The sequence below is a fragment of the Anopheles gambiae genome, chromosome 3 (assembly GCF_943734735.2).
Source record: "Anopheles gambiae chromosome 3, idAnoGambNW_F1_1, whole genome shotgun sequence".
NCBI lineage: Eukaryota > Metazoa > Arthropoda > Insecta > Diptera > Culicidae > Anopheles > Anopheles gambiae.
The window spans coordinates 88873052-89161409 of record NC_064602.1 but is presented as its reverse complement, the minus strand read 5'-3'; the positions used below and the strand labels follow the sequence as shown (position 1 = coordinate 89161409).

At 44.1% G+C, this 288358-nt stretch overlaps 14 protein-coding genes across 41 annotated transcripts; 5 read left to right on the top strand and 9 right to left on the bottom strand.

Annotated features, from left to right (window-relative positions):
- Positions 1-31083: 31083 nt before the first annotated feature.
- LOC1280929 (LIM domain kinase 1) lies at positions 31084-42523 on the bottom strand. Of its 3 annotated transcripts, XM_061656301.1 has the most exons (9): positions 42069-42513; positions 40059-40158; positions 37685-37799; positions 37451-37581; positions 37110-37358; positions 36862-36954; positions 36288-36694; positions 34517-35516; positions 31084-34450 (listed from the first exon to the last, which is right to left on the bottom strand). In XM_061656301.1, the coding sequence occupies exons 1-9, from the start codon at positions 42088-42090 to the stop codon at positions 31987-31989; spliced, it is 4581 nt and encodes a 1526-aa protein (XP_061512285.1). In that variant the 5' UTR covers positions 42091-42513; the 3' UTR covers positions 31084-31986. The 3 variants fall into 3 exon arrangements, with proteins under 3 accessions (XP_061512285.1, XP_061512286.1, XP_061512287.1); XM_061656302.1 differs by lacking the exon at positions 36862-36954 and having other exon boundaries at positions 42069-42523; XM_061656303.1 differs by lacking the exons at positions 40059-40158; positions 42069-42513 and adding an exon at positions 37877-37896.
- Positions 42524-44796: 2273 nt separating this feature from the next.
- On the top strand, positions 44797-46878 carry LOC1280930 (protein unc-119 homolog). The gene is made up of 3 exons (XM_320803.4): positions 44797-45715; positions 45798-45970; positions 46186-46878. Exons 1-3 carry the CDS (start codon positions 45222-45224, stop codon positions 46296-46298), a joined length of 780 nt encoding a protein of 259 aa, XP_320803.4. The 5' UTR covers positions 44797-45221; the 3' UTR covers positions 46299-46878.
- Positions 46879-51612: 4734 nt separating this feature from the next.
- On the bottom strand, positions 51613-53997 carry LOC3291410 (putative protein tag-52). The gene is made up of 2 exons (XM_552548.4): positions 53743-53997; positions 51613-53677 (listed from the first exon to the last, which is right to left on the bottom strand). Exons 1-2 carry the CDS (start codon positions 53864-53866, stop codon positions 52119-52121), a joined length of 1683 nt encoding a protein of 560 aa, XP_552548.3. The 5' UTR covers positions 53867-53997; the 3' UTR covers positions 51613-52118.
- A 468-nt stretch (positions 53998-54465) lies between these two features.
- Positions 54466-56264, top strand: LOC1280931 (large ribosomal subunit protein uL15). Its single transcript, XM_320804.5, has 4 exons — positions 54466-54640; positions 55144-55210; positions 55312-55559; positions 55770-56264. Exons 1-4 carry the CDS (start codon positions 54635-54637, stop codon positions 55902-55904), a joined length of 456 nt encoding a protein of 151 aa, XP_320804.4. The 5' UTR covers positions 54466-54634; the 3' UTR covers positions 55905-56264.
- A 1907-nt stretch (positions 56265-58171) lies between these two features.
- On the bottom strand, positions 58172-81302 carry LOC1280932 (FHIP family protein AGAP011705). 21 transcript variants are annotated; one of them, XM_061660865.1, is made up of 11 exons: positions 81107-81302; positions 79302-80457; positions 67115-67317; positions 66744-67028; positions 66261-66657; positions 64211-64411; positions 63062-64106; positions 62816-62994; positions 61967-62285; positions 60600-60638; positions 58172-59501 (listed from the first exon to the last, which is right to left on the bottom strand). In XM_061660865.1, the coding sequence occupies exons 2-11, from the start codon at positions 79530-79532 to the stop codon at positions 59008-59010; spliced, it is 3393 nt and encodes a 1130-aa protein (XP_061516849.1). In that variant the 5' UTR covers positions 79533-80457; positions 81107-81302; the 3' UTR covers positions 58172-59007. The 21 variants fall into 21 exon arrangements, with proteins under 21 accessions (XP_061516849.1, XP_061516857.1, XP_061516850.1 ...); XM_061660873.1 differs by having other exon boundaries at positions 64211-64384; XM_061660866.1 differs by having other exon boundaries at positions 79302-80328.
- A 2483-nt stretch (positions 81303-83785) lies between these two features.
- On the top strand, positions 83786-87340 carry LOC5667916 (uncharacterized). Its single transcript, XM_061657921.1, has 2 exons — positions 83786-85428; positions 85517-87340. Exons 1-2 carry the CDS (start codon positions 84206-84208, stop codon positions 85887-85889), a joined length of 1596 nt encoding a protein of 531 aa, XP_061513905.1. The 5' UTR covers positions 83786-84205; the 3' UTR covers positions 85890-87340.
- Positions 87341-89434: 2094 nt separating this feature from the next.
- On the top strand, positions 89435-117673 carry LOC133393180 (protein stum). The gene is made up of 11 exons (XM_061656654.1): positions 89435-91180; positions 96674-97373; positions 100808-101287; positions 101478-104459; positions 110148-110348; positions 113343-113745; positions 113814-114055; positions 114127-114241; positions 114318-114416; positions 114495-114717; positions 115496-117673. The coding sequence occupies exons 2-11, from the start codon at positions 96772-96774 to the stop codon at positions 115636-115638; spliced, it is 5490 nt and encodes a 1829-aa protein (XP_061512638.1). The 5' UTR covers positions 89435-91180; positions 96674-96771; the 3' UTR covers positions 115639-117673.
- Positions 116061-130882, bottom strand: LOC1280934 (EH domain-binding protein 1). Of its 3 annotated transcripts, XM_061655111.1 has the most exons (11): positions 128944-130882; positions 124838-126268; positions 124562-124764; positions 123233-123849; positions 122745-122843; positions 122070-122459; positions 121807-121930; positions 121620-121716; positions 121341-121529; positions 120334-120422; positions 116061-120264 (listed from the first exon to the last, which is right to left on the bottom strand). In XM_061655111.1, the coding sequence occupies exons 1-10, from the start codon at positions 129045-129047 to the stop codon at positions 120341-120343; spliced, it is 3336 nt and encodes a 1111-aa protein (XP_061511095.1). In that variant the 5' UTR covers positions 129048-130882; the 3' UTR covers positions 116061-120264; positions 120334-120340. The 3 variants fall into 3 exon arrangements, with proteins under 3 accessions (XP_061511095.1, XP_061511096.1, XP_061511097.1); XM_061655112.1 differs by lacking the exon at positions 122745-122843 and having other exon boundaries at positions 128944-130812; XM_061655113.1 differs by lacking the exons at positions 122070-122459; positions 122745-122843 and having other exon boundaries at positions 128944-130812.
- Positions 130883-131534: 652 nt separating this feature from the next.
- LOC1280935 (integral membrane protein GPR180) lies at positions 131535-137315 on the top strand. Its single transcript, XM_320808.4, has 6 exons — positions 131535-132600; positions 132701-133127; positions 133195-133338; positions 133561-133816; positions 133890-133994; positions 134122-137315. Exons 1-6 carry the CDS (start codon positions 132068-132070, stop codon positions 134403-134405), a joined length of 1749 nt encoding a protein of 582 aa, XP_320808.4. The 5' UTR covers positions 131535-132067; the 3' UTR covers positions 134406-137315.
- A 2647-nt stretch (positions 137316-139962) lies between these two features.
- Positions 139963-238134, bottom strand: LOC1280937 (neurotrimin). Of its 4 annotated transcripts, none has more exons than XM_061662570.1 (11): positions 237976-238134; positions 236200-236598; positions 151082-151321; positions 146840-147038; positions 146617-146755; positions 146365-146530; positions 145934-146005; positions 145115-145365; positions 144878-145039; positions 143712-143779; positions 139963-143547 (listed from the first exon to the last, which is right to left on the bottom strand). In XM_061662570.1, exons 2-11 carry the CDS (start codon positions 236273-236275, stop codon positions 143307-143309), a joined length of 1614 nt encoding a protein of 537 aa, XP_061518554.1. In that variant the 5' UTR covers positions 236276-236598; positions 237976-238134; the 3' UTR covers positions 139963-143306. The 4 variants fall into 4 exon arrangements, with proteins under 4 accessions (XP_061518554.1, XP_061518555.1, XP_061518556.1 ...); XM_061662571.1 differs by having other exon boundaries at positions 237956-238073; XM_061662572.1 differs by having other exon boundaries at positions 236200-236589; positions 237976-238063.
- A 4310-nt stretch (positions 238135-242444) lies between these two features.
- Positions 242445-243173, bottom strand: LOC4577911 (uncharacterized). The gene has a single exon (XM_320812.5). It carries the CDS (start codon positions 243161-243163, stop codon positions 242654-242656), a length of 510 nt encoding a protein of 169 aa, XP_320812.5. The 5' UTR covers positions 243164-243173; the 3' UTR covers positions 242445-242653.
- Positions 243174-245989: 2816 nt separating this feature from the next.
- LOC4577910 (uncharacterized) lies at positions 245990-251933 on the bottom strand. Its single transcript, XM_001238383.2, has one exon. It carries the CDS (start codon positions 251828-251830, stop codon positions 246068-246070), a length of 5763 nt encoding a protein of 1920 aa, XP_001238384.2. The 5' UTR covers positions 251831-251933; the 3' UTR covers positions 245990-246067.
- Positions 251934-253955: 2022 nt separating this feature from the next.
- On the bottom strand, positions 253956-255680 carry LOC1280939 (uncharacterized). Its single transcript, XM_320813.5, has 4 exons — positions 255529-255680; positions 255308-255457; positions 254963-255235; positions 253956-254899 (listed from the first exon to the last, which is right to left on the bottom strand). The coding sequence occupies exons 1-4, from the start codon at positions 255578-255580 to the stop codon at positions 254214-254216; spliced, it is 1161 nt and encodes a 386-aa protein (XP_320813.5). The 5' UTR covers positions 255581-255680; the 3' UTR covers positions 253956-254213.
- Positions 255681-258804: 3124 nt separating this feature from the next.
- Positions 258805-287909, bottom strand: LOC1280941 (protein sine oculis). The gene is made up of 6 exons (XM_061655298.1): positions 286948-287909; positions 275271-275481; positions 270157-270284; positions 269856-269960; positions 268431-268486; positions 258805-259707 (listed from the first exon to the last, which is right to left on the bottom strand). Exons 1-6 carry the CDS (start codon positions 287278-287280, stop codon positions 259041-259043), a joined length of 1500 nt encoding a protein of 499 aa, XP_061511282.1. The 5' UTR covers positions 287281-287909; the 3' UTR covers positions 258805-259040.
- Between the last annotated feature and the right edge of the window lie 449 nt (positions 287910-288358).

Sequence of the window (288358 nt, the reverse complement as noted above, 5' to 3'; positions counted from 1 at the left end):
ATCAGTATTTACCGCCTTCAAGATGTTTTTCAACAGCTGTCCAATGTTGTATTCGCATCATAATAAAAATTCAGTTCTTATACATAATTTTCAACACACTACAAAGAACTGTCAAACTCAATCCAGCTTGAGACGTGTTCATGATGCAAATACAACGTTTAACAGCTGTTGAAAAACATCATCTAGCAAGCAATGACATTTTTTGTAAACATTGGAAATTGACTCGGAAATCCGTGTATCGTATAAAATTAGTGAATTTAATTAAACTTATAGCCAGTACTTCTAAAAAAATGCTAGATAATATCACATGAATGATGCATGATATTCACATCCTTCTTCTTCTTCTTCTTTGGCTCAACAACCGATGTCGGTCAAGGCCTGCCTGTACTAACTTGTGGGCTTGGCTTTCAGTGACTGATTGATTCCCCCCCATAGCAGGATATTCAGTCCTACGTATGGCGGCGCGGTCTATTTGGGGATTGAACCCATGACGGGCATGTTGTTAAGTCGTACGAGTTGACGACTGTACTACGAGACCGGCTCCTAAGTGTCTAATTCACATCCTAAGTGTCCTTTATTTCAATTTTGAAGGACAAAAAAGTAGCTACAATAACCTTTAAAACAAAAACTTATTAAAACACTCCTTGCGTAAGATCACTCCACTGCTACAGCTTAATATCAATAAGCAAACATTAATAACCGCTATTCATATTGCTATATTATAAATAAACCCGAGGACCGTTTCATATTTCACATTTCGCCGCGCCTGTTCCTTTTCGCTTCCTTTCCGTGTGTGTGCGTATATCGAATCTCCTGACACAAATCATTCGACTAATCGCACGCAAAAAGGTGTGGCCCGTGCGTACAAGACACTTCAAAACTGCATTTCCTTTCGCTCCGAGCCTTGGACCGATTTTATCAACCCGAACCAACCTGTGGGACCGTGCAGTCGGACCCCGTCTGCGTTGTCCCTCGTCTGCACGTCTGCTTTTCCCAGGAAAACATCTTATTAATCGCGCCCTCTCATAACCACACACGTGTTATGTATCACCTTTGCAATGGAATGGAAAAGATCAAAGCGATTGCGAGCATATTCGGCAGGATCGGCAGGCCAGCTTATCCGGCCGGTCAAACGAGACACTCCCTGGGCGGTGTCGTGCTGCGTGAACAAGCATTTAGAGCTTGGATTGCAACGAGCTGCAAATGGTTGGAAGTACAGCAACGCCCGCGTCCATTCCTCTTATCATGAATGACCTGATCGAGGAGACCGCGAAGGTATGAGAGACGGTTGTAAAATGATCTGCCTAACGTGTGATCATGAGTTTAACTGAAAGCATGCATTATTGCAATTAACTAAATAAGAAAACGATACATCCTTTAAAGAAGAAAAAAACTATAAAAATTCATGAATGAATCAACATTTTTCACCTCTTTAACACTTGTTCCCTTTCGGATTGGTTCCACCTGCATACTTACAAAACGGAAAAAAAGCAAATCACAACACGCTATAAGTCACTTACATACCGTTCACCATCATCACCTTTCGGTGTACCGAAAGTCAACGGGGCGATCAGTTACAACAGATGACATAAAATATGGCCACATCCTGTACACAACTCATCACGATACTAATCACTTCCCCCGCAAAACCCACCCACACACGCACAAACGCTCGTCCGATCCATTTGAATGCAACAATGCGGTGTGGTGTGAAACGTCGGAAGAAAAGATGACGTGCAAAATGATACACGCTTCTGCTCGGCCAGTTCACCTGCGTACGGCACGGGCAAGGGCTGCAAGAAGACATATTGAGAGGAGAGAAACCTATCGCAAAAAAAGGAAAAAAAACCTCAACAACTCATCGATGCCACACGAACAGAAAAAGGAAAAGGTGCACAACGGCTCATGAAAGAAAGCAGAAAGGTGTGCAAAATGAGGCTTAATAAAATAGCAACAAAAAATCGTAAAGTCACTAGTAAAACAAACAGACTAACATGATGAAAGATGGTAACTAAACATAAAACATAACAGCAAAAAGTAATAAAAAAAACCAACAAACAAAAACCCACGCGAAAAGATAACAAACACGCGCTCACTCGGCGGGGGAATGGGAAAAGCAGGCAGCGAAAAACGATAGTGCGCGATCAGTTAAAATGCGACATGCGAAACAAAAACACAACAAAACAGCGGAGCAAAAAAGCAACCAGCACACATTACACATTGTTCGAAGTGTAAAACGAAACACACCTTGCTCTTTTCGTTCGGTTTTGCCGTTTTTGGTCGTGATTTATCTGTTACTGACGCTGCTCGGCTCACCATCGACGCTGAGGACGATGAGTGCGATGATGACGATGGCAGAAAACCTCAACTTCAAGCCCCCATGGTTGAACGAGCTCGGGCTCGTGTTGCTTCCATCATCATGCAGGCTGCCGACTATTCCCCATACTGCACGTGAACGTGAATGAAACGTGCCACGTCTTCCGTGTCTTCCGCGGATGGTGAAGATGCTACATTCGTTTAGATGAGCTACAACAAAAAATGGTAAAAAAAACATCCAAAACCTGTCGAATGTTAGATCGTCAAATACAGCAGCATTTTGTGCATGGATAAAAAACATAACTTCTCAAAAAAAAACACCCTCCCACCAAACAAAAGTGCACCTCAAAAAGCCATCATGTTGCATTGAAAGTGTTTTGTGTAGTGAAAAGGAGCTCCCCGCTTCGTCATCACTCACCACATCTTCACACCGCCGTTCAAAGCCATTATGTTGCACAAAATTTGAATCCACACTATAAGGAACACCACTTTGTGAGGCGCATTTTCTCCCCCGAAATGACGTTGCACTTGAGTGCGGATGTACGCTCCCACCGGCCCGTGCACAATGAGCTTTTCGTTTGCGCTCGCTGCACTCGGTGTTAGAATAAATTCCCCAGCTGCAGCGATGCAACAGGAGGCCCACCGAAGCCCAAACTTCTAATGGAATGTGAAAAACAATGTGTGCTCGTGGGCATTACTGCTGTTGCATTATTATGTTTTGGGAAACCCACAGGCAACGGGGATTTAGTTTGCTTACGGACCAAATCCCCACAAGATTGTGGAGGCGTTAGCATTTTAGCGTTTTGATGCACTTCAATGCGCACAGTTTGTTTTGTTGCATTTTGGATTTGATTGTTTTCAGCTTCTTGTTGGGAGATTTTTGTTTGGGGATTTTAAGGAACCATACCATCAAAAAACAATTACATCGTTACCTTTACAGATTATGTTTCGATCAATATGCTCCATTCAATGAGTAAATTGTGTAAATTCAAATTCAAGTATAAACTATAAATTGCTACAAACAAATAATGCTTCTACGTGTCACTCATCGAAAATCAAAACATGTATTTTGTTTCATTAAGCATTTTGTTTAATTTATTGCACCTGTTTTCAATTGCTTTGTAATTCTTTTTTTATAACTATTTTTTTATGTAGCGGCTTTTATTTATCATTTTTATTTGATTTTGGTTTTTCACGTTTTTTTACTTCTAAGGTTCCCTTACTCATGTCACTTGTTTCATTTATTGTTTTATTACTTCATTTTGCTTTTATTTGAATGTATCTTATTAGTTCAGTGTTTATAACAATAATGTACCAACAATATTTCTTTATTTTGAATCAAGTCTTGCCAAGTTTTTAATTACTAAAAAAATATTGTTATGATACAACAGACAATGTTCAACGTCACAAGAGCACCAAATAGCGTACAGGCAATCCTTTTTTCCTTTCAAAATAGTTCCGACTATCATAAACGGCCATAGCAGGATAAGAAAAGTAAAAGCAAGTACAAGTAAAAATATATGTATCCACTTTTTATTTGAAAAATGTATGCTTTGAAGCTATGTCTAACGTTAGATGTTGGTTTGATTTGGGTTTTTTTTTGTTATTAATGGTTAAAGTTCCTAAAGAACAAACCTTTTTGCACCGTTTTGCCTACACACAATAACAGATACAGTGGTACCCCTCATAATGAGTACACGCTATAACGAGCAAATCTAAATGCTTAACAAATACCTTTCATAACGAATAAAATCTTGCATAATGAGTAATATCATTTGTGTTCCTTGTACGTTTTTTTGGTGCCGATGTGAAGATGAATTTCGGAAGTTTTCGCAGAATTTCTTTGATTTTGATTATCGCTCAGGTAAATAAGAACTTCGATGCTAAGTTATCGTTAAATATAAAACTATTGCCTCGATAAAATGTGCCGTATTATTGTGTGAGTATATGAGGATGAGAGTTTCTAGAGCGGTTTTGATTGTAGAACACGCCTACATGAACCGATCTTTTTCATTTCTTCAGACTTTTTTATTTTTTTCAGATCTTTACATTTACGGTCGTGGCACCAATTATTTGACTTTTCATGCAAATCATATGGAAAAGAGCCTTGCACATAAAGAATTTTTCGTATAACAAGTGAGTCACTGCAACGGATTACACTCTTTATGAGGAGTTCTATTGAAGAATTTTGTTCAAATACGCCAAACCCGGCTCATCAATTTCAACTCCAAACCGTTTGCCACTGTGATATGAGTAGCTTAAAAATTCAAAATGTCATCGTAAAATGTGCGTAAAAACATGCAACCGGTTCAAGATTAACTTTGCAGCCATGTAATGCCCGACTGCGCCCGACTCAAACGGTTCACGTCGCACACTAAAGCCTGAAACATCATGAAAAGCGCCACACTCAAATCTTCATCCCTTTAGCAATCGAAAATCGTTCAAATATTCGGAGCTCGGGGAATGGGACGGTAAAAAAAATGTGTTCCCATGTCGCTGTCCAGCAGCTCTATCTCAATTTTCAACCAAACCGTACCGTAGAAGAAGCGCAAAACGAGACGTAACAAAGCATACTTACACACACACACACTCAAATCCCCGAACATGATACGCTGTCGGTGAGGAACACAGTGGAACAAGATTCTAAATTACAATCACCACACCGGGCGGCGTCCGGGCTGAAAGATGACCACCCGGGAGAAATAAAATTATTGGCCTGTGGGTGGGGAGGGGAGGGGCATGCAGCACGGGTCAGGCAGGAAGGGGCAAGGGTGGATCAGGCTCAGCCCGGTACGGATCAAAAGTGACCCATCAAAGCCGGGAGCCACATCATTTCATCCGGCGAAGAGGAATTTGCCCAAGAGTGCCGCATCCTTAGCCCTAGCAAAGGACTCGCGTACCGCAAACAACGCCGAGCCGGGAGATGGATGGAAATAAAAGAAAAGATCACAAATCTGAGAAACAGAAACATCCATCTTCAGCTCAGTAGCAGCAGCGACGACGACGACGACCACGATGACGACTGACGAGGATTGATTAAAGGAACAATGCCAATGCATGTAAGCGGCATAAGGGAAATTGGCTGACCAAATGCAGGACAAAGCGAGAGACGCAACTAGATGGATCCTTTCGCTTCGCAACTGCCGAGTGAATCGTCGGGGCTTGCATAATCCCCACGCAGCTCGTCCCTGAGGTCTACGGTCCGCCGACTACGGCAACGATTGGCGAAATGTCAGCAAAGGACACAAAATACACAGCAAATGAAATCTCAACTCCCAAGCCCAGGCGATACACACATTCCAATGTTTCCAATTCTCGGGAAGCGGGATCGGCGAGCAAAAACAAACGAACGTTCCACCCGGGGACCCGTGTCTGAACGTGCAGAACGGAGCAATCGGACACAGCAACAACCGACGTCGGATATCGGAAATCGGGCGTCACAGAAAGAGCAAAAAGCAATCAGAGTAGGAGGAAAACTTTGTCGTCCGTGTCGTCCGTCAGAAACAAGACACTGAACGTCCTGAGTGAGCCACACACACACACACACACGCATGGGCTGTCCAATTCGGAAGGGGGGAGAGAACAAGTGGTTTAAAAATTGTTGTTCCCTGGCTATGGCGATGGTGACGAGCCACGGATGCCACGGACGGTACACCGGGCATCTGCATCAAGATTACCCCAGCGGCCAATCGCCAATACAAGGCCGTTCCCGTTGCTCCAATACGTCGTCACTCAACGCTCATCGTCTAGCATTCCGGTTTCCGTTCATCAATTCATTTGGCAGAAGCCAGAGATCGCTAAGCTTCGTACGGATCCAGTGTGCAATCGGAATCGCCCCCAGGGCGACGGAGATTGATGGTTGTCGATTAATAATCCAATCGGAACACAGCGGGAAGCACTAGGAGAGCATATTGTCAACCGACCAGTAACTTCTGTGGCTAAACGATGATCAGGTGACAATCATTCAGAATCGGACTTTTTGGAAACGTTTGAATGACTTTGGTCGTGTGGTGTGATCAAAGAAGGGCGTTTAAATTATTGTAGAATGCATTATCATACAAGGGAGGTTTTGATTTGTTTGGTTTATAACTTAAGACACGCCTCGTTCAGGCTTGATTATGATAAGAAAACTAATAAGTCTTTTTTTTATTAATATTTAGGTCATCTTTTTAGGTCGTCTACGATGTATGTCCGCCTTTCCCATTATATGTTCATATTTTGCCAAGCACTCGAATCTTATCTAATTTACTGCGACTTTCACTAAATAACAATATAATAATATAATATAAAAAAAACAATATCCACAACAGTATTATTTTGATGTAAGTCCAAGGAAACACTAAGTAAGGCGAACAATTTTTGCATATGGTCTTAACTTGGTAACAAAAAAATAAATAATAAAAATTGAATAATAATAAAAACATTATTTATTTTGTTTATTTGTTGTTCAATAATAACAACACGATTGGGGAAAAAGTCTTACGATAAAAATAAGAGGAATAAAAAGCAATATAACATTCATTTCTACCAAAGAAAACAAGAGCAGTGAATAAAAGGAATAAAGGCTAATACAATGTTAAACAATTTAAAATAACAAATGATAAACAAAAATAAACCAATGAGAAAGTTATTAATATTAGTGATAGTTACTTGCCACAAATGCCTAATAAATGAAGTTAAAAAGATCATAAAATTAAAAAAAATAATCTTATGGAAAATGGCACAAACAAAAAATTAAACTGTGTTCAACAACTCAACAAACAAAAACTAGTACAATTCGTTAAATTGATAGATTATCGTATTCTATGCTCTTCATTCCATTCTATTGCAGCAAAATTGAGCTTTTATTATTCAAAAGGAACGGTCAAAAAGACCTTTTTAAAATTAGAGGAAAACTTTAATATTTACTACTGCTAGATTTGCTTATATGTGATTGTTAATAAATCTCAAAATCAAAATACACAATTAAATAATTTACTCAAAAAAAAGAATCATTTAGCTAAGTTTAATCTAAAATATAAAATTCACCAAAAAGGTAACGATGTAAACCACTCCTACAGAAACATTTACCACACATTTTCAACAACGAAAAAATGCCTCTTCAGTGCCAACAACACAAGCAAAACAAAAAACATTTAAAATGCACCACCTTTCATCTTTGTTAGGTTGCAGTGCAGGCCTCTCTTCGGGCTCCAGAAAAAATGCAGACAAACACACAGACACACACACACACACATCATGGACGGTGGAATAGTACCCGGCGTGAACAGTGTCCCGAAACCTGCTTCTAATTGTCGGCATATCACACATTAAAATTATATAATGTTTGCCTTTCACTTCACAATTGCCCTGGAGAGTGAGAGGGGGGCGGGGAATAGACACGCGGGAGCGCCACACAATCCGGCGTTGAAGTCATTTACTCAACTGTTATGCTAATATTTATGTGCATCACCAACACCGAAAGCGAGCACAGAAACAGCAGCAGTAGCAGCAGTGAAAGAAAAACAAACCGTGACAAAACAAAACACACACACACGTTCTGGAATGGCAGCAGCACACTGAGAAGGGAGGGGGAGGGGAGGCAATGGTTATCCTGCCCGGGATTCAGCTCGTAGCCGTAGGATGACAACCGGGGGGGACCGGGGCAAGTGATACATACATATTTATTTAGATCTAGACACATAGCACAGCTGGAAATGGGCCCCCAGTGGCAATGCAAAGGGGGTGGGGGGGGGGGGTGGAAACGTTGGGAAGGGAGGTCCTAGAACTTCACACTGGAAACGGCAGGCAAAACGATTCCACATGCCAAGGAAAAATGGCGTCCCCTTTCCGCAAGCGCCACGAGGGGAGCAGGGAAAGAAGGCACAGTTCAGTTCAAAAAGGCACTTGTATGCCTGCGGTTATGATGTCTTTTATACACGGGACCGTCCCCAAGAATCCGCAGAACGACCAAGGGGGTGAGAGATGGAGATGGGGAGAGGGGAACGGTGGTTGGAGAGAAGGTAATCTGAATATACACACTCACACTCGCCCACCAACCCACCCACCAGCCTTCCTAAAGATGGCAGCGATCCCCCCGGGGAGGGCCGGGGTCAGAATCTGAATTCTGTCCTTCTGTGACGGCGGGGACTGTAGCAGTCCCGGCACAATGGTCGGTCGGTCGGTTAGTGGCGCTCGACTTCTATTTATTCAGCCAGGCAATCAGTGTCCCATCTTGACCTCATGAATTATTATGCCATACAGAAGAGTATCATTTCCATTTATGCATGGCACAATCCAATCTGATATGAAAAGAGCTGGGAGCTGCAGGAAGGTCCTGAAGGGTCCTGGGAGGGGAGAGTGAGAGGGGGACCGGGGGGGAGGATGAGATATAGCATCTGGCAAAAAAGGATCTTCTCGCTACTCCCCTGCACCGTTCGAAACAATTCTCAGTCCCGCATTCCATCTGCTCTGTGTCTCACCGGGTGATGGAACTTTATCTAAGGTTTTTTTTTTTTTATTTGCCCCGCTGGTTGTTATGTTTGGTCGCATTCTAGTCTGGTCAGAGAGAGAGAGAGAGAGAGAGAGAGAGAGAGAGAGAGAGAGAGAGAGAGAAAGAGAGAGAGAGAGAGGTATTGATGTGTGTTTTTTGGTATTGGTAGTTTTTTTCCCTCCTCTTAAGCAGAGTAACCAACTTCATACGTGTACCTCAATTTTTACATAGCAAATCGAGTGAATTTGACGAAACTTGGACTTCAGCTTCGCTACTCCCAGTCCTCGGACACCTCATTTGCTGGTTGGAAACTACACGGCTACAAGGCAACAGCGTTTAAGGAGCAAAAGAGATTAAGGCTCGAACAGGCAACTCATTCGTTTCCTTTTCCAAGCCCGCTTGCTACCCTTCCACACTTTCAAACAACACTTAAAAGCACGCCAGTGGGGGTTTCCCGATCCCGGTTGGTCGTTTGGTCGTGTACTGAAGTGTTGGGATCGCAATGGGGCTGCGATGATATGTACATATTTACCTACCACTCGTACCCGAATCTCTCTTTATTTCGCTCTCTAGCTCTCTCTCTCTCTTCCTCAGTCTCTTTCTCGATCACATGTACGGAAGGCACAGCTTGACAACTTCTTCCGGCATGGGGGGGGCGGCAGAAAGAAGGAAAAGCTAAAGATGGCACAGGATTTGCTGTGTTGAGCCCATAGCCATACGACAAAGTCCACTCCCCTTGCCCGATCAAAAGCCACCTTCCTGTAAGCGGAGGGAAGTGTCAGGGAAGCGTAACACGCGACATAATGCTCCATGGTGGGCTCCAGTGTAATGAAACAAAAGGGCAAGATGGCGACAGATCCGCCAAGAACCAGCCGGCAAGAATCCGAGCGCGCGCGCACACACTCTCATTCCGTATTCATATTTGCGAGACATAAATTATTATAAATGGGAAAAGATTTTGCCATTCACGTATGCCCCCGTCCCGCGTGTGTGTGGCAGTTGCGAGTGTGGCAACACAGTGGGTGTGTGGTCCAACACACTCTGGCAAAGCCGTAAGCAAAACACACACAAAGGACAAAGAGTCGAAGACACACTACCCCTCGGTACAGAGAGTGGGTATAGTACGTGACGCTGCACCGACGTGTTTTAGTATGTTGATTGGGATGCGGACGTTTGTTGCTGGTAGACCGAACCGAAACGCTTCGCATGCAGTGACTACCAGGACATGAGCAGCACATACAGACATTAAACGTTCATATAACGCTTGTTTTGCGACTAAATTTAGCGATGAAGATAACACTAGCTGGGAGGGATGGAGAAGATGGAGAAGATTGAAAGCTCGCACTGAACGGTTATTAGAATTGAGATGCATCAATAAAACAAACATAGAAACAGTTTAAAGCATTTCGGTACAACATGTATGGTAAATTTAGGGTCATAACCTACACATTTAAAGTTCACGACCTTTATTAAAGAGAAAGTAAAATAGACTTTTGAAAGATATATACGAATATACGCACTAAGTTCTATTATAAGCACACAAGTTTGGGCCTTTGAATCGTGAGAAAATACACAAATTGAAAAGGAAAATAAAAAAAATATGTTTTGTATAAAAAATGACTCGTGATTTTTTTTTTTACTTTTTCTGAATGGATTTTTGAATGCTTACTGTACTTCTTCTTCTTTGGCTGTCGGTCAAGGCTAGTGAAGTGAGCTTGGCTTTCAATGACTTATATTGTTACCATAGCAGAAAAGTCAGTCCTACGTATTGGGGCACGGTCTATTCGGGACTTGAACCCATGACGGGCATGTTGTTACGTCGTACGAGTTGACGACTGTACCACCAGACTGGCTTACTGTACATGGGTTTTTAAATTCACTCCACGATTTATTGCTCGTTTCCCGCATAGTGTTGAACCATTCCCATGGTTTATTGGCATCGTTCCAAAACGTTTGATGCAAATGATTCAAAATATATTGGGAAATAGTCAATGAATCGAAATTTAAAGTACAATAAATTAAAGCAAAAGGAAATTTTACAACCTTTTTGTCAATACGTCTTGGAATCTATGCAAACATATGTGGGAAAAGTTATTACAGTTATGATTCAAATTACTAGGACAATGGCAGCTTTAAGCTTCAGACATTCATGATGTTTTTTTCTTCTTCGTATCCAGTTCATGGTCATGCAATGAGTTTTAATTTTATTGATTGCCATGATGTTCTAGAATCAATTAAACATGTGTATGATCTCTATTAGGTCCTTGATGTCACGATACATAAATAATTTCAGTCTATCAGTTCACCATCGGAGGCATCATTGGCAGTTTTGCTTCAATCCGACGATTTCTTTATTATTTCTTTTTTCCAGATGGTCTTGATGCAATAAATTACACCGGGATTTATTTTAGACATAATTATTAACGTATAAACAATCGTGATTTATCATATAATTCTCTAATATGCACAAAAACGCTTAATGCAGTCTATAATTCGAGAGAAGTTTGGTCCTATCTTTTTTTACTTCAACTATTAGTATTGATAATGGTGGACATTTGGATAATTTTTCGGATACATTTTTTATAACATTAGATAAAATCCTTACCCTAAGAAGTAGTGTTAACATCTGTAACTAATGAGTGATTAGTTACACTGTGAACTAAGTTTCTTCAATATTTTTCGTGTTCATTATAATTATAAAAGCGCATCCCTTTCCATTCCTACCTGTATTTTTCCACTTTCAGCTTATTTTTCCACCAAAACACTGTCCCAAATTAACAAATATTTCACCCCCCAATAAAAGTTACAAAAACAATATGCTCCGGTTCTTCCGGGGCGAAAAACAACTTCCTTTCCTGACTAAACTGGCATCAAAACGCTCTTCTTCCGGGCGCCCTCTTATTATTACTACTACTTTCGCTCATCGACACCAAAGCCTAAGAGAATATACACAGTTTGCAACAAACAAGAGAGCAAAAATTGATGCTGCCAGCAACAACAGCACAAAAAAGGGGTATTTCTTTATTGCCGGATTTCCTTCCTTGACCACATCTTGAGTAAGATGGGGGTCCCCTTTTTTTTGGGCCGGCTCATTGTGACCTTAGTCAAGTGTCTACTGTTCTGCACGAACCGTCATTTCTCTTTTCCGACTGGGTGCACCGGATATCCCGACTCGGTGCCGGGTGGTGGAAGAACAAGAACAAGAAGAGCTTTCACTTGCTAAGCAAAGTGCCAAACAGGATGCTGCTTTGGCGTGAAAGACAAAGCGAGAATGAAAGGCGATTGCTTTAACCTAGGAAGTAAGTTCTTTTCAAACAGAAGGCGAATTGGACCGATTTTTTGCAGAAGTTCAACGGCCATTCAATGTTTAGCAACTATTAAATAGTAAATAGTCACTCAAATAGAAGTGACAATTACAAGGTTTCCCACGATTTATTGGTCAGTTCCCATGATTTTTTGGTGGGTTCCCATTAATTTTTGATGAGTTTCCATAGATTTTTGGTTCGTTTCCATAATTTATTCGTATTTTCCGATTGGCTATCAATACGATTGGACCAAAAAATTCTGGGAAACGGCAAAAAAATCGTGGGAACGCACCAAAGAAATGTGGGAACCCACCAAAAATTGATGGGATTCAACCAATAAATCGTAGGAAACCCTGCAAATAGTCACTCCTAAACTTGCCATTACACTATACTAAACTAACTTTAAACATGATCTACTTGCGGAACTACGATCGCATTAGCTTCCTCACAATCTTCTTAACCGAAAGTTGTCACGCCTTCCTCTCGCCTTCCGCCCGTGTTCATCCTTCCGCCTTGACCGCAATCAATTTAAGTACCGGAAATTTAATTTCAAACTTTCAACCAACTACCCAAACTTACGGTGCGGACTTTCGGGAGAACTTCGTTAGTCGTGCTCTCTGCTTCTTCCATCCCGCGGCCAGCCTTTCGCAAGATTATTGATCCAAAATTGACAGTTTTCAGCGCTCGTCTTCGTCCCGACTCGTCTTCGTTTAGCCAACGCTGTCCTTTCGTTCGTGCAACCCTTCCCAGCCAGATCGAGACTATAAACGCATTAAATCTCAGTATCACTAACGCTTCTTCCATCCCAGCTTTGCACCCTTCACTGCCGAAACCACAGCATTTAAACACCAACACGCGAGCTTACTGGACCGCAACGCCACCGTGACCGGGAGATTAGTGGCTTACTGAGACAGCAATAGGTAGGAGGCAGGAGAAAAAAAAACACTCCCGAAATTTACCCAAATCATCACAGCCTATTACATTCGCCGCTAATGACTTAACACAACTCAAACGAACGAACGAACGAACGAACGCCAAGCTGTTTCGTCTTTGACTCCGGAAGAAACCGAAGGGACATCTTCAGCGGCAAGCGTACCTTCCGCAACAACCACCACCACCAACCAAAGGGAATGAAAATTCAATTAACTGATGAGAAGCAAACACAACAACCACAATAAATCCGCTCAATCAATCTGTGCAACCACCCCGAGCCGTTGACGTTCATTATGGAAATCCCCTACGTTTGTGGGAGTGTGTTTGTGTGTGTGTGTGCCGGAAGGATATCGCTATCGGTATCGTTTTCTTTCCCCTCTGCCCCGTAAGCTCATCTTCTCACTCCCCTTTGCCATCTTCCGTGTGGCCGAGGGACCGAGTCATAACGAATCCCAGCAGCCAAATTGAGGTTAAGTCCCCGTGAAGCAGCTCGATTGATTACGGTGCCGGAAGAAAAGCACGGCGGAGAGCGTTTTGGAACAAGTCGAGCAGACTGTCGCAATGGCGGTGCCGACTGTGTGTGTGTTGTTCTAAGATTCAGATTTGACCAAACGCCGCAAGGATCATCGGAACGTGCACGCAGTAGCATCAGGTATGAATATGGACGAGCACGGACGAATCGGGCCTGGGACAAAGAACCAAAAACCGGACAGGGACCGTCCGACCGATGGTCCAAGGATACGCATCATGGAACGGAATAATCCTCCACCTGATACGGATGAACCTTGCCCAGCAACCGTGCGCGGGACTGAGTGAGAAAGGGCGAGAGAGCGCGCTCAAGCACTCTCTCTCTCTCTCTCTTCATCCCTATGATTGCGAAAGAAAATCACAGCCTCCCTAGATCCCTTTGCTACGAAGCAGGCAGGCGAGCAGCGGGGGCGCGAATGCGGAGCGAAAAACAAATTCATTTTCCCTACTACCCTGCTACGCCAGGTGGGTTTTCATTACTAAATCCACCCTTAAATTAACATAAACCTACAAGATTTGCAACCGATACCACCACCGGCAACCATATACATCCGTGGCCGGGTGCGTGCTTCCTTCTCCCTGTTGTTTTGCTTTACGCGTTGGTGGTTGAGGGTGGGTTTTCCCTCTTCTTCTTCTTCTTCTTCTTCTTCTTTTTGTTCGCATTTTTCCTGCACAAGCGCGTGTGTGTTTTTGTGTTTTCTTTTATACATGAAGGTTTTTGTTTTTCGCATCACTAAAGAGATGCTGTAAATGTGCAAGGGAAAGTGGAATGGTGGATCCTGCTGGCAGGACGACGATCGCTTACGATGAGCGCTGGCAAGCACATCGGACAATCCTGACCGTTGTTGCCATCCGCAATCGAGGAAAAACGAGTGATGAGGGGAGGGTGTTTGGTTGTTCTTTATCGAACGACTTTTCCCATCGGCCAGCGGTCACTGGCCACGGGAGCCGGTTAACAAGATTTGAGGTCCGATTTGTCGTTGTCGGCTAAAATCAATGAGACCGTTCAGTCGCATCTAACCTCACCCCGAGATGCTAATCGCATCGCAGCATCGAAAGGGTTGTGCCGATTGTTCCGTATCCGAAGGGTTTGGGTTGGATGCTACTTTCTGCCCGCCCGAGGGTGCACAATGCACAATCAAAGTTCATTGCCGCTGTATGCTGCTTAGGGGTTGATTTATATTCCATGCTAGCAGTTTAGGGAGGTAATCACTGCAAATCCGGTTAAGTGGCCAAATGGATGATGATATTTTGGCTACATTTCTGTTACTCAACATCAGCAATAATCTGTTGGTGAGAGTTTGGTAAAATTAGGATCGTATTCGGTCAAATTGGTGTTTCAAATTAAGCTTTCAAGCACATTAAAAACAACATAACGGTGAGGTATTTATTTACTTTGCCTTCTTGCATGACGACCTACATGGACATATCAAACACACTGGCTTGATCGTGCTTATTTTAAGAAGGCCATTAGTTAATTATTCAGCCGACATAATTAGTGTTTGTGTTTAATAGCAAAAAGCATATGGGGCATTTTGTTTGTGCTTCATCAAACCAATGAAGACACCAATTGTCCTGCCGGTTTATTGACCTTCCGCAACAACTGAATCATCTGAACATCCTACGAGCAAGTTCCTACGAGCCTACGATCCTACGAGCAAACGGAAATCATTAAATGATAACAAACATCATCTCAAATGATGTTAGAATATCAGATAATGATGCGAATGCCTTTACTTATTGTATGTGATAGTTGTATCTAATGTACGACACATGTTATTCCAAAATTATAGCCAATATATCTTTTGATTCAATTCTGACTCTTCTCTAAATACTACTAACTTCTCATCCATACTAGACTCCGTGGACTTTAAACTTAAACGTCAGAGCTATCTAAAGTCATTTATAAGTCATAGTGATAGTACGCGCTTAGTGCCCGCTTAGGTCTGTTTTTGCCTGACTTGGACACTATTCAAAGAATGGTTGAACAAAAGCTGGACATTTTTTCAAACTTGGTAGTGCAACGTTACAACTTGAACTTTGTAGAAGAGATCTGGAAAGTCTATGTACCACTGAGTCTTAAGGGCTCGTAATTCTAATAAATTATGTGGTGAAAGTTTACCATTATATGGTGTTGATAATAATTGTAAGTGTAGCTATACACCACTCGAAATACGTTTTTATTGTAAATGTGGTCCGTGGCTCAAAAATACGGCCTGTCATCCCTGCCCTGTCACATGTTTCCTGTCCCTGTCTGTATATCGAGGTTTAGTACCGTACGTTTGTTCATATGCCAGGGAATACTGCTATTCATGAGGATTCGGTGATTATGTTTCATTACATCTCGGTTTTAGCTATGAAGTTGTTGAGTCCAATTAGTTCAATAGAATAAGAAGGTTCAGCAAAGCATATGCTATTTTGAACCTTGGGTGCAGCGACATCCTTAGGTTCAGTAGAGTCAGTAGGTACTTGAGATGGAAATAATCACTCGTTTCATTTTAATCAGAGAGTTAGAGCGATTATAGAGATCTGAATCATTAACTCTCTCTTTTAATATTTATCAAAAGAATTCAGATTATTTTACTAATACATTGGGGTTATAATCACACACTCTGTCTGTAGACTAGTTACTCACTCTTTTGAGATTCCAATCACTCACCTTCTGCGCCCACTAATATTAGTATAAGCCGGTTAAGGGTGAATCATTAGTCTAAACAGAGAGTGAATGAGGTGAATACTAAAAGAGTGAATAATTAAAGGTGGCAAAAACACTCTTGGTACTGATTTGAATCAGTTTGAACTTACTTACAAGAATCGACTCACTCACTCACTCCTACTCATTGGGCACTTCTCTCACATACTATGCAGCTATCGAGCTCGAATGAATCTAACCGTACCTACTAATAGTTTATGAACCTGTATGTGTACCATTTAATGGTTTCACTAATAACATATGCTTTACTGAACCTACTGAGCCTACTGAACTCGTCACACTTCACCAACTCCGACAGATACGGACCAAACTCCGAGTCCGATCCGTGAGTGGAGTCGTATTATTCGCCTAGCTAGTTCTATTTCTGGTTCAATCCGGATCAAACTGCATTATGATTTCAATATCCAGAATCCATGCAATCCATTCGTTACTGCTCTAGTGCATGGCCATTTCTCATGTACGTTGTATTGAAGCAGATAGAAACCTTTATATGTAGTTATGTTTTATTGGATGTTATGAGTTGATCTTACTTGAAAATAAATTTAAAAATGCTTTATCTAATCAATGTATCTTGAAACTGTTGTGATAAACATCACTGCAAAATTATGGAAATTCCTTTTTACGGCCCAACTTCCTAATCAATACCGAGTAGTTGCAGATGCCTTTTATCTTTAATTGTTTAATTAAGGCAGAAAGCGGATCAAACTCAATGGAAAATAGCAATCAAGTCCTGACTGTTGGACTGTCCGTGTTGATATAATCAATTTTATTAGACCAACTTCCAACAAAACAATGTCAACAAACAATGGATATTCCTCTCGACAAAAGGTTTGAAAACGCTTTAAACCTATCCCACATAAATGATCACCTTTTCAAAGGAAAGTGAACGACTACCATCCGGATATTGTTCGCTCGAAACCAAAGCGAGAGGATCTTTGCTATTATTCCCACTCCCCCCAAAACAGTCAATTGTAATTATACCTGACCTTTTTTCCCCCTAATGACCCTCCGCTACTTCCGATGTGTCCGGTTTTCGAACTGACAAAAGCAAGCCTACACACCACCTTGGGCACCAATCGCACCCTTCACCGCATGGTTATTTAATTGAAAAATCTTTTTCCACAAACAATATAAATCGCACCCACGCCCTCCCGATGAAAAGGCAGCGCCAGCTGGTTGTTCCATGGAAAGTGATGTCAATATTTCTGTGTGTTTTCCAGCTAAATGTTTAGATACAACAACGGTTGCAGGGATGCAACGAGTGGACGCTACAGCTTAAGAGCTATTGTTTGCTGCAAAAGAGCTTTTGGACCGAACTGAATGCCAACCGGGATCGTATTCAAGTGTATGGTTCCGGGATGGTGAAATGGATCACCTACGATTGCCTGCCATTATTGGCCTGCTGTAGCAGGACTAACGTTTTCGGACACAACCGTCCATTAGGAGGTCCTTTATCCCCGGTAACCGGTGGCACGTGTCGCCGGTTATCCCGTACTGATGGACAATGTTGTGGAGAGTCCTGATCTAGCAGCAGGGGTTGTTTTCATACTTGAAGGCCACTTCTGTACCGTTATAACCATAATATTTTGAAAAGAGTGAAGTAAAAAGACTTCAGCTCTACCTACTTAAGCCATATGCAACGGGAAGAACGAAATAATTAGCATATAAAACAAAACCGCGCCCAAAAATTATACCCTCCATCTATCATCATCATGCCACACACGATCGTCCAGCATCTGCATCGATCGTACGAGGTGGCAATTCCTATTTTTAATTTAAAACATAATTAAAGCGATCACAAACCACGATGCGTCAGCTTGCTCCTGTTAACGAGCATCATTCCATGCTTTGATCGAAACCGCGTCACATGTTTGCACTGATTGCATTGTGCAGCTTGTCCATTCGTCCGTCTGTTCGTCATCGCCCTCTGTGATTGATTCGGCTGTTGATTGAAATGATTAAATAAAGTCGTTAGTGTAAAGGGTTTTTTTCTTGTTGCTTTTTATTGTTTTGTGGTTTTGCTTCCAAACAAGCATCACAATCTTAATAAAATAAGAGTGTTTTTTTACTTGCTAGTAGTTGCCATTCCAAAAGGAAATGCTACAAATTATCATTATTTTTTTTACATAATTTAAATTTAATATTTTTTCTTCAATGAAAACACAAAAACACCTGGAACGCCGCTATGAAAAAGCTGCAACTCGTGAGAAGGTAATTCAAACGGAAGAAACAGCAGGACCAAGATAATAAATAATATCTTCACCACAAAACCCACAGAACAAAACTCTTTTCATCATGAGGTACTCACACACACACGCCGTAATCACGGCAGAACTTGGGACTCGAGACTACCAAACAAAACCACAGTGTCATACACTTTCTGCTGCCAGGTAATGCAATTGTTTCAACCAGCAGGGAGTTTTGATAGCTGGATGGGTCGGGAGTATCCAACCGAACCGAGAGCCTCCAAATCACAAGGCACAGGAACAGCTTATTGACGGATGGACGCACCGGCCGCAAGACGATCGTAGTCGCATTTCCTTGTAGCTTTGCCGAAAGCAAACCGCAAAAGACAGTTTTAATTAGCTTCTCGTTTGGTTATTTATTTATTTTCTCGACCTCTTTACTAGCAACAACCACACAAAAACAACACACTGGCCATTGGCTTGGGGTTCTCTGTTTTCGGGTTAGTAATTGGTTATTCCCTTTCTCTCTATCTCTCTCTCTCTGTTCCGCTATAACTCGGTACTGGAGTAAATCAAACGGATGAATGAAGCTGGTTTTGGGTGGCAAAGCACTGTTAGATTTATTTGTTTTTCATGTTGCAAAGCTCGTGTCGTTCACCTGTCCCCTCCCCCCATACAAACCTCTCCGCGCCCAACGGATAATTAACCACGTAACGGCGAAGGTACCGGTCAGTGCATTGCCGTGTCGCCCGGAAGTGTCCCAAATCCTGTCTGCCACAATTTTCCCCCCCAAAAAAGCGCCACTCAAACTAAGCGCCTGCAAAAATTGCACCATTTCCCTGAACTCTTGACCCCCTCTGGGAGTGAGGTGATTTTAGGCACAAAAGGTTTCTTGTGTCTTAAATTGTGTTCCATTGCACCCTTCCGTTACTGGTTTGTGTCCCGTTTTTTGGGGGGATAGTGCCCAAAAATAAAAGGAAACTATACAAACACAGGTGACATTTTTCGGCAGGCTAGTAAATCCAACACCGAACCAGGGTAGAAAGGTGCAGTGTTCAGCCTTTTCAGCGACGACAGTGACGACAATTGATAGCGTGTTCCGCGTGTCGCGAGGATTGCTATTGTGTGCCATCCCCAACAATCCCCGTGCCAACACTATAAGTCAAGTGCGCGAGTTGACAAATTTAAGTGCACGAAATTACACCAACGGATGTAACGGTCTTTCCGTTTTCCGGTGAGCGAGCCAGGGGGAGAGTTTTGTTATTTTTGCACTCAGCTTGCAAAGGCGAAATAGCCAAACAAGTCATTGCCAAACTGTGCACTGGAGGACGTTTTGCACGACGTTCTAATGGCGTTCTAAGCTCTGCGAATTAAATGCTTTGTTTTGTTTCTGTTTTTGCTGTTGATATTAAATGAGACACCAAAAATGAATTGGTGAAACTCATTGCAAACAGCACAAACATGATCATTAATGAAGGACTGTGTATTAAACACATCAGATGTGTTAAGTAAACAGCAGCAAAAATGAGTCAAATTAAACAAAATAAATTTAAATGATTTAGTAGTTATTGAGTCAAATGAGTCAAATTTTAAATTTTGGCGCCCGGCTGGCGGTACAGTCGTAAAATCGTATGACTTAACAACATGCCCGTCATGGGTTCAAGACCCCCAAATGGATCATGCTCCCATATGTAAGACTTGACTATCCTGCTATTAATAATCAATCAGTCAGTGGTCTCCAACTTTGTGGTCCGTGACGTTAACATAAGTGGTCTGCGATAGAATTGATTGTTTTTCGAAAGAAAGCTTACTCAATACATGTCGTGCAACATGTTCTAGCAAGAATCTATATGGTGAAGTTCAAAATGGTTGGCTTGATCAACAATCCTTTGTTTGGTAATGCTATTTTAAAGTGGAAATATATGATTGGGTTGAAAGGTATATGGATTTTATTTCAAATAATGTATCTGTGTTCCGTTTCATCCAATAAATTGATAAGAATATATTTAATCAGCTTTTCAGTGCTTGAAGTGTTTGTGAAAATATGAAACAAAACACTTTAAACTTATAATAAATAAGAGTTCTGAAAATAAAAGCAAAACAAGACAAAAGTTAAATGAAAGAAAAATCAAAATTGAAATGAACTTAGCAGAATATATAAAACTTACTGTAAATATAAAACAAAAATAGGAGCAAAACGGAAGTAAACTAGGCAAAATAATGAGGAAACATGAACAGGACTCTAGATAACACGTTGAATACTAAAGAAATTAGAATTCCTGGCAGGGCTCTTTAAGAAAGAGAGAGAATCAATATGGAACGGAATAAAGGGTCCAGAAAACACTTCGAACTGTCAATAAAGTCCGTCAATGCTGAATAGTGAAATAAAATAGTTAAAATAAATGTAAATAGCAAAAAATCAAAACATAACTTGGAAGATTTTGCAGGACTTTAAGACAAAAAGAGAAAAACAAGCAAACAAACTGACAGGAAGAACGAAATATTACCCAACATAGAAGACATAAACTGCAAGCCAAACATTACAACTTCTAATTTACAAGATGATACACCAGTTTCTTCGTGTTAGCAAAAAACGCTTCTCAGTCTCTGCAACGGCGGCATAACAAAATGGTAGCGCCGCATACAAAATGGTGTTACAAATCAGCCCCCAAAACGCCCCCGCAACAACACAGGAGGGGGTACTCCATTGCTTATACCCCCCCCCCCCCCTTACACCACCTCACGATAGGAACAATTCATGCTTCCTTCAGTCGCACCGTTTCCGGCCATTTTGCAGTGCGAACCGCGGCGACCAGACGCGACCAAACCACGCACCACGCAAATTGAGACGGAAGCCTACCTGGAGGAGCAGTAGTAGAGTAGGCTTTGCAACTTTTGCACAAGTGGATGGAAGGCCTAACGGTCGTGTTTTGTTTCTTTCTCTCTTCTTCTCGCTCTCTCTCTCTCCTTTGCACACGTTTTTTTTTGCTTGTTGCTTTTCCTTTTGTGTAAAAGGATCTATGTGCTTCTCCTTTGTGCTGAGTCGAATCCGGGACCGGAACGTTTCCTGGATGGCTTTTACCCCCCACCATATCCACTACTGGGATACTTAACACACGGGAAGACATGTTGTGCGTACAGTGCCGTGGCACGAAACCAAAGCACATCCTTCAATTCCCTGCCAGGTCGAATGCTGAAACGATTGTTCTTTGAACTGCACTGCAAGCATGGTGGTCCACATAATACACACATACACACCGACAACCTCCCAAACAGTAGTACATCGTTCAAACACAGTCGAATGAAAGAGAACTGACTTTCCCCCGTTTTCCGCCAATCAAGTTCCGGTTTTGTGTTCTCTTTTTTGTTTGCTCCCACTTTCTTCCACCACCAGTGCTGCTGCTGCTGCTGCTGCTGCTGGAAGAGAAACGATTTCCTTGCGAAATGGCGAAGAAAAACGCGCCGGAAAGCCACGCAACCGACAGGTACTATGCTAATCGAGTGCGAGTGGTATGGGGTAAAAGTCGGGCGGTAAAAGCTGCACTGCAAGTGCAAGTACACAGCGTCACTATTCCCGACGTTCGCGCAATATTTCCTTCCACGCAAAACCATGTACTGCACATAAACTGCACTTTCGCGTACGAGCGTGGTACGACGGTGGCGAAACAACAACAGCAGCAGGCCTTGCTTTTCCATTTGGGGGTTGCGTAAATACGTGTCGACTGGCCGCGCGTAAATCGCGTACTCTGTGGCGCGTGCTGGTACGTAAATCTCGCTCCAGCACAGAGCTGGCCCCCTCTCATAAAGAACGCGCGTGTTCGGTTTGTGTGTGCTTTCGACCGTTTTTATGAACACCAATCACCCGCCGCCATCGCCCCCGTTTTTTAAACCCCCCCCCCCCCCCTGCCCCTTTCTTTCCGCGTGCCACTGGCGCTTTCTTGCTGCCTTCTAGCTGTCAGTCTTCGCGCTCTTTTGCGGCCATTGCTACGGCTTCTTAGCGTTACAGGGGGGGGGGGGGGGGCACGTAGTACGCCTAGCTTGTAGCTCTTGTTTGGGGTTTGGTTTTTTTGTTCTTTTTTCTCCAGTCTCCAGTCTCCACAAATCAGCTTCTTCCGTATGGTGATCGGACGAGGGTCGAGATTTATGAGAGTCGCTGGCCCATTACCGTGCGCATCGCGGTGCTGCAGTAGGAAGCGAATGAGTGTGGTGAGAGTTTTGATTCCTTTAAGCATTTTTAGTACAAAATTTAAAAAATTTTGTGGATTATGTAAATTTAAAGAAGATAACACACGTGTTCCGGTCATGCGGCAATTTAGTAGTTTTTGGTTTACAACTGACAAATTTTACCTCTGGTATTTCTGTTTGATTTGCCATAAGTGATTTACTTAAGATTCTTTTTTTGGTCTTCTTTTTTATATCTTTTTTTTCTTTTCTTTATTTTTTTCTTCCTATTTGCTTTAGTTTTATCACTTTCAAGTATTTTTTTTAGTCTCGTTTCATTTTTTTCCTGATTTATTCATTTGCTCTATCAACTTTAAAACAGTTTTTAATTATTCTTTTATATGATCATTTTAAAATTAATTAATTTAGTTTCCGATCTATTATTTATGTGTTTTCTTACTATTTTGTATGTGATTTTCTTCTCCTTCTTTTTGATCGTATTAAGTAATATTAAAAGTCTGATATTTCGTTGTTGCATTTCCATGTTTTTATCTTCTTCTGTTTTAATATTACTTCTTCTCTCTATTTTTGCTCTTACTTATTGTTTAATTCGTAAGTTTTCAAATACGAAAAACTTTTGTTCTGTTTTTGCATCTTTTTTACTTCTCAATGCATATTACAATATCCCTTTCTGTATTTAGACTTATAAATTTATTTTATATTATTTATTTTATTTTTTAGTTTTATTTATTTTTTACGAAAAACATCAAATTTGGGCCATAAAGAAAAGAACAACTAAAGCTTTTCCATTTTGTTTACATTTTTCGAAGTCATCATGTTTCCTATTTTCTTGGGATATTTTCCTCCTACTGTACCTTTCTTCCTGTGCCAACGCAAACGGCCATCACTTGCAAGTTGAAGCCATTTTACTTTTTCCCTCCTTTTCTTAATCTTACTTCCGCGTGTATGATCTGATCCGATCCAACGGTAAGTGCTGGTAAGTGCCATAATGGCCAAAGAGCTATACCAACCCCTTTTTTATGCCCCGAACACGGGCAATATGCAGCAGTATGCAGCTGGCAAATGCATAATGCACTGGGGAAACATGAATTCAGTGTCATTATGCACACCACCGGTAAGTTTGCATGGCAAAAAACAGGAAAAGAACCAAGTGAGAGCGAAAGGTACGGTAAAACAATGGCATATTGTGCATGGCGAACAGCAGCAATGGTGGTCCCGGAAAATGATGGTGGATTTTCACTGTACAGCTTGACAGCCCTGGCTATTTAGCAGTGTTTCGGGGTTGGTTGTTTCATTTCTTGAACTATAACTAAAAGCTAAAAAAGAAGAGAAAAAACTGCCATGATGTGCTCGGTGTACATACAAGACTCATCTTTGATGTAAAACCCTATCAATCATTCATATCTGCCACCAGTCACCTTTCTGCCATTTAGACGGGGGTCACTTGAACCCTCCCCGCCAGGAGCTTCTGTATATTCGATATGAAATGATAAATGTAATTAATGCGAACTGTTCCTTTCACTATTGCCAGTAGCAGTCCGTTTTAGCTCGTACTGCCGTCCGCTTTCCATTGGGGCTGGCAGTGAAAAATGACAGCTCCAACGACAGCTCGCCAGTCCTGACAAACGAGAAAATCGAACCTTAGCACAACACGTGGTTATTTATCAAACATGTATGATGGAGAATAAAAGAGAGTTCGAAAAAAACGCCTTGAGAGCGGCTTAAAACTTTATTCAGCGTGTAAAACCAACGGGTTTTCTAGTGTTGTTTATTTATAAAGAGGAAGCCAATTTTAATATTCACCATGATTGAAACCTTCAAAAGCGATTCTCTATTTGAATAAAATTACAAAACAAAAATAATCTTTCAACCAAAAGAAAACAACAAAAATGTTTGAAAATAATCAAAATTATTACATCGTGCTGCACGGGCAGTGAAAGATATATTCAATTCTTCCCTTCTCTCTGGTCCCCATGGATGGAGCTTCGTATGGAGGAGAACCAGGCAGGAAAGGAGGTGAAAGAATTGCACATCCACTATCATCACCATTAGAGTTCCTCGCTCGAGCGCCCATTTTTATTCCAAACCGTCCAACCGAAATACCAAAATCCCGACTGCGTGGTTAGGCGCTATTTGAATAAAATGCATCCTATTTTGATTCGAATGGAACATTTTTCCCTCATACCTGCTGCCCAACATAGCTGTAATCCCTTTTTATATGCACTCACATATTTGTCAACGAAAAGTGAAAACCAAACAGTAAAAAAAAACTAAAAACCATTCCTGAACAAAATAACGCTCTCTATTGGCTTTTCTGTTGATATATCGGCAAATGGGTTCCATGTCTTTTTTTTTTTTCTTGTTCGTGTGTAGATTTACGTTTTCTCTATTTTCTTTTGGGAGCTATTCAAATCTCGTCTTTCTTTGTACGGAAGCTTTAGTGAGGCAGAAATGCATCAACGTTTACCCGAGGGGAGGGCAAATAGAGCGAAAAGGGTAAAGCACCAAAGCCAAACCAGGCACCATTCATGGGAAAATTGAATAAATTTGATTACTTCCAATTGGTTTTCGTTTACGTGACACCAATGTTGGGGAGGAAAATCAAGATTTGATTTCAATTTTTTCACTTTTATTTTCCCCCTTTTTTTAGATTATAGATTCGATCAAATAATTGTAATTTTCGAATAAATTTCTAAAAATCTAATCAATTGCGTAATTGAATTAAAATATAAACAAAACAGGATTAACGCACAACAACAAAAACGTTAACCGAATTTGACAAATAGAAGATAAAAGAACAACAAAAAAAGAAACAAAGATTAATGTAATGCAAACATGCAAAGGAGTAAAAAATCACTACAAAAAAAAAACAGATAACATAAATCGAAAACTGATCAAAAACGGAAAACTGAACGAAATTGCGTGACAGGTGAACCAATAATAATGTAGCAAAAGAAAACAAATGAAATCAAATTCACAAAAAATAAAAAAGAAACCAGCTCATCCCACACTGAAGGAGACGAATCCGAGCGCATTCAGATGAGGACAAATGAAAACGAGCCGGTAGGCAGCACAGTAGGCGCTGGATGGATGGATGGAAATGGGCCCAACAGCAGAAGACAAAAAAAAACGCATAGAAGCCATTGCAAAAGCAACCTGCCCATACACACACACACACACAGAAGAAAACAAAACAAAACAAGAAAAAACGCACACTGCTCCCGACGTAGGCATGTGGCATGTGCTGTAGCATCAATTATTCAAATTTATTTTATTTCGTTTTATGAGCGAAAATTTTATTTTATTATTTGAATTTCAAATGGGTATGTACACATACCCGTGACATTAAAAAAAGCATGGTGGAAAAGTGCTGCAGTGGTGTGGGGCGGTGTGGGCAATATCATCTGCGAGTGGGCAGGGTTTGCCAATCCAATTCAACCCAAATCCAAGCAGACCGGGCACATTGGTGAATGTGACAAACTACTGGACGGGCTGCGCTCTTTCCCTCTTATTATTCCCTCTCTCTATCTCTTTCTCCCACAAGGAAAGCTCGTTTGCAAATGGAAATTTGAATTGAAATGGTGGCAAATCGAAAGGATGTATGTAGGTGAGGAGGTAGATGCAGAACTCCACCGCGCACCACACCGATATGGGGCGGAAAAAATTAAAATTTTATTTTAATGCTCGATGATAACGATATACGGCCATATCCTTCGATAGAGCCGTGGTTTGGAGTGGTAGTGGATAGGGACGACACATGAAATATTCAATCATTCGTGCGTTCTAGCGAATCCAGGTAAAATATGCCACAGTTAGTGGGCTATTAAAATAGAATACATTAAAACCGTGGTGCCGTGATGGAGGAGGATCCGGTTCAATGGTTTGTCGGATCTGCCAGGCCGTTCCTGTCAGTAAGTATCAGTTTACATTGCAATAAAACGAACTCATTGGCGGGGTGGTTTTTTAACAGCATTTTTAATTGCCTTATCCGGCACAAACGCACGCCTAACTGAAGTGCAATTTTAACAAAAAAACACAGCCGCTCTTCTAATCCCACGCACTGTATCGAATTTTTGCATAATCGATCACTCTGCTGCGCGATTAAATGAGCTGTAAAATGTGTCCACACAAAGCTCAGTGCTGGCAACAGCACACGCACACAAAAAAAAGCGATAACACATTTAAAACAACAGCAAAAGAAAAATTCTCTCCCCGGAAGCTCACTTCATGGGGACAGAATTAAAAATTTAATTAAAAACGCTGCTGCAAAACCGCCCCTGGCAAGCGCACTCGCACTGGATAGATAGTGTTTATTAATGCACTAAAACCTCCATCAATCCATCAACGCTGATGGTGGTGATGGTGGACAGGGTTCTTAATTATTCATTGATTTTGTGGGAACGAACGAAGTGGTTGGAGAAAAAAAAACCAGTGAGCGAAGTAACAAAAACAGGCTTTGAACTGCATAAGTACTACAGTTTGAGTGTGTGCAACTAACGAATAAAGGTTGTTTTTACTATGTAAAGGACGGATAACGGTGTAAATACAAATAAAATTTGAAACAAAAAGCAGAAAAATTATTAGAATAAATAATAAAAAAAGAAAACAAATAAATAACACAGGTTAGATCAAGCTAAAATACAGATTATATCACCATAAAACAGTTCAGAGAAAAAAGTAAAATAGAAGCTCAAGAAACATAATAAACATAATTCAAAATAACTATCAGACAAATAGACAGTAACATAGACAGCTAAATATAAAAAAGAGATATTAAAGCAAGTAATGTGTAAAAAAGAAAGTAAAAACACAAAAAAAAACAATCAACACAAAAAAGAAAGTAAGAAAAACCAAGTAAAAGCAATCGTTCAAACAATAAATAAAAATTGTTAAAAAAAAATTAACAACATTAGATAAACAAATAAAAATCTGAAAGTGAAAATATCAGTAAAAGTGAAAACAACAAAAACAAGACAAAACGGATGAAATCAAAGAGAAAAACAACAGCAAATAAATTCATCATTATTATGATCAAATTACAAAATCAAATTGCACTCAAAGGGAACCAAAGAAGCTGCCAAGAGCTCAAAAAGCCCACACCGGAGTATGGTCAAACAAAAAAAAAACAAACAAAAAACAAGTAAACGGCAGAAATGAAATCTGAATTTTATTTTCTTAATTTCACTAATGAATAATATTTGCATACGCTTTCTCTCGCCCTCTCTCTCTCTCTCTCTCTCTTTTCTGGTGCGTGTGCTGGTGTAGGGCCAAGCGCCCGTAACAAGCGAACGAACGCTTGCTTGTCGTCTGCCTGGGATTGTTTCCGATGAGCTTTTCTCTTTTCGAGACCGTGATTTAGTAGTCCTTCACCAAGGCATCTGCATATCATCTGCCCCGAGAGCAGTTGGTCCGCAGCACCTGATCCGTCCGGCCCCCGGAAGCCCGTTTTGTCCAGCTGGCTGCACACACACACACACACAAGGGAGCGTTGTCATCATGTCATAAAAGAGGACATGCTTGGTTTGCTTTCTGTACCATGTTTAACTTTATTTACGATTAGAAAAGTATTAACACACCAATCCAATCAATACGAAGAACGAGCCGTGGCGCAGGTGTGTAGTAACCGTAACGCTTCTTTTTGTAACGCGTTGTAACGCTTTCCCTCTTTTGCAGGGAACGAACGGAAAGGAAAATTGCAAACGCTACTAGCGCTGGTAAGAATGTTGCTGTTGTGTTGTTAATAAATTAGTGATGGTGAACATAAAAAAAAGAGAACCTTACTACCGTGCGTCCCTCGCTTTGTGGTACAAATGCTACTTTCTTGGCTTGGGGACAGTGAAAAATTCGTGCATTTTTGCTTTAATTTTTCATCTTCAATTCATTTTAATATATTGAACGTAGGTATTTTTTCGCCCTTTTCACATTCATTTTTTTCTCCTCCTATTGCACTATTAATATCCTTGCACAATTCACTGCTTTGTAAAGCGAACAATAACCGTACACACTACATTTCCTGTACACTTTTGCACTTTTACAATGAAACCCTCATTCGCCCCGGGGATGGAGCTTTTCGCACAAAAAAAAACAAAATGAAGGAATATTTTGCTTTCGATAACACATCAATAATGCGCACGGTTTACTATTTTTCGCCCTCTCTTTCCCATCCACGATCGAACCCGATCGATGTAACGGATAAGCATTTTCCAGCCAGTTACGAAGAAAAACGGATGCACTTTTGGGTGCATGGGTGCACGCATTTTAACGCTCACCAATTTCACATCAAAACAATGGCACACATGGGGGGTGGGGGGTGCACAACACAATACAATTTTATTGCCCCCCACACGCTCTTCTCACCGCACGGATGTACGGATAAAAATGTACACTGAAACAATAAGCGAATTCGGGGAGGGTGGGGGTGGGAGGCGAAAACAAACAAAAATATTCCCCAAAATATCGCGTGATAATAAAAAGGACGCACAAACCCCCATATTCCGGTAGCTAGTAAAAATCGGAATAAAATGTTTCAAACAGAGAGCGAGCGAACAATTTTCCCTTGTTTTTCCTTCCGTCACGTGCATGTTTTTCGTGTTGTTTGCACGGGAAATTTGTGGGGAAAAAAATTGGGAACAATAAATTTATACATTTTACAACATCCTGCTGGGCGGGTGGGTGGGTTTGGTTGAAGCACGGTAGCCTTCCAATTACATGTCACAAACAGTAAAGGATCAATTGTAAGGATATTGAATGAAGAGAAAAGAGCAGGAAAAAACGAGGAAAAACTGGCTGCATTTACTGTTGTGGCCAAACATTTTCATAAATTTTGGTTATTTTTTACGCTTTTTCTTTTGCATGAATGCATTGCATTGTTGCAGGAGCTTTTCCCGCCTCGTGCAGTATTGTATTGCACTAACTCATGTTAAAGGGTTTTTTTATTTGCACGATTTTTTTCATCTATTTCCAGCCAAGAAGATTTCATCTGTAATGGTTTCGATTTTGTTGTAGATTTAATTTTTGCGCATTTATAATCGAAAAACGCAAAACATGACATTGTTCTAATTCGCTTGCGCTTTTGCTTTGCTTCCCGTAAGCTGTGACTAGAGGTTGCGTGTAAGTAAAAATGTGTGTGTTTTTATAATATTTGTCGTGAAATGTGTAGTATTATGACAAGTATAATTAAAAAATAATTTAAAATAACCCACATCCAACTTAATTACGGAAAGGTTTAAATAGAAACGTCTTTTTTCATCGTTTTACGCAAAATATACGTGAGCTCGTTGAGGAATGATAACAAAATTCAGTAAAAGTGTAAGACTCATCTAATAAATATTAATCGAAATCACTCATTCACACCATCGTTTGGCGCACAATACTACAAATTTTAACTAAATGTTGCGATACAATATTGCCCAAAAAAACACATATTTCCTTACACGCAACCACTCGCCACAGCTTTTACACAATGGCGCCAAGCATCTCCATGGTATCGATACACGCCAACTTAGATCCTAACCTACTCCTCTCCCCTAAGAACCTTACATACATTCACTGCCCATATACATACATTTGCATTGCTCGTTTGTTTGTTTACTTGTTTTTTAGTCCCTATCTACATTACTCTTTTACAATGTTTGCACGATTTACACTAAACGCTACTATTTCTCTTCCCTTTCTTCAATTGCGTCGTTGCAGTTCCTGTTTACGGAAATGTAGGCTTACAGTTGTCATATTGTTTTCCTTTGCACTACTTTTCAACCCCCGCTCCTGTCTAACAGCTACCTCTATACCTGACTTGTTAAAAACGTGTGGTTAAAACTAAAATGGTTAATAAAAACTTAAGGTAATAATTGTTGTACGTAGCGCTCAATACGCGTCTACACATTTTTCTTCCCTTACTAGCGCATATACGTTGCCCTCCCACGGGACCACACTACCTTACTAACCTAACCTTACACTACCTACTTCCGCTCCATCGCTACCGACTCTTACACACACATGTCTTTTGTTGCAGTATCTGTTTTCTCTATCGGCATTTTTTTCTGTTTCCATGGCTTAAATGGTAGCCACCGTCCCCGTGGAACCATCTTAATGTGTAAACGTAAGCTAAACGGAAATAAAACGGGGGGCGGGGGGAGAGTGGTGTGCGCTCGCTCTCTAGCACCACCGCGCTTACAATTATTACATTCTCCACAATATCACAGTCCGGTTAGTAACTTCAGCTTGTCTATTTAACGACGGGAGAGAGGGGAAGGGGGGGGGGAGAAGGGGGGAGGGGGTTCTTGTATGGTTTGCCGTAGAGCGACACAAAACAATACCATCTAGCGCGTAAAATGATCATCAAAGACAAAATCAAACGATGTAAAATGATTGATTTAGACAGAAAGAGAGCGAGATCGTGGGCAAGAAGAAGAGATGATCTGTCAAATAAAACACTAAAAATAATTGGTGTAAAATTCGAGCTTAATCTTTTAAAACTAGTATTAAACCCGGGGGGAGGGAGAGCGCAATTTGAATATCAGTGTATGCAAGCAAAAACACAAATGGCATTTTCGTGGAATATTCAAAAGCTAAACCTAAGCTCGGCTAAACCTAACCAACTATACACACCGAAAGCTGCTACTTGTACAGCTACCGTCGTCTTTTTTGTTTTGTTTTGTTGCCATACGTCACAGTCACGTTTGAATTCTTACGAATAAACAAAACAAACCAAAAAGTGCCACACACTAATCTAGGTGAGGCCGGTCAGGTGAAGCGAAAACAGGAGCATTCTTCGCTTACCGCTCAACACAGTACAGAGAGATTATTTGCACCTATGATGCCGTGCGTGAGTCTGAGCAAGAGGAGTGAGACTTTGGAGGAGTGTTTTCTTTAAAAGTGTTTTAAGGTAATAATAGTAACCGTGTGCGAGACGAGTTTGAATTAACGGGTGTTGGGTGGAAACGTTTGAAACGGGTGCACTTAAGTAAGAAGGTGTGTGTGTGTGTGGGACCTTCGAGAACTCGAAGTTTTAACGGGATAGTACCTCCTTTTCGGAGAGGTACGGTAAAGTGTGTTGCACACCACGCACCATGTGGCTTAGCGGCGAGCGAGCACCAAAAATGGCTTTGCGCAATATGGCCTTGGTGCTCAATATTGCCAAACATCTTCTAGTCTTATCTTTACCTAACGAGAGCACATTCGAGCCTGGCTTTTTTCCCTAAGATCGTTAGCTGAGCAGTTAGCAGCAGTTCTGTAATGGTGTACTATATAAGTGTGTCTTTAAACGACAATAAACTTTCTCTCCCTAAAAAAAGGTACTATTTGCAAATTGTGAGCAACCACCAGCCACCAGCCAATAATCGATCGACGCGGTTACTTCGGCACCTTAACCAGCGGTGCGACCGGTGGCAGCACCTTGCGCTCTCTGGCATAGCCGCCCGCAACACTACCAAGCAGCGGGCCTGCTGCACCACCGGCCGGTGTCAGCAGTACCTTCCGTGCCATCCCCGGCACCGGTTTTGCCGTGCCCGAGGGCATGGAAAGCAATGGCGACCCGTTCGCTTTCCCTTTGCCAGTCGATCGGTCCTGCGATAAAGCGGCGTTTGCTTTGCGCGCCTCCAGCAAACGAGCGTTAAGCCGACGGATGCTGCCGGGCGAAAGGATGCCAGTGCTGCGGCTACTGTTGCTGGTGCTTGCTTGCAAAGAACGACCCGCTGTACTGGGGACTGGAGGAGAAGGAGACCCGGTGCGTGAATTGCTGCCACTACTGCCAACCGTTGGTGAAAGGGTTGAGGTGTACTTTTCCTTGCCAGCGGAGTTCGAGCGCATCTCGTTGTAGTACACCGTCATACGCTCCGCCGGTCGGTACGTGCGGCCTCCCTTTGTCGTCAATCGTGCCAGCGTTGCAGCACTAACGCCACCACCGCAGCTGATCGGCGGCTTGCCAGCGGACGGTACCATCGCATCAACACACACCGCACTATCGCCAATGACCGATCGGTTCGTTCCACTGGACGCTCCTTTTCCAGCACAACTAGCTGTGATGGTGCGCTTGCCTGCCGATTGCCGTACCGCCCCATTATTGCCCTTCTCCGTCGCTTCATTTGGTTTAGATTTGTACGAATGCACCATACTGTGGTTATTGTTGTGCACCACTACCGCAGCGGTTGCTGTTGGCTTGGAGCGATCGGCCAACGGGAACGTCTGGCCACCGAATCCGGTCTGTGGTTCCGGATCAGAGGTGGGCGATATTTTCTGCTTGGTCGAAAACACCGACCGCTCTGAAGAGGTCGTCCGGACGTGGTGTTGCCCCTTGCCGGATGCTTTCGATCCCGGCGACACTCCGGCACGATGCGCACCCAGCAGATCGTGGGAGCGTTTCGTGCTGGTTGGACTCGCGACCGGCGACTGGGCTGTTTCGCCCACCCGGAACAGCTTCCGCGTGTATTGGACGGCTTTTTGAGCACTGGAGGAAAGGGATTTTTCCTCCTTTTTAGCATCCTTTCCAGCAACCGCCACCGCCGCCGCCCCACTGTTCCTTTCCGGAATTGGAATCGCGGCCAGCGGAGAGGTAGCTTTCACTGCCGGGCCGATCGATTTCGGTTCGTCGGGCAACGCGTTCACCAGCGCCGCGTCCGACCCTTGGGCAATGTTTTCCTTCTCGACACACTTTCGACGCTCCCCAGGCGGGTACATATCTTTCGCCCGCTCGACCGACATCATTTCGACGACTAGATTAGTGTCCTTCTTTGGAGTCGCCTTCGGCACCGTTGGGTCCGTTGCTTCCTGCTGCTCCACCCGGTTACCGTTTACCTCGAGATAGTTCAGGCTCGTATCGCAGCTCGAATCGAAATCGGAACAGTTCTCCAGATCGCGCACATTGTTCAGCGTCAGATGCCCGTTTTGTACGTGTATTACGAAACCCTTCTCGCCGTAGCGCTTCGTCTTCTGCGGCCCGTCCGGCTGGGAGCTTTCACCGCCAATTGCAAACCGTGCAACAGCACGCGGCACCTCACCCTGCTGTTTGGCACGCTCCAGGCTATCTTTCACCGAAGCGAGCACCTGATCCGTCGACGGACGCACACACTCCGACGCACGCACATCGGCAGCCGCACCAGCAGCAGCAGCGTCGTTTGCGATCATTTCATTAGTCATAATTAAGCTGATCGGTTCCGAGGCACTACCATCGTCGGCGGCATTGGCCACGGCATCGCCCATCAGTCGATCCGTTGCACCAAGCCGGGCCGCAGCGACCAGCAGACTGGAATCGAGCGATTTGCGCTGATTCTCCCGGCTGAGCATCATCCGTTGGCGCCGCTTTGCCCGCAGGCTGTCCCGTATGCGATCCCCGTTGGCGGAAAAATCTTTCCCCAGATGGGGGGACTTTGGTATATCGTTAAAATCTACCACGACGAATCCGGGCCCTGCTTGGGCGGTCGGTTCGATCCGCTCCTCCACCGGCCGAGGTGTGCTGCTGTTGGTAGGTGTAAGAAGGTCACTATCTACCGGCACATCGCACACAACACCGTCCACCAGGTCGAAGCTGGTCGGTTGTACCGATGCCGTGTCGTTTAGCTTGTGCTGCCGCTCCAGGGTGCTGCCGGTGTCTTCCTGCCCTTCGCAAATGCGCTTGCGGCTTAGCGATGGTTTCAGCCCGTACCCGGACAACGGTGGCGGAGTGGTCAACCCGTCCGGTGTCGTGCACAGGCTCGATTCCGTGCTTCGCAGCCCCTTAAAGTTGTCGATTTCGTCGATGATGCGTATCGGAATGGGACGCTGCAGGGCCACGACGGTGGCCATCGTTTCCAGCCAACCCTGCAGCACGTGGAATGGAGGTCTGAGTGAGAGAAAAGGTGGCATTTTAATTCATTTTACCCCTAAAAAAAGCCTCAAACACTCTTACCGTTTGTCAGGATTCAGGTCACAGCACAGGAAGGCAATCTTGTAGAACGGTTCCGGACACTGGCCGCAAAACTTCTCCCGAAACACCTTCTCGTTCAGGCCGAAGTCGGGCAGGCGGGGCAGATAGTCCGGATCGGCCTGCACCCGGCCAATGATCTCGCACAGCATGATGCCGAACGAGAAGATGTCCACCTTTTCGTCGTACTTGTTGCCGCGCATCATTTCCGGCGCCATCCAGTACGGATTGCCGACCACCGTGTACCGCTGCCGGCGGGGTCTGCCCCGGCGCCCGATCGTCCCATTATTGCCGCTGCTCGCTGCTGCTGCCGCTGCTGCTGCTGCTGGCTGCGGTGGTGTGGCGGTACACTTTTCATACGCCGTCGTACTGATCAGCGGCTGCTTAATGATGCGCGCAAGCCCAAAGTCCGCCACTATCACCGTACCGTTCTCGCGCACCAAACAGTTGAGCGAGTTCAAATCCCGATGGATGATGTTCATCGAGTGCAGGTAGCTCATGCCGCTGGAAATATCGCGCGCGAAAGAGATCCGTTGCGCCCAGCTCAGCGGTAGGCCGGAATCGTGTATCAGCTCCTTCAGTGATCCGCCCGGGATAAACTCCGTCACCAGGTGAAGCTTTTTGTCCTTGTACAGCACACCGATAAAGCGGAGCACGTTGTGGTGCGACAGCGACCGCAGCACGGCAACCTCTTTGAGGAAGTTTTTCTGCGCCTCCTCGTCGACGCGGTACAGTTCCTTCAGCACCATTACCTCTTGCGTTACGCGATGCGTCACTTTGAACACCTGGCCGAAGAAACCCTTCCCGAGCAGCTCACCCTGCACCAGGTCCGAGGCACGGAATATGCGGGCCGCCTTCGGCTCCACGCGGAACGACTTCGTGCGGGAAAGATCGTAAAACTCCCCACCAGTGGCCATCGTACGATGTTCGTCCAGCAGCCGCGACATGCTTGAGCTGCGTTCCTTCTCCTTCAAACTGTTGGTAGCTGTAGGGGGGGACGTGGGAAAGTAACATTAATATCTCACACTTTGAAGGAGTAGGCTCCACACTAGTGTTGGGTTTCATGAATCTTTCGTTGAGATTCATTCATATGGAACCTCGGCGATGAGTGTTTCGAATCTCGAGGGATTCATGATTCATTTGATATTCACGAATCCTTGTAGATTCATGAATTTCATGAAGGATTCATGAATCTCTAAGATTCATGAATCTCTATGATTCATGAATCTCCAAGATTCATGGATCTCCAAGATTAATGAATCTTCAAGGATTCAAGAATCTCCAAGATTCATGAATCTCCAGGGAGATTCGTGAATCTTTGGAGATCTATCAATCTTTTGAGATTCACGAATCTTTGCGATTCATAAATCCTTGTAGGTTCATGAATCTTTGAGTCTTATGAATCTTTGAGATTCATGAATCCTGGGAGATTCACGCATCCTTGGAGATTCATGAATCTTCGAGATGATTGAATCCTTAGAGATTCATGAATCCTGGGAGATTCCCGGGAAAAACTTTCCTTGGAGATTCATGAATCTTCGAGATTTATAAATCCTTGGAAAGTCATGAATCTTTGAGATTCACGAATCTTTGAGATTCATTAATCCTGGGAGATTCATGAACCTTCGAGATTCATGAATACTGGGAGATTCATGAATATTTGAGATTCATGAATCCTTGGATATTCATGAATCCTGGAAGAATTTCATGAATCTGAATCAGATGTACCCAACACTACCCCACACCCTTACATTACCCGTATTGCAATTGACATCCTTGAGACGCTTTTGCAGCTTCCGGGACGATCCGCTCATGTAGCCTTCATCCTTCTTGCGGAAAATTCGCTCCAACTTGCTCGGCGAAAGGCTCCGCGTGCACTCCTCCTCACCCTCATTCTGATTGTTATTCAGCACATCCGTACAGTTCGTTTCGGTGCCGGCATACGAAGCGGACAGTATGCCCTTGCAACCGGGCAGCCCGCCGGCCGTCGCCAGCGCCACTACATCCGGATCGTGCTCGACCGTAAGCTGCAGGGCTTTGCCGGCCGAAGCTTCGATGAGATTTTGCAAACTTTCCAGCGGTACATCGCGCACGGGTGTACCGTTCACTTCCAGCACCTTGTCGCCGACCCGCAGGGCCATCAGATCTGAGTTGAGCGTTACTCTGTGCGGAAAGCAAGACAAATGTTAGCAAATAATTGATTTATGCACGTGCACTTTGGGATGAATTAAGGGTATTGTGTTAGAAAAAGCATAAACCACAATTCCGCACACTTCCGTCCGGCTTAAGCCACTTTAACTCGGGTGGTAATGATGGGAAGCAACATTTACCTAAAGTGAAGCAAACCACAGCACGAATCCAGCGCAGTGTTAATGCACGAAAAGATGTACTTTCCCATCTGTCCGTACGCCGCGCAGAACAAGCTTTTGGGATGTGGTTTTTGGAGTGGCGTGATCCGCAAAAATGATCCGAAAGGTAAGGCAGCGTAGCACAGAATGGTTATTCAGTAAAGGTTAGTAAAAGACTGACGAGCGAGAGAACAAAACACAATCTTCGTCACCGCAAAATCGACACTTACTCCGATATGCGAACGCTTTTGCATCCGTTGGCAACACCCTTCACGCCGGACGGTTTATCATCCGTTGCCAGACGGATACGATCCGATCGATTGCCACTCCACGGTATCTCGACCAGCCGGATGGAATGTGGAATTCTTTGCCGTTCCTGCTTCGTCGGCGACACTATTGCACCGTTCCGACCGGCAGCTTCCGATGCGGTCTGTTGTTGCTGCTGGTGCTGCTGTTGCTGCTGCTTGTAGCACCCTCCGCTGAAAAAAACAGATAACGCACGCGTATTCGATTACTGATGATTCGATCCTTTGGTGGTGCGATTGCGTTTTTAGCCCCTGTCAGCACATACCAGTACAGCTTGGAGCGTTCCAGCAGTGCGTACGATTCCCTGTCGCCGATGAACACTTTGCACGATTCACACCGAAAGCATTCCGGATGGAACTTGTGATCGCCGGCAAACATCGCCGGTCCGGAGATAAACTGTGCAAAGGAGAAGATAACCAAGGGGGTTATTTGACACCGATTAGGCTGCAATCACCTTCCCCTACCCCAAGCGACGATCGCTTGCAACCCTTGCCATTACCTGCGAGCACTGCTGGCAGCAGTCACCGAACTTGGACCAATGGTCATCCCGGCAGAACAGCAGTCCATCCTTCTCAAAGTACCAGCTCGACAGTCGTGCATCGCAAACCGAACATCTGTAAAGGGAAACGAAAGCACACACACACAAACAGCGTTTAGAAACAAATGCAAATGGTAAATTTAATTAGCATACTATAAACGAATTAAAACCACCCACTGTTCCTCCCACCTCCCCCCGCATCGTCAACTGCGTCTTGGGGTGCGCATGGCGAGACTTTTCACCCACCAACAACCCATCCATCCATCCGCATGAACAGGGAGGCGCGCAAGGACTACTTGATTACCGGGTTTTGACTGCGCGCACGTGGTAACAAACGGGGACAACACACGCGGTTTCCTTTTATTTTTGCGCCTTCACTACTTCCTATGCAACGCTTGGGGGGGGCGGAACCAACACAAGCATAGCGCTAGCCCTCGCAAGGTAACAATAATAATACTTGCGTTGCAGGGAAGACGGAGCTAAATGGACACAGCAAATATTAAAATAGGGCATTGAAAGCATTGTACCGATGTGGTATAAACTTTCATTTAAATCTTTGCAATGCATCTTATTTGATTTGACATGCTCTTTGTTTCAAATAAACGGTTGTTAAGGAATCATTTTACGCTAATGACATGATAGTGTCCTCCGCGTGAGATGAAAAAAACATAACTACTTCAGGTAACGTTTCGTAAGCCTGTACAGAAGGGAATGACCGCTTAGATCATAACTCCAAATAGAAGAAAATAATAGAATTGGCATTGAATTCATAAATCACATGATTCCATGATCACATTTATCCATATTTTCCAAACTGCACGTTTTGACTTTGATTTGTTCTTGGAACATTTTCCATGTAAATTAGAGATTGATTTAATATTTGATTTTTAACATAATAAATAACAAAAAATATCTAGGTCCATGTCCTTGAGTAGCTAGTTAACAATAATTGGTCGTTTGATTGAAATAGAGCGAGTGGTTGAAAGTAACTAGCTAAAATAACTAGACACCAGTAACTGTCAATAGTATTTAGTAACAAATATTTGGTCGTTTAAGTGAAGCACTATGAATTAACAGAGTAAATGTAACTGCTAGTGTTAAATATTAAATAAATATTAATGGTCAATTCGATGGCACATTGGTGTTCTCCTTCAATCCCAATAGAGGACACTATCGAAGTGGAGTCTATCTGTTGATAACGATCGGTCTGAGCAGTCCCGATAGCACGAATATTCCCGATCGTGCCAAAAGTTACGATCTTTAGCCATTCTTTAACTGATCCCCGAACCAAGCGACTGAATTTAAAGCTACAATAAAATAACATTTCTTAAAGAAACGCTTGTGTATCTCACATTTAATGTACATTCAAGTGAAAGAAAGAATTATGTTCATAACGTTTCAACAGCTATGAATTAACTATTTCCCTGTAACAAGTTACGAGTAACTAGTTAAATGTTACTCCTTACTAGTTATGTTACTGGTCATCCGAATTAAATGAATTCAAAGGGTAAACAAAACCAGTACCAAAAACCAGTTATGAGTAATCAGTAGAGTAGATAACAGAACACACATTCGACGCATTTCAACGCTGGTTTAAAAAAAATGCTCCAGGCTAAGATTGATTACGCATTCCTTTTAATTAATGTAATTTTATATAAATGCGGTTTAAAATTGAATTAATGTTTGCATATTGTTCTGTTAGCCATCAAAATGTATTGTAAATCTTACATTTCATATAAACTACTACATTCTGGAGCCTTTGTATTGTAATTTTGTAAAAAAAGCTTTTAGTCGTTTTTCTGTAATTTGATTTTCGAATTTCGATTCATATCAGGGTTGGTCAGTACAGGGTAATTGGTACAGGGTACAGGGGTTGGTAATTTACAGGGATTTTCAGGGGATTTCATTGTTGTGAGACAAAGTGTGACTTTTTCTTACCGGAAAAGAACATTATATGAAGGGAATTATACTCTCTAGTACCCTTATTGGTCAGATTCATTCCAAATTCCTATTGGATTTGGAAAATGTGCTATAGAGTCCAATTTCCATCACATAAAGTTCATTTCTCGTAGGAAAGAGTCAATAAAGTGTCCCACAACCATGAGAACCCCAGGAAAAACTCCGTGAGACAGTGAAAAGTGAAACTCTTGCCATTAAGTATAATTTAATTATATGTTCCAAAAAGTTATAAATCTCTTATAGTGACCATATTGCTCCGACTTCCCATAAACAGCCAAACTAACGGCGAGCGGCTAACTCTCCTCCCCCCTCTAATCGCTGTAAACCATGGAAAAAGGGGAAGCAGGTGTACAGCGACGGTGTGCGAATAACCTACCTAAAGCATTCCGCGTGCCACAGCTGACCGACGGCGGCCACATGCTGTTCCGGTTCTATCGCGTTGTAGCAGCTAGCACATGCAGCTGTGCCTGATTTCCCTACAAAAAAAAAGAAAGATTTTTTTTTTGTTATGTTAATCCTTTTATCAAAATTGTTATCTTTTCGTTCGTTGGGTGGAGTTGGTGCAACGGCGACTGCAATCGGATGTTGTTAGTTGACGGGTTTGCAAATTGGCAACAGCGAAACCGGTCACCGATGCCGGGGTGCCCTTCGACGTCGATGATTGCTTGATTAACCTTCTCAACTCCCCCCATCTCTCTCTTCCCCATCACTCATCCACCATTCAAACGTTGCTACGCTCTAGCATAGATACGGACAGAGGGCCAGCGAGCGTGCCTACTTAGAGCAAATTAGTTCATTAAGCTACACCCCGTCTCGCTCTAGGCTCCGTCGTTCAAAAGCACTTCTCTCTCTCTCTCTCTCTCGTTCCCTCTTGTGGCATGCGGCGCATGTTGGCGCGTTGTTTTTATTCGGACATTTGGCATGCGTTCAATTGCTTTCACTATCTGTGCTGCTTATTTCGGGAAACCGGGGAGGGGGTTTGCCCCCCCCCCCCCCCCCCCCCCTGTTTTCCACTGTGTTGGGTAGCGGCAATTATTCTTCGTTTTGGCGTGTTTTTCTTTGCTTTTCTTTCTCTATTGCGCATTGCTTCAATTCTATTTTCTAAATGCAACATTATCGATCTTAAGGCAGCAGGCACAAAAGAAAGAATGCGAGCCTGTTTCCCCTTCCACTGTTTCATCCCCCCCACCCTTTGAAATGAATGAAATGTCAAGGTCAGGTGTGTGTGCAGCAGGAGTTTGTGGGAAAACAAGCGCAACGGACGGTTATGTTTGTTTTTGCATAGCTACTCTCCGGGGCTCGTCGCGCTGTCTTTTTGCGGCATTTTTTATGTTTTCGCCCACTCTTATCAGTGTGTAACGTCGTTGGAAGGTGGGGGGGGGGGACATGGAGTTTCGCATCATTTCTCGCCCTTGTGACACATCCATCAATTCTCGCAAGCTGGACAGGAGGTAAGCGACCGTATCCGCTAGCCCCCACCATCTTATCCATCATAATATGTTACGTGGTGGTTTTCGGTACGTGAGCGAGGAACGGTTTCCGCTCGGATAAGTCACCGCGGAGTCGTCGAGCTGGGCCGAGTTGTTTGTTTTGTTGCATTTTTTTTTTTTCGTTTCATTTCGTTGGAAGCATTCCACGGATCATGCAGAATGAAGCCCGCACACACACACACAGGCAGACAGACACACAATTAGGCGATAAATAAGCATTGGCGACAGTATGCCATATATCGAAGGAGGCCAGCGTCTCGGCATGAGTCATGGTCGCCGCTGGCCCGTGTGCTAGAAGACCGCATCATATCGTAAACATAGGAGGCGACGACAAACACAACCGACGACCTTTTGGAAAACAAACACACACACACACGCACATAATCGTACACATGCTCTTATTCTTCTCATTCGTACTACACACACACTCACACTCACACATTGGCTTATGTCATACGCAACGCATTTTTTATCGTTTTGTTGTTCTCTTTTCCCCATTCTCTTCCTGTACGCACTGCTACACCAAACAAGCGTGTGCGTGTGAGTGAAAGGGAAAACAGGCTTGGAGTTGTTTGTTTTTGCTTTTCGATCCATCCATTTGGTTGGGCAAAATAATTTAAGCACTTTTTATCTTCTATTCACTGTTTACTCCATTTTTCCCCTTCGATTGCTCACTGCTGCAGTGGTAAACAGGAAGCAGCAAGAAAAACAACTCCATTCACACACCCACGCACTGTCCCCACCCACCCACACACACCGTACTGCTTGGCTTCAGGTGTGCGTTTGCCGTCGAATAGCGCAGCATAAACGCGGCCCAGCAGCATAGTTGCACCCTTAAACCATCGAACCAGCTGGCAATTACCGCCGGGCACACAGCAACCACCGAAATCACGCACCTTTTGCCCCTGTTTCGCCCATCGTTGCATTTTTTTCCTTCGCAGATCGCTGTCGCTGCTTCTCGGCGTGCTGCTACTACTGATCGCGGGTGCTGCTGCTGCTGCTGCTTCTCCCTTGCCTTTGTCACCCCACTCAACCAACCAACCAACCACCTCCCCCTTTGCGATAGGAGGAATGCTTAACACACACACGCACGCACACGCGGAGCACAAGCTTGAAGGATTTCTTGTTTTGTTTTCGCTCAGTTTCGGCTTCTACAGTTTAATCCAACGCGCAACACGCAACAAATACAGCCCCTTTGCGGATGCATTTTCCTAGTTCGCACTTTCCTATCTTGCTGCGGCAATTGGGCACATTATAAGCTGCTGCACACACACGAAACGCACTGGCAGAAGTTTTCATTTCATTTCGGTTTCTCGCACTGTTTCCTCTTTTTTTTATCTCTCTCTCCCACCCCTGTTTGGCATTCTGTTTTGACATTGAATTGGGTGGGACAGCTCTTGCCTGCGGTAATCTTGGTCGGCAGGTGCGTCAAACTTTGCTGCCAAAAGGGAAATTGAACGGCAACAAAAAAGGAACTTGGTTTGAATTGTCCGGTAAATGTTGTTGAAAGGTGCCTTAGTTATGTTATTGTCTGTTGTTGTGCCTTAGTTATGTCTAAAAAATACGACAAAATGTATTTTTTTAATTAAATCTGATTATATGAAAAACGTTGCAACATTTTTATACAGGCGGTCCCCGAGATACACGGTACCTCTTATACGCGGATTCGGAGATACGCGATTTTCTAAATTTGACAGTTCTTTGAGCAAATTGTACTGATTTGACACATCAATTGTATATTGCCAAATAATTTCCGTTTCGATCGAATGTTAGAAACTATTTCAAAAAGTTTAAAACTGTTATATTCAGTCAGAATCATATCAAATAACTCATAAAGTGACTAAAACCGCCCCCTACTTGCAAAATTACACGAAAATTAGTGAAATTTTAGCTGGAAATCACGAGATTCGACTTACGCGGAAATTCGAGATACGCGGTATTTTGCAGCCGTTTTCGGTCCCCATTAACCGTGTATCTCGGGGACCGCCTGTAACTGTTTTTCTGCTCCCCTTTTCACTTCCTTTTTGTATTCGCATCTCCCATCAGAGTGACCAGAAATATCAACTTTCCTGTATTTTTACCGATTTTTTAAGCGCTAACACAAGCGCCACAAATCCACTAAACGATCACTAAAGGAGTTCTAAACGACTCAACCTCTCTCCCTAAACGGAATATAAAAAGACTTCGAGCATACGGTGAACGACTGATGCATTCTAAAAATAGGAAAAAAGTAGGCGGTGCCATCTGTTGGTAAGATAGCCACCAAAGTCTTTTAAAGAGAACAGGTCGAAGCGCTTAGGGTAAATTGACAGAAAGCCATGGGAAAATTTTGACAGTTAAAGTGAACATTGTTTATGTTTAGCGATGGACGTTGCTATGGAGTGAATGAGAGTTTTGTTCAGCATTTTGCACTCATTTCTTTTTAGAATATTATAAGAATTAGAATCCAACTAGAACATTACATGACTGATACAATCCAAAGCTCTCATTTATCATACGCTCCCGGTTAATAAGCAACGGACGGTATGCATATTGTACCAGTGTGTGCCGATTGGATGTTTCATTTAACTCTCAGTGTTTAATTGAAAGTAAATCGGACTTATTTTACCCAGGTAGAACGTGTACTGTGCTGTTTTATGCCTGTGTCAACTTTTCGTTCTTCCAGCAGGACCGTTGCAATCGGTAGTGATTCGTGGCACGGAATGGCAAACAATAAAAAAGGATATCAATGTTTCTGAATACAAAGTAAACTGCAATTACTTCTCCTTTATTCTCTAGCAGTGATTGACCGCAAGAAATTTAACCAATATAATCTTCCTAATAGTAAATTCGTCCACTTTTCCGCGTTAACTATTAGCCGTTTGTTTGTAAACACTTTTTCATGAAACTGTCAAAAGCGAGCTGAAAATGGCAACCTAGCAACGGGCTTTGCATCGACCTGTTCTCCTTAACAGATCTTGGATAGCCACACAGCGGAGCTTTCTTTGCTTGGAGATCTTTTTCCTTCCCTTTGTACTGTTGTATACCCAAAAAGCCAATATTGCTTAAGCAGCCAATTTTGGCAAGCTAAAGATCGCTGCTTGAATTCGCCTTTTGCAGTAGATAAACAGCATCAAAGTTCCAGGTGGATCTTTAAAATAGCGCTGAAGCAGCTTCGTTATGCCACGGTGCCGGGGATTGTTTTTCTTTTTATTATTTTTTTATTTTAAAACTCTTGAATTTCACATAATGTCACATACTTCCAGAGAGTATCAAGTGCTTGTTAAAAAGCGCCATAGTTCCGCCAAATACCTTGTATCTCGTAATCACCCACAGAGGGTGACATCGGAACGATTTTTCGTTAAACATCCCAAAATCAGCTATAAAGTACGAGCTGGTTATTTGGATACAATCCCTAGTACAATTTTCAGAGTGACACTATAGAAAGACCTGAGGTCGTGTGACCGCTATTATTGAGATGCAGATAAGTAACCTCCCCCCCCCCCCCCCCCAACCCCATCGCACTCAACACTTCATGTTACCTGTGTTTTAAATCTCACAACCCACCGATATCTACCAAAAACTACCGAAAAAATGTTGTTGCTCCTACCAAAAACCGCCAACTTAATCTGGCCACACTGTCTCCCACTCCACTGACAGTGTTTGACAGGTAACGAAGGGAACAAAAAAAACAAACACAAATTCGCTCATCCCGCAGAGCTCGCTCGTACGGAAACTCGTCGTCGTCCCGTTCGCATTGTTACAAAAACGTCCTCGAACACAAAAGTAGCAAATTACCGAAGCGATGCAGCGGCTTTAGTGTAGTTTTTTGTTGCTGTGCGTGTTTACTTGTGTTAACCGTTTGTGCAACAGCCGCCCAGAGCAAAGCCAGCCGACAAGAGCCAGTTTTCTCCACCACCCAAAAACACAACGACGACGACGGTGCATTATTCAATCTCGCGAGCAAAAGTGACCTTTCGGTCCGTCGGTCCAGAAAGCGCCCGCCCTACTCCTTCTTCACTCCACCCGCACCTGCACCCCAGCTATCCGCCCGTTAGCCCCGCAAAACGATGAGCGTGGTGGGCAAGAAGCTCAGCTCGTCGATCGCCGCCCAGGATGCCCAGGAAGGATCCGGGGCGGCAACGGGGACCCCGTCGGGAACCCCGTCCACAGGCGCGACCGGCCCGACCAGCCCGATCACGCCAGACTACGTGCTGCAGCTGAACAAAATCACCGACGACTACCTCTGCACGCCCGATGCGAACATTTACGAGATCGATTTTACCCGCTTCAAGATACGGGACCTCGAGTCCGGTGCGGTCCTGTTCGAGATCGCGAAACCATCGCTCAGCGACATCACCCACACGGCGGCCGGTAGTGACAGTAGTAAGCCGAGCAAGGAGCCGGGTGCGGCCAGCGAGGAAGCGAGTAGTGGGGCACCGTCCGCTACCACCGGAGAACGGGGCCCGGAGGAGGCGGAGGAAACGTTCGAACCGAATGCTGGCCGCTACGTGCGATACCAATTTACACCGCAATTTCTCAAACTAAAAACCGTTGGTGCTACGTAAGTGTTTGCAAACTGCTCGTCCCATCGCACCTTTCTAATTAACGATATTTTTCCTGCCATTTCCCTGTTAAACCAACAGTGTCGAGTTTACCGTTGGCAGCAAGAGCGTGAAAAACTTTCGCATGATCGAGCGGCACTTCTTCAAGGATCGGTTGCTGAAAACGTTCGACTTTGAGTTTGGCTACTGTATTCCCTTTTCTAAAAATACGTGCGAACACATCTACGAGTTCCCCACTATCCCGCCGGATCTAGGTAAGCAGTGCAACCAGTGGGCCGATGCAGCAGCGGTGCGTTTGCCACCCTGATGCAACCACCGTAGGCGAAAGGGATATTTTTTTTCTGCGCACTTTTTGTTCGTGTGCCATTTTTCTCCCGCGGTGGGACGTGTGGACGATAGTTTTCCGAATTCTAATTTAAACTTTCTTCTCTTGTTCATTCTTTTCTACACACACGCGAACAACGTCAAGTGAACGAAATGATTCAGCATCCCTTCGAAACGCGCTCGGATAGTTTCTACTTCGTCGACGGTTGCCTGGTGATGCACAACAAGGCCGACTACGCTTACAATGGGGGGCTGTGAGCAGGGCATGAGACGCCGACGGTGGTGTTTTTTTCCCGTGTATGTGTTTGTGTATGTGTGCATTGAATTTTGGTAATAATTTTGCCTCGCGATCTTTTCGCGCGATCGTACGAAGCAAGGGCGCGGTTTTACGTGTGCGCGTTTTTGTGTGTGTCTTTTGTATGTACGTGAATGTACGTGTGCCGGTAATGGATTTCTCATTCGTGTACAGACCCACACACACACACAAACCGGGCCACTACATTACGCAGCAAAAACGAGGGAAACGCGAGGATACGCGCCACCACTGCACGCGGTTCTTGTTCTAGAAATCTCCCCCAAAACGATCGATGATGCTGCTGCGACCAGATGTGGCGGTACCCCGCCCGGAGTGGAAGGTGAATCAAGCTGCAAGAAAGTGACCAAAGAGGCCGAACGGGGGACGGGGCGAAGTTAAATGATAAACAAACATCAGCAACCCTCAGGCGTGGCCGCAGTACGGTAAACACGAGAGCAAGAGAGAAAAAAAGAAACAAAACAGGTACGTTATATATAAACATTATTCTATAATGCAGATCAGCAAGAGAAAAAAGTAGAAAAACCAAAAAAAGAAGAAAAAAAAAACTAAAAGATAAAAGACATTTTTGATTTACTCTCTTCGATCCTACTGCGAAAGCTGCCCTGCAAAAAATTGCCGTAAAATAGGGCAACAGGAGATATTTACTACTGTGTTACATACACGCAAGTTTATTACGTGCTCGGCTTTAACTGTTTGTTGTATTTATGAAGTAATGCCGGGAAGCAGGGGAAACATGCCCATCCCAAAAGCAATGTGTTTAGGATTAGTGCACACGGCCGAACCACGGAGGTACACGTAACGGGTGCGTAACATTACTCGAACCATGAAACAGATGTCCCGCGTCTAGTAGAACTAAAAAAAACTAAAGAGAAGAAGCAGCAGTAACAGCATCAATAGCAAAAACAAAACACACACACACTCGTCTAATCACCTTTCTTGCCTTAATTATCCGTTTGTTATCGATGCCTCCCGGTGCTGATGGGTGCCGAAGCAAGCCGCTGGTGCCGGCCGGCCGGCCGGCCATCCCCAACAAAACACACGTGGGGGAAAGAGGGAGCGTTAGATTTAAAAGCGTCGGCTTTCGACGAGTTGATGAATGAGATAAGCATTGTAGGGGTACGGCAAGAGCACCGGCGCTCTCCGGCGAGAAGAATTGTATTTTAAAAATAGACAGTACACGACCCCGCACCGATGCACGCGTAAGAAGGAGTCAGATTTCGGTTATTATTATTTTTTTAAATAGCAGAAGCAATGCCGAAGTACGGCGCGCAAATGTTCTACACACCCAACCCCTTGATCTGAGATACAGAGGAACAGAGCTTTATATTTATCAACCCGAGTCACGAGTCACGATCATCTCATTCGCGCGTAAACTCACTCAAACACGGTACTGTATTTAATTTTAGCAATATTTGCTTCGCAATGGAATGTCAGAAAGCAAACAAATTCGAATAATTCTACTTAAAACAACAGCACGGTTGTATGAACAGTGTGTTAGCTGAGGGCATGCGATTAGTATCGATCGATTATTGAACGAATCTGGGTAAATGTTTGCAACCAGGAGTGACCACCAGAGGAGACATTTTCTCTGCATGCAATTGAATTGATTTAATGGAACAAAAACATTTGAAAGGCATTTTGGGTAGTGATTTTGAAGTTCGTTGTCGTCCTCTCGGGCCGCTTTCTGGCGGGCTGGGATCAACCACACACGCTATTCCCTAATCCCCAAACTCCAGAGAGCTGTGTGTGTGTGTGCCTTTTGACCCCTAGTGCTAACCGTTTGCCTTTTATCGGCCATTTTTTGTTCCGTCGAATGCTTACGACGATGAAAGCAAAGCCAAAAATCGAATCATTTCACTTTCGCACCCACCAAACACCACCACACAGTGTGGTGGGGAGGGGGGTGGATAGCGGGGTTGTTTGCTTGCGTGGAGTGACAAATAATAACCACCCAGCCAGCCCTCCCACTGAGGAGCGGGCGCTTTGTTTTTGCGCCATATTATACGCGACGCTATTCGCGTGACCGCAACAACATAACACACACCGTTAGAGAGAGGGTGGCAGATTTGGTTTTTTTTTCGTTCTTTCTCTTCCTCTCTCTCTGTGTGGTGTTGAATTTCAGCATGTAATATGATGTGGTGGTTGGGGTTTTTCCCCCACCATATGTGTGTGCGCGTGGTTGTGTATGCTGGCTGACACCGTGCCACCGTGGTGTCCATGGTCGTTACCCATACTTGTTATCGATTGTAACTAGAAACACAAACCGACGCCGAGTGTTATGTGAAATGATTAACTTTTGTTGTGTTTTAGCGCCTGCCCCCCCAAAAAAAGAAGAAATTCAGTGTATTAAAGCTCGTTGGTTAGCAGGAAAAACTCATTTTCTAACGCATTTCCGCATAAACAAAGGATGTAAAATGTGGTGCCGTTCATATTGGGAAAGTAAATTATAATAAATTTAATTATGTTTTAAAAAATAACGTCTTAAAAACAACACTATCGCTACAACCAAAACCATCAGTACTGAATAATAGGAAAAGCTATTTAATATTACCAAAAAAAAACACACATAAACCTCACAGCCAAAACTCACACAACTGCAATAAAACTAAAGGCAAAAAGTAAAATAACCTCACACGAAACGACACCGGTCAGAAAGTAGCACGCAAACTAATAAGATGAAATAATTAAGTAAAAAAAATAACTCACAACAAAAAGAAAATCTCTACACAACAAACACAATGAAAAGTAAATCGTTAAAAATGGACAACAATATATAGAGAGAACGAAATGCTAGTGAACAGAGTAATAGCAATAGTTGTCGCCCTACACAATATAGAGCGCAACAGTAAAAAAGTCAAACTAAAAACCAAAACCCCCCACTGCTCCTTTGTCCACGCGCCACAATGAAACGCAGAAGCGGTTCCAGTGTGACCCAAGCCTCTGTAAATGAAGACAGTGAGAAAACGCTTGCACGTGTTGCAAACACTTTAAAACACACACATGTGCTAGCGGCTATCGGGGAATGTCGGTAAAACAGAACTGAGTTTTAGCAACAACAAAAAAACAACCTTTACGATCATAGAAGGACAGTTAATCCTTTAACTAGAACGATCGGCGAAACGAAAGGATGGCTTAGTACTTAGCAGTAGCGATAGCCATGATCTTAGTAAATACGCTCCCTGTTCCCCGCAAAACGAGACTAACACGCAAAAAGGGAATTGTTGCACGCGCGATCAACACGCGATCATGCGTGTATCATCATCATCATCACCGACTGCGTCGAGGACAGCTATGCCGCCACCCAATTAATTAATGAATTACATAGTAAAGCATCAGTGCTAGTGTTTAACCACATACTTAGATGTTCTCTACCCAATACAAGCAATAGCAACAAACAAAGTAACCGGTGGTAACAACACTAAGCGAAACAGACAGACAGCAGAGGTTGGGATAGCAAAGCATTTTAAACTCTCTTCTCACCGAGCGGTTGTGGTGGTGATTGGCGGTAGGGGAACTGGAGCGAAATGGAAATAGCGTTTAAGGATCTTTCTCCGTTCTCACGTAATTTACTGTAAACTACCCGCCCAGGAACTGTTTTTTTCCTTGTGATTTGTGTGTGTGTGCGTGAACCGAACCGTTTGTGGAGATATTTTTTGGGAAAGCATTTAAAAGCTTGATCAACAAGATAACGCTACTAACCGTTGTGTTATCTTGTGTCCCATTTTCAACTAGTCTAGTTTGAACTGTTTTTAGCATAAAAAATCAGTCATTTCAGTCTCCATCCTTCATTGAACTAGTCATTTACATTTAAGTGTGTTATTCGGGGACGGTTTTGCCGCAAGTAACGCTAAGGAAGTAACGCTTAATAACGACCACCTATGAGGGAAGGGATATTAAGTTACATTACGTCTTTTGACAATGTTTTGTGTTTTCTTGTACCTTCTCTCAGTCAGTTTGCTTTTTTTTATTAAGAAAATAAACTAAACGGTCGACCACCACAACTTAAATACCACGCCGCCCATTTAACAAGTGTAACGTTACCACAGCAAAAGAAAACAAAAAACAAAAATAAAACAAATCTAATTCGGGAAGCAAAACAAGCGTATATGCGTAAGGCAGCGAATATTCCTATGTTATAGAATAATGAAAGTGTAGTAAAAGATAGCAAACAAGATAAAAATAAAGCTAAAATCGGCAAAGCTAATTAAATAAAAAGAAAAACACGTAAGGTAAATAATAAATAAATAAAACAAAAAAGCACATTTTGGCTGAAAGGAGGAAGTATTAGCGGAAACAATAAGATGCGTAAAAAGGCATAGCAAGGCGTTGGTGGTGAGCATTGCATTGGATTGAAGTAGGAAAAAGAATGAGATAAAATAGAGATAAATGAAAAGAATGAGTAACAAAGCGAACCATTTCCAGAGTTTTGTGCGAAACAGGACAAGATTTTTTTAAAGAAAACAAACACATGGAAAGAGCACTGTTTTTTTTAAGTTCTGTGGGGTCTTGTGTCATATTTAAACCAGTTAAATCTAAAGCAAAACTGAGAGAAGAAAGAGCCCGTAAAGGTGTGAGGAAAGAATAGAATGTTATCTAGGGGAAAAACGAACGCGACGACGAAACACGACAAAAACGGTGCAAAACAAACAAAAAAAAACGAGAAAAAGAAAACGAAATTACTAGTCAAAATTTTTCAAAGAAAAACAAAAAAGGTAGAACATGACTACACATGCAAACTTTCTAAAGAAAGTAAATATAAAAATTAAGTAAATAATTGTAAAAGCAAATGGTGTGTCGGTCAAAGGTCAAAGGTAGTAAGCGAAAGTCGTACTTAAAGTTAGGAAAAAAAGCTACGAAAAGGATCAATCTTTTAAAAGAACTAAAGAAAAGGCAAAAAATTAACTTTAGCTAACAGCACACACTAAACACAACACACATTCTTTCCCCGTTCTCTCCCTCTCTATACGCTCTACACTACATGCGCACGTTTCTTGGATAGTGTAATTGGTTTTCAATCCTCCCAAAGGGGAGGTGGGCTGACAAGGACAGCTTGGAATCGATAGTTCCAAGTGTTATTAAATAATATTGTCCCATTTTTTTTTTGGTTTGTCTACAGCAGTACTACAAGTGTTCCCTTGATCCTTGTTGCTGACTGTGGTGTACACGTTAATCTTTAAACTGTCCACATGTATCTGTGTTTGTGTGCGTGTGTCCTCGTCGCTCTTTGTTGTGCATCGGAGGTTAATATTTTTGTGATTTTTGTTTGATCATTTTTCAGAACTTTTATTTAGCATTTCATTCAGCAAAAGTACGATAAAATAGATAAACACATTGTTCGGTGTATACAAAAAAAGCCTTATTCTCTCCTTCGCTTCGAAAGAAACATTAAAAGACGTTTACAATCTACTACTTTAGACACATTAAAAAAAGATGAAAAAAGGGATTAAAATGGTTCCTTCTAGCCGTACAAATGGAATAAATATTAAAACGCTAGTGACATTCACACACACTTTCTCTCTCTTTCATCATTACAGGGTTTTCCAGGGGTTCTCATAGTTGTGGGACACTTCGTTGACTCTTTCTTATGGGAAGTGTATTTCGTATGATCTATTTCAGGCTCCTTGAAAATTCCTATTGGATTTGTCCAAAAACGTTGCTATGGAGTCCATTTCCCCAATTACATTAAGTTCATTTCATGTAAGAAGGAGTCAATAAAGTGTCTTAGTCCTGGAAAACCCTGTAATTAATGGCAGCTAATCACTTCAGTAACGCCAATGCTTTGATGGAAATCGAAAGTGAACGTGTCTGCTTCCGTTCGCTTGATCTTCCTCATCCTTATCCACCTGATCGTCGTCGGTTGGGTGATCTTCCTCGGCAGGGCTTGTTGCGGCGGGACAGTTGGTTGGTGCGCTACTTTGAATGCAATTTGCTTCCGTTCCCCAAGGGTATGCAATAGCCTTTAGCTGACTATTGCTAACAGTGCTGGTCGAGGTCGCCTGTGGGTATCGATGCTGTCCAATCGAACCCAGCGGGACGTACTGCCTTTGCTGCTGTTGCTGCTGCTGCTGCTGCTGCAATCCACTCGACGGCTCCCCAACCGACTGATCCAGCTGCAAACAATTCATGCTCCTAAACGGCCACAACCCTCTCCTTCTTGCCTTCTCCGGCTTCTGGATCCGGTCCGGACTGGCCGTCTTGCGGCGCAACAGCCACATAATATCGTCCTCCGGCTGCAATCGCTGCAGATGCTTCTTGCGCATCGGCTTCCTGTTGCTCGACATTTTGCGCAGCGTCTTGCGGCACTGCACGTGCAGCTCGATCGCTTCCCGGATCGCAACGTACCACGCGTGGCTATCTTCGCCTTCCCCGTCGGCGCTAAAAATCGTACCATCGCCACTGCACGTGAGCCTAAAGTTACCGCGGAACAGCTCGACAATTTTACACTTTTTCAGCGGAAACACACAGCTGCAAGCGATGCTCGATCCTTCCGTTAGCAAAACCTCCACATCCTTCAGCACCCGGCAGTACATGAACATGTCCGACATGAGGATGCAGTACTTGCGCGACGTCGATCCGTCCGTCTTGAGCTTGCGCAGGAAACCTTCCTTCAGGATCTTGCGCCCCGGTTTGACCAGCTTGAGCGATTTGTTTGTCAGTGCGTTCTGGACCACGATCAACCGTTGCGTGTTTTCGTAATCCTCCACCACGGCGTTTATGTGCGAGACGGACTGTTCCACGAGGCGGATCGATTCCTGCAGCGCTTTGTACGCCCCATCCGATGGGCTGGTGTAGAGGAGTACCTGCTGCAGAAGCAGCTTGTACCGTGGGATGCGCTGTATCGGTGTAATTAGCAGCGAGATCAGCTTCATCTGCACTTCCGGGCGGGATTCTGTGTTGGCAATGTATCGCTTCAGCGTCACGTTCTTGTCCATCAGCGATTGCAGCGTGCAGAGCGAATTGCGGTAGTCGAACGCGTACACTGAGTAGAGCTTAAAGAATGGTCCAAGATTGGTGAACGCTTTCACCACATTGTCCAAATCATCGTCCAACTTGCGGAGCAGCTCCTGGCTGAGGTTGTGTATCGTGTCCAGCTGGCCAAAGATTTGGTTGTGCACCTTCTCGGTGAGAAATCCGTTCGTGCGCAACGGCGTCACGAAGTACTCGAGCAGCAGATCCAGCTGCCGCAGGTACGACTCCTCGGACGTACGAATTTCGCGGATCGCCTGCAGGCGCAGCTGTTGCCGCTTGTCCGCTTCGGTGTTTCGGACATCGGCCGGGCTTTTGTTGCTGTGCGTTCCGGGCAGTGCAAAGCGCCGCGCACCTGGAAGGAGTGGAAAGAAAGGGCGTTTAGGGTGTTGCTGGCACCAAAATGCGGGGGTAACTTACTTCCGACGCGAACATTCTGTACGTTCTGTACCTTCAGTGCGGCGATCAGCTCGGAACGCATGTCCTCCGGCATTAGCGGCTGTAGCTGCATACGGAGCGGCGTTTTTGGCGTCGATGTAGCCATAACTCGTTGTTGCTTTTACACGATTTTTCAATTCACAATGTAGGGAAGCCAACCGGCTGGAGGCAGTGGGTTTGCTTGGTTTTGCCGTTTACGCTTTGTCCTGTTGTCAGTTTTCGTTCAAAATTCAAAACAAACGTGACGTGACAGTGTAAAGCTGCGGTCGCACTCATCACAACGATGTGAAATATTTCAACGATGAAAAAGTTCATGCATTTTTTTCAGTTTGCAATTTATTCTTGTCTCGTGAACTGATTTGTTTTACTGTTTATCTTTCTCTATATATCACAAGCTTATTTATGCTTATCTCTACATAGAAATTCTTTTCTATTTCGTTAATCTTGTTTAATTTGAAAACGATTTTTGTAATGTAACATTTCACGAAATATTTCATTAAATAAAATTAAAATGAAAAATAAACAAAAACCGCGATTGTTTCCAGTGTCAAATCGATAATAAAAGCATGTAAGAATCCCATTTCTTAGTTTTTGGTGGAAAATTATCACAAAAACCTCCAAAAATAATTTGTTTTCATCAAAACTTTCTTAACCGCTAGGCACGCGCCTGCCAAAATCCTCCTAAGCATCATTCCACCACTGGGCACTCGAAGGCCGCTGTCAAACGAACGTCATCGGCGTGCCGACTTCCGCCGAAACGTCACACAGCGAAACGTCAAACACACTGACCGTCTCTTTCTTTTTCCGGCAAACTCTACGTGCTGTCGACACATTTTTGTGGTAGCAGCGCCAAGTTTTTGGATTTTCGTACACAATGGTCGTAAGTGTCGGGTTAAAATTGCGTTCAACGCCGAGCGCTTCCTTCGCTGCATCGAGCGGTGTGTGCTGCGCTGTGGAAATCTCGTGGAAATGTGTGCCCGAAGCTGGATGCATCCGACGGGGCAACCAGCCAGCCCGTCAACTGTGATGGTTGTCCGTTCAGCCCCTCCGGGCCAGTGGTGGTGTGGTGGTTCAGGCACGCAGCGATTGCTTCAGTACTCTTCATGATGATTCTAGTGAACGGGCGGACAGAATGCATACTGTGTACAAAATCATGCAATTACTCCTGTTGAACGTTCAGTAACTGAGAAATGATAGCATAGCATCGTGATGCCGCCCAGCAGCAGCACACTGAACAGATTGCAGCGAAGGAAGTGTGACGGCGTCGTCATGCGTGCGTGTGTGTTGATATTGTACATGCTGTGTGTGGCAATGGAGGGAGAGGGCAAAAGGAGTGCAATGGCAATGGATTAACCTCACCCTTCATGGTTATTTCCTTTACAGAGCCTTAAGGTACGCAGGAAGACCAGGAAGCTGCGTGGTCACGTCAGCCACGGCCACGGTCGTATTGGTAAGTGAAGAGCGCCCAGCCTTTCCACCGGCTTTCACGATATATGGTGTGCATGTGTATGTATTAATGAATTTCCACCATTTCCTCTCCTTATTTTTTAGGCAAGCACCGTAAGCATCCTGGTGGTCGCGGTAACGCTGGTGGTATGCACCATCACCGTATCAACTTCGACAAATACCATCCGGGTTACTTCGGCAAGGTCGGTATGCGAAACTTCCACCTGAACCGCAACCACAAGTTCTGCCCGACCATTAACCTCTCACACCTGTGGAGCCTGGTGCCGGAGAAGGTGCGCGAGGAGGCGAAGAAGAACCCCGAGAAGGTGCCGGTGGTCGATCTGGTCCAGTTCGTAAGTATCTTCGATTTTGCGCTTTTGTTGTTCATTCTTTGTGATGATTTTCGTGTACGGGCGGACAGAATGCATACTGTGTACAAATTCTCATGCAATCAATCCTGTTGATCGTACCTTAACTGATACCTCTTAGCGAGAAACAGCTCTTAATTTCTTCACCATACGACCGGAACACTAATCACAAATACACCATTGCTTCCATTGCAGGGTTACTTCAAGCTGCTCGGATCCGGTGGACTCCCGAAGACTTGCGGCCCGATCATCGTGAAGGCGAAATTCTTCTCCCGCCTGGCCGAGGAGCGCATCAAGGCCGCCGGTGGTGCTTGCGTGCTGCGAGCTTAAGTCTGTAAGGATCTTGCACACACACACAAATACACCGACGTAACATGCTCGGAGTGCCTTCGGGGATGGATCGCAAAGGGATGCAGTTGTTCTGCGGTATCGCTATTGCGCCCGTTTCCGAAGGCACACAGCCAACAACATCTCTCCCGCACACCCTCCCGAGCATGTTGCCGTGTTTTTTTTGGTACAACGTTTCGTGTGTATTTCCTGTGCGTGAATGTGTGGAGCATGGTGGTGTGCCTCTTTGCTGTTACGCATCGTACACGTACAAACACACACACAGGAGTGAAGAGAAGATGAAGCAGAGAGTTGAAAAAGAGCAGAAGAAAATACAAGAAACCAATATCTAAAACACGTCAAGTGCTGTATTAACCATTGGTTTATTATCATTTTGTTGAGAAAACGCGTTGAGAAAATTGTCGAAGAGGTGTGCGAGATTTCACGCGGGAAAAGGAAACAACGACCCACAACAAAAGGCTATTTATCGAGCAGATTGTCGAGGATCATACAGGATGATCCTTCATAAAAATTGGAAAATTTAATGGTGATTTCTGGTCAGTTCTTACTGAACGCCTGAAGGTATGCAAAATGATGTATTTTTATACGTTCTGTTAGAAGTATTTTTATTCTATTTGTTTGGTAAGATGCTGGATTTACTAAAAGAATGTCTTACTTTTGTCGGTTACATATTCAGGGATGTTCATTTAGTCCATTCTTCATTCATAATGAAATAATTTTAAACTAAAATTAGTGAAACAGCGTAAAACCAAAAAAATTTGTTAAATATATTGCATACCTTCAGGCGGTTTACTAGGCCATGGAAGGAAAATCAGCCCAAACATGAGCCTCGAACGGTTGTCGAATTGAATAAAGTGCGACTAATAGAACGGCAAACAATAGACATCACAACTAGTGGTGGGAGCTCGGAATCGGAACTACCTGATTCCGATTCCGTCTCCGGAGTCGATTACAGAATTGGATTCAGAATCGGCTCCGGAACCGGAATTGGAATTGGCTCCAAAATATCCATAGCATTCTGAATATTTTCGATGTGAACTCTAAGCATGGGACAAGCCAGATAGATTGATTTGAGTATGTTATTATTTGTTAAATAAAGAAATGAATTTTATCAGATTTACCCAACACAAATGAATACTACAATGAAACAATTAATGTTTCTTCAATAAACTGTCAAAATGATTCCACGGTTTTTGCTCGAATGTACTGGATGCTACGATCCCTATATAATAAGCCGCAAAGGATTCAAATGTACTTGAAAACGAATTAATTCCATTAAGATTCCGTAGCCGATTCCGGAACCGATTCCAGAACCGATTCTGGAAACTTATTCCGGACCCTACTATCCGGAATCAGTTCTGACCAAAATTTCATTTTCCCATCACTAGTCACAACTGTAAAATGATGATCACGCTTTGTGCTATCTAAAATCATGATAACGTTTCTTCGGATATCAGCAAAGTAATACAAACGTCAAACGTTTTTACTGCTCCTTTCGCGCTTTGTTTTATCCAATACAATCAAACAATATCTTACTATATATTTTACACGGAAAAGAAAGAAAGAAAGAAGCTAAAACAAAATTTCTAAATTACTCCAAAAAGATTTTCGCTCGCTTAAAAACGAAACAAACAAAAGAAAAATAAAAAGCACAGGAAAAGAGGGCGAGAACAGCCCACAAACAAAAGTGTAGTAAATAAACAATTTATAAATAGTTGTATAACATTATGTACACGGGCGAGCGGGACAGGGGAAGGTATGGAACTGGGGCCGGGGGGGATTGAGGATCGAATTAGGTTTGAATTATCCTATAAAAGTTGAATTGTTTCCGTAAAACAAAAATACATCTACTTCCAGCGTCTAGATGTATATATTACAGGGTTTCCCACGATTTATTGGTTGGTTCCCACGATTTATTGGTGCGTTCCCACGATTTTTTGGTCATTTCCCATAATTTTTTGGTAGCAACCCACGATTTATTGGTCGGTTCCCAAATATTATTGGTCGGTTCCCAAATATTATTGGTCGTTTCCCAAATATTATTGGTCGGTATTATATTATATTATATTTGGGAACCGACCAATAATATTTGGGAAACGACCAATAATATTTGGGAACCGACCAATAATATTTGGGAACCGACCAATAAATCGTGGGTTGCTACCAAAAAATTATGGGAAATGACCAAAAAATCGTGGGAACGCACCAATAAATCGTGGGAACCAACCAATAAATCGTGGGAAACCCTGTAACGGTTACCCCCATTTTATATTACCCTATACAGTATATTAGTACAGTTACAACAACAGGTTGCAATAGTTTCTCTTTGTTTGGCCTTGTTCGCTTGTTCGTTAGGATAGCATTTACTTGTTACACTAAACGGTAATAAAGGGCACTAAACCCCTATCAATATTGCGAATTCCGCATTCGCAACGAATAATGGTACTTGTAAAAGATTAGTTTTGGACATTTATGAGTTGTGTTGCGTAATTTGTTCGTAAAATGTTCGAAAAAATTCTCCCGATAAAAAAGAGTGCGTTTAAATATCATTTTGGGTTCGTCTTTTCGACGGAAAGTTTACCACCAATGGGACAGAAAAAGGGGGATTTAAAAATTGGCGAATTATTCTTTAAAAAAAAGCAGTAGACAGGTAAATTCGCGCGATTAAATTACTTTTTTGTTAAATTAAAGCGGTTGCCCTACATTTAGAAAAGACAAATTTTCCTCCTCTATTATTTCGCTTTTCTACTATCTTCCTATTTCTTCCTTCGCTTTCCTTTCTTCCCTCGTTCGTTTTACAAACGATCGATCCCTCCCTACCTATGAACTGTTTTTTTCTAATATAAGAAAAACAGTATATCATATTCACAGCTACTAGTTATTGCTAAAAAAACAAAACACATCTACACACGCTTATTATGCCTTAATTAAATCACAAGCTTTTTTCTTGGTTAGATGGGGGAAGATGGGGGAATAGGGGGAGCGTTTACTTAGTAGTGCGCCGCCGTTCGCTTAGTATCGTTCGGTTAATTTAATTGTAAATCGTTGTTCTTTCGCGACACACATCTACGTCGTACTTTCGTTTTCAGCTAGCAGTTCTTGCCGGTGGTTGCTGCTGCTGCTGCTGCTGCTGAACCTGCTCCGATAGCATCATGATGCACTGTTCCTGCGTTACCGCGGACAGTTCGCGCAACCACTCGTCCAGCAGTACGGCCCCGATGGCAAGGTTTAGCTGTCGCTCGCTGCCCACACTGTAGCTGGTCAGCCCGTGCTCGAGGCTGTGCGGGTGCAGCAGATCGTTACCATTCGATCCGTTCGATACGTGACCACTTGGTGCGTTAATACCGCCGGCCTGCAGTGATGACGTATCGATCGACATGAACTGTGTTTCTGCTTCGCGCGATTCCCGCCGGGAGCTGCCAATAAGTAGACCGCTCGGTGGCATCACGGACGATACGGACTGGTGCTGGTGCTGCTGTTGTCCCACGGGAGAAGGAACGTTCATCGATGCGGGTGTGTAGGATTGGGGCTGCTGTCGGCCGTTCGGTGAGTGGTTTAAACCGTTACTATTGCTCGATCCTGATGAGATTGTGTGTATGTGTGTGCGCGTGGGGAAGGGGGTAAAATGTAGAGTAAATATAAATTAAAGCAAATTCGTCCTGTAACTGTCTGCAGTAGGAGTAATATATATTCCATTGGAAAAGAAACAGCACATCAATTCGTTAAATAGCATAGTGGCTAAAATAGAGCGGGAAGGGGGGAAATCATCTAGTAAAGGAAAGGAAGTAAATCAACCAACGGGGAACGGTACTGCCGAACGGGGATATCGAGAGGGATAGGAGGTTAGTACGCATAACACTAAAACAAAAACGGCTACTAAACGTTTTGGCACATTAAACAACACACACACACTCTACTAGCAGCAAGCAATATGTTTGATTAGAATATTAAATATATTAACTCACACTACACACATGCACACACAAATTAATAGGTGTTAGGATGATGATGATGATGATGAACCGAGCGGAATGTTAGAGAACATTTACCATTAAGTAATGGTTATTGTCAAGCACAAACACAAATCATTGCTAATCGGTTTTAAAAACATGAACGCATAACGGACACATAACACTTGAAAACGGATGTAATGGAACGAGGGCCTTATGTGAATAGGGGTTGTTATATGAAGGAAAGGGTGGAAGGTTTCTGAATTTATATTATTTTCACTTGCATAATATTTATTATATTGAAGTATACAAATTATACTGATATGTTTAATTTAAAAGTTTTAAATCATTATATATTTTAAAAATAATTTAAACCATGCACGAGCAAATTGAACTGATATAAAGTTGCAAGTTTAACAATCAAATTGAAAACAATACAAAAAAAATGCTAAAATATTTCATCAACTCTTTAAACATGCAAATAACCATAAAAATAGCAAGCAATTAAAAGGAATAAAAAAGACAAGCAGCAAACACTGTTCAAAAAAGGAAACAAGCTAACAAACAAAAAAATGCAATTTCGAACAATAAAACTATACGTAAGGAACGGATTCAGTAGTTATGTGGAACGGAAAGGGGGGGGGGGGGGAGAGGAGAACGGCATAACAGATAAACAACAAGAAGAAGAACAACAACAACAACAACAAATAAAGGGCATGATATTTACCGGTAAAAAATTCAACTATCTGTGCTAAACCCGATGAAGCTGAATGAGGAGTAGAAACAAACAAGATGGATATTGATATGTGGATATATATAATTAGAATCTTTCTCACAGAATACAGAACACATATATGTAATGTGGGAGGAGTTGATTTGTTTTGGGTGGGTGGTTGGGTGGTTGGGTGGATATGATATGTTGTGATTGTGAGCCAAACAGCAAGAGCATCCTGTTCCTTTCTCTCTACTAGCAACGTTTCTCTGTTTGCTTTCCCCGCTTGTGAGAAGAGTGTAATGACGCGTGGAGTGGAGTTAGTTGGTTTTCTATCAATTATACGCAACATACAGTAGCAGCAGTAGCACCAGCACACAAAGACGAGGTGAGTGTCAGTATAATTGGGCGAAAAAGGTGAAAAAAGGGGCGACGAGCGTAGTGTGCATTAATGCATTTTGTTGAGCGAGTGTTTAGATACAGTAGATACGGTCGGCAGGGTTGATGCGCACAATATCAACCGTTTTGTGCATAACGCGAAGCGTCATGTGAGTTTAGTGACATCGGAACATAAGAAGCCAAGCGGAAAAACAGGCAATACTCTCGCCCCAAAAGTGACCGAGGCACAGAAAATAATGAGAAAGAAATGGCTACAAAAGTAAGACAAAAATATAAAACACAAAGAGCAAAATATACTACGCGAAGAAGGAAAGAGGAACCAAAAAAAAGTGATGAAAAGTAGCAGCAATAAAACTGAAATCATAAACTTTTACACATGCCCTCCCAATAATAAAGCCTGACACGTAATCGTGATGGGAAGATGAAAACAAACAACAAGCTTTTATAAAGGACAGAGTTAAGTAACAAATAAAATGGAAAGAGAGGAAAAAGCCACATTCGATCGCCACAAACCAGCATGAACCGTTGATCGATCGAGCGCGAATGTACCGACTGGCTGTGAAGGAGAAACAAAAGCTGCGTGACGGTGATGATGGCGAAAAAAAAACAAAACAGAAGCAAATAGAGAAACAGAAGCAGTGAAGAAAGGAAAGTGTAATAGATGATGGAGCGGAGTCGCCTTCCTCTTCTTCGACCGGTGATTGAAGCATTCCGAATCGATCGTATCACACAAGCACATCACACCGTCAGAAGAAGAACGCTAATGAGCTGTGAAATTGAAAGCATCATAGTGAGTTGATACAGAAAAAGTAATGCCAGAGTGAGAAAGAGAGAGCGAGAAAGAGATCAGGAAAGGCATGAGGTGATACTATTGCGGTGCACTTTTTGGCTTTTCCCTAGTGTAGTGGCTTCGTTCTCGTGAGGCTCGAAGAGAACGAAAAGGACACATTAAATGTGGGGGGTGTTAAGGCTGCCCAACTTACCCACGGAGCCGGGCCGTCGGAAGATGTTGGAGAACGAGTTGCTGATGCTTTTGCGTTTCCCGTCCTGCCGCTTGAACGGATCGTACGATGAGCTGGGCGTTAGCTGCATCGGTGTCGTTTGCGACAGGCTGGACGTCATGGACGAGCCGCCACCGTTCAGCAGCTTGCCGCTAGCGGCCGACTCGATCGCGTTCTTGCGCATGTTCACCAGCCGGAACTCACGGTCGACCAGGAACGACCGGGCCATGTCGACGATCTCGAGCGATTCGTCCGTGTCCGGCAGTTCGGCATCGATCTGTTGCTTCAGTATTTTCAGCACCTGCAAAGGGGAAAACGCCGTAAAGAGTTAGTGATTTTAGTATAGCGTTACGTTACAGCATTGCGTTATATTACAATATAACGTTACGTTACAATATTACGTTACATAGCAATATAACGTTGCATTACAGCACACAATTGTGTTACATTTGAATATGTATTGCGTTACATTACAACATAACGTTATGTTACGGTATTGCGTTACATTACAATATAACGTTACTTTACGGTATTGTGTTACATTACAATATAACGTTACTTTACGGTATTGCGTTACACTACAATATAACGTTACTTTACGGTATTGCGTTACATTACAATATAACGTTACGTTACACTGTTGCATTACATTACAGTATAACGTTACATTACAATGTATCATTTTTAAGGGCTTGACGAATCTTTTCCTAGAAATATCATCATCCTCGGCTGCGTATTTTTCGATCTTACTGCGATAGCATCATGAAATTAAGTTGTTACAGTGGACCACTCTTTCACTTGATCGTACCAAAATTCTTCAAAATCTCTTACCTGATGGAAGGACGGTGTATCGGACGTGGTTGGTATATCTGGCCGCAGCAGTATAGAGTGCAGCAATGGCAACGGAAAGAGCGTCAGGTGAGTGATCAATCCTGTGAGATGCAAATTCACATACAAGCAGTTGCTGGTAAACGTTTGCAGCTTGCCCCAGATTGCAGTTAAAAAGGGACCTGTGTAAATGAATCCAATGAGTTAAAAGAACACGTTTCACTCAACGAAAAAAAGTCGCCCATTTACCTAAACTAACGGTCCCCTGAGCGAAAAGATCCTCCGACAGATCCAAATCACCGATCGGCTCCTCCCGCACGCTCGACACCTTCCACGCATCGATACGCTGCTGCTGCTGCTTCAGCTGTGGCTCCTGTGGCATCGTCCCTGGTGCCACCAGGTCGTTGCTCGTTTGGGAGAATACGTTTAAACTTTCGTACCCACTACTATCACCGATCGATTGCAGGCTATCCAGCTGCTTGCCACTGGACGTTCCGATCGAACCACCACCGAACATTATTGCACTCGACGCCGACGAACTGGTTCCCGTCACTGATGTATGATGATGATTCTGTTGCTGCTGCTGCTGCTGCTGCAGACTATCACCACAGTCCCCGATGCCAGAATCGATCGAAAATTCGCGCAGAAAATCTTTTATCATCTGCACCTTTAGCGCCCGCACATCTTCCGGATTGACGAGACTGTTCTGGCCGCTGCTGCCCACGCCGCCCCCGCCGTTTGCCGCTACGTTGGGCGCACCCGTAAAATTGGCTTTGCTTAGTTTTTGGTAACGATACACGTTGTTCCACTGATCACAGGCATGCTTGCATTGTACGATCCGGTTGCGTGCATCGAGCAGGTACGCCTGGTAGTTCGCCAGCAGCGTTTCGCCCGTCGTAGTGTTTAACCCGTAATGGTTCCAGTTGGCACCGATCGTTTTGCTAACGTTAAGGTTGGCACTGCTACTTCCACCGCGCTCGGTCAGGGTGCGGTGGTTACCCAACGCCGTCGCTACAACCGCTGGTTGGCCGGCCGCAGCACTACTGGCACCGTTGCTGGCGAGCCCCCCATTGTTGATGCTCAGCACGCTGTTCACCTTCTTCATGATGTCGGGCGTAATGTTGAGGAAGTACTCGACGGCTTGCGTGTACGGATCGACGCGATTGATTTTGTACCGGTGCGATATCGGTACGTGCTTGCAGTGCAGCAGGTACTTGAGCATCAGCTCGAGCATAATGTCCTCGCAGTTTAGGCTGAGCAGGCTATCGAACAGCGATAGCGTCACCATACAAAGCTGAAGAGAAAAGGGAGCGTAAAGAAAAGGTGTAAGGTGCGGGTTTAGTTGTATTTAAGGGGTAAGCTATTTTATTACGCAAAAATGCGGCGTGCTGCACTTACCCGCGAGTCGTTACTGTTTAACCGCTCAACCAGCACGTCCAGTATGCGCTGCCCGTCGAACTTTTCCTCGTCCAGCAGAAACCGAATCACGATCTGTATCAGCCCCGGCTCGGTGATCGACCGTACGATCAGGTCGAAGTACGCCATCGCGGACACCTGCGACTCAACGTTCGTCTGGAATTGACCTTGCCCTTTAAATGTCTGGCTTACCCACCACAGATAGGCGGTTTCATTTTTTGGTTGGAAAGTTGTGCAAAAGAGAGTTGTCGGTTGTTGTAGGATGAAAGGAGGAGCATGGGTGTGGTTGTGTGTGTGTGTTGTTTGGTTGCGAGGATTGTTTTGGTCAGTTTGTTAGACATGCAGGTTGTTATTATTGTTTCCAACGTTAATATATTTCACGTTACGTCCACATTCCGCACAAAGAAAAAAAGCGAAAGGGCGACAAATAGCGATCGACGCATTAAAAAGTCCAAAAATGCCCAAAAAGTTCACATGCGGAAATTCCCCCATGTAGCAAACATTCACAGCAACACATTCGAGGCCCAAACAATCAAAAGGCAACGCGTATCAATATATGACAATGCAACGGCAACATCGTCGGTGTGATAATAATTCCGTTTGCGGCACGGAAGTGTTGAGCAAAAGCCGAACAACGTAAAGCAGAGCAAAAGAGCAAGAGAAGGATTGTGAAGCACGATAAAATCACCGCAAAAGTGTACAAAGGTGTAATATTGAATTGATTATTGGAACAAAACGGTCGCGCAATGTTAGATCATAAGCGCAAAAAGAGAAGAAAAATACAACAAACACATTGTATGTATGATAATAAAACGGAAACAGTAAAGTTGTGAAAGAAGGCAACAAAACGACGTCGAATGGTGATAAAGAGATTGTTCGAAAGTACGGTGTAAGAAGGGGAAGGAGCAATTTGTAATGAAAAAGAGAGAAAGAGAGAAGAAAGTAAGAAAATAAGATAATAAATTAGAGAAAACAAAATAAGAAGAATGAAAAAAAAACAACACAGATCCATTAGTTCCGGAATGCAAGCGTGGGGGAGTGACGCTTTATGGGGTTTGGTGGGGAGTAGGTTCAACACTCAAACACGTTCAGTGCCCAACAAAAGGAACAGATAAAAACGCAACACGACGATAAAAAAAACAAAGAAATGGGGGAAAACAGTGAGGTAACGGAACACAGAATTAACAGGTAAAATGAGATGGGATACACTATCAACCGGTCGATGATTGAAGGGGGGGTGTTGTACAAAACCGTCGTACAGGGATAATGTGTCTTCAAATAGCGAATACATCGTGGGGTTTGGGTGGGGGTGTACACTTAAACTATTACTAAAACAACCGATAACGAAGGCTCATCGATCGTATTATGGGGGATTGGGTGTGTGACAGTGTGAGTCGTTGTGGTGAATTTTGAATTTCCCAACTCGAATGCGTTGTGTTTGTGTGTGTGCTGTGAATGTATTGGCTGTGTTGTGTTTGACCCATTGCAGGCGTTTCAACATCCATTTAAACATAACAACCATCTAACACCAACTTAGCAATTTATGTACAAAGGCCTTAGAGGCCGCCTATAGGATTTACCACCAGTAACAAAAAAGAAAGAAAACAATACAACAGAATCCCAAATAGTAGTGATAAAGCGCCAATGCAACAGGCGTGGTGGAACGCGCTGCGCAACAAACACCGCCGTGGAGTGTGCAAATGCAAACACACGGCAAATGGTAAATAATTGTTTCTCCATTAGCGTGAGCCATCGATGCCGTGCCGACACTCTTCCCCCCTGCGGCGTGCTCTCCCTGTCCGGGCCCGTGCGTACCGAGCGCGGCTAGATTAGTAACGCTTCGATTAATTCTCCGGATGAATAAAACAATGCGATGGAAAGTTGTGGGCGCGTGGTGTTAGCGGGAGGGAAATTAGGGGGACGATAAGTAGGACGCAAACGCAAACAACAACACAAACGGGGGAGGGTTTGCTGGTGGAGGAATACCAGGGAAGGTGCACCGTGCATGAAGAAAGGAGCTCTATGCCATTACCTGCAATATTGCCGGCCCTAGAACGGGCACCAGGAAGCCCTGGTAGAGAAAATCGAGCAGCTGCTGGCGGATCATCGTATGCGCAACCTGCACCACGGCGTTGCAAAACTCGAGCGAGTTCATGAACAGCGTCAGCTCGGGCATCTCTGTCACGTCGTCCGTGGTGATCCGATACCAGTCGACGGTTTTGATTTCGATCTGGTTGGGCAGGCGCGAATACAGCCCACCGAGCCCGGTCACCAGCACCGGACAGATGGACGAGTACGTCGCAATGTACGTGCCGACGTTCGAGTTCTTCTGCGACAGCGCCATGCAGAGCAGCAGGGCGTCCCGTGCCTGATGACCGAGCGACCCCTCCCGGTGGACGTACGGTATCAGCAGCGAAAAGATGATGAAGCTAAAAACAGAAAAACGGAAGAGACGTGAAATAACACCGATCGATAACCTTTCTCCCGAGCACACACACAGTTTCGGTACACTTACTTCGTGTGGCCACCGTTGCTAGCGTGGTGGCTTTGCTGCGTCTGCGTGGTGGAGAAGAAGAACAGATCGAGCAGGTGCACGTTCTGCATCAGCACCACGCACAGCTGATTGAGCAGTATCACCAGCCGCTTCTCGACGTCCGGCGGATAGATTTCGTTCTGGCTCGAGGCCAGCAGCTTCAGCAGCGGCCGAAGAAACGGTTCATGCACCAGCAGCTGATGGCGCGAGTGACTCACCAATTGCTCGTACAGCTTGAGCTGCTCCAATCGGACTGCGTTTGCGTATCTGTCGGAAAGGAAAGCATTAGTGTGATTCTAGGGCGACACATTTGAAACGCGTGATATGAAGCCTCCTTCCTCTCGCTCCCTTACCGGCCCGTCTTGATGCCCCACTCGTACAGCTTGTCCAGTAGGTTTTCGCTCAGCAGATGCTCCAGACAGGGTGCCGGCGGCGTGGGCTGTCCCGGCAGGCTGAGCTTGTTGCAGTGGTGCAACTCCACCAGCAGCAGCGTTACCATGTGGTCTAGATGTGTCACCACGCCCAGCACGTCATCGTGCGACTGGCTGCGATAGTTCTGTATGGGATATGGAGAAAGGCACAGGGAAGGAAAGAGAGACATTAGATTACATTGTGTAGTGTACAGTGGCTTTCAGCATTAAATTGAAAAGAGTGTCAAATTAACAGAGCATGGACGAAAATCAACATCACAATGTTAATGTAGAAAGGCCCCACTTTAATTATAGGCCACATGGCAAAACATGGAAAGCAAAAGTGGGACCACGGCATGGCACGGCCACCAGAACAAACAAATGGCGCACTGGTGGCGCTATGCGCGTGCTCGATATAATTTTTATTTAATTTGTTAATAAGGAGAAAGCTTCGACAACACCGCGATCATCATCACGATCATCACCAATGAGGCTCCAATCGGCAGTAAATCACGCTACCCCAACAACGCCGCCCATTTCCATGCGCTGGCATCGTGCCGGTCCTGTGATCGTGAAGCGCGTAAATGCATAATTGCAGGCCAATGGTGGCTGGCTGGCTGGCTGGCTGCCACTAATCGAAATCCAAACAACTACGCCCCCCGTCCTCCCATTCCAGTCCCACCGGGCGACTGTGTATGTAGACCTTGACGAAGGTAAACAAGGGGAAAAACAGAGAAGCAAAAAAAAGCCAAACGAAATCGAACCCAATCGGAAAGATGAAACCTTCCTTCTACATGCGTACAAACATGGGTTTTCTTCTCCGCGCCGCAATTACAACTTCCCACATACAATATCCTGTGTCAGCATTTCTCCGTTGGTAGGGCCGGCTTGGCTGAAAACGGACGCGCAAAAAATGCTGACTGCGCATCAAACATTGTTCGACATTGTTGTTCTGCGGCAGTGTCGGCGCTTTATTTTTTTGTTTCTAGTGCACTAGGTTGCCCTGTTGTTTGTTTGTTGTTTGCTGTAGGCTCTTGCGGGAAGTACACTCTGAGTACATCCCCGCTCATACTTTCTTTCTGAATGAATGTGGTTTTGTAGCACTTTTTGTTTGTGGCTTGCGCTGTGTGCATTAATGTGGTGTTAATCATCACCGTACACTGGGTGGAACAGGTTGTCTTCCTGTAAGCTGTTTTTTGTTGTTTCTGTGCTTATCAAGCAGGGCTGCGTGAATGGGAAGAGCCCTCTTACTTTGGGAATGTCAAACTTAAATGTTTGATTCTTCCGATTCTTTAAATGTTTGTTAACAAAACTGATGTTCAGTGACTGAAGGATTCTCATTCATTCGTTATGTTTACATGCACCAACTTTTACAAGGTAGGATATTGTCCATTTACTCGTCTTAGAAAGAAATGCACTCGTAAAAAAGGACAAGCCTTAGTAGAAGTATATAGCTACTAGAAGTAATAGCGCTGTCAACATACGTCCACAAACGTAACTGTGTCGATCTCAACGTATTTGAGTAATGTTGATAACTGAAAACTAATTAAAATCAGGTCTACAAATAGTTCAAAAGCTCCAGACATCAAACTGTTCAACAAAAAAGATGCAGAAGAGATATACGGATAGTTAGTTAGGTAATTATTTGACAACCATAAGCCTGAGGTTTGGGACTAGGAACTCATTGCATGTTAAAAGAAAACTCTTTTTGTGAGACTCAAGGGAACGGTGGCTTGGGTTGTGGGGAACAGAATAGAATATTTATAGAAAATATTAAATGGTTTAATGAATGATAAACAATAAAGTACTTAAAGATGTCATAGATTTTATGTAAAAAAAGATTGTTTGAGTAATATACAGTGCTGCAAAATATTACTGTCAATGGGGCCCTTTCCGTTTGAAGCTCGTAGGCTGAAATTTCAGCCTGTCAGCTGTTTGCATTGTAAAGCAGTTTTCGAGCAGCTATCTAAGTGAGTATAATATACAGGTGGGCTTATCCCAAGGTGTATGAGTTTAGAAGGCTGATTTTTATCGCTTCTACTTCTGAATGAAGATTGTAAGAGTGTTTTGAGTATTCGTCAAGCCTCCAGAAAGCTCGTTGGAGCAAAAGTTTTCACTCGTTCTGTCAAAAAGTAATATTCAAAATTGGTTATAAAAAATGCTATGAGACCACCTGGACTACATACACTTTGATTCCAGATTCGATCACCTGATTTCTTTAATGCACCTTGGGATAAATGTAAACAAACCCGTGTCTTCGAGCAGGTACTCGAATCTAATTCTAGCTTTTAGGCAAAAATTTTCTAGACTGAAAATCGCAGGCTAGTTTTTTGTGTGGTTTTGTATGGATTGTTTACATGATTTCAGCCTCCAACTGTCAAACTCCATACAAAAAACTAACTAGAATCGTGAAGGCCCCCAATGTCATAAAAAAATCTGACTGAAAAAAGTCCTATCACCAGCTGCTATCACCAATAGATGCTAGGTGACATCTTAGCAACCAACGCTTGGTCAGTCACTTTGTGATGACTTTTTTTACTGTGATCAGTTCCACAAAATATGACTGACATAGTCATGACAAATTCCGACACGAGCTCACGAGTGACATGGTCAGCATCACGAGTTTTACTGTCATGATCAGAGGTGAGACTCAAACAGTTGGTGCCGACCATCACATGCTTGATGACATTTTTTGCATCCAACTCTTGGTCAGTCACTTGGTCGCGACACTTGCTGTCGGTGATAATCAGGACATCTCAAAGAATAGTAATGCATTTAGTGTTTGTAGTAAAGTGGTAGAGTCGTCAAATCGCAAGACCTAAGCTGAGCTACCCGCAGGTAGGTCTGACAATTATTCTATTAGTAAATCAATAAGCCAATTAGTGACTGATACAGGCGTACATCATCGACAACAGTTGAAGAATTTATGACATTTTTATCTATATAATCACGTTGATGATGTTTTAGTAAGAATTTATTTAGTTTAAAGATACTATTGCACAGCGAATTAATTACTTCAAATTAACTGGTTTTGATCAAATGTACTGCCATACACATTAGCAAAATAACAAATTTAAAACATTTGTCTAAATTAATTCCACCTGATCATCACGAAAAATCAGCATTCTGACCTTAATCTCAACCGTTATGATCCCTTAATACTCATCATAACTCGTCATCCCAACTCTGGACGCGAGACGCACCACCGTGCGCAGAAGCATCGTGCACAGTTATTCAAAAATATCAATCACATAAGAAGACGACAGCAAAGTCCTCTAACACTTTTCCACTTTCCACACCAACCATACACCAAAAGGTAGCAATTATCGTAGGGCACCCCATTATGCGAACGATGCGCACCAGCGTATGCCCCTGTCTCACACTAGCCGGAGGAAGGTGTGCGAGAGAAGCGAATTACACACGGCTTGATTACGCATCATCATCACGCTGTGATCGCATTTCTTCGCGCCTTAATCCACGTGAGAGAGACACAGACCCAGCAGCGGTGGCCGTGTCACATTAAGTGGCGTCCGTGTGAACGTGGGGTGGCTGTAATCCACCCCGAAACACACACACAAAGAGCGTGGGATGTGTTGCGAATGGCCACCACAACTGGCAGCATGATTTCTTGTATGCGAAACGTTACGAAAACAGATTTCGATCGATTGCAGAATGGCATTGGGTGAGATGGCGAGAGGTTGAAAGGCCAGCAAATTGCAACGGATTAGAAGGACAATCTGTCCAGTAGACAGAAATTAGAACACGTAACAAGTACCGTGGCAAGATAAGAGGTTAAAGCCAGTGTTCACTCAGCCGTTATTATCACTTTTTGTCCTTATCGCTTCCTATTTGTCTGTTAAAAGAATGCTTCGGATGGCATATTAGCTCGGTGACCTAATCTATTGCACGTTGGCAGATAGTTTCAGAACCGACAGAGTTTGTGCGACTTAATGCCAAGCCTGCGGCGGAGAAGAACGTGCGTCAAAAAAGCATTAGAAAACAAGGCTTTACCAGCAGAGGGTGAGGTTTTTAAACGCCTCCAAACAAATTAAATTAAAACAGCACCATAATAAATGTTTGCAACAACATTGTTGGTCCTTTCAGGTCCGCGCCTAACTGCGTACGACTTCAATATTGCTGCCAGTGCTGGGATGCTTTGGGGGAGGGGCTGATGGGTTAATTAATCACTGGAGGCGAACACAACGCAACTGATTAAAATTATTATTTCAATTACCATTTAATGGCGTTTTCTCATACACATCAAACCGAACGGAAGCCGGAATGTTCCCACCAGGTTCTTGGCTGTGGTGCCATGCCCTAAATGTTTGGCGGGGTTTGTATTTTGCAATCTTTAAATTATTCATCAGCGATATGCTTTTGGGGCGAAAAGGCATCCGGATTGGTGTCAGCTACTGCACTACTGGCCGGGACGGGTCGGCTAATTGACGTCGTGCGATTCGCGTTGTTGTGTCCCACAGGGGAAAAGAATGGGAAAATTCACAACGAATTATTTAATAAATTCCACCTTTTCTGTAAGCTATTTAAAATACATATTCTATTTGTGGCTTTGGACAATCGGTTGCTTGTCATTATGACTCAGAGCTACACACGAATCTCATTGAGTGTTTAATTATTACGGGAGAGTTTTTGTTTGTCCAACGAAGAAACGTGATTTCAGGCATATCATTTCGTTTTCTCAGTACATTTTTTTGGATTGTGAGAGATTTTGGCAACATTATTTCACTACATACCACACACTTGATTGTCATTCATTACATTGACACCAAGCGAGAAGAGATCTTTCGGTTGCAAGAGCGTTTCTGGCCATTGTCTCTTACGCCCGCACAACACACTACACAATCTTTAATTGGAGTCATCGCAACTCCACTCCCCGGCACTGTGGAGAGTTTGGATCAAAGCTACAATGCAAACGTCATCGGCGAAACAATGGACGAAAATTAAGGCAACAGAAAAGCTGCAATCAAAGGTGTGTAAAAGGTTGCATTGGACGTGGGGGGGCGGCTTCTTCATGGTGATGTGCTTCACGTTACCGCACCATCCAGTGTTACCGCATTTGTGCGCACCACGAATTTGATCTGTATATGGTGGTCGCCCTCGCACTAGCTTGGCTGGCAGATGAGCAATGGATCAATCTTTTTTTTCTTTCTTTCCTTTTCATCGCCGTTACCACCTTTCGAAGGTTCCGGAGACGGTCGGTCGGTCGGTCGGTCGGGGTCCAATGTTCAGTGGATGCAATTGTACTTTTTGGTACGAATTGATCCATTGGAAGGGTGAGCAGCGAGAAGGATTTGACGGTGAAAGTGCTGTTTTATCGATTTCAATAAGCTCTTTTTTAAATATGATTTTTTTCAATTTCTATAATAGCTCAACCTAATCAAATAGAAGCGGAAAGTAAAGGAGATTTACATACAGCTTCAACAAATACATAAAGATAACATCTAACATGAATAACTGAACCATAAAGAGAACATTGGGAAATTAATTAGGAGTGATTTTTATACACGTTTAACATCGTTCAATTGGACCAGCCATGTAGCGTTGGCGGTAAACGCACAGCATCGTTTCGACCAACGGCGATCATCCAGCGATCAAATCTCGAATAGCACCCAACCCTAGATGAGGTTGTGTTAAAGTATTACGTACGACTTTCCAGGTGATAGTACCATCACCTGGAAAGGTCCAGGTCCAGGTCCAGGTGATAGTACCATAGTACCAGCCCATCTGTAAATCTGTATCTCTTTGCACATAATTTGCATTGACATAGAATTTGATTCAGATTCTTCCAACCAGCAACCGAGGAGCAATTCAAAATGCCACAATGAAGAAATTACATATTTTTACATAATTGGCTATTTTCAATTTGATCTTCTTAAACCTTTGTCACATAGAAGCGGTTCTACGCGTAGCTTATTAAAGCAACAACCTCCAGAGGTTGAAACAATGATTTCTATTCGTATGTTTGATTGTCGTCAAACAAAGACAAACTTTGAGAAGCGTAGAAAAAGCCAACCCATGTTTCCCAGGATCATAAATTTAAAAAAAAACACAGACTCGTCCAAAAATATGAAAAGGGTAATAAAAATCAGAGAATGCAGTGATTGTTAAACAGATCCCAAACCCAAGACCAACTGACTGATTTTATGCACTTGCAATGATGCAGTGGTATATTTGAAATATGCTCCAGATGAATCATACAAGTTAGGTACAGAGTTCAGCCCAAAAATCCTGCGACCGCAATCAATGCAAACAATTCATGCTCATCCGAGAAAGGTAATAAAAAAGGGAATGTCACGCATTTCTATTCATAGCACTTGACATTAAACGGGCTTGAAAGCGTGCACGTGTCGTAAGGAAAGTGTCAACGGTACAAATAAAATGCGTGAAAAAGAGGAACACATTCTTCCCACAATAGAACGTTAAGCGCAATAGTATGTAAGCTTTAATTGTACGTATGAATAAACACTTGCATATCAAGTGTTGGTGCGAGAAGTTATAGAACATCTTTGAAGCTTCGCTCGAAGATATTAAAGGTTTTTTTGTCGTGTGAGGAACAACAATCTTATTCAAATTGGATGTAAGTAATAAAATGGATAAGTGAATGAGTAAGCGGATAAAGTAGGAACCGTGTTGCATTGTAACAAAAAAACAGAAATTCAAATATGATCTTATCCTTGCTAACCTTCAGATGCATCAAATTTAATATAGATATGTAACAACCATTTTGCTCCACTTGCCAAAGCTTTCGTGCACCTTTCCTCTTTTTGCACCTCTCGCACAAATTATTCTTCTCCGCCAACGCAACACAACGCGTTCTGCACCGCTGGAGACGAGACCGATCGGACGACCGAGACGAAGACGGAGAAGATGATCGCGTGTGGCGTTTGGTGAAGAAATTTCGCGACGCGTGGGCCACCACCACCACAGCACACACAGACACAGAGAGACAGACAAACACGTACGCACGATGGTAGCAGCTCTGGTAGCTTACTTCTTCTCTACCCGATTCGAAAGTAAACCAATGTGGCACCAACCGGCCCGCACACAACGGGCACGAAATCGCGCATTTTGCTGCCGCGCCACCGAGATCGTGCACGCATCTTACCATTTCTCGGCCAGTGGATCAAATGCGTTCGAAATCAGCAAACCCAAACCCACATCGCCAACACCCTTTAAAAAAAACCCCCCCACCCGGGGAAAGAAATGCTCCAGCGTAATCCTTCGTCGGAAAGCAGCAGCTCTCGACGGGTGGTGAAAGTGGTGCTCTGCTCGGAACGCAAAATTACTAATAATTCGAAAAAAAAAAATGCTGCACCCAGCAAACCCATTGCATGACAAAATTGAGCGGCACAAAAACACTTTTTGCCCGTGCAGCATTACACCGCGCTCACTTCCGCTGCAGGTTGGTGTCTCGGTTGTTGTTGTATAGGACGGGGAGGAAAGCAGGAGATTTAGCTTATTATTCACGCTACAATTAAATATCTCTTTGATCGTATGCGGAAAGAAACGATTGTTTTTGGTCGATAAAGGTGTGCATGGTAGTATGGGTGGATAGATTTCACGTAAGAGGATAAAGTATTTTTCACACATGGCATGCATAACGGATGTCAATTATGTGCTGGGAAACGGTCGATTACTATCGTCCAGCGGAAAGGCTGGTTAATTATTGCCGAAATTAATAAAGGTTTTGCTTTACATTTCGGGTTGAAAAAAAAAAGTTTCTGAAACGAAATGAAAGGCGTTTAATATTCAAATAATTAACAAAATATTGTAAAAATGCGTTCCTCGTTCTGATGATATCATTCAAACGAGATGTTACAACAATTAGATTTAACTTTCATATGAGAAATAGTAATTTTAAGTTACATTACTATCGACCTCTCGCAGGCCGGTCCCGTGGTACAGTCGTCAACTCGAAGGACTCAATAACATGCCCGTCATGGGTTCAAGCTTAGAATGGACTGACCCCCCCGTAGCAAGGATTTGTGACTATCCGGCTGCGTGGTAATGAATTAAGTCTTGAAAGCCTGTATAGGCCGACATGTCTGCTTATGACGTTACGCCAAATAGAAGAAGAAGTACTATCGACCTCTAACACTTTGACGATTGATTCCAGACAAAATACTTTCACAGAAATGTTATGAATTACATATTGAATTTCGTAGCTATTAAATTGAATAGAATGAAAAACTTAGCTGGGTAACTTTTAAACGATTATCTATTTTACAAATGATCAAATAAAACAAATAATCAAATTAAACATGATATTAAAGCAGAAAAAATTAGATAAAATTATACACCACTACATCGAAAGATACGAGAGGAATCGTAAAGAGCCTAGAAAATATGAAACACTTAACGTATCAAGGAAAAAGATGAAAAATAAAGTAAAAACTTAAAAGCGCAGTCATAATAACATCAAAAGAAGAGATAAGAAAGAGCAAATAAAAGCAGGAAGGAATAGACAAGCACCAGGAAACAAAAGAAGAAAAAACGATAAACAAAAAATAGCAAAAAATGAAAAAAAGCTTGAGCTTTGTTAACAACATTCCACATAATTTGTTTTGTAATGTATGTAAAGGACATAATTATATATTTTTTTTTGTTAACACACCACAAACATCGCCTTTAGGGAACTGATTGCAATAGCAAAAGAATATTATTTGCAACAAAGTAATTCTCCGTACGGATGAAGCCACACAGCATTCTTATCGTAATCTTTACCAAGTAACAACGAACGCATGCCTCCCCCCCCCCCTCCCTCTTTGGCCCCAACCGGTGCCCAGTGTCAACGGTACCGGTCCTTCCAGTGCGGCATTTGTGTTACGCTAATCCGGATTCGGAACTGGATTGTTTACGCAACGTCTTACGCCGCGAAACGATAAGCCTCCGGACCAGGGGGGAAAGCAAAGCAAAAAAAAAAATGAAGGCACATAGCCAACATGCTCGACCGGAACAAATGTGGCAAACAAGTTTGGCTGGGTTTCGTAGCAACAACGCGCCGTTAAAACAAACGCTTCAGCCAATAGGAAGAATCGCAATCAGAAAGCGCAAAAATGTGGCGCACAGGAAAGTGTACTGAGAAGGGGGGGGGGCGAGCCAGCGGGGTGGAATCGCATCACTATCGCATCACATTCGCATTATGCCGGTTCGTGTGGTGCATTCGCGTTCCAACATCCACATATCGGACGGATGGGCGACGACGACGTCGACGACGAGGTTGACGATGCGACGCACAAAACTGTCGATGAAAGTAACGGAGCAGGTGTGTGTGTGTGTGTGTGTGTGTGTGGTGTAGGGTTTTTTGCGGTTGTTATTGCAGCAGCAGTGCCGAGATCAACGAACCGCGAAGACCACGCGCACACCACACACCACGTTGTTGAGATGGCATTTGGTGAATGTTGTTTGCTGTTTGGTGGCTGCTAAAGGCTACTTTGCCCACTCCTTTCTCTCTCTCTCTCACACACACACACACACACACTCGTGTGCACCCCTCAAAGTAGGCGAGGAATCAATCTCGGGGCGGAAAACCCAACTTAAGACAAACGCGCACCGGTCCCACGTGGATCGAGAGGGATTGGCTGCCGCGAAACGATTTTGATTGACACGCGGCGTACCAAACGCATTGACGCAGGGAAAGCATTAAAAGTGCCTGGGGGGGATGGAGGGGAAGGGGGCAGGTTTTTTTGACGCGCTCTCCCACCGGTAAGCGATAATAAAGTGCGCCAAATTGGAATTTAAGTGAAAACGGAAGGAAACACCTTTGTTTTTACCTTCCCTAAGGGGTTTTCATACCGGGCCGTGTGTCTTAAATGGGGGCTACTTCTTCTTGAGTGCTATTAATTAAAGGTATCAGCAATAAAATACGTAATCAAATACGTGCGTCTGATGGCGGAGGAGTTTTACCGTAAATGTGTATTACTTCATTTACTTTCTTCACCTTTAATGGTCAACTGCACGGACCATGATAATAGTGTGGTTTTGTTTTGATGGAAGAAATGGACAGCATAATGTACATTAATCAATACTTCCAACAATAGTATAAAATCTTGAAAAATGGAGGTGAAAGTAACGATCACATCAATAGGATTGACTCTAAAATACACATTTGATTTGGTTAAAATGTCTTAAAAATGACAAAAGATTTATAACTAACTCGATCAGATGTGTGATCATAATAGTTTAACCTTTCAACTGGGCCAATCCCACCCTTTTCGCCTCCCTGGACCGAACTATACATCATCAATAAAGGTCAAAATATCGGCTTTTCCTCTGTATGTGCAAAAACCATTGCCTAGTCTAGACCTGCCCCAGCCCTTGATGGGTTTGGCAATTTGTGACTTGGTGTTGGTTTCACTGTAATGCAGTATGACGAAATTTGAACCCATGGCGTTTGTTGAGAACTTAACGGCAATACCATGGAATCAATCTCATCGTGTGTTCTAGTTCTTCTTCTTCTTATATATCGATAATGGATTTATCCTGTTATATTCTATCAAACATAAGTCCGATTTCGCATATTTAGAAGCTTACTTTCTGTTTTATAAGCTTCGATTATCTGGAGTCATTTACTTTTAGGTCGTACTTGTTTTTGTGAATAAAAGGTATTGTGCCGACTACGGAAGGTAGATCCACCCAGCATTATCCGGAGTCGCTCGGTGTCGTCCGAAGTCGTCTGGAGTCATTCAAAGTCGTCTGGAGTCGTTCAGAGTCGTCAGAAATCAGTCAGAGTTTAATTTCCGAAGTCGGTCCGAAATTATTTGAGTCGACTCCGGATTTTTGCCAACTAAACATATAACTAAATAGAACACATCGAACTGGAAGAGCAAGAATGGTAAAACGATAAAACAAACAATAGAACGAGTCCGGACGACTCAGAATGTCTCCGGACGACTCCAACTCCGGGCAGACCAAGTGGTTCCCATGTTGCCGAAGTCGTAATCGGACTAACAATAGTTGGAGTCGGATCGGCGTCGTGGATGCGCTCCAGAAAGTACATCACTAGTTCTAGTTAAACGTACATAACTTGCAGTTCAGACGAATTTTATACCGGATCAAATGGATTGTTCATTTCTCACATTGGGTAATTTTGTAATGAGAGGCATATGGCATTTGATCGAAATTTCTTAAAAAAATGATTATTTTCATAAAAAAAACAATTAGAAATTAAATAAAAAGCTCTTTCGAAACTTTGTTCGGTAGGTCTCGATGGTATACAGAAAAAAAATGCATGGACTCTTACAAAGCCGAAAGAGGCAACATTCCCGTCCGACTCTTCCCTCGGTAGAAATAAATGACTACATACACAATGACGTGATAAAGGTCTCATAAGTCTATAAATCGTCCATATCAAAATCAAATCCCAGTATAAGAGAACCCCAACACACTGGGGTCCTTTTTTTCTAAAACAGTTCTGAATCGTGATAACTGTGATGGAAAGTCCAGCGATAACATTTTTATCTGCTACCATACAACTCTTTTGAAAGATATGCCAGACTGTCCTTGCTGTAAATGCAACAACCAAAATCAGACACAGCTTTCAATAGTCACTGAGTCTGATTGCACCTAGCAATGATTCATTTCTGTATGATAAAGTTAAAGTTAAACGCAGATGAGTTGCCAAAACAGCGTTCAAGGCATTGTCTATGTTTCTTTGATACAACAACCTACATAGTCAGTCTTTACTAGTCTTTGCAAAAGGTCTGGATGGCAAAATAATTCATAAGGTCCTTGCGGGACACACCTGCACCATTACTTCAACACTCGTTCTCCTCTTCTATATGTATTTTTGCTAGAAAAAGAAATAAATATTTCTTCAGGATTCTCAGTAATGCACAGCTAAATGACTCTTCTGGTCCAGTGTTTCGAAATTCAAGCCTGACCAATCAGTCCGCAAATCGCATTTACTCATCCGTCTTCTAAAGGATAATAGACAGAAGGGATAGAACAACCAAGCCTATTACGTCTGATAATCCATCCTTCTGCCTTTTGCTTGGTTTGCAATCCCCCTGCTTTAATACGCTATACTTCTTCTTTACCATTTCCTAAAACCAAACGCAAAAGATAAACATAAACCGTTTAAAGTGTTCAAATGCAATACATAGCCCCTTACCTCGGACCGCTGTATGATCTCGTACGCCTGCTGCCAGTGGATGCAGAAACTGTCGTAGCAGGCCTTCGGATCGCACTCGGTTGCATCGAACGGGCGAATCACCGACGACAGCCCGCCGCCCCCGGCACCGGAACGCGAACGGTCATTCGCGCTGCCACCGCCGTTGCTGTTGCTGTTGTTGCCGCTTTTGCTGAAACTTTGCCGCAGCGGGCTCGATCGTAACCAGCTCATTTTGTTGGCGGTTTTGTTGTGTTGCTGCTGCTGTTTTTTTTATCGTACCTCTCCTCTGTCGTCGCTGTTTTAGTAAACCATATAACGTTTGATTTCTTTCTTTTGCTCGCGGGTTTCCTTCTTGTGTTGTCTTGTGCCGTTCCGCTAGCGGGTGCTTCCTTTTTTGAAACTTAGGGGTAGTTGTTTCTCGAATCGTCCGACCACACAGTATTTTTTTCTTCAAGCGGTGGTGATGGTGCGCGGACAAGGTGGTTGGTTTGCCGTTTCCGGCTCGGGTCCCGTTCGAATTTTTGAACTTACTCACTCACACTCAACTGCGCTGTACAATCGGATTCGGATCGTCTATGGACAGTGCCATGTTACGCACCATGCGCGGGCAAGGGACGAGAACAACGGCACACAGGTGGCACACAAAGCGCAAGAACCGAACACTCTCTAATCCATCATCCGGTAGCCATCCGGAGTGGGAGTGCGCGGGAGGGGATAGAATCGTTTAATAACAAACCCCACCACCGTTAGCAGCACACGGATGAGACATCACATTTACACTGTATTTACGTCGTTGGAAAACGGTCTGCAGAAAAAGAAAACAAAAAGCCTCAACCGGGAGCTAAAGAAACATTCTGCTTAATACACTTGAATTAATTTCATAAACACGCGCTTTTAGAGCAATTCACAAAAGAAGCGGGAGGCCAACTTGGATCACACTTCTACACACACACACACATAAACGCACGGCGGCGAAACACGGCGCAGATCGCGCAGCAGACGTTGTTGGATGATTTTGTGCAGGTGTCTGAAACGCAGTGCGCATTAGAATACAATGCAAATGTGCGCTCTGCGTACGCTAACGCAAGAAAAACACGCGCTTCCGCAGTGCATTCCGCTGCGTATGCACTTTTCGCTCTTGTCATTCACAGTACAACTAAAGAAGAAGAAAAAACACAACATTCCCGTTACTTGTGTGCACCGTTTGTCTGCACCGATACACCAAGGGGGACAAGTGTGTTTTATTTTTCTTCTCTTTATTTAATGGCGAGAGGGGTTGATGTTAATGGGGAACATAGCACAACAATTGGGGAAAAAAAAACATACGGTCGCACGCGCGCGCGCGCACACACTTACTCAATCAAACGCACACTTGAGCGTGGTACACACCCCACCACCTCCCTAAGCACACTCACATCAAACGACCAGATCTAACCTCGCACGATAAATTCTTTTCCCTTCACACACCTCGATCTTGTGTGTGTCGTCATCATCCTTGGGGGTGACGGGAGATTAGGTCAGCTCGATTGATGGAAAAGGCGTAGTGCGCGTGCAAATAAGGGGTTGGGTCCCCCTTCCCCCCACAGAGGTTGTGTTACTTTTGCCCATAAAATGCACAACACGGTAACGCAGCACGTAACAGAAAACACTGAAATGAACGATTTACACCCTCCAAAACAAACCCCGATTAGGGCATTTGCTTTCTCCTACACGACACATAGCAAAAAAACACAACCACAGACACACACACACGTCTCCGCCTTCGCAACAACGAGAGTGCACACTTTATCCTATCGCGGTATTACCTCGTACCAGTCGGTGCGGGATGCACCTATTACGGAACTGTGCTTTCTTTTCCCCTTACTTTTCACCAGGGCTGCAAAGGAACGGAACAAATGCGACAACTTTTTTCCTGCGCGACGGTGGCACGGTGGATCATTGCTGCTCAGGTTTCTTTCGCGATTTGATCGACTGTACCTGACAGCGAGCGAAACCCATGTCCCCCAGCTGCGCGTTTGACACGAAACCACTACCCAAAGAGCAAAACTGTTATGACGGGAAGCAAACGGGCAAGGGTTCCTCAACTGTCAAATAGGTGTTTACGGGGAAACGATGTTTTTTTTGGAGGGCTAGTAGAAGTGCGCAGTACAATCTTTATTTTTGATGATACGAATTGTACAGGTGTCCCCCGAGATACGACTGTATTTGGGACCGAAAAAATGTCCCAAAGCAAGCCGTAAGTCGAAAAAGTCGTATGTCGAATATCTGTGAATATAAAGTTTATAACCGAAATTTAGCCGGTCTCGTAGTACAGTCGTCAACTCGTACGACTTAACAACATGCCCGTCATGGGTTCAATCCCCAAACAGACCGTGCCGCCATACGTAGGATTGACTATCCTGCTATGGGGGGGAATCAATTAGTCACTGAAAGCCAAATCCCACTAGTGGTATAGGCAGGCCTTGACCGACAACGGTTGTTGAGCCAAAGAAGAAGAAGAAGAACCGAAATTGAAGAGTCGGAATCTATGAAATCGTATATTTTATTTAAAACAATATACGATAATGTATTATTTTTCCTCCAAAAGCCGTTTACACAATATAGATATTCAAGATGGGGGATTTGTGGAATCTGAGGAAATATGTTTGTATCGGTTATCTGCACAGAAATTCAAAAATATGTATCAATTTCGTTTCAATAACAACTTTTAACTGTCAAAATCAAAATCGTCGTATCTGCGAATCGTCGTAACTCGAGAGGGTCGTAACTCGGGGTACGCCTGTATTCCAAAAAGCTATGGTAAAATATCTATAAATGAATGAAAACTACAAATGACAAAAATATAATTTGAAAAATAGAGTAATGAGTGAGTTATGCTTTTAAAACGACAGAAATTGAAGCCCACAATAAAAACCCATAATTAGAAAAATAGCAAAAACTGGTGGCGCCATCTGTTGGTGAGATAGCAACCCAGTGAAGCGCTTTCCTCGCTTTGAGAGCTTACTCCTTCCCTCTGTAGTGTTGTATGATTTCGCATAGAAGTTATGCATCGCTAGAACTAGAACGGCGATACGATTGTTTCAATACTAAACTCAAATGTAATCCACCAGCACTGAAGCAAGTGACGGTCGTTGGTGATGATACCCACGTTAGTGATGTGCTGTATGGAGCGCACCCACGACTCCGATCCGACTCCGACTATTGTAAGTTCGATTCCGACTCCGGCAAAATGGAACCACTAGATCACCCCGAAGTCGGAGTCGTTCGGAGTCGTCGGGAGTCGTTCGGAGTCGTCTGGAGTCGAACGATTCCGAACGACTCCGGGCGACTCCGGGCGACTCCGAACGACTCCGGACGACTCCGACTCCGGGCGATTCCGGACGACTCCGGGCTTTTTCGGACGTTTTCAAACGATTCCGGATATTGCAGCGCGGACCTACCTTCCGGAGTCCATTCCGAATTTATAGGAGTCGAATCGGAGTCGACTCCGGATTTTTGCTAAATTTACCCATCACTAACCCACGTAACTGACCACACGACCATTCTTATAGGATTATGGTCGGAAAATTAGAAAGGTAACAACGGTCCAAGAAATGTCAAATACGTATACAGTCAGAATTCAATAGTTGAACGCTTTTTAGTTGGCATGCTTTTAAGTTGAACGCTCAATAGTTGGGTGACAGTTCAATTAAAAAGCATGCAAAACAAGTAGGTTTTTGAAAAATTCACAAAAATCTCATGACATGCCGAGAAAAATTTCAGACTTGTTTTGTATGGGAAAATGTGCCAAATAAAAAGCACATATTCAATAGTTGGCTGGGAATCGTAGTTCAACCAGTGAATTCGGACTGTAATGATAAAAATCAATAGGTTTAACTTAATTCACTTTGAAACAATCGATTAATCATTAGTAGAATATAATTTCAATAAAAAAATAGGTTTAACAACCGTACATGAACATAAAAGAAGCAAAATAACACCAAATAGAAGATAGCTACACAAAAATATTGTTAACCAACATGAATAGCACAGCAAATGTTTGCCACGATTGAATAGCAGTAAAATTTTTACGCACAGCTAATCTGCCTCTTGATAATCGACGTTGTACTGTAATTGAATTTAAAATGTTTTGAATTTATGAAACAATTGGCGCAAATGTCAAATGAAATGTATCGAATGATAATGGAGAGAAGGATTCCGTTTTGTTAATTGGGAGTCTCATTTCTGGATGACATTGTTGCCCTGTGAAAATAATCCTCATTAGGATTATCCTATATACAGGTGCATTTACACCGTGTCCTTCTTTTACATGCCTTTTGTCTATTAGTTGTAGTTCACTTTTAATGTGAAGTATTCTCTTAACAATTAAAGCCAGCGATGGATCTAATCAGCTAAAACACACGGCAGGATACATCAAAATCTCAGCACCTTGTTCGATGAATTGTATACCCGGTGAAAAACTCTACCCAAACACTCAATGCAAAACAACTGATGTATGTGTTTGTTTGTTTGGGTTTTTTTTTTACTCCCGTTCTTTCATGTCCGCAAGACGACACACGAGAAAATTGCTGTGCAGAAGAAAATTACCGTGTTCCTGCTACATGGACAGGGGACCGAGTGTGCACCTTTGTTAAACCCGTCAGCAACCCACGTGCAAAAACGATAAACCGTTGTCGTGCGTTAATTGTAACCTACAACTCTCAAAAATCGACCGAACAACCGTGTGGTGTGTGCGTGTGTGTGTGTGGGAGAGCATTTTTCAGCCAACCCCCCCCTCCCGTATCCTACATCACGCTGTGGAATCTCTGGTGTAACTGGTGCCCACCCTCCACACCCGCTCCGGTGCGGAACGCGCAGCGAACGTGGCCCCGAACAAGAAAGCGCCCAAATCGAAACCGCCGAAAATGATGACCCGACGGAAATCGATACACGAATCGACGCTGCAGGCCCAGCTGCAGATGCAGGAGCGGGCGGCCGAGGAACAGCTCACGCTCGGCGCACTGGCGAACGGGATCGCCAACATACTCGCACCATCGCAAGCCTCGCAATCATCACAGACCGGCACGCAGCAGCAGTGCAGTGGGTTGGGAATGACCGGCAGTGCCACAGCAACTGCTCCCGCCGCTGCTGCTGCTTCTCCTGGACCAGTGCCGCCACTGTCAACCCTCCCAAAGCCACAGCCCTTGAATGGCAGCCTATTTGCAACGAAAAGCTCCGGTTTGTCACCGACCGGGGCCGGCACGTCGTACCACAACCAAACCAGCAACAGCCTGGCGGCAAAGCACAACGCAATGATGCGCAGTAAGACGGCCCGCATCGCGAAGCGAAGTGCACCGGTCGATGTGCCGCAGTCGTCCGGTGGAAGCACACCCACATCCAACGCAACCGCCACCGTGACCAATGCGCCCGGCGGCAATACGCCGCACGGAGCCGGCATGGGGACAGCGGCGGCGGCAGCAGCAACAGCAGCAACGCAGGGTATAGCGTGCGGCCCGAACCCGGTGCAGCAAACGCTCGCCCAGAACGGCATGGATCCGGACGAGATACCAAAGTTCAAGGGTTACCGCATCATCGAGATCGACCACTTTCTGCAGTGGGCCGCCTACTCGCAGTTTATGCATTCGAAGCACTGCCCGGGCGGGCTGCTGAAACCGTACCAGGAGTACATCAGCGGCTGCTACTCGACGTTCGCGATGAAGTGCAGCAAGTGTGCCGCCATCATCACGCGCTCGTCGGAGAACTACATCCACCACAACAAGCTGATGAACCGGCTGGTAAAGGGGACGGTGCAGCTCGGCAAGGACTACGACGAGATGCAGCAGTTCATGGAGTCGCTCGAGGTGCCGTTCGTGACGCGCGAAGAGTTCCAGTCGATCCGCGGTCAGGTGAGCTCGTCGCTCGAGGATCAATCGGCGCTGCAGCGCGCGGTCGAGGAGCTCGAGCGGGCCTCGTCCGTCTCGTCCAAGCGGAAGCGGCACGGCAGCTGCAAGTACCACTACGAGGTGCTGAAGGTGTACCTTAACAAGAAGATGAAAAAGATGGAAGAGAATCTGCAGGTGTCGGTGAACGATTCGGTCGCGCTCGCGGTGAACGCTCACCTCAAGAATGTTTCCCACGTGCAGCTTGTGTAAGTGGGCGGGCTCACTGCAACCAAATTTGCTCACTGGTATGTTGATTTTTCACTCCCCCCTTTTTTGCTGTCCTTCTATCCACAGGCCAAATGCTATGACTAACTCTGCCACCAATTGTACAGCAATCAGTGGGATGAACGGGGGCATTAGTGCGACCACTTCCAGCAACAACATCGCCAACCTTGCCATCGGAACGATCAACGTGCAGAGCGTCCCCATGGCAACGGCGATGACACCGACGGCGACGACAACGATAAACGGCACCAGCGGTGGTACCAGTGACAGCGGCACCAACAGCACCAGTATGTACAACAGCTGCAACATCACGAATGGGGCGCGCCCGGTTGCAACGGGACCGGTCGGTGTGCAGCTGGCAACCGTGGCAGAATCGACGATCGGTGGTGGCGGTATTGTCGGTGGCCGTCTACCACCGGGCAGCAGGGAACAGCAACACTGACCACTGGAACAGCTGGAGTGGCTAGGCTACTGGCTACCGGACGGATAGGTACTGTTTTAAAGTGCTCGTCGTTTGGGGGCGGTTGCCTGGCAACTCGGTCGGACCGACAGCGCACCTGCCAGAGGGAATCGTTACATGAAAAGACACAGACGGACAGATACACAAACGCACACTTAGTAGCAGTAGCAGCAGCAGACACACAAATACACGGAAAGCTATGTGCCAACGTGCAAATTTGGATACACAAATAAGAACACATACACACTCATTCGGGTATCAGAACGTATCTCGTCATATGCTTTTATAGTGATTTAGGTGGGTGGGACATTAATAGTAGTAGAGACGGTACAGTGTTTTTAAATTCAAAGGGCATTACAGCCTATCGTGCTGTACGACAAGCGATATTAACTATTTTTATTTACGAAACGACACAGTCATATACGCTCCCGTTAGGCAAATCGGTATATGTACATGCGACAGGTGTAATAGGATACGATTTAGTTTATTTTTTTAGCGCAGATTAACGATGAAAAAAGATGAACCCAAAACAAAGCACGTGAGATTATATGCGGAAAACGTCGTAGAAGAAATTGCTTAAAACAAAGAGATTATAAAACAAACAACAAAACAGGACTCATAAACGTACACATATTAAGTGGTTTATGGAAATGATATATATACATGGATATATACTTATACAGTGGGCAATGGACAGGTACGCCCTATGTAAGGGACCTTTAATATTTGGGGCAGTAAAGAGAGAAGCTGAATATGAATCTAATTTAGAATTAAGGCAAGGGTATAATGGAACGAACACAAAATGCACCTTTGTGGCAATGTGAGTTTGTGTGTGCGTGGGTGTACGTAGCGGAACGCTTCAGATGGAGCGATTATTTCTATTGCCAATCGGAACTCTTTACAATTCGTATGTGTTGACCGGTTCCTCTGTGCCGTAGTTTTTAGTTTAGTTTGATAATCTAAAGGGCAACCCCACAACCAAAACTCCCCCTTGTTCCTCCCCCCATCGACGCGTAATGTCGTGTTCCTTTTTGCGCTGTGTAATACGTAGTTGTACTTAAAGTGTAGTGTTTTATGTTTATCGTTTTTAAAGAAACACACAGACAAACTCATTGAGTGAGTTTTTTTTTTGTTGGGAGGTGATGGAGCCTATTTTCTAAATGTTTTAAGGCAAAGATTAGATTTTGTTTTAACTTTTGGCCTTTTTTGTTGTACATAATCCGTTCCAATCGCACCGTGCACCGCACCTCCCGCACCCTCGATTTTATATGTAAAATGTGTAATGTAATGCGCTCATGATGTTTAGTAGATTAAGCGGTGAAAATCACACAGAGGGCAGAGGGCGACGAGTGAGCGAAAACGACCACCACTCCCCGTATCGGATAGGTAGTTTTTGAAATAAAGAAAACGTAAAAAAACGATGTATCAATTAATTGTGAGTTTGAGGTTTAATTTACAACGAAAAAGCACTCATTTTGCGACGCAATCCGAAAAAAAACGATCGAACCGTACGGGAAAATTTGTATCGTATCGATGTGCTGGTGGAACAAATTGACTTCGAGGGCGTACAGAGCGGTGCAACAATTAATCATTTCTCGTGTACCATAAATCCATCATTTACGTACGTTCTCTCACGCCGTGCTGTGCTCGTTTATGTAGCACAAACAAGCACCCGGCCCGGCAAGCCCGGTACTGTCGGTTACAGGTGACGGTATTCCGGTACACACAGTTTAAATGCTTCACAAATCGGACAAACACGGTTATAGGGTGGGTGGTCCAAAATAATTAATAAACCCCACCCTTTTCTTTCCTTTTGGTGCGCTATCGGCCAAACCTTCTTGCAACGACACACGAACACACAAAAAAAACCGGTTACAGTATGTGAAAGCCAGTACTCAACATAATCACTGTCGAGTGTTCCACTTTACGCCCAAATGGCACAGTTTAATCTTGGTGAGATTCGTTACACTATCACGTACCTGGATCGGTTTTGATGAGGATTTGACCTGGGAGAAGAAGAAGAAGAAGAAGAACATCGTTGTAACGTTATAAGCAAATACACACGATAACTTCGCCCTGTTCAAACGTGTAAGGAAGTACTTTCCCCCCTTACCTGCTATTAACAAAACATAGGCGAGAACAAAAAAACTCGCTCAGAAAAATGGAGCCAAAGAGGAAGCAAAAAGCAAAAAACCACAGCGTATAATAAAATATCGCGTATCACGAAGCAGCAAGAAAAGGGGTGAAAGTTTCCCCCGAGCTCCTCCGTGACACGTGAGCGACGGTGGAGACGCTTGGTGCTTCTTGCGAGGCGTGGATGACGTGTGTTACTTACACAGTCCACACCCCACCCGACGCCCTACCAGAACCAGATGTGTGACTGACCGGAAAATTCCCCGGCCCCTAGAAGGGAAACTGGCAATTTTGGCCAGGTGGCCGGGAAGGGAAGGGTCCCTTTCCCTTTTCTTTTCGATTGGGTGTTCGTCGTGGTTCGCTTGACTGGGTCAATTGGGCGATTTTTGCTTGGGGTGTTTGTTAATCACTGGTGGGGTACACAGTCGGTTACAGGACATTACCGCTATTGTAAAGAATATTTTGCATAAATTTTAAAGTGTTACTTTTTATAAGGAGACTCATTTTAATAGAAAAAATTCATTAAAATGTTAAAAAAATTTAAATTGTCAAACAACAAGCATTAATAAAACGTTGTAGTAAAAATGGTACCATACTGTAAACGTACAACTTTGCTCCTCATTTACACCTGCTTTATGGGCCAAAAGTTAATGCAAAGCTTCGAAGAGGGGGAGGGGGCTATTTTTCTCAGTCTGCGTTTTTTTTCTTTTCTGAGATTTGTTGCGGACTTTGACCCAGATTTTAATTCCCCTTGTGTTTCGAAAACAGGGGATTGATGGTATGGAAATTGGAGGAAAATTAAAACGTGTTCTTTAGAATACTTTTCATTTTGTGAGTTCCAAAAGAAAGTCGTTTGGAAAAGAAAGCAAAAGAAAATGAAATAAAATAGAAACAATTACGATTTAAGATATAGAAGATCACATTACTTCACTTTCATTCTTTTTGATAAAGTTTAAGTTTTGCCGAATAATTTGTTAAATGTTATCAATAAAAAACATTAAAAAGAGTTAACAACTTATCCTCCCACAAGGCTTTTCAATCGTCCCCATCATCATAATGCCGGGATCGTTTGTTTGCTTCCCCCCCCCAGCGAACAAAGCGTTACACCGTTACACACCGATGCCGAAAAGTAACGCTTGTGCCACTTAGCGAAAGCGAATGTAAACGATAAAAAAATAACATCCAATGTAGCGTCATTTCTTCTACTTCTTCGCCAGATTCACCCGGCGTCCCGGCTGAACCGGCGAACGAACATAAACACTAACGTCACGAGATCGAAAAAAACAAAAGCGCGGTAAATAATGGACCATCGGCTTTATGTACAAATTCAAAGCTGACAAGTGAGTGGCTGAGTGCGATGGCGTTACATACCCGATGCGTTAGTAGACCGTCCCTAGGGGAGGCTTCGGGAGCTCCCGAAAGCTTTGAGTGGTGCCAGTACCGTGGTTGAGTCGTTTCCGTGCGGGCGAAGTTTGCTGTTTGGCACGCTTTGTCGGTTGGAACGCGCCGTACTAGGAGGTTTAGGACTGTTTTAGGACAATAGTAGGTGGACACGTAGGTGTTAGTAGACGGTAATAAAGCGAATAAAGTGTTTTGCGGTCAGACTTACAGAGGTTTAGCTGGTGGTAGAAATAATTAAAATTAAATGTGAAGGTATTGCAGCAGTGAATGTTCCTCTATTTGATTGATGCTCCAGTTTCGGGCAGTGTTTAAGGTAACGGCTACTAAGATTGGTAAAGTGAAGAAAAAATAATGCTTTATGCAGTATGTTTAGATTACTGAATTCAAGTCCTAAAGGCAGTTGACAGTGATCCTATGAAACCCCAATCCCATCGCAGCTCGGGACAAACGTCCAATCAAAGCAACCTGCTCTCTGCTTTCTGGCTGCAGTCAAGAAACCCCTTTCCACACGAACCTGCCCAAGTGTGAAGTGTGCGACGTACCAACTTCGTAACTAAAAAGTGTCACTTCCTTTCGCAAAACGGCTGGCCGCGGCATAAAACGCTTACATAATTTCGCTTCTCCACGTGCGTGCAATCGAACAAGTGCCCGTGCCACGGCGGGGGCAATAGAATAAATTACCCAACAAGTACGATAGCGCAAAAGTGCAAGCAGCGCACGGTGGCGAGTGTGTCGTGCCGAGTCTTCCCAAAATCACACCCTGGCTGGATAACAATAAGTCACGAAATGGAATGATTTTGGTGAGGAAAAAACCCCCCAAATCGTTCAATTATTTAAATTCTAACATTTTGTAATGGCAAATAAGGTGCAGACAAAGTGTATATGTGTGTGTGTGTGTTTCTGCCCGAAGCTATGATTGATTAGGGTGTGCTGGTTTCACTTTCGCTTCACGCCGATATGGTTCATCCTTGTTACAAAATTCTGTAATTAACCCTAATGGAATGGGGCGTGGATGCCCCGGATCCCAATCATACATCGCGATGTGTGTGTGTGGTGGTGGTGATGGTCGCGCGAAATTTGCACAGCAAAGATTTATGGCTTTCCGATATCTAATCGACTGATCGAGGAAGGCTTGGCTTGGTGCAGCTTGCGTGCATGCAACCGGGCGCCATCTTCGGACGGTCCAGTGAAAAGGGGCACAAAAAAAACGGGTAAAATATATGCGGTTCAGTGAAAAATGATGTGCTCATTTCCGGTCCAGCAGGTTTAACGTATAGCACAGCCCAACTTGCTTGGTCATCGGCCAAAACGGAAAGGAGAGGAGAGGGAAAACGTAGCGGAACCCTTTACGTCGCCGACTAATGAGTGCAGCGGAAGCAATCGATCATTAGGTGGAACTGCATAAGACGGCACAGGTAGATCAATCTATCAAAGTGTGCCACGCCGTGCCGTGAAACTGGTGGCGTGATGTGACGGGTGGTTGAAAAAAAAGTGAATTAAAATTAAATGTAAGTTACAACAAAAAAGAGTGAAAGTTAAACAGAAAAGTCCTTCAAGGCAATTACAATCCACAAGCTAGTGTTCTAATCGCACAAGGATTAAGCGGAAGATGTACAGCCACCACTGCCCACCATAATGGTGACAGTGAATGTAGTGCATATCCCGGTCACGGCACCAACAGTCGAAGAGATGCCGGCGCCGCCTTGTACCACACGAACGTCGTGGTGCTGATGAACCAAGTAAGTAGTGCGATGAAGGCATACCCTCTGCTTGCACTTTACATTTTACACACTGTGGCACACACACACAAAAAAGCAGAAAAACACAACAATCAAAAACACCATTTCTTTTCGCAAATGTAGGCTAGTAAGTGCAAAGACACGGCGAAAAGTGGGTGTTTGTTTATTGTAGCCTGCACACTGCAGTTTTGAGCTGGGCTGGATGGAATTTACGGATGGAGTGTACACACTTACACACGCCTGGGCACAAGTTCGTCGCATTAACTGGCTGTAAAGTTCAGGGAGACGCCCTACCCTACCCTACCCGCGCCAAGTTTGCAGAAAGGGCATTATTTAGGCCGTCGGGGATTTGCGCTCCACCAGCAGCGGGAGGATTGGCGTTCGATTATGTGATTCTATTTCGCATTCCGGTGTTCCCGTCGTTGACAGCTTTTGAAGGGTGGTATGGGAGGAGAGGGGTGGGGGCTGTGTTGTGTTGTTTATTGGAATTTCCATTTTAAAAGGAGGCTATTCACCCGAAAGGAATTCCCCATGCAAGTGGTGTGTATGGCTAGGTGCGTTTGGAAAATCGGTCATTGCTAGTTTATGGTATTTTTTGGGAGAAGCTCATTTCTACCTACAAAGCATTTATTTTGTGCAAATATAGTAATTTTAACAACAATTATAATATTAATAAATTATGGAAGTGTACTAAAAAGCGTAAAAGAGTCTAGAAAATACGTTATTTATAATAATAAACACACAATATGGTGTCTTATACCCCAAATACAGCAATTTCCATACTGCCACCCATAGCTTCAATAGGCCATTACGCCTTCAAATGACTTCATTGCGCATCGCGGTGTTGTTGGTGTGTTAATTTTGCACCCCTTGCTGGAGCTATAAACACATAAGCACTCCTCCAGAACTACACAAAGCCATAAGAGGGGGGAGAGGGCAAAAAAGCCTTTTGATTGATTCCACTAAACGGTACGCAACAAGACAGCTCGTGGCACACTAGTGGCACGGCATGCAATGTTTGTGTTTTAGCGTATAATAGGACTTTCCAAAATTTCTACTTCTTCTTACGCTTCTCTTGCCTGAACACGGGCTTTAAAGTTGTGTGCCAACACAGCTAAGGTACATTACGATGTACAATCGTGCACACGTGCCCAACAACTGAGCCAATCAAGAAGAGCAGACTTGAAGTCATCACCGAAGTCATCAAGACGGCATGCGGTACATGTTGGAGGGTCTAGCGGTCTAGTCGAAGCGTAACATTTATGCCTCATGATATGCATCAAGTATGGAACGTAGAACCAAGAGTCGTGGCTGGTGAAAGGGCGAGATAAGAATAAGAGTGAGGAAAATTTCAATTAGTCACAAGAAGAAAATATCTAGGTTAATTCTTGTTACAGTGACGTACTGATGATGTCTGGGGAGTGAAGCTTTTTGTGAGGACCACATTCTTGGGAATGTTGTTGAAAGTCTGCATTAGGCTGTTGATACTAATGCTGGTTGATGAAATCATTGTAGTTTACTTTTTTAACAATAATTCCATCTTTTTTATATTAAATTAACTATACCCTCAGGATATTGGAGCAAATATAGGTGACTTCAATTATTGGAAATGTTAATTACTCATCAAAACGCTTACAGTATGACAGTTCCCTATATCAAACATCATGCAAAATCTCAACGACCCGCTCGGCCGGCTCAACAACCCAACTCCATTCGAAACAGTTAGAAGTCCAAGGAAATTCGTCGAACTCTCTCTCTCTGCTCCAAGCGTAAGAAGCGGTCCGTTTTGGACCGCTGCTCGGTTGACACGAAACGAGGTCACTCCATCCGGCTTGGACGATCGATATTGACCAGGCACCTCAGGTACCGTGGTCGAGGTACTTGCTAAACCCCATTCCCTAACGCTCGCGCAGGTGTGTGTGTCTGTATGTGAAAGTGTTCGTGTGGTTGTGCTTGGCCAGTCCGAAAGGGGTCCTGATGTGTCCAAGTTACCGCTACCATAGCTGTGGAGAAGTTCGTTCACCCTCCAGTATCTGAAATGACCACAGCAGTATGTGGGCCGCTTTGCGACTGTGTTAGAAGAAAGGAATGCTAGAAGGAGGTCCTCATTCAAATGAGGACGTGTGTGTGTGTGTTGAGGAGTTTTTTTCCACTGCTTATCGTTCTGGTGGTAAGGAATGCTAGAAGTGCCGCGTGTGTGTGTTGGTCAACAGTGGTACGCTTTGAGTAAGTGTTTGTGACTACTGCCCCATTCGAGCTGACGTTAGCGTCATCGGCTCGATTTTTGGAAGATGTACTAAACCGTGTGAAACCATTTTCAAGCAGAGGTAGCAGCAAGTAGAAGCACACCGGTGGCAGAAACCGCTGCCAGCTGCCAAGGGGAATGGGAAGATTGTTTGCGTTTGCGCTTTTTTGTAGTGGTCAGCAGTTGCTTTGCAGCTGTGGTAGTAGTGGGGGTAAGGAGTGCCGGAGACTCGAATAGCGGTCAGCATAATTTGCCTACCCACGCTACCACCGATCCTCGTGAGACATGCGGCTGCGGGGATATGCTCCTGCTGACCGATGCCTTGTGTGCCTTTCGTACCCCATTCCGTCTTCAGTCGCATGCAAAAAACGCGCACACATTTTAGCGTGTGCAGAGTGGTAGGTGGGTTTGTATGGAGCAGTTTAGTATGGTTCAGGCAATGAGTTCCACTACAGACGACGCTGGAACGACCCACATATCGAGCTAAAGTTTACAAAGGGTAGCTCTAATCCCTCCTTAGAGCTGTATTAGCAGTATTGGAATAAACTGTTTTGTTTTAAAATGTGAATGGAATGGTTATGCAGGAGATGCAACCTTAATTCGACAGTGAAAAAGGGCTTTAATATTGAAGAATTAGATCATATGAATGTTTTTAAAGCACATCTATGAAACAAAAATACAACCCAACGGTGAATGTACAAATCATAAATTGTGATCTTATCAAGAATCGTATTTGCCAGGAATATGGTGTACTCTTTAGTCTGTGCTAAAAATATCCCCGATTTGGGACCCGCAGCACCGCGCAGAAATCGACACCAACGAAACGCAACCTGACCCATTATTTTCATAATATAATCAGCACCACCCACCACCATCAACCAGAGACTGCCATCTGGTCGGGGATGTATTAGAAGTACGGGCCAGTACTTCCTTGACTTTTGCTAGCGACCGATTTATGAATGAATCTGAGGTCCCACACACCTCGGACCGTTTCCGAGGCCACACGCATTGCAAAGGTAAAGGAAAAGTGAAAAACGAAAACCGAATTCCCTCGGCAGGAACAAGTGTTAAATGGTTTGGCCACAAGAGCGGCGGAAGACGTTGGACGACGATTGTTTTTACTAAAAATAAAACACCAATTTATTGTATGATTTAGAGGAATATGGGTTAGCAAATGCGCTGCTGACGTAACACACCGGGGCGGGCAGTTTGCGCGGGCAGAGTTGTCGACCGACTTCAGGTGGTTGTTGTTGTTTTGCTAAGGAATTTAGGTACTGTAGTTGCCACTTGCTCAGGTTTTTCTGTTTTTCCTTACTCCAAAATTAGCTTAGGCTAGCGTTTTTGAACACGATTTGCCCATTCAGAGCTAGAATCGGGCATGTTTGCGCTTGGAGGTAGCTAATTTATGAGCATTCTGTGTCAAGCACCATAACTAATCGTTTAATAAACAGAATTGAAGTCATTATTGGTGTTGAACTTACACGAATTTATTGTCTTTGAGATTCAAAAGTGATTTTTTAGATGTTTTCTAATCAATTTAATTGAAAAGCATCAAATAAGTAAAGTTAAAATAATATTTTAATTCTTTAAATTGCAAGAATTAGGGACAACAACATCGAAATAAAGACTTATAATATAATGAATTATTTGAAACCAAGTATTAAGTCAGAAACGCCATCTTGTTCGTATAGGACACAACAGCTTAAGTTAATAAATTGTAAGCGTTCAAATCTCACCTCGTTAGTACTTACTGTTCGCCTAAAAGTATGCAAAATTGTGTATTTTAATAATAATGTCTGAAATCTTCCTGTTTTGTTTTAAAACATAAACACATAAACAAATTTTTTGTCAATCACAAGTGCAATACCTCAATAAGAACTATACAAATAATAACAACATGCAATGCTTGTTTCGCCTAAAGTTATGCAATTGGCCACTCAATATTGCGTTGTTAAAGCTTCTGCTTTTCTCTTTGAACTATCAACATTTAATAGATAAGCTAATTGATAAATTACTTCCCAACAGTTCGTGGGTAAAAAAATCCGCATTTGGCTGTACGTCAGAAAATATTAATAATTGCGCCTAATTCATAATGACGCTAATTTTGCCCTGATGAAATCTCGCCGTCCAGCACACAAGCCCCGGATGAACAATCACTGTACCACAATTTTTGAGCAGCCTGCCAGAACGCTCCCGTGACCTGTGGTGCGGTTCGGTAAGGTAGAGGGGGTTGAAAAATTATAATTTCTCGCTAGTTTCACGCAAAGCAAAATTAAGGTAGTTCATTTGTACGGGCCTAAAAAAAAATCCGTTCGGGGCTCGCTTATCGTGGTTTCCTTTTCGCGTGACGACAGCCACCATTTCCTCGTGTTTTCTTTACAAACACACACACTTCTAAAACAACACTCATAACGGTGAAAGTGAAATGTGATCCTTTAATGTTACTCTATAAAAAAAAAAACAAAAGAAAACCGGCCGGCCGGCTCGCGATTAATTTCATCCAAAAGGGCTGGATTGTTTCGGGTGGGTTCCTTTTTGGAGCCCTGCCCAAAAATAAGGCCACCGCAATTCAGGTCCCCGGAACAGTCGCTCATACACGCAAAATCAAATACACTCTGTTTTAGCGGCGTGCGACGTTCTGCACGGCCCAATTAGTTGTGCGAGTAGTGGGTGGTGAGCGGTTTTTTTGGTAGTAATTTGCATAAAAATTACCCCCAACCCGTAGCTGACGTCGTAGAGGCGTCGAGAGGTGTGAGGGAATTTCCCTGTTACGCACGGTTGGGTGGTGTTTTGATTTATTTGCAAATAGCATTTAAGCAGGAAAGCAGTCGGAAGAGGGTGTAATGTGATTAAGGGTGCCGTTTCGGTCACCTCATTAGGTGGAGAATATTTTGGGGCTTAATCTGTGTCACGATTTGAGAGCCAGGAATGTAGACAAAACAAACCATTTTTTTTTTTTCAATTATTTGGCACATTTTATATAAAAAAGAATTGATTATTCTGGGTTTAAAATAGGATGAAATTCATGCCAAAACGATAGAAATAAGGTTCCTAATTAAAATCACTTCACGCTCCTGAATAGGACCAACGCACTCAACCATCTTTGCTCTATATTTGTGTTGAATCAACATGTACTTCCACCCCTGCCCGATACCGTATAATCATAATTATAACATCATTATACAAACCAGAACGGAAGGGTTCACTTCCTAGTCGTTAATTGACCCTCGCTTACCGGCTCGTTTCAGGTGTTCCAGTTCCAGCTCGGCCACACGGGAGCGCAACCGACCCGGTTCGACACCGTCGTAGCAACTCGCGGACGCTGGCTAGACCGGGACCGGCCAGAATGTACAGCCAGAATGGCGGCCGAAGCAGCAGCAGCACAGCCAGAGCGTCAGCAGCTTCTACCGTGCAGCAGCGCTACCCACCGAACCACCATGCGTACGGGGCTGGTGGTGGTGGCAGCGGTAGTGTTGGCCGCAGTCGTCCTGGCTTTCTCGGGAGCTACGGTTCGTCCTCCACACCATCGTCATCGTTGGAAAATCAAAGATCGCTCGAGGGACAGCACAGTGCCACGAGCACGACCGGTACGGCGACGACCAGCCTGTTCGGCGATCCGGTACTGCCCGCGACCCGCCATGCCGATCTGCTCGGTGGTGAGGATCTGTACCAGAATCTTAAGAACAACATCGAGCTGTACCATGCGAAGCTGTACAACGATCAGGAGCGGCAGCGGCAGGCGGAACGGGACGCGCTGTTTGAGCAGTACGCGAACGGAGCAGCGCATCGCTCGGTGTCGGCTGTGGGTGGCGGGGGAATGATGAAAGGAGGGCTGGTGAAACCGGCCGCAGACAATGGTGTGACGGTGTACAGCGAGATGCCAGCACGGAGGAGAAGCTTCGGTAGGACCCAGTCGGCAGGGATGGGAGTAGACATGAGCACGAGCAGGTGAGTAATAAGGAATAGCTAATCCATTTTGATTTCATTGTCAAGATGAGTTCTGCATTCGAGATGAACATTGTTTTTGGCACTCTATCACTACAAAACGATTTCTCAAGGTTTTTTGTTTGTTTTCTGAAAATTTTTGCTTACTTTACATATTTTTTTGATGTGCTCCCACAATTGTTTGGTAGTTTTCTAGAGTTTTTTGGTCCTATTGTCCAATGGGACGATACCGATAAATCGTAGAAACAAACTAAAAATCTTTGAATAAACCCTGTTTATGTGCCATCCATTCTTGTCTTTTTCATACAAAACGTATAACTGTCATAGGATAAAATTTTGCTGAAAATCCCTAATTTTTTTGAAGAGTGTACATGTTGGATCAGAAAATGAGAAAAACTTATTGTATATATAACATAAGTACAACGCATTGATGAAATCTAGCTGACAAACTTCTTTAAAAAAGTTGTTATATGAATTTTCTGTCACTTAAGGAGGCATCCATAAATGACGTAACGACGTGACGCGACGTAACGTTACACTGATTGAAGAAGGAAACATGAATACTACTTTCGACACTAATTTTTGTTCACTGGGCCGGTCTCGTGGTACAGTCGTCAACTCGTACGACCTAGCAACATGTCCATCATGAGTGTAAGCCCCAAATAGACCGTTTTCCCATACCTAGTACTGAATATCCTGCTATGGTAACAATAAGCAACTGAAAGCCACTCCCATTTGACTAGTGGGAACATCAATTATTTTCATACAATTCAGACACTAATTCGATGACACAACGATTATTAAATAAAGCTATGAAATACCTGAAAGGTCTAATACTTCATAGCTCTAAGATTTCAAGGGTTTGTGAAGCAAAAGTACACAGAGTTCTGCCTATTTTTTGTTAGAAAAAATAATAATGAGCTAAATTCCTTATTTCCATTGTTTGTTTTGACACTTTTCCTAAGACATAGTAAGAATATTTGTAATAAAGAATTAAATTTCCCTTACTTTTCATTAAGTAAATCTTTTTTCCAAAAAAAAGCGCACCTCATTTTTAAAATTATTATTATTAATTAAATTATTAAAATTAAATTAGAGCTTCTCATTCATTAAAATTAGAGCTTCTTTTGAAGAAGAGAAATAAGATCTAAGGAATGAAAATTCAGATAAATGAGGAAATTATATTAAAACATGAGCGAACTATGAAATATTACCCTACCAGAAAAACGCTTATTTTGGCTTACCAGTAAAAAGAAACATTGCGCTTCAAAACAAAAAAATACACGTCAAACCAATCAGGAAAACAATTATAACATTACGTCATAAAACGGAACGACCCTTCTAAAATCAGCACTACTACCGCTGTGCCTGCTACCCCTAACTTCACCGTTGCATTCCAAAACGCGATCACTTGTCGTCCCATTACGTGGGTTTGGTACACGAATAAATAGTTCACCTGTTTTTTCCGTACACGAACCGACCAAACCCCGCAAGAGAGAAGAGTTGCTTTGTTTTTTTTGTCACCGAGCGGAAAATGGGAACATTCCACTCCGGAATTTGCCTCACCACTGGTCAGAAATGTCATCACATTGATGACGTCGCGGTAAACGGTGAAGTTTGCTACGGTGGGTTAGTCTTAGAATAGAACGTAACCCTCGGGGAGGGCCGAAGGGGAGAAAATGCATCAGAGGCACCATCGTGATCTCATGGTGGCCATATTTTGCCTAAACTATTTTTAAGACCTCGCCACTAACGGTAGGGTGCATTCCTTCTGTCCGTTCGGGTCCGTTCGGAATGAAAGTTGTTTCATCCTGCACGGGGCGCACGATTCAAGGACGCTCCGGTATTCTTTCTTTTAAGTGTGTGAGTGGAGGTTTCTACTGTTGTGCTGTCGCCCTAAAACTATTTGCCTTCTCGAGTGCATGTGCATTCCTATCTTCATGTTCTCGACCGAAGCTCGGGCAAGGTGGTTTGACATTTGTAAAATGTCAGTACCATCTCTTCTTTTTGCATTTTTTCTATGAGCATATTGTGGAATGAATTCAAGATTCTGCTAACGTAATGGGCATTACATTGTTTTGAAGTAAAATATGGCTTTTTAAAATGATTTTTAAACATTAATGAAAGCAAAAAAGGTTTTTTTTTTAAATGGATTTAAATTAATCAAAAATAGTAAATATAAAAGAGGGTTTACTTGGTTAAAAAGGAGTTTTCTGGCTTTTTGGTAAATTTTCATGGTTAAATGAAAAAGTTATCGTACTTTCTTTTAGATCTTCATTCTGTTATTACATCAGTGCAAAAAAAAGTGTGTTAACATGAATGAATTACCTTAGCAATCGATTTAAAATAAAATAATATAAAAAAAAAAACAAAACAAAAACGCGCTAAACCCATCTGCATATTTGCAGCTCAACAAATGGGCAAAAAGCATACTTACAGCAAACGAAACATCCCCCTTCCCCCCCACGAATATCAAAGCAAATGCCAAACATAACGACTGTCCAGCCATGACGTCCGGTCTTTTGACGGTCAGCGCCAGAGACCCCCGGAAAGGCCTTCGCCGCGGTGTCCGAATCAGGTGCCGTGCGGGTTTTTATCGCTTGCGCCACCTTTTCATTATCTCCCTGAACTTATCCTCATCGAAAGCGACGTTGACGGCCGGTCAAGGAGAGAACGAGAGAGAGAGAGCGAGAGAGAAACAGCTCAAGTCGCCGCAAGATATTGGTTACACAAAACCGCTTCGCCATATAAAAAAACAAAGCAAAAAAGAAGAAAGGAAATAGTGCGAAGTGGGTCCATCATTTACATCGCTTCGCTGGGGGAGGGTGCGGGTTTGGTTTTGTGAAGCGATGAAAGGGAAAAGACCGGGTAAGGGAAAAGACCGACTGACCAACTTGTGCCCGCACGCACAGCTACATGGGGGTCACTCAGTGGGGCGTTATGTGCTCGCGCGGTGTACCGAGTTTGTACCGGTTGTACCGGTTTCACCTGAACCGGTCGGTCCGGCGTTTTGGGTACAGTTGTTTGAGACCACCTCAACAAAGGGCTCTCAATTTTTTGTTTTATATACAACGCTGGGAATGTCCATTCCGCTAATGCTACCAATACACGCACACCCCAGTTTGACACACTTTCGGGCCGGGTGCTTTTTGACAGTGTCTGCGGCAGACGTCAAACTGACGCCAAGAGCTTTTTTTTTGGTGTTACCGTAAGCTTCGCTTGGGAGTGCTTGGTGTGGTCTTAAAATGGTACAAATAATTAATTTTGAAAATTTATTAGATTATTAAATAATAAACTTATTCAATTAGAAAATATACTCACATTATTCAGGAGTATTTCTGCAATGACTTTTAACCTAATATAATTAACTTATATAACATTATACTAATCACTAATATTTTTTTAATGTAAATTATTTTACCTTCCCACCCTTTCAGATCGAACATTTTCGACATGGATCTGCTGAAGCAGAACGATTGGATTGATTTCTCCGAGCACGAGTACCAGCATAGCCTCATTCCCACCAACAGCCGCACGGTGGCCGACGTGCAGCAGTTCACTGGCGGCAACATAACGCGCCGGATCGAGAATGGCGTCTTCCAGAATCCGCGGGCGGCAGCGGCGGCCCGTGCCTCCCGGCGCAACTCCATCACCGACTCGAGCGTGTACGGGATGCGGGGGTCCGCGATGGTCGATATGATGGGTGATGCCGGACCGGGAACGACCACCTTTACGGTGATCGGGCACGGACCGGTTGGATACGAGGAGGGAGCCTCGGCACTGCCCGTGGGAGGGATTCACGATCCTTCCACGTCGAGCGATGGGAACAGTGAGTTCGAGCGGATGCTACGGTACGGCCGTACCGATCCATCGACTGCCATTATCAGGGATAAGATAAACACGGGATCTAATTTTAGGTGAGTGTGGGGTTATTTTTTTTAATGAAGTACCAGGCGCATCCATTGAGCTTTTTTGTTACAAAGCACCAGGCGCATCCATTGAGCTTTATTGATATGAGGCACCAGGCGTCTCCATTTGATTTTAATTTTAATTCTTTTTTATATATTGATCCTACCTCTTCTTAACCAATCTCTTCTCATTTTTTAGAGTATCGGACGCACGCCAGCACAAAAACACCGCCTTCACCATCATCAACGAAGTCCTGCCCAAGTCCAGCTCGTTCGATCTGGCCGGCGGTAGCAACCGCTACTCGCCGTACCGCGAGAAGCACCGGCTCGCCTCCTCCCGCATCCTGTCGGCCAGTTCCGCCACCCAGGGCACCTCGAACGTCGGCTTCTATGGTTACGGGGCCGATTTCCCCGAGGAAGGCTCCATCGGTGCAGCGCACGGTCATCGGAGGCGTTTCAGCGGCTCGGAACTGTCCCTCAGCACGCTCGGGGGCCACCCGAAGGCGGCCTCCGCTCGCACGAAACGGCCCGCAAAGTCGAAAACCTCCCTCTCGCTAGCGCCCAATCCGGGCCGGCGGCAGCGCGGTGTGCTCGAGGTGATTAGCAAAAAATCGACCGTGCCAAGTGCCAAAGTGACAATCACGCAGCCGTCGGAGGACGGGCGCTCGATCACGCCCACGCCGAGCGAGTCGGGCCTGTCCGGGACGGGGACGGACGGCGATCGCATATCGATACCGGAGCATCAGCTCAAGAATCTGAAGCTGTTTGGCTACAAACCATTCTCGGGCCGGCCCACTCTATCGCCCGTACCGGACAAGGATTCGATGGAAAGCTCGCAGGCCGATCTCAAAGAGGGAGGAGCTGGCAGTGGGAAGAAGGGCGGCGAGAAGGGAGGCTTCCGAGCGCCCGTCTTTAACATCCGAGGGCTGCTGATGTCACCAAGGTCGCGGGACAAAAGCAAGGAAGTGTCGCCGGGGCGGGCAGACGGCAGCAAGGAAGCGTCCGTGGAAAGGGATCCCAAGGCGCAAAGCAAAGCGGAGCCACCGTCCGGCAAGGAGGGAGATGTGCAAGCGTCGCCACCGAAAAAGCGACGCTTCAATCTTGCCCGCGCCATCATAGAAAGTGCCCGAAAGGGGGGCAGCACTGAGCCGGAGCCGGAAAAAAACGCCAAACCAGCGGGGGCGGCGGCGGCGGCAAAAGCATCGCAGGGAGAGGAAGAAAGCGGCGAGAAGCGAAAGATGGCACTGAAGATGAAGTTTGGCATCGTGCGGTCGGGCGTGCGCAAAGACTCGGAAGGCAACGGGGTGAAGGAGAAGAAAGCCGATGGAAAGAAGGGAAAGGCAGCGAAGGGCGCGGCCAAACCATCGGGCACGGCTAGTGCTAAGGGGAAGAAGCCGAAATCGGTCGCAAGTAAAAAGGGCGGACGCTATGACGATGATGACGATTACGATCCATATGACGAAGGACCAAAACGGTCGAAAAAGTCAACGGGTGGTGGAGGAATGTTGAAGAGTGCGTTGAACTACGCCGCAAGTTTTCGTTCGCGCAGTGATCGTGTTGGAACGGCGGGTCCAGGTGGACGTCGAAAGCCGACCGCTGCGGAGCTTCCAAAGGGTGCGTCAAAGGCGGGCCAGAGAGGTACCGGTAGGGACGCAGGCATGGAGAAGCTGACATCGAACGCACGAAGGAGAGACAAGAGTGCAAAAGCTGGAATGGGAGAAAAAGATCAAAGAGGAATGAAAATGGGTGCAACCGGGGGTGGCGCTGGACGTGTAAAGAGTGGAAAAGCACTGCCGGGCACTCCGGCAAACCGAGCCAAATCGGCAGCTGGAGGACGGGGGAGGCAGCTGAGACGGAGCAGCTCGGCCGTTGCACTCGACCCGGGCCAGTTGCGGCGGGCGAACAAGCTGTACGAGAAGAACCAGAAAGCTGCCGGCGGTGCTGGCGGGATGCTGGGAGCGGGCAAGAGTGGCCGCGGTGGCAAGAGCAGCAGCTCGCTGATCCAGTCCAAGGCGAACCGGCACTCCGACAACGATATGACCGGCCCGGGAGGGCTGATGAAGAGTGACAGCCGCGGGGAGATGCGGAGTGGCAAAGGTTCGGCGAAAGCGACGGACGGGGCCGGTTCCGACACCAAGGAACGCATCGAAAAGCGTGACTCGGAGCGCTCGCTGAAGAAGAGCGACAGCAACAAATCGCTCGCAACGATGGGCGGAAAGCCGAAGAAGAGCGACTCGAAGAGTTCGCTGCTGAACAAGCGGTCGGATTCGCGTTCGAGCCTGCACCAGACGGCAGCAGGGACGGGTGGCGGAGACTCCTCGGGCGGCGGTGGTGGAGGCGATGCGTCCGGGACGGAGCTCGGTGGCAAGAGTCCGCTCAATGCCGTCACGGAGGGAGCGACCGATGTGGGGGTGAAATCGGCACGCCCCACGCCGAAGCTGCAGAGCAAGGGATCGCTGCTCAGCCTGATCAGCTTGAAGGGAAGCAAGCGCAATTTGGACCGTGCCGCTGATGCTGGCCAACGGCCTGACACTGCCACTACGACGGCGACCGCTATCGATGGGACGATGGCATCCTCCACTCGCCTGCAGTCCGCCTCAATTAGAAACGCTCCCGGTACGGCGGGAGCGGACGGTACAGGGGAAGACACCGTTGGATCGAAGGCCGGCGGCATGAACGAAAAACCGACCAGCACGAAACCGCTGCGCAGGATGATGAGCCGCGGATCGCTGCTATCGATCAAGAGCATTGCTCACGCCCGTTCGTTCACCAACATTCGTCCACCGACGGCGGGAGGTGCTGGGGCGGGCGGGGATGGGGAGACGGGAAGCGGCGGTACGATGGCACCGCAAACGATGACGAAGGTAACGGAGGGTTCGCAGGAGCACGACGATACGACCGACACCGAGACGAGCCATGGGGCGGGTGGTGGTGGTGGCGGTGACGGGCAGGGCTCGATGGGTGTGGCAACGCACGAGCTGACGGTGGCGGGCGACGGCGAGGGCGAGAAGGTGTCGAACGAGTACAATGGTGAGCACCGAATGAAGTCACCGATGGCGGAGCACAGGCAGCAGCAGGGTAGCCGGAGTCCCGGGATGGACAACGTTTCAAGTGCCAACACGGAGTCGATGCGCGATCGGACGATGGGGCCGGACGGGGGTGGCGGTGCCGGAAGCAACAGGTGAGTGGCAATGTCTATTTAAATCTGGAGCTCAATTTTGCTCACATTTGCCCAATATTCGAAGCAAGTGTTCAACTCTACCTAAACTCCTTCCTTGAATGAAGTTGTGCTCATTGTATGTGCCTTTGTCCTGATAAATATGCTTTCCAATTTATATTGATTATAAGCTTCTCGATAGCTAAACTTCAAACAACAGTTAAAGGTTGTAATAACCAAAGCAAATAAAATCCTGGATTTCATACTCAGAGTTTTAGCTGATTTTTAGAGATCTTTGATCTGCTTAAGAACTCTCTATCATGATCATAATCTCTTCGACTTCAACTCATCCTTAAGTTGTTTCTCGGGACTGAACACCTCGTCCGTCTTCTTAATCTTGCTATTTACTTCTGTTTATTTATTACTTTCTTTCTGTTTATGAAAGATAACGATTTTTTATCTTTCTTTTATATAATTGTTTTTTTTTCTCTAAATTGTTCAATAACTGTAATTATAATTAAACTTCATTTAAGCTAGAATAGTTAGTTAAGCCTTAAAGGCAGACAATGGAAATAGTAAATTAATTAAATGATTTATATGAATTAAATATCTTCTTCCGTGTGAGGTCGGTTTTTGGCCGGATCGGAACAAGGAAATCCAGAATTGTGAAATACAATCCTTTGCATGAGTCATATATTAGCATAGATCGTCAAGATAGTGCACTGAGAAGATGAGGATAAATCGTCAATTCATTTTAACACGATAATGAGGTTCGTCGCTTAAAGCACCGTTCAAGTCTATCGTGTATTAAGGCAAAGAATTCCTTTGTCGAATTTTACGCTTTTGCGCGTTACCGTCTTACATTTTTTTTAAATACACTAAAGAGCAAGGTGAAGAGAGTACAAGAGTAAGAGAGAGAGAGAGAGAGAGAAAGGCTACTTTTAGGTTTGATTGGTCTACTTCCCTGTTTACTGGAAATTGTAAGAATTTTCTACAAGGAATTTTGTACAACTAAATCCAAAGACATTTGAAGTTGCATTCATCCACTTCTTAACCTTTGCTGTGTACAAATCGTAAGGTTATATAAATCTGTTTTTCTTATCAGATTATCTAACGGCTCGATAACACCTCAGGGAGGTCCCTCCCTGATGGGCACATTTGTATTCATTATTTACAGCCTGCAATTACTTCCCCAAACCTCCTGTACAAACCTACCTGTAACCAACTGGCACAAAATTGGCCACACACTAACCCACTTTTAATCGCTCGGCCTGTCTCATAAGGCTCATTTAAGTAACGTGACGTGATTAGAAGTAGCTGCCATGTTTTTTAGTCCTTTTCTTTTCGTTGATTTTTCTCTCTCTCTCCCTCCCTCGCTCGTTCCGGCAGTGGATGTGTTCAGGGTGGATTGGTTCTGGTTTTAAAGCACGCTCGTTTAAAAGAGAATTATACGTTTATCGTGGCGTAAAAATCAAGACCCAGAACGGCGGGGGGTAGAAGAAGGGTCCTGGGGGCGGTTTAGGGGTTCGTGAATTATGCTGCCACTACGGTACGGGACCGGAAGCGTGCTCATGCACACTCACTGCGCCTGGAGCAGAACCGTTGATGGACACTTGTTCCTTTTGCCGGGGTCCGTGTGTGTACCAAATTGGGGGCACATTCAAGCGAAAGGGGAACGGGACCGATTTGCGAACCATCCTCCCTTTCTCACCGTGTCTCTCTCTCTCCTTTTCTCTTTGTCTTTGATTGCTTCAACCACACAGACGGTAGTTAGCGAATTTGCATATTTCCGTCACCCGCTTATTAGTTGGGTGGAGCTGATGGGTGGTTCTTATCGTGTGCTAGGGTCTGTAAGAGAGGCATGCAAACGAGTTGAAATGCGCTGTGCGAAGGGAGGCTTTGTGGTGCTTTCTTTTAACTACAAATTTTTGTTCGAATATATTACCGCACACATACAGTTGATTTTTTTAAGCTTTAATAGTTTTTTTTTATGTAATGACCACGATGACCAATCTTTTATATTATCATTTATTGGTTTACTATTACTATTTACTTTGTTTTTTTTTTTTTTTGCTCAAGTCAACTACTTTTGTTTTGTTTTATATCGTTTTTATGTTGTGTATTGTAACTAGTTTTTAACTTAATCTTAACTTGTCATTACTTATTCTGTTATTGTTATTGTTTTGTTGAATTATTCTTGTTCTTATGAATGTTTTTATTTCAAATATATAATTCTTTCCCCTGCATTAAGCTACCCTTTAATTGACACTTTAATTTCATTGTCAATTACTACCCACATCAAATTATGCTGCCTTTGCGCTTAATGAAAGTGTCAAAATCCAAAGCCACGCCTCACCTCAGTGCAATTAAACGTGTGAAGATGTTACGCTTGATTAATAGCGCAACAGTCACCTCTATCTAGGCAGAGGCACAATTGCAACTGACATCGCACTGTACGTTCGCGAATGTTCCCATTGCATTTAAAGAATTTTCAAAGTTGTTGTAGCTTGCTCTCCTTGCAACATTTTGAATTTTAAAGCAAAGGCCTTGGGGTGTGTAACGTGTTGGAATGGGAGTAGGAAAAAAATACACAGAAACCCTCCGAGGTCCACACCTAGCGTGACAGTGAAGTTGGTTGCAGTTATTTTATTCCGTCCTGCGCCTCCCTCAGTAGTCCTGTATTTACACTACACTCTGCACCACCGTGTGTTGTTTTGCCACGTAAAATAATTCACGTGAAGTGATTTTGCATTTGCATTTTCTTCGGCCGGTGGGGTTGGGAATGCAGATTTTCTAGCCTGCCTACCTTTCTACCAGCTAAGGGTCCCGCAACATACCTCGCTGCCGACACCGAACAAGGGCTAAAAGTTTGAGTTTTTTGTTTATGTTTATTACATTTCCCCATTCGGGTGAGGGTTGGAACTGTTGACGCCGAGGTCTTGCATACTGGCACGTGTATGTTTGCATGGTGATAGAGCAAGTGCAAGGGACGCTTATAGGTACTTTTCTTACCGTCAGTTGAGAAAACTGTTAATTTAAATAATATCAAATAAAAGCTATTTTTTAACTTAACGATTCTTTAGTAGAACATGCTTGAAGTAAATATTACTGTAAATGTATGCATCATTAGATGTAGTTTATCGGCATCACTATGAGTAACGGCACCCAAAAATGATAAATTACCCATCGCAATGATGTAAATGATGATTCGCTTTTGTCCATTAGGGTCAATTCGAGTCCGTCGTTAATCATTCCGGCACCAGTATCGGTGTCCGTTTTCGCAAACCGGAAGACGCGCCGCAAATGATTAACTATTGCCTTGCTTTTCCTCCTTTTTCTCCCTTTACCCTCCTTCCGTCTACAATCAGGTGATTTGTGGCCGAAATTTCTTCTCACCACTAAACCTTCTGACCCACACCATTCAAAAAAGGTGTCTGTTCCCTTCGAATGGCCACAAAGCTCATCAAAGTCAAAGTCATGCAAACACGGACCTGTGCTCGGACCTCGGACCGCAACCGCAAAGTCACGGGGAAATTCCACCACACCGAATTCACTTAGTGGCGGTGGTGCCGGAGACCTTGCCGTTTTGTATGCTGGTGCCGGTGCCTGGTCAACGATCGATCCTTTCGGTTTCTTTTTACGAGTTTGTACGCGCGAAGGACCTCCAGCTGGATGGCTGGATGGTGGGCTGGCTGGATGGGAGCGACGAAAAGTGTCACAAATCGATTTCTCGTCCATTTTGCCACTTTCCAGTCAAGCTCGGCTGGTCAGTGGGGAACAGTGGGAATGTAAATGGAATGGAATCGTTTATCAATTTGTTTATTTTTTGTAAAAATACGGATTTTTGAAGTGTTTGATCGATTCAAGACCAAAAACCCTTTTTCGCTCTAAACGCCTAAATTTATGCAAACTGATTATTTTATAACATTTTTTTACATTGTAGTAATAATAACTGAAATTAACTTTAAGCAGAACAATTAAAAAAAATGATTAAAGATACTATTAACTTTATAGCACCAATGAAAACCTTATAAGCTATGAAAAATGTTTTAAGATGCTTGAAATTTGATTAAAAATTCCTGTATTCAAAGCACCATAAAAAATAAGAAAAACCTTTCGAAAGAGCGTTATTTTGTTATTTAAATATTGAAATTAAATAATGTTTACTACGGTAAAAATTTAACAGAAAACAGGTAAACTGTACAAAATTGTAAAAGCAATTGTTTAAAACGCCTAATTGTATGCAATTTGTGAGACAAATTCTACTCATTGGTTGAGTGTTGCCTATTTTATACACTTTTAACACTTAATTTAGCATTTACGAGATGAAAAATAATGTAAAATTATTGTTTTCACCATTTTTGTTTGTTTAAAAAAAAAACATAATATTTTATCCACTTCCACGTTCTCTTTCGATACCACTGTACCGTCCTTGCACATAGGAAAAGAAAAGAAGAAGAATAATGCGACAAGCAGTGAAGGCAAGTTGAAATTTATTCAATTTGCTCCATCATTAGCGAAATGGAGCAAAAACGGACTGTAGTGGTTTGCGTATGTAAGAAAGAATGAAAAGGAAACAAGATTTACTATACCCACTTTTCCACCGCAAAATTGGTGTTTGCTTGAAAAGGGAAAGCATGTGTACCAACACATTTGCAAACATTGCACAATAGCAACAACAAAAAAAAGAAGGCCCTCTCCATACCTTTTGTAACCAATTTGAATTTAAAATACATTTTTTGCCAGATTCAATACTTTGCATTGATTAGAAATGGTGCTCCCGGCCCGAAGCCACCGAATGGGTGTGATGGGAAAGCGGTGGCCGTTTTTGGGGTGCGGAGACGCGAGCATGGCACGAGATGTGTAGCAAAAGGGACAAAAGCCGAACAACGCTTGGCACGCGGTGCAAGTTCGTTTGGTTCTCGGGCTGTCGGGACAGAGGTTCCTGTTTACAGGTCGTCACCTTATACCGGTTCGTTCGGTTGATCCAATCGGTTCGGTACGGTTGGTGCTTCCTGTTGGTGTGTTGTCTTAGGTGAACTATAGGAGCTTTCGTCTTGAAACGCTTAAGGACGATGTGACACCTCTACAACAATTAAGCAACGTTTGTACATGTTTTGTAAGACTTAAAATAACGTCTTAAGACACCATTCAGCGAAGGATAGTGAACTGTAATCGTGTGCTTTGGTTTGGTGCAGTTGCTTCCACCACGTGCATCACGTGCAGTTGCTCTTTGCGATAAGACGCGCGTCCAGTGAACCGTTTTCCTTCCTTAGCTATAGAGCCACGGCACGAACCATATATGCGGCCGGCGGGTGGTGCTGTTGTGTGATTACATATATTTTTCTTTATAATTATTCTCACCCGAGACACGAGACGAGCGCTCCTTCTGTGCTGTGAGTGTGTCGGTGCGGTTTTATGTATGTGTCGCGTGCCCTCTTTTTTCCTCCCCTTTTCAACAAACTGGTGTGACCTCCTTTTCATTTAAGAACTTCAACTGGCCGCCCACCCCAAAACGGTTCAAAAAATATCGCGGCACGCGCGTGTAACAGATCTCCACAGGGCGATATCTCGGTGTTGGTGCTGTGTGCGAATAGTTTTCCCTTATTTTTATTTTTGCTCCCTGGAGTTGCTGGAGAATGAAATGGAACGAAAGCTAAAATAAACCGAAAGTGCGCTGTGCCGTGCTGTGGTGTGTTCTGAAGTGTAAAGCGAACAAGAAAAACAACAAGGCGCAATATACGCAACAAGACGGTGCCCCTCGAACGTGCTCCCTCCCCCAAAAAAACAACGCCCCGATGTGATGGCAGCGGCACGATACGACGGAAATCGGCCGACGGTCAGCAGAGAGTCGTCCGTGTACAGCATTTCGCTGCACGATAGCCAGAGTGAATTAATTCGTACGTGGCACAGGTTAGCAAAACGGGACGGCACCACCATCATTTATGGGACTAAATGGGTGGGGTGGGGGGGAGGTTGGTTTCATTTTTATATTGGGGCGAGAGAAAAACAAAACCACCGCCTTTCCTTAGACGGATGCGGATTAATCAAACCACCGTTCGAGGCAGGCGGTTCAGTAGCAAACGGACGTGCTCGCCAACAAGTCGTTGGGCTTCAAGTTCGGTGTTCGGTCGTGGCGATCGTGTGGGTTGTCCCCTTGGATGGTTTAACGAGCCCAAAAATAGGATTAATCGTTTCGTGAGCCTGCCATTGAACGTGTGCATTAGGAGTTGTGAGGAGTGGAGTCCTATTTTTGGGGGCAAATCAAATACGTTTCAGCAAAAGCGCTTAACAGGAGGAGAGCTCAAGCTATCGATTGGAAGGAATTAGTTGTGTTGATTGAAGGTTAGCTAATACGAAGTGGTTTTGTTGATGTAAAACAGTTGAAAATAGGAACGCAAAAAGGATATTGATGAACCACGTTTGACAAGGTTTGAATTGCGTGTGTACATTGAATTGGTTGAAAGCAAGAAGCGGTAGTGCAAGATGGAAATCAAAAGATATTGCTTATCTCGTCTGTGTGTTTAATTACCTACTATTACACGTGGAACTATTAAACGTGTCTTCTTAGTAATCGCATTGGAATAAAAAGGATTTTTCCTTATCCTGCTGAATGATTGGCCTGGCTGAGGTTGTTGGCTTAGCAAGTCGTTGATTTCAATTGTGGTGAAATTGAACAAAAACTCTGCTGTAAAATAAGCAAAATTTTAGATAAAATATTGAAATCACTGAAAACGTAATTAACGCAAGTGCGATACGTGAGGATATCCGATTTCCGGGTGAAGTCATTGAGGTAGTTAAGTTAGGTCCGCCCAGCATTATCCGGAGTCGTCCGGAATTGCCAGGAGTCGTCCAGAATTGCTAGGAGTCGGAGTTTGGGGTCGTTTGGAGACGGAGTATTCCGGAATATTCCGGAGACGTCGGAGTCGTCCGGAGACATCCGGAGGCGTTCCGAATCAGCTGGAGTTGGATTCGACCTTCAAAAGTAAGGCATGTATACGAAGTCTGGTGGTCCCGTGGTACAGTCGTCAACTCGAACGACTCAATAACATGCCCGTCATGGGTTCAAGCCTACAATGAATCGTCCCCCCGTAGCAAGGATTGACTATCCGGCTGCGTGGTAATGAATTAAGTCTCGAAAGCCTGTATAGGCCGGCATGTCCACGTAGGACGTTACGCCAAATAGAAGAAGGAGAAGAAGTATACGAAGTGCACGCACAAAGTGAAAGACAAAAAAACGTGGTTCCCACTTTGCCGAAGTTGGAATCGGACTAAAAATATTCGGAGTCGAATCGGCATCGTGGGTGCGCTGTAGAGAGCACATCACTATCTGTGGTTGTTTAAGGCCCCGTAGATGGAAGGATCTGCCAGGCTTAGGCCCAAAATAAATCACTCTCCCTTTATTTTGTTTTAAATCTGATCAGTCATACGATTTAGTGACAGATTTATAACCATAAATACGTTAAATCGTATAATGGAGGTATGACGCCTAAAGATATGCAATTCTATATGCAAAGGTCCATTGTTTGGTGAAGGTCGGCATTTAGCATGCTTTTATGGGACAATAAAAAAGAGTATAGCACCGAAAATAGCCAAGAGATCGAAGAAAATATTCCTAAACTGTGAAAACAATAGATAAACATAACTCCTTCTAGTCTTAGCATCGAATGCATAGTTGAATATACACAAAGGTGTGTTTTTGGAGAGACCTCATTAACTACATGGAAATTTTACTCATGATGCTACAGTTGTGTTTAAAATTAATGACTGAGCCGTGAATTGGAACCTCCCCTAATTAGCATAATAAAAGTTTGTTCATACAACAGCACCCAAACTTACTTTGACACACCACTAATGAGCACTGCAGATGAGGCACGCTAGCGGCCATTCGTTGGGTGATTTTACGACCACGCAACAAATCTTGTGCGCTTGTCACATTATTATGCGCACGTTTCCGTTCCGTGTGCGCGCATTCGAGCCAGGGAAACCGAATAGAATTTCACAGCCTGACCTTAAGAAAATTGTGATAATAAAATAGTTTCTGAAACGTGATTAATTTATGAGCCACATAGGCGACTCAAGGCGTCTAAAACGCCCAAACATGACCCTACAATGAATTGCATTCCGCGAATTGCACCACTAAGGTTCCATGCGGTATGAGTTTTGAGACTGACGAGGCTGATTAATTGAGCTACGAGAGAGCATTGAAGCTTGAGGCCAGTGAAGGAGAGGGTTTTGCCTTCGCATAAAGAATTTCTTGCGCCTTCTTGCACGCCCCTTTCCCGCCTTTTTAACACAAAAGGCCTGCAAACTATATAACTGGACCGAAAGGAAATGTCCGTGACGTGACGGGTAAAATAAATAAAAGCTCGCAAAAGGTCCCACCGTCCTTGAGTGCGCTCGGGAGGGTTGATACTATGCGACAAAAAATAGTACACGAGCGTGGTGTGTATGTGTGTGCGTATGTTTGTGTGTGCGAGGCTCACTTTCCGACGGGTGGAAAAGGCTTCCACATCCACCAGTTCACTTGTAACCGCAGCGCAGTCGAGCACGCACGTGTGAGCGCACAGGAAGCGAACGCTCAGGGACGGAGACGACGACGACGACGACGGACGGCGCGTTTTGCATAAATTCGCATCGCTCACGGGGTGGTGGCAATAAATTTTAATTGTTTCCATTTTCCCACCTCCGCGCCGCTTCCGTTGCACCGGATACACAATCGGAAAGGGAAACAATAAACGTTTCAACACACGCGTGGTGCGGTGCGGGTTCGTCGCTATCTCTGTCGATTTGTCTCTCTTCACGTACCTATCTCTTCCGCAACACTGCTTCCTTCCTTGAAAATGCTTTCTTCCGTCCTACTTATAACCACTTTCTGCTTTCAATTATCTCTCTTCCTCCCCGCAGCGACGAGTTTGACGAGGACGAGCAGGTCAAGTGCTCGAAATGTTGCTGCGCCTGCTGTGCACCGTGCTGCACGCGGTTCTGCCTACCGTTTAGGCGATGCTTTCGGAGCTGCAGCGGGTGCTGCGGCCGGAGCCGTCTCGGCAAGCGTAAGGCGGACGGGCAGCTGGCCAAGGAGCAGACGGCAAAGCAAACGACGGCCAACGAACCGGGCAAGCAAAGCTGCTGGGAGCGGCTGTTCGGTTGCTGCCGGCGGTGCCGCAACTCCAAGACGGCACCGGAATCGACGGCGATCGTGCAGCGTGCACCGGCCGCCGCATCGCAACCCAAGTCGTCGCTGGCGTCCTGCTGGCAGTCGCTCAGCTGCTGTGCTAGCTGTCGCCGGAACAAGTCCCGTGAGCTGGTGGTAAGTTATGGAGAAACAGAAGAGAGTTTAGCAGCATTTTCTAATTCGACTTACCATCAACATTTTAGCCCCGTTCCTCGATCGATAGTGATCCACCGTCCGAAGATCAGTCCCGATGCCGATCGTGCTGGAGTAGCCTGCTCTGTTGCTGCCGACCGAAGCCGCCCACCGACGGCAAGGGTACGCAGGTCAAGCGCCACAAGATGGAGGAACCGGTCGAGATGGAGACGGTCAAGTGTTGCTTCTGCTTCAAGCGCCAGCGTCCGAAGGTGAAGGCGAAACCGAAAAAGAAAGTCCCGGTGAAGTCGACGTAAGTAGCGAGGGGTTTTTAAGGCAATTTGCCTTCATTAGAAAGTGCTTAATCATGCTACGGTTTTTCAGCTTCAACTGTCTGAGCTGCTGTATGATGTGCTGCAAAAAGAAGGGCGACAACCAGAGCCGCCGGACGAGCAATCTGAGCAAGAAGCAGAGCATTGCGCCCACTATTCCACCGGAGGTACGGGAATGACTTGGACAATTTTCCTCCGTTTTTTTCTCTCTCTCTAATGCCAAATGCTGATTTCTTCTTGCAGGACTTGCGGCCAAAAATCGATATGTCACTGGTGGAGCACTCCTCTTTAATGCGTGGTGCCATTCCGGTGCTTCCGATCTGTTTGGCGTACTTTTGTTTGGTGAGTGGTCCGTCCTTGAGTCCTTGAGGAAATTCAACTTTCGAAGCAATATGTAACACATTTCGTCCCTTCGTACAGTTCCTCAACGTAGTCATACCCGGTTCCGGGACGGTACTGTCCGGTGGGCTGTGTCTGTGCATTGGCAAGCCTCGCTTTTCCCAGCACGACTCAATCAAGGGCCGCATCGGTTCGTTCATCATCAACTGTATCGTGGGCATCTCGCAGTGCTTCACGATCATCTTCTGCGTCGTCGGGTGGGGTTGGGCCATCTGGTGGGGTACGATCATGCTACGGCTAGCAAGTGAGTATCATTCTCCATGTAGCAGTGTGTCTGTAGCAGTGATGGGAAAAATGAAGTTTTCGTCGGAATCGATTCCGGCTAGCTCCGATGGCATGGAATCGATTCCGGATAGTAGGTCCGGAATCAGATTCCGGAATCGAATCCGGAATCGGAATCAGTTATAGAATCGATTGCGGAATCGGATCTGGAATCTGAATCGGAATCGGCTTCGGAACTGGCCCCGGTATAGGCTTCGGAATCGGGTCCGGAATCGGTTCTGGAATCGGAATCGGAATCGGGTTCGGAAGCGAAATCAGGTTTGGAATCGGAATTAGCGCCGATATTAGAATGGGCTTCGAAATCGGAGTCGGTTTCAGCATACCCATAAGAATAGCAAAGAATCCAAATTTACTTATAAACGACACATTTTCATGGAGTTTCCCGGACTGATTTCGCTTCTGAAACTACTTATTTCAATTCAAGAACTGATTCTCATTGCGGAGCTAAAACTCCAATTCTGGAGTCAATCCTGATTCCGATTCCGGAGCAAATTGCGATTCCCAGGTCGACTCCGATTCCGGGTGCTTCTGATTCCGGAACCGGTTCCGATTCCGGAATCGATTCCGAATCCGGAACCAATTCCGAAACCGATTTCTGTGCTGATTCCGGATTCGATTCCAAATCGGCTGAGAAAATGATTCCAACCATGGAATCGGAATCGGGTAGAACCGATTTCGAGCTCCCACCACTAGTCTCTAGCACTGAATTACTGACAGGTGTCATGTTTTCCCAACCTTAGGACAACATCGAAAGATACTGGAAATGGAGGCGGCCCAAGAGGAGGGCGAAGAGCAGACGACACTCTCCAACCGGACCGGTGCCTCCAATCCGCCCGTGGCCTTAGTCTCCAAAACACATCGTGACGTCGAGACGGGTCGGTAGGTGTGAAATGAATGAATTTCCTACGGAGAGTGATGTTTTTCTTGCTGGGGAAAGGTTTAACTGCCGTTTTTGTACATTTGCCAAACGGCACGCTGATACACACGGGTGAGCGAGCGTAGTGAGGAGGAGCGTGTGTACGGGAACCAACGATTTGGACTGTATTGTAGCAAAGCGATGTTAACACGTCAATGTATGTAAAAAGAGAAAAAAAAGCTGGGAAAAGGAATACCAAAACCACACACCTCCTCCTTCTCCTAATTTTCCTTTCTCTCCCGTTTTATCCTCTTTTGTTGGAAAAAATACGGTTTTAAATTGGGAAGAATAAAGTAAAGTCTTTTAACTTTTACACAAAAAAAACGATAACATACCTGGTTTCCTTTCTTCTCATTTCTTTCGCGAACAATATTCATATAAAAACTTCGTTCCTTTTTGACATCATCATTCGATACATTTCATTGTTCATCATCATCGTCAGATTATTATTACAATCCGCAAGCATGCTGTTGCCGTCGTTGGACATCCGGTGCTAGTAATCTTCTTTTAAGTTGTTTCCTTGGTTTAATTTTGACCCCACACACGCGCGCACGCTATTTAGGAAACCTCACAGTTCACAATTTACTCCTCTCGTCACCAGCTCAATCATTGTCGCAGCGGCGGCGCTCGTACGTACCAGCCGCCGCCGTGAGCGTATGCATAATGGGATGTATGTATATAGTATGAGAAAAAATATATAATATGATTTTTTGTTTTCTTTTTATGTATATAAGTATAGACTCATCCTCCTGCATCGGTACGCAAACGGGGGTTTTGTATATATATAAATACAGCTCTCTCTCTATCTGTGTGATGGTAATCTTTTGCCCTTTTCCAAGGAATTGTTATGTGTTCTCTCTCCCTCTATTTCGCACCTTTTCTGCAAGCTTTTTTAATAGTAGTTTTTGTTTGTTTGTTTTCCAAAAATATCGTGCCACGAATGTGTCTACCATCATAATCGATACGAAAAGTTTACAAACGGCTCTACAAAGCAAACTCTTTTCTATAGGCTGCATTTTTCCTCCCTCTGCTTTTCTGGCCTCTTCAAAACGTAACGTAAATGAAGTGCTCGGTGTATGGCTTGCTGCTTGCTGGTGCTCCGCAGTGATGTGTAGCAATTGTAGGGGGTTCGTTTCGTTTCACCCCGCCTTCCAATGTGGCGCTTCACTTTGGAATTGTTAGTTTTGCAGCACGCAAATAATTTCATTTTCGTTACATTCTATAGCCTAAAAATATGATCTTTTCATCAGTTTAATCTGTTTATACGCGCCGAGTTGACCGATGTTTGCGATGCTTTCCCTTTTGTTTATTCGATTTTATATATTGTTTCCGTTCCGTTCTGTTTCACCACTATCATATTATCTATATCGCTAGGCTCACCCCGGCTAGGCGCGTTTACATGTGCTAGAGAGGGGGAGCGAAGGCCAAAGTTTTACTTTGGTTGTTATACGACGCCCGCCTAGAGCTTGTTATTTTTTAATCTGCGTTACAAATGATTAATTTTTGCTACGTATATTTTAACGAGTTTTCTTCTCCGATTGTATGTGATAGAAAGCTTTACGAATGACGTGGGAGGGGTGGGGGGGGGGGGGGGTGTTGATTACAATATGTGATCTTCTGCATTTTACCATTAATGTGTGTTCTCTTTTTCTGACAGCTACAGGCTCTCACAGCGTGTAATATTTTTCATATTACGTACCACACCGCACAGTTTGGTTCGGCTATATGTGTGTGTGTGCATTGAACGGTTATTATTCCGTTTGGAATTAGCATAGATTGTTCGATTGCCAGATGTTTTGAAGGAAATAAAACAGACCAAAAAGCCCAAGCATTACGGTTCTATCGAGCAAACACACACTAACACACAAACAACTGCTCTGCAAAGAAACACCCATTAAAAGGATTTTTTGATGGGGGATGTATGCAATCTCAAAAAGGAGGTGAAATCTGTTTTTGCTAATCTGCTAGAAAAAGTGGTGGGTAAGTAGTAGTAGTAGTAGTAGTAGTAGTTGTGGCGGTACAAAAGAACCTTATGAATCCATTCGATTGTTTGTTTGCAACAAAAACCCCGTTTGCTCTCACATCAAAGGATGCAAACGAGTGTCGCATTCGGTGTGTATGTTTCTGTCTTCGTGCCAGCCGAAGCAAAAGCGAAACTAACGCAAATATACATGATGCACATTATATGAGACGATTATTTGTTACTACATCCTATCGACAAGCTAAAAATCTCCTTCAAATTGAGCGCGTGTTGGGGGGGAATTGGGGGAAAAAAAAAATTGTGTTCAGAAATCTTCCACCCATTCGCCATTGTTCAGCTTCTGTTTTGTCCAATTAGGCTTTCTTCCTCTGTGCTTTTCTTTGGCTGTAAGTTCAAAGCTGTACACAAATCATTCCGCTCCATCTTTAATCTCTCCACTAATATGCTGCACTGTAAGCGAAAGATAGTTTACAAACCACCAAAAGCAGCAATCAATTGCATAGTATAGCATCGTTTGAGAAGAGAAAAGAACGTTACCAAACCCAAGCTTATTTCAGTACAGTAAGTAATCCCTTCGCCCTCTTTCCTTCACCAATTAGAGGTCTATACTAAATAAGCATTCCACCGTTTGAAAGCTAACCATTACTCTTGCCTTTTGTAAAGCCTTCGCAGTGGGTCCAAAACATCATCATCCTCCAAAATAGCCAGCATCAAAAGGGGTACGGACACAACCTCGTCTGGTAATTTCCACTTTGACCGCTGTGACTAGAATATTTCTTCTCTCGGTATGCATTATTACGATGTGTGGCGCAGAAATAGAATGTAGAGTAGGTGAAAAACAATAAATTATACAATTTGTAGGCATGCGAGCGTAAGCAGGACGATTTCTAGTAGTTATGCAAGTAGTAGTTCCTTTTCAAAGCATTTTTTGTAAAATATGCCATCGGTTTTTGTTAACGCTTCTAAACGTAGCCGAACGAGTGAACCGAATTTTTCCTCTATCATGTGATGTGAAACGATCTAGGATGAGAAAAAGTAGTACAGTATGTGGTTTACCATTTTTAAAAACAGCTACTTTTGCCTGATTTTGCTGCAGGAAAGTATGATGATTGGAATTGGCAATAAATGCCATTATTATTGTGTTTTACTACCTTTTTATGTACACAGTTAACCCCAATCGCTAGATGATGATCTAAAACTTAAAGTTGATCGTTCCTTTACGGTTAGATGAGAGCTACATTAGTCGGAAGAAATGTTTAGATAGATAGATGGATAGCTAAGTAGCTAGAGTACGAGATAAATTAAAATCATTTGCGGGAAATTCGCTCTGCCTCACTTTTCCTACCCATTTCTAGGTCAATTTTCTTTTCCTTTTTTGCTAGTAAGGAAAATGTTCCAATCATGTGACCAAATACTTATTTCATCTCGCTTCTATGAAAGGCAGCTTCGCGGGTGTCAGTAATAAAACGATTCTAATCATATATATAAAAAAACGCTCACTCGATTTGCCTCGCTCTAATATCACTTTGAATAAGTTTACAGCTGTTTCTGTTGGTGGCGCTGACACCGTTTTTGCAAACCGCTCGCCTCTAGTAAGCCTCTCGCTCTCGTATGCCACCCCGTAACTCCCTTAACTCACATACATAATTTGCTCGATCTGCTCCTTACCCGACGACCCTAGCTAGCTGGCAAGCTATTCATTGCTAGCTTTGCTTTCGACCAGCCAAACAAACTACGGACCACTACAGCGTAAGATACAAGTAGAACAATAAAACGGTTACGCGGTTACAACGGTTAGCAGTAAAAAGTAACGGAAACTTAATCGTAAAAAAGGGTATAGCTATATGATAGTGCTCTTACAGTGTAGTATTGCAATAAATAAGCATTTGCACTTGGGACTGCTTCTTTGCTGTCGCATTACTTTGCCAGTTGTGAAGCCGAACGAAAAAGGGGCGTGAAAGACACTAAACAATATTGTACACATTCAAAACACGGTTCCTTTTTGTCATAAAGCGTAGATACTTTCGTCCAACTTTGACGAACCTATAGTGAAAGGATCATCCCCATTAGACTCGTATCGATCCCAACGCTTAAGCCATCGTCGTCGCGTTGTAGGCTTGCTTGAAACGAGACAAAAGTTCAGGGATAAGGTTCACATCCTAAAACACAACCACATATACAGAGACACACTGTAAACGCACACAGACACACAGCGTCCTCAAATGCTTCGATAAATACCAAGCACAATGCACTAAACGCACTATACAACAACACACGCGCACACACCGGAAAACGGACGGAATTGATTACGAAAAAACGGAATTCAAAACCCGGAACGGAAATGTGTACTCTGCTACTGTAATTTGTTCCAGGTTGAACGATCGTGCGTTGGAACGATGATTGTACTTGTACGAGTTCTCGATCGCCCGGCATCATCGAGCCCGGGGGGGGCATTCGGGGGGACAGTGTGGCCCTATCGCGTGTCAGCAGTTTTGGGGAATTTGGGGTTGTCGTTTGGTTTGGTACGTCGAATGTTGAAACTACGTCAATTTTACGTCCACATACATTGGTAAAACCTCAACCAATTTAAGTAAGGAACAGTTGAAGGAAATCTAAAAACAGAGGTAGTATTTAAGCATTGAAGACTGCTGCACCTGCATGGCACTCGTAGCGTTACTTACCACCAGCTCACTGGATGACACACTTTTCGTCCTTCTGGTTAATATCTACCGTTTCCAGCTTTCGTTCAATTTCGTCGTCATCTTCGATACTAGATAAGAGAAAAAGTAAAAGAACCATTAAACCAGTGCTGCAAAATGTCACTGTCAATGTCAAAAAAAAAATCTAACTGAAACAAAATCCATGTCAGCGTCACTCAATTCGTGACATTTTTGCGACTATCGCTTGGTCAGTCACTATGTCAGGCCTTTTTCTTTACTGTGATCAGTTCTGCAAAATGTCACTGACATAGTCATGACAAATTCCGGCTGAAACAAAATCATGTCAGCGTCACGAGCTCTACTGTGATGATCAGAGGTGAAACTCAATCAGTTGGTGCGACCATCACATGCTTGGTGACATTTTGTGCAACCAACTCTTGGTCAGTCACTTTGTTGCCACATTTTCTGTCGGTGATCATCACGATAGTCTTGGGAGATATGCGGTGAGTGCGAGTGGTTCCAAGAAACAAAATGAGCATGTTTCCTCGCTCTGATTGACCTGAGAGAAAATCAAAGCAGACAAAGCGATAAATAATGCTCATATTGTTGCTTGGGACCACATGCCAAGCATATTCCACGAATGTCATATTGAATAATGTTCTTTTGCTGAACAGAAAATGTCGTGGCCAAGTGAGAGACCAAGAGTTGAGCGCTAAAAAAATGTCATCAAGTATGTGATTGGTCGCCAAATGTTTGAGTCTCACCTCTGATCATCTCAGTTGTGTACTTGAGCTGATTTGAGTTTCGTTTCAGTCATTAGTGATTCACAGCCAGAAAAAAATCATGATTATGCTTGCGCCGTCATTAAGCTCAACTTATCAGTCAGAGTATCGTGTTTGACTCAAGCATGAGCATCAAACTACCACGGATATGTTCATTGTTTTCGTTGGTGAACATCTCGTGATGCTCATGATGTTTTGCAGCACTGCATTAGACACTAATTTAAACAAAACAAAGCAGAAACTTACGCCTGCTCCTGGCTGTGCAGATTTTGCACCAGCTCATTGCGCTTGTCCACGATTGCCACCAGTTCCGTCAGTAGCAACGCTTCCTTCTCGCGCTGCTCCTCCGTCTTCTGCCAATCCTCGACGGAAAGGGCTGCACGCAGCTCCATGTTTAGCATTTCGTACTTTTTCTCAAGATCATTCTCTTGTTCACTGTAACGAAGAGTGAAAGAAGAGAAAAGATAAAGGATAAGTTAACAAATCGAAAGATTCCCATAGTAGAGCAATGTAAAAAGGTCTTACAGTAGATTAAGCTGCATTTGCCGCCTGAGCAGTGCGTTCTTTTTGTTTACCAACGTGAACCATTGTGACATGAGTTGATCTTCGGTTTCGGAAACGTCTGCAAATGAGCGGGTAAAATAAGGAAACAAAACATTAATATCCTTTTCGCTGTTGTCCGCTAGTACGTAGCTATGCTCACTCAACTCACTCGTCATCGTTCCGCCCATCACAGCGCGTAGCTTCTTTTCCAGTGCGTTTGCTTTCAGATCGATCGCTTCCTGCTCGCGCTCCAGTTTGTTAAGCTCACTTTGAATGTAATTTACACGTTCCACCTGGCAGGGGATAATAAACCAAAGCGCATATTAAAATGTTGCTTGTCAACGCAGAATGCGATGATGGTGACTTTTGTGCTTTAAAAAACACTATTCAATACACTCAAAATTCACACGCTCAAACTCAACTTGAACCTACCTGACCATTGTCATCCTCCTGGCTCTTTGGACCCATAAACTCAATCAACTTGCTCGGCGACGGTGTGCTGCGCTTCAGCAGATGGTGATGCTGTTCCGCCGCCTTGTAGCTGTGCCCATTGCTACCCTCCTTGCCGGTAGGGTCCTGCTGGCCGGCGGGCGAACCCGTATCCTTTCGATGCGGATGGTGATGGCCAATGGGAAAGATAAACTCCGACCCATTGTTGATCGGCGAGATGGCCCGATCTGGCGAGAGGGGAGCAGGGGCCGGGCGACCACCGGAGGGGAACAGTTTCGTCGGCGATGAAGGAGAGTCCAGCCCGGACAGCTTTAACTTGGCGCCGGCAATCAGTTTGCGGGCCTCCTCGCGCAATCTGGCCTGTCGATCGGTCTTTTGGGTTTGCGTTTGAGGGGAAGCAGAGTTGCAAACCGAAGCAAATGGCAAATCGATAAACATCAGTGTTAGTAACTAATATTCACTAATACTTCAAATTTGTGACTACTTCGAAAAATCGAGGACTTAATCATTAAGTAGGTATTAAGTAAATCAATAAAATGAAATAATATTTACAAAATAAAAACAAACCAAACACAACAAACTTTAACTTAACCAAATTAACAAAAAAACTTACTTAATAAAGTAGATTTAAAAAAATCAAACAAACAAAACACTTACTGCATCCTTGTCACCTTTGCTATCTACGTGCGACGATCTAAGCCGTTCTATCATGAGCTTGGCCCGCTCGCTCATTTCTTTGTGCCGTAAAATCAATGTCTAAAATCAGGAGCGAAAAACGGGGAAAACAAAGCCGAAAGAAAAACAGGAAAAAAAAACAAACAAACGTAATACAAACCCATGGTCGGATAGTTGAATGGTATAATATATGTACAGAAGTAACGTATCGCAGTATTGGTATGTGGAGATCACAATTAAATTAAATTAAATTGAAGTAATAACAAATCTAGTTGCAAATCAATCAACCAAAACTCAAACTAAGTTTAAAAAAACTAGGAAAAACAAAATCAAAGCCCCCCGAGACGGTAAATTCAAACTCAAACCACAAATCAAATCGTCCGTCTGGGCTGCGCAAACTCCACACTGCTTTAACTCTCTCTCACACACAGAGAGAGACTTTAACTCTCTGTTCCTTCGAAGCTACTTACGTTTGCTTTGTTCAAATCCAACGTCGGAAGCGTTTGAATCTCTTCATCATCGTCACCCGGCTGCTGTACACTGTTTTCCGTTTGCGCGCGTCTTTGGCCATCTTCGTCATCGCCGGTGGGACTGGCACTGCTTCCATTAACAGCCACCGACCGACCATCACTGCCACTGTCAACCGTCGTGGCCACGGTAAGCTTTTCACTTGCCGCGTCCCCTTCATTGGCGGCCGTGGAAGAGGACGTGTTGCTGCTTCCACTGTCTATGCTGCTGCTCTGATGGCCACTCAAACCGTTCGCTGGTTTACTGCTACCATTGCTGTCACCACCGCTCTCTACCCGCTCGTTGTTCGCCGGGCCATTGTTTGCCACGTGCCCCGGACCGAGCGGCCCGTCCAGCAGGCTGAAGGGAAAATTGGGCAGCTTATCTTTGGTCGGGGACAGGACGCGCCCCAGCAGGTGCTTCGAGTTGGCCAGCAGGGCCGCCTTCGTGTCCAGCTTCGACCCGAGCGGGTGGTCGTCGTTGTTGGGCGTGATGATGTCGGTCAGGTTGAGCAGATTCTTGCACAGCTTGTCCGATTTGTAGTTTCCGATCACGTAGCTGGAATCGTCCGTTGTTTCGCCTGTAGTGTGGTAAAGAGATTGGGGGAGAGCATTAGAAGATATTGCAATGCAATAGGAAGATTTAGTACGAAAGACATGTTTAGTTGCTGAGCCTGCAAGCTGCGTTAGATGTTATACTTGAAGCAAACAAACAGTCATTTTTTCTGATTTTGATAAAAATCGTTTTCTAACTGATTAGCATTAAAACAATCATAAAATCAAAAATCCCCAAATTCTCGAAAAAAAATGAAGTATTTGAAGAGTCCTTTAGTTGACGTTTTATCTTCAAATACAATCATACTGTTTGAGAATAGCGACAAACCCCCTTTCCTGGTGTAAATAACTATTAAAACAAAAACACAATACCACTATGCTACGAAGCTTGAACGTCTTTTTTACAAGATCCGATAAAAGAAACAAAAAAAAACATATTCCTAACAAAGAAATTTCAAAACCACTCTTTCTCGCGCAAACACTACCACACACTCTGTGTACCTCCTTCTCCACCGACAAGTTTCGTTTGCGAGTGATAAGAACACACTGCCCGTGCTGCCGCGTGGCTGCATGCTCGACACGGACCACTGCTGCCATCTTAAACGGGGTAAGTGGAGTGTTAGGACAGGAAACTACCAATTAACACAGATATTACCACCAATATACTGTGCGTTTTCCTTATTTTCTCCCACCCATTTAATTACACCATTTCCTCTCCCATGCGCAGCAAATGCTTACCGATCGATTGGACCTCCAGCTGGTGTCCGGTGAAGTGCGCCCGCAGCTGATAAAGGTACGTCATGACGGCCAGCTTATCCGGCACGGCGAGCAAATTCATATCGCGCGGCTCAATCACCCGCGGTATGCCGAGCTTTTCGGCCGCATCGAAAGCCGTTCGACAGTTTTCAATCACATTGCCAGGGGACAATTTCGTCATGTCACTGGAATAAAGAGCAGAAAATTGCATTCGTATGGAGCAACTCTCCTGTGTGCTCCGCGTTTGCCCATACTTACATTAAATTAGGATAAAAGTGATGTATCACCGCACAGAATGCCATCCCGTTGCGCCAGCTGGTCGTCAGGTTGGTCACCTTCACGCCGTTGTAGTTCTTCGTCACCTCCTTGCACCATTCCAGCAGATCCTGCCCGGGCGTGCTGTCCTTGAGCGTGCCGAGCGGTTTCAGCAGCTCCCCGCCGGCCAACAGCGGAACGGGCCGGATCGGTGGAACCAACGAGACGTCCGACTTTTCATCCGCCTCCTGCCGATCGGACTCTGTTATGGTGCTTTGTTCCCTTTCCTTCGGTTCGTTGTCGTAGCTCTTGACTAGGTTCAGTGGTTTCAGGTCCGATCGGCTGCTGTTGAACGCTTTACCATCGAGGGGCGATGCTTTTGGTGGTGGTTCCGGGGAGGACGGTTTTGCTTCCTCCTCTACGGCGACGGTCGGCGGTGCGGGTTCCGGCGTCGGTACACGGTTTGCCTCCGTTGGGACCGGTGTTGATCGACCGGATGCAAAGTCATTGTCTTCCTCGTCGTCTTCCAGCACGCCCAGTGCGTCGAGCTGTTTGTCCAGCTGGTCTTCTTCCTCTTCCTCCTCCCTTTTAACCGTTTCTGGGAGCCTGTTTTCACGAGTTTCCCTCTGACTAGGAGACGCAGAGTGCGAACCGGCTTGACCACCGTCACCAGTACCCTCCTCGCGCGCGTGTGGTCTGTGGTGGTGCTGCAGCGACGGTTTGTTCTCATTCTCGTCCAACTCACGCCTGCCGTCGTCCTCCCGCCCCGCCAGCATCATGTCGAGGAACATTTCGCGCGACCCGCACACGATCGGCGTTTGATCGTCGGACAGCAGCGAGGGCACGCCGCTCATCGGTGTCAGCAGCTCCGAGCTGTTCAGGCTCGTCGTCAGCTGCTCGAGCTGGTTCGTCAGCTCGGACATGTTCTCGGAGAAGTCGATCGAGTTCTCCAGATCCGGTATGTCCTCGAGATCGTCGAGCGGCGCTATGTCGGACACATTGTTGACCGACATCAGCGAAATGATGCTCTGCATGTCCTCGTCCGTTGCTTTGCCCTCGCGCAAAAACACGCAGCTCAGCGTTAGCTCCAGGTTGGCGGCCAGGATTTTCTTCGACACCGGGCGCAACCGGAGCGTAAACGTTTGCTGCGTCGATTCGATACTGGCGTACTTGCGCATGTTGATCGTAGCGGACGCGAGCGCCCGCTTCTTGCCGAGCTGCGACACGTCCTCCAGCACGAACGTCCAATCCTTATCCTCCAGCTCGTGCGTCCGGATGTCTTTGAACAGTGTGACCGCGATCGTGTGGTTGTCCGGCATCGGCCAGGACATGGTGCTGCTGAGCGGGTTGATTAGGTCCGGCTGCCACTCGAGCGCGCTGGACTGGACGCGGCGCGAACGGCGCGTCCACACGACGTGCAGCTTGTTGGGTCGCCTGTTGAAAAGAGAGAGAGAGAGAGAGAGAGAGAGAGAAAACAAAAAAACGGTTAAATTAATGAATTTCAATTCCGTCGGAAGGGGATGGTGGGTTCTCGCAATTTAAGTGCGCGTGCGCTTCATCGACGGTGGCGCCGCGGAACACACGCGCTGTCGACGATGGACCGTCGATTGGTGTCGCTTAATTGATTTGTTTTCAGTCGGCAAGGGGTTTGCGCAATGTGCGAAATTTGATTTACGAACCCAACCGGATGGGAGAAGACCAAGCCAAAGGAAGCTTTAGTTAATTGTGTTGACGCTCTTGGGGGGTATAGATTTTGATTGCTTGGTAAGATGGTAGATTAATGACAACATGTTCACTTCATTATTGCAGTGCTGTGCTTAATGTATTCAGAAAAAAACGGTGGACAATCCCAAAACAAAACAACCAAAAGCAAACTGAATTTAGTCCCAATTATCTCTTCATTCATTTCATTTCGTGTGCCACGCAACAACAACAACAAACTGGAACAAGCCAGATAAAACGCAGCAAACTCTTTCGCCCGGGCGCACTTCAAGTGCTTCCGGAACGCGATACATAGCATCGTGAAATCAGTGAAGTAGCGCTGTTGCTTTGTTGCTTGGCCGAGACGCTCTCGCATCACATTGCGAGTCGCCCCAACGCCCTCCCCAGCGAGTACTTAATGAAGATAATGAATTAAGCACGGCCGCATCGGATGACCTCTGGTTGCATTTGCGCGATTGCGCTGCGGCAGGGCCTCTGACCCCTTTTGGAGGGAGAGCATTACAGTACCGAATGCACCCAACTGGTACCACCACCACCACCAGTATCATGGCGAAACATTCATGGCGGTTTTTCGTTAATGCCAATGTGTTACGGGCATTTTTATATTTTACGATTGCGGCTGCGATGGCCCGAGCGCACGCCTGCCGTTGGGTGCATATTTTATTTACGGACCGTTTGATGAAGGTAAATGAAAAATCCTTCATCCATTTGGCTGCACAAGGACACGTTTGGTAATTGAAAAAATAAAAAATAAATGCAACGCAGGGATCCAATGCGAAATAAAATCGGAACGAATGGGCCAAATTGATCAATACTTTTCCATTACCAACATGCAGGGACTGAAATTTTAAAAATAAAATCATAAAACCTTCGCCACCGTCATGCACTTTGCACCGGTTCTTGCACACTTTGCACGAGGATGGAAATAAAAATAAATTGACCGCAAAAACAAAGTGCATCGACGAATGACGAACGCTTGGAAGCTTCAAATCCAAAGCCAAAAACAAAACAAAAACCAAAACTTGACGGGATGGCAGATGATGGTTTGTCTTTTGGGCGGGAGGAGAACCAACCACGCAGCAGTACACTACTGTGCGCATCTCGTTCCAAAGCGATATTGATGCATTTTGGGATGGGAAGGTTGGTTTGGCTGTGTTTCGTTCGCGTGTGGCGGCTTGTGCACGCGTCATCGTCCAAAAATAAAAAATCGAGAAACACCACTGCTTTTCCCCCTTTGGGGATTTTGCCCCACCAGTGCCGGGCCGATTCATTACCCGTTTCCGTCTGATCTTGTTCTATACATTGTGTGAGAGAGCCTTGCTTCCAGGGGCGAGCTGGAGAACGCAATACTGGAATGATTCATCGCGTTTAATGGTCCAAGACGTCCATCACTGCTGCTGACTGTTGACGTTTACCCTCGAAAGCAAATATTGAACAGGGTAATTTGTGTGCACAAATTGGAATTGAAGATTTGCAACATGCCATCTACAAACTCATTAAAGTATTATTATTTTCTTTGTTCAGTAAAATTGTGAGGCATTGCTCAATTAATTAATTAACACTTTCCAAAAAATTGTGAATCATAATTGGTTCCGGAGTTGGAGTCGGCTTCGGAATTGGTTCCGGAATTGGAATCGGCTCTGGAATTGGTTCCGGAATTGGCTCTGGAATAGGCTGCGGAATCGGCTCCAGAATCGATTCCAAATACGGAATCGGAATCGAGTAGGTCCAATTCCGAGCTCCCACCACTAAATAAAACAACAAAAAAAAACACGACGTTTACCGACCACTGTCTTGGATTGTTCCGGGCCGTAGCGGGTGGAAAAATAATCCGAAACTGTCCGTTGGACCGCTACCCTAGGGAGCGGAAAGCGGCACCCACGAGCGGGGAAAAGAATGGGGGAGGGTGTCGACGTAACGGCAAAGATAAACAAAACAAGACGCGACGGAACTGCATCCCCCCGATCCAAGCAACCGTGATGACGTGATGGTGTTCGTATGGGTGTGTATGTGTAATGTGATGACGCTAGAGCTGTGTATTGCCTTCGCCGATGACGGTAACGGTGGCGATGGTGGCGATGATGATGATACAGGAAATTATGATGTTCATTTCCGAGGCGAGCGATTACGTCGTCGCCGTGTCGGGGGCTTCATTGGGCTCGGGGTAACATAAAGCCCTCCCTACAACGTGTCTTCGTGGGTGAAATACCGTCTTACGAGGAATTGCTCCCCAAAAGTAGCGCGCAATGAATCATGTGCCGTGTTACAATTAATTTTCTGTCCCACTCACAAACGCAGGTAAAAAAGACAGGATGTAACCGCTACAAAAAGGGAAGGTAAATAGTTTGCTGTTAGAAGGGATGACCGATTCGAGCACCGAAACCTACCATTTGGCAGTCGTCTCCATGAACAGCTCATGGTACGACACGGTGAAGGAAAACTTGGCCGCCCGCTTGTTGACGCGCTGCAGACGCTTCCACACGCTGCCCATTGTACAGGTTGTCGCGGCCGGGACGACTAGGCAACTAAAGCTGTGGGCTGATGCGGCTGCTGCAACTGGTTTGTTTGTTGTTTAGCTTCCTCTGGCGATACAGCGATGATGCCGGAGTACCGTTTTCAAACCATTTTTTCACACAACGGCGTTCGAACCGCGAGATGTTCGCCTCAATCAACGTGGAGAAATCAAATCACATAAATTCACAAAGCACAATAATTTCACACCGGCAGGCGGACAGTAGCAGCGGTGGCAGCGTTTGTGCAACGTGCGCACTTAGCACAGCATGCTTCTCTGTCTAGTGATAATCTTGAAAGGCAAACAAACACAAAAAATAAAACAAGCTTCCGCCCTTTTGCAACAAGGGATCGTGTGCGTTCTTGCTGGAACGGAGAAACAGAACACGGGAGCGGTAAACACACACAGAGGCACGCACGTCAATGCTACTACGATTGTTTTAATTTCTGGCGCTTTCTTTCGTGTGCACTCGCGACACAACACCGCACGAAGGGCTTTTCACTTATCAGCGCAGTTCAGCGTGGTGGTGGTGTGTTAGGGGGCCTCGATACACATTCCCCCGCGCTGTGGCTGTGTGAATTGCAATCCGTGTAGCGATCAATTTTCGCTCGATCAGATTGCAACATCCCCTGTACCTTGGGTGAGCGGGGAGGAGCGCCAAGGGGGAAGACGCCGGAAAGGTGTGTTTTGTTTATTTTTCTACACACACCCAGCCCAGGGGGTTGGACAGTAGCACTGCGGCATCCTTACGGATACGACCAAGCCGCGACAAGAGATACGCTAAATAAGGAATGTGTTTACGCCAGCACCGAGTTCTCTCTCTCTATTTGTTGCGCTCTGGTTGGATGGTTTTGCCCCTGTCTCTCCCCTGTGGTGGACCTTGGCCCGGGCCACCCACCCCACACAACGCGCGCGCTCACGGACTGACTGACGTAGTAAGAAGCAGCCGAGGATCAAGGTTGCGCTGTCTCTGCCCACCCCCTTTGGACGAGCACACCAAAGGACGACGCGAACGACGACAAACTGTTTTCTCTTCGAGGACGGGCAGGGTCGTCTAACGCTTTGTTTTTGCTTTATCACACCCAGGCAGCCCCTCGGCAGGTTCTATTTTTCTCGGGTCGCTCGCCGACCAACTAACTGCACACTTTCGGCTGCTGCTGCCGTTTTTCACATCATTTCACACGATTTTTTTTCTTCGCACATACAAGGCGCTCTCTGCTATTGCCGCCGGATTGGCTTCAGCTGCTTCCCCGCACGATCATGGTCACACAGTTGTGCAAGGCTGTTTTCCTTCGGTTCCTTCATGGGTCACCCCCCACATGGGAAGGGGCTTTTTCTTCACTTTCCTGCAGCTGTACTGCACACTTACGTACGTTTTGTGTTACTTTTTTTGGGTACGCAACGTTTGGGAGTACGCATCACCTTCCCAACCCGTCGTCACTGGGGTGGTTGCTGTCGAGCTGATTCTTCTAGGCCTAAACCATAACGCACACACACACACGCTCACACGGGATGGGTTTTTTTTTCTACGTCGAAGCTGGTACGGAACACCAACAACACTCTGGAGCTGATGTGGGCAATTTGTTGGTTTGTTTGTTACACAAAACAAGGGTCAATCCTTTTGGAAGAAAGGCTGGCGCAGGCACACGGGATCTTACAACATAATCTTTTCTGCTACAATTTCTTCACTTTTCTGGCTCTGGCTTTGACAGTTTCGAGGAAGGTGAGGAGAAAAAAAAGTGTCGGAATGAGCGAGCGGCGGCCGGAGCGAGATGGGAGAACAGCGATGGTTGCGCGAGCGAAATGGCTAGCTGTTTGTGCGCTGTCAGATGGATGTTGTCAAGTACAGGTGTTCCCCGATATACGCCATTAATGCGGACCGGGAGCAATAGCGTATTTCGAACATTAGCGTAAATAGCATTTTGAGGTTTTCAGTTACTTTATAGTAAATTTTCGTATAATTTAGCTTAATTCCTGATTTTCGCATTCGTCAAATATCACGTTGTACAGCCAAAATATACTTGTTTAATAATGATTTTTTTATGAATTTAGCTCAATTATTTAGTTTATTACTTATTTGATGCAATGGATGTAGAAAATTCGTTTATTTCTGTCTTTCTAGTGATTTAAAACTTTTGAAAAAAATGCAAATTATTTTTTCATTTGACAATTGAGGGAGAAAATTGTACTAATTTGACATTTGAACTGTGTTGCGTAACTCGGGGAAAGACTGTAAAAAACGACGCACCGTGGGAGTGCATGCAATGCTCATGTTTTCAAATTTATGGTTTTTTTATTGTTGTAATAAACAAAAATTGCATCTTCCGCTAGAAAAAGAAGTAAGAAAATTATGTTTTTGTTTGTCCTTAATTTTAGAAAATTTGCATGCAAATAATATTGTTTTCTCCGTAAATTAAAGGTGACCATTCGAACGAGGTACCTCGCAACGGTCCATCACTGTACGCTTTGACAGCACGGGCACGTCAAAATACCATGTCAACAAAGTTTGCGTTGGAGCAGAAAGTAAAAAAAAAGGTTCACTCCGCGGTGCTGGCGAGAGGGCACGGACAAGAAACAATAAAATATTAAGAAGTACTTTGAGCCGTTCTGCAAACAATGCTCACTTTATCGCCATCGAGCGCACAGCCGGACACGATGCGATAAAGGTGCGCGGATTCGGTGCCATTTTTCGTTCGGTCGGTGAGCAAAGCTCGTGCAAACGTGTCGGTGTCGGGGCCCCTGCAAGCAGTGGTGCAGATTTTCTCCCCACCCTCCCCTCATCTGCTCCCCTGTCCAATTTGGCTCGGAATAAAGTTGCCAATGTGCTGCAATTCGTTCGCCAGCGCTACATTCCGGACGGGGGTACGGTGGGCAAAGGGAAAGTGAAAGTGAAAACGGTGTGCCTGAAGTGAAGGGAAAGCTATCGTGTACCAGGGGGTGGGCGTGAGGAGAGAAAGAAGAGGTTTGGGAGGAGTGTCAATCGGCAGCAGCGAGCGAGTATGTGGACGAGGAACACTCCCGGACGAACGCGGTGGATTGTGATGGGGGCGGCGGCCCTGTGGATGCTGCTGGGGGCGGGGGTAGGCGAGCTGCCCATGGCCCGCGCTGCCCACCTGACGGGCACGTTCGAGGTGGACGAGTTCTTTCGCTTTCTGCACAAGTTCGGCTTCCAGAAGACGGAGAAACACTCCCAGAAGGACACGGAGTGGGACACGTTCGGGTACATCTACGGCAACATTACGTCGAGCGTGAACTTTACCGTGCCGGTGACGCTGGCGGTGCTCGACAAGCGCAGCTTTCTCGAGTACTACGCGAACCGGAACGATTACGACCGGGACGTGGCCTGCCAGCGGATGTTCGAGAAGCTGGACAAGATCGTGTACAGCCGGGCGTGCAATCCGCACGCGGAGGCGGACTACCTGCGGCGCATCCCGTGCGAGCCGGGCAAGCTGTGCGTGGACGAGGACACGCGGGAAAACGTCGTCCCCGGGAGCCAGTTCACGTTCGTCATCAGTGATCCGAACGTGCCAAGGTGAGTGAGGGCCGAGAGCGCTGATAACGGGAGACAACATTCTTGTCGCTGGACAATCGGTGTCGCTACAGTCATCTTCCCCTCCTTCTCTCTCTTTCAGATTCTGGTACGTGTCGATGGTAGCCTGTTATCAGAATGTGTCCACCTGCCAGTGGCATCATTACGACTATCGCAAGTACCACCCGGAACCGCCGGCGATAAACTACGATATAACGCTCGTGAACGGGAACCCGAACCGGCAGACGCTGTCGTTCTTCAATCCGCTGCTGTTTCACTTCTCCTTCGACCAGCAGAACACGCTCGAGATGTATTTGATCTTTTTCGTCGTGTATCTGCTGATGGTGCCGCTGCAAATCTATGCCGTGCGGTTGCAGAAGCACCCGGTGACACGGCTGTTTACCGTCAGCCTGGTGCTGGAGTTTGTCAGCGTCTGTCTGCTGCTCACGCACACGGTGCGGTACGCGATGAACGGCGTGGGCGACGAGAAGCTGGCCATTATGGGCGATATATTTGATATCTTTAGCAGAGTAAGTGAAAGGAGGGTGGAAGGAGAAAAACAGGGCAGGGCAGTACAAACTTTGATGCATTTTGCAGACCTCATTCATGCTCATACTGCTGCTGCTGGCGAAGGGGTGGGCCGTGACGCGACTACAGATCAGTGTTAGCAGCTGGATACTGCTGATGGTTATTTGGATACCCTACTGTGCCATACACGTGCTGCTGTACATATGGAACAGAGTAAGTACATCTACTTTTTTTTCTTATTTATTTTTGTTCTATATTTATTTGATCAATTAGTAGGATAAACCTCCCGGACCCTTGGGTTTATTTAACGTTTTACCTCCATGTTTAGAGATCATATCTGTTACTTGATGGCAGATATTGAATGAAAATAAAATGAAATGCGTAAAACAACAGTATTTTCTAACACATTTTCTTCATTAACGTCCTCCTTTCCAGACGGAAGTTGATATTATCTCCGACATTGACGAGTATCAGACGTGGCCCGGCTGGCTGGTACTTGCCTGCCGCTCCACGATGATGCTCTGGTTCCTGTGGGAGCTGCGCACCACGATGAAGTACGAACACTCGTCGCAGAAGCTGGACTTTCTGCTTCACTTCGGTGCTTCGAGTCTGGTGTGGTTCATCTACCTGCCGATCGTGGCCATCATTGCTGTGAACGTTAGTCCGCTGTGGCGGTATAAGCTTTTACTAGGTACTGGTCCTGGGCGGGGGAAGCAACGACGTTTCAGACTCACTAACAGTGCTGTGTTATCGTTTCGTTTTAGGTATAACAAATTCTGCCGACTGTTTGGCGTACTGTGTGATGATGGGTTTGCTGTGGCCTAACCGTGCCGGCCAATACTTGCTGCTGACGGGAACAAACTTTGGTGGTGAGTGATTGGGGTTAGCTTTATTCTGTTTTTCGTTTTTATCATCATTTAGCATTTCTTTCGGGGTAATATTGATCGAAAATGTATTTAAAAAAAAAAACGATACAATTGCTACCGTGCATTCAAGGTATGGACGAACTGGACGAGTTCAATGAAGCACCGCACATAGTGCACCGGGACTCGGACACGCTGCACAGTAGCAACGGTGATCTAGCGATAGACGATTATTTAGACAACGAGGACGATGAGATAGAAACGCTCGTGCTCAGTACGGACGATTTGCTGCACACGGGCAGCTCGTACGCAGTCGGCAGTGGGTCCGGCAGTGGTGGGGGCAGCAAACCACTCTCCCTGCACAATGGTAGCGCCCTGAACGGTGGCATTGGCAAAGGGGGACGATCGTTCGATTAGATTCCCTGGCACGCTCGGGCGTATAAGTGAATGCCGCCCAGAGAGAGAGCGAGTCTCCCCCTCAACGGCACACCGGTTAAAAACGTAAACGACGAATCTTTAGAACGAATTTAATTCACCCATTACTGTAACGGTGTAGCAGGGCGGAGGTGCGCCATGTGGGATTATTGTGGATGTTATTAGTCCCCATCAACAAAACATACTCTTGGCCGTTTATCGTGTAAAAAAAGAAGCAGAAAACACCCCTTTTTGAAGCGTTTTGAAATGATACGGTACACACGACGACAACGGCGACGACGCCGGTCCCACCCGGTCCGGTCCCGGTTCACTCTAGCCTGCCATTTGAGTGGCGCTCTAATCTGGTCATAAACTGATTGTTTTAAGATAAAATACACTCGTCGATACTATCGCACCTTGGCACATTGCAAATTGGAGCAGACGACGATAAGCTGCGTCGCGTGCGATAGTGAAAGTCAAAATTCTTCCATTTCTTATACAAATATTCGTAATTTGATATTTCTCCCTATCCGTTTGGGGATAGTTCATCTCACGGATAGGATCATTTCCATTCGAGCGCACGTCGGGAGGTATGGAGTCGCAATGGAAGCCCGATTGCGACGATCGGGTTCTGTACCTTCTGTGTGTATAGTATCAACCGTAGCTAAATTTAACGTAAACGGACTGGTGACACTTAGGCAGCGGGGTGGCAACGGTCCAAAGATAAAACAAAACAAAAGTATTGTGTGATATGAAATTTCATAGCAATTATGCAAGACGGATGAGATAAATCTAAAATAACCTTTTACCTGTGTAAGACCATTAGGCGGTAAGGATGGGTCGGCAGCAGTGATACTGGTGAATGTGTAGTGAGCATGCCAATTTTAAGCTTTTCCGTTTCTGTGCTGTGCAAATGTGCGCCCTGGACGCGCACAAGGGTAGTAGTAGTAGTGTAGTGTTGAGCACTGTTTCACACCGAAAGCCCACTGGTATGCTGGTATGAGTAAGTCAGCTGATTAGTATTTAGTTGATAAGGTATGTCAGCGTGCAAAGTGTACACATACCGTAGGGAGAGTGATCTAAAGATTCTCTACTTTTAATTATCGTTCCGATTAGTTGATATACTTTCACTTCCAAAACCGTAACTCACAACCAGCATCGAGAGTTAGTTAGCGCGTCTGCTGGATCGTATTACAACTTCAATTCAATTACACAACTCACTTGCTCAGTGCAATTCACGTCAATATATGGAGAATGCTCGTTAGAAGCGCTTTTATCTTACACGAATCTATATCTATACCTAGAGCACTCGGCAGAAAATTACTCAAATTTATCTATCTCTTTCTCTGTGTGCGTGTGTGTGTGCTCACAAGATTTTAGGAAGAAAGGAGCTCTTGTTTTTGGTCTGCGTACTTTGCTACTCAATTTAATTCTCTTATCCTCTAGAATGGTTCTGCAATGAGAAGAATATTGCGAAAAAGCGATAACCAAAATGGATATAAAAAGAGAGAGAGAGAGAGAGAGAGAGAGAGAGGGGGAAAAGGGTAATATTAGCTTATAAAATAACCATCAAGCGATACCGCAGTTGATTGTTGTTTGAACCTATTTAAATGGAGTACCGCTGCGACATTATGTCTGCGGAAGATAATTTATATGTAGCGCGCAAACAAAAGCACATTTAGCAGAAATGCTGCAAAATATAGATCAAAACAAACCAAACACTTGTGTAGCGCTTAACCAAACTTACACGAAACACACAGAAGACAAGAAGAAATGAAGAAACCCAACACTCATACACAGACACGTAATTTAACAATGCCTGCAACGTAAAGTACCTTTTTTAAATTAAAGCTTTGCTGAGAGTCATAAACAGATGAGTAGCAAAATTAGCTTAAATAGAATGGCAGATCGTTTAAATAGAATGGCAGAGAAAGAGAGAGAAATAAAGGAAGGAAGCAATATAACTAGAAACGAAGATATTAAAACTCATCCCAAAACCCCGACCAAGGGAAGCAACATAAACACTCATTTTAAATTTTTAACTCAATATCGCTGTAGCAAAATAAGACAAAAACACTGCTGCTTCGTAGGCTATGCTCAAAACGATCGTTAAAGTGAGGTGAAATTCAATTAGATGAAACAGAAAAGGCTAACAATACTGTTGAGACACGTACGCCCGGTCGACTTTAAGAGTATGTTCATCCGAATCGTTCAATGGTAATAGAACAATTTTATAGAATAACAAAGAAAACACTCTTTGTTCAAACTGGACGTTATGTGTTTGTGATGGTATCAGTTTTACGAAAACAAAAATATCTACAGATCTATAATAAGGTGTGTTTGTGTGAGAAAGTTTGCGTGTTTTTGTCCCAAAAGCTGTAGAAGAATCCTTTTATTCGTACGATCGACTATTACGTAAACTTACAAAATTATACGACCCAACAACGGTGGAGTCGCTGTTTTTGTGTGGATCAGAGTTCTAAATGGGCATTTTGTATTACTACACGAAACAGTTGGAAGACATTAGAGAAAATATAAAAAAAAACAACAGAAATAACGGTGCGCAGCGAGTGAGTTGTGATAGACCAATAAGAGTATTTTTCTACTACTAAACTACAACTTAACGAAACTGAGGCTGAGGCGGAGCGGAGGCGCCTTGGTATGATTGTTCGATCACTCATTAAATGGTACTATACGGCTAGGGAGGTCGCCGGGAGTGCAACTCACACACACACACTCTCTCTCTCTTTATCTGGTGCGTCAAACCACTTCCAAACAACTATTGTGCAAAACGTTTGCAACCGAAAGTGAAGTAAATGTCAACAGGAGGGTAAACAAAACTTTACTTGTACAAAAGACAAACTACGAATAGCTGTGGGAAAATATGAAAATTAAACTTAAATTCTTAATTAACCCGCTTACCCGGTTCCACGTTCCTGCAGGGGGGAAAAGAGTATTGAGAAAGACCAAATGTTTTGCTCTGTTGCGACATCATACATTATTTGGATTATTATTTTGTTTTTTATTTAATGAAGAAGAGTCGAGATGAGTTATATGTATTTATATTGTTACTTAATATTGATTGATGGATGACTCCTTATTCCTATTCGTCTAAAATTACACTATTTACAAAAGTATATAGTTCGTTCTGATTGTGCTTTGCACAGATTCGTACTGCCGGATCACCTTACGTCGTACGTTTCTTAGGATATCCTTTGCGCTCGTATCATACACGCTTCCATGTTTCGTGCAAATTTTTCCGTATGCCCATCTTTCTCACCACTTCCGGGATGGTCCTTTTAAGCCATTGCTGCCGCAGCAGTCGGGATGCGATCGAGGGAGATTTCGCTGTCCGTTCATTCAGCAGCCTTTGTGAATCGTCTTCCGCGTCTTGAATCGGTGCTGCATTAGTTAATCCGATTGCCAATGATGATTCCTTCGCGATAAAACACGGATGCTCCTTTGGAAGATGCTGCAAGCGGTTCAGTGCAACGATTCTATTCATCTTGACTGGAGCTGTTAGCCTGCCTGCTTGCTTGATGATGAATAACACACACCTTCTGTTAGTATAGAGCTGCTTTTGGGTGGGATTGATGTCTGGTTGTTCTGATGTCGTCTGCACAATGGCTTGAATGCGACTGTATAGTTGACAGTTCAGAATGGCACGTTTTATAGCAAACATGTAGCCACAGAGTTGGGGAATTCTCTTTTACCTGTTTGACAGAATGATCCGAATGGTTGATTTCCACTCACATACACACACACTTCAGGTACATGGATAGGAGACACGCCTGTAGGGTACGCCTTTATGTGGGTTTTCAAAACCTTCAGGTAATCCTTCCAGGGCCTTGGGGGTACCGAGCTTAGAAGACTCCCTGAGGTGTGAAAACTCTAAACGGACCGTTGTTTATGTCCCATATTCCTCCAAACACATTACACGGTACTTGTGTTACCGGCGTTGTCAAAATTCCGTGAAAAACGGTATTGTTTTTTTTTGTTGTTGTGAATATCCCGCAGACAGCGAGGAAAAACACAACTTCAATGGAAATCCCAAAAATGGCATTCTAATCCACGAAAAGGTACCAAAACCCGGTTCGGTAGATTATGTGTTTGCCTGTTTTAAATAGTAATTGCAGCACAATCGCACGTTCAAGAGACTTCGTTTTCTTTGGGTAGCCGTTCTAGGATTAGGTTGACTTCAGTCTATCTAACCAAAACCCACAAAAACATAGTCAATCCATTAACCAATTGCACTTCTTTGCAGTTATTAATTTTGCCTTTATTTCAGTTTTTGCATCATTTTAATTAATGTTTTGAACAAATTAATCATTCATATTATTATTTTTAGGTTATCAGAAATGTAACTAATCATTATCAGACATTATTGAACAATCGCGAAAGGTCACAAGTAATGACGGCTGTTGAAAAACATCTTGCAAGTTTGGAATAATGCTATTCACATTGCAAACTGTGCCAGAAAACGGTTTATTACGTCCATGTTCCATGTTTCTTTTTTAAGTCAAGGATTTACTTTTATTGGGAACGTGGCTAGAGTAAATTGTGTCCATTGTTTATTACGTTGCACAACTTATCTTTCTTACTATAACCTAAACTGAATAATTCAGTAAAATAGCTTTTCAGTGCTAGGCAAAATGAATGCATTATTGTAAGGTTTACTGATTCTCCGGATGATCATTTTAATTGATCATTAAGTATCGTAAAGCGATCGCAAGCGTGAAGTCAATATAATAGCATATGGTACCAATACTACGAAAAAACGTAAAAAATAACTGTATTTGAACATAAACCTTCACTAAATACACCTTGCATGGCCATTAAACGATTAAATGGATGTAATTTTGGGTATATAAGATGACAGGTAGTACTGGGTGAGAATGTGAGGTGTTAAAAGAAGCGATAAAAAACACCCACAAATATTGTTTTATTGAAGGGTTTCGTTTTTTGGCTACCTAGAAAATGTTCCAATCATTAGAAGTATTGGAGGAAGATAACTAAAGCTACCAATACCTATTAAAGGTAGGATTCAATCCGTACCTGCTGTAATGATACTCTTAACATTTACGTACGACAATTTACGTGTGCCGATCATTATGTGCTTCAGGTTTTTGGTTATTACATGTCACGGGCAAAACAGTTACGATGATCTATATACATACATTAAGTCCTGTTACTGGGTAAAACAAGGTCCTTAGCCACAGGTACATTGATCACTTTATAAGGGATGGGCATTTATTGATTCTTTCCACTCGAAGGAACTTACCGCAGGTACGTTGTTGGCAAGTTTTTAGGTGAGATTTTGTACGCTTGAAGATTCGTAAAATTTCGGTTAGATCCTAAATGAGCCTTTGGGGAACTAAACGCCCGCCAGGTGCCCCGGGTAGTGTAACGGCAAAGCAAACCTAAAGAGGATCATTAGCGCCATTTTGTACTGTGTCTGCTGGCGCGATTAGAACCTGTTTTCATGTAAAGTTTGTGTGTGTGTGTGAAAGGTAAAAAAAACATGTAAAAACATATACACTTTTCACAAGAAGCCGATGTGTTACGTTTTGGATTTATAATTTTCATTTATTTTTCCATTCCTTTCTCTTGGTTTGTCACCTCTTTGCCTGAAGATGGATTGCTCTTGCTCTAACGATGCTCTTCTTTTTCTGCTTTTGCGTAAAATTCGTGCTTCAACTGCTACCGTTGCACCTCCGTTTATTTTGCGTTTTATTTTCGTTAATTTTGCACATATCTAGTTAATGTTCACCAATTCTATTCAACATTCATTAATGATACCGAACATAGCTCATATTTTAGATTAGTAGTTGTGTGTAAGTGTTGATTTTGATTTGTTTTTTTTTTTCTCCCAATCAAAAGGTTGTGTTGTTTTGTATGTTTTTCATATTTATTTATACCTTCCTTCCTTGCTCTGTGGTTCTTTCTTGCTGTTTTATCGCTTTTACTGTTTACCTACCGATCAATATGTCTCTAGCAAATACTTCTGCATTTAAATAGTTTTTTTTTTTTTTAATGTACCGATTGGAGGGTTTTTTGTTAAACCCTTTTCATACGCACCTATAGCACAATTTGTTTTGCGATGCACCGTTCTGTTACACGCGCTGCACACAGTAAAAACATGATTACATTGGTTAACATTTAGATGGCGAATCGGTTGTGCCCGTAGACAAAAACGATAAGAAAAAAACAAACAATACATTTCAAACAAACAAAACGAACATTTCTGCTCTGGCTGTTAGGATAAAGGCTCTGGTTGTTGTTGTTGTTTTTTTTGTTTGGTTTCTTAAGGGCTACGTCTGCTTGCCCCTTACGACACAAAAGGTATATGATTTGCTACATGTATGTTTTTGTATCTTCATATTTGCAAGTTTTGTTTTAACCCTTTTTTGACGAATAATACGGTTTTAGTAATTTTCTATAAGCATATAATGCATTTTAAATTTTATCCATTGTTTTATCTTGTGTTTATTGCATTTGGTACATGAACTTGATGTCTGTGTGTGTGTGTGTGGGATAAAAATTGTGTAAATGTTTGTCTCTATATAGCACCGTACTTCGGAGCAGCTGTTTGTGTTTGTTGTTTTATTAAAAGTAAAAATAAGAATAAAAAAAACAACGGAACGGATTCTTATCATTCTAAGCCTAGAACGCAGAAAGTACGGCAACCCGTCTGGTTTAACACGCACTTTTTTCTGTTTGGTTTGGTTCTTTCTCTGTGTGCCAAAACTGTGATCCGCATTCGCCCCTTTCTCTTCGCTAGTTTCTCTTTTCTAGTTTCTCTTTGTTGCACCTTTTGTGTGCAGTTTTCCTCTATAGTACAACCGTCTCTCTCTCTCTTTCTCCCTTCACTACTACGCAAATTTGACTTGATCCTTTGTCCTCAAAATACTATACGATAGCTTAGAGCACTACGTTAAAGGTTAACTAAGTTTAACTTAAGTGTTTAGCAGGTTTGTAGGATTGCTGAAAGAGAGTAAAGAGAAAAGGGGAAACAACAGAACAATAAAATAGAAATAGATAATGAAGTAGCAAGGTAGCTTAAAGACAAAACAATAACGGATATGAAGAAGGGAACATTAATGAAGGTTCATCTTAAAACGATTACACTACCAACTAACGCACACTGGGGAGGGTGTTTTGGCGAGTTTCAAAGAGAAATAACGTTTCGCCAATTTGCGGATTCTTTACGGTCTACATTTACATTTGGAAGGATGGAAGGGGCCAACTATGTATGTGTGTGTCTGTGTGTAGAGAAGGATGTGTAGTGTGCTAAACCTAAAAATGGTATCAAGCCATAATATATATGTAATGGATTTTAAGGAATACGACACCCGACTTTGTATGTTTGGTCTGTTGCAGTAATGATTTTCTGTTCTGGCTCTGTACAATCTCTGTTCAATTTAATACGTTTTCTTAAGGTTCTCATTTTCACTTGCATTCATTTTCGTTGTTTTGTGTTTAATTTTGGCTAGTTGCAATGTGTGCTATTAAGTTTTCAGAAGTGGCTTTTGCGTTTACTTGTTCGGGTTTCTCCTCTTTTATGTTGTTTTACATTACACATCGAGCGGTTTTCATCCAAAGGCAATTTTGGTTACAATTTTGTTTAAAGTTTCGATCTAGTTATAGATTGATTTCTCATTTTTCATTTACTGTTTGCTGTCTATAACAATTAAAAACTCCTTTTTGTTTTGTTTCGCATGTTTATACTGCTCCCTTTGTTGTGACTTTTACTTGCAAAATAACCTAGGGAACAGTCTCGGGGTTTAAGGAATTTTCTTCTAAAAGACAAAACTTTTCAAAGGCAAAGTAAGGTAGAATGCAATTAAAATAAAAAAAACCATTTCGTTTCTCTTTCAAACGAAATCATTGGAACATGAAAAGGGAACCCGCAACTGGACGCGTTTAATTTTTATGTTTAATGTTGGGCACGAGTGAACAGTGACGCCAGTAGCAGTCATGTTTATCGTTTTTCTCTCGCTGCCTCTCTCTCTATCGATGGCCCAGCTATATGCCACGTATACGTGCGCATCCTTATCACCAATGGCATGACCTGCTTGCTTTGCTACTTTGTGAACGATTTCAGCGAATGTTGGTGGTGGTGGTGGTGGGGATTTGTTAAGGGTCTGTGCTATGAAGATTCTTCTTTTGGTTAAACTACTGTAATCCTCGCGCGTTCTCACATTGCCTACCGTAATAACTATATCGCTTTGATTTTGCATCTCTACATACGTTGTTTCATGTTCACGAGTCGTATCTGTGACTGCATGCGTGCGTGTATACTGCGACCCAGACCGGGTGATGACCACATCACATTGGGGAATTGATGATGTGTTTTACTGTCTTTGCGAATGAGGGAAGTTTTGCGTTCACACACACACGAACACACACTAACACACGCTCTACCTTTGGGCCATCCCTTTATGCTGTGCAATTTGAGTTGGACGTATCTTGGGTCTCGGTTAACGGCTAACTCGTATCACTCACTTTGCTCCATCCTGCTATCTGCGAATATGTAGCAAAATCGGGGCAATTTCCCGCACACGCACCAGCTTTGCCGACGCTGGTTTTGGGGCGCTGCCATGAAGGATTAGTCCCTGTTTGCCACTACCTTTATAAATCATGATGAAGTATCCCTCCCCTCTCCCCTTTCCCCACAAATCCAACAAACCTCCAGCAACTGAACTGAAATCGGTTGCCAAAGCTCTCATGACTCTGACTGCTGAAACTTTAACTCCGTGTGATCCGTGTTGGCCGTGCGGATTGGTTCGGTTTTCACTTATTTATGCTACCTTTTAAAAGCGTATGTGCGTGTGTGTGTGTGTTTGTGTCCTTTCCAATCGCTCGCTTTCCCACACACGCTCGCTCTCACCGCCATGCAGCACATTAATACGCTAGCGTTTTAACGAAGGGAAGCACCAGCAGCAGTAGTAGCGCCAGCCCGCCCACCGAAAGTGTCCGGTGCGCTCCGCTCGAACCACCGATCGAAGCCACCTGAATGTTGTCCATCGCGTCACGGATCTGGAACTGGTGCGGCAGACTTTCGGCACTGGACCAACCCTCGGTGTTGCGTGCCCGGGCCGTCACGAACCATTCGCCCTCCGGAAGTCGGATCGATTTGCGAATCCTAGATGATAATGGGGCGAGAGAGACGGTCGGAAATGCAGTGGAAGCGAAACCAATTCGTTCGTAAGCAAAAGGGTTGGAGAAAGCATTTTGTCACCCTTTTTTTTCTCTATTTTGTCTTAAAAAAGTGACCCAGAAATGGCGGGTTTCCGGGGGGATACTTACGTCCAGGTGTAGCCGTCCGGGTTTTGGTCGTGGCTGGAGATTTCGGTCGTCACCGGTATGTATTTGGTCTTTGTTGGAGGCAAGGTTGGGGTGGGGGGGCAAAAAAAGAAAAAGAAAAAACCGGCAAATGAAGTGAGCATAGGGTGAAAGGTTCAAAGAAAGTTCGGTAGGGTTAATGTGTTGGGTTTAAATAATTGGTGAAACTGCTCTCTCTCTCCTTCTTATAAAGGGTTAATGTAACGAAGGTTGAGATTTGCCTGCAATTGGCGTGACCTTCCGATTTGTGTTCGACAGTTGAGATTAGGTTTGTTTCAGTTCAGGCCTTGTCGAATGGATCTCATATCTTATAGAAAGGATATACATTTGAAGTAGTTAAATATTGAATACTGTTCAGAATACGGAAGCAATCTTTTCGATTACAGAAACCTTGTTTTGTATAGTACTGCTGTTATACACTAGATGGTTAAAAAAAAAACATCCTGAAAATATCAATTCAATTGATTGTTCAGATTTGTTTTGAATGGATTTAGCAATTTGAGATTGTTTCAAACAGTTTTAGTCCCAATTTAGGGGCGGTCCCGTGGTACAATCGTCATCTCGTACGTCTTTACAATATGCCCATCGTGGGCTTTCAAGCCTAGAATGGATCGTCCCTTTCCTAGGCAAGGACTGACTATCCGGTTGCGTGGTTCGGAGTAAAGTCCCGAAAACCTGTATAGATTGACATGTCCGCGTTGTAAATATACGCCAAATAGAAAAAGTATCAATTGTCAATGTTTTACGAAATTTGACTGCATCGCTTATATTGAATTGCTCTTTACTTATAGAAAAATGCTCTTCATACAAACGTCAATTGCTGAAGACAAATTAGAGGGTATCCAATATAGAAAAAATATTCTTGGGCATAGTACTTCTACTGCTCAACAGATGGCGCAAGATTAAAAAGGCAGTTTTTAGTATCACTACCAGCGTATTTGTGCTACAATATCAATTTGTCGATCGAAAACGATCAATTTGTCACTGATAGCATGCCAATTTGTTTTTCTTGATCCTCAAAAACCATAATCGATTCAATAGAACTATTTTAATACTCAAGAGAGAAACAGGAACACGACCCACCAATGTCTTCTAATAAACCTTCAAAGTACATCTTGCTTAGAACTTACATTCTCTCCTCGGTAAAGCACGAGCATCTCGGAGATCTGCTGAATGCTGTGAATCTTCCACCACGTGTGCAGCAAACCGTCCGAAGAGTTGGAGTGTATCAGATGTGCACCGCCCGGCGTCAGTCCGAGAATCGTTTTCGATACTGCTTCGCCTAGTTCGTTCTGTGAATACAATTAGATAACATTAAAGCACATGAGACCACCCTGCACAGGCATCCTCAACTTTGCCACACGAACCTCAATTTTGCAGTAGTACGCCTGCAGGTCCTTCTGCTGCACGTTCTTGATGGTGAGCCGGGTACGGTTGTGGTGATTGTGATGATCGTTCGTGATGATGGTCTGGGCGGGTACCGACTGAACGATCTCATCATTTCGAATCCACTGGATTTTGCGTGGCTCCGGATTGCTGTCGTACAGGCAGACCATTTCCACGTTCTCGCCGATCGCCGTGTTGATGTAGCTGGAATGCTTGTGAATGATTGGGCTACCTGCAATGGAGAGAGCCGGCACGGGAGATTGTTACTGAGACGCTGCAGTTTTGGCAATGGCGGATCTACGCAAGGGATCTAGAGAGGCTATTCGAGGGACTTGAAAATCATAATGCAGGCAGAAGGATACCACTCTCAAACATGCTTCAGGGTGTTGTGGTCGTTCCACGGTAAAAATGCGCAAATGAAGTTAGTGGTGATACCATGCTGGATCATTTTGGAGTTGGATGATGGTACAAAACAGGAGGCAGTGTGACACTAAGGCATAATCCGTTTCCTGGGCTATGTTTCGGCAAAAATTAAAATCACTCTGAATGTGCTATGTGTTGTACAATGCTGTCTACAATACTAAAACAATGCGGTACTAGACGTCAAACTGTGCGATACTGTGGTCGTGCTCGTGCGCTATGTACAGCAGGTGTTAGGAGAGCCTACGGTGGAATCTACTACGCTCTCGCTGTCTGACATGTGTGTGCGGCAGTGCGGCAAAGCTGCAGTCAAAAGTCAAAAACGAAATACAAAAAAGAACAACACTACGAATGTGGTATTATGTTCCACTAATGATGACCTTTCTCCAGCGGCGGTGCAGTTACATTAGCGTCATCCATGTAATCATCCTCCAGCTCTTCCGATGAGTCATCTGCGACGGGTTTTGTATTGTTTGTTATGGTAGTGACGTGTGTTAACGTAATGCGCAATGAACGGAGTGTGGATGCCCACGGTGACGGGAGTGAGGCAGACAAGAGTGTGTCGGAATGATGTCGAATGAAGTCGCATGATGGCATGAACAGATTCAAAACAATTAGCATTATGTTAAGATGTGGGTGTGTGAATCATGAGGTTAAAAGTAAAGAAGATGATAAGGATTTAGAAGAAATTTGCTTAAAAAAAAAACTCCCCCATACGTCAATTCTCAGCAAAATTTTTGTGATAAAAAGAAAGTCTCCCACTTCTGCTGAAGCCCTGTACTGACTCACTTGTGAGTCCTCCCCTCCTTACCTTTTACAACGACAGTCACCGTCTGGCTGATCGGGTTGCCAATACCATTCTGGGCCATACACTCGTAGTCTCCGGCGTGTTGCGATTTCACCTCGTGGATTTCCAAAAACTCCTTGCGCAGCTTGATACCGAGCTGGCGGCTGTTTTCCTCATCCAAATGGCGTCCCTATCGAAGAGCAAACACACAGTCGAGTACACAGTTAATGATCCGTTGACCTGTGAAGGGTTGCGATCAAATTCTTGGTAACTTACTCGATAAGCCCAGGTGATGAGGGGAGTCGGATGTCCTCCGGCCGAGCATAGCAGTACTACCTTGCGATCGCGCTGATGCATCTCAATCGTATCGTTGATGGTTTTGCTACCGTGCATGATGTGGACATCTCGTGGCGGCCTGAAGGATGGAAGGGATGGAATGAGAGCTATGTTTACCCTGGCAGGAGCATATGTGAGATTCATGCGCCTTTAAGGTACTCACGTCAACAGCTGTAGTTCAATTTTAACCGTCATATTGTTGGGCAGTAGCTGGCAGGAGTAAACACCCTCGTCCGTGAGCTGCACGTTGTCGATAACTAGCGAAAAGTCGGGGCCACGCTCATACCGCGTGTCCGGTATCAGACGGATCAACTGCTGAAAGATGGGCTTGTTGTTGTAGTACCATATGATGATGTTGTTAGCTGGAAAATTGATGAGATGGAAGTAATTAGAAGCAGCACTTACGTTACCCTACACCTTGTCTTGTTCAGCATTCCTTTGAAGTTGGGTTTGAAACCGTTCATTCTGCTTAATAACCAAGCCCACCAACAACTCCCCTAACAAACATAATAACTTGCGATGTCATGACCTTGCATTCCCTATAGCTGGCAAAATATGTTCGCCGACGTAAGCATTCCTGAGAATCGGCTTGGAATGCCGGACCGTTTTGCACGCCAAATGCATTCGCGACTCGTGCACCGTTCCCGAGTGGCACAGGAATGGCACAGAAAGCGTAAATAAAATGCACCTGCACATGCAAATAAAATAAAAGAAATACACGTAAAAACACACACATATACACCCAGCAGTTGGCATTAGAAGCCACTTGGCGTGCAGTTTTATCGATTCCAGGCACTAATGAATTGCAGGTAAAGTAAGCGAGTGAGGAGCCGCCGCTGCCGCACGCCGTTCAACCCGGCCAGCAAACACACCCAGCTAAGGTGAATTTATCGCACCCGGGGAGATGCAATGGAGCAATTAAATTATTCATCTAAGCTACGAGTTCTGCCAGTGGCAGACCGTGCCGTTGAATTCTCGGTGGCCCCAATGCCCAAACGCCAACCACTCACGCGAGGTAACGTCTAGTGTGTGCGGCGGTGGTGGAGGCTGCTGTCATGCAAATGCAAAACCAGACCTGTACCAGGTAGTTAGAAGCATTCAGTACTCAAAGAGTCTAGAGACTTTCCGGCTCTGATCGATCTGTTGGGGTGCACGAGAGAGGGCATGCCAGAAAGCACTGGTGCACAGTCAGCTGTTTGATCGGGGAAGTGTGGTTGTGTATGCAGCGAAAAGTATACTATATAGGAATGGCTTGGAGAATGTTTTTTTTTCCCTCAGTCACTGCTGAATCGTGAGTCTAGCGGAATTATGCTAACGCGGATCATAAAGCAGGTGACGGGGTAGCCTTGAATTTTAACGAATCCATTTGCGATAGCTGACAAGATTCGCTGGCTGGTTGTAAAAGTAATGTATGGATATCGTTGGAAAATAATTAAATCAATTAAACAGTCGCTTGCGAATGAGATTGATTATCCTCTCGAGTGGCTTCGAAGGTATGGGAAGCAGTGATTAATGTAGCTTTAGTAAGATCTTTTTAATACAACATTTTATACCTGTTATTATGACCGCTAATAAATGACCGTATTTTGCATATTTAGGTCGATAATTTTGATGTCAGATTAGCTTATTATACGGCTCCTTTACTGACTTAATTTGTTTCATTTACTTTTAATGTTTTTCTTTTTTACTTTAGCTTTAAGGACATTTATGCTCATTTTTTTTTATTATTTTTCTAATTAGAATTGTTACATATGTTTGCAATTATGAAAAATTCATTGTGTTTATTTGTAAGTTTATTTTGCTCTTCAATTCTTTTTTCTTTTTCTTGTTATTAATTTTTTTCTGAAGAAAAACCCTTAAAAGGCTTATTGCTGTTTGTTATAAAATGTTTTCTCTATTTATTCTCTCCATTTTATTTTACTTTACTTGTCCAAATATAACTTGTATTCTTACAATGTTTGCAATATTGCTTATTCAGTTTACAAACATCAACAAATAATAAACGTGCAATCCTTTAGATTGTTTTCTATTTATTTACTTTTAACGTTTGCCTTTTTCGCTTTCGCTTATAATTCCTTTTATATATTTTTTTATTTTTGTATGTATTTCAATGTTTGTGTCTTTATTGTTGCATATTACTTTACTTGTTCCGTTTTTTATAGATTACTTACATTTGTTCACTTTACTACATCCTTAATTTATTACGATTGAACCTTTTAATTTATGTTTAAAAAATGTCTGCACTGCTAGTAAAACAAAATAACCTAAATCCTTGCAATGTTTGCAAATGCTACTTTCACAATTTACAAACAAACCCGCAACATCAATCGTCCCAGCGACCCATTCGGGGGATTGATTTATGCTGCTCGTGGCTGTCACACCACCGTACCGTTTGCGGTAGGTCAGTGCAACCGACGCCAGCAGTAGGTGCAATACTGGACTTTGATTTGAAATTGTGTTGTCAGCTTATCTGTACAAATGTTGCAAATCGTGCATTTCCCCTTTGGGTCTCAGTTGCCTGCATTTCGAACGCTTCCACTTACAACACACCCTACAGTCACGCCCGTCCACGAAACCTTCTGTGTTCTGGAAGGCTTCATTAAACCATCAATCAATCAATCGTTTCCCGATCGTTTCCCGAAACCAAACCCAAGCCCCCGGACCGTCTGTGTACGGTGGTGACCGTGGGTGGGTTTGCTGTAAGCCTTCCGTACTGTCCCGATCGCACGGAAAACCCCCAAAGGGTACAACAATGTCCTGGCTGGCTGGTTGGCTGCCTGCCTGAAGGAGGGTGAATGAAATATTGCTTGGCTGTGGTGGGTGCTTAGGGAAGGGAAGAAAGAAATATGTTTCCTACGAAGATTTGCTCGACCATCGAATGGCAAACACTCCATCAATGGATTATCGACGATCATGTCAACGGTGGGCTCGAGTACTGACTGGACCGCCCCGAGGGTGGGCTCCTATTTCTTTTAGTGATGCTCCCTTTCCAAACCCTTTGTCTTTCGCGCGCTCGGTGCATGACCGTTCCGGACATTTGCATACGGGTAAGGGGGGTTTTGATCGAGATGCAGATTTGCATATGCTCATCAGCACCATCGTGTGTGTGTGTGTGTGTGTGCACATCACAACATCACGGCGAGCAATCACGGTGCATGCACCGTCGAAAAGTGATTCCATTTTCCCCCGTTTTACAATGTTCATGCACACGGGTCACGTTCACGGTTTGCTTCACGCGAGAACATGACAGTGGCTTGCTTGCTTACAAGGATGAGTAATACTGGGCATTGAGAGGAGCAAAAAGTAGCTACAAAAAAAAAAGGTTCGGGAATGGCCAAGAGAGATCTGAGCTTACAAAACAACAACAGAAACAGCACACGAGTGGGAGAGGGAAAATCCCGTACCGAAAAGGATTCCCCCAGGGGCGGCTGCTGAAATGATGGATCGTGAAAGCATTCCGTTAAGCTGACGTAAAAGGATCCGTACGTCGGACTTTGCCTGTACGAGTGTGTGTGAGAGTGTGTGGACATATTCCGAGAAGATAGTACTTCTTAGAAGCAGATTGGGATAGGATTTGCTATTCTCATGAAAGCTGGCAGAAACAACAGATGGAATTATTTTTGAAACAATTCATAATTTAATTTAGTTGCTGTATGCTGTCCAATTGTAGCAATTTCAGGGGTTTTGGATAAACAAATTGGAATTTAAATAATTTTCTTCTTTTTGTTGTGGGAAGATGGAGGCATATGGTCACATTATTTTTGTGTTTCTTTTTTGTTGAAGAAAATGTTAAGCCCGGGGGACCATTGTCCGTACTCGCTAGTGTAATTTTGTTTTTTACTAGCGCATCTGGCGGCGGCTGACCGAAGCATTTTGCCAAACAATTTGGAGCCACTTGAGAAAATATGTTATTTTTCCATGTTTTTTTTTACTTAAACTGGCCTGGAAAAGCTTTGTAATTGATAGGTGAACACGTTGTGCAAGTATTTCAGCCATTTAAGCATCGAAAAATGATGAAAATAATACTTTATTTTGAGATCCGGCACTACCATTCCCTCGATGATCAAAAAAAGCTTCCATCAGCCGCCGCCAGATGCGCTAATGGAAATCGAAATTACACTAACGAGTACGGAAAATGTCTCCCGGCATTTTATAAATACTACAAAGACCATTCAGGTCTACACGTTGTAATGGTTTGCATTACCAACGAATCGGGATAACGAACAGTTTTAATCTGTTTTTGATTTTTTGTTCCTTTTATAAAATGCTATAAAATGCTTCAATTCCGTTGTACTTGCATTAAACGCCACCACTTTACCCTCCGTTCCCTTAGAATTCCCTACAGCTAAATATGCAAAATAGCACACACCAATCCCCCTTACTGCACAGCATCAGTCACACTTACTTGTCGGATTGCTGACGTCGCACTTCAGCGTAACCTGTTCGCTTTCCCGTGCCTGCTCGATGTAGTCCTTGGTGAGCAGCGTCGTCCCGAGCAGCGCATTGTCGCTGATCTCCGGTTTCTCCTGCGACGGCACGTCCTCATCATCGTCGTAATCGTCATCGTAGTCATCGGATGGGCTTTCCACTGCTTCCTGTTTGTTGCGCTGCTCCTTCGACACGCTTATGCTCGGCTGTGGAAGAGCTGTGGGTTAAAAAAACCGAAAACAAATCGATCATTAATATAATGTAAAAATTTAAAATGGAACGTAAATTGTCGCCAGGGATTTAGTGTGTTGAAAGGGAGTGTTTTTGAATTTGAATTACAAATGCAAAGAAGTTTCTATTGCAACACAGAAGCAACCGAACCAACTCGCTACAACGTCAAAACACGATAAAATGTCGTGGTCACGATTTCGGGATGACGTTATACCTAATCGCCCAACTAACGCGAGCAGACACTTAAGATACAATGTTTTCACATACAATCTTGCCCTCAAATGTGGTGCTTCAATGTGCCGGTGGGGTAGAGCATGTAAGGGCACGAGTGATGATGATGATGATGCCATGCCATGCCATGGCTTTCCGTTTCATTCGCCCGAAACGGTGTTGGGTAATAAAACTATTTATGACTGCGCGCTGTGTTAAGACAACGAAACCACGCGGTGTAAGCGTCCAGCGGTCCGATTGTGATGATGCCCCCGGAATGATCATCGCAAACCGTACGCGCGGAGGTTGTCACAGCAATTGCGGCTCGATAAACACACAATTGAACGTTTATTAGTTTTATCGCATTCTTTCCGGTGCGATGTGTTGGAATTCCAGCACGATGACACGTTATTGCTGATTAAACGAACATTGTTTAGTGCCATTAGGGTGTGATGGGATTGCCTGTTTGGTAGGTGTACAATAGGAATATAGAGTGAAAAATGCACACTTGTACCATTGGAAAAATAAAAAAGGGGTATATGCCGGGTAAAAGAAAGGATAAGCTTGCAGTAGCATATGAAAGATGCATTAATAACATGAAATATAATAAATACTCATGTTTTAAGACAATTCAATAAGGTATAGCGCAAAACTAAGGGCTCAACATCTAAAAACGAAACAAACAGAGTTGCAAAAACCTTGGAAAGCTTCCTGCCCTCTAGCGTCGAATAGCGCTATCGTAACTCATTTCATTTCCTCTATCTTCCACTAGATGGAGCTAGATAAAAATCCCAGATTCTTGCCTCAGGAATGTCTGTGTCATAAATGATGTGATTCACGCGTTGCTGTAACTGTTGATTACACGACCGCACACGGATTGCGGTAATGATGTGCTTAGCATGTAAAAGAACACATCCATTCATAAGAAAACTGCTGCTGCTGCAAAAAAGAAGAAGACCGTTGCAGAACGTGCGAAAGAAATGAACTGTGGCATTTCTATTTGTTCGCCATTAGTCGCAAATGACACATTCCCGAGGCCCGCTTTTTTTTTGCTATCGGATTCGTTCTGCTGCCATTAATGTGTTAATATTGCCGGGAGATTTTTGCCGAGAGATTGTCGCTTGCGCTGTGACTATGATGGCTAATCATCGTCGTCTTTTTTTTCTCTCTCTCCACATCCCTCCTACTAGCTCTAGCTCTCCATTCCGGTCGTTAGTAATCGGTTGATTAACATAACCAACGGTGCCTGCTGCTTTGTAATATGCATGAACACTTGGCGCTTAATCGTGCATGAATGCAAGCGTCACAGACACACTCGCTATGTCCACTTTCCTCGTACCTCCTATGATCAAGCTGTCATGGACGTGTGCCGTTTTATGTCTCTGTGTCTCTCGATCATTTATTACCCCGAAGGGCTACACAAGTGGTTGAATAAAAAAAGCTGACGAAAGCCATAGAAAGTGCAGCTTTTGTTGTGCATGCATGTGAGCAGAGTGTCCTAACGGTCGCTGAGCACTAACAGATCCCTAACATGGTCGTCCCCCCTAAGCCCTTTGTGCTCTCGTTACTCCGAAACGGTTCGAAAACGAAAGTGACAAATCCGGCACAAACGTGTCATTATAAACAAAAGGTAGTCCTCACCTTTCCCTTCTTCACGGCTACCAAAGACACACGATGAAGCCTCGCTGACGAAGCACTCGAAACGATCATTTGTTACGATTCCTTCGATTCCAATTAGGGAATGGGAATAGAAAGAATGGAGGGAAGGATATGACAGGAGTATGACAGGAGAGCAATCGGATGGCGTAATCGCCAGGACAGGTAATCCTTTTTTGGCGTACACTTTAACACGGTTTAGGTGCAAAGTGGGCCACAATAGCAGCGCCCGATTGGGTTAGTCTTGGGTTGGTGCCTGTTAATTGTTCCGCTTGTTAGTGTGATGTCATAGCGCGCGGACCGTTAGTTTTTGTGTGTTTTTACGATAACATTATTAGCGTTTGTGTATTTCTCGTAGTATTGGAGGCACTTTTGCACGATTTGCATCTACTTGGATATTCCAATGCACACCCCTAAAGCACGGGTTATTAATTTCTTCCCTCCAGAATGACATAAGCGAATGATCACGGCGTGAGTAAGCACAACCCCAAAAAGCGCCAGTGCCACCGCACATCTAGATTCAGGTTGCGTGAGTCATCCCGATGACTCGGCCAATTCTGACCGCGGGCTGCACCACTCACAACTGGACTGCCAAGGATGGTTCGATTTGCGCAATACATGCCCGTGCGCTCATGCGTTCCAAAGAGGCTCTTAGTAGTAGGCCATGCCGCGAGAGAGTCTATTCACACACATTTGGCAAACGATTACGGGAATGGCTCATCTCACCCGCTCAATTTATAGGCACTGCACGTACTTTAATTGTTTCTAGCACCGGCAATGGCGGTTTGTTCCCGCCACTCCTACTCCAATGGGAGTCCCAAGAATGGGAAGAAAGTGTGTTACTAATTAAAACCATGTACCAGCGCTTGTAATAAGTGTTCGCCGATGTGTTCCTTTCCTCCGCTTCTGGGCATGAAAGCGCGGGACCAATGGTAACAATGACGAATCGGGCTGTTTGTCCATTTCATGCTTCACTTCACCTCATGCAGACAGGATACACTGCGTAAAGTTGAGCCCGTGCAATGTTCCCCTGGCCCTGGGGCCCTCGATGGCGTCAGCTATCTGTACGCACACCTCTCTCTCGCTCTCTGCCCGTACGACGACGCTGAACGGGATTCGATGAACCAAAAGTAACGCGTATGACAACCCCGGATTCCCTGTTTCGCGTCCTGCGGCGAACTTTTTGCTTCGTTCGCTTCCCCGGGCCAAAACGAGGACAACACGAGCTTTCCGAGCGACCGAGTTTTGGCGCCAATCGTCGTCGTCGTCGACGTGTGGTGTAAAAAAGTTTTCGGGAACGGTTTGACAAATATGAGGAAATTTATCATTTTAAGTTCCGATTCCGTTACGTCCGATATCACGTGCATCGAAGGAAGCAAGCGTATAGGGTAGAAATAAAGAGAGAGAGAGAGAGAGAGGAGATGAAACGTTCGGAAACAATAGGGAATAAGGGTCATTATTTGGACGGTTGTTCCGGAGCACCGTTTCGGTTCGGCTCTGTTGCTGAGGGTGATTTTGGCCGCTTTCTGTGTTGTTTTGTTGCTACGGGATCGTTTATGGGGCACCACTCGTTCCGTGGTTCGATACTTGATGATAAGACAACTTCTCTTTTTTCCAAACAGAGTGCTTCGGGCTCTGGGTATCGTCTGGCACACGGTGATGACCGTCCGGGACCGTTGCACAGTGGGATAAAAGTTGTGCTGAGCAGGAATGAAATCTGCTCAAATTTCACCTTCAATATTGGATCACTATGAATCGAAAGAATGTCGACTTTCGTGACAATTTAGTCCCAAGATGGGGGAAGGAAAGTATTTTTCTGCCCCAACAAAAATAAAAACGAGACACTTAAGCTTGATTGAAGTTGACACTTTCGGTGCAACTTTTGTGATCTTGATTTTTGACTTTTTCCACCAATTAAAAGCCCCCTTTGTGAGCCGGTTGCTCCGGTGATGACTAATCCCCTTAAGGGAGAGGGACATGTTTTTGCCGAACGCGAACAGCACGAAACCTTGGAAAGGAAAACGTCCTGGGGTGGGAAGGAAGAAGGAGTGCCTGTGTACTAGCGAGTACTGACCGAAATCGGCCACGAGGTTGGTGTGGTGTATGCCGCAGGGAACACGGGAGAAAAAAAGAGGAAAAACACAAGCCCCATTCCCTGCAGGATGCGCGTACCGTCCTTCTGCCTGCACGCGTGTGTGTGTGTGTGACTGGCATACCAGCGCCAAATAGGCGACCTCCTGCCAGGCGACCGTGGTCTCCCTTTTTTCCGGTCTCCCATTTTTCGTTCCCGATGATTCGAAGGACGTGAGTGTTGTTGAGCGTTGTTTTAGTGTCGCTTTTTTGTGTGTTTTTCCTGCTGCATGGATTTCATTGTCAGTTCAGTTTTGGACAGTTTTAGCTTTGAGGTTTTTTTTTGAAAAATTGTGTGAGCACATTGGAAAATGGTGTTGCAAAAAAAATCTAAAAAATCCAAAATCCAAACCGTGCCCCAGTAGCGTGGCAAACCTCTTGGGTATTCACTTGACCTTTCGGCTGGGCACGATGGAGGAGCCTGCAACGCGAGTTGGCAATAACGAACGATGAATGATGACGGCATTTTGTGTATTTTTTATCATCATCGTCCACGTCGCCGTCGTCGTCGTCGTCGTCGTCGTGCCTGGTACATCTTTTCCAGTCCCTCCCATGGCCCGTGCCACGGCTGTTATTGTTAACTAAATGTCAACGCTGGAGGTCTTGGATGGATGAGCAAAGCGGTGGCCGGATGTTAAAGCTGCACCGGCTCGTCGTGGCTACTTGCTCCTGCTGCATCGATTGTGCATTGGTGGTGCAACATTAAAGTGACGATGCGACACGACCGCGGTGTACCGGTTTTTTCTTTTGTCGTGCGTTTTTTTTGCTGTTGCTGTTACTAGTCCGGTAACGGACCGGTTGCACCCTGGGCGGAAGAAAAATGGAAGAACATAATAATAACGCCCGGAACCGTGTAGTGGTGTGCGATGGTGGGCAGTTTATTTATCAACTTGTTTGTTTTTTCCACTTCTTGCAGAGGGTTTTTTTGCTTGTACACTCTCTGGCAGAAACTGTGTCAGCAGCATCCAGAAATCGTCTCACATTTTGCACTGTGCATGGTAAGCATAATAATTATGAAGATAAAAAATGCTTATCTTTTTTTTCTTAAACAAGTTCATACCTTCGCTAAAAGGAGGACAGCGCATTAAAATCAATTTGCAAAAAATAATTAAATCATTTAAATCAAAATAAACAATTGCATCACTTTTCCAACCCACACCAGAGTACGGAGAACGATCAGGCAGAAGATGCAGCAGAGAGGTCGTCTGTGTGCCACTGGTTTCTTTCCTTTTTTGCTACGGATGCAAATTTGTTAACAACGTTTAACATCTTTGCTGCACTTTGTCATGCGCCTCAGCCCATCCTCGTTGTTCGCTTCTACCCTGTGTTTAATTTCCATTTCAATATCACGACAGGAGAGTCAGCACCAGCAGCACCATATTGTTTCTCCGTGCGGTTGCTCATCTCTCATCCCGTCCCATCGATCAATGAATGATCGCGATCCCCGTTGGCGGATGTTTTTGTTTTCAATTCCACCCTTTACCCACTGGTAGAGATCACTGTCTCCCTAGGGGGTGATAGAGGCGTGTGTGTGTTTTTTGTGTGTATATTTTTTCCCTCCCTTCCTCACGCTGCGCACAGTTTTGCTACTTTTTTCTCATCTTGATAATCATCTGCACTAAAGAAGTGATTGCGGGATGACGGTGTTTGTTTGTGTGTGTGTGTGTGTGTGTGTGTGTGTGTGTGTGTGCACACCGAGCACGAGAAGCTAAACGGAAAAGCAAACGAATGTCCCTGTTTGTCTTTAAAGACGTGATTAAAGTGCTGACTGTTGTGCAAAGTACTTTTTGATTCGTAGCATGGGATGGGTGGAAGTTCTCACGAACTTTTTTGTTTGATTATCGTTTCTCCCACTTTTTTGTTTCTGTTACTGCGCTCTACCCGCACTGTGTGTGTGTGCGTGCTTCATTTGCTGGGCTAATGGCCATCTTTCTAGTGATAAATAAATAGAAATATTTCTGAAAACGTTTTGCTGCTTTTCGGAGCGGAAGGAAGTCTTTTACCTAATTGCACAGTAGGTTACGCAGTTTGAAGTGCTTGCGAACTTTATTTGAACTGGGAAGGATGCGTCATTGACTGGTGTCCTTGTTTTTTTTTATTGCAAATTTGAAGGTTTTATTCAAAGAAGATTGCATTATAAAGCAGTTTTCCTCTTCTTTTCTGTTTGAATAAAAAAGACAAGGTTTCAGGAGTTAACACTTAATTTTTACAATTACAGAAATGGCTTCATGTGGTTAAAAACTTCGTTATAGTTACAGTTTTGCATTATTTTATAATAGTTTTGTTTGTAAATTTTTATCTTTTTTTAATAGAACAATAGAAAAAAAGTTAAGAAAGAAAGTAATTGATGATTTTAGAATTTATCACATAATAACATGAAAATTGGAGAACCACTTTGAATATTATACTTGTCTCTTATAGTCTCTTTTGTCAACTATACAAGTATACAATGAAACGAAAGATATCAGCTGTGCGTTTTGTGGCTTTAAAATATGTAAATTTGTAACGGAAATTAAAAACAAATCATTAAAATCTCTCCCAACTCTTTTCAAATGTCGAAAGAACATAAGAATTTTCATTAGTTTCGCTTTAATTTTAAACGCCGTTTAACATCACATGAATAACCAACGCGTACTGCAATGTTCTGTAACGCTGAAACACTGTAACACTTTGTAACAAATTAGGCCGCAATTCCCTTTTTTTGTCCTTTTCGCCCCAAAATGTGCCTGTGACGGCATGCCGGGGGTGGCCGTGGTTTAATGATTTATGCGACGAAGATTGTATCACCCCATCGGAAACTGCCATATATACATACGCGTATATGCTACACTATACGTCGCCCCGTACTGACACACTGGCCCGATTCGTCACACCACGGGTGCGTATGAATGCGTAACCATTGTTCGACAAACTTCCGTAAATTACTTGGCCCTACATGGCTTTTCGGGGCCTGGCTGGCAGTTAAATTGTAACTCAAGTGTAAACACTGTTCAAATTCGAGCCCCCATTTCGACCGGTTCTGCTGCTTTCCGCTCATATACACGACCCGTAAATCTGCGCTAGAAATGAATTGTAGTTTATTGCGTTTTCTACCAACATTGCGGCGTGCAAGGTACGCGAGAGTTGTGAGCTCTCGTGTGTGTGTGTTGATGAAAATTATGAGCTCTTAATTAACCCACCAGACATTTTGTACACCACAATCTCTTGCCACATCCCACGATAACTGTGCTCGATGTGGTGGTGTCACAGCGCTCCAGCCCTTTCTCCCAAACTCATTTGGTTAATGTTACGAATTAAGCAAATGGACAACGGGAAATTATAGTCCGCGACTGGCGGGAGGTTGTCCCAATTTGTGCCAACGCTTGCGGTTATGGTGAATTCGATATTCGCGATACCCGATCTAAGATGATTGCAAATTAATTAGGCCCGGAAGCTAAAGTGCGGCGCACGGTGGTGCGCTCGTATTGTTTCGCACAGTTGGCAAACGAACGTGAGTCTTTCACGACAGGCTGCGAGATCGGCTACGCAATTGTTCTCGTAGTTGCTGTAACTATCGCTACCGGCAGTAATGGGCACTGCTGTAAATTGTTCTCTCGAGGCAATGCTATTTGTAGTACCAAACCAGAGACAGGGATAACAGGGACGTGTAGCAACAACAGTGCGCACTATTTGCGCGCGATTTCGATCGTGGCGTATTGGACCGTTGGTAGCCATTCAATCTAGCCGTGGTTGGCAGTCGTGCAAACGGCCGTTGGGCTGTCAACGGAATCACTGCGGTAACGGCACTTCGTTTCGCTGGGGGGTAAGATGTAATGAATTATTAATCGCAGCAAGAACTCGTTCGGTGGCACGCGCTCGTAACTGTCACGCCGTACACCAGGAGGGCAGCAGGGCGTGTTGTTTGGCGGAAATTTGTTCGATTTTGCTAACGCGAAAGACCGTTATATTGCAATGGCAATGGAATTGGGACACATGTCGTTTGGAGGGGTAGAGGGTGGGTGGTAGTACATTCCCGTTGGGATAAGACGGGTTCGTTAGTGAGAGATGTGTAAACAAATCGATAGGAGTGTTATGGCAAGAAAACTGCGTTTTATACTCGCAGGAATGGTGTAAACCCGGCATAAGTTTTCCGGTAGTGTGTGTGATCCGGTTCGAAGGACTAAATGACGTCATTTCTGCTGTCGTATATCTTTCGCAAATGTAACGCTCTTATTGTTGATTTTAAGCAATTTTATTGTACTTTACAACCTTTGCTAGTAATTTGTGAATGTTCACCATTCCATTGTGGGATAAACGATTTTATAAAGCTTTTTACACATTCTTATTGTTTTTCAGTAGAAAATGATATCTTTACACTTTCTGGAATCAAATTAAAGCAAAGCAATGTTGAGTAATACGGCCTTGCAAAAGGTTCTGTGCGAAAGACAAAAGTGTATGTCGTGTTGGTTTTGTGTTAATATTTCAAGACTTTGCTTCGCAATCAATCTTTGTTAATAATTTCCCGCTGGGTGTTTTAACGCAACCACGGCTAAAAGCCACAACCCATTTGTACCGCCATCAAAACGTGCTCATTACCGTCCTTTTCATCAGTTTCATTCAACCCAACCAGCACAATGTAAAACGGAGGTCACCAAATCATGCTTGAAGATAAATAGACCCTTAGGCGCTCGCGACACAAGCCTGTGAAACAATGGAAAAACCTTTCGTCAAACCGGCGACGTTCGGTTCGGTTCGGTACGTGCCCGTGTCCTGATCTCCAAGCAGCAGCAGCAGCAGGAGCAGTAGTAGCCGCAAGGGAGCAATTTCCGTCCGTGCGAAATAAGCTCCGGTCTGTTCTGTTGGCGATGAATTGTGTGCTCCGACATTGACATCGGCTTGCACAGCGCGTCCCGTTGGTGGTACGCGTCACGATCGCGGCGAGCGAAAGAGTGGCTTCCATTCATTGATCTTTGTGCTGGCTTTGGGCATCATGGTTCGAATTTCTTTCGCTCCGAGGTTCGCGCATGTGGAACCCCAGCCTGCCACAGCTGCGACGATGACATCACGTTGCAATCCGAGTGCTTTCCACTGGCGCACAAGGGGGACGGGAACAACATAATCGCTTTATGACAGCGCGAGCGCAGCACACATTTGGCGCGTTTGCATCGAATCGTGGGGCGCGGAATCGAGCGACCGGCGCTTCCACCATCATGGCTGTTCCAGAACCTGTGTGTAACTGTCGTGACACACATTTTCACGGATCGCTGGTAGATTGAACTCTGGACAAGGAGGGGCCAGGTTTAGGGGGGTGGGGACCACATTTTTTCACGTTCACGCCATCGCGATGCCGCACGTGTCGTGTGTTGTGGAGTATCGATCGGTTTAGCTGGCGTAAGCTTGGATTATCGTTCGCACATCGTTCTGGGCCGATTACTTGAAGTCAAAGATTAACGTGAAGTTATTTCATAGTTCTTGGATTCATAATACTAGACGATTAATCTCATTAAAACAGTTCCAATAGAAAAGTAGTGATAACTCAGACTTTCAAATGTGTCATCTAGCAGTGCGCCATCTAGCGCAAAACATGTCAAACGTCAAATGTCAAAATTGAGTTTGATGGCTAACATATGTCAATTAGCAAATGATTGTTTACGCTAGTAAACCAGCAATATTTTATTGCGATCAAGGTATCAAAACGTGAAGGTCATATGACGCAAACTTCATAATGCGCTGCGTAAAAAACAAAAAACCAAAACTGATTAAGACATATCTAGGAAGCAACAAATTGTTTTTCCCTTTTGCATGATTTATGTGTTTTTCGCTGTGCGCCAAACGGGCTGAAATAAATCACTGTACCAGCACTTTTACACCTTGTGGTACATATGTGTGTGAGCGTTCAATTGTTTGATCATTTTTTGATGCCTTTCAGCGTGCATCATGTTTCTTTCTCTCCCCCCTAAGGACCAGGGAAAGTTGAGGATCATAAATCTAACCCCCATCGCATGCAAAAGAAGTTGCGCTGACACTTTCTCCAATTTTACGAGTGTTCTTTGTTGGGCCTTTGTTACTCGAAAAACCACACAAACACTATCTTGGACCTTGGAATGTCTTTTCCAGGGTGGACGGTGGACGGTAAAGGAGTGTGCTACGTGCCCGATTCCAGGACAATACCCCGACATATTGCATGCAAAGATTGCTCGGGGAAATAAATCTTGTCCCTGCTTTTCGCCCTAATGCGATTTCTACCATACCATCGCGTCGGTCTCGGGGTAGTATTGAGCAGTGTCAATGCGTCAATGGATACGAGAACCGAGAAGCTTCGGACGCTTTTCTATTACTACTGAAACGAGTTCCTTTAGCGAAGGATGCGAAGGATTCCAAAGCGCACGAAAATATGCTGCCTTTTCTCGCGTGCACCTTTCGTTGTTGGGCGGTGATAGGGCAACACAAAAGCTTCGCCAAGACTGCAACGGATGGGGAATTGGAAAATAAAAAGGTCGACAAACACCCCAAAACACGGAGCGGGCACTGTGTGCCGACTGAGCGTATTTAGGTTAATTTGATTCTTGTGGTTCTGATAAACGATTTTATGATCGTCACCGGAAAACCCACCACCACTGCCAGGTCTGACAGGCGAGATGTGGGCTTGGAAGGGGAATAAAAAGCACACCAGTGAGCAGTAACCAAACTTAACTTGTGTTTTTTTTTGCTGTTGTTGTTGTGTAGAACGATTTTTATTATCGGAGCTTGATGTTTTTTTTAGTTTTGTTTCTACTTCCATGTCACCTACTGTGATGTGGTGGTTGGTTGTCGTAGTAAAAGGGCGTAAACGAAGCCATAAGGGCTACCGTCTAAAACGCACCCGAACGTGCGGGAAATTATGATCCGGAAGTTTATGACGGGTGCTCTCGCTTGGTCTCGGGAGGTTGCTCCGTTGTGGTTGTTGTTGCTGTCCGCATCGGATCGGAACAAGCTTCCCGTCTGGGGAAGCACGGGAAACCCTCGGAATCGATCCGGTTGGTTTGATGTAAATATGGTGCAGCATTTCTTTTTTTGCTTTTTGGGAGGAAAAATCAATTAACGGACACATTTTTTTTAATGTTTTATTTTATTTGGCAGCATTATACTAGCAGCAGATACTTTGCGGTAATATCATTTACGAGGGTCAAAATGACCTCGCACCGGCTATAGGGAAGTGATAAAAAAAACATTCGACCGCACTCAACGGAAAGGACTAAATTGGTTCCAAAGCTGTCATAAAAATAATAAAACCCAACTAACCCTTTGAACTAAACGAGCAAATGAACAAAAGTAATGAACTGTGCAAAGGGGTAGATTGGTTTAGGCGATGCATTCGAATGTCTATAAAATTGTAATTCGTTTCAACGTTTGAACGATAAAATCTCAACCGCTGAGCAATGATAACGGATAATGGAAGGAAACTAACCCCACGCCTGTAAACAATTATCCATCAATTACCGGTACGATCCATCCAAGTGTCGCTCTTCCAAGAAACAATATTGATGTTTCCTCAGCGTCCTTTGGCCCACTTGGCAACTGATGCCCCATTCGGTGCCAGACATCCCGACGCAAACGATGGTGAAAAATGTCACCATTTGCCGGAAGAGGATGAGCAACCTCCCAGTAGCAACAGCAATAAGAAGAAAAAAAGTAATCGCCCAAGTGTCCTCCAGACACACTCATACACACATAAACACACTGGATGATGCCGAGTGTGCGGGAAAGTTGTCGCCATTGCGTCGCGTAAATAGGTCACTGTTGTTGCATTTTCCCTCCTGCCACACACACACACACACACGCTACTGCTACCGGCGCCTCTCGCCAATGGTGGTAAAGTCACTGAAAGCGCTTTTATGATTTTACGTAAGCCCCCGATCATCGCCCACAGTGTTGGCTGCTGGCCCAACCGTGGCCGTATCGTCCGTAGCGAAAAACGTGAGCGTATGCTGCGCGGTACTGTCGTGCTGTCTGGCGGAAAATATGATGAAGTGCGGTCCCGGAAGTGTTTGGTACGCTGGAGGATGTGAGCTTACAGGATTAATCATAATGATAACGATACGGGGAAATTTTTCATCTCCATGCTACGGGGGAGATCTCCATTTCATAGTACCGACGTGGCTGAAGTGTCCAATGCAAGTGGAAGCGTGTGCTGCTATAATGTAGAAGGGGGAGTTTTATTTCAATGGAAAATGAGGAAAAACTTTTCCAGCAGTGGGGTTTGAAAAATTATCCCCAATTTATCTGTTAAGCCTGTGAAAGCTTACAATAATTATTTAAGAGTAAATATGGACGACTGAATGTGGTAAAGTTACAATGAGGACTGATTAAATTCTATTTAGCAGCTATCAAAAAAGAGCTTCTTTTTCATCTTATTATTACTTTTTGGCTTTCAAAACAGTTTCAATTACGCTATGGAGACATCCGGTTCGAATGGGAATCGAACGATGTCCGACCATTCCAGCAATCGGTACACGTGTCAACTAGACTGTCAGGCACCATTTCCAGAGAATAACTATCGGTCCTATAGATTCTGCTGTACGACAGATATGATGTAAGGTGAAATTAATGCACCTTCGAGCTCATCAAAACCTTAAGACAAAATCTACCAAAACTAACATTGAGTTAAAGTTAAGATATAATTTGAGCTACGTTGTCCTGTCCTAACAATTAAACCTAAACCCGTACAAAGAAACGCCCACCGTTGTAGGACTGTTTACATCATGTTCCTGTGTCATTCGCACTCCAAAGTAAGATGTCAGCAAATTGAAATCACCAACAACAAGCTTTGTCTGTCAGATGTCAGACGTCAGATTGCGCTCGTATTGTCCTTCTGCTGGCTGTTTCATCTCGTTCAAAGGAGACACAGTAAGCCCTCCACTAAATCAAACGAAGGAGGCGTAAGCCTGGCTGAGATAAACGGTTACCGAGACCTTGCCACTAAAGCAAGGTCAGGATCGGAGAGCCAGATTTCCCTTTTACGTTCTGTCCAATTGCTTCATGAAATTGCTGAAATTGTTGCCGTTGAGGTTATAAATAGATACAACCGTAATAATCATCACCCCTGTGCAATTCCATGCCGGACGCCCTAATACCCATTGGCATGGGGTCTGTATGGTTTTGCCGTATTGCCTCATTATTTCCGCAATGCTCCAAATTACGGTACGGTCACGTCCAGCTGAATCTTCAAAACAACCACATTTAATAGACCGTTGAGCGACTATGTTTTGAAAATTATGTTCCTCAGAAGCACACAACGGAGGACGGAGTGTTACAAATTTCACACCACAACAGCGCTCGCTAATCCATCCCGTACCGGACACACCGAACAAGCACGTTTCACGCGTTAGCTTATGAACTCCGTGTTCTGTTCTCTGGAGTCTGTTGTTGTTGTTTTTTTGTTGCTCCAAACGTTACATGAGCTACATTCTGGTAAAGCTTTCATATTTTCTCCGATTCACAAAGCGGAAAGCATAGCATACACACTGCTCTGAAGTCAGCGAGATTGCTGTGCTGTTGTGCAAAAGTCGGTGGATTATTCTGCCACCGGTTGTTAATTGTCACCATGGCTCCATGGCGGTTGGGCCGTTGTTGTGGCGTTCATGTGGCTGTGTTCCATTTCTATCACTAGTTTGCCGTGCTGGCATGGCATGCCGTGTTATTTTGTTCCCGTTTGTATGTTTTTGTATTTTATTTCTATTCCCCGTACCCCTCCTCTACGAAACCGACTTCTACGACTTTTGTTTCTAACGAGCCACATTTACACAATTTTCCACTCCGCGATGATTACCAGCGTTTCCTAACGCTTACTGCTGGTTCGCGCGTTAGCGATGCGATATGGATGGGCTATGCGCTCTATTCGTCTTGCTGTGCCAATCCTGTTCGGTGGGTCGCAGCACCACGTGAACCGTTGCCACCACTGGCTTCTGCCGTACTGCTACCACTTGGCTGGCTGGCTTATGGTTGACGTGGTTTTCACTCCATTCTCCAGCGGCAGTGGGTTAAGCTACCGGAAAACGAGCCTTCAAAGCTGAACCACTCCTTGCTGTGAAGGAGGAGAAACTCCACGCCCTTGGTTTATCTTGCCACCGTCGTCGTCGTCGTCGTCGTTGTCGTCGATGTTGGTAAAAGCGACGGAACGCACGGCTCTTCGTGTTCGGGCGGGATCAGCAAAATTTATTTCCCTCCCAGCAATAGGAAGCCCACCATGATTGGGGCGTGAGGACACACACAGTAGAATTCCTTGCAACAGAGAGATAGTATCAACCGATCGATCGCAATAACTGGTTTTTGATGGTGTTTTCCGGCGAGCGTTGTGAGCCCGTATCGGAATCGGCAAAATCAGCATCTGGGGGAGAGGCATGGGCAGTAAGAATGGGTGCAGAAATTATCTACATCTCGCTGAAGGTGCAAACGAGCGGACGGACGGCGAAACGGAACGTCTCAAATAACACCTTCGGGGCTTGGAGCCTCGCATCAGTCCTGCAGCGATGACTCAACGTGCGAACGTCATTTTGCCTCCACTCCTAAGCGTAATATTTTATTCCTGTACTACCGTTTGCTTCGCACGAATAAGATTGTATTGTAGCCGCCATTCGGGGTCCGTTTTGCTCCAGTGACAAGGATGGTGTAGAATTAAAGTGCACGGGGGGAAAAAAAGCTAACTTCCCAACAAGAATGAAAGAATATAACGCGCAACGTTCTCATGGGACACGGTGGGAGGAGGAGGAAAACAGCAAACCCCTTTCCCGGGGGTTTCCCTCCGTTTTCCTAGAGTATGGTAATTTTGTACTACGTTTTTTTTTGGATGGATGGTTGGCACTGCTGACTCCTTTGTTGAGGAGCGCTTTTGTTGCGTTCGGGTTCCGTGTCGGCTGCGTCGGGGAGTCGGGAGAGTCAGCAACACAGGGAGAGAGAAAAAAAAATCTACCGGGAAAGGAAAATCTAAAAATCACGAAAGTGCAGTTTTGAATAATTTATCCCGTACCGTTTCTAAGCGCTTCCGAGCGTTTTGTTGATGAAACTCTCTCCCCTATAGTGCGGGAGTGAAAGGCTTACGAGGAAATGCTTTTCTTTGTTGTGCAGTTTTTTTTGTTGTTGTTATCCTTCTCCTCCATCTTACGGAAAGCAATGAAAATTATGCATGGAATGTGATTTATTCGCGGAATTCATTGAAATAGGAAGGGGGAGTTCGTTTTTAAAAAGGTTTCTTATGTCGTTAGGATAAAGGTCCATTAAGTGTTGTTGTTTGCAATTGGCCTCTGGGTTGGAATTGTGATGTAATTAGGTGAGGGTATATTATGTTAGAATTTGATTCTGCGAAGAAAAGGTTTGGAATTAACTGTAACGAACCTTTCGACACTGAAAACTGATGCTTGGGGAGATATTGATGTAATGAAATATGAATGCTGCCAGAAGTAACGATCAGAAGTTACGAGCCTATAGTTATTTACACAATAATTTAGAAGTTGTAAATGATGATGGATATTTATATTGGAAGAAAATTAAATCTAATTAATGGATATCAAAACTAATTTTAATCATCCTTAATGCACCAGCTAATCCGCTCTTTTATAAAACAAGATTAGTAAGCCTAAGTAACAGTAAGGAGAAGGTTATTTACTTCATCAATTAATGTCTTAATTAATGTACTATGAAGACGACAAAGGCCATAGTCAATGCTTCATATTCATCGATTTTCCCCGCACAAGTAATCGATCACTACCAGGCATAGCGGGCGCGGTATCGCTCCATAATGTTCCAAATCTTTCCTTCCCGCCCGAAAGTTGCGTACAAATATTTGTGTTCGCTGCCATCTGCCCAACCAGACACCAGACTCTTCCAACCATCATCGATCGGCATTCCGCATATCCGGAACATAGTGCCCCTGCGGCGGTCGGCAATGTTTGACAAACATAAATCTAACCACCGGGCCGGGCCGGGCCGGGCTGCTGGCCTTGGAATGACGGTTCTTTGAGTGTTCAAATTTCCCTCCGTTTCCACGGAAAATCCACCAAACTCTTCGTGAAACGTGTTCCGCGCTGGACGCGCATTGTCAAGACGCGCAGGAGCCCAGAAGCGGGTAGAGCAGGAGCGCGTGATTTCTTTGTTGGGTTTCTTCGAACACAGAATCCGAAAAGTAAGACGTTAGAGCGCTGTGGAAACCCCATATTTCCCAGCCTCAGCCTATTTCACAACCATTAAAGCGTGACGCGCGATCCAATGAATGAAGTCGGCACACATTTCTCGAACAGCTCGATGACAGCTACACCCGGCCGATGTTGGTCAGATGTTGGTGGTGTGCCACACACATGTGGCGCATCCTGGCGACCGATTGCGATTTGATAATGTTTGTCTTCATCGCTGGGACGTATTTGGTAAATACACAAGGGAGAGAGGGGTGTGAGTCTCAATGCGTAATTCATCACAAGGTTCGCCTCCCTGATGCCAGATGGAATGCGTAGCGGCAAAACAACAAGAATATGCTACGTTACGAATCGTAAGAAGCAGACGCATTTCGTCTTTTATCGTGCTACTAAAAGACGGCAGTAGTTTTACGAAGCGGAAAAAAACGAGTTTAGTGCCCATTCGCTGATGAAGAGCCGGAATGGATTGCTGCTGAAATTGGTTTGCCACTGACGATGATAGTTCACGATTTCATTAGAAGTTTAAAATTTCACTCTATTTGATTGCTCATTTTGGGGAACTTTTGGGGAAGCGCCACGTTTAATTTCCCGTCCAGAAGTGGGTCCCATTTCCCAAGGTTACCACCATTCTTAAGGGAATTGGATTGGAGCTTAGCGCACTGTTCGAAACCGTTTCCTTTGCGCCGCAAGTGGCGGAAAATCACGCAGCGCAGCGACAGTTAAAAGGATTCTTCGTTGAAGTGAAAACTGCATTTCGGGTAGCGATTCGGGGAAAGCATTTGGGCGACGCATAAGAAGCAAAGGAAAACCATTCGGTGGCGCCATTCAGTCATTGGAATTCATCCGTCGTGTGAGCTTAGGGTTTAAAATTTCAAAAAAGAAAAAGCACTTCAAAAAAGGAAGGAAAAAGAATCAGGTGTTTTCTACCGATGGGGATGGGGTGGTTATGTGGTGTATGGAATTTAGAAAAAGTCGTTAGGGATTGTTCCTGGTACGAGAGGAAATAAAAATTCCTACTAAAGTTTATTTTTATTTTTTCACTTTTTGTTCCGTTCTATGACAATCAAACTTTTGCACTAGTGCATTTTGCTGTTTTGCTGGCCTTTTTTTGTCGCTCTTTCACGTATGTGCGGACGTGAAAGTGTTTCTTGAATTGATGCTTCAACATGGTGGTAGGTCTCTCCCTCTTGATGAGACGAGTAGTAGTGTCATAGTTTTTCAACAACCACTCCTCACTTGGCGAAAGGACAAAGAGGAGGTCCAGCCACTACTCTATAGCGTGAAACAACCATGAATACAAAAAGAGCACGATACTAAAAGGGGAAAAAACTCGAGGGGTAGTACGTCACTCGGGAAAAAGAACATCAGGAAACATGGTGCTATCGCTATCTGACACTCTCACACACACACACACACACACACACACACACTCGTATTACTTTATCGTAATACTTCTTTTGTACTACTATCGGCATGGCAAATGGGGGAATCACTGCTAAGGGAACAACAACAACAAAAAGACACGAAAACTTGTCCCGCAAAATGGAACCTAGGGGAGGAACACTATGGCACTAGGGAAGGGCAAAAACTATACCATGTATGTGTGTGCGCGAGTGTGTGTGTCTGTGTGTCAGTAGCGCCCGTACATGTCCATGCATAATCGGCAATTTCGGCGTTGGTTGTTGGTTGCCGTTTTCACTACTGCAGAGGGAAATAAAAACTCCCGCTTTCCCGGCAAACCGCGTGTGTGTGTGTGTGTGTGTGCGCGCGAGAACTCATATTTCACCCAGCACCCTCCCCAGGAAAGTGCTGGTAATTCACAGGCCCCCTTTCAGCTCTGCGACGACTGCGGAAAATATTATATTTATAGTTATCGGGTCTCGGGGCCTTGTAGCCTGGCAGGATATGGGGCAGTGGCATGATATCTCTATACATTTCGTACATATATTCATTGAAAAACATTGCCTTTTACCAGTATCGATTTTCTTTCCCACCGTACTCCGTCCTGCGGTGTTTCGGAACTTCTTGGTCTTCTGGTCTGGTTCACTTTGATGGCCAACTGCTGCCAACTGGGTTGATCCTCTGTGTGCCGTATTTTTTCGGTACACAGGGACCTGGCGCCGCTGTAGCCTTGACCAAGGTGGGGTTTGAACGTGTGTGTGTGTGTGCGCCTTTGTGAGGGCAATTCTAGTGAGGTGTGGTGGGTCATTGCCAAGATGACGACGGTACCTCCTGTGCAACACTGCAGCTAGTGGTAGAAGAAAGTGTGCGATCGAATTTTATTGAAAGTCATTGCTAATCCGGTCGATAAGAAGATTGAGAGGTTCTGGTAGGGTTTACAATTTATTGGAGCTCGTTTGGTGCAGCTGCGACCGACTTGCATTCGTTTGATATATTGCCTAATTTATAGGTTTAACCATGTACATAAAGCTGGTACAATAAGTTACAGCTATAAACCACTTCTTCTGCACGCTTCCCGGTCTGCTTCCATGGGGTTTTGCAGCTACTTATCTTAGGAATTCACAGGCACTATGTAGTATCTCTGCAGAACCACTCAACGGCAAGAGTTACGACTTCTTGCTCTCTCGTAACAAAACGCACTAGATGTTTCCGAATCTTACGGCCCCACATCTCTCGAATGATGGCGATTATATGAAAAAAAAAAAATTGGAATCCAGTGTTCCGATGCCATTCAACTTGAACTACGGAAAGTGTTAACTCCAAACACATCGCTGTATCTCTCTTCCTGTCCAAAAGGTTACGTGATGTGGTCGCAAAACCTTAGCGATTACAAAACGACAACCCATTAGTGGGGCGGCAGTTGACGTGACTGATGGCAGTTTTCGGACTAAATGGAGCAACCGGTCACTACCGGGGGCCGTGGGACTCCTCCAACTAGATTAGAAACCCTGTCGCACCCACCCGTCAGGCTTGAGGCAATAATTCAACAGTCAAGAATCGGGGAATGACTTGAAGCGAATGCACTACATGTATGCAACGCGCAAAACTCTACAACAGTGGATGGAACTGACGGGATCAGCTGGCTTGAATGTTATACACACACACACACCCCGTGTATTGGGTTTTGGTAGAGAGTGTATGCTAAAAATATGCTCCAAACCACGGAAAGAATCACGGAAATATTCGCCCGTACACGCCGCGGCCCGATTTGCTTCCGATGACGTAAGCCGTCGAATGTCGAACGTGTTCAAAACAGTTCGGTCTCGATAGACCTTAAGCTGTCTTTTGCCTCGAAATGTGCCTGTCGAGATTATCGGCTGAATTGGGTGGGAGGAGGGTTTAGGGATATAGTAATACCAACTCACCGTCCACTTCATTCAATGTTTCGAGCATGGCTATGTGCTATGTGTGTGTGTCTTTATACATTTAGGGTGTGCGCACAAGCGTTGATATTCGGGGCAGCAGCGGTCATGGCCTGGTGGCCCCATCGTGCAGCTGGGCAATACTGAAACTTCCTCCTCGGCCACACTGCGGGAAAACCTACGCGCTCAGCGCCTATTTAATTTGGAGAAGCAGAAGCTGACGCTGACGTTGAAACCTTCCGCTCCCGTTAAAAGTAATCGATCATAACGAGGGAAGCTATGGCTTGAGTGAAGCGCGCTTGAGGTGTGGGGAATGAGGCGGATGGAGACGACCCGAGTCCAAGTGGAAACCTAACCTGGCATTTGAATTGGAGAAGAATTTCTTCCTTTTGGTAGAACGAAGAAGAGATGGCGTATAAATGAAAAATTATTATTAGACTTTCAAGTATTTCTCTAATTCGGGGAAATTCCATTTCTAGTGACTCGGTCCCGGTGGTGGACCATTTCGTTGTGCGCCGCCAGAACGTCCAGCCTTTTCGTGAGGAGCAATGAAGAAACCACCAAATATCCCGTTCGTGCTTCCTGCTTATTTTTGTGGGGAGTAGGGGATTTTCCCATTTGTTCAAGCAGTTGCAGTCTGTGCTGTATTGAAATATTCATCGAAATGAAATCTTCAAATCTCCTCCCTACCAACCATTGAACGATCACTTCAAATAAGGGATATGAAAATAGTAAATTGAAAAGAAAATCCCCCCGCCCGCGTTGCAACTGCACCTTTTGTGGCACGCTGTAATGTTTATTTCCATTCCAATGGGTAAGAGCAGGCTCGCCTGAAAGGAAATCATGTTCCAAAACATTCCACACAAACGGGGGCAGTGGTAGAGATAAAAGGGTTCAAGATCAATACTTCTGGTGCGAAGAAATGGGCTGAGCTTCGCGTTTACCTAAGCCAAAACCTGGTGGTAACGTGTAAAGACACGATTAGGGAGCGATGTTTGTAATCAAAACACGAATAATCTCCTCCGATGAAAGAGCTTGAAAGTTGGAAAATATTATGATTCGAATGTTTTGATTTTACACCTTTCGGCTACGGTTTCGACCCCCTTCTCCCCCAACCTAAAGCCGATCAATCATACTTGAAGCATCATTGACCCGTCGATCGATGGGGCTGTATTCCAAATATGTGCGCTGGCTGTGAGAGAAATGGGAAGAATTCGTGACTTTACATATTCCCAACCGCAAGTGGTCCATAACAAATGGAAGCTTTTGAGGGGAGGAAAAACTATCTAAACGACGGTATCTGGTGGTCAAAAACAGATGATATAGTGCGGAACAAACTTCCTAATGCTTGAATTCTAGAGGTTCCTGCTGTCTGTAGATATTTAGCCTTGCAAATCGAGCCACTTTACAACAATGTTCACAGTGTAGACATATCTATATATTCAGTACACCCCCTCATTAATAACCTCAAGTAATGGCATCTGGTATCGCCGGCTAGTCGTTTCCCGCTAGTTTATCCAGCAATTAATGCACGGAATTAACGGTAGACGCTCAGTACAGACGCGGCATGGGCTGGGGTCTGGCACATTACTTTGCAGCCGAAGGTTAATTTGCTTCCCTGTCTCGTGAATAGTGTCTATTATACAATGGCATCGTAGATCTTCCCTAGCACGAGATCTTCATCAGTGGTCTCCCTCCCCATCAACTTCCCACCTCAAGAACTCGGGGCAATCTTGAGATCGGGTAATGTATTTAAATCGCTCGAGCGCGCGCTTTATGAACCGTAGAGGTCTGAGCGTTCGATACCTTGGTGATATGGCTTTGCGCTCGAAAGAATCCAGACCTTTCCCAGCATGTACGATGTACGGTGCATCTCGTTGGTTACCTACTGGAGCTCTCTGTGAAGCTCTCGCCGCATGCGAAACATCTATTCATCCATCGATCATTTAAACAAAACGCTCTATTACCTAGCCCTACGGCGGGAATTCCAGCCTAAAGAAGCCTCCAGAGCAAACAACTCTACATTGGAGCGATCCAACGAAATGTTACCAGCTGGCCGTTGGCTCCCGTTCATCAGACACTGCTAAGAATCTTCCAAAATAACAACAGAAAAGAAAAGAGGAAAAAACGCCTTCCAGGCAGGGCTCCATGTGCGAAGCGCGCCTCCAAGATCTTCCCCGAAGGTTTCGTCTTCGGGAAAGAGCGCGCAGCAGGGAGAGAAAGCATAACAAAACAAAACCTAAAACCGGTTGCACCCTCCCAGCGTTTGCTGCAGGGGCCAGCGGGTCCGGGAAAGATCGTGCCCGGAAAGATCGTGCGAAGCTATTTGCTGCCCATTTATTGCTCTAATGGGTCCCGATTATGAGCGGCGTCGGCGTTGAAGACGACGCCGGCTCCATGTACGGGCAGTGTGGCTGGAGCGGCTTGGAGCCCATTGGTTGGCGGCTTACCTTGCGTACGGCCCATGGTTGGGGTTGGGAGATATTCGGGAATGCCGATGTTGTTGACGACGACGACGACGACGACGTCCAATGAAGATTATGATCGAAGGTGTCAAGAACTTTTCTCCTTTCGGTCTAATTGATTAACAGGGTTATTAATGGGGCTTAACTAATGGGAGGCAGGGCGAACGAGTCAGGGTCGTAGGACGAGCGTCCAATCAAGATGGTGTGGCGTTGTTTGTGGTCAGAGTTGCGGGGTTTGGGTGTCGGTTCACATTGAAGCAGCATTGTTGACCAAATCTGAATCTCTTGGTTAAAACCAATTCGCATCAGCTTGTCTAGGTTCCTTCAACTAAGTCATGTTTTAATAACTACATTGTTATAGGTACACCATCGATTGGCGGCGATTCATGAGCTCCATCGTGTACACGTGAGGTGTATAAAATCCTCCTCCTGCCAATCTCAATCATAGTCGTGTAATAGTAAACACCGGTGGCATTGTTTGGCCAACATCATCAGCGTGCTTATCAACATCCGCACGAAGGTACGATAGAAAACTAAGCTAGAGTTGAACGTATCTCATAGAAAACTAGCTGTACAAACATTGCCAATATACATAGAGATAGACGATGTAATCAAGATGGAAGTACCATAGGTCTGGTGTAATTCACACAAAGACAGCTGCTGCTGATAAGCCTTGGACCAATCGATCAATCAATTGTGAACGTGATCGTTACAAGAAAAGGGAAACGGTTCCGCGTTACTTGGTTTGCATAATCGAAAAGGGGTTCTAGAGTATTTTATATTATTTTAATATGTTCCAACAGTTGTCAAATAGTTTGAAACTTCAAAATTTAAGGCAGCGGGAAGGCAAAAGCCTTTTCTTAAAGCACTTCAGCTCATGCAAATTGAAACACAAAATGTGATAGACATGTCAAAATAATGGCTAATTTACATTAAAAAGCGCCCCAACCGTATGCTCAATGCGATTGCCATCCGGATCGCAAAATACCTCTCTAATGGAATGCTTCGTTTTATCCCTTTTATGTCCTGTGATCCATTTCCATTCACTCTGTCTCGGTGGTGTCTTCCTACGCAGTTTTTTTTGCATAAACGTGATCGGAATGTCCACCAGTGGACGAACGGTAATGTGTGTTTTGCGGCATGTAAATTCCCATACAGCGATACAGCCGATGGAATGTGACAATCTGTGAATACCATCCGGTTCCACGCAGTAATCCGGACCATCGGCTCGATTCGATGCCTTCGGGGGCGCTCGCGCGCTATGAGTGGTTGACATATTTGCTGCAGGGTTCTCCCTGTGCTCTTTCGCCCCGAACTGACCGATTCACCTGAATGAAATAGGAGAAACTGTGTGAGAAAATTCATCGCATGGCACGCCATACGGCGTTTAATCGAAACGCTCATCGAACGCCGATCAAGTGTAAAGTGTGTGTGTGTGTGTGCATTCTCTCTTTCTTCTATGGGGTGGCAGTCGGGGGCATTCTTTTGGTGGTACATTTTGTACAGTTCAAACAAAACAGAAGAAAATACCCTTTCCTTAATCGCAGCTTCGATCGTACGCTGCATACGAATGTTGTGTACACGATCACGTACACGTTATTGACCTCCGCGGAAGGGAGCGGAGGCAAGCAGCAGTAAACCTGGCGACCAGGGGGGAGAAGAACCGTCTTCGGTTAGTGACCGGGACTGCCGTACCACCGTACACGACCGCCATGACAATCGATCCGGGATCGGGAACCCTCAATATTGACAGTGTTCAGAAATGCCTAACCACTTCATCGTTCAAACCCTATTGCCGTTGGTACTACTGCACGCCTTTCCATCTTCGTTACCATTTTTTTTTTGAGGTTTCTGAAGAGAAGCCGACGGCCGTTTTGGTGTGGTCGTCGCCCAAGATGTACGCAGCAGATCAAGCGAGCGCGCGAGCAAACACAACCCAACCCGGCGACGGGTGGCGACGATCAATAATGTAAGTCATTTAACCGGCCAAACACGTGCTTGGAGTGCCTGCTGGAGAGGAAAAAAAGGGCACCCGTCCATGTGCGTGTGTGCGTATGGTGGACAGGCATACCTTAGTAGGAAAATATAGGTGGAGGCGATTCGGGAGCGTCCGCCGATAAGTTTTGGACATTGGCGCATTGCGCTTGGAAGATTCCAAACACGGAAGAACCGTTTACAGGGTGGTGTGTAGCTATGTGGGTTAGTCTCTTTTTTAGGGCTTCTTCAGTGTGGTGTGTGGTCAGTAATATTATAATCGATTTTTTACTATTTTTAAATGAGAATATTCTAAAGGAATATGCTCTATAAATATTTGTTATAGTCAACCTTTCTTTCGACATATTGGATACTACAAATATTCATAATTTTCCCGAGAAGCATGCGGGAATTCCAAGGTTCTGTTTGCTATCATTTAATCAACCCAATGTTTTTCTATCGCCTTTTTAGCATTTGTTTTATTTACTCCACTTAACCTATTCTTAGGAACAATAGCACCCAGAACTTGCCAAACACTGGCAACCATTTTTATTGATTATTGTATTGACAACAACAGCAGCAAAAAATCCCCCGCGTGCTGGCTACAATGTATGCATGCTTGTCTATGGCCATATGGTCATTAGATACGGGCACGGAGCACGCTTTTAGTCATCGCTCGTGTATTCACCCTTAGAAATACACGGCCCAATAGATACCCTCACATCATCATCATCATCATCGTCTTCGAAGCAAACAAAAATAAGGGCGACATGTGACATGGTTCATTGACGGTAACGTAATATTTGCATAACCTTAACCAAGGCAGGCAAACGTTGTTTCACAAAAGCTAGTCGAAACCCAGCTAGCTAGACCAGGAAGGATCGACCGTGTGTTTGTTGACAAATTCCGGTACGGGTTCGGAAGTTGCGTTTCTGAAGCGCGCCTTTGCTCGCGAGGGCGTGTGCTATCTGTGCGCTATTTTAGGTGAAGGTTTAGGTTGGTTTGTTTTGGCAAGTTCCGCAAACAAACCATCCGCAAATATATTCGGTGGGAGGGAGGGAGGGGGTGGGGGTGTGGGGGTTCGTCAGAGATAGAGAAATATTGTGTGAGTTTAGACAGAAAGAGGACAAGATTTTGCAGCTATGCATATGGGATTTATCGTACCCATAGTCTTAACTCGCTGGAATGATGAATGCTTGGAGAAAAAAAAATACCATGTCATAACAAGCTTAAGCGCTATGTTCTTCTCCCGCCATTTGTATACCAATTTTCACATCCTAACGACAAAATGCATCTTTAAAAAGACACATTGCACAATACTGCACAACACTGTATCATCTATGCGTGCCCATCGGGTTTTATTATTATTCTTTTTCTTATGTTGTCACTGTTGTCGGCCAACTTAACAAATCACCTCCAATAGTGGCGGGAAATGGGTGCAATATATCATGGGTGCACCGCATCGACCTCCCATGATGTGAGCCAGACCAAACCTCCCAAACGATGGAAAGAAGGCAGCCTTTGGCAGCAGATCGGCCGATCTCACGGCTTTTTGACGCGATCCGATGAGTTGACATGCCAACTGACGACTCGGGGGAACCCGAAGGCCAAACAAGCACATGGTGCAAGATGCGTCGAGTCCGCATCGAATTTGGCATCATGGAAAGAAACGCCAAGCGATATCGTTTCATCATCTAGCCTGTCGGGAGCGGAGATTGAAGTGTATCTTCCTCCAGAAGGAAGCATATAAACGGGGCGCTTGGGGTGAATGTGGACGTTCACGGAATCTTCGTTATAACAAATCACTAAAATATGATAAATATAACACTCTTCCCCCTCGGGGGAGCCGTTACCCACTGAAAACAGAAACATTTGGAAGAGATCCGTTCGGAAGACAGGGGATGGTTGTGGCGTAACAGTGGCATTTCAGCAGATACACGTCGTTTGGTGAGCGGTGATGCCTCTTGAAATTCCAAAGTTGCGTGATGAGGAAGGCGCATCCGTCCCGAGGACGGCCGGATATGAGATGCATCGCCGCGGGTTGCAGTTTCTGCAAGATGCAAGATGTCAGTAGATTGGAATCATCGTCACGCTGATGATACTGCACGCCGGCCGGAGGTTGGGATGGTGGCGGGTTTTCAAAAATCAACAAATAATCAACATTCTCCAGTGTCGTTGCAAGGCCACCGAGACCAATGGGAAGCTGTAACATTGCTCAAGGGCTTCATCGTAGCAAAATTGTAGTGTTTTTCAGAAGAGCAACTTTGTGCCGGGAAGGACGTTCATTTCATCAACACCTACCCTGGCCCAGGCAAGACCCTCCATCTAACTGCCTGGTAGCAGTTTCTTAACTCCGGAACAATCGCCAGACACCAGACCAGACTGCCGAAAACCGATGCGATGCGCGCATCTCAGCAATGAAAGCATGTTCCGGCGACACACCTTCCACCCCCAGCACGACAATGTTTGCGTTTTAACGCACATTTAACGGGGACGTAAACATTCGGGGGTTTACCGCCCACCTTTCACACCGAGTTTCCTCGTTTACCAGGCGCCACACAATAGTGCGTGGTCGTCATCGTGGCAGCGGCGTACACGGCGGTACAACACACTCACGTAAATGTGCGACGAAAGCGCTGTCGGCGGATGGGAGCGTTCCGTGGCTTGTCCAAAAGTTGTCTACCCGCTACCGGAGTTGACGGGCGGAGGCAAAGTTTTCGAAATGCATTCCCATTGCCCTTGTGAAATTGAGCTGGATGAGATGAGATGGCCCTGGAGGGCGAATGGCAATGAGAAAATGGTAAAATAAACTTCCGAACATGAACTTCGCCAAGACGCTCAGACGCTCGGTAGGTTTCCTGGGGGAGACTTGCCCGAGTGTTGTGATGGGCGAGGTAAAGCGAAACGGTTGCGGTCGTCGACCACGTTTGTTGGAGTGTCAATTCCCAATTGCCCCAAGATATGACCAAGATAGAATGACGCTCAGGTCCTCAGTACACCCGGAGGGTTTGACAGTTTGGTGGATGGATCCTGAGTGCGGGCAGCAGAACTTGCTGGAATAGGGCACCGTTGCCACACAGTGGCACAATTACCAGTGCAACAGTTGTGTTTACCTAGGGCCCACGGTCTTCTTTGGCAGAAATGGTGTTTCCGTATTTTTAGGTACAAGCATGTGTGTGTGTGTATGAGGTATAAGAGTCTCGTTTCCTTCCGAACGACTCAATGTTGCCCTAACCCCGGAGGCTATATCGCACCCAAGCATCCATATCCTGCGCGTGTCCGTGTGTCTGTACGCGAGCGATTCTTTGATGTAATGGTTTTTTGTCGCCAGCCGTGGCCTGACAGACGAATCATTTCAAGCAAACTAAAGATCATCTTCCGCTGTTCTCAGTCGTTCCCCGTTCCGGCAATATCCGTCCAGGAAGTTGGCAGAAAAGACTGCTTGGGAGGCTGAGAACGGAGGTTGTTTCCCGTAAGCGGACGTCGCACCTCAATGTCGCCTCTTGTAACGATAATCACACGCTTTCGACGGTGGTGTACATTCTCGTTAAGAAAATGTTTGTCCATGCTTTAATCACCACGGGAATGAAGACGGCAAGGAAGTGGAGTTTTTTTTGCTGTTGTTCTTGTTCACCTTTCGGCAATCTTACTTTCTCTCTCTCTGCGGCTTCTGGTAGCGCTGTCTCGAAAGCTTTGAAGCCATCGTACAACACATCATCAATATTGGATGAGCGATAGTATTTCAACGGAATTCGGACGATGAATCACATTCTGTGCAGTATTGGGAAGAAAAGGTGTGTGTTTTGCTGCAGACCATCACCCTTCCACGAATGGATCAGGTTGTACAATCCATGACATCAAAGTAAACGATGACGGTGCGATGCGTCATTTGCGGGCTTTTCTGGGCTTTTGCCTACACCATGGTTGACCAGGTTAGATCATGTGTGTGTTTGTTTTTATCTACTTCCTTGCTTATTCACCCCCTGTTTTGGCAGGTACTGATGATGATGATGATATTTGAGACAGAATACAGGTGTATTGGCAAAGCTGTTGTTGTCCAAAATTGTCAAAGCCATTATGATTCACGATTTGGAATTAGTAATTGTTAGTTCACCGTTCAGCTCAATTTCTCAATAAATGGGAAATCCATGACTGTAGAACAAGTTGTCATCGATGTCATCGCTTTCTTTGCTTCGGCGAATTTATGTGATCATTCGTCAACCTCTGCTACGCTGAAATCAGAGGGAGGGTCATAGGAGTGTATCATCTGCGTTAAGTACGCTTAATACCACCGCTGACCAATCTGTTGCAAAACGCTCGCTGCAAATGTTCACCCAAGCGGGATTAAGCGGTCGGTCGATAAGTAAGTACCTCGTAATCAACGATTGCCCACACACTCTGCTATTCCATGAGAGAGAGATAGTGTGTGTGTGTGGTTTTATTCCTCTCTGCTCATTCACAGCTCACATTGTTTTACAAACAACTTCATGCGGCACGGCGCCACGTACGGCGCTCCTGCGGTTGCGGTTGACGGAAATGACCTTCGTCCTTGAAAAGGATGCGCATCTGCCCGGACGGTAACGTGTGTGTGAGGATCTGCGCGTGTGTGTGTGTTTGTAACCTACTATATGATTATTATTCCCTGCATGCGTGGTAGAAAAGCAATTAGTTTTATGTTTGCAATCAACAGCCAATCCTTATCACCACCTCGCACACCGATATGATCTCATACCGGTACAGTACAGCCCCAACAGGCGAGTAACCGTAGCAAGTCAACACTTCAATCATTGTCACTTACGGCAGCTGTAACAGCAGCAGCAGCAGTAGCATCGTCAGCATTGCAAGCAAACCGCTTTACCGAATAGAAAACAATCGCCCTTTGAAAACAACAATAACGAGTGAACGTGTCTCGATGACATCATTCACCCAGAGGTGGCTGTCAATCGTGCAAGGTGCGTGTATGCGTGACGGTTGGATTAAAATAGGCAAAACCACCATCATTTCCCGACGCGCGACGAGATGCACGAGATAAATCAGATTCCCATTTACTTTAATAATAGGTATAGGACGCCGTACCGATTCGTTCCCTGCTTGTTCTGCGCTCTTCCCTCATCCAAAGCGCTATTCAAAATCACTCTCGCTCATCAGCTCTCGCGTCCCATTGGGTCGCCGTATCGTTTGACATTTGGCTTCGTGTGCCGTCTGACACAGGTCTGAAATAGTACCACCAGCTAGTGAGCGCCGTACTCCAATGTACTACTCTTCCTCTATTAAACGCGTCGCGATTTCTAAGCTTGTTAGAACCGCACCCAAACAACCGAGGTGTCAAAAAATTGGGTCAACTGTGTGTGTGTGTGTGTGTGCCGTCCGCTAATCGGTGATCGGCAATTTGCCATGAATAGTGCATTATTAAGCACAATTGCAGCCGTTTTTTTTTTGGTCGTGTGGCCCCGTTGCTGGCTGCTGCTGCTGCACCGTCTAGAATGACGGCAAGAATGTCGAGAATCTACGATGATCGGTCGGTGGAGCGTAAACACCGCGCGCGTGATTGTTGTGCCGGCGTTCGCTAGTTATCGACGGCGGGGACAGCGCAGCCGTTGCGCCATGCATTGTTACATATTCAGCAGATGCATGTGTATCCGGAGTGAATCTAATTAAAGCTCGAAAGCCCAACCAATGAAGTAATTATCAATTACATACCGATTACTGTTGCGAATGCGTTTGACAAATGAGGTACTGATTATTGGAAGTCTTTTAATAGCGGGCCCGAGTCGGAAGTTTATTGACTTGCGGTGACTCCTATTTGCACCTTATAATTATAGGGGCATGCGGTGTAACAAGGCATTGCTAATTGGGTGCTGGTGCACGGTGAAATGCTTTTGGACAATTCAGGGAGGAATTTTAATGCATAAAAAATGAACACATTTTCGAGTTTTCTAGCCGCGGAGCGCCAACAAACTGGCTTCTATTTATGGTTGAGAATTTTATTTGGAGCATTGTTGGAACAATACCTTTTCAGTATCCGTCAAAATAAGCCGACAGTTAATTTCTCAACTTGAAATCGGGGTCTATTAAAGAGCGCTCACCATCTCTTCTCGAATTCCTTTGTCTGAGTCGTTGTGCCAGCGTTGATACCTGACTATTGTTGACATTATTTTAGTGCCAGATGAGTCATATCTAGTATCCCTTTTCAGCGTCCTTTCAACATCCCAGATGACAGTGTCTTGCCCATCCGCTCTGGGACGGAAATTTGCAAAGTTTACAGAACCAACCGATCTTCTGTCAAGATAGGGTGTGTTGAGAGCCTTTCTACCACTTAGCAGCTAACCTCATCCGAACAAAACGCTTCCTCCCGAAACACTCACCCAGCATGAAGTCATCTCAATTAGGGCTAAATTTCGTTAGCCAGCTGATTGCCCTCCATCGCCATCTTAGGCGAATGGCGATCTTTTACCAGTAGCTTGACAAGCTTCTACCAAACCACAGGCTTCTGCTCCAATGAATGTTGTTGGAGTTCGATCAAACGATATTCCGTTCCGATATGATAAGCTCCCACTAGGGGTGGAGAAGCGCCAGCATTATGTAAGGTCAGATACCCGATGGGAAACGTTCAACCATGGCACTCCACTCCACCGGTGGTTTGGAATCGCGGCGGGAGCGCGTCTATCAGCGTTGACTTACCGTGACCTGGAAACGAGAAGATAGAGAAAACACAATGAGCATTTTTCGGGTTGGTGGAATGTTGGTACGGAGGATTGTGCGTTTGATCGAACTTATGAAGTCTATACACGGATGTAAACAAACACGGGGTCGGGGAGGAAACAAATGGGTTGGTTAGGGGAACCGCTATCAGATTTGTCAGTGCATTGTTTTCTGATGAGATGCCATTATATCAAATGGTAACGTGATGGCCATGTCCGGGGAGGGTTAATATTAGAAGCGCAAAGGTGTTTTTGTGTGAGTGTTACAAAATATCAGCTATTTGATGATTATTATTGTGATTTACCTAACGGAAATGAACTTGAAGCTCAACATCGCACCGTACTGTCGCGAGTGTAATAACGTAATTTTGTACTAGTAATGGTACATCATTACCACCGGGTAATCGGCAGAGGAACCGACACCCGCCACACAAGCAACACAGTTTATTGATTACACTTGGGAAGACTCGGTCGCTTGTGATTAGATATGTTGACACAACCTCCATACGTGTTATCTTTTGACACGCTTGTAAATAGTTATCGGAACCAGTTGTTATGAAATCTTGCGCCGTCTTTCAATAGCGGCGCCTCTGTTGTATCGGGACGCTCCAGTTCTCTTTACCGCCCAGACGCACAAACAACAGCACACGTTTCGTTTATGCAAAGCTGCGGTGTTTATTTGCCCTAGAAAGTCCAGTTCGCTTCGAAACCCAAAACATCGAACAGAGACGGACAGTTTTGCAATTGTTATTTGAGCGACTTTTATTGCCCCCTTGCCCAATCATCGTCTGGTGGGCGAGCATAGCAAGCTTAGCAGATGTTACACCCCTGGCACCGTGTGGTCGGTGGCTACTACGCTGCAATTCTCGACCACAGCACAGCTCCGGAGCTGCATCAATAAATCGAACTTGTGTGCTGTTGTTTTTTTTTCTCTCTCGCCTTTCTTTACGTCGTTTGCCGGCTCAACTCGATGGATTACCTTGATGCAATAAATAAACACGAAGTACGAAGCTGTTCCGGCATTGCGGGTTCCCGTGTTCGTGTGTTGAAGTCGACGGTTAGAAATGGGAGGAAAAATTCATAAACACAACAACAAGAGACGGGCGCGAAGAATTTCAAACCCTGCCCGTCAGGTTTTTATTTGCATAATGATTTATGGACGTGTGAGCGCAAAGCCGTCGCGGAACGTTTCCGACTTTCCATTTGTTTGCTTCTTACTGGTCCTTTTGCCGGCGGTCCTGATGAGTAAAGCGAGGGAGGACCGTATGTGTTCTGTATTGGCTGCTTTATTGCATCATTGGTGGTTAGATCATTCGCAATGTTGCGGTGCGGTCGGCAAGAATATGGTAAGGAGAGATAACAAAGACGAGATGACTCATACGTCGTTAAGGTGTACAAGCTGTCAATTATATTTATTATAATCTCCTCCGCCAATACACACAATGCCAAATATAGTTGGACGTTGTGTGGACACGGTAAGACTTCAGTTAGTCAACTCAGAATAATCTTACAGTTGAGATAATAAAAGCGGCTTTTACTGTTATGGAATGATCACAAGCTCCAGGCATCAGTATCGTTGATGATCATTGCTTGATCCTTCCTTTCATTTCGAACTGCCATTGTTTTACCACAAAAATGGACATTTGCTTCTGCTGTTCCGTAATCCAATCACGAACACAACCCATTGACCATCAAGCTGCCGGTTGCGCACGGTTGGCAATCCCGAAAGCAAAGTGTTTTCTAATCTTGAAACCCAGTAAAGCTGATTCTCCATTACCATAATCCCTCGCAAACAATAGAGCTGTGCTTTGCTGCGGGGGGGGGGGGGGAGGGTTCTCTATCTCAACCTCGACCATGACGATCGCTAGAGCATGCTGCTATGTGGGATGACCATGACAAAGATGCACCCCGGAAGATACAATCCTTTCGAAACCACCGTTGTTTCAACTTCAATTCCCAGCGCGTCGCAAAGCTTCTCGCAGCTGACATCATTTCTATCAATTGACTAGCCAGGTTGGAACTATCGATTGCCTCGGTGTAGATCTGGCCATTCCAAGCCGCCCTTCGCCGTTCATTCCATCCCAACCATTTCCACAATCGATCACAACTCTCGCCCGGCTACTTCGATTCGCTCTAATGGCGGCACACGATCGTTCGATTAACATTTCAATCAAATTGATTCTAATCGAACCGATCACCACGATCGACCACATTGGAGCAGCGGAGTCGATCGATTTGAAGCTCATGTTTCACGACTGCCTCTTCTTCCCTAGTCGCAGGCGAATCTTCAGGCCGCTTTGAACTCGGGCCGGCTCGATACGTTGCGCTCGAGCGTCTCAGTCTTCGGTGAAGGTCTCTTCACCAACCAAGATTCTAATGCGTCTCCGGGGCCGGACCTTCGCGACTGGATGTAAATTAACTAAACAAACAGCGCGGTCGGTGTTGGACGTCGTACGGAGCGAGATAAAAATAAAACGTCCAAGTGAACCACACACGCACACACACACACACATATACATCAAAAGCCACAGGCCACAAGACCGGGGCCTGTGTGATACTGTGAAGGTGACGAAGACGTCACGCCGTTGTAGGTCTCCAACATTCTGGGTGGAGCTTGGTGGAGAAGATCTTGGGGTGCATGCGGATGGCAAACGATACGTGAGTCAATGGTATCGTAACTTCGGTGACAGAAGGCAGTAGGTGCCAGCAGGCTTGTCATGTTACATCATAATGTCTTACCAAGATGGGTCTCGCCCAAGACTTTATCTTCTGGGATGAACAAGATCGGCATGTTGTAGTGTTGTATGAGGGAGTTGCTGATTGCAGTACAAGTTATCGTTCAGGTTCTTCTCTTACAGAGCTTCCATAAAATGAGACAAGAACTTCGTGTTTCAATTATTAAACACGTTTGACATGAATATTATCTTAAATTCTGAGTTCAAAATTCTTCCTGGATAGCTTTAAAAGTCTACAAGAGCAAGAGCAGTTAGTCCGGACATCAACCAACGTCAATTTGAAAATCAAATGCATGGAGTATTTACAATCCTACCATGCTTACCAGCATTGATTCTCCACTTCAATCCAAATGCAACTATTTCCCCGTCGTCGTGACATGTGATATGATGAATGAAGCTGGTCAAAGATCGATCTAATCACTACTTCACCCGTCCGACTGTTGGAATGGAATGTGGTTTTTATGCGTACCGATAGACCCATTAGCCTGCAATGTGGAGTTAAATGCATGCCAGTGTGTAAACGCCTCCGAGCATAGACTGTGTGACTAACACATACCGCCCGGCAAATGGCTCCCCTGCAAAGGCAAAGGTTAACGTTTACTTCCATCAAGTGCTTGTCGGTTGCAATGCACTGCCCCGCGCTGCATACAAAAATACTTCTCCCCGGGAGCATACATACATATACTGCATGTTCTGTTACACACTGCGCTTGATTAGCAGGAATTAACATCAGTTTTCATAGATAAAGTCGATTCTAATCGTTCCATCAGCACGATACGGATGCAGACGGGTTTTTTTTCTTTCTCGCATCGTGATTGAATTCGAAGGCGCCACGCGGTTATCGGCGGGAATTTGTATTGTTTCCCGTCCCCAAGCGTCACCTTCCCTACACGCTAGCGCGTGTAGATTGTATGTGCGTTCCTCGATAGAATTCATAATCGAACGAACAAATGCAAATGTTTTGCTATTTTCCAATTCCAGCACACCGCGGACCCAGCAAAAGGGAGACCCGTAGGGCCGTGCGTGTTTCATTGATTGGATGGCGTCAGGGATTTTGTTTTTTTTTGTTATTTATTGTTCGCCTTGCTTTGCTGTGGTATTGTGAAGAGCGCAGTGAATTTATTGTGCGAAGCCGTGCGAGTGTCATCACCCGGTGTGCGGCTGATTCATCCCCGGCACACAAGCCGCGGTTGATGAACGACACCACCGAGAATGCATCGTTATGAATTCTAATTAGCCGGCTGGTCGAATCCCGGACGGTCTGTGTTTGACGAGTTCATTAGGCAAAATTATTCATAAGTGGCCTGTTGTTGAAAGGACCTGGCCCGGGTGTATGCGGGTGTAATAAAATGGAGAATAAGTGTGGAAGGAATCAAGGTGAAACCACGCGTTGATTGGATTTTTATCGATGTAATGGTTAAAAGTTTAGTGCTTCATTCCAACAAAGAGAATGGGACTTTCCAACATTATTCGTTCATTAGAAATTATTTTTATGTGGAATTGTATAAAACGCTTAAATTGTTTTCTTTTGACTAGTTTTTTCCGTTCTTTTGTTAATTGTTGTTTTATGTTAGAACATGAATTAAGCACATTTTTATGTGTTTTCTTCTTCTATTATTTTTTTTCTTTCCTTTTACTTTTTTGTATTTATTTTACACCTTTTTGGCTAACATTTTTCTAGTTTTCTATTATTTAAGACTCTTTCGATTACTCTTTTCTGATTTCCTTATTCCTACCATGTAAGTAACAATATATTTCTCTATTTTATAAATTATTGTTTTCTATCTCTCTTGCACGAGGGGAACTCTCAAGCATAAAATCCTCAACTCACACTCCATTGTGACCTTTTCTACGTTTTAACGTCTTTTCCATTTATGATGTCTGCCCTGATAGACGTGTGAATTATGATTGCCACGCACTCTGCGCTCATCCGAAACCGTATAATGGGTAAAACATTTTTAAGGAGTTCCACCGACGCTGCTCAACCTCGGCCACTCCTTACGCCGCGCCAGCTTTTAGGGACGAGCTTTGATGGCCGTTAGTTGGCCTAAAACTTCCAGCTTTTGGCTATCGGTAGTCTACCATCGGGGAAACGGAAAGGTTTTGCCAAAATAAAAAATTAAATCGGGAACCGCACAAACTGATGGCGAACCTTTTCGGGCGTAATCTGCTATCAGGCGCTTGCCAAAAAATGTATGTAAGCTACAAAAGCCCCGGGAGGTCATCTGACACCAATAATACATTTGCCCTACCCGCCGCATACCATGCCCAGGTAAGCATGTGAAATTTAATCCATTACTTTTGCGTATGCGAGCGCGCGCACTGTTTTGCGTATAAGCCGGTTTGTCTGTAAAAGGTTTTTGGTTCGGGGTGAAGTTAACGAAACAAACAGTAATAAAATTGTGCCAACTGTGCGCTCTGGAGGGAATAGAGCATAACGGAACGCTGCGTTAGGAGAGACACCTTAACGCGGGTGGCAAACGGGTGGGAGGAAAATAAAAGAAGAACAATCCGGCAAGCTCTGGTGGTGCCGGTGGCAAAAAGTGTGAGAACAAAAGGTAAGCAAAAAGGCGTACATAGTCGTTAAAAATTAAAAAAAAGGTGCCAAACAAATGCCAAAATTTTTGAAACCAAACAACAATAGGCACATGCATAGGTCCTGTACGCATGCTATGCATACACAAATGTTCTGCCAGTGTCACCTTTACATGTAAGAAGGGGGTTTGTTTATAGAATATGCCGTTCTGTGCATGTATCGTTTTCAAATTATCGTGCGTTTGGCGATCAACAAAATTGTATTGATGAAGTGTTGTTTGCTTTTAACAGTATTTGTCGACGTTTGAGCGTAACATGTGAACGATGCAGAAATTAGATTCTTTTTACACCGTTTTTAGTATGAATTTATCATGATTTTCATTCCGTATTTTCATTATTTAAAACATAAATTGTGCAAAGCTTTGCTGTGTTTTGGATATTGCTTTCCTTCCTTAAAACACCCTTTCAGGTGAGAACTTTTGAGTTTATGATACGTTTCCATGTTGCTGGGCCGCATTTAACATTCATGTAAAGGATGAATCATACATGAGCCAGGGGGAAATATTGCTGACCGCAGGCAGGCAATAAAAATGCATTCGATAGTCGCAACCGCAAACACAATGGTCCGCATTGTGTGGCACGCACGCTGCCTAACAAATCGGTTGAACATTTTTCATATTTTTCATATCGTCGCATCGGAAAAAGCGATCGATTTTTGTGCGACTCTTGCTGACATTGCTGGCGTGCCCGTAACAGCACACAGCGCTCTAGTACGTGATACATATTGTGTAAAGCGCAGGGCAAAGAACGAATGTGTTGTGTCGTACCACCAGAGAGCGCATTCTTTTGCCGTTCCTTGCAAAACCCTATAATTTAAAAATATAAAACTGAAGCATCTTCTAAGCAGACAATACTTTTCGAATTGCATTTTGCTGGTTTTTTTTTGCACAAAATGAGATGCAAAAAATGATTTGCTGCGTTTGCAAAACATTGCAGTTTATTTTCCACCACAAAAGGCGCCAATTTCTGGACGCCGAAGGGGAGAGGAACACATGGGTGATAATATGCAAAACAAAAAAGCAAAATGTTTGTAATGAAGGTGTGTTGAAAGAATAGAACCCCGGGCCTCATAATGCGTCCGGTTAATCCCACCTCGAAAGGAATGGTGGGTGTGGACTGTAAGTACCATCCGGGTTTTGCCGCACCGTTGGCAGGGCTAATCCTGTTAAGAAGACTTACAAAGGATTTGATGAGGATGCATGCTCATTGATGAACTCACGCTTGGGTGTTCTTCCGAGCAGTACCGAGTTAGGTGTGGCTTTTTGGAGCATTGTTGCATAGAATGTTGCACTTTTGTTTTGCTTTTGGGGAAGGTTTGCTCATTTGCAAGCTGCATTGATGACGAGGCTAGTACGGTTTTACGACCCAGGATGACTTTAAGTATTTTTTAACGATTTCAAAGGTAGACTGTTAGGAAGTTAGAATATTAAAGTAGCAATAAAATATTTTGTTATGTAGCTTACTCAAGCTTATGTCATTTTTTATTACGCTTGAATACTTTTAGCTCTGAATGTAATCTTAATCATTAGAAGAGCTTAAATCCTGCACATTCCAATGCTCTAACGCAACTAGTAAAAATGCTATTTTTATTTCACACACGTGCGTTAAATGTGTAGCCCTGTGATCTCAAATTTCTATCAATTTTTACGACCCACCATCGACGCTAATTCCCCAACCATCAAGAGATAGGCGATAACCAATAAGCGCCAACAACAAAAAAACGCGATTTTATAGAACGATGCAACCAATTCCAACCATTCCAACAAAAAAAGATTGAAAAAAAACAAACACAAAATCGGCGCAGCTTTGAATGGTTCGAGAGAGAAAAAAACAGTTCCACTTCCGCACTAACGGCGGCCAGCTTAACAGTTCGGATCTGAAGATCGGTTTTCACGGTCAATTAAGTTGATTTATCGCGACGGGCACGTAGGCCACGCACACCTATCATTACCGCCATTTAGGCTGGACGAGTTCGGCTTCGGCATTTTGCTATCGATTACGTGTGCGTTTCGATTGTTGTTTGTATTATTTTTTTTTCAGCTGCCCATCTTCTTTTTTACTATTGAGTGTGTGTGTTTTTGTTTTGTTCGTTCTCGTGTGGTTCAATAGCAGAATCATGCTCTAACAGGAGAGGATTTGGCATGAGCACGGCATCACGGCAAAAATAATTGCGGTTCCGCAAAATCAATCAATCGAGACGAATTCAAACCATTGAATGTTATAGATTAGATTTTTTATCGTTTTGTCTATGATAAAGAATATGTTTCAAATCGTTTTAAAAAATGTGGTCTGATCTTTTACCTTTTTACATCGTTTAGGGTAGTGATGTTTGATTTTAAAAAATGTTTGGATGTTTAATAGTATTGTTAGATGAATATTACCATTTTTAAAAAAAGTAGTTTAAAAACATCTACTTATTAATTAATATTTGTTATCTTTAAAAGTTTTAAAAAACTTGTTTTTTTTTCTTACGACCTAAGATCACATGATCAACTCCTCCGTGCAAGCCCTTTACACTCCCTTTTCGCTGGTGTAAACCAATAATAATGTGTTCCTCCTCCCTTTTTTATGGATGAAACGGAAATTGTACCACCGCTCCCCACTTTGCATCCATCGCAAAACGTGCGCGCACCCCTGGCAAACCCCGGCCCGGTCCCGTAACACATGTGACATTTTTCACACTCTGGCGCGACCATGTGAAAGCTAATAATTATCGGCTGATGGTGATCGCGTTTTCCGCCCCATTAGCCACCATCGATCCATTCGGACGGCCGTTACGTTACGGCGGTTGTGCAGTGTTTTTTTTTTGTTTCGTTGTTGTCTAGTGTGTGTTTGAGCCTTTCATTTTCATCCTCACTCGATCGTGAACGGTTGAGCGGTTGGTTCAACAAGCCGCTCGTTATCCTCTGCGAACGTGACCACTAATCTCGCTTTTCGTCACTTGGCGCAAATACGCAATGTTGCAGCGCGAAACGCGCGAAAAGTGTTTTTCAAATACAAACACAAAAGGGCGTAGAGAGAAATCGTCTAATAATGAAGAATTGTAGGATAAAACGACGGGAAAGAAACGTGAGAAAACAATGCAAAAACTCCCCAAAATGAACGTCTATGTGTGTATGTGCGAAAACAGTCTGAATGTCCACGCGAGAAACGGCAAAAAAGGCAAAAAAAGGCAGAAGATTCTAAACCATTCGGGAAACACAGGCATCAATTTTAAACCGGATGCCGCCATATGTTTGTTTGCTCATATTATGTGTGTGTGTGTGTGTGTTTTTTTTTCAGTGTTTCAAACACCTTTTTTTATTTTTGCTAAACATCGAAAGTTATTTGTGGATTTTATTTTCACATCATCGTTAAAAGCCGGTGGCCAACGGTGTGGCCCGAGATAGTCAGCACCTCCGAGGAGATCCATCAAAATTCGATTAGACTCGCTTAGTCCCTGGTTGAAATCCACTGGACGTGTCACACATAATCCAACACATTTAAACTGATTAGCTGCAATCGTGGAGAGGCTGTTTTCTCTTTGAACAACATAATAAGACCTTATTTAAATATTTATAGCTAAATTCGTAATCATTATTAGCATGCGTGTTTGTTGAAGGAGAGAGACTTGTAATGCTTATTATTGGTTTAAGGCACCTTTGAAATACTGCCATGAATTGGTGAAGGTCGTTAGGTTGCAGCAGCAGCGTATTGGCATAAATATGCATACCTGGTTCGTAAAACTGCCCTGCCATTAAAATCTTATCCACACCGGCTTCCCCATCGTGATCATTTCTATTTATTGTTGCTTTTTTCCAACGCTCCAACGCACCTGAATGAGTCTGTCCAAGGGTATTGTTGCCGAACGATGGCGTCACCGGAACCTGGTTTGTTTTACGACCTCTCGAACATATTTTCACAAAACTCACTTTTCTCTAAACTCGTTAACTCGCCCATATGGCCAGACATCCGACCGAGAGCTGTATGCTGTGAACATTATCTTTACGATTAATCAAACATCCGACGGTTGTCGTAAAAATAAAGCCTCACTACATACAGCGAGAGAGAGAGTGAGCCAGCTCGGACAAAGGTGTGCAAACGGCCCTTCCGTAGTGCACTACTTTCTTCACTGCACGGGCCCCGTTTCGCTTTTCTCGCATGGCATAATCGGATGTCATGCTTTCCTGGCGTCCTTGGGGTTTACGGAAAAACAACAGCACTGCACCCGGCATTACGTCATAAGCGCACCGGTACAAACTCCGGTCGTTGGAGGGTTGGAGGGCTGGGAAACCTCAAAACATGTTTTAGACACCTTCACAGTCACCTGGAAGCGACAGCAAACTTCTGGAGATAGAGAAGAGGAGGAGATCTAAAGCCTTAAGCTTAAGACTCGTTTGAATAAACAACGTCAACACACACACATAGACATGCTCTTGAGAACATATGCAAACAACCCGATAGGTCAGTAAGAGCATATGTGTGTGTCACCGGTGGAATACAAAACATCATCATCCTACGCGCGCGCTTGTGCCTGGGAAAGGACGGACAACGACGATGCCTTGACACACCGCTCACCTTCCCCGACGTGCCGCCCCTGTTGACACCTGTTCGGGTTGCGTTCCGGTTGTCGTTGCTGGTAGGCACATGTATGCGTAGGTAGATTTATTGCACATCGCTGACCAGCGCGGCCAGTCCTGGAAGGAGGGACACACGGTTTTCAAACTCCCCGACTAGGGACGCGACACGAAGTCTACGACCGACTTATGGAGACAGACCGGCTGGTTCGTTTGAAAACAGCGGTAGCCAAACGCGGCTTGTAATGGTCGCTTGCTCCCATCGCCAACATAAATCGAGGAAAGTTGCGGTAATGTTGCAACCCTGATGCAGGCTGGTCGTCTGGTCGCCCTCTCCCTTTGGCTGCGGTGTGGAAATTATTATGCAGTGCGGGAGTTACCACTTTCTACCATGCACTGGGACTTCATCATCACCAACGGTGTAGGGTGTGACGTTTATGAAGTCCGAGCACCGGAAATGAGAGTCATTGGACTTGAAAAAGCAGTACGCAGTTTGCTCGAAATTGCTCGTATGCATACACGTACCGAGGACATACACCAGAAGGGTGGTTTTCGGGAGTAATTTTACTGGAAAAAGTTCTGGGGCACACTGTCGTAGTTGGCAATGTGTTGGAGTTATATTTTAGACCAGTGTGTGTGAGCAGGAGGTGACAAAAAAAAGGAAAAATCAATGAGACAACGTGATGCATGAAGGTTGGTAATGGAAAAGGTTGTAATCACTTACCGGTGTGAGGTTTTAATATGACGCAGCCTGTCGTGACAGAGCTCTATTTTTCAACCAAATCCAGTGTTGTGTATGACCCGTGTGAGGTGGAAATTAATTCTGTAGGATTTCGTCAGACACACGATGGTGTGGGTTTTGGTTTGGGTGATAAATTCTTCCCCCACACTTTGTAAGTGTGATTCAACAAGGACAGATACCTAATCACACAAAACCTCAACGGATACTCGTAACGATACTGCTTCGCTCCGTCTCACGGTGCACGCAACGCCTACTCAACAAAAGGTACAGCCTACGTGCGTTTGAGCCCAATCCTCCCGCCATTGACAATTACATCTTCAAGGGGCCACTTCTTCGATCACAAATGGACAAAGTACCCATGAGACGGCTCACAGCTAATTGAATCAGCTGTCTGTTTTAAGGTGAGAGGAAGGTGACGCAATTCAACACCTTCAACACATTGGAGACGATAATGCAGACGGTCCCCTAGTCCCCATCCGAATGCATCATACCGTACCACCCAGCCGATGCATCATCGCAGTACGCAAGAATCCAGTTTGTGTGTATGCTTAAGTTGTTAGCATTTAACGAACACATTATTGGCCTTTCAAGTGAAGATACCGACGACGATACTGGCTTTCTCAAACCTCCACAACAAGACAACGACTGACAGGTTGCTTTGTTTTAATGTGTGCCCCGTACGACGTCACGTTTTGCGCACAAGACGTTGCGGAGCACAGACCTCAGGCGAAGGTGTTTACTTCTTCTGGCCTTTTTTTTTGTGTGCTTTTGTGTGATTCAACTCATCCCACCCGCCCGATGTGTCACACTTTGTCAAGGTTTTAGCACCCATTTCTGGGGGGTGGTTCGTCGTGCGAGCTTATTGATACATCTTCAGTTTTATGACGAGCTAATGAGTTGTACAGCAGCTACTGAGTGTGACAGAAATTTCTGGCTGGAAGTAGGGAAAAAATAGATGTTTATCTTTAACGTACACCTGAGTAACATTTTTGGTAAAGACAGCTTCGTCTACCTACTGAAAACAGACCCACATTTGCATATGCACACCCCTGTTACGATATCTCATCTTCTGTCCATTGAACCCGTGCATGATGTTTTTTTTTTTTTAGAAATTTACATCCAAATTATTTTGTTCCCATCGACCGTTTTGTCATCAACTCCCTGGAAGGGTGGAAAGAACGGAGGAGAAAGAACGGGGTCCATAATAATCATTTCGGTCACCTCACGCGCTGCGGGCAATGGTTAATGGTTCAGTTTCACTTTCACGCACGTCAAACTTCTGGAACTGGTCGAAGAATCAGGCTCGATTAATGATCCCTTCAAACGAAACCCTCCTCCCAGCTGTGTGTGTGGGGACTGCTGCCAATGTCCACTGTCCACAGCAGAGTGCAGTGTCGCTTCTGGCGGTACACCAGAGAAAGGGTGTGCCGCGCGTGCTGTTACGCTTCGGTTATGCCTGACCGCATCGACGCACCACATGACGCGCGAGCGAGCGCGCGCGACACATCCGCCTGGTAAAGATCTCCCTACGGAGTGTGGAGTGTGTTCCAGTGTGCTGTTCGGTCGACCGTGTCCAAGCTGCTGCTGCTGCCTGCTGACGATACGCGGTAATGGCTGTGTCTCTGTATGATGCTCCAACTGCTGCTACTGCTTCTGCTGCTTTTGAACTTGAATTGGTTCGTTGGACTGATTAATTGAATATCAATTCATTGAACCATTGCTCATTGAGATGGGTTCTACCATGCTACGTTCGTTGCCTGACGCTCCCCAATGCTCTCAAGTTTGTTCTTCCATTATTTGGCATCCCCATGCTGGCAGTGGTGGGGTTTTGAAAACAGAAGTCCCAGAGCGGACAGCACGGCGGGAACCCGGGCTGATTGAGCCAGCGAAATTGGACGACCACATCTACGAGCCCGCTGTGCTCTAACCAAACAAGATAGGTCATCATACACACACACACACATACACAAAAGCCGGGAACGGGGTAGCTCGTAAAATGCGAGTGCCAGCAGTGGGTGGAAAGCGCTTTACAATGTAAAAATGTAAACCGTTGTAAACTCTTTCTCTCTAAAAACCCCAAGCGCCGGTATAACGCGCGGAGGCAGGTAGAGGAGCACCCTGTCTGTCTCCTCCTATCTGTCTTGCCAGCCTGCAGTGGCAGTTTAGAATGAAGGAGAGGTGCATAAAATAGCAATAAAATCGATAGCCACTAGCTACCGGCCGTTCAATTTTCGCTGCATTATATTTTATTGATTTTTTTGTTGGTTAAGTGGGACCTCTTTTATAGTTGCATCCAACGATCTGTGCAATCGAAACGGCCTAGTGAGTCCACGAGGGAGGAGGAAGAAGGTGAGTAAGTGGTTGTTTATGGTACTGAGTTTATTAATGTTAATGAATCCACTTTGTTTGCAGTGTTGTTGATGTGGTTGTTGCAAAACAAAGCTATAAAGTGTGAGTTCTTCAAGAAAACACGGTCAACCGTTGTTGTTGACTTGTTGTTACAGGTTGTTTTGAGGGAGATTTTTTTTCTTTCAACTCGGACAACTGTCAAAATACTGAGCAATGAGAACATTTTCCGTTGAAATCGACATGAGCTCACGGAGATCCCTTATTCGAAACGATGCGTGAGCCGAAAATGGTAAATTAATGACGCAGACGCTTTGCCCCCCCAGGGGCAAAACAATGCACCGTTTTGATCACGCACCATGTGAACAACGGGACGCACGACGCATGTGTGTGTGTGTGTGTTCGAGTAAAGCCCTAAAAAATCTCACCAATGTACTCCACGCCCCTCCGGACAGGAAGGAAATGAGATTATCTAAAAAGAAAGATCAATATTGACGCGCGCGCGATGCTGTGGCGTAGATGGCGGCATCGACGCCACACGTTGCACAACGAAAGTGGGCAAGGGATCTTCCACTGCTCTGCTGCTGCGGTCCAGTTGGTAGACCGGAAACACGCAAATACTCGCGCACAGCAACCATCGCACGTACGCAAGGGCAGGCGGTGGCCAAGAATCGGCGGCTTTTCATGAATGAAAGCGTTCGTTTGTTTGTTTTTGACCCTGGGATACGGCGGTGTACGCTACACCGAGGACGAGGGTTTTACCAGTGGAGGTCACCTGGGAAGGGGATGGTACAGCGGAGGGTAGTGTAAGGATTTTGTTTCTCTTTTTAGAAGCGAAAGAAATCTTCATTCATTTAATCCAATGCACATCCGTGTACGGGGAATTCGGTCTGACAGATGAAAACTGAACAAGGGGCAGGATTTTGCACGCTGCCTGATAGAATTCTTCGAAACTGTGTAGTTCAGCTGGTATGGTTCATTGGAGGGCTGACCGGAAAAAAACTGGCTACGCAGGAAATAAACCCCCAAACCGTAACTTCAAAGGAATTCGATGGCGCGCCCACACACGGGAGAGTGTAGTAACATATTGTATCAAACATTGTATGTTTGAATTTCGCGGAAATGTGTATGCGAAGGACCTATATCTCCTCTTTGAAGTTGGCAAATTTGAATTGAGGTATGTAAACGTAGAAACACATGCAGGAAGAAATTTAATATGTTTGGCGTTATCCGCGTTCTAAAAAAGGGCAATGACACAATACCACACCACAATCAGATGATGCACAACCGTGACGACTTTTAGTTGAGATTTGAACTCGTTCTTCTTTCTCTCTTGTTTACGATTGCACGCTACCGATTTGACAATTCTAGCACCGCGGCGATGATGCGTTAAATCCTAATGAGTATCTTTCCTTTTTAATCATCGTTTCAGGTCTTCTTTAATGGTCCTTACGTTATTTGCCTTTATAAAATGACAATAACATTCAAGTGATTGCTTGTTCGCGGCTATTGCTCTAGCTACGCGTACACAAACCCGTTCTAATGATCAATTTTATTAATTCGTTCAACAATTATGCGCTCATAAACCAGGCTCAGCTAAAGAGCACTCACCCCTTCACACAAGCACACGTTGTTCTAGTGTCACCTGCCCAACAGGAGTGTCTTTCAGCTGAGCTTTTGCTTCTCGAAACTGATTGCGTGCGCACCCACCTGGAACGGAACATCCGCATCCGCTGCTCCGTTCCGTCCCTATGAATAAAACATTGTGCAATATCGTACATTGGACCGGGGCATCGACTGAGCTGATCTCACCTAGACTTGGTGGCCTCCCGGACCGTGTGTAAGCCTCTTCAACTACTGCACGGGTGTGTGTTAGTGTGCGCGGGGACGACCATCATCAGCGCTGTGTCGTAGTGTAAATAGTAATCATGTCCAAGGTGATAAACCTCACCCGTTTCGTTTCTGGCACGGACCACCGCCCTTCTACAGGGGAGCAATGTCTTGCAGGCTGTGCGTGAAGTGTCCCCTACCTTTAAGGGCACGGTTCGAGTACGCTTCCTTTTCACACCTTGTTAATTATTACACCAACCAGGCTGCGGGTACCCAGCTCCAACTCGAACACGGCAAACTTTGCTGTCACTTTGCTTCGGACGTCGTCCTACACACAACCGTGAAATTCTGGCCAATGATACTAACCCTCCGCCCTCTGCGCGTCTTTCAGAAAGCCAGCCGCTGCCCCTCAATCGGATGAGCTTTTTTAAATATGCAACAGCTTGATAAAACATTTACCGGGCAAGCGACCGTCGCAACGCGTCCCCGGGGCATCATCCCGATCGCTTCAATCCACGCGGGGCTCGGGGGCTGGTTAATTTTTAGCCTCCATTTCGGCTGCAGAGCAGAGTTTCTCGCATTTCGTATTCTTAAAGCACGTCAGGTAGAGCTTAAATACATGGGCAAAGAAAAAAATAATAAAATCATCGTACCGTACCGGCCCGGCCCGGACGAGGAAACTAGGCAGGACTTTCATTCCCTCTTTTCCCCTCCAAAATCATCGTGGAGGAGTTGATGAAAAATTCAACCAATTATGATTAGCTCGCCTGGTTCGGGCCCATAAAGACCGGCCTGCACCACCCGACACTCGTTAAGCTGACGAATTCCTTCGTCATGCGATACCCCGGGACTCCATTAGAGCCCGCCTGGTCCGAGCTGGCGGTGGTCGCCACTGACGCAGGGGCGCCAACGGAGAGCGTTCAGCGTGTGCGCGAGCGCGAGCGCGCGCCACCGCCTCGGGTGCAGGTGCGTAATGGACGATCCCGGGTCGTGTGCTATAAATAAGCAATTTATGAGTCGTAAACATTTTAATTATCGTTTGCTTTCTCGAACTTGAAGCTGTGCACCATTGTTGGAAAAGACGGCTGAAAATCTTCGCTCTGACGGGCGGGAGAATTTGGAGAATGCGCGCATTGGGGGCGGTGGGAAGGATTGTTGGGGTTGGAACCTTTAGAACGCCGCGTTTCGGCAACGATAGCTTCCTTTTCCTTTCCCTGGTGCTACTCTGAACGCGCAATCGAACTGTGAGTGTATTCGTCTCGTACGCTTAAACGGTCTTCTAACGCCCCGTTACATTGTCTGCTGATGAGACGGACGCGCTCAGCTGACATAACCTCAACGCCAACAGTGACGGTTAATCGTTCTTGACAGTTTCGGTGGCACCGCGTGGCATGGTGCGCGCATGTAAATGTATGCCGGCAAAAGGGCAAAAGAAATTAGCGTAATATGGTCTCCCATTTTCATGCTTTATCTTGTTTGGCTGGTTTCTGGTGCTCATATGGGATCGACGTCTCTCGTACGTTTCGTAACATGGCGGGACAAAAACTATTGACATAACAGCAGTGCAAAAACAAAAAAAAACTAAAGCACAACAGAGACTGTAAGGTCGGACATTTGGCTTGTTTTTTTGTTTTGTTGCTCATAGCGAAACAGAAACGCACCCAAATTGGACGTTAAATAAATGCGAAATGTTCGTGTTGTCTCCACACTTCTCTTTGGTATATGAGTGTGTGTGTGTGTGTGCCTGCCCGCCCGGGACTAGGTTGATTGAACTCTTTATGGTCCTGGTGGCGGAATTGTGTGAAACCCGGTTGGCTAGGCTGGGCCAATGCTGGAGGAAAGGGGTCTTTGGTCTCCCACCCCCAGGGCATATGTAGCTTTATGACGCCATCGACATTTTAACTAAAACATTTCGGAGCTAGATTCATCACCAGTCATTTCCATGTGTGTTTATTGTACCATTCCTCCCTGCTGCTGCCATACTTCCAAATGCCCCGCCGGATCCATTTTAGCTCGATTTTAAACGTCGAGCCGAGATGAAACCGGGTGATTTATCTATCCTTCTGTTCGGGCTTTGGGCATTCGGGCCGGAAACGTTTCATTCCATTTGGCATCCACCCGGTCCAGGCGGCCAGGGAGGGCCTTTTGGCACCGTTCCAAATTGTAAAACTATCGCCAAAATTGGTTCATGCGAGATGAGAGCGGGTGGTTTTCAAAAGAAATGGGATGAACGGGAAATTCCCGGGGTGCGTGTTAAAGGGAACGGAAGCCCGGGGTTGGTAAAACAAAACACATGCCAATTCGGGAATTCAACCGCGCGCGCTCTGGGATCGATTCGCGCACCAGATTCAGCATTCAGCGTTCGATTTAGGGCACTGGGGAGGGATTAATTTAAAGGCTTTATCATTTTTCACCTCTGGTTCGATCGTCTGGCGCTCCAAAAGGGCGGATAACGGCGGGTTTGATACGGAATTTTAAATGAACCGGTTTTTTAGGGCGCTAAAGTGTATCGCGATGATTTGAAGCGTTTTTGTGCAATTTACAATCCCAGGGGTTGGGTGAAGCTTGGTCATTTTATAGCTTAATCTATCGATTTTTTATTATTTTTTGTTCAGGCTGGCTGTGCTTTTGCATGCTATTTTTACTAACTCTTAACTGTCACAAATTTATTTGATTTATGGCTTTACTTTATTATCACGTTTTTTTTGGCCTTGCGTGAATATGATATTTTGTTGGCGGGTTTCGTTGTTCTACTGTGCACTTTTTGTTTTGTTCTCTTCTGTGCTGTGTTGTAGATAATAAATTAGTTATTTTATGGACAGTCTCTTATAGGATATTATTTTTTATTATTTCTCTACTTTTGATTTTGATCAATTGCTAAAGTATCATTTGTTGTGTTTGTAGTTCATTTATGCAACTCTAGCGAGTAAACTTTTACTTTTTTACTTTTTAAAGTATTTTTATTTATAAGTTATCATCTTTAGTATAAACTTCTACATTTTTTCGCTTTTAATTAAACAAAATATGCTTAATTTTTATATAATGAATTTTGCTTCTTTGTTTTCATATTAAAATCTGTTCTTATACGCTTTTAACTATCCCTTTTTTATGAATTGATTAGATTTTTTAAGTCTGATTTCTTCTCCTTATTTTATATGGAGTAATCTCACTTTCCTTCGTTTATATTTGTTTAATACTCATCATTGTGCTATTTTGCTCTTTGTTTGCAATTGTTGCTCCTCCTTTCGTCTTATTTGACATTTTACAATACATCATTGTCTGTTTTTTAATAGCTTCCACTATAGTGCCTACCTCGCTTATGCTCATCTGTGAAAACTCTTTGCACAGCCATCCACAGCTCCGCATCAGTGATTTAATCCCCGTTTTCCCCCGAGTAATGAAATCGAAATTAATTCCAAGGCCATCGGGCCAGGGTACGCGAAACCCGGCGATGTACTCAACAAACATTTCAGCTCATTAAATCCAGCCTCCAACCAGCGCCACCACGTGGTTCTCACACACAGTTGATGGCGACATTTCCGACCCGGCCCCAATTTGCACCATTCTCGAGTGACTCATCCGACGACGACCGGGTTATTGGCAGGCGGCGGGTGCAGGCAAGAATCGAACATAAACTATTCACACCGGACATAAATTCATATATCCCCCGGTTCCCGGTTTCACATTTAACGCATCGTGCGTTCTCAAGCGGTGGCTCCGGTTCTGTGGAGCTTTATTCATTCTCCTTCTCTACCCTGTACGGCACAGCAACCATTCAATACATCTCGTTCAAAGGGGAAGGAGGCTGATGATGGAGTTTTGCGGAGCGGAGATGCAAGAACGATTTATGTGCATACATATATCCATTCTGAACTTTACGGAGGTAACGAGGACGCTTCTGCACCACCGCCGCCGTCGAAATGTGCGGCCATGCGGGCCAAACCAAACAAAAAACGCGGGCCGCGAGAAACGGTTTATTGACAATGGTGTTTTGCAGCGCAGAAAGAAATTGCAAATGCAGAGGGGCTATAATTTTAATATTCATTAAAACGCGCGCTCGCGTTAAGCGGATTGCAGACGCTTTTGTGGCGCGTCTGTACGCGAAACGGACGGACGGACCAGCAGCAGCTCGTGACACATACACACAGTGATCACTTTCACAGCGTTATGATGGGATGACGGCTGTGTATATATCCGCTATTACGTGCAAATGGCACGGGCGTTTTGTCGGCAGGATTTGCACGCGAAAGGATAAAACATTCCTTTTGACACGTTCAGGATGAACAACAGCACGCCAGACAAATGGGAGGGGCACGGGGTGTGGGGCTGCAAAATTGTGCCGAAGAGTAGTGAATAGACTATCTTGAAAGTTGAGTTCAGTTTTGAAATAATTTGTTTTATGCTGCGGAAGAATTTAGTTTTTGAATCATATTTTAATGTCAGTTGGATATAATTATTCTCATTGAATATGTTTATTTCATATTATGTCAAGATTATCTTAACCCGCAGCAACGAAACGTAAAGTACACTTTCAATAATAGTATCCAATGAGTCAGCGGACAAAATTGAACATCTCTATCAGTCGAACTCTAACCGTGATGGCCAAAACAGTGAATCAACTTCGTTCAGGAGCGTGCGCGATCAAAGAACGGCAACCCGCAATTTGTTAAACGAACTCCGTGCGGCAGTTTGTGGAAGTCGTATAAACTTGTTCCGGCATTTACCACATTTTGGCTCTATTAGACAACAATTAGAGCATCGAAAGATAGCCCAGTTCCGAATAGTCGACGTTCCTGAGCGACAAGAAGCTCCAAATGATGGTGTAGATGAAAACCGTGGGACAAGTACCTACATCGCTGCGTTCGCTTGGCCGGGAGGTCGATGCAAACGACCAAACAGTAAAATAGTACAATGGGAAACTTGAACAAACATATCAGGAAGCAGAAATCGCGTACACTGGCTTCGCAGCAGCAAGCAATGATGCCATAACTCAATGCTCAAACAAATTTCAGGCGAATTTCGGCGAAATTTCAATATGACATCCTAGTCCACGAACTGGTCCAGCATTCTCCAGCTGCACTCGATCGAATTTGTTTTATGCAAACCAACATGATACAAAAGCTCTACTTCAACAATTTCGTCGTAAAAACTGAGGAGGAATTGATCGATCTTAAAAGTAGATCTTAAAACATGCCTACACGCATGTCTTTGTCCGCCAAGACATAAATTCCGAATAACTGACGAAAGGTAACTCGTATGGTCGTAGATTTGTTTTTGCAAGTAAACTTAATTTACTACCTATCAAAGGGTGTTCGTGGAAAGAAATTATTTCTCTTAGTTTTTTTTCTACAGCCTGCCGAAAAAACTCCATTTTTGAATGCAAACTTTACAGGCCAGTTGTCACGACAAAACACTTGTATGCTTCAATTTCCCTCCAAATTATCTAACCTTACCACACAACACGTTTCCTCCATCCTTTCCCGCTCGAACTGCAGCTTTTTTTTGGGTACGATGAGCATTTTTTAAAAATAGCACCAGCGTAAAACGTTCTGTGGTTCACGCGCGGGGGCAAACGGAACGAACGGTTCTGGCTAGTTTGGCCACCACCTTCAATAAGCCGCGAGCTATTCAGGTCAACATTCTTTACCGCGTCGGGTGCAGCAGCAGCAGCAGGCAGCAGCAACAGACAACAGCGGCAACTGCACCGGCAACCACAGATGTTCGGATGCGTTCGGTTCAGACATCATTACAAAACGCGCTGAATGCAGTTTTGCGTTTTAGCGGGCAGTTCGTTGGCGCACGGTCGATGCTTTTAGTTGGCGTGTGTTGGTGGTTTTGTTAATTTGTTCGTCAGTCGTTCTAAAATATGCATGCGCAACTGTGCGCCTACACTTAGTGGGGCCCGTTTGCAGTGATTAATTATTGCACATTTTATATGTTAGCACAGCAGTACACATCATGAATATTTTGAATAGCACATAATCGATTTTAAAGCTGGTTTGTTATAACAACATCATAATTCAATTTTAATCAGCTTGCCTTCGTTAGATAGGGGTTTTTTTTTTTGCACGTTCTTCATTATTCACCCTCTACCATTTAAATGTAAATTACATGCAGCAAAGGTGTATGCAGCACCCTCTGCTACATTGTTTGGCAAAACTCAATCCTGCTGTTTTAAACACTGCCGTTCATTGATTTTTTATACCTCCTTGTACTCAGTTTGCATCGCCTTTTTGGTGTGGCACCCGTCTGACAGCGGGCGTGATTCATTAGTTTCCACTTTTATGTTGCACCGGTTGGCAACGCGCTTGTACCATGCTTTACGAGCGTGCCATTTCGTGTCCATTACTAAATTAGTCACCTAACCCGCTAACCAAAATCCCTCCGCCCGAACAGACCACAGACGGTGTGATCGTAATCTCTGGATGGTGCCGATGAGGCCGAAATTTTGAATTTCTTAACATTTTACGACAAACGCGTTGATTACTAAACACAGGGAGGGGACTTTTCACTTTCTCTTTGTTTATCAAAATATATAAAAAAGAAAGAAAAGAAAAGAAGCTTTAAAAATTGCTCCAATGCTTTAAATTGTTCCCTCCCACCGATGAGTAATATTCGCCAAATTTCCGTTCCATAATGCCCATTACTGGCGCGGGCGTCGTCATAAATCAGGCTACAGGTCCTTGCACAGGCCGTTTGTAACACGATGCAAGACACAGCCGGCATCGTCATCTTCGGTCAAGAGTCGTTTGCTTGCTTTCGCTTCTTTGTTATAATCTCGTCCTTGCACGACGCTTCCCCGCTAAACGACCACCGTACCGGGAAAGATAACGATCGTTCCTGGCTGGCAAGATGGATGGATGACTTTTTTTTGTATGTGTGTGTGTGTGCAAACCTAGCTCGCTTGCCGCCGCTCCTCGTGCCAATGCTAATAATTTCCTGACCTGGTCGGAAGTTTGTCTAGCAGAACGGCGAAGCTTGATGGTCTAGCGCGGAGTGAGCAGGGAGTGAGATTTGATTTGAAGTGATTTTTCACATTCATTAATTTAATGAGATTAGTCCTGCCGTTGTGGGGCCTGTGTGAATTTGTGCCTGTGCTCGTCCACCGGGTGACGCCCTCCCCCCATATTGACTTTGGCAGCGTTCTGGCGCAAAAGAGAGAACGTCCTCGGGGCAGCATTTTACAGTGCGCGATGCTGCGATGGCTTGTTTTCCGTTGCGTAAGTTTGTGCCCCGGTGCATTTTGGTGTGCCGGTCGTATTGGATAAGCTCGTTTCGTTTCAAGGATGCACGTAAAGCGGATTAAAAATTATGATCTAAGCATTTCAATTATGCTGATACGCTTGGGCTAATGTGTAATTAGATTTTAAAAACCGTTTCAAGGGAAGTTTTTTTTTAATGTGTGTTTACTTTTATTCAAAAAAAGGGGATTTACAGTACGTATCTCTAGTCAGTGTGGAAGCTTTAGGTGGAGGTTTATTTATTTTTTGATAACTTCATGCTATTTTGATATATTATTTAAAACATACTTTATTTACATAATTAGTTTTAATTTTCACTACCGAAAGAAACACAGTATTTGGCTGAATAATTGCCAAGCAGCTTATCTGTATTTGATATATATCCGCAATAAAACAGATGACAAAAAAAACCATATCGGGTAGTGCCCCAAAAAAATATTAATAGGGCCCGTCACGATTCTAGTCAGTTTTTTGTATGGAGTTTGATAGTTGGAGGCTGAAATCATGTGAACACTCCATACAAAACCACACACAAAACTAGCCTACAATTTTCAGTCTAGATTATTCTAGCCTGCTCGAAAAATGGCAAAACAAGGTGGTGTTTACATTTATCCCAAGGTGCATTAAAGAGATCTGGTGGTGGAATCCAGAATCAAAGTGTATGTAGTCCAGGTGGTCTCATAGCATTTTTTATAACCAATTTTGAATATTACTTTTTGACAGAACGAGTGAAAACTTTTGCTCCAACGAGCTTTCTGGAGGCTTGACGAATACTCAAAACAATCTTACAATCTTCATTCAGAAACAGAAGCGATAAAAATCAGCTTTCTAAATTCATACACCTTGGGATAAGCCCATCTGTATATTATACTCAATTAGATAGCTGCTCGAAAACTGCTAAACAATGCAAACAGCTGACAGGCTGAAATTTCAGCCTATGAACTTAAAACGGAAAGGGCCCCAATATTGACTATTTTTACGATTTACGTTAGAAAAATGCAGTCTGTGGTAGTGAAAATATTAATCCTACGTTAAGCCATTATTGATTAAATAACTTTGAAATCGCTTTGGTTTTCGGTTTTAGGCTTCAAAAGGGTCTAAATGCTTTAATTATGCTTTGGTGCTTTCGTAGAATCAATCGCCTCATTAAGTGATACGTGGAATGGTCACATAATTACAAACATCAAATGTCAAACTATGTGCAACAAACTCTACCTGGAATCATTACATTCAATAGAATATTTTGTTCAACTAGAACAGTGTAAAAGGAAAATTATTATATATTTTGAAGTTAACATGTTTGTTAGCTTTTTATATCACGTACGATCCACGTCATTGAAAAAGAATAACAGTGATTGGAATATTGAATAACAGCTCGAGCTCTATTCTCATGCCAATTAAAACGGGCACCAGAGATCCTTCGCCACTATCGCCCGTGTTGTTGAATGTTTCAGATTAAATTCATTAGACGTACACCTAGCTTTCGCAGAAACCCATTCATCTCTAATACGGTCGGATCATTTTTCATCATCCTTCGAACGCTGTTGAAAACGTTCAACCAGCCACACACGTATGTACATACACTTTTGTGCCTTGATTTCAAATTCTCTGATTGACACCTGTGGGAAGGCGTGCCACTGTGTGTGTGATGTTAGTGATGATGATGATGATGATGAGGTCAACATGAACATGTCTAGACAAAACCATGAACACACAGGCACACGCGCTAACACACGGGCTGGCGTGAGCCTGATGGATGATTGCTAGCATGCTAAACAACATGCACGGGCCACGGGCTCAAAGAATCTAGCCCGGCGCAAAGGCACACCACACCGTACTCCGGACTGGTGAATGAAGTCAGCTGAGCCTGTCATACTGTGTGCTGTTGTTTTTTTAGCTTTGCTTTGCTGGCTTCTTTTGATTTTGGCTCACAAATTGAGGCAAATTTGGATGCAAGAGCAACGGCAGAAGAGAGTTGCGATAAATTATAGGTTTCGCGCGACCGGCTTGATTGACGCCGGATTCTCTTTTATTATTATTTTTTGTGGGGCTGTATTATACCCACGTGCTATATAATGTACCGCACGAAAACAGGGGTCGACGAAGGGATGTTGTGTAACATGTCCGAGGATTATTGCCGTGCACTCTCTCCCTCTTATTTTGACTGGCAAAGTTATTGATCACGAGAGCTTAAATTAATTCTCGTTTGTAGGTTTGGCCGATTCCCCGCGAGGATACGTAATGAGGTACAAATTGAAATGCTCAATCACACCCATACTCGGCGTGCGGTGGTGAGGTGTAGTGGAAGTTAATCTCGTACTACATAGCTGTTAATGGTCCAATGCTCTTGGGATTTAAATTCCAATGCTCAGACACACTCAGCAAAGGAATTATGCTTGATTTGCAAGTCATGAGTCTTGCTTGGGGTGCTGCCAAACCTAAACCAATTGCTAGCTGGCAGACCGTGGCGGTGGACCTGTTATCTAATACCATGCCATGTTTAATTGGTTGCTTTGTAGCTCAGTGTCTTATCTGTCGTAAGCATACACTAAACGCTTGTTTTAGCCTTATCGTTGTAAGACCCATAATTTGGTAAGACCCATAATAATCACTGCCGCCAACTGCCGATAAGCAAACAATGAGCCACAATCACACCCATAGATACGGAGCACGGCCTGGCGGTGGAGGCAGTCAGGTGGAGGTGCACGCACACTGCGAAACCATTTCACAGGTCCAATTAGCACAATCAACATTCAATTTGCAGACGTCATTCGTCACGTTCCGCAATGGCCTTTTCCGTTATCGAACAGAATCTAACGACAAATCTCGGCAAAGGCTCGGCCGATACCTTAGTGGACCACTGGTTGTACGGCTTACAGGTCGTGTGGTTGCGGTCCTATCGAGAAGCGACAACGAGATTGCAAATAGAGGGTTTAGTGGTGGCATTATATTCGCGCGCTCGATGGTTGCCATTTGGTGGGCTAGCCGTACTGAAATCATTTATTTTAATTAATCTCTGCACGGTCGTACACAGCGCGCGGTGACTTTAAGGGCAGCTCCAGTCCCGGGCCCCTTCCGGCGAACAATCGATCGTGGACGTTGTTACTGGCCAGCGCTCGCAGAAGCATTAGCATATATTAGTAAAATGCTGTCAACGATACCAGTACTAGCGAGGGTTTTAGTGCTATCGGTTTATTGGGTGGATGGCCATGACCAGCGGCTTACTGCTTGCCGTGACCCTTTGCGTACGACTTTAGGTCGCTGCTATGAGCGTTGGGCAGAGCAGAGTTAAATAGTTTACGTTGAAAATTTGTTTTGGTAAGATTTTAGAACTGGCAATGTAGGTTGCAAAAAGAGATACTAATCGAAACACTAATTTGAATAGCATACAATGAAAGTACTTTAAAATTGTCAAAATATTATTTAAACAACTAGATCAAAACAGCAATTGAAAATTAAAATATTATGTAGTAAACTGATGATGTATGGACACTAAGCTACTTTGCCATAATGATGCTATAAATAATCAATCTCGATTTGTAGCTATAAACATACATTATAGCATCACACTGATTGCAAATTTTCTCTCTTCTTTCTTTTTGCTCTTCTGTATCAAACATGATATCTGACTTACACTAAATTTAAATCAAATCCCTCAGAGGTCAATGTAAAGTTGAAACTGTCAAAATGAACTCTCCAAATACACTTCGTTTAAGACGGCACAAAAAACAAGTCGTATGACTAGTTTGTGCCTAGCTAAATCCGGATAGTAAACAAGCCCAGAAGGTGATAAATTAACGATCGACACTAACGCGATTCAAATTTGATCAAATTATGTATCTTTCGGGACCGAAGAAACAGGTCCGACCAGTGTGGTGGCATGTGTCGTACGCAACTACCACGCTACCAGTTCGAAATTGAAGTCAGCTGAGTGACTTCATAATTTACATTTAAATTTGACCGGAATACAGTGGAATGCGATACTCATTGGCACCTACTGGAACGATTTTCTCACCCCTCCTTGCCCTACAGTAGTTTCATTTCCAGTAACATTAACATAATAAGTTGCACGATGATGCGATGGTGAATATTTCAACGCTAGGAATGGCCCCGTAAAGGCCAAATAATTTAATAATTCTCAGCATGGATCAGCCGTTCCAATTTGTTTGGCTACCTGAGGTAAAAAATATACACTTCAAAGCGTTTAAAATGAATTGAAATGCGAGAAAAATTAATCGGAAATGATTAAAAACGCCCTCTTATTTCCATTTCTCGCCCAACAACGCTTCTGGCGCTGAACAGCAATAAACATCATATGCAAAACCTCCGTATTCTCACGTGCTCGTGGAAAAATGTTGGAATAAATATGAGGCGCATTAATAACTGATCAATCTGTTCTTCGTGCTCCGATACCAGCGATGGTGTCGTTGATAAAATTGATTATCATTTCGCTTTTAATATCCGCCCAATATACAATCCAATCTCCGTTGAGGTAAATTCTCACGAAATCCTCGAAATGTTTTACATTGTTTCACCTGTTTGACATGCTATCTTTTAAAATTCTGTAACGCAATGTGATGTGCTTTGTTGTTTCGCTAATCAACTGAAAATTGTAATCTGCAAACATCTAAATTTATTCAAGCTTAAGGCTTATAAATCTTCTCAAACCGTTGAATTATAAAACAAACCCATATTACCAGCCGGGCCACCAACAGCCAACTGTCTGTCACCGAATTGTTTCTCGTTTCATATTCAACCCGCTTTTGCTCATGTTTGTCATAAAGCGCGTTGTCCGGATAACAAACAAATTTATCACACCGAAAAACCGAGAAAAAAACAGAAACGCACACCATCGTAAACCACCTGCCGCCGCCGCCTTCCTGCCATTCAACCCTTTTACGCACAAGAGCCGCTTTGCGTAAGACACCCGGGCATGAAATGTGAAGAATTCGGGTACCGGGACCTAACGCCGTCGCCCGAGCGCCCGGGTCGGCATCGAAATTTGGTCTTGAGAAATTCTTAAGCAATTCCGTCCACGTTACCCCGCAACACCCTGCCTCCCGCTTGCACCAGCACCTTGCGTTCGGTTTTCCGTAAGCAACGATCCTCGCACGTCTCGTACCTGAGACATTCTGTCGCGGTTTGAGCGTTTCAGAGAGCCGCCCTGCACCTGCCGCACACTGGCGGAACACGATCGCGCGCATTTGTACGCCGTACGCCCCGTTACCGAGTAAAAATAGATAAGGCATTCGAGATAAACGGTTTTGCCTGCCGGCGGCACGGTGTGGGGTACTTTAAATCGGTTTCTAAGACAACTTGTTGCACAGGTAGCGTGGCGCGGAACCAAGCAGAACGGCGCACCAAAAATGTTTTGAAGCATCGTTTGCATCGCTAGTCGACGTGGAGACTGGTGTTGGGAAAAGTGTTTTTCGCGCACAAACAAAAAAAAAAGCCGAACAAAAACAATCTTCCCATTCTCCACCTCGGCTGTCCGTCCCATGGGTGACAATGTTCTCCACGAGTTGGAAGAAGCGAGTTACGGGGGCCGAATTGATTCAATTGTTCACTGGAAAGTCGGAACAAGATTGAGCCACAATTCAATGGGAATGATAAATGGGAAGGGAAGAGCGCTATCCCATCGTCGTTTTCTCTTCCTGATCGCTGAGACATTTATATCCCATTGCGATGGCTGCCAACGTTGTCCCGAAAAGCATGCATAAATTATGGCACGTCGTCCGTTTTGAGGTTGAATTTTTATGTTTGCCCTTTGCGAAGGTCCCCTGTGAATTCCTTCCTTCCTGTGCTGTGTGCGAGGAGGTCGTCCGATTTTGATTTATCTTCCAATCTTCTTTTCTCGAGCGCGGCGAGCAAATTGTTTTGGTAGATTGAGTGATTCTAAGCGGTTTGCTGCCTTGGTTTGATGGGTTTGGTTTGTGGTGTGGTCGGAGTTTTTTAGTTTATTGCTTTGCCACCATTGCACCAGCATCAAGGTTCGGATGACATGGTGACAATGGGACAGAACGGAACATAAACAAAAACGAAGAAAAAAAAAAGTAAAATCGTCACACACTCGGTCACGCACAAGCTGAAAGGTGTTTAAATAGAAGCAAGCTTAACTACTCAGCATAGAAAACAGCAAAAAATCACCCAAAAGCGATAGACAACAATCATGCTCACTCTCGAGATCGAGAGTGTTCGATTTTGTATGCTATTTTTTGTGTGTTTTTACCCAGTTTTCCCTTCTTTCATCAATTTCGTTGACAAGTGCAGCTTTTGGTACACCTTTTTATGTTCGTTATCCGGCCCCAAAGCTGAAACACGATACCCTTTCCACCGCCCTAACCTTGGCATTGGCAGTTGGACATGTTTTGCCAAGGTACACCGGTACACGGTGGGCCTTTTCGGGACGATTGGAATGTGTGTGTGTGTGTGTGTGTGTGTGTGTGTGTGTGTGTGTGTGTGTGTGTGTGTGTGTGTGTGTGTGTGTGTGTGTGTGTGTGTGTGTGTGCGTCGATTTTCGAGCTGCATCAAAAGGATTTGCAGCTTCTATGTTGAGCTCGAAAACACAAAATCCATGATGTCAGCACAAATCCCAAATACGTCTAGCAAAAAAAAATACAAAAAACAAGCAAAACATCATTGAAAAATCGACATGCCTGTGGATAAACTCATTTATGATAAGAAATTCCCAGCAAACGAGATTCTGCCACGCCAATAACCCAATAGTGTCCCGCCGTGCACCCGCCTGTGCGTATCGGTCGGTGTTGAATTCGGACCAACCGGTTTGATGATGCGAGCCCATCTCCATCTCCGTCATTCAGCATCATTCAGCGGGAACCGGTTCCTCCCGCGACTCACTGCGGGTGCCGGGGAATGGTAAAATTGGCCAACATTTTTCTGCCGCCTTTTCGACATTTTATAATATACTAACGAAAAAGAAAAATGCAAACAAAAATAAACGACACGATCAATGCGAAATGAGCATTCGCGCCACCGCGGCAAACCGGTTGACTGGTGCCCGGTGTGATGTTAAGGTGGGGACAAAAATAACTCTCCATGGTTCCATGGTAGGTAGCTGCCTGTGCTGCTCGGCGAGCGAGCTCTGAGATAATTTGTTCCGTCAATGATACGGCGAAGAAGAAAGCTAAATTAAAGCCCGGTATGCCGCTTGCCATGCCAGTCAGCCAGAAAGGCAAAGGCTGCAGCATGTAATGATCGCACCCGTGATCGGTAATGTGTGCAGGGCGGCCGTGTTTTTGATCGGTTATGAATTTAACGGTTGTTTAAAGTAATGTGTAAAGAAGAATGGGGGAAAATAATGTAGCATAACGTGTTGGGGGTCAACAGTGTGAGGTTATTTTTTCCCCAGTGGCGTTATCAGCAGCATTTATCAGCTTCGAGAAGAGAAATTCCAGCTATTTTTGCATTCCAGCTTTGGTTGATTATGGAAAAGGGGAAAGGTGTGCAAATTGAAGATGTTTAACGGGAGCGACCCAGATAATTTGTTTTAAATCAATAAAAAAATAATGTATTGCAATATTCCAAAAAAGTGCTGATGTTCTTCTCGGCCTTTTTAGTTTCTGTCGGTAATTTTCCTACATGTTGAATTATGCTGTTTGTACCATCTGTGTTTTTAAAATATTTTTTATTTATAAATCAAATTTTTTCTTAAGAAACATCAAAACATTAATAAATTAATAGTGTAAATCCTTAAGATCGTCAATTTATTCTACTTTATGTTCTATTTCTTTTTGCTTTAGAAGTATTGAAGTCCATTTCCATGTAATTCTTTAAGGATTGGACGTTTTTCATTTATTACTTTTCTACTTTTGCGACATGTTTTTGTTTCTAGTTTTGTTATATTATATTTGTTTTTCTTTTTTATATCTTCTCTTTACATTTGTGCTGTTTTTTATCTTTTATGCTTTAAATAACATGTGTTTTGATAATTGTTATAAATTTCTGCATTATGCATTATGCTTAACAAATGCCTTTGACGTTTGCTTTGATTTAAAAACAATGAAACAGGAAAGATATTCGTGTAAAACTGACTGTAAAAAAGTAAAATTTCACATTCTTAATATGCTTAATGCCGTGGAAAGTTTTCAACATCGCTGCATCACACGCCGCTACCAAGACTGCCAAACAATGTTCAGTGTCTTCTGGCTTTTTTCCTAAAATAGAACATTCGATCAACGGCACGGTCCTATCTATCTATCGGCAAAATCAAACTCGCATCAAACATTCGAGCCCACCCCCTCGGGGGCAAAACGATCAATATAAAGTAATAAAGATTTGCTGCCAATCTAAACAAAACCCCCCACCCCCCCCACCTCCGACGCCGAATTAGCGAAAGAAGCCCGGGAGACAATTCCCGGCAAAGGCCCGGGCACGCGTTGATAAACAATTTTCACCCGAAATCAATAAATGAACCAATTTAAACTTCTCATTAGAAACTTTTTCACCATTTGCGCTGCTCGCCCGCTCGAGATGATGGGACGGGTGCGACCTGCGAGCCGTCGTCGCAAAAATGGCAAGCGCGAACGTGATAAAACCGCAAACGCAGCAAATCGGCGAGCGCGCGCGCCCGTCCGTGCAAAACAAAATGTGTTTGTGTGTGTGCGCGCTAATCGATTTTGTCCATAGAAAAGGGAAAAGTTTAATGGATCTCCTCGAGGGGAGCTTTCCCTTGCTGCCAGTGTTGTTGCTCCGGTAGCATTAGCCGGAAAATCTTGACCGCAAATCAAACGGCAGCGTTTGATGAATGTTGGGGTAAAGTTTTTACTGCCTTCTATCTCTCTCTCTCTCTAAGACTTTTCCCTACTGTCCCATTTTTCATCCCGAAGTTTCCCACAACCACTCTTCCCCCCTTCCTTCTCGCGATAACTCTGTTCATTAGGTGAAAATGGGAAGAACAGGCGAGGACGCATAATGAGAAGATTTATTTTGACTGCTACCGATTTCACAGTAGAAGGCGTAGAGTAGATAGGCGCAACCAGGAACCAAGGGTGAGGGAATTTTCCGAATTGCTTTGCTTTTTTTGCCCACTCCACTACTTCCTTTTCATCGAAGGAATTCTGTTTTCCCGGTTCACCTATTAGGTAATCGAATAAAGCGAAGAAAATATTGCTCCGTACGCTCTCCCGGCACCGTTCGGTCGTACGTTCGCTTCGTTCGTCCGCTGAAAGATTGATGGTTGCGCTTTCCTTCGGCATTTGTTCGCACGTCTTCTGCCTGTGTCTTTACCTTTTTCCCTTTTCCATGTCTACTCCACCACTACTACATATTGCTTCATTTCCCTACCCGCTCGGCTTCACACACATGTGTACAAACAAACAGACATTTCGGACGAGATTTTCCACCCCTTTTCGCTTTGTCCGTTCGCCGCAACCGCTGCCGCAGCGCATCCACCTTTTTGCGATTTAGATTTGGAAAATTATTCCCACGTCAGACGTAAACATTTCTCACCGTCGCTGCCGCCGGTGTGCGTCTGAAAGGGGGGGAAACCCCCACGCGAGAGCTCACCCGGTGGCCCCGGGTATTAATGGATGTGTCCGGGTGGATATAGAAGTTTCCTGCTTCGTTATGGAGAATGTTTTCCCTACCACCTACCAACCGGTGTGCATCCCCAAGACGCTTTCCCTCCCGCCCTTACGAGAGTAAATCTCAGCTGGGCTTGTGCTTGTGGATCGTGAATCGCTGCTTAATGGAGTCTCGGCGATGAAAACAAATCGAACATAAACCCCGCGTTCCCGCTGATACGCGTTGGCAGAAGGTGTGTTCGATTGTTATGATTATGATTAAGATCTTGCCGGTTGGACTGAGTTTTTTTCTTTTTCATTTTACTTTTTCCTGAATAATGCAAGTTACGCTGAAAAAGCGGATGGAGTCACACGTACCTGGGGGGAAAAAGGAAGAGAAAAGGAAAAGTAATCATTAGAAATTAGGTCAACTTGGGATGCTGGTTTTGTTATTTATATTATGCAATGGAAAATTATGATTGATTGGACGGGTTAAGCAAGGGGGCTTTGCAAATATTACCCAGTAGATGGTTCACTTTTTTTCCTTTTTTATTTGTTCTTTAGACAGTGTCTGGACTTATTTATTCATAGTTTAAATATATGATGCGGCCTTCTTTGTATAAGGTGTCCTTATAAGAAGACAATTTGCTTTCCCAACCAAATCCTAACAAAATTAATAATGCTAATGCTGGATTCTTCAAAAAAAATTTGAAGTTACTTCATATCTGTAGAAAAAATATATATCTTTAAATCAACTTTTCCTTAAATGAAACATGTTTAGAACTTCAATACTTGGAGAATTACCTTGTCGAATTAAAGGTTATCTACCTTTATTTGTATATTCCGTAGGCTATCATCACCATACCAACAATTGCATCAATTAGAGACGTTGATCCATTAGGAGTTCCCAGTATAATAATCCTTACTAGGAGTTACTCAATAGGAACTAATCCCTTAATTTGATGAGCACAATGAATGGAGCTGTATTTGCATGCTTTCGCCAAGCATCCGAAGCCCTTATCTTCCCAACAAAACGAGCCACCCGCATCTTACGGAGTGTTCTGGCCTCTCGCTATAATTACACCCTATAATTTCCACTTGCCGGCCGATTCTTCCGTCCATTGTTTTATAATTAATCGATTTTAGCTGATCCTCCAAAATTCACCTTTGCTCTTTCATGCACCACAACTTTGAGTTCATCAACGTTGAACGGGTTGAATGGTCGAGACGAACCCTTTTTGCCGGTTAGTATTTGCTGAAATCCTACGATCTCTACCCTATCGTCGATTATTTCCGCAGCGACGGCTATCGCCTTTTGCATAAATAATTGATAAGTCCTAATTAAAAGCTTACAACTCTTCGGTAGACTAATCAATTGCCTTTCGGTACAGCTTTTGGGACTTCTCGTTGGAATTGTTCTAATCTCATTATACAATGCCTATGAAAGATATATAAATCAAGCTTAAGATCCCTTTAAGGACACTTTTAAAGTCATTAATTTACCTTTGAAAGTAATAAACTTCCAATTGGTTTGCTTTCCGGAAGTAAAATAAAGTAATTTAATCACCTATGCTTTCAACCTTTGCCAACCATTCTTGTCCAACCAACCATGCAGCCATAATCTAACCACCGTCCCATCACGATCAAAGCCATGGACCAGCCTCAGCGTAAAATATTTCAACCCTCCCTTACAACCCTTTTCTCCAGTCGCCCACGGTTCTTTGTGCCATTTTTCCAAAGCGCAAATCCGTAAAGTAGCTCACCACGACGAAGCGAAAGGTATCGGGTTAAGAATCCGCTTTCATCACCTTCACTTCGCCCTGAGGAAGCACCCCTCCCCCTCTCCCCATCGTCCTCTGCCTCCATAAAACCCCGTGACCCACTGCGCTCACAAGTTTATCGAATTTCGTGTGTTCACGTTCCGATCTACACTGCTCCGATCCTCCGACCCGATCGGATCTTTCACACTTTCCTCTAATTGCATTGACGGATCGTGAGAGGATCCAGTTATTTCCCTTTCGCGCCCTTTCCCGCGTGTGTGAGGTTTCTTCGACACACACACACACACACCGTCTTTTTGCATCCATCGGGTTCCCGATAGGTGGCATCAAAGATCGACTGCACTGCTGCAACTTGGAACAGTGCCCGGGGTGGGTTCAAATTACACGCGGATCGAATGTGCATCTTGGCGCGTTTTGAATGGTGAAGAAAGTTACGAAAGAAACGGAAGGTAGAAAAGGCACAAGGGAAAGAAAAACTAAACCAAGACACCAGGACAGATCTCGTAGTGCCATCCCCGGTTGCTCTCACGATGCACCGCAGTGCAATACGTTCCGCCTATTTTGAGGAGTTTTTTTTCTTCTTCAATCTGCTGCATTTGCTTCTAGTTTGCTTCCATCTGTGCTTCTGTGCCTGGCTAGATTGGAAATCGGTAACAGTATCGTCTTGCCGGCGAACCCTTTCTGCCACGATGGGTATGGGTAGAGTGGGAGGGGGTAAAAAGGGGCAGGAAATAAAGCCACAAGACCTCGGGCATCATGAGATGCCGGCAAACCGCAGTGCGATGGACGTTTCGCTTGCGAGCGAAATGAAGGAATTCATTTCCTTCGCATGAAATGGGAAAACATTCTCCTGGTGTGCGGCTGTGGGTTTTGGATGAACAACAAAAAAAATAGCGCTCAGCAGCAGATGGTATTACAATTTACCTCTTTTTTTTAGAAATGGTTTATTTTAAAGAGAAATCCTTTCGTTGACTGTTTTTACGTGTTCATAGTAAAGATATTACTCTACTGCAATTGTATTGTGTACCTTCCCTCAGCAAAAGCCAATTATTTTTATTTATTAACACAGCTACAGCACCATCACACTAACACAACCACGAACAAAAAGAGGTGCTGCCACAGAGTTGCATTCTATCCGCAAAGTTTGCAGCTGAAAATGGGAAACTTTTACAGCCAAAACCACTGCTAGACAAGAACGCAAACGTAACCGTAATTGCATCGCTGTCGTATCGCTTTCGGTCATTGTACGCTGTGAGTGCAGTTGGCTTCTTTCTTTTTTCTATTTTTATTTTTTACCGATTACACACGATAAATCATTTCCTCTTCAGCGTGTACGAAAAGCGAAGTGTTCTACTGGTGATAGCAAAAAAAAAACAAACGCTATCACGATGCAATTTTCGCAAAACCAACAAACCAATCCTTTTTTTCTGTGTTGGTTTCTGCGGTGTGTGTGTGTGGGATTGCAAACTTCAACATGAAGCTTCTTCTCAGCACTGATTACATTGAGAATTCATGACGCCCTCCGGGGGGACGAAATTGGTTAGTTTGGCAAGGGAGTTACGGGAGCTAACGAGTAAATTGGTGGTTCGCTAGACAATTGCTGTTGCTATTTTGCAGCAAAAAGCCAACACACAGACACATAAGTGATGTTCAATAAAGCAATTTTTTTTGGCAATTAAAATTGGATTTAATTTTTCTACTCAAATGAAAATGTTTGTACTTAGAAAAATTAAATTTATGTCAAAATCAAAAATATACATTAATTAAATATGAAAAAGGAAATCATTTTTGGAGCACATTTGAAGCTTTGCTGTCAAATAAAAACCATTTACATTTTTTACAGAAAGCTACTTCTATATTCTAAGGTTTAAAGGTTTATCTGTTAAAATTGCATGATGTCCTTTGCTCATTTTGTATTCGTCTCACACAGTCACCAATCGGTGCACGGATGGTGGCATAATTATGACAAATACTGTAGTTGCAATTTCAGGACAGTGTAAACTTTTCCCTGGTGACTTAATTACACAGTAATTAAGTGATGCGGTCTCCAGCAATCTTATCCCAGATCGTAGCGTAACTGCTATCGATTCAAAAATAAAAAAAGGACAAATAAAAGGACCTAAAACAGCGACACAGTTTAAGGCTAGATGATTTAAACGGGGAGAAAACTTCTCCGACCGGAACAAATACTAGAACCGCTGTCCGAAACAAGGACAAAGCGGTAGTAATCCAGTGAAGCAAACTTTGAATGAGTTTTGACCAAGGCAAGGATGTTGTAAAAGGGATCCGAACCGGAATCGGAACTAGAAAGTGAATGTTGAATGAACAGCGAAACATGGAGAGCATGGAAAGTCCCATAAAGTAAGTAATAAAAATTGGAAAAGGATTTAAGTGCAAAATCCTTGACGGTTCTACTACGTGAACGTCATCGCTTCGTACAAAGAGGATGGAACATCAAAATATAATAACAAAATACCAAATGTTCTCTCTGTTATGACAGCTTGCACGAGCTTATTAACACCACGAGTATCGAATTAGTCGTTCAGTTTCTTATTGACATCTAATCGGTAGCGCACAACCCTGCAATGTAATGTGTAAAACGTGCGAAACGACTAAACGACTTAACCTGTACCTCTCCTGCACATAATGGCAAATTGAATCGACCTTCCATTCCATTGTATCCAAAGAAATCAACATTGAAAGTATTTTCCTTTCGGCAAACAAGGAGCAAAGAAATACTTTTCCCACTCAAAAAAAAACCCCGCCAGCCCACTTCAAAATATGTCACGATCATTTCAGCAAACAGCAGCAGCAGTACTTAGGTCGCTTTTACCTTGTGCTCTATCTTTTTCCACACCCCGCACCTGCCGTGCCAGAGCTCAGAGGTTGGGTTCTGGCTGGAGCGGAATGTTGACTGCTTTCGCCACAATTGACACAATTGACTGACAAACACGCTGTATGGCGTGTGACATAATACAGCGTTCGTCCTCCTGCCCTGCTGTTTCCGCTGCAAAGCTATCGAACGACGACGACCACACGATAAAAGCTTTTTCCTGTCAAATACTAGTACAGGGAGAGATTTTTTTTTATTCTTCAATTTTCTCCTATTTCCTCTCACTCTCTCTTTCTCTCTCGCCCATCCACGTGACAACGTACCTCCCAGTAGCTGTCGATATGTATTATCAATGTTCAACACTTCTTCAAACACCTTTAAAACAATTTTATCGTTGTTCGTCGCTTCGGTGGCACACTTCGCTGATTGACATCTCACCCGCAACCGCAGGCTGATTGGTTTTGGTGGTTCTTTTCCCCCCACCCACCGCAAGTAACAACTGTCAACCTGACACAACTGAACTAATCAAACGACCTGTCAGTAAGAGCTCTGCAGTGGCGGGAACTCACTAAGAAACTTCCGAATGGATGATGTTTTCTTCCAGGAATTGTAAACTGTAAAATTGATCAAATTACAACCCTGCTACATTGTATCTTTAAGTGTCACACTTTCACGGTGACTCATAGCAAAAAGAAGAAAAACAATCCCCCCCCTCCCCCCTTAGTGGTTGTGCAAATTTGTGCCAAGTATTACTACTTTCCAACCCAGATGACACACAAAGGCGAATGATGTCACATGTCTTCTTTCCAGGCTCCTGTGCTCCCCCCTTTTTTTTTTAAAGGAAGCTATCACACCATGCCAGCAAAAGCTAGCGATAACCAACCCGCTCCCGATTAAGTCGAGCGTTCGATTCAGCACTGCAAACGCGAGGGAGGTGGGTGTGGGGGGGTAGCGGATAGCGCACCATAAACGACGAGGACGACTTCATCCTGGTGGCGCCAATTTTATTCAACGATATCCAACCCCAGACTCCTTTGTGTCTTCGTCGCCGTCGTCGTCGTCGTCTGACATTTCGCTCCGACACTATGCGTACACTATGCTCGCTTTGTTAGTGGTAGTGTTTCGTGCATCATCACCCTACCGGCAAGTTGCTCGTCCTAGCCGCTTCTTGCTTTTATTCCGCGCACTTCGGCAGTGTTTTAGAGAGCAGAGCGGTGCCTTGATGTTGTTCATTTCCACTCGTCGAATGCATTTTCTCGCCACCAGCAAGCGCCATTTCCCCACCCCTCAGTTTTGCAGGAGATGACGCAGACCTGGAGGGCCTTATTCCTTTTTTTTTTTTTGGGTGTACGAAACTTGCTTCGTTAGGGCTGGCAGTTGGCTTGCATGGAAAGAAACCGATAACCAGACTGGTACGTCCTTCGGTTGGCTGGTGCGAAAGCCTTTGCAGTCGAAACAGTATCCTTTCCCGTGTAGCCCGTGTGCTGCAATACCGCAACAGAAGAACAAAGAGCTCGATTATCCCCTACCAAGCGGTGGGTTTGTCTGTTTCCCAGCTTATTCGAACGATATACGGCCGTGTGCCGTTGTCCAATGTACAGAGCAGAGCCGGACCAACTTCTTCCTAGTGCAGGGTGGAGAGGTTTTTTGATCTGTGTTTGGAGCTCGTAGATATGTGTTTTTGTTATTGTTTGAGCAATAACACTTCCAGTATGAAACCGCCACCGCTTTGGCACTCACTGGACCAGCACGGGAGGTACTTAAAAATGGATCGCTTTTTCGGACAGTGGTGGCAGCGCACAGTGGTTGGTTTCGGTTTAGTTTAAGGAAACAGTTTTCGGGACTAATTTTTCAACCCATTTTCTCCCATCACATGACGAAGTTGTGGAATGTGACTCACTGTTTCTGTCCCTGTCACTCCCTTTCCCATTTGTTTTTGGGGGGTTGAAGGGCGTCCAAAGGAGCGCAAAGAACGAAACAAGGTTAATGCTTACTTCCGCAACCCAAACCCTTACGCTTGTGGAAGGTGCAAAAGGGACGAAAAATTATAGCGAGTAAGTAAATAGAAAAAAACGACCACCATATTCTCTCACAACACACACACACACACACATATATTCACTCATTCACACACTAATAGCAACCGGCATCCTTCGTTTCCGGGTGGTGTGAATTTGAATTGGTAATTTTCGTCCGTTCACGCAACACACGACACAGGAGAGAGATAGCGAGAGGAAGGGAAAAGCGAACGGCGCACAGTATCAAGTATGCTCGCCTATAATCCTTACTTTTACTCCTCGTGCCGTCTTGTAGTCGAGATCCGGAGTTGGGGTGAGTATCGCTCGCCAGCGAAAGCGAACGCTGCACCAGACAATCCTTTTTAAGCGCTTTCGCTCTTTGTTCTTGCGATACTAGAACGGATGGGTTGGGGAAGGACGATGTAGTACGGAATCCCTGGATTCGTTTGAAGTCTATTAGCCATGACGTTCCATTTCTCAAACCAAGAGAGAGCGAGAGAGAGGGTCCCGAAGGGTGTAGGACTCAGAGGCCAGCGTGCTTTGTGTGGCGCTTCGTTCGTGAATGAAGAATCGTCCCATTTACCGGCCACAGTTTGGGGTTGTATATCAGTGGTTTCACGATTTTCCTTCGCCCCTCACCCCTCTATTTCCAACTCATTTCCCAGACGCAGAGTGTAGCAGAGAGTTGCAAATGATGTCGGAGTCGTAGTACTCGAACCTCGTTCTGTGTGCTACGATCTATTGAAGTTGCGTTTGTACGATTATGTCCGTGTGTGTGTGTGTGTGTGTGTGTGTGTGTGTGTGGAAAGAAATTAACTGGCTAGATATAGGTGTACCGCACGACTGGTACTGGCCGGTTTCGGAGCGAAAAAAGCCATCGGGCTGGAAAGATCGGTACGATTCGATAAGCATCTGGGAAAGCTTCTATTTTTCTAGACAGGAAAAACACATCCACCGCCAGCAAGTGTGGGTTTGTGTGTGTGTGTGTGCGTTTGGATGACTGTTTGCGATTCATTTCCAGAAAAGGATTGTACGGCCACGGGTAGGAATTGTGGTTGAGTAAGGATCTGTTTTGTACTTCTTTTTTTCTCTCTCTACAAGCATATAATTTAAAATCAACATAGGGCAGGCAGTAGAGATTAATATGATATTTATTCATTACCATTAAGCTGGAGAAATGTGGGACCGTATGTGCTTTGCTAGGATGCATGAATATGCTATTGAGTGCTTCTTAAACCATTTTTATGGGCAAATTTAATCTCAATTATGCTCACAGTATGTCAATATATCATAGAGATTAAAAAAAATTAAATTTAAAAAAAAAAGTGACAGGGCTTGTGAAAGGAGTTTTTGTTTGCCCCTTTTAAGTCATTAGTTTGATAAACAAATAGGCCATGTGGCTAAAATATTAGGTTATTTATCTAAACAATCGTTATTGGGAGATTTTACGATTCTAGCTAGTTTTGTATGGAGTTTGTCGAATGAAATAATTTGAACTCTCCATACAAAACCGCTCATTAGGGGGCCATCCATAAATGACGTAACTGGTAACAAGCAATCACGCTAATAATTGTAATAAAAGTTCATTCTGTCTCTGGATACTCCTAAAACTACTAATTCAACCGAATCAAACACTTTTTAGTAATTTTCTAATTTGTTTGTGATGGATGGATCGGATGGTAGAATTAAAATAATTGAGTAGATATCTTGTCATTGTCATCCTTATTTCTAGCTATTTTCCTCCATGTTGCCCTCCATATTCTCCTCGATGGAGGTACACGGATTTTTTGGTTTAACATAGTTGTTTGTCAAAAATATTGAAAACATCAACTACCGACACGTGTTTGCTACCGATCGCAAGCTCCAAACCTGCACTTCAATCGTTTTAAACAATGTTTTCCCCCCTTTGTCTACTAACCCGCTTCCCTGCGGTGACCTAAAAACAAACTTTGTTTTCCCCGGTTTTAAAAATGCAACCCCGGAACGGGGTAGGGAAGAAACAACACCGGCAACGCACACCATCCGATGGAGATGGAAAACTTCAAAACAACAAAAAAAACCCTCTCCGCGTGCTCCCTTTAGCACGAACTGTCAATATTTTTGTAGGTACGCGAGCGCGCGCGCGCTCGCCCGATTTCTTTTAATGTTCACCCGGAGTTCACACCGAAACGGCGGTCCGATATGTCCACACACATGTTCCAATATATCTGGCGGTTTTGGTGGTTGTGTGTCCGGCGCAACCTAACACCGAATCGGCCCAGTTTTTGTGCGATCTCGCCGCTGTTGACTTTCCGAACAACGGAAAAAAAGTTAGTTCGGCTGCAAGTGTGGAACCGAAGAAAGAACTATACACTGTGCGTGTGTGTGTGGGTCTTAAATATTTATAGTTCACAGTGACGCGTCGAGTTGATGTTACAGTGCAGGGATGGTAGAAAAACTGCAGTTCAGTCGAAAATCATAGTGCTGTGAAGTGAGAAAAATAAACCATCTCCAACACTATCCTCGCGAACCAGCATGGGACGGGAAGTTCCGAAGGGTATAGCAATCCCCCACTGTCCTCTCCCCTGCAAACATGGAGCTGATCATCACGATGCAACGAATAGCGTTGATGTTCCAATCATCCACTCCTGCGGGAACAGATTTTGGAATAACTTTGGGGACGAAAATGCTGAGGTTGCAGGACAGAAGAGGAGAATTCTAATTTGCTTCATTTTAATGCCTTCCGATGGGGAACATGCACCAACGGGCAAGTAGTAGACACACGCCCCGGGAATGGAAAAGGAAGAGTAAATCTATTCTGACACATTTCGATGTGTGTAGATGTGTCGTATTCACTGATTCATTGACCCACATCCTCTCGTATCTTGCAACGCAATACGATTTTGCGTTGGGTTGGAAGGAAAGTTTTACTCTTTGTGTTTCATTGAAGCATAATGTGGTGTGTTAGTGTTTTAGAAAGAAGGTTTAATAAGAACTTTTGTTCGCACTTAGTGGGACACAGATACAACGGTTCTATTGTTATAAGAAACTTTTATTTCTGAAGAATTAGAATTTGTTTAAAACAAACAAATTCGATATACAAACATTGATGTACGTCAAATCGGCTTAAATTGAATTGAATTAAATTGATGTACGGCTACCTGGGCTTTATTTTGAAATACGACAGGATAAATTCACGCTATAATAACTCCATGAAAAAGAAAACATGTTTAAAACCTTACAAATGTTTTCTTCGAGTAGATATTAAATTCTTCTTGTGTTTGTTGTTTTTTCTTTTTTCATTTGTTCATAGGAACTTAAAATACTTCTGTGATTTGTGTTATTGTTTGTTTATTGTGGTGAAACGTTTAGAATTTATTTTTACAGAAAAATAATTACTACTTCTGTAGAATATACACAATCCCATCTGTATAATATGGCCACCTTGGCAAAGATCATACCTTTAGTTTAAGTACCGTATAAAGATATTACCGTCTCGCTCTAACAACCTTGACGTAAAATGGCATATGAACTGTCAAAAAATAAAATAAAGAAAAGCCAATCTACATTGAAGATTCAGAGAGACAAAACGTGTTTTAAGACTAATGTAATTTACACTTCCTTTGTTAAACTTGGATCCTTTGTATTAATTGTGAGTAAACCTTATCAAGTTTAAAGGAACTTATTTTAACAAAATTTGATTGTTCAAAATGCCACTCATTTGATTAAAAGTTTGTAATGGAATCCAACAGTTTCTAAGTTGCCCTAGAACCTTATAAATGTCCTCTATAATGACATGTTGACTACAACTTTTTAATAATTCAATTTTAATTTTAACAATTTTAATAATTCTAATCAGCATGAAGTTTGAATTAAAGTTACTGAAAATATTTTACAAAAATTGTTATTAACAGACGTTTGAATTCTATTGTGCACTACAGCTTTTGATAATATACTGCAGCACTAAGAGCCTTCAAAAGTTGTATACATAGTAATCCTATCTTACTTGTGCTACCTATTCGATGTACTTCAATTGTTTTCAATCCGACTTCATGAGCTGCTGCACAATTAAGACGCTAAGCTTCTCGTTGACGCATTCTCCTTCCTCAACAGTCCTTAAGAGAGAGTAAGATGCCACGAAAGTAAATCGACACACAACAACACAAAAGGCATTCGATTTCAAATGATTAGTTTCCATTGGTGCCCGTTTCCGGTCGGACGCGCCTGCCGGGTGCTGCCTAGGAATAATCAATAACCATCACCGTTCATCGAGTTTAATTGAATTCAAATTTCACTCGGCAGTTCACAGTGCTGCGACCTCGGCTAAATCTCGGCCCGTGTGCCATCTAGAAGACTGGTCCGATTTCGAACCTTCCGATTGGAAATTTAACGAATGTTCTACAAAGAGAGATGTACGGTTGCGCTTCTACCACTTCCAAGCACCAGCAACACCGACCACCACCACCACCACCACTTGACATAGATTGATTGTAAAGTAGTGAGGCCAGTATCTGTAGCAGTAGTTGTTTATCTATCTAGCCCTCACAATGTAGCAGTGTTAGTGTGTGTGATACGTGAAAAAGAGCACTAGAACACTCTGAACCCAAAACGGGTAACGATAGTCGGGTCGATATTTGATCATGTTATCGAACCTCGCGCAGATAACAGTACGCTTCACTATTCCGATGCCTTCCGTAGAATTGCAGCCCGTGATGATTGGAGTGGTACCCGCTGTCGGGCTGCAAGCATGAAATTAGTGCACCGATCAATCGCAATACGAAGAGACGGCAATGAGCAAAGGAAAGGGGGGAAAAGGCACACACCAACCCACCAGCCATCGTTGAAAGCAAGCAAATCCCGGCCGCCGGGAATGCATCATGCTTAAACCGTTTCCATATGGATCCATTTGATGATGAGAATGTTGATGATGATGGCGATGATGGTGATGATGCAGCGCGCTTTTGTGCATTGGAGAAATGTTTTGAAAGCGTATGCTTTATGATGTCTATCCACCACTACCATTCGCCTCCTTCCCCGTGAGGGTAAGTGGGATGGAAGGAGTAACTATCATTCTGCAGTTCATAAGCTGAACTCATTTGTTATTACTTTTTGTTTGACTAGCAATGTGCTGAATATGCAGTTTCTAGTGCTGTAGTGTGTTGGAAGGGAAAAGTAAAACACACGACCATACAGTGTCCAGTGTGTGTGTGTGTGTGTTTGGTCGGATCGAAAAGTATGGTATGCGAAGCATTCATGCACGTAGTATTGTATTTGAAGAAGATTCTCTCGTTTTAGCAATAAATATATAAAACGATTGCATTCCCTTTTTTCGAAAATAAACATGACAACCTCGTACATGATAATGCATTTTCGAATTGCATCATAAAAAGTTAGATAAAACATTTAATTTACATTACAACCACACCATGTAACCGTCCGTCGGAGCCCATCCAATATTGATTATGCTCTTGGTGATGGTGATTTGCACGAGTGTAAAATCAATATTCACCGTACCGTGTACCGCTCCCTGTTCCCATGTCAGTTCAATGGTTGAGGTCAGTTCCAGCCACAACCTCTGGCGGGCATAACAGTTGCATCCATTTCTTTATTTCCCACTCCCGGTGATACCATTGACTGGCTGGCGGTAAATTAATGCAATTTTCATCCACACAGGCCAAGGGGGTTGTTTGGCTCCTGGCTTCCAGGAAATGTTTGCCGACCTTGGTACGGATGGTACAGTTCCGGTAAGCTGTAACGGATCTAGCTACAATGTAACGCCGAATGATTATTAGATGATTCTTAGTTTTACCAACAAAGGAAAGCTAGCTATTTCTGGGTCCGTGTAATCTTTAAATTATTAAACTTTAAAAAATGCACATATCTCTCACCGAAGAACAAAGCCCTTGGACTGCGTCATAGTTACGAGCTTGTTGAGTGTGAAGAAAAATTGGAGCATCTTTTGAAGTAAGCTCGTTCCATAACGCACGAGGGAAAATTAATTACCCGCCTCGGGGCAATTTGTGTATGCGTTGTTTTATTATTGCTCTCCCGTGCTCTTCATTTTCGCTGCTTTTCCTTTTGAACATTAACTTCCATTATTGACACACGATCGAAAAAAAGGGCACACACACACGCCCGAGCGCTGTACCCGCTGACCCCTTTTCAGGCTGTGCCCCTGATGTCCTGAAGTATGCTACAGCACGTGTTCTATCGATGCCCATTGGAAGCACATAGTAATTGAAATTCAATCGTTCGCCCTGAAACTGCTGCGTGAAAATTGTCACCAACCGCTTGCTGATGAAAGGACATTGTGCTGGCACTGTTCCTTGTTGGTATGCACGTAATAAGGGGCTTGTAATTTAATATACGCTCACTACCGCGAACCGCCAATGCATCCCTTTGCAAAGCCTGCATTCAAATTATGCTAATGCATCGCAAACATATTATCGAGCAGCAGCGTTCGATTGATGGATCAATTGGTTTAAAGTTTTGACACACCATTAGCGTTATTAGTCCAACCATTATCTGCTCCTCTGCTCTGCCCGCCCGGACAGCGACCGCGGACCGGAACGGAGATCGATGGGAGATACATTTAGGAATATTTGGATCACGTGTGCTCACGATTGCAAGTTAGAAGAAGCTGTGCAAGAGAGCTCATTGAAGCAGTCACGGTGATAAAATCATCTACCAAACTGTTGACACGCAGCGTGCTGCTGTCAAGCTTTGCTCCCTAACCTCAATCGATACAATGTTCTTTGGCGCCTTATTCACTTCACTTCCCAAACAAAACTTCTCCAAATACAATCCGGCAAATGGGAAAACTTTTGCTCTGTTACTTAAGTGCTAAACAATGTATTTCTATTCTTAACTTTATTTCCATGAGTTTGCTTTCGCTTTGTTCTGTTGCCCCCTTCTCGCTGAGTATCTTCTCCTTGCGTATCCATTACGGACGATCGAACTAATACTCTCGAAACCGTAACGATTGATTTAGTTTGTCTCGGTTTTTTGTCTATTCAAGATGGGATGGGTGACAACGTATAAATACACACACAGACAAACACACACGTGCTTCAAAGTGTGTGCGTTTGAGGAGTTGCCGTCTGAAATGAATTTCCTAGGGGGGATGCCTGAATGCGCACAGTGCGTGTGCTGTGCTCGCCCATGGATGCTCGCAGGGTGTACATTAATTTATTTAATGTATTTCACCAATAAAACTGAAATTAACGTTCAATTACTTTATATACGGGAGTGTTACGGAAGACTGAGCAGGGTTGAATTGGGATGGTGCGTGTGGTGGCAAAGCAAAAAAAGGGGTGCTAAAAGTCTATGCAGCGTTCGGCCTCGGCCATACGATTCATTTGTCCGGCCTCCGGAAACTCTATTAGTCACCGCGCTCGGAGAAGTAGAAGTGGTAGAACTCAACGCGATGTGATAGTGAGTGTGTGTAAATCATAGTTTTATCTTGCTACGCTGTCAGATGGTACACAACCACAGTCGTAGAGCAGCAAAGTGTCGCATCTGGACGAAACTGGAACAACTCTTCCCTATCTTCAGGGTTATTCTTCAGGTGAATAGGTGTACGCTTCAATTCTGTATTGTGTGATAGCAAGCTCGAGAGCTCCGTAAACATCACATCGTGAGATCTATTCCAACACTTCAAGAGCCGCTCCTCACGTGTAATGGTGTAATTGCTTTGCAACATTGTACGGATTTGTTGCCATTAATGCCAGGTGGTAATGCCGACGTCTCTCACTTGACCGAAATAATGCTAATCTCCACTTCAAACACCCTGGGTCAAAGCACCGCCTTGTGGCTTTGGAGTGACATCCGCAAAGGAACTCTTACACTTTAGGATGTCGGTTGGTGTAAACGTTGCAGACAGTTTGGGACAGAGAAGCGATGATCTTTCGGTATTACTCTTAGTAGATCTATCTACCCGCACTACACATGTCTACAACTTAAGCTCTGTTCACTACTTCGCCAGATATTCATCCCTCTTCGTTGCTCCTCCTCCTCCCTTCCATTCAATTAGAGCGATCGTCTAATCGTCAGCTTGATCGTTTCGGGAGCTGCGTCCCAAGCGTGTAGCAGCAGAGGCGCGCCTCTACATAACCTTTTAATTGAGATAACTGTGGCAATGTTTCATGACTCTTAAGGGTTAAAAATACCCATCCCAGCCGATCGATAAAAGCAGCCGGGCACCGCGCTCTCGCAGACTTTCTTCTAAAATAGAGTTGAATTTTTCAAAGTTGATTGTTCCTGCCGGTGGGGTCCCCAAAACGCGTGCTCCACTTTGGCTGCGCGTATAAGCCATAATTAATCCGCGCTATCTTCGCGTGTCGTGCGTGCGTAGTTCCGTACGGTACAACAACGCATCGGGATCGGGTGCGGGCTATAATTTGTTCTGATACGTTGAGGAAATAACGTTAACCGCCCGAAGGGATGCTTAAACTGAAGTGTGGGAAGCAGGAGAGAGGGGGATCTCTGGTTACGATAAGCACTGCCAGACCGTTTTACAGGGGTTTCACGAAAAGGTAAAATACGCTTCGGGTCGCAGACCTTCAATGTGTGGCGCTTTTTATCTCATCCACCGTTTCCCGAAACAGCGCCATATTCTCCCTGTCTGCCTGTTTTGCCTTTTCCATTTCAAAACACAAAACACAAGACCGCCGAAAAATCACACCAGGATCTGTTGGTTGGTCGGTGTGTGTGTGTATTTTTAATTTCGCTTTAGCTGTGTGGTTCGCGTCGGTTTTGTTCACATGAGACATTCAAGCTGGGGAGGGGTGGGTAGTATAACTTCGTAAATTTCCCATTACATAACGTACCCGGTAGCTAAAAACGGATGGGAATCGTTTTTTTTTTGCTTTCGCCTGCCGCCCTCCCTGAAATCAACCCAATTTTTTGGCAGAACCATGAATGAAAACGGCGGTCCCTTTCGACCATATCCTTTGCTAAATAGTGGTGTAACCTTGGGGCCAAACCATCCAGCGTATGCAGCGTGTAGTTGGGAGTGTAGAAAGTAGACTAATTGGGTTTTAATTAAAAAGTGACTGCGCTTCATTAGGCTGGTCAGGTGGGTTGGGGGCGGGGTTCGGAAAGAGCGTGTTGTTAGGCCCGTGTTAATGCACAGAGAAGCTTAAGGTTAAGGACTCGTGCCAGCGATTCGCGGCTTTGCGCCCGTGCCTGTGTTAGGCTCGCCTTTCACCTTCAGTGAGTTTTGGGTTCGGTTGAGCTGGTATATAAATTTTAGCTTCGAGGGAACAATGTTTCACCTGTCGTGTATAAAATAGAGCGGTAAAATATGGAGTTATCGTAAAATTTGCTCACTAGAATTATTGGTTTTACGTTCATTTCTACATTTTCCTATTTTCTTACAATGGCTCATTTTATAATTAAGGCCAGAAAGTTTAAATTCCAGTCTGTCAGTGGAACAATATTCATGATTCAGGTTATCCTACTTAACCATTTCGTTCCTTCATATTGGATTTCGTCAATTGTGTACAAACATTGATAAATTTTTAAACAACTTTTTAAAGTATTTTCAACCTTTCTTGATCAAATATGTATACTTTAGAAAATAAATTCTATGACACATGAGCTCAGTCCGGTCTAGTGGTACAGTCGTCAACTTGTAGTTCTTAACAACATACCCGTCATGGGCTCAATACTTGAATGGACCGTTTCCCCCGTACGTAGGAATGACTATCCTGCTATGTGTACTCAACAAGTCACTGAAAACCAAGTCCACTAGTGGTACAGGCAGGCCTTGACCAACAACGGTTGTTGTTCCAAAAAGAATAAGAAGAAGATACATGAGCTGATCCAGCCATCGCGAGCCTCTGACGAGGCAGCAATTTGATGACATTTTTTCTGATTGAAATAATCTAGGCTTAATATCTGAGACCTCGTTTGACGTGTGAGTTTGTATGGAGTTTAGACATGATTATTTGAGGAATCACATGATCTTGTTTAAAAAATAGTTACTATTTTATTCAAATTTATATTTAAGACACACAGGACAAAATTAGTGATTTGTCTTTCATTTGATACTTTGAAGTTAGCATTAATTTAATGGAAATTCTTTGCCCGAATGAAATATCAGACAGTCAGAATTAAATATCAGATGGTCACTTTAGCAATTATTAGTTTTATGTTGTCTTCATTTTTCTTTTTTATTTACACAGCTCAAAAAGTGCTGTTTAATGTTATTGCAACTTAGAACTAATCAGAACATGAAACATCAAAACAATTATCACAAAATTCCATCTCACTTCTTCCACTTCATCGTATTCACCATTTATCAAATTTCAATCCCAAAGCAGACCGATCTACCGGAAGCATTGTACGTGTTCTGCTCGATCTCACCCTACAGCCCTGTGGTATGTTTAATATCCGTTGTATAAGAGGACGACAATCGCAACAGGGAAATACAAAAAAAAAACAACCCCACGAATGGAATGTGCACTTCCCAAAACCTCTTCACTCCTCCCCTGTTTGCAAACCTGCCGGGCAGCATCGACAGATCGCGATCGCGTTCGGGATCGCAAACGATCGCACATATGGTTTATGCTCCTCTCAGGAAAGATGGGGTGGGGTGCCGCCATCATGCCCCATCCCGTCATTCTAAAGTGCCAACTTCATTAGAAAGAAATTAGATACGATGAGGTGCACGTTCGTGCAGGGGTTTTTTTTGCGCTCGTAGCCATTCATCTAAACAGAGCGGAGGAGCGGGCGCAAAAGGGTAAGCGGAACGGAAAACCAACACCACATTTATGACCAATCGGTTGGACCGCCAATGGGTTGTGCTGTGGTGCGTTCCATCTTTCCTGTTTTTTTCTGGTCCAATATTTGCTTCGCCTCATTTCTAAGTGGGGTTTTGCAAATTAATGTGCGCTGTGTTGGCCTGGGCCGGGTGGGATGTCTTTCGTTTTCATGATTTATTTACAAAACCTCATTGAGGTTAAGTTTAGGACTGAAGGCATGAAGTTTCGTACCCAAAACACACAAGCAGACATGCTCCAGCACACACATACACACGTGCACACATACACACACGCGCAAAGTCTGCAAAGTTCCAGCGGTGCCGTCTCTAGCTGCTGATCGGAGCTAAACCTCCGAAACATACCTATATTTCATGTTGGATCGGTTTTCTTCTGGGAAGTTCTTGTTGTTTTTTTTTCTTTTTTTGCTTATCCTGTTCAAGTTTTTTGCTGCCACTTTCATGGGAAAAAAGTAAGATTAGCAAAGTTTTTTTTATCCCTTCCTTGCGCTTATAAACTCATGCTTATCGTTAAGTTTGTATGTTTCGGGCATTTTTTTGTTGTTGCTGATGTGTTGCTTCCACTCCGTCCTTTCGGGAGGCCTAGATACTTGAAATTCCTAATCCAATTGGACATGGGCCTTTCATACTTTATTTAAAATGCACCCAAATGCTATCCCCGGTACAATTTACATCGAAAAAACAGTATTTCCCATAATGAAGTTATGTAAATTCACCAAAGATTGATCTCGTTACTGTATATCTTTCGCTATGTGCCTTTCACCCTCTCTCTCTCTCTCTAAAACCAACCAACCCGAACAGAACCCGAATATCTATTTTCTTACATAATGAGCGGAGTTCTCTGCTCGCGCTTCGAAGGTCTCAGATCTCCTGCTCAGACCACCGTAGATAAAGATAAAAAAGTTGAAACGAATTTTATGGCTATCAAAAACTTCTTTGCGCTCTGGTGGTGCGGTGTTTATGTCGCTGGCTGGTGTAGCTGTAGCGGCTAGCGCTTTTATTATGGCCTCGCAGTAGAAAATATCCTGAAAGTGCCTTCACCTTCAATTTGCCAAAAAGGTAAAAATCTAACCTTTTTTTAAGGGAAGGTGGAAAACGATTCCCTTTTTTCACGGTAGTACTGAACAAAAAAAAGGAAAGCAAAAAGCCTCAGTACACTTTTCGGGATCTTTGGAAAATGGGGAAAGCTTGCCATTTTGTACGCTATTTCGAAGAGTGTGTAGGTGTGTGCGCCGGTAAAAGAACGAAACACTTTAATTCCCAATCCAGTGTAGCGATTCATAAAGTACTTCAACTCCCTTACCCGATACCACCCCAGCATTACGTGTGCAAACAAATAAACAACAATGAGCAACGCAAGGGCGAGAAAACAACGACTTCCCACCAAAAAAGAAAAAAGAAAAAAAAAACAAAGCAACCACTACCACCACCAAGACATGAATCGGTCGGGGTGCGTGGTTTTGGAGCTCAGCCAGATCGAAGTTACCTTTGCACCGCTCTTTGCCTTGTCGATCCATTATAAAGTTTCGTAAAACGGCTTTCGATGTGTGGTCCTCGCAGGTCCCGAAACCGGAAGGTCGTGAACTGGGACCGATCTTCTGGCGAGCAAGTCGTAAAGAATAAGGCCAGAAGTAGCTGCTCTGCCTTCGAAGAAACAGAAAACACCGGCACGCACAGCAGGACTATTGGTTGGGTAATGTTTCTTCTTTAATAATTACACACCTGGTTGAGAGATATGGCAGTGTTTGGAGTGGAGTATTCTAAAGCGTGGCGTACACTTATACAAGAGTTGCGCATCGTGCAACACCGAGCAAATGAAATAAAAAGCGCTACAGAATGGCTTCATCGTACGAGAGAGATACGAGATCTGGCGCTGCCGGGCTGCTGATATATGCCGGAGCCTTAGCGCGCCCCCTAGAGAGGAAACGACACACACGCAGGAAGGAAACACCTTCTTTCACAACGTGTCGCTCTATGCTGTGTGAGTATGTTAGTAGGAGGGGAGTAGGGTTTTTGTTGCTGTTTGATATGTTGATCTATCTCGAGATAATTATCCGCCGTTGTTTGCAGTATGCTCGGTCTCCCGGACTGTGGATTGCAGCATCTTTTTATCAGCCCTCCTGGAGGAGGGCGCTCACACATACGAGCGCGGATGTTGCTACAGAAGGTCCCATAAATGTACTTCTCCCTACGCTTACCTAGAAGAGTTCCGCCTAACGAGCGCAGAACTTGGTCTTGGTTGGTACCTTTTGCTCCACCCGGTACGGAATAATTGGAGTTGTTGAGCAATCGCTTTCACTGGAACGACCCTGTGGTGTAACATTCTCGAGCGAGAGTTAAGGTACTCTTCTTAGTTTGTTCTGGGTTTTTTTGTGTGTGCTCTTCTTCTCAACAAACCTGGTTGGTTAAGTAAATCCCAACCCAACGTGCAGAACAAATAGCTTGGGGAGGAGGCACGGGCCTTCGTGGAGCACTTTCCTATAGTGAGTTGCATTAAATCTACCCAGTTCGGTTTCGTAACATACTCCGCAGCAAGGAACGTCATTTTTAGCGCCTTTATCCCGCTGTGTCGCTGTGTACCCCGCTGTATAGCGAGTGTCGAGTGCCCTATTTTTCGTCCTTTGCTGGAAGAGCTAGATTAAAACTCACAACACGACACAAAAAAAATATCCCAGGATTAAGTTTATCCTCGTGGAGCAGAATCTACCTCATCACGCTTTGTGTGTGTGTGTTGGCTCGTAGAATCTAAAAATAATGTTTCATTAATTTCCTTGTCAAGTGCGCTTTCGCCTTCAGATTTTAGCCCTTAGAAGGATTAGCACTCGACAAGCAGCATCTAAAACATCGCCAAAAAGACTAACTTTGCTCACTTTCTCCCACTCCCTCCCTCTCTCTCTCTCTCCTCTCCTTCGCCAAAAACCCTCTCCTCTCAATTACTTATGCAAATCTGTGTGTAATGCAAATGTTTCGGCAATTACTTAAGAACTCCCAGCAAAGGCAATATCGATGCTCTTCCAGCGACGCTTCCGGCAATGCTCAACACACCCGCAAATGTCCGCAAGAGGAAACTCGCAATTATCTCACCGGAATGTCGGTAGCAGTAGGCCTGCAAGAACGAAAGCAATATAGACGAAAAAAGCTACCCAAGCTTGTTTGTTTTCCATCTCAAGCACCACCTGCTCGGGGTGGATCTAGTTCACATGGTAACCGGGGAAGCTTACGGTGAGGATGGCGGCGTCGCACACAGCAGTACAAAGCGAAGTGGCGATATTGCTTTCGCTTCGTCGCGGTCAAATGGAAATATTTGTTTAGGCATTGCCGAGAGGTATTCTGGCCCTGGGGGGGGGGGGGGGGGGTGTCTACTTCCGGAGAACGTTTAGGAAGCTGCTTAAGATTTAAGCGGAATTTACGGGCTCACTGGATTTGCATACGGTAGCGATTCGGTGCGGGGTTTAATGTGAGTTAATTGATTTTTATTTGAGAATTTTCACCGGAGAAACAAAAGCAGTACGGTAGATGGGTTGTTGTTCGTGCTGTCATTGTCATGGTAGATTTTGAATTACGACCAAGCCCCATTAGCATAAGGTATGAGGCCGTTCGTATCATCTCTCATTGTTTGAGGTATTATTTGGGCGTTGAAGTATAAGTTATTTTAAGCTCTTTGTTATCTTTAAAGTAAGAGTTTAGTCAGAAGTTGATCTCCAATGCTTGGGATGTTTCCTCAGGAACAAGACCGAATGTTCGGCAAAGTGTCTGGGCCCTGAGAAATCAATGAGTTAATCATAAAATAACAGACTTTTGTAGCTAGACAGAGTTATAACCAGAGCATTATCTGGTTCAATGTCTGAATGCAGCAGTATTTCTGGGCTTATTGGCTGCAATGCATCTAGCTGTGTTGATCGCTTCAAGAAATCCCATTCATGGCTCAAGTTAGTTCATGTTGTTCTTTAGATTTACGATTATTGTAACATAACGCAAAGTGTTATCAATGTATGTAACATGGAGTACCCGATAACTATTTCTCGGTAATGAAGATGGTCTGGATCACTGCTCTTAATCCTCATATACGTCTAGTTGCCTCCGTTCTATTAAAAATAATGGAAAACCACTACCACATTTGTTGGTACTGCCTGCGTTTTATGTCCATGTTCTTCTGAATGATCTCAATTCTTCTTGTATTCTTCACTTTAGATCCAGCACCAGAATGTTACAAGAACCTGGATCACTAGATTTTACAATTCCAGGGCTTAGAACATTATTTTCTGATATTTTTAATTTAAAACACACGCTTACGGAACACGCTTACAACAAGGATCTATAGGCCAGAACAGCAATAAACTTGCCAAAGGCTATCCGTAAATTCCTATCGAAAGGAAACTCAAAACCGAATTCTCAAATTCCTAATTTTAAAATTCTCTCCCTAAAAAAATGCCTTTGTTACCTTCCCCAACGATACTCGCTGCAGCTTTTTAAAGCTTTGATGAAAAATACCAGAAAAATACCTTCACTTTTACAAGTGCTTCACCTGAACGTCGACCTGAACGAGACGTTACAACCTCGTTACGGCCACGGGTTATCTCGTTTGCCTTCTCCACGCGCATCCACTTCAACACGGGCCGAGAAGGTGATTTGAAACGACCGAAAAGGAAAACTTTACAGTCAGTAAACGTAAACAACGAGAAAGACAATCCGTTCCACTGTGTGTTCCGTCCGTCTGTCTGTCTGTCTGTCGGTCTGTGAGTCCCGATTCCGGGGCACTGGAATCGTTGTCACTCTCGTTTTCAATTCCCCAAATCTCCCCGCCCTGTTTTGCCGAGCTGCGGAGCCTAGAAAGCATCATGCGCGCCGCCACAAGAGCCGCACCAAACGTGACAGTGCTCGGCGGCTGCCTTACGGGATCGTAAATCATGTGACATAAACTAATTAGCGCCTCGTCATGTCTTTTTATCTCCGCCCGGTGTTGAGGCGATTGTGTGTAGGTAAGGGCTGGGGGGCGGTGAGATTATGTTTTAATAAAATTCACCAGAAATACGCGCCCGAGTGAACAAACACACGCCACTCGAAGCGCACCCGCGACAGCATCACGAGTCTTGTCACTTAATGAAGTTCTTTTTTGTTTTCTTGCATTTGTGTCGGAAAGTTCACACCCCCTGCTGCTGGTGGAGAAAAGCTTCTAGGAAAAGGCTGTTTTTTTTATCCCACCTTTCCGCTTTCTTCCCTGATTTTTCATTCACAAGCTTCAATCGTGGAGCGAATTGAGTCGATCGCGCTTTTTATGGTTAAATGAAGTTGTTCTACTTACTTTCAACCATGGTTCCGACCAGCACGACGGCGAACGCCAGTGCAAGCTGCACCGCACCCCAGCCGCGAAGATTCATCGTTTGGCGCGGTCGGTTCGTCGCTTGTTGGAAGCTGGAAGACGCTGGAAGATGCAGAACAGCACAACCGAACAGAGAAAAAAGCTCTTCAGCCCTGGCACACACACACACCAGGGTAGGAGCAGGGGGGGTTGAAGGGAAACACTTCTTTTCACACTGCACTGCACTGTGTGATGTTTGGGGAGCAGATTCTTTTCAAGCACTTTTGGATTTTTTATACTGAAATGATTTTTCAACTTTCAACACTTGTTGGGAAAACTTTCACGCACACTTACACTCGCACACACATACAGACATAGACACACAGGTTGAGACTGGTGATTCTAGAATAGAATGAAACTTGCTTTTATTTGCATTTACCTTTATTTAACTATTGACGATTCAACGGCAGACTTCAACGCATAATGATGAGGTCTGCAAGCAGGTGCTCGAGAACTTTTTCTAATTAGTATATTTCGTTCTCATTATGATTTTGAATAAAAATGAAACAAGTGATTGATACAAACTTCTAGTAGAGCTTTTTTAAAGATTTTTCTACTACAAAAGGATCATTATTGTCGCAAGTTTAAAAAAAAATGGGGGAAAATGTAATAAAAAAGCAAAAAACCGAAACTATTCTTGTATTATTGAGCAGGACGAGAAAAAAGAACACCCAACCACGCTACTTCAGGTGCGCTAAGTACACACGAATACATTTGCTATTCATGAGACTGCCGGACTTGGTTTCCATTTTGCTTTTGGTCGAAATAAAATGAGCTGCATGCACACCCGTGCACAAGTTTGCCCTTTCGCGATAGTGGATGGGTCGGTGAAGGGGGGGGGGGGGGGGAAATAACGACGTTCCTCACTTTAGGTGGCCCTTCATAGCTATCATCTGCCGCCCGGTTCCCCTAATTTCCCCCCAGGTAGCTCAATGTCGGTCAGTATAAGAATTCTAATTTTAAAATCATCATAATTTAGTCGCCAGTCATCACATTCACAACACACGGCCACACACACACACACGGCTCAGAACTGACCGCACGCTAGAGCAGGGTGCCGTGTTTTCGGGAAGCGAACAAAATTCAAAATGTTGAAAGAATGCGTTATGCAAAACTGAGCAGACACGACGGTGACGTATGTGTATGTGTGTGTGTGTGTTTTTGTATTTTAATTTTCTAACACCGCCCAATGCGCAACCACTTTACAACGGTGTAAGCACAGCCACGTGAGAATACCGTCGCACCACTACGGCCACTACACTTGTACGCTTGCACTTCCGTTGCAAAACCGGGATGAAAATAGCTGACCACACACACACGCTGTCTCACACTCATTCACACCGTTTGCTGGTGCAGCGATGATCGCAACTGTTAACGTTGCACTGCAGTGACTGCAGCGACTGCGAAAACTGCAATCACTTAGTTGTAATGGAATATCGGAATTTGAATTGCATTACTATCATCTTTTTATTATTGTACAGAAATGGTTAAATTTTTGTTTTACTAAATCACAATGCTACGACGGATCGCATCATTACTCCACTTTTAACGATCACTTGATCGATTTCGAACATTTACGGGCACATCTCTACGAATAAATTCTTCACAATTGCGATTTTCTAAACCCTTCTTTAGTGCTCACAGTACTTTCAAGCAACACACAACCCGTTAATAAAATTTCCAAACGCCAAATAAAGACTTTTTTGATATATTACGCACGCAAAATTTCACGCCACCCGGCACAACGGCTCGATACGCAGCGACTGTCCGTGTTCACTGGTCGCGGTTCAAAATACGAATGAACGGTCAACGTTACGCTGGTAGCCGTCGAAGCACCGCTTGCCATGAATCGTTCATTCGCAGCGTGCTCTGCGACCAGAATGAACACGCAGAAAACACGCAACTGTGTGCGCCGGCAAGCAGGCCGTGTCTCACAACAAAGCGTATTCCAGTTCATTCGCAGCGGGGAATGAATATGGTTGTGCACTGTGGGCTATTTGTGCGTAAAAATTGGAAGAAAAAAAAATCGCTAAGGTTTTATTAAGGTATTTAAGAATAGTGAAAATATTTATTCCATTTTTTTGTCTTGTGAGGCAACACACGTTTTCCTGATTCGAGTTAGAATTTTACGCTTGACGTGATAGAAAAATAGTGTTACTATGTTGAGCTAGCTTGAGAAACCCAGTTACATAATTCATCTCTCTCTCTCTCTCTCTTTCTCTCTCTCTCTATCTCTTTCTCTCTCTATCTCTTTCTCTCTCTCTCTCTCTTTCTCTCTCTCTCTATCTCTTTCTCTCTCTCTCTCTTTCTCTCTCTATCTCTCTCTCTCTTTCTCTCTCTATCTCTCTCTCTCTCTTTCTCTCTTTTTCTCTCTCTCTCTCTTTCGCTCTCTCTCTCTGTGTCTCTCTCTTTCTCTTTCAATATCTCACTCTCTTCTCTTCTCTTTATTTCTCTTTCTTTCTCTTTCTCTCTTCCTCTCGTATTCTCTCACTCTGTATGTGTATTATTCTCTCCCTTTATCTCTCTCTCTCAGTCGGTTCTATGATGAATATAAAACAATTACAATAAAAAAAAGCTTTAACTGTTTTCCGGGTCAGTTTTGTTAAATGTGAACGTCATTATTCAACAATCGCGCAAGGTTTCTTCAACAGCCCTGCTGTCGCAAATAACGACAACAGTTGAAAAACATCTTGCAAGTATTGAATAATGCTGTTCACATTGAAAACTGAGCCGTAAAACAAATGTAAATGTCAGATAATTCAATAATTACAAAATGATATTTTTAACTCACTGACTATCATGCCCCGCACTGTAAGTCGACTTTGAAACGGCATGCAAAGCTTCCCCAGCCGCAAAATCGGGTTTTCGCCGCGATTTTCGACCAAGCGAAAATAAAAATTATGCCATTTGTATGGGGCGAACACACACACACACAAATTATAGTGGCTGATTATGGATGGGAAGATTATGGTTCTGTCTTTTGTTTCACTCTCGCGCACAGACGATGATGTCCCGTCGCATTCTCTCCATGTTATCGGCTCAACGGTATGGTTGTTGCTGCTCTTTCTCGCACGTGAGGGAGTTTTCTTTGTCCTTGTTTTTCCCGTGTGTGACATTGGCTGCGAATCCTCTTGATGCGTTAAAGGAAGTTAACTGCACCTAAAGCGTTTTGTGACTAACACAACCACAAACACAGTATTATGATGTTTGTAGATTTGGGACATATTTTGGTAAACTTTTTATGCGGTCGAGCAACAATTAAATGCCGCATGTTGTATACCCTTTAAACCAAACGGCAATCAGCTGCAATCTTTTCATCGTCACTCTGGTGCTCTCTTCGACCAGCGCCCCGACTCATTGAACGCATGCTGTAATGAGACCGGTTCCTACGAGACCGGACGAGATCGATTCTTATCCAGACCATTCCCCAGATAGCAAGAACCCACTATCCGATAGCGTGATTTGAGTAAGGTTAAGAAGCCGTTTCAGCCCTGTCTACAGCATTTTTCGTTACGTCAAAGAAGAAGAAGAAAATGGGTGCGGGAGGCTATGAGCTTGCAATGTCGCACGCGGCCTCGATACGTGGGGGAAGGCGAAATCACCCGTACAACAAAGAGAGCAGGGAGATGGCAGGGAGCTGTGGGGTCTTATCGGCCACGGGCTGCAATCGACCAAGTGGTTCTATGGAGCGCTGGTATGTGGTCAGCGAGTGCGCTAGGTAGTTTGGCAGGCGCCAATCCGACCCGTGGGTGCAACGAGTTCGAGTCGACCCAAATGAACTGGATCGTTTACGGATGGTTCCGACTGAGAAGGATTACGCTGGATCCTTTCCTCGGAGCCCCACGCGGCCCCTTAGTTTGGTTTGGCCTCTGGTTAATCCGCCCCTGCCCGCACTTCACTATTGTTTGCCTTAAGGCTTACGACAAATACAGTTTACATTTGTTATTCTAAACTATGCTAGCATCATTGAACAGCAATACGAAAGAAAAGGAATGGGAAGGAAAGAAGGGGAAAGCGAGTAAATAAATGGGGAGCTAACAAGAGCGGAAGGAACCGGAGGACCAGGAAGGGTGATATTCGAAGAAGTGAGATGAGAAGATGAAAGCGGGGATGGCGTGTAGTAGCGTTTGCTGTTCCGAAGCGACGATGGGCTCTAAACAATGGGGGACGAGAGCGAAGCGAACTGGAGGTAGCATACAGGAACGGGGAGAACATACAGGAAGGGATCAACATGCATTTTTTGAAAATCGATGTTCTTATTTCTGTATTGTCCACATTGTCCACATCAATCTTATGAGCAGCGGATCGTACAAAGCTTCTTCATCTTTTTCTTATTTGACACAGTAAACATTGCTTTTCTGCCTGTCTCAGCCACTCCTTTCTTCTTCTTGGTGCAACGACCTACGCGGTCATGCCGGATAGTTAGCCGTTGCTACGAGAGACGGTCCATACGAGGCTTGAACTCATGGCGAGAATGTTGCTAAGTCGTGCGAGTTGACGTGACCTGTTACTAATTGGTTTACCCCTAGCGAGATAGGCAGTCCTGGGCCACTAGGATCAAACGAGGTTTGAACGCAGGACGGTCACGTTGTTGTGTTGTGTTCAGGTAGCACGACAACGAGGGGCAGCCAAATCCAGCCAAGCCTTCCATAAAATGCGGGGACGCGTTGAGCAGCTTTGCGCGTGAAAGGACCGGCTGCATCACCGGCATTTGAGGCTCCCGGGGTCCGGTCGTCACAGCCAATCCTCGAGCGCAGCCGCAGCGCTATCCACTATGCATGCAGCATACACGCCACTTACGCATCCTGCGTCAATCGCCAGGACAGCGACGGGCTAGAACACAACTTTCTATGCCATCCTCCAGGCAGCGACATGGCCGCGCAGCACCATCCGCAACGATGATGCGTCTCCAAATAAGGCGAGAGAAGGAGCAAGCCAGGCAACGCGAGCGATGCATGCGTCAGCCAAGCCGGGGCGGGTCGCTCCTCGCTTACAGCATCGAGCGAGAGGCGGGGGAGACGTTCCATTTTCTCTTCCGAACAATAGACCCCGGGAATTAGAATTAAAAGAGTACACCATGGTGGGTAAATCCTAACCTTCAATCCGGTGGGAGCGAGAGAGGAAGGGAGGGAGGGGTGGGAGAAGATTGGAGGGTTTGTACGTTATTAAAGAAAAAATATAATGGAAAGACAATATGTGTTCTATGATATCCCTCATTTTAATATTTGACCTTCCGTTTACTTTAGCTAAGCATTGGTTGGCGTAACATGAGCGGACTAGTGCATTGAATGATCTTTTATTTGAATTGATTTTTTTTTTTTGCACAAGCGCAACTAACTGCACTAACAAACAATATAAAACCAGTACGAAGCATGCATTCAATCGATCCGGCAAATAGCACGAACGGTAAATCGATTCCATCCACACGTCAACTTGCGCGTTGATCAAATCCAGATTCGAACGACGGCGCTCTAGCCAACGCGCAATGCATCAGCGGCCAAAAAAAACGGGAAGGAAAAAAACAATAACCCCAAGTCAAGCGCGCTCACACAAGGTCAAGCATTCGCCAATAACTGCTGGGAAAACGAAGGAGGTGGGGAAGGACGTCACTGAAAACGCGTATGATCTGGTAGAACGGATAAAGAAGACAGAAGAAAAGCGATATCACTCCCACCACCATCATATGAACAGCTGGTGTGATCGCAACTACCGACCAGGAAGGAGTAAGGGGGCGGGCAAGATTCATTTTTTTCTACCCATCCATAAAATTTATTTTTTGTTGCTGCTATTCGATACAACAACCCTGGGAAATCTGCCACAATTTTTGCCATAAAACCCGTCTAAAAAAGTTCGCTTGGTCGAGTAACCTCTTAAACCGGACGTCGTGTGGACGTCGGGTGGACGTCCACACGACGTCCACACGACGTCCGAAATCTTCAATTTTGCGGCTAGGGTTTCCAAAGCTTCAAAGCTTTCTTGAAATTGAAACGAAAAGCTTTTTTTATGATGCTCTGATGTCGACAGATATCGACTGAGATGTGAGGTCATGATGCAACTCTGGGGTTTAGACAATTTTGTTTTACATTTTGTTGTATTTCTTAATTAGATGTTCCGATGTTGTAAAATATTTCTAGTATGACGCACAACTGTAGTTAATAACATTGAATAGTGAGATGAGATACACCTGATTACACTGATCCCAGCAAAGAGTTTGAATTGAATCACTTTATTTTGACTTATTTATTAACAAAGTTCTGCAATATTGATGTATTGACTAATCTTCATCTATCTCCATCACTTTAATCTACCTCTTTACAACCGTTATCGTGGCAACCGGCAAGCGTGGCATTATCACCCTTATCTTGAAGAGTACGTGTTGTTTAACTGCAGTTGCATTTTAGAAGTGCAACACATTCGCTGCATCAACTTCGGAAGAAATAGTAGGAATAAAGCGCCGCAAATCCTTCACCGTACAGCAGTAGGTGAAACCACTCGCAAATTTGTCATACTTTGCATTACCCCACCCGTATTGGGCACAGATATCCTGACACAGCATCTCACCAGCTGGCATACTTCTTCTGAACGGATCGTTATTAGTGACGAGTGCGATGGCAGCATTTCTGCGTATAGATTTGACTATTTTCCAAAGCCACTTGGGTATTTCAATACCCTTGGCATCCAGTGTGATCGGAACCTGATGGCCATTTACGTGGGGAAGGGTAAGAATGTCGTAAACTCCCGTAAAAACCAGTACATCCTCCTCTAAGCGACCCGCGACTTGGCGAGCTGCAGCTTCAACGGCCTTCCAGTTTCCCCGATTCGTTGCCACCCACTGGGGAGCGACGTTGACGTAGAAATCGGTGACCCATCGCCATGGACGAAATATACCATCCGCAAACGGTACCATGTGCCCCCGCTCAAGAAAAGAACCAGACGAGATGAATCGTTTCGCCTGAGCAGCGGATCCCAGAAGATCGGTAAAACGTTTAAGTTGCCGTTTTTGGGCGTAAGCCGTGGCAAATGGAACATTTGCAGGGGCACCATCCGGTTTATATGTTGACCGGTTTGTTTTAGTAATGGCATCTGCAAGGAAAGACACACCCCCTATTAGTTATGTTTTATGGAACCAACATTCGAGTCACGCTTACAATTGATAGCTGATCCTCGTATCGTATGACGCGTGAAAAGCACCGAAGCCGTTTGCATGTTGTAGCACGTTTCAAGATACGTTATGAAAGCAAGGCCCGGAACATTAAATCCCAAGCCCAGCAACGTTCCACCACTACCGCAACTAGTGCCCGAATTTCGATGCTTTCCGGTAGTTTTGGAAACACAAGCAATGTTGGCAATATTTACATGTGATGCTCCTAAGGCAAACGTCCTTCCAGACACGCACCGAATGTAGGCTCTTTCTTTTCCAGCTGAAGAGAGAATCGGATATTAAAAGGAGCTAATGGTTATGAATCAACCATTATGGACTAGTTCTACTGTGAAACGTACTGTTTCGGATTCGATTACCAGGACAGGCAATCATTGTAGCTTCACCGGTCTTCCACTGCAACCATCGTCCGTTCGGAGTCCACAACTCATTCTTGCGCAGGAATAGTGGTTCCATTTGGTTCAGTTGTGATTTGATATCAACATTACACTCTGAAAAGATCTCAAAACTGATAATGTTGCTATACGTTCACCTTATCGAAGAAAGCTATAATGTCTTACGTCGATTAGCGAAAGTTGCCAAGGATATTAAAAACGTAATGTATGATATCATTTTGAAGCTTTGCTAATTCGGCGTCTGATGCTGGGACAAGAACAAGAGCCATATGACTGTTGAAAGGCTAATGATTCGATGCATCAATCAGGAACGCTTTTATAATCTAAATTCCGGAAACCTTATCAAAAATGATAATTATTATTTGTTGTTATTATTTAATTTTTGATTATTGGGCATGGAATTACATTGTCTAGCTGCACGCACGATTCCAGGAACTATTGCTTTGAGATGCTTTCTGGCTATAAATAATAATACTTTACACATATGTATTCTACGTAAACAATACGATCCCAATATTTGGCTAATTCTGACCAAGGGGACTGAAGGTTTTGTTCGCATAGAAGAGGGAACACACAGAGCGATGGTTCGATGCTGTAGTGTAAGCGAGACAGCACGTGTGTTCTCCTTACTTCCTAAAGCTTCCTCATACCCCTTGGTATAAATCAGCCAAATTTTGGGGTCTCATTGTTTGCGTGATATTCATTCTTATCTCAGATAATTAAATATCAATGGCAAATGAAAATGATGTTTGTACCCAGAAAAATCTGTAAGTTTGCCTTGCCTTGCATTATCCGGCAACCTTATAACCGCTTTGCTGTCTCAGTCGGCCTCAGGAGGAGAGCATTGCTAAAAAATGTCAATGTCAATTTCATAAAAAAAAATCCGGCTGATACAAAACCCATTGCAGCGTCCCGTAATCAATTGTGATACTCAAAACGATTGGTGTGACCAATGCATGCTTCGTGACATTTTTGCAACCAACGCTTTATGTCACTATGTCATGAAATTTTTGCTGTGATCAGTTCTGCAAAATGTCACTACCATAGTCTTGAAAAATTCCGGCTGAAACCAAATCATGTCAGCGTCATGAGCTCTACTGTGATGATCAGAGGTGAGACTCAAACAGTTGATGCTACCATCACATGATTGGTAACATTATGTGCAACCAACTCTTGGTCAGTCACTTTGTCGCGATATTTTCGGTCGATGATCATCACGATAGTCATGGGAGATATGCGGTGCGTGCGAGTGGTTCCAAGAAAAAAATGAAATGGTATCTCGTATCGTAGTATCAAAGCAGATAGCGCGATAATTTTGGTGCTTGGGACCACACGCCAAGTATATTCCAAGAATGTCGTGATTATCACCGACAAAAATGTCGTGACTAAGTGAGTGACCAAAAGTTGAGTGCTAAAATAATGTCACCAAACATATGATGGTCGCAACAATTGTTTGAGTCTCACAGCTGATCATCTCACGTGATCTGAGTTAAGCTTCGTTTCAGTCATGTGTGTTGGTGACTGTAACAATGGTATTACAGTGGTATTTGGCAGCACTGTTCACAGCCAGAAAAAAAACGTGATTTTGCTTGCGCCGACATTAAGCTCAGCTTGTCAGTCAGAGTTTCGTGTTGAACACAAGCATTCGCATGTCGTGTTCGGCATGTCATGACGCACTTTCATTGAGCAGTAGCAATGATCATCAAGCTACCAAGGACTCAAGCTGCAATGATCATCAAGCTAACCACTCACGCCTTCGTCAGCCAATCCATTACCCGGCCGCTAATGGCGGACACTTTCACGCTTTCATGGTACATTTCATATAGCTCGTCATTACATCCTCCATTGTGCCTGCACACATACGGAGCATTAGAAGTATTTCAGCAACTTCCTCGCGAAAGTGGCCAAGAGGGTTTCGTCAGATTTGGACAGTTTCCATATCTCAGAGGTTTATGTGAGTACCTGTACTAAACGGGTACTTTATAGTCCCTTTCGTCCGTCGCGACTGGTTCATTAAGGTGAACTGCTTTGTCAGGCTGTAGAATGATCGGTAGGCAGTCAGCGTCTTGCTGACCTTTGACTTGAGTCTGTAAGTTTACCTGTTTCATTAAACTCTCGGTCGAATGTTTCCAAAACATGTTTTCTCTTTATTAAAATTGAATTTTATATACGTCTGCGGTGTCATTTTGAGTAAATTTTTTATTACTAAACTCAGGGAGACTACGGTTTTACACTATCTTGATCACATGAAATGCTTTTAATTGAAATCCTTCTCACGTGAAGGTTCAAGCTTTGCTAGCATGTTCCGCAAATATGTCAGGAAATTCCTATCTTCACTCAGCCCTTTCAAGCTCAGATATAGCTCAACCGGCACTTGCGGTATCTTGGAGGTAGACGCTTTCAGCACAGATTCAATGCGCGGCCGATCGCGCTCTGTTATGTCCTCTAGGCCGTGCTGCAGCTCATACTCGAGTAGCGCCTTCGACAGTTCAAAATCCGCACACCGCAACGACAGAATCACAACGTCATCCGCCGCATCCTCCATTTTGGTCACCTCCCGGGCACCGGCCTCGATGGCATGCTGCAGAAATCGTTTCGCCCAATCGACATACTGTAGATTCACTGCTTCGTACAGTGCCCTCCGATTAGCTGGCAGCGTGAGGTTAGGTTTGTACTGCATGATCAAGTTCAGCATTTCGATGGACCCGGTCTTGGCCGCCCACACCAACAAGGTACCGCCGTCCCTGTCGGTCATGTCCACCGGGGTCCGGTCGTAATCGAGCAGCTGTTTCAACGTCGAGATTGAGTTTACCAACGGCACAACTACCGCCACATGGGCCGGTGTACAGCCGTACGCGTTCCGAACAGTTACGTCGATGTTAAGGTCGAGTAGCTTTGCCACGACGATTTGTTGGCCGCATGATGCGGCCATATGTATGAGTTTGTTGCCATCGGTTCGATCGTCCAACTCCAGCAACGTGTCCCCTTTGGCATTGCGTAGATCTCGCGTGAGACACTCTTCCATTAGGTACAGTGCTGCGTCGGGTAGCATACACAAAGCGCTATGGATGATCGAGTTGCCATGACAGTCAGCCAGCAAAGGATTGGCACCGTGCTGCACGAGCAGCTGAACCGTTTCCAGATCGAAGTGAGCCTCTACAATCTTTCCCAAAACAGTCTTACCCTCAGCTGCTCTGATGTTCAGGGTGTTGGATAAGTCGACAGAAGCATCCGGTGGGAAGACGTCATATACGCAGGCAAGGTCTTCATTTCGCAAGAAATGTATTGCACGTTGTCCTTGATAAAACGTACCGTATACTACGGTTTTCGATCCTCCGAATGCATCGGTGAAGTTTAGCAGGTCCTGCAGATTATCCTCCAGTAAGGTACTATCCCTCAACTCCAATGCAACATCCTTTGGCACATGCGTGACTTTCAGTACAGTCATACTCACGGACACATTGCCAACAACTATCGTAAGCTCATGCCAAATCATCCCTTCTTGGAGTAATCCTTCCATTCTGCTGATCATATCAGCACAGCACGACTCCATACTCCATGTAACATTGTCCGCTTTTTTGTAGTAATGTACGAAGGAACCCTCTTTCTGAAATACAACATCTCCGAGGACTCCAACGCCTTCAATCTGGCGCATACTGCAGGCACGATCTAGAAGTTCCCGTATCACACGTGGATTTTTCGTTTCTGCCGCACAGCACAGTGAAGTTCGGTCCATGTTGCACTCTTCCACGAAACAGATTGTTTTCCACCGGTGAAGCAGGCTTACGTTGAATTCAACATGATCAGAACCATTGGTAAACTGATACCGCGATAGTTGGTGATCAATTTCACCCCAAATTGCCTTCCAAGCAGGTTGTTCGTATTCTTCCAATATTACTTCATGCAGAGTCGCTGAACTGTCGAGCCAGCCAAATCCGTGTGCCCTCAATGCTTGTACCATTCTGCCGGATGCTGTATCGTTGCCCACAGCTACCGCAAGTGGATGGTTTGTGCGCGTACCGTAAATCGATGGATCTAAGGTCCTGATTCGTCGTATCAGTTTAACTTGCCCACTAGCGACCAGTAGCAGCAAAACGTTTGCATCCTCATCCTGGTAGCCTGTAACTAGCACATCAACCGGTGCGTCTGCCTCCAATAGCAACCGTACACAGGGCCACTGGTTGCTAAGAGCGGCTTTGTGGATGGCAGTTGATAGTACGGTTTGATCCGCCAGTGGGTACACTTGTAGCAGATGTTTCAGAATACTGCACCGTCCGAAGGAAGCCGCCGTGAGGTAACATTCACCCAGTATTGTTGCATTGGTTTGTGTTTTACCCAGAATGTGCTTCAACGCTGTTTCATTTCTTGCTTTTATCGCTGCTCGAAGTATTGTACTCATGAACTCATCATTATTTGGTGATTTTATCGTAATATTTTCCAACGTATCATTCCAGTGCAGGATGACCAACCGTTCTAGAGCGTTTAGATACATTTGGTTCGTCCCTTGCATCATTAGCTCGGCAGTTGAGCGTAGTCCTCGAAGAATTGCTTTGTCTACTGTGTGACGATCCACCAGGGTGTTACAAAAATCGGGATATAGTCGAACCATTTCCCGAATACATTCTTCGTTGCCGTAATCTAGGAATTGGTCCAACAGATTTCGTCTTTCGGTGAGTGTCTTTGAAGCTTTAGCGGCTGGCGAAAGGCGCATCATAAGCTTGGGCCACGAGTAGAACAGCCCTTCGAGTGGTTTCGTTTCATCGACGAGCTTAAACGCCGTTTCGAAATCGCGTTGCACTATTGCAGTTTCTAGCGCAAACTCCGGCCGATGATACAACTCGCGAAGGTACGGAAAGTAGCGACCAAGTAGGGGCACAATCGAAGGAGCCCGGTCGCAGAAGCCCTGTATCGTATTGCCTGCCGAAAGCATTGCGGCCGGATAGTGCTCAGCGTTCGGTGTGAAGCAAAAGTAGGCCGTAATTGCTCCCCCAGATCGCATCAGCGCGTGTACCCGCCGCACGTCATTGCACTGGAAGGAGGCTAGGAGTTGCTGCTGCTCCTCAAGCCATCGGTACATATCCGCTAGCGAGGGTAAGTGCAGCTCGATCGGGTCCTGTTGCCGGCTTTCGAACAGACGCACCTCGGTGTGAACAAAGATGTATGCATTCAATATCGTTTTGGCGTTCCCACTGTCTGTCAGCATGTTGTAGGACAGTGAGTCGTGTGCCAGTAGGTTGCGAAAGTTTTTCCCCTGTATCATCGGAATGCGCTGCTTGACGCAGTGAAAGCTGTCGCCAAAGTAACCGACCGCGGTCAGTATTTCACACAACTCCAGCTGTAGATGCTCGAGGGAGGCAAGAGTATCTTCCTTTATTATAATGTTAGCAATCTGCAGCACTTCGACCGTCTGGATGTCGTTCTGCTCGAAAATCGTTTTCAGTTTGTGGCGTCGCTCGTCGTATAGTGTCTGCAGCAGTTCCTGGTCTCGCTGGCGCAGTTGCCGTACGAGCGTTTTATTCCAGGATAGTCGTCGCTGTTTGCAGAACGATTCCAGTACCTTCCACTTGTTGTCCAGGAAGAATATGTTCGCGTAGTACGGAGCTAGCCTTTTATTTAGCTGATCAACGCCCTCCTCGTCTACTTCATCCGCTATGCCAAGCTGTTCAATCAGCTTGCCTGTGTGACCAATATTGTAGTATGCATCGGCATCTCCTATGGCGCATGTAATCATAGCTAGCTTATTGGACATGGTTTCGGTATCGATCCAAGTTAACCGAGTGTCCATCCAGTGGATGCGCGATAAGTTCGAGGTTTTGGCGTTCCATTTGCTGCAAATACTTTCCAGCACCACATTCGGCCGGTACGTGTCAATCTTCCAGTGCAGCAGCCTCCGTATTGTGGGTAAATCGTTGCACGAAAAGCACGTTTTGCGCAGGTTCTCATAATCGAGCTCCCTTTCGGTCGCTAGCATCGCCTGCACCTCCTCAACAATTCCACACTGTACCTCGAACTGTTCCTCTAACTGCGCGAACTCAATCGTATTACCTATTGGATTTTCACGCAACTCCGCTAAAAGCTCTTTCACCAGGGAAAAATATCCCGTAACCTGCTCAAAAGCTATGTGTATCGTAGGAAACAACACATCCTTCTCGCCAGCATAGATCAGTAGCGATCGCAGCGCTTCCAGCGACCCGCACCGTACCAACTGTCCGTAGAAGCTGCGCCGTACTTCTACCATCACTAGGACAAACAGCAGATTTATAACCATCCTTACAGCGACCGTATGATTGGGAAGAAAGCTGTACACTCGCCGTTCCAACTCTGCGTCAATCAGCAATCGCGAGAGGGAAAACTGTCGCGCATAGCTGTTGCGTATGGAAATGACAATGTCCGCGAACCGGTGCGAAATCATGCGGCCCATCGCATCCTCTAACCGATCGTTCGGCATGTTCGGGGTGCTGTTGGTGTTTTTCAACATCTCTCCCAGTATCATGACGGTGCGCTTTAAACTGTCTTGGAACAATTCCACGTTGGCAGGATTTACTCTTGCCACTTGAGCAAAGGCGAGCACGATTTTGTCCAGTGAGTAAAGCTGCCTCAACTGCCCGTAGCACTTGATCATTTTGCGTCTGGTGCGTCGATCCTTCCCTCGCATCAGATGCTCCAAATCGAATGATTCGCTTGCTACGATCCTTGCCGCAACTGTGTCCACTCGGTTCCGTTTCAATTCTGCCATTATAAGATCGGCCACGTTTTTCGGCTGCTTGACACACTTCAACCTAGTCTCAAGTTGTTCAATCAACCATTCTTTCTGCGTTTGCCGAAGTGCTCTCAGCTCGTGTGACTTTGTATCCGCCCATTCTTTATCGTCTTTCCTTATCCTTTTTATCATATCTTTTATGAGCATATCACGATTGCTGTTACCTTTTCCAATTGCTATTGATTTCTCTTCAAACTGTTTAATTACAGTCGGTTTACACGAAATTTTCATTTTGTTCATGATGTCCTCGATCAAATATTCTTTTTTCTTCACTATTAAGCTTTCGCCTTCCTTAACAATCTCGCATAGCTTCTGTTCTGTCTGCTCAAGGAACCGTTTCACCTTCATCAGCTGAAATGCAATCATGCGGATACATTCTATCACTATTCGTTTGTTGACGATAACACGATAAACCGTGAACGTTGCTGGATTTTTTAAAACGTTCCAAAACACGGCCACACAAAATATTGCCTCGCGCAGGGCCAAATAGTCGAGGAACTTTTTGTGCTGCAGAAAGTACAGATGGTTGTGGAGCACGTGCAGTCGCTGCAGCAGCCGATCGTCAACATCCCCGTACGAGCCGGTGTCGTAACTTTTACCAATCACATTCCAACAGTCGCTCACCACGTCAATGTGGTCCTTCCACTCATCAGTAGTCTTGTCGCACCCGCCCGTCCAATCGCCCGACAAACGCCGAAACCCAAAATCGGCCAACTTAAACATCACAAACACTCTTAAATCTGCCGACAGTAGGACCTGCTTAACGCTTAGCTTTGTAAGCGCACCGGTAAGGCATTCGAACAGCCGACGCTCATCGAACTGCTTCAGCTCTAGAAACGCCTGAAACAGCGCTAGCGAGTTGTGCTTCAGCATCCTATAGCAGGCGGTCGTATCGTCGGCTCCTTCGATGACGATCTCGATCATGCGCTCGAGAAAGCCGGCTGCGGTGCCTTGTGTTTGCGCTTGTTGTGCCCCCACCAAGCCAGCCAGCACTGTACGGCCCTTGCTATCAACCGTCTCACTATCGCACAGGCCACTCACGAGTAAACGGCGCACCAATCCGAGCCGACTCATCTCGCCCGTCTGTACGCAGTGCAGCAGTGGCGAAATGCCGTAAACAGACTCGAACAGCAGCACGGTTTCGATGGACGATCGTTCCAGGGTGCGGGCCAACGCCTGCTCATCTTTATTGGCGATCGATTCGAAGATTTCGGCAATGCACAGTAAATCATTGCAATGGTTTGTTTCACTGCCCGACATTGAACGCACGTACACAACACTTGTTGAACGGTCTCTTCTCTACTGACTGTTTGTGATAGAGTTTTTCCGTGCCGGTTAAACTGTTCGGGGAACTACCCTCAAAGTCAAGCTTCTCCACAGAACGCGCACACATACGCTTGCGCTTCTGCGAATGTGCAAAACTCTCTCCCCGTCTCTCAGCAGCACGGTAGAATCAAGGAGAGACTTATTTTTACAGTGCTGGGGATGAATGTGGGTGCGATATGTTAACAAGAAACATATTTTTCCTCTTTCGCGTTTGGTGTATTCATATTGGTTTTGTTGTAAACCACATTCGCTTGGAATTTTCGGTTTCGGTTTGTGGTTTTGTGTATTTTTTTTAAAGCAAAAAAAAAACTTACCTCTGTGCTGGATTATTGGGTTGCAAACTCTGTAATGTTATGAGAAAGCTGAGCAATGTGGGTATTGTAACAAGTGTGGGTATTGTGGAAATCAACTGCAAATCCCCCGCCCCATTTATTGTACATTCCGGTGAAAGAATTCTGTTGGAAACGTCTCAATAACTTTTTTTTCTTTGGCACAACAACCGCTGTCGGTCAAGGCCTGCCTGTACCCACTAGTGAAGTGAGCTTGGCTTTCAGTGACTTATTGTTACCATAGCAGGATAGTCCTACGTATGCTCAACAACATTACATACTTTTTTTATGGTGTACAAAGAAAGCTTATAATTTAAAAAAATAAATAAACAAACTTAAATCACGTTTTTAAGGCTAATTTATTTTGGATTGCAGTGCATTAAAAACGTGTTTTTGATTTTTGTATTATTTTTTTAATTTTTAGTATACTTTTTCTAATTTCGGTTGATAATTACAGCCATCCTACTGCACGTAGACATTGTACCATCGAGTAACATTAATGATTTCCTGAACATGGTTACATGGATCATTTAAAGTACATTGCGCCAAATCCAACGTGACCGCGCGGCTACATGAGGTGAAATATACAGCGAAATGAACTATTTGACAGGCGAAATATCTGACGGATAAAGCATCACAGTAACCAGCTGATGTGCAATGTAAACAAATAACGTGCACAAAATTGTAACTCGACCCATTGAATGACTTCAATATGGAGTATTTCGTCCATTTTGAGTCAACAGCTCATTATTTCTTCCAATTAGGGAATGTTCTGCTTAAGAATATATTATTTTTAAGTGAGATTTGAAAGCGGATGTTGTGTCTCCCCCAACCCTTTACCTTTACCTGTTATATATTTCACCTGTCAAATAGTTCATTTCGCTGTATATTTCACCTCATGTAGCCGCGCGGTGAAGAGAGAAAGATGAACAGGAATAGAGAAAGAAGATAGTACCATAGTAAGGAATAAAAACAGAGGAGAGCGCAAACTAGAGCGTAAGGTGCATTGGAGAGAGTTGGTGAGAATAATTATCATCCCCTATAGGGAATGGCCACAACACACGAGCATTATTCAAAGCAACACCAAAAAAAAGCGATTTCAGTAAAAAAAAACGAGTAAAAATAGAAAGATATTTATCTTTCTTATTATATTTAACTACTTTTGACCGAACTCTGCTTAATCTCATAAAGTCAGTAGTCAAAAGTGCGGATTAAAAAAACGTGTTAAATGTACAACAAAAAACACGAGCATATTTGGAAAACAAGCCATAACTGGTTAGGTGGTAAACTATTTTTATTTATTTAAATTAACTTGATTAAGGCTTGAACCGTATTTTTGTGTGTAAACTAGTTGAACAAAAAAATAATATTTAAGCCTTTGGTGTTGTTCACAAACATTTTTACTGCCAGATAAATAATCAAATGTTTAACAAATTAAAAAAAAAAACCTTGCAAAAGTAATATTATTGTTACTTCTATCACTGTAGCTTTAAAGCAGCAACCGCGCGCTTTGCTTGTAATGCGTGCACCCACCAACAGATGGCGCTGTGTTTTGAAAAGAGAACAGTACTCTCGTTTCTATCGAAGCGCAATCGATGGCGTCCGAAGCCCGGTAACAAATTTAATCATTAGCAAGTAAATTGACATTTTCGACGCTATTGACTATGTTGAGCATCATTATTTGATCTGTTTGCACAAGTAAAATTAAATTAAACTAAGCCACAGCCAACTAAGTAAACAATCATCTTTAAAACCAAGGTTAAGAAGCAAAGCCTCGAACCTACGGGCAATGTTGAAGGACTCGCTGCTAAAACGGCCTAAGCTAGCGAGCTTATCCCTACATTTATAGATGGATTAAGCAAGCTAGAGAGCTTATCATCCATCCTTTGCTGCTATTCATTTTTACGGTCAATTTTCCAAACCCCAATCAATCAACAAAACCCAGTGCGGTGGAATTGCTCTTTAATTGCACTCATTTACAACACGCTTTAAAAACGCAACACATTGGCCGCGTCCGCTTCGGCCGGAATGCTGGGAATGGCACGGCGCAGATCCGCCACCGTGCAGCAGTAGGTGAAGCCACGCGCAAAGTTACCATAGTTCGCATTGCCCCATCCATACTGGCCGCACACGTCCTGGCACAGCATCTCACCGGCCGGCATGCTCGTGCGGAACGGATCGTTATTGTTGACCAGCGCGATCGCCGCATTCGTGCGTGGCGATTTGATAATCTTCCAGTACCACTTGGGCGTTTGAATGCCTCCCGCCTCCAGCGTGATGGGAACCTGCTGGCCATTGACGTGCGGCAGGGTCAGAATATCGTGCGCTCCGTTGAAGATCAGCACGTCCTCGTTCAGTCGGCCGGCAATGTTGCGGGCGGCGTTCTCAACGACCAGCCAGTTGCCGGCATTCGTAGCCTGCCACTGTGGAGCGACGTTGACGTAGAAGTAGGTTGCCCACTGCCACGGCCGGAAGATACCGTCCGCATCGGGCGACAGATGGCCACGAGACAGGTACGAGCTGGAGGTGATGAACCGATCGGCCTGAGCCTGCGATCCTAGCAGCTGAGCAAAGCGGATCGCCTGCTGAGCGGTGGTGTACGAGGTGGCCGGCTGGACATGCGGAGCAGTACCGGCAGTCTTGAACGAGGGACGATAAGACTCGCTGATGCTATCTGTAAAGAGCGCGGACTTATTGAATTGGACATTCTTTTAGAAACTAATCTAGTGATACCTACGGCTAATAGCCGCTCCAGGGATGATATGGCGAGTGTAAATCACGGAGGCCGTCTGCATGTTGTAGCATGACTGAATGTACGTCACAAAGCCCACGCCGGGTACATCGAAGCCAAGGTTCAGCAGAGTGCCTCCGCTGCCACAGCTCTGGCCCGTAGTTTGATGCGATCCCGTCGAACGGGCAGTGCAGGACACATCGGCAATGTTCACATTCGATCCAGCCAGGTTGAACGTCGTTCCAGAGACGCACTGAATGTTGGCAGTAACCGTTCCAGCTGATGTGATAGAATTGAACAATTAGAACGGCATTATCACCCCCCCGGCTATCGCTTCACGTTCATACTTACTATTCTGGATTGTGTTGCCCGGGCAGGCGATCAGTGTCGTCTCGCCGGCATTCCACTGTAGCGATGGTCCGTTCGGTGCCCACAGCTGATTGTTGCGCAGGAACAATGGTTCCCGCGCGTTCAGCTGCGTCCGGATGTTGACAGTACACTCTGAGGAAGGTTGTTAAGTGTTAATGTATTTGCTTCACATTGACTGCTTGGGAGCAATCCGCAATACTCACGTCCATGGGCTAATGCGACCACGGCAGCGATGATCGTTAGGTATGCAAACATCTTCGTCCTGTAGCAGGTCCGCTGCTGCGTAGCCGTGCAGTCTCCAAACGTCTACTGGTGCGCTTTATCAAACGCCAGGGGTCTTAATAGCCGGCTACCATGTCCAAAAACGATCATTATCAAAACGGGTTGTTCGCAAAAGAAAGAAACAAGCGGGAAGCTCATTATCAGGTGTTTCCCCCTGTGCGGAAGGGCGCCATCTACACGCCGCTATCTGACGTACCTGGTGTGTGGGTAATATCGCACCGTAATTGAACTGATAAGTTATTGTCGATTGCATTTTAATGTTTCCTTTTTTTTTTTTGAGCTCACTAGACTGTTCACCTGGTTTGCGATTGTTGCGTGTTGTCTGAGCCACTACTAGCTGATAGTACTATAAAGAGCGACTAGCTACTAGCTACTGGCAGAAGGTTTTTTTATGAATGGAATTGATATTATAATGTCATTCAACTTGGGATTGTTGTTTTGGAGCAAAACTAGCTACCTGAATTAAGTTAATTAGATTTTGTTAAAATAAAGTACAACATTGAAAGAGTCCTAACTCATTAACTCTTTATGGCTTGATAACGACCGGTTTGACCGGTGGATTGTAGGGATTAAGATAAGCAAAGCATGGCCAAATACGTTATAAAAAGAAAAAAATGACGAATCGAACAGGCAACAATCACTATCGTCACATTCAAAAATCACGAGAACATATGGGATTAGATAGTCAAAATCAGGCGGCGGAATTGTGTGCAAAGCATGTGTCTTGGATTAACACGTTTTGCTGGTGGTAGGCGTTAGACCGAACGTTACACGTGAGTGAGTGCTCCCATCGGTCCAATTTGGACTTTGATATGCGGTACTCTGATTAGAAAAAAGTCCACAGTTACAGGAGGAAGGGATTAATTAGGTCATCAAGATTGTACACCGGAACAGTCGTTCAAACCGGGAATCATCTTCGTAGTACAGTTAGTTAGTCGTATGATTTAGCAATTCTCTTAATGAGTTCAAATCTCGAATGAATCGAAACATGCAAAAGCATTGCTGATCTTCCTAACAAGTGTAATTCAATATGTTGTTGAATGTCAAGCCCATTAGTAGCTTCGAGAGCATAGTATGCTCAGCATACGCCACACTTAGGATCTAACTGAGCAGCTTTCCTCATACATTTCCTTCAAATATTACATCTCTCCAAACAATCCGTTCTTACAGGGTTTCCCACGATTTATTGGTTGGTTCCCACGATTTATTGGTGCGTTCCCACGATTTTTTGGTCATTTCCCATAATTTTTTGGTAGCAACCCACGATTTATTGGTCGGTTCCCAAATATTATTGGTCGGTTCCCAAATATTATTGGTCGTTTCCCAAATATTATTGGTCGGTATTATATTATATTATATTTGGGAACCGACCAATAATATTTGGGAAACGACCAATAATATTTGGGAACCGACCAATAATATTTGGGAACCGACCAATAAATCGTGGGTTGCTACCAAAAAATTATGGGAAATGACCAAAAAATCGTGGGAACGCACCAATAAATCGTGGGAACCAACCAATAAATCGTGGGAAACCCTGTATCATGCGTCCTTATATGGGAAATACATATCCTGTTGGCAAGTTCCTCCCTTCTAGTTGCATATCCTACCTTTTCCCACGCTGCAACGCTCCCGTTACCATGGAGACGTTACGCAGCAGCAACGCATTTAGGCCTACCACAAAACAAACCCATTATTGTGCTTCCAATTAAAATCGATCATCATCATATCGGAGTCGGCCCTCCGACAAACCACACAACCATTGATTCAATCCTATTATACCGCTTCATTAAAAGGCGTTACATCGAATGGATTGAAACCCTGGCACTCCTCTCCCTTGCCACTGTCTCCCGTGCCACGTGCCGCACGTGGAAAGGTGTGCAAAATCGGATGGATGCGCGGACGACCTGCGTTGGCGAAGTAATTATCATGCCAACCCGTCACGTGCCACGAGAAAGGTACACTCACTTGTGTATGAAAAAGATACATTTTCCAATGGCTGCGATGAAACTAGCAAAATGCCAAACGATTCCGATTGGATGCTGCTGCGTACCTTTGCATTCACGTCGGTGCAGCATTTTCCCACGACACCAAAGCAACAAACGGGCGCTACTAATGAGAGAGGGTATCATGTCGCTTTGTATGTTTGGGATTGTGTCTTTTTGTTCGTTTATCCTCGCCCGAGATCCCTCTGACACGCGGATAACGGTGCAGCGTACGCCGTTTTGTTGCGTAATGCCACTGTTTCGTTTGCGCCTACCGGGTGTGTTACCCGTAGCAACATCGTTTGCCCTCACGGTTTGGTAGTGTCGTTACCAGCGAATGGCAGAAGTATTGTTCAGCTACTGTTTGGAATTATACTCTTAATCCGTGTGAAATCTTTTGCTCGAAATAATTGATCAAAGTTGTAAAAGCTGCGTGCTTTGTTTAATGAAGAATGTATTTTTTATGTAATTACATAAAAAGTATTAAAGCCACCACAATGTTCATAACAGGTCTGTATAATTAACATCAATTTTATCCGCCTAAAGGTATGCAAAGGAAGTGCGAAATAAGTGTTTTAATACCTTTTTGGGAAAATGAAAGCAAATCTGTCTTGTTCTTTCACCGAATCTCTCAGCAGAGTGAGCGAATGCAACCGAACAATGAACCAAACTTATATTTTATCGACCGAAGACAAAGAAATGGAGACTTTAATTTAAAATTGCATTTTCTTTTACCTTTAATGCACGCAATTCTGCTTGATTTTCAAGCCAATGACCAATATGACACTCGCTGATATGACTTTACTGGTAATAGAAATTGTAATGATTGCGACGAATAACGATTAACCTAAGCATAATTCCTACACCGTTATCAGTTTTCTTCTGAATTCTAACGAAATTTAATTCAAACGGTCTACTATATACCTTTAGGCGCTCTGCAAGATAAATCAAAAGTTGTCGTTTCTGTGTTGATGTAGTGAAAAAAGCTACACAATACGATGGAATCGATTTTAAAGGACTTTTCAGGCGATCCCAAACATGGCATGAATGTATCAATTAATGTCAGACGAAGTCTATGAAGCATGCCCACCTGTAAAACATGCAATAATCCAACGCAGTGCATACTTTTAGGCGAAACAAGCATGCTTCTAAGAGAAATCTTCTCATTTCTTTCATTTCCAACCCAAGCAAAATAAACTCAATGCCAGCGCGTACAGTTTGTCTAGTATATGCATTCATTTCCATTTAAATATACTATTCTTAGCGAGAAGAAAATAATAAAAAAAATATTTTGATTACACACAGAAGAGTCAAGACGCATACGCCGGGCGAAAGTTTGAGATTTGAGTAGTTTGTGTTAATTTCACTAGTTAAAGTTCGCGTGCGCGTGCGTTTTGTTTTTTTTTTCTCTCTCTCCTCGAAACCTCGAGGCAGGACCTTGCTTAAAATCATAAGTGCTGATAGTCCCCAATATCGTACAGTGGCATCGAGCCCATCACGTTGTGAAAGTGCGAATAGGCGGCCGCAACCGACAACGATCCGATCGAGGTCGATTTGCTGCCCACGCCGGGCCCAATGTTCATCAGGTTGCCATTTCGCGTACCGAGCGGTTGCGGCTGATGATGGTGATGATGGTGGTGGTGCTGCTGCTGTTGCTGCTGCTGCTGGTGCTGCTGCTGGTGCTGCTGTGCCTGTTGATGGTTGTGGTGCGTATGCGCTTGTCCTTGCTGTTGCTGCTGCTGCTGCTGCTGTTGTCCTTGTCCACCGGCTGTGTGCGCATGTGCTGCCGTACCTTGATGGTGGGTGTGGTGCGCGTGGCCACCGACGTGCTGATGATGATGCTCCAAGGACCCCGTGGAACCAAGCCCAACGCCACCGCCCGCTCCGGGACCAACGGTTGTACCGCCACCCAGTACGCCGGCCGTAACTCCTCCGGACGCGGCGGACGTAAGGGTGCCACCGCTCGTGCCGAGATGCATTCCACCGCCGGTGGTGGCGTGCAGAACGCCACCCGGGCCTCCCACACCATTGCCCGACGCCATCGATGCCAAACTGGGACCCTCCATGTCCGAGTCGCTCGATGAGTCAAGGTGCTGTTTATCCGATTCACCAGTACTAAAATGGAGGGAGAGAGAGAGAGAGAGAGCAAGAAACAAACGATTAGAAAATGAAGCAATCAAACTAGGAAAAATTAAATTAATCCATCAAAGCGGGCGTAGCAACCGGCTTCACATTAACACCCAATACATCTACATTCCAACGAAACGTAATTGATCGGTCTCCATCGAGTGATGCTTTCACCTCGGCGCGGATCAATCCATTTCAATCAACAAGTTGTGCTGCTCACCGTTAGGAAATTGATGCAAATATTTAGAAAGCAAATCTGTTCGTTCTAATCCATTTTGTTTCATACTTAAAATACGTATCCGGAATGGATGGGAATTCGTTGAAAAAAGATAAAAATTGAAAATTAAATATTTTTTCGTGTTTCGTCACGATCGATCGTTTCTTAAAATGGACACCTATCGAGGTGATAAATAATTTCCTATTAATCGAATGCAAATATAACCTTTCCATTCGCCTCTTTCGAAGCCCACCAACCATCCACAGCATAGAATTAATTATTCTGGCTGAGGAAAAGGGTAGAACATAGAACAACGGTATAAAACATTTTTCCAAACGTACAGCCACGATCGTGAGGTGGCGTGAACCCGTCTAAAAGAAATAAAATAAATAGTTTATGCCGTCGGCAAACGACTGCTCACGCACGCAGGAGCACGCACAGAGTGGGATCCGTATGGTTCGTTCTCGCCCTGAACGCGCACAAGGCACTTAACCGTAATTAATTGGTCGATCTAAACACTGGCAATTTAAAGTTCACGCTTCCCGAATTAATTAGCTACATTCCGGCCGACGGCGGCTGCCTGTGCCTGTGGCTCTGTGCGTTTTGTTTTGTTAGTTTGCTTGGCGGAAAAAAGACAATTCTGTGGACATGTGGACAAATACCCGTCCCCGTACTTCTTGGTGCCCGCTGGCATGCCACGCTGATAAATAGAAGGAGAAGGTAAAACAATAAAATAACACTACACAAAAACACAAATGCATGTGAGAGAGAGAGAGAGAGGTTGATGCAAAATATGTCAAACAAACGACCCCGCAGTGGGAAAGGACAACAAATGGGCGCGTGTCCCTGTGATATGCATCAAACAATGCACATTCACAGTAGAATGTGCCTGCAAGCGAGTGATAAATACGTGGAAATGCACTTGCGTCGCTGGCTTGCTGCTAGAAATGCGTTTGAGGAAAATTTGAAAATTTGAGGAAAGGATTAATGTGTGCGGTTTGATCTGTAATTACATGAGATTTAAAAAAGGTTAATGAGTATAAAACGTAGTTCAAAAAGCAGAAAACTTAAATGAGGTTTTAAGTGATAGAAATGATGAAAGCAACACAATGTTCAAGAAAAAATCAAAATGGTTTAAACGAATGTAGACAAAAACAGATATGCTACTGAATTGAAAAAAGTAGATTGTAAATTAATTAAATCGAAATGCGTTTTTAAGGAAGACTTAATCCTTAGCGAAATGCTGTTTTATTTTGAATTTTGCTCGAGTCTAAATACAATATACATTTCGTAATTTCAGCGAAATAAAATCAACAAAGTACCTCAGAGAAATGATCATACGATCTAAATAAATATTTAGTACATATTTATTGTGTTCCTTAAAAAAACTCAGATCATTTTTATTAAAATCATTTCAACGTGAGCAAAACTGCAGAGCTGTTAGATGAATGAGTAGAAGGAAACAGTAAACCGTTAGTAAACAAACAAACTTGAATAAACAGAGGCATAAAATAGGCACTATTGCAAAGCTGGATGTTTAACACGCCAATATTGCAACACACTCATTGCAATAAATAATTACTAAAGAGGCACTAAAGCAAATCTGAATGTTTGACATGCTAGTATTGCAACACTCTCCGCCAGAAAAGTGGAATTACAGTGAATTCTATCTAATCTGAGATCTCTCCTATTAGAAAAACCCCTCTTATTGGAACATTGTTTACGTTCCCTTCATTTTCAGTAAATTTTTGCCCCTCTAATTCGGAAAACCTCTAAAATCTGTATCTCCTTTATTTGTGTATGGTGTTGCCATGGTTATTCAATGATTTATTCTCCAATCTGAAATCGTGTTCGCTATTTCCTATAGCAACAGTTAAGACAGCAGAATTATTTATTGATAGACTTATGTATTGATTAATTAACTAATAAATTTTTTTATTTATTTATTTTTGTACTAATATATTTTCTTTTTTATATTTATTCATTTATTTATTTATTTATTTAAATTAATTTTAAAGCCATGAAGGTACAAATGTTAAAATAAATTAACCTCTAATTAGACAGTCTCATCGGCTCTGAAATAAGAAAGAGTTTACTGTTTACATTGCTCAATAGAAACAGAGACACATTTAGCATCACTCCTTCGCACAGGATTTTCCACAACTTTTTTAATGTTTCCTAATTTTTTGACATCATCTTATCTTTTTAGAAAACAACTAATTCTAAAAATTTTGGGAAACAATCTATTACATTGAGGAAACAATTAAAAATACGTCAAAAATCTGTGGGAAAACATTGTAAACTATAAAAATTCAAAAATAGTTGTCAACTCAAGCATATTCAAAACAAATTTCCATGCAAGCGTTAGAAATTACAAAATTAAAAACACATTGTGGCTCCAGCAATGATGCAGACGCAAATGTGGCCTGAAATGCTGCCGTCGGTAAAACTGTTCTTGCCCTTATCCCTTTAATCCTTACACACCACGCGATCAGGAAACACCGATCCACTTCAATGCTTAATTTCCCAGTAATCTTATCAAATGTCTCGATCTTGCTTCACAAATTTGCAGATCTTTTACACCGTGACAAATGGTTTGACCAATAAAGATAGCTTCCGCACACTTCCCGACTTCCCTACTGGAACTACGGTGCCTACGGTGTGACCTTGCCTCATCCATTTTAATAAAAAATGAGAGCTGATATGCTAATAAAAGATAAGTGCTACAACAGAAAACTCGCTCGCACTATCGCACACACTGAAATAAAACTGTGCCATTTTATCTCCGTTTCACTCACAGCAGCATCTATCCATCTCTATCTCTCCACTCTTTTGCACTCATAAATAACTCCAGAAACTTCGTATCTCGTCAATGCCGTCATAATGTCATTGTTGATTATCATCCTTCAACCGGCCCCGTACCATCCCTCAGCGCCATTTGCCGCACCCAACAAGAATTTCCCTCCAAACCAACACACACACACGCACAAACGACCACTCACTCATACGTTGTTTCCGTTTTCGATACGCTCGTTTTTTCCTCTTTTTCCCATTCCGTTTTTTTCTCTTCGTTTTTGCAACTAAAAATATCTGAAGCGCGCAGCATCATCACCGTCATCATCATCATCATCATCGTCATCCTCATCGTCACCATTGCCATCGTGTTTCGTTGCCAACGAGCAAACATAGTAGGCAACAGCACATGGGGACGGCAGGACGGTAGAAGAGACGCTGGCCCGTTGAGGACATAACCGCGCAGCAAACAGGGTAGAGCGGAACATGGGAAAGGACGGCGAGAAAGGCGCGGTTACCGCGATGTCATCCGATACGCCATTAATTTCCGTGAATGCATCGACTGTACCCGCCCAGGGGGTTTTATACTGCGGGACCGGGCACCGAGCGTTACCTCTAGCGATCGGTGACGCTCCGTAGTAACGCTTCGTTCTCACATTTGCCAGTGTGTGTGTGTGTGCGAGCGAGTGGGAGGACACAGAGTCGCGCAACACAAACGCATGAGCAAGAGCAGTGGAAAAGAGAGCGAAACGAAAAAGAAGCAAGAAGGAAAAAAAACAATGAAACCACAATCAACCCCTCGCTTCCATCCCCCGCTGGTGCCGCTCCCACCCACGGTCTCGTGGTGATGGTGGTCCGAAAGGAAAAGCCCATCAACCCCGAAACTCGGGACCATCCATCTTGCCCGCCGCCGGGTTTGCTGCCCGTCGTCGCCCTCCTCCCTCCCCTTTGCGAGGATCAAGTTTCTCGCTTTGGTTCTTGTGCCTTTGTTTAGATACGAATGAGCGTACGCAGTGGTTCAAGGGGTAGGATGGAGGATCAGGAGAGCAGGGAGTTTGCCCTTTTTCTTCCCCAACACACACACAAACACACACACACACCGACAGGGAGACACAAAAACACCTCCTCTCAACCGCTTCTTCTCCACAGTCAGCCCATCAGAATGCCTTCCAGCTCCAAAAAATGGCAAGATTTGTGCACGCACACCAATGGGGCAGCACGTTATCGACGGTTGAAGGACGGTTCAACGTTACCTTTATCCGTTTGGCGCTCGCATGTTTGTCGTCGCCTGCCTGGACCACCTTTGTGGGAATCCCTTTCGCAACTGACGGTTCAGCCAAAGAGGGAGAATTTAAGAGGGAGCTGTGGTTCGATCGAGAGCAATAATCGAAGGTGGCCATTTTCTTTATGTGGAGGGCTTTAAGGGATGTGCTCCATATTGGAAGGGAGGTGTCTAAAAGGAGGAATAACAGGCTTTTCAGCACATTTCTTTTTAAAAAGTAGTTGCTTTACTGTTTTCAATTACTATTGATGTGTCTTGAGCTGATGTTTTACATTTAATAGTGACTCGTACTTCTCTTTTAAGATCTTTGGAACAAAAAAGCGCAATCCCAACGATCAAGCAACGATTCGCAATTTAATTAAAAATATAGTATACCATTTCACATCAAAAGATTGAAGTTTTCCCCATCCAAGTTGTGCGAAGCTGCATAAACTCCTTCGCCGCCAGCTTCCACAACAATAACTAAGCACCAGGTTTCACCTTACAAAACAAACCCAACCACCCAGGTGGTGGAAAAACTCCCCATCATTGTGCCTCCAAGGTTCAAATCCTTCTCGAGACATTTTGCCGCCCACCGAGCAAGAGCACCGAACTGCACCAAACTGCGTGTTCTTGTGTGTTGTGCCCGAGAACTTTCTCGGAATCCTTTTCCGATAACAAGCATGCACGAACCCTCCACCCAGCGTAGAAAGGTTTGTGCACAGAAGTTTGTGCTGCGCTTTATGCTGTTTATGCTTTCGTTGCGCGTCCGCAAACAGTGCAGCGTGCGCAAACCGCTGCAAGCAGTGCGTCGGTGGTGGCGCATCACACGTCCATGGCTCCTTCGTTCGTTTTGTTATGGTTTTACCACGCTCTATACACAGGGCGAGGAATGCAAAACACACGCGTGTGACGCGATGCAACCAGCTGCATATTGAGGGTGTTGGTTTTATTTGCAAAAAACGGGGAATTTAATCATTGTCCAAACAATCGTCCAACAATTACACTAAAGCACAGCAGCAGCAAATTAATCTCCTCCGATTTAACATAAAAAAACGCTTTTAAAACAGCTGATCCATATGGTGTATTGCTTCACAGTGTGCCTCTGTTTATGGACACTTTCATCGTACAAACATAAACACAGAGTGGGGTTTTGGACCTTTGACGCATTACGTGGCAAGTGCATCTATCGTTAAACAGTTTGTTTATATGGGAAATTATCACATCACAGTAAGGGTCGGTAGCAATTTGATGTTGTTTATAAATCAATTTTCATTGCTTTTTGTTACGCTTTGAAGTGTGAAAAGGATGTTTTTATTTTCAATACACATTTGCGGAGGGTTTAACAAAATCATGCCACAATGGTGCGGCATACATGTGTTAATGTTAAAGATTTTAATTTCAATCTGTCACGATCATAATTGGTGCCGTGACCAGGAGGTGAAATGAATCGTGATGGAATTTTAATAGTTTATATAACATTCTTATAAGTTTTTTTCGTTTAGTAGATTCTTTAGAAAGAAACTCTTTAATGTGAATTCATATGGCTGAACTTCTTATAACCACTAAAAGCTATAATTATCTTTTTTTAAGCCGCTTGAATCAATTGTTCAAGAACAATTTCAAATCGCTCGACTTTTATTTATTGCCTTGGATGTTTCACCACGCATCACACGGCAGGGTTATTGATTCAAAAAAAGTGTTTTCCTTACAAAGTGTTGAACGCATACACGTTTCACTCACAAACCCTGACACAGTTCCCGCACACGTCGCCTTAAATCGTATCAATTTAAATCAACCCATTGCATTCATCAATCGGCCACCGTCATAAAAGAAAGTAGCGCATAACCATAGGAAGAAGAAGAAAAAATCATATGTTGCCATACGATCCGAGCCAGGGAGGGGCCACATTCGACTAACGACAACTAGACCGGCACCGACCGTTCGCAGCATAGTTGCCGGAAGCCCTTCGGCACTTCGTCGGGAAGCTTTTCATGCACGCGGGGGCAAAGCAAGCAAAGTGCGCATGCGAGCTGGAAGGAAAACTGGGCCCATCCCGACTGACTTTAATTGAACCGAAACGAACCGAAAAGGTACTTCTGCTTTGGCTGGAAAAGGCCAACCATGCCGACAAACAAAAGACACAAGCCAGCACCGAAAGGAGGACCGAGCTTCCGTGCGGGCGGTAGAAAGTGGGAAAATTGTGCCCCCCCCCCCCCCCCCCCTCCTCGCTCCGGGCGGGCATCATCCTCACCCGCACACAGCGCATATTGTGAGGAAAAATCCATATTGTGGCTGAAATTTGATATTTTTATTTACATTTTATTTATCTCCCTGCTACCGTGCTGCCCCTCGTCCCGGTCCCGGTCCCGGGACGCTCCTAGGACGCTCTTGCAAACGGTATCGGTGGGTTTCCTTCGTGTGTGTGTATGTTTAACGATGGCCCTGCGTTGTTTGAACGATAGAAAGGGACCATTACGGGGCTTCTTTAGTTTCAGCAGTGTCTCCGTGTGCCGAGGGCACACGGGTGTTCCGAGACGGCTCAGGACTGCTCAAGAGGCGGTGGAAGTGGCAGTTCCTGGAGAATTGTCAGTGTTCCTGCCCCGGGACCGGTATGTAGTTACGGTCGGTGAGCAGACGGAATGGTTTCAAGCAATGAGCTTGAATACAATGCATCGCCCAGTGGCTGCAGTGAGTGCACTTTCCAATGCATCGAAATATTGGTGAAATTTTAGGATTTTTTTTAAAGAGTTTATACTCTACAATGGAGAATGTAATGCTAAACAATGGGGAATGTAATAGGAAATTGCCGTAATCTGTACATCATACTCAGAATAAACCTTGAATCCGTGTCTGTTACATAGTACATAGTACATATACTACATTAAACATTAAACATTAAACCATAGAAAAATTGTAAAAAAGAAGGTTAAGAACATCCATTAACGATTTAGCTAAGAAAAACAAAACAATAATGCATATAAATTCGTGTATGCTACCATTTGGCGTAACTTTCTACACGGACATGCCGGCCTTTACAGAGAGACTTATTCAGTACCACGTAGCAGAAAATTTAGTCCTTGGCTACAGTAGGGACGTTCCATATTAGGCATGAATCCTTCACAGTCATGTTATTGAGTTTCACGAGTTCACGACTCTACTACGGAACCGCTTCTTGTATATTGTTTAATTGTTTATTATTCGTTCAATGGATAACAATGGATCCGTGTGAATGTTCTTAAGTCTAATATTAGTTTATGATAAGTAGAAAGATCATCTTAATAATTCGTTTCTAAGGCTGTTTTTAAAGGATTGCACTGAGGTTCCAAAATCACACAAATGACGAACTTCATTAAACACCCTACAAACAATACAATGCTTGAATCGTACAATGGTTTTTCAATGCTGACACACAAGTAATCTATTTTATATACGAATTTTAATAGAATGTTTCATAGAAACAAGCTGGTAACTGGAATCATTTTAGTATTTAGTGTTATGATTTTGACTCCCATTGATATTAAACAAAAGCTTGATTTCAAATGTTACTCAGAATGACTAGTTTCAATATGCAACTTCAATATCATGCATACCAATTTGAATGTATTTGCGACTTCATATACAATCCTCGAAAACTTTTGTAATAGCTTACACCAGGGGTCTCCAAACTACGGCCCGCGGGCCGCATGCCCTCAAGCGCCTTTAATGCGGCCCGCGAGGACAGGGTTAAGGTTAAATTAAATAGCTTTCTTTTCTAACAGATTATTTTTTTTTTTACTTCTGAAAGATGAAAATCAAGATTCAATAAAAGAAAGCTGCAGAAATTTGATATATTTCAATAGTATTTTCTTATTAAAACGAAATTTGAACTTCCACTCATTCTAAAGGTAGCGTCAAAATGGCCCTCAACAAGGTTGATTGTGAAGCAATGCGGCCCGCGAACTGAAAAGTTCGGAGACCCCTGGCTTACACAATCAGAAGCAATAAGGTGTTGTATATCTTAACAACTTCTTTGTTCCACTTTATGTTTCAATCTCTTATAAACCGTTGCAGAGGATGAACCATTTAGTCATAAATAAACAAACCTATTAGTGGCCTGTGACAGAGTTATACCAAAAACGGATATTTAACCAAATACGAGGAAGAAAGAGAATGAGAAAACAATAGATCTTGTCAAACTCAAGTGCAAATTGACACTTCAAGCAAGTTCCTTAATTAAGAAATGCATCAGAGCAAGCCCTAGTTTATGTTCCGTCAATCTGTTTTAAACGAAATACAGTTTCCTCCATTGTTCATAAATCGCAATCAATTCATGCCTTTCGATCGAACAAATCTATACACAATTCTCACACAATTGAACCAACAGCAACAGGCTAGAACAACCAAAATGAACAATCACCAAAAAAATAAGAAGAAGAAGAAGAAGAAGAAGGTACTTACTCTTTGTGCTCAGCTGCCCGATCGCGCTGTCGTCGGTTCTTGAACCAATTCGAAACCTGCAAAACAGGGAAGCGTTAACGATGCGTTCGAAGAAAAGGAAACAAATTAAGACAAATCAAGGGCAAGGGAACATGATGTGTGTTATAATTGGTTGCATTGTGTTGTAATGTGCTAAGGGTCCTGCTTATTAAGTGTGTGATGTATGGGGAAAGGGAGGAGAGGTGAATAGAGCACGTCTTGTAAAATGGGCCTGATTGTTCTAGATGAGAGTTCGGTTGGTGTAATAATAAGATGCGTTAAAAATAAACACTCAATTCTTGAAGAAGATGTAAGCTATGAAAATGCGCTCCATTAAGTATTCAAAACTTATTGAAAAACGAATCAAAAATAGATCTGTTGCATCTTTATTATATCATATTACACACACACACACCAAACAAACTGTCCACAGGTTTGTGAGCAACGGCCGAATCCATATCAACTCGATCATACCTTTTCATCTGCGCACTAAAAAAAGGATCTTCCTGATTAGATTAACCCTGAAAACAGTCATCCTCTGAAAACGATCCATATTCTTTCGAAAGAAAAAAAAAAGCCCAAAAACAAAACCCACAAAAGGATGCTGCTAGAAACAATTCGACTCATCCGGACGACCTGACGCCAGTTAATCCGTTTAAAGGATATCCCAGACTTCTTTATCCCGGGTTTTGCCACTGCACTGCTACTGATCTGCCACTACTGTCTGCCAGAAAACCAGATTCCAGCCTCTACCCCAAAAACAAGCCAGAAGGATATTATTAATTGTAATCATAATAATCCGATCCAATTTCTTCTACGCACCAAACCAAACCCCGCCACGCTTCGTTTGACGCCCGTGACGAAGAAGATGGCTGTACCGATAGGGGAATATAGAAATAGATAGAGAGATGCCTAAGGATATGATAACTTTTTCGAAACAAAACACACACAAAAGTTATAGGGAAAAAAGGCAACCAAGAACAACAGACAGCAGCAGCAGCAGGTTGAAGGCATCCCGTTTTGCACCGTGTACGGGCGGAAAATGCAGACAACAACAGTCTTATATCAGCGAACCGTAACTATCAAATTTCCTATCACGGATCCCATGGATGTGGCAGCAAAGTACCAACAAAAAAAAAAGAAAGAGACAAAGACGCTAGACGCTGTCAATGGCTTCCGAAAGAAACAAAAAACTCTCTGAACTCTCTTTTGCCAGCACCAAAAAAGAGCACAAACGCAAGCTACAAGGGTGCAGGAAAACCCTTCGATATCCTTTCCGGACGGACTGAGGCAATGGCGCGAAACGCTGTAGTTCGTCAAGAGGTCCACAAACAAAACCTGTCCAAAGCCGGGCGGCAGGAAGCGAATCGCCGCCCATATGCCCCGTGTTGTACAGCGGCAACTTACCTGCGTCGTCGTTAATCCGGTTGCTTCGGCCAGCTCTCGCTTTTCCCTCGGCGATGGGTAAGGATTATGGGTGTACCAATCGCGCAGGACCGATCTTGATTTTTCCTTCAGGTTGGATGTTGGAGGGATACAAAAAGAAGAGAAGAACCCAAATGGAATGTTAGAAACAGAATCAGTGAAACGTTGGGTTGGTGATCAACGACGATTGCGATTGATCGGATTTGTTGATCCTCGCTGTTGTTGAACAAGATTTTGCACTATCACATTTTATGGAAAACAAAAAGATGGAAACAAAACTTACCTTAAAACAGTAGCTCGTTTCCTCCCCGTCCCAGATTGTGCGTGGCAGTGGGAATTTGCGCCGGACGCGATATTTACCGACCGCGCCCAATGGTCGTCCGCGGAGCTTTTCCGCCTCCACGTAGTGTGCTGGAAAGTGGAAGAGAAAGATTAGTACGTTTAAAAAAATAAGAACTTTGTCACATAACTGAGAAATTTACTGAAATGATAAAACAGGCATTTATTTGAATGTTCCTTTGAATGTCATTGTCATGTCGCCTCAGAATTTAGTCGACAAAAGAGGAATGTTTCGAAATATTTGTATACAATTGTGTACATATTCGCAGAAGCTATTCAAAATTTGTAGTGAAATGACTGCTTAAAGTCAAGATGGAGACTTGTTGTTTAATTCAACACTAACTTGTGATTTCTACCTTTGAAATTATGTCCTTTTTGCGATTTAACTATCCTAACAATATGCACGTCATGGTCTCAAGCGCCTACGTGCTTGAGCTACGTGTTGGGTCGCCCATACACAGGACTGATTATGATTATAAGGGTAAAACAAGATCCTGATCACCGTACGCCTCTTAAGAGGAAAGATGTGAAAGTTACAGATCTCCATCGCCCATATTATTCAAAAACATAAGCTAGCATAACTCTATCTTTAAAAGCCAACTACACAAGATGTACTGTGCAAAAGTTTGGAGTTACCTAAACTCTGGGGACGTAATTTCAATTCTGATGAAAAATACAGAGCTATTCAAATCTCATTTAGAAACTTTTGTAATCAAAGATTATTCTGGCAAGAATTCTGGTAATGATATAAAAAAGGAAATAAACTTGTCACTTATAATAAGGAGCAGACGAATAACCTAATTAAAGCCAACACAAATAACCGTGTTACTAATACTGCTCAGAATACTCAGGCCCAAATCAAACAGCAATCTGTGGATAAGGAATATATGATAAGAAAGTTATTCTCATTTTAGTATCAATATTTAGTAACAAATTGCCGTTAAAATATTATTTTTCTTTTCCTTATTTTTTGGCGCAGCAACCGTCGTCGATCAAAAGCCTGTCTGTATCACTAGTGTGCTTGACAGAGCTTGAACCCAGAAACGAGCATGTTGTTAGGTTGTACGAGTTGACGATTGTACCATGAGACACACAAGGATTGATAAACTCAAACCCAGTACAAAAGGCTGAGATAATGCTTTACGAATTACGAAGACTAACTGAGATCCTTCTGGTGATCGCACTTCTTTTGGATGGCAATCAGATTTCGGCGGATTCTTTTATTCTTTCTTTACAATCCAAAAGATCAGACTATTTCCAAGAGAAGACTATAGCGAATGTAAATAAGGTGGATTGTTTATGTTGCTTGATTAACACTTTAACGTGTTTAAACTGATGACTAATTCAATTTCTATCTTCGTACCATGGTACAACCGCAAACGCTGTAAACTCCACTATAGTTTTTCTATCTCAGGACCAACTGGTCCAAATTATTAAATGATCAAACAATTAAATCATGGCAATTTATATCCTGTAAGCTGGCCCATCAAAACCCACCCAATAAACAACACACCCGCCCAAAAGCGAGCCTGCACCACTCAGTAGCAGGCACCATAAAATTAGACCCATTTTCACCAGCTTAGGGGCACCGTTGGATCCAACATACGACAACAAAAACAATCGAAACCAAATACCAAATACCACCATCATCAACACAGCCAAACTACTACAGACGGGGCCTCGGACGCGTGTGTTAAATTATGATGCTCGTAAAAATCGACCAACATGTCCACCCCGGGGCCCAGCTACACCCCTTTGCAATGTGTGAACTGGTGTGAATAGAAGCTTCACGCGTTGTATCATCTGACAAAAAAGGGGGGGGAGGGGGATAGAAGGGGCCCCGGGAGCCCGACGTCCTGGCCCGGACGGCAAGCGCAAATTGGTTGATTTATTGGTGAGAACAAATCGATCGGTCGGTCGGTCGCCAAACATAAAGTGGAGAGAAATTTGAATAACAAATTGTACTGTCTTCGAGCTTTTGTCTCTGTGTGTGTGTGTGTTTGGACACGCAAAATCCGGTTCCAGGCGAGCGGGGAATTTGGTTGTTTAACTAAATTAAAAGGTGCCATCAGAAACGCATATAAATAATTATTGACAGATTTGACTTTTGCGAGGTGGTTGACTGGATGGAAAGCGATTCTGAGAAGAGTGTGGAGCTTCTTCCACAGGTTCTGAAGATCAAATCACAATGGAGAATTCTTCAGAAGAGGCGCAACAAACAACCAAAACACTCTTTTGGAAAGACTTCCATAAATACTTACAAATTCTACAAATTGAAAAGATTCGCTCGTTATTCTTTGGAGTAGGACCTCCAACGATCACTCCTTCTCAAGACTTCCTTAAGTAATCAAAGACCTAGAACCACCCACAACGATCCGCCAGCCAATGTGACTACAAACATCCTATCTGTGTTCTGTGATCGCGCAAACCAAACCTTCCAGCCCGTCGTAGTGATCCGTCTCCATCTGCCCGAAAACGGCACGGCATGCTTCGTTTTCAACTCTCGTGCTCGTTTCGGGAAGGAAGAGGGAGGCTACGCACCCAGAGAGCAATAAAAATGTAAACTGACACTCGTTGTCATTCTGTCGGAGAGCGAGTGAAAGAGAGAGAGTGAGAGAAAGAAGGCGCGCGCGTACGGTCGCGAGGATACTTCCTCCTGACAGATGACTCGCACGGACTCACGGTGGGTGAGTCGTTTTCATTTGTCACACGTTTTTCGGTTTCGGACGCCACCAACGCTGGGCGTCTAGAACCCGAAACCCCTGGAAAGGTAGGCAAGAAGAAGGAAACGAAACCTCCACGCAAGGACGGCACAAATCGACGGTGTCACCGGCAGTGGGAAATCGTCGGCAGGAATGTCGAGGTCTCTCGGCGAGACGTTTCAGGAAAGAGCGCCAAGCGCGGATCGGTTACCTGTGGTCCGTTTGCTTCGAATCCATTCCCCCCCTCGCGCAGTAAAACGCTGAAGCGTTTCAGGCCTCTTATCAGCGCATTCAGATCAGATCGCGCGTGATACGTTTGACCACCCGAGATGAGCTGTCTCCCCGTTTGGTCGTCGAGCTCGACGTGTGTGCGTGTGCGGTGAGGTGGATAACTCGTGGAACTTAAGACAAAATACATCTTCGCGTACGCCAGCCCGAACCCGTCAGCTGCTGCTCGCTTTAACTGGCTGACCTTCCATCCGCTGCCAGTCCCTCCCTCCCAAAAGGACGAGCTGAAGGTGTCAAGTTTTCGGTTGATCGCGTGTGCGTGCGTGTGTGTGTGGTTCGTTACCACACGAAGCAGGATCAATTCCACCGAGCCAAGAGATCGGAATGAAATAAAATGCTTAAAGGTCCATAATTTTTATAGACAAATAAATATAATTGCGTTCCCCACCCGGATTGCCAGTGCCATCGGACAGGGGTGTACGCACCGTGTCCGGGTTAAACCGTCTCGAAGGCAGATCTTGATTCCTTTCGGACCCTCGGTCACGTTTGTACGGTACGGCGATCATCTTTCGATCTTGTGACGCTTCTGTGCTCATGTTCGGTTCCATTTGGACATATTTTAGTGCCTTACGGACACTACGGTGGTGGTGTTGGCGTTTCCCCCCCTTCTGGCACTGTCCGAGCACACGCTGAGGTTTTTATGATTGTTTTATTCGAATTCTTGCTCACTCCACCTCTCTCTCTCTCCCTCTCTCCCGATTGTCTCGACACTCGGACTCAAGCAAACAGGTTTCCAACAACCCCGCGGGTTCTCCGTCCAGTATCGAAGATATTTGTCCAAAGCACAGACAGCGGGACATTTGGGAGCTGCAACCCGCGGCTTCAGACTCTTTGCCTCTCGCGACATTCTCGGAAGACGCACGTGAGTAGCGACACTGGACGCAGCATGTCGCTTCCAAAACCCCAAGCCAGCGTTAGAAGTCGCATTAGGAAATTAAACCGATCCCGAATAATCCAATCCACACCCGCCCGTCCAAAAACCAACAAAGCCACAATCGACGACAGATCGAGCTTATCGCATTCGAGAGGTCTGCTCCGGAAGACTTGTTTCCTCGTCCAGCGAGACCCGTACGGAAGAATTGTAGAGCAAACAAAGTGAAATCGAATGGACAGAAAAGAAGACGAAAAAAAAGCAACACAAATCGATCGATCATAAAATTAAATGTCAATCAAACTGATTCAAGCGCTTGCTGATGGGCTTCAAGCAGAGGCAACGGGACACACCACCGCGACGAGCGTTCACCTAAGCCCGGTAGAAGTCGGCAATTGCACTCAACCTCTGTTGGTGCGTGTGCGTGTGCAGCATTTCTCTGGAACCCCTTTCGTCTAACACCGGACACCGGCGTACACAATTTGTAAGGTTTCGCACAAGTTTCTTACATCGCTTGCCCCTTTGCTGATACATGCTTATGGCGCTTGCCGTTAGACATTTCAAACCCTTGTGCCGTTTGTACGTCAGCGAAAGGCTTCCGTCAAATTCGACGACGCAAGGTTTGGCTACAAATCCCGCCCGCATTTGACCGTAGTAGGCTGCCCAACTGACAGAGAGCTAGACAGAGAGAGAGAGCGATGGAGCACATGTGTGTGTGGCTGTGTGAGGAGCTACTTGTATACTTTGTTGAGGATGGTTGCCATGGAGCTCATCCGGCTGTCCGGTTGAGTTGACGCGACTCATCAAAAAGCACGCCTGTATGCACCGGTTCTGAGGATCTGGACACGGAGGTGGGCGGGTTTCGGTAATTGGATCGCCGAGATCTTCAACCACCACCAGATATCGAACGGCATGCGTGTACCCCCCCGTTCCGTACATTAACCCGTTCGAAACGTTGTCGTCCGTCGTCCTCGTCATCGTCTTGGTTTGCCGAGTAGCGAGATGACATGCCGGTAGTTGCGGCATATGTTTTCACTTAAAGAGTAGCGCATCAAAGTAGCGGGCGGGATAATTTTAGACCCTCTAAACGCTGCGCTCTGGAGAGAGCGAGACAGAGACAACCACGGGGGCGTTGGCACTTGTGGTGTGGTGCCCCCGGCAAAACGGAATCGATTATTTGGGTAAAACAAGACCTACCTTTTAGCCACAGGGCCTGCAGTTTGGCATGGTTGTGCGGTGAGTACTGGTGGTGTTCGAGCAGCCGGTACAGCTCCTTGAAGTTGCCGCGATGAAACGCGACGACCGCCTTCGCCTTCAGGACGGACTCGTGCAGCTGCAGCTTATCACACTGTGGCAGGGACCAGAGAAACCGCCCTAACCGTTCCACGTTGCCCGCCTGCTGAAGAACCTGTTCGGAGGGAGAAGCGGAAAAGAGGAGGAAATCAGAATGCTTGTCAATTCCACGTCTTTAGGTATGTACCTCCATATGGTATAGTATAGACACACGCAACTACTATCGATATGTTTCGCACATTGTATAACAAGTACGCAATGTACGTGTCTTCTCACACTACCAGGAACTGCTTTAAATCATAAAGATACCACAACCTCTTTACAGAACCGTTTTACGCCCTATTTCCTCAACAGAGCGTCTCCCAACACGGTACACAGAACATAGCGAATGAAAATAAATCAACCACACGTTGTGCGTTTTGGGACTCGCCCGACTCATGAGCCAACAGATGACTTCCTCAAACAGAAAACCCCCGAGACGGATACCGTTCCCATTGGTTGGCCCATTTGCAAAGCCATCTGACGATCATATGTTAACGGTTATGACAAGTTTATTAGATCTTCTGTTTGCCGCGGTGGCCGATGACGACTACGACGGTGACGACGACTACTACTACGACAACACGACCCTACTGCGGTGGTGCACATGGCGCGAATCTTCCTGCCACTACTAGTTGTGCAAGAACGTAGCCGTCTGCGATGCCGCTGCACATTGTTGCACACCGATTACTAGATGAGATTTAATTTAAAAAAAAACATCTTTTAAAACGATCTTTCGAAATGCCCTTTTCCAACCGGAAATGGTTTACATAATGACATTATTTGTACACCATTATTTTACCACAAGGGATGTGCATAAATTGCTCACTTACGAGCGGTACTTAACACGGACACCTCGGTCCCCGGTATCTTGTTTCTATCGTCCCCGAGGGACATTCCAACTCCGTGGAAGCGCCAGCAACTCCCCCGGGTACAATACGGGATGCCTTTAAAGATATTGAATTATTCTCTACGAACAAACACACAAACACGTTTCGGACGGACCGGAAGCGGTAGCACGGAAAATCTAATTTTCCCTACGATGCCAATCTTTACGGATCTTCCCGTCCCATCGCGTTCCATTTCCTTCCCAAAATTGTTGCTTCTTCCCGTTTCTATGAAATCATCTTTGCAAGAAATAAAAGAGAGCAAAAGGAGAAAAATGTGTTTGGCGAACGTGGATTGCGCTTGCGGAGCGAAGATGAGGGCAAGATTATTAGGACATGGATCTACACTAATTTAGCTCAATAGCGACGATGAGTGATTCGACGCGACAGACGGTACGCGGCGTCCTGCTGCGCCCTTGCCCTACCTCGATGCTTGGCCGAGACTTGAGATCGAGAGAGAGAGAGAGAGAGAGCGCGTCTGCTACAATGTATCGCACAACTTTTAGTAAGCTAATAATATCACCACTTTCGGCTGCCGGTCGACCGGGAAGCGGTTTGTGATGAAGCGTGCTTTTGACATTTACATGCATTTTGCGGTGCGAGAAATCATCCGTCGCCACGTGAAGAAGGGGGTTGGGTAGGGTAATGGAGAGTTGATTTTGGCTCGTGTAGTAATTTATTGACACTTGGGCTGTCCTCTGATTATGTTGACAAACTGTCAGTTTACAGTCAGGTTCAACTATAGTCAATAGAAAATCCTCAATAGCAAAATTCAGAACCTTAATACCCCACCTATAGTCTATCTTCTTCACGGTCGTCGTCGGTCAAGGCCTGCCTCTGTACCACTTGTGGGGTTGGCTTTCAGTGACTTATGGATCAGCAGGATACTCAGTGCTATGTTTATGGCGGCACGGTCCATTTGGGGTCCGTGGGGACCACGAGACCGGCTAAAGTCTATCATTTGACAGTTTAGTAGTTAGTTTAGTTTTAATAGACACAAATCACATTAGTTCCAAATGCCCAACAATTACGATTTTTATTCGTTTCCATACCGTCATTCGGTATCGTTCGTTTTCCATATCAACAATAACCTTGCAATACTCAAATCTAATGTATATAATGGTAATATTCCACACATCATAAAGAGTATCTCACAACTCAATTACAAGCCCAACCCATAGACGATATGGAAAATTTAAAAACAATTTTTAGGTCAATTTTTAAACAAATAGTCAATAGTCAATTTTTAAACAAAACCCATAATCAACCCTCCGCAACCTGCAACGAAACGTCGCTGCTACCTTCCATCCATTACGTACTGTAATTCTAACGTTGCCGAATGTGTGTAGGACGTTCAACGGTTTTCTTACCGCCCCTCCTCTATAACCTTTCCCCTCTTTCTCGAATGTCCAACTAGGCGCCTGCAAGCAACACCGCGGTGGCTAACCTAAATGGGTGCGTGCACACGATGCAATGTGTGTGTGTGCATGTACCTATGCGGTGTGCGATATTGTGCAGTTTTGCAACAAACACACTGTACTATCAGATATCGCCACCGGCATCACTTTTGTTTCGGTGGGAAAATATTTTTCCAACGCATTGGCACTTTTTTTTTGTTTAATTGTGTCTCGCCTGAATTGAATGCTGATGGTATGCTAATGGTGGTGTTTTTTTATGTTTTATCTTTTTTTTGTTCTTTTTGTCATGTTTATATCCTCTTTTTCGACTCTTTTTTTATTTATCTACTATAATACAGTTTGATGGATTATTTTCGGAAATTCAAATTCGCGTTCCCTAAACCCTTCGGACCGGTTAGGCATTAGATTGTTGGACTTAAAATGTCCTTCTTATGTCGTTGGTGGTGGTGGTGGTCGATTTTGCTTGCATAAGACACAAGCCGCACCTCGCAACTCACAAAACGGTGATGGTGCACAGCGCACACAGTCCGTCGCGAAAGCGAAAGCGCGATCGTATTAAATTACGCCGGAACTGGTCGAATGAGGAACACATTGGGATTAGCTGGCCGTGTTTTGAGGCCAGTGTTTTTTTAAAGGGACAGGTGTGGTCAGGTGAAAGGTTGCGACATAGTTACTACAAATGAACTGAAGTGTCTGTTTTTCTATGGAGGCGTGTTCGGCACGATCATGCAAGGAATGTGGAAAGCACGTGACAACGTGCAGCATGCGAAATGAAGTCAATTATTATAATTAAATGATTAATCTTCATCAATCTTTACATATAATTATTGGTGGTCACTTGTAGTGGTACACAAGCCAAACCAAGCCAACAAATATTTTAAATAAACTGCAGTCTTTACACACAACATAAAAAATGGAACATTTCGCTTCAATCCACCACGTGCTTCACGCGCAACATTCGCGCGCGCGCCCTAAAATATCAAATACCACACTTCGGAGCAACATTCTACACCCATCTGACCATCCCCAAGTAACACCAGGGGGAAAGAGAGAGAGAGGAAGAAGTGGTTGCATTCAAACGTACAACGTTACCATTTAAATTGTATGATCTATTTTTAAATCCCCCTCGTCGGTGGCGTCTCCACCGAAGCAGCGACACCAACGGGACGGAGTTAATAAATCACACGGAGCACACCGGGGCCACCGAAAATTGTGCCTAGCCGTTCAGTCCGGTGACGACTAGGCTAGGTGGAGCAAAAGAAAGGAGTGGAAAGACACGATGTAGTCGGCTTTTTTGTAACAGATTCTAACGATCATAACGTTTGTCGAGTGCAAATTTGCTACAACGTAGCCGTAGTGGCCAAGATTCACCTTTACCCCATCTCTGACGAACGTCGGCGTCCAATGTACCTTCCTTTCCTTCCGTCTGTGTGCTTCTTCCTATATTCAACCTGATTGAAGGAAAACTGTTTGAGAGGAATTAAATTCCAACGCGTCGCTCAAATGACGGGCGACAAAGTTTTATATCTTTATGACCGTTTCACGCGTCTGGAAAGGTTTTGGGTAATAAAATGCCATGTCCCCGGTGTGTGTAAAATGTTGTCATAGGTGTTTTGATGGCAAAGTTCCGTTTTGTATTGCATATTTGCGTAAAAGTGGAAGTGGACCTAGGGTTTGTGCTGTATTGGGAAGAGGATTTATTTTTAAATACCATATCGTATGAAACACATATGTTTTATTGAGCAATATTTTTAGGGGCGCATATACGGGGATCTTTTTACACGACACATCAAAAACAGGCTTTGCTTAGCTGTAGACACATTTTTCGATTTTATAACCATTTTTTTTTTGTTTGATTGCATGTTTGCAGAGCCGGTCTCGTAGTACAGTCGTCAACTCGTACGACTTAACAACATGCCCGTCATGGGTTCAATCCCCAAATAGACCGCGCCGCCATACGTAGGACTGACTATCCTGCTATGGGGGGGAATCAATTAGTCACTGAAAGCTAAACCCACAAGTGCGTACAGGCAGGCCTTGACCGACATCGGTTGTTGAGCCAAAGAAGAAGAAGAAGAAGCATGTTTGCATGTGATCACTGTGTCAAATGTTTCATATTTCTATTTAATTGTCTTCTTTCCATATGATCCTTTTTTCATGTTTATCTTGTTTCTTTTGCTTGTTTCATTAATACTACCCTTTTATTCCTTTTACCTCTCTCATCATGTTTAGTTTCTCTTGTATTTATTTTTTTAGTCTTATTTCTATTTCAATTTTTACTTTATGCCTTTTTTTGTGGAATTCTTTTTATCTTTTGTTTCTTCCTATGTAAATGATTTTGATTTTAATTTATTTTGAAGTTCTCAATTTCTTTCCAACTTTAATTATCTCTTTTGTTTTATAACTTTCTTGTTACTGCTTAAAAGTTTCTTGTTCTCTACATTTGTTTCATATATTTTTATTGTTTGTTTGCTTTTCTCACTGTTCTTAGTTTATTTGGACTATTTCTTTTCGAAGTCTTTTTATCCTAATTCCTTTAATTTCCTATTGACGTTACCTTATTCGCTTAGCTAAATATCCTAAAATACAACAAACATCCTTAAAAAATTATCTTCCTATACAGCTCCGATCTGATTGACTTCCCATTAAAAAGGTCCTTCTCATCATTTTCAAGTGTCCTTCAGAGTGTCCTCTTATTTGCACCCATCCCATCCCAACCTACTTGACTCGTTGCCGAGCTTATATTTATGTTAAAATTCTAAACGCATTTCCTTAATTCCTTTCCAACTGTCGATGTGGTGTGCCTCCCAAAGGATGCGTTCCGGCAAAGAGACGGTAAAACCCCGTAAACCTATTCAAGTGTTTATGAAGCACTTTTGCGATGCCGGGGAAGCAACTACCCCCGAAAAAGGGGAAGGGTAAACAATCATCTGTTTAACACATTTACTCCGCTGGTAAAGGGCTACAAACAGGACACGAAAAGGTACCGCCAGGGCTTGAGAAAAGGATGCCATTTCGATCTGATCTCTTTGTTTCTCTCCTTCTCTCCCTCTCTCTGTAAGTGGCAGCATCTTCTCGACGACGGCTTGAAACCATATGTTGTTAGCCAATTAACCCCTTTTTGGGTCTTGGTTGGTTGGTTGGTGTGGTAGTCAATGGTTTTTGGCGATGAATTATCTCATTCCGGGGATTCATTCCACGTTTGGAAACGAAATATGAAATTCCCTAAAACAAACAAACACATCGAAGCACCTTTTTTCCCCTACTTGCGAGTTCGTTCGCTCGTTCGTACAAAGGAAAGCCTACAAAAATCGTTGGTTAGTTAGTCCCTCGTCTTTTTTGTAGTTGTATTATACTGTACGATGCATTTGATTCAACCTAGGCCACGCACATTGCACCACCGTAGCGATTGGTGTGCGTGAGATGGCGACAAAAAAAACACATTACAACACGAGGTTCTAGTGTTTTATGCGAAACAGAATTGTTTGTGTGGCGGTGCGTGTCTCTTTTACAGAGGGGGTTTCCTCTCGCTTCCATTCCAAAACCCGCTTCAAACGGGCGCACACTCACACACATCCTAGGAGAGCTCAAATGTCGGGCCCTTGGTAGACGTGGGTCCGGGGGCATACGTCGACCAACTGGCAAATGGTATCGAATTACCGTTCGGTTTCCCCTCGCAAGCGAATGAAGCCGGCACACTGAATCTGGCCATCGACCAGCGCACACGCAGGTACACATGGCCAAACCCCACAGCCTGGCAGTGTGGTTTGTCGAAGAGACATACCAGGAACGGCGGGGGCACAGAAAGCAAGCGGGACACACCGGAACGCCATCAAAAAGGCTAACGTCGGGTTCGGGTGCGGACTGTTTGCTTCTCGATCCATCCCGTTACCGTTCTAGGGCTCATTGCCGTTGTTGAAGCGTAGAAGCTGGAGTATTTCAGTAACGAATCACTCGAATTTTATCGGGATCATTGCCCAGATATTCTTTAAGTTGGAGACTAGAAAAGAACAAGGGTAATGATGAATATTAAATAATCTGAGCATATACTGTAAATGGGACTTTAGGTCCAGCCATATCATCCCAAATGAGACGAAACCAAGTCTATTCAATGATTTTTGTAATCGAACTAGGCTTCAGTGCAGTCAAGATCGTCATCCAACAAACAATAGTCATTTGATGCTGCTAACTTCTTCTCACAGGATTTACCACGAGTTGGAACTCATCATCGTCATAATCATCACCACAACTTATATATCAATTGCTCAAATACTGTTCCTTTACTTTATTCCAATCGCTAAATGATATTTCTGTTAAATTATCTACATTTCATTGACTAAAAATAAGGAACTTTGATACCAAATCGAAATTAGAGATCTTTCTCAACCACTAACCGCTTATAAGGATCTTTATAAAGATTATCTCATATTTTTTAAATATTCTAAGTGTGTTTGAACTTGAGGATATACATTGTGTACCATAATTGCATAAGGTCTGTAAGATTTAGATACTTCTACGCAGCTCATTTCATAGTTCCAAATTAAATTGTCTTTTTTGTAAATCAGGGGGAAATAATGGACATGTTAATGATATCATTTCGTTCGACAACTGTTTCAAGTTGTTTATTCAATCAACGGATATAAATGTCGTGCTTTATTTTTACATGACCCATACCATCACATTAATGTCATCAGTGATCGATCAAAAGTAAGCTGGCGTATAGACTTTATTTGAAGTACTTGATTAGTTATGGTTTGAACAGATAGTTTAAACGCTTTGGGATTAATATTGTTCAAGTTTTTTTGGTAATACTGTACCAAATAGGTCTGTAAATACCTTCTTGAACACTTTTGTAATATTATCTTAACAGCTGCAAAGCCTGGTATGAGCTGCAAAATGATATTCAAAGTAAAGTAATTAAGCCAACTTCATCATCTCTCATCTCATCTCCATGATAATGCTCATATTTAACGTTTAATACACTTTCGTCCCATACGCCCAGTTTGCCTTGTTCACTCGATGGTTGTATAAATGTTTGTTTGTACTCAAATCAAAAAGACCCTATCAAATGTATAAAATTCTGCAGATACTTTCGATATTCTCAAGGTTTTTAGATACTTCAAATAACCATTTGGCATATTAGTCAAAAGCCAATCTCATCAGTGCCTAGAATCAAGACTTAGCCAACAACGGTTTAAAAACGACCTCTGTTCCTTGTTGTACACCTCATCCTGAAAAGATGCACAAAGTGTGTTTGTAGCCAAGCTGATGGGAAATAAGATTAACGCATCAGTTTTGCTGCAAAATACTCCCATTTACGCACCAGCTAGATTAATTTATTTTCTCTACGCAGAGCTTTAAATAATACACTTGGAAAGAGGTAAGATTAGTCCTAAAACATAGCATTAAGATTAAAGGGTCGTAGGTCATCTTTGAACTGATCCAATGCAATTACTCACTCGTAAGATCAATTTAAATTGAAATTGTTACAATGGCTTGCTGAGCCACCAACCAACCTGCATGATCGCTTCAACACAACCAAATACCTTGTCATTCACAAGAATTATTCACCATCTCCTGTTAGCAACCAACACCGCTATCCTCCTTCTAAATCACCTCCTTGTTAGGCGGTAATTAGTTTTCCCTAATTCCCTCGTTGTGTCCCGTGGATTTGAATGTTGTTCACCACACCAAACATACACACACAGTTAAGGGAAGCTAAACTAAAACCCCTCCTGCGAGTGCCAGTGACCAAGAATGTGTGTGTTGTCGCTTGTCGAGATTCCTTTCCTTGTCACCCGGATCGCCAGAATGCACCCCCCATCGAGTTCCAGCGGTGTGCTCGGTTCAGGGCGAGGGCGATTCGGGCGTTTAGGAAGATGGTCGTAAATAAAGCAGCCCTTTCTGGTGGAACATTCAAATGAAAAAAGAACAAAAACAAACAAAACACAGGACCAATTTGTTTGCGCACTTTTCTATACATCGATCGAATGTGGCCAACGGGTCTCTTCGTTGGACCGATCGCTGTCGCCTCACCTGTGCGGGATTCCGATCGGTGGCATCATAGCTTGGGATGATCCATTTTTCTCACTTTGTATCCACGAGGACAGAGAGAGAATGAAATAGAGGGAAAAGGAGAGATAAGGAACGTAGGGTCAACGCGTAAGCACACAACCTGACACTAAAACATTGGAGTGGCTACGGATATCAGATTCTTCACGCAAGTGGAAGCGATCGAGCCAGCATGTTTTACGATTATCGTGCGTAACCGGCAAATGTCCAATACACACACACACACACACACACAGCGATGAAGGTGTGGTAAAACAAGAGAAAAAGCCAAAAAAATAAAGGATAAACTACGAGCAAAACAGACGCACAGTCGCGATCGTCCGATCGTTGGGAAAGAAAAGATAAACATTCCCAAAAGAAAGAGGTGACACAACCGCGGGGAAAGGTTAGGCACGGCTGGCGTGTAAATTTATCGTCTTCCCGATTTCTGGCCAGCAGCAGAAGCAGCAGCAGAATAAAACGCTACAGAGCCAAAAGTCCAAATACTTCTGCTCCTTTCGTGTCCTTCTGCTGCACAGTGAAAACGGAAGAAAGATCGAAAATAAAACGCGCACACATTTCGATAATCTGCTGTGTTTCTGCTCACCTTTTCCGCCAGCGTTAAACTGTCCAACGAAACAATTGACGATGGTTTACTCTCCCTCTCTTCTTCACAAAAAATGTTAAACTGTGAGCATAATATTTGGTGGTGGTTCGGAGTTTAAAGGTGGGAACATGGAAATTATTGTAACTGCGCGATGCACCTCCAGCATCACCTCCCCACGAAGCTCTGATCGTTCGATTGCGATCGTTTGATGGCTGATTATTGTGCATCGAGAAGCGATCGTAATGATCCCGGGCTCGTATTTCGGGCCAACTGTGTGCGCACTGATGATAAATGGTGCACTCGCGGAAGGAAGCAAGCAATAAACAGTGATGTTTAATGGCAAAACAAAACGTGCACGCTAAGGGGTGTAGATGGTACAAATTAGCGAACTTGACACTTATGAAAGTGTGAAGAATAGATTTGAAAGTGTATTAATTAGCATTTGAGCTGATGCAAAATGAAATTGGAAAAATCCAGAATTGTGAAGTTGTATTTGTGTGATCGTGTTCAAATAAATTGATCCTCATAACATACGTTTCACAATGTTACAATGAGATTTTTGACATTGGAAGTTGAGTTAAGAATAGTCTTTAGATGCACTTAAGTTATCAATTGATCTTATAGTCGGTATGCACTCATGTTCTTCTTAGGACACAATTCATCTGCCCTATTACCACTGTTGCAATGTGATTTTATGGATTTAAAGTGCAACTTGCTATGTTGAGCTGCGGCGACGGATTAACATGTGTACAAGCCCTAAGGCAGGTTATGTGGAACTGTTCAACAGGGTCTTTTTTGAGGACACCATCACAACCTCACAAACTCGCAACAGAAACTCAACAGTAATCGTGTAATCATGTTGCTTTGTACAATTTGATGAATAATACGAGTTTATTTTAACGTTTATGGATGTCGGATCTATGTACATAAAGATCACGCAGAGAAACATCACAGCTCTGCGGATTTAGCAATATAAACGTTTGTAACAATTATCTTCATTCATAAAAATACCTCAAAAGGATAGAACATTCAACAACTCAAAAGAATAGAACCAATCAAGTGTGATTATTTTCATATTCACAAACATGTTACTAAATCCTTAAACAAGGAACATCCATGAATAGTCAACTAAATGTTAACTCAACACAAATACTCGCTAAAGCTAAAATGACACCAGTAAACCACCAAATCTCTGTAGATGATCTTAGAAGTAAATCTGTAGAAGTAGAAGTCCTTACAGATGATCTTCTACTACTATTTGGCGTAAACGTCCTACGCGGACATGCCGGCCTATACAGGATAAGTTAGTCTTTGATACAGGGGGGCGGTCCATTCTAGATTTGAACCCATAACGGACATGTTATTGAATCGTTCGAGAAGACGACTGTGCCACGGGACCGCCCCTAGATGATGGAGGGTAAATGATCATTTTATGCCTAAATTCAATATACAAGAACCAGGCATGGCTAATGAATATGACCAGCATAAACTGTAGAAAAAAGGATCTTACATCTTCTTACAAATCTTGAATGTTTTCAGGTACTTTCCTATGCCGTTTATCTTGATTCAATTCAATTATAAACCCTTTTTGGAGAGTAATTAACAACAAATGAGTAAATTGTTTAAACTTTCTCAAATTTATTTTCAGCAAAACTTAACTAAAATTTCAAGAAATATGAAATTCTACATAGTACAGTATAAACAGTCATGTTCTTGCAGCTATAAAATACAATTCCTTGCCTGTAGGGGCAATTTACTTCATTTACTAAGATTTAGGATCGCTAGGGTCTTTGTCGCTACTTCACTAGAATGAAATTGGCGTATAAATACATTGTAACGTTTCTTAAAGATTATCAATGTAATCAATGTTCAATGTAAGCCTCGAGAACCTATATACGCCGGCATGTCCTCGTATGAAGTACCGCCAAATAGAAGAAAAAGATGTGAAATGTGTGTTACAGGGTTTCTCATGATGTTTTGGTTGATTTCCATAGTGTTTTGGGTTTGTCTTACGATTTTTTCACCACATTCGAAATATTTTTGGGCCATTCCCACGAAAAATCGAAAATAATTCGGAAAAAATAAGAAGAGCAGCCCTGTTTATACATACTGTTCGATTGTATCTCAAACGTTCTCGATCTCGATCGTTCATTCAGAGGAACAATCATTGTTATGATGAACATAATTTAACATGGTAGTCAATCAATTTCTTCATAGAATTCTCGAAAAACATCCATTCAATGGCTCAACATTTGTTTCCTTTTCAAAATGCTACTCCACAAACTCAGCCTACACTTAACCTACGTTACATTTCTATCGACATGTGTGTGTGCCTTTTCACTTCAAGAAACTGCGGACAGCAGAGACATGGGCTTCCCCCGCTCCTTCTAATCCGTTTGACACCTTCATCAAAACACAATCACACCACAAAAGACACAGTTTCTTTTCATTTCAAGGTCGCCCTTTCGGCCCATTTCCGGACATTTCGCACATTGTTGATGCTTTGCCTGCTGCTTTTGGAATATTTAGCCATGTGAAGCATATTTTTGTCGTTGTTGTTGTTGCTGTTGCTTTCTTACCTCACAAACGCATGCCACCTGCTCCTGGGTGAAGCCGAAGCTGGGCAGCGACTCGCGATCGGCGGCCGACCCATTCTGCGCAATCAGCTCCAGATCAGCGTCGCTCGGCACGCTGCCTGTGTTGTTGTTGTTGTTATTATTATTCACACTATTGCTGTTGTTGTTGTTGTTGTTGTTATTGCTGTTGATACCGAGTGCTCCACCGCTACCCCCAGTACCTCCGTCACCCACTCCGCCACCACCACCACCACTTTGCGGACTAAACGTTGGGGGCGTCTGTTTGATGGCCACCGACGATAGCTCGTAGTAATCGGTCGACGGATGCTGCAACATGTTTTCTTTCTCTTTGCACGTCACCCGAGTTGACTTGTGAACTTTTTTTTGTTGTTTTAATCTTTTCTAACACAAACACTCTCACAAAGACACTTTTTTAAATTCACTGCACTGTGGTTGGTATCGCTCAAACGATGCACATTTTCATGCTCTTATCACTCTGACTCTGACATCATTGGCCAAAAACTAATGAAACACTTTCTCTCCCCCTTTTTTACACTTTTCTCAAATTATCACAAATTAAACAAAACTGCTCAAAACTGCACTTCAAAGATTGCACTTGTATCAATCGCTTGCACGCTTCACCGTTGGTTCTTCATAGGGCAACACACTTGTGGCACCAATGCTATTCTAGCTTGTTCTGCATTTTCACTCTGCTTTGTTTTGATTATTTTTCTTGTAAATAAATTTTCACACGCATTTTTTTTTTATTATTCACGATGCAATGCGAGCTCCGATCAAATAGACGCTCGCATACACTGCTCACTGACGATCGCGGTGCGCTCGGCGTGACGGCGTACAATAAACACGTATCGATCGGTCGGTCGCGGCTGCGGAGAACACGCGCGAGAAACGATGTGTGCTCGCCGCTTGACGATTCAAATTTATTTAACGCACCGAACGCACACCGCAGCGCAGCCGATGAGCGCAGGAGCGGACCGATGCAGTGGAGTGTACACGAGTGTGTCGGGTGTCGAGTGGCAGGACCGTTGCAATCTGCGGTGTGAGGGTTACTTACTCCTTCGTGCGATGTTTGTGAATGGTTTTAAAAATTATTTACTACGTGAAAATTCTCATTACTTTTGTATGATGCATTACTATTCACAACCTTAAACATTTAAAATGATTTCAAATTGTAAATGTAAATTATATCCATCCAACATGATCTAAATTAGTTTGCTAAATTTATAATTGAATGATTCAAATATTCAAAAAGATTTATTTTTATGCTACCAACTTATATTTTCAAAATTCTAAATTACACACATTTTGTTTCTCGTTTACACTCACCTTCAGCGCCAGCGCAAAAGTAACGCTTCAAGCCACGCCCATTTCTTCACATTGAGAGCAATGAAAA

Coding starts and splice junctions, on each gene's coding strand:
- LOC1280929 (XM_061656301.1), bottom strand. CDS start 42,090: ATGGGCGAAACAGGGGCAAAAG. Junction 40,159..42,068: donor GGGCGAAACAGGGGCAAAAG/GTGCGTGATTTC, acceptor TTTTTTTTGTAG/GGAAATCAGGCACAGCTGCA. Junction 34,451..34,516: donor GACCTGAATCCTGACAAACG/GTAAGAGTGTTT, acceptor TCTCTCACTCAG/ACCTCCATTCCACGTGCTGC.
- LOC1280930 (XM_320803.4), top strand. CDS start 45,222: ATGAGCGTGGTGGGCAAGAAGCTCAGCTCGTCGATCGCCGCCCAGGAT. Junction 45,716..45,797: donor CTAAAAACCGTTGGTGCTAC/GTAAGTGTTTGC, acceptor TTAAACCAACAG/TGTCGAGTTTACCGTTGGCA. Junction 45,971..46,185: donor CACTATCCCGCCGGATCTAG/GTAAGCAGTGCA, acceptor AACAACGTCAAG/TGAACGAAATGATTCAGCAT.
- LOC3291410 (XM_552548.4), bottom strand. CDS start 53,866: ATGGCTACATCGACGCCAAAAACGCCGCTCCGTATGCAGCTACAGCCG. Junction 53,678..53,742: donor ACAGAATGTTCGCGTCGGAA/GTAAGTTACCCC, acceptor CACTCCTTCCAG/GTGCGCGGCGCTTTGCACTG.
- LOC1280931 (XM_320804.5), top strand. Junction 55,211..55,311: donor CCACGGCCACGGTCGTATTG/GTAAGTGAAGAG, acceptor CTTATTTTTTAG/GCAAGCACCGTAAGCATCCT. Junction 55,560..55,769: donor TGGTCGATCTGGTCCAGTTC/GTAAGTATCTTC, acceptor CTTCCATTGCAG/GGTTACTTCAAGCTGCTCGG.
- LOC1280932 (XM_061660865.1), bottom strand. CDS start 79,532: ATGAGCTGGTTACGATCGAGCCCGCTGCGGCAAAGTTTCAGCAAAAGC. Junction 67,318..79,301: donor AGATCATACAGCGGTCCGAG/GTAAGGGGCTAT, acceptor TATCCCATACAG/AACTATCGCAGCCAGTCGCA. Junction 59,502..60,599: donor GATAGTTGAATTTTTTACCG/GTAAATATCATG, acceptor CAATCTCATCAG/GATCGAGCAATAGTAACGGT.
- LOC5667916 (XM_061657921.1), top strand. CDS start 84,206: ATGATGACCCGACGGAAATCGATACACGAATCGACGCTGCAGGCCCAG. Junction 85,429..85,516: donor GTTTCCCACGTGCAGCTTGT/GTAAGTGGGCGG, acceptor TTCTATCCACAG/GCCAAATGCTATGACTAACT.
- LOC133393180 (XM_061656654.1), top strand. CDS start 96,772: ATGTACAGCCAGAATGGCGGCCGAAGCAGCAGCAGCACAGCCAGAGCG. Junction 113,746..113,813: donor ACAAGTCCCGTGAGCTGGTG/GTAAGTTATGGA, acceptor TCAACATTTTAG/CCCCGTTCCTCGATCGATAG. Junction 114,417..114,494: donor GTTTGGCGTACTTTTGTTTG/GTGAGTGGTCCG, acceptor CCCTTCGTACAG/TTCCTCAACGTAGTCATACC.
- LOC1280934 (XM_061655111.1), bottom strand. CDS start 129,047: ATGGGCAGCGTGTGGAAGCGTCTGCAGCGCGTCAACAAGCGGGCGGCC. Junction 126,269..128,943: donor ATGGAGACGACTGCCAAATG/GTAGGTTTCGGT, acceptor TCTTTTCAACAG/GCGACCCAACAAGCTGCACG. Junction 121,931..122,069: donor AGGAGGATGACAATGGTCAG/GTAGGTTCAAGT, acceptor ATCCCCTGCCAG/GTGGAACGTGTAAATTACAT.
- LOC1280935 (XM_320808.4), top strand. CDS start 132,068: ATGTGGACGAGGAACACTCCCGGACGAACGCGGTGGATTGTGATGGGG. Junction 133,128..133,194: donor TATTTGATATCTTTAGCAGA/GTAAGTGAAAGG, acceptor TGCATTTTGCAG/ACCTCATTCATGCTCATACT. Junction 133,817..133,889: donor GCGGTATAAGCTTTTACTAG/GTACTGGTCCTG, acceptor GTTTCGTTTTAG/GTATAACAAATTCTGCCGAC.
- LOC1280937 (XM_061662570.1), bottom strand. CDS start 236,275: ATGAATCTTCGCGGCTGGGGTGCGGTGCAGCTTGCACTGGCGTTCGCC. Junction 146,006..146,364: donor GGTGACTGTCGTTGTAAAAG/GTAAGGAGGGGA, acceptor AACCCGTCGCAG/ATGACTCATCGGAAGAGCTG. Junction 143,780..144,877: donor TGCTTTACCGAGGAGAGAAT/GTAAGTTCTAAG, acceptor CCTCCAACAAAG/ACCAAATACATACCGGTGAC.
- LOC4577911 (XM_320812.5), bottom strand. CDS start 243,163: ATGGTACCGTTTGCGGATGGTATATTTCGTCCATGGCGATGGGTCACC.
- LOC4577910 (XM_001238383.2), bottom strand. CDS start 251,830: ATGTCGGGCAGTGAAACAAACCATTGCAATGATTTACTGTGCATTGCC.
- LOC1280939 (XM_320813.5), bottom strand. CDS start 255,580: ATGTTTGCATACCTAACGATCATCGCTGCCGTGGTCGCATTAGCCCAT. Junction 255,458..255,528: donor GGTCGCATTAGCCCATGGAC/GTGAGTATTGCG, acceptor AACCTTCCTCAG/AGTGTACTGTCAACATCCGG. Junction 255,236..255,307: donor GGGCAACACAATCCAGAATA/GTAAGTATGAAC, acceptor CTATCACATCAG/CTGGAACGGTTACTGCCAAC.
- LOC1280941 (XM_061655298.1), bottom strand. CDS start 287,280: ATGTTGCAGCATCCGTCGACCGATTACTACGAGCTATCGTCGGTGGCC. Junction 275,482..286,947: donor AGGTGGCATGCGTTTGTGAG/GTAAGAAAGCAA, acceptor CCCTCCGAACAG/GTTCTTCAGCAGGCGGGCAA. Junction 270,285..275,270: donor GCAGGCCCTGTGGCTAAAAG/GTAGGTCTTGTT, acceptor TCCACTTTCCAG/CACACTACGTGGAGGCGGAA.